We start from the raw sequence: 288,358 nt of genomic DNA on the forward strand, positions 1-288,358 counted from the left end.
AAAGATCTTTTTTTAAAGTTTATTCTACTTCCACAATAAAGCTTGAAATTGAATCATGAGGCTGTACTAACTGAAAAAGTAATATTTTGTCTTAAAAAAAATCACCAATTTAGTTAAGATAAATTATTTGATTCATAGTCACTGAAAGCATAAACTCATTGCCATTCAGATAGAGATTATATTTTTTACACAGAAGATGTAATCTATAATATAGCCCTACTGGCCTTATAAAATATTTTGCTCTAAATTGTGTTGTAATTACTTTTAAAGGATGGTGACAACAATCTAATTTCTTTATTAAAAAGAGCTGTAGTTTTTTTTGTTCATAAATAACCCAGAAATCAATCTTGATAATTTTGGTCACATTTATTATCTTTAGTTATTTCATTAATTCCTTGGAATAGATGACTATTTATTTGTAAATATTTTTTTACTGTTTGTACTCTTTGTGGATTTTGGTTGAGATTTTTGGGGGTGGGGTTATTAACACATATTTTTCTACTACTTGACAAAATGGTGGCAATATTTTAATTTAGAATTATTATTAAATATTATCCCAACATGGACTAGGCTGGGGGTATACAAAATGTTAGAAAGGGACACAGCTAAGACAAGTATAAAATAACTGGCCAAAGGTACATTCCATACCTAGTGTTCAACGATATAAAGCTGGGAAAATAAGAACAGAGGGACATTAGTAGAGATGACACTTGCCTTCCCAACTAAATGTAATGCGCCTTTGTTTCCTGGGGATGGCTGCACACTTGCCTGAATGAATTCCACATTTTGATTTGTGTGTGTGCACATTTGGTTTTTTTTCTCCATAAACTGTCTTCTCAACTTACAGGTTTTTCTAATTTTTCTATTTCTGATGCTCTCCCCCATCTTAAAGTGACAAGAGTGAGTGAGAGACTGGACAGAAAGGGTTAGACTAGGACAATGTACTTGAACTATTTCAAGAATGTCTATTTGTTAGTTAAATGAGACTGACTCTCAGTTCTTGCTGCACAATCCAGCATCTAAACATATAAGAGGAAAAGTAAAATTCAGTACCTTTTCTGAGACAAACGAAAATAGCAGTAAAAATTAGGGATGTCAGCTGGCCCAGTGACTTCATGGTGTCCACATAGATTTGGCTTTGGATGGAAGAGGCCATACAGACCCCCAAAAAAAAAAAAAAAAAAAAAAAAAAAAAAAAATATATATATATATATATATATATATATATATATATATATATTTGAAAGTGGTTTATTTAGAAGCTTCTGAGCAGAATACATTCATCCACAAAAAAAACATAATCAAAAAATCCACATAGATGTTGTAACATATGAAATCACTATGGATAGTCACAAAAAGAAGAGGTGAAAAGTCTGAAATACAAAGCAGATATATATGGGATATATACGTAAATAAAAAAGATATGCATCTTTACAAAACCAGAGAAGTAAATGAGTACTTTCTGCTCCATTGAGAGTATGTCAAGTTGTGCATTGATGGAGAAGAATAACTGGGAGAATATTGATGTAATCTCCTGTATATGACAGGTCAGTAAGCTATCTTGTCTCTTCTCCTAACACTGTGTACTGCATATTTTAGTCTTTTGAGATTTGCACTGAAATGTAGTTTTTAAAACAGATTGTGAAGAAAATTCCAAGTGTTTACAGCAACTTGGCAGTTTAATAATACTTTCTTTGTTCTTTTTATATTTTTTTAATTTACTAATCATTGATTATATCTACTCTATGTGGAAAGAAAAGTCCTTATTCATATCATAATCTAATTTTAACTTGAAAGGCTAAGAGTTAACAAGTTTCCTCTCAGTAAAATTTTATAATCTTTTCTAGTGTATGATCTAGTCTATCTTTTGAAATTGATGTAAAAAGGAATTTTTGTATTTATATATATATATATATATTGATTTTAACATTTATCCAAAGCAAATGAGCTATTTACAGTAAACCCCACTAATGATATGATACTAAACAGAAATATATGAAACAAAATAATACGAGGCTAAAAAATTTCTTCATCCATAGAAAAATCACCCCTTAGAAGAGCTCTTCATTTGGAACAGTAAGTTTAAATCATCTGACGAGGTAAGAGGTGGAGGTAACAAAATTAGTGAACAAAAGAACATTGGCTAAACTAGGAAGAAACTGTTGCCTGGGGTTGTCTACCTTTTATCATATCACATTCAATAATATTATAGAGACAATATATTATAGAGGCATCAAATATTTCAAGTTCACAAAACTGCCATCAAATCTAAAGTATTTTCAGTATGATTCTACCTGGAGTACTCATGTTTCTGCTGTGAAAGAATACAGCACAGGTTCCTTCAGAAATAAAACTGTTTATCAGAAAAAAAGGCTAAAATCCAAAGAAAAGCCCACAAGTTTTCAAGAGAGTAACCTGTCACTTTGTAAATGGATCTGTGATGAATTTCAGGCTTCTCTGATTGATGAGGTAAGGGGAACACAAATCACCCTTGTTGCCTGACCACCCGTGTGCATCAGCTGAGAATAATTTTAGTCTATTCTTGGGCCTCTCTTGGTGGTGTCTGTGGACTACCACTCTTAAGAGGTGGGAACAGCTATCCCAGCATTGAAGTGACTGACACTTTAAAGTACAGTGACACATTATTGACCAATTACTTAATGTATTTCCTAGTCAACAAACAAAATTTTCATTCAAATTATCCCATCATCAACTGAAAATAAGCAAGGCAGCATTTAAAGTAGTTTGTTACAGTGCAGGTTCTTGCCATTCTTTGTTGCTAGGTCAAAACCTCGGTTTCATTTACCACAATACTCTCCTGCCCTCACCAGTCACTTCCTTGTTCCCAGGTGAGATAATAAATCTCTTCCAGCCAAACAGAAGAATTATCTTGTCTGCCCAGTCAAGTCTGTCTTCACATTTCCTCCCGCTTGTGCAGTTTTCAATAGGTTTGGTCTAGTTTATACTATTGCTGAGTTAGATTAAATTCAAGTGCCACATTTTCATTTAGAAAGTTGCCGTCTTTCTTATGGCTAGTTTTCCGAAGCCTAGGACCCCAGCTGAATAAAAGTGCTACCTGCTGGCTCTGCAAAACATGTTTCAATTCAGAGTGCGCTGAAAAACCCCACCAAAATCTGGGGTTTCTCAGGCAGCAATCAGAAGCTGGAAACAACTCACAAGGCTGGATCTTCAATACTGACAAACAGTCATTACAGGAATAACTGCAGCAAAATTTTGCTCATTGCATTTGCATAAATCCTACAGATTACCCAGTCTTAAAAAAAACCCCCTTAAACAGTAAGACATTTACACTTTCACCTGGGAACCAGATCAAATATAATTTTTCCCCTTCTTTCTAATTTTATATTCCATTTCTGTGAGCCCTCAGTTTCTGTTGCCCCTGCTCCTGCTTGTGTCATCACATTAAGAACAAGTCTGGATTTCACATTTATTTAGTAGCTTTGACTCAGTTGGACCCAAGATTGCTGCACAGTAAGAAGCTGCAAAATGCTTTCATCTTTAAATGTGACACTTCAAGTAAAGCAGGAAAAAAAGTTGTTGAAACGTCTCTGTATTATAGAAAACCTTGTCAAATTAAAGAGTTAAGTTTGGTTAGAGAGACTTGAAGCAGACAAAAAACTTGATGCCTTCAGACACGATAAATCTAAGCATCTTTGAACTGTAGGACATCACAGCAAGATTCGGAACCCATAATGATGTCAGAGATTCTACTCAGAAATTTAGAAATTCTAGGTTTCATTTCTGACTTTTCTCTCTGGTTTTTTTTTTATTATTTTTGGCCATTTAAATGATTTGCATAATTGGAATTATTGTGAAACAGGCTAATGCTGTGATTTGATGGTTATAAAATGTCATGAAGTTGGATTGATGATATATTAGAAAAGTCATATTTAGTATATTTTTCAAAGGCTGGATAAATCTCAGTATTTCTCAGTGTCTTTGCTCTTTGTTTTGGAGAATCAAATGAGGTTTTTTATATAGCCATCAGATATCTCTTGAGAACCAAGTCTTTGAGATGTTTTCAGCCAATTGAAAAACCTCTACTTCACATCAAATAAAAATTGGATTCAATTTCACTTTTCATGTGGTTGACGCTAGCACAATTGGAAAATAATTAATTTAATGATTGAATTAAATATCTGGCAAAATTAGATAAGGTTAATGATCTGGTTTAGCCTCATATTTAATGTGCCTACTGAGACTGCTTTTCACAGAAATTTATTGTGTGTTTACTGTGTATAGAATAAGACATAAAACAAATTCATTAATAACATATAAGAAAAACAAGTTTTCTTTTGAGTGTTAAATATATAGCTACATAGAGACACAGCAAATGCAAAAAGTCTTTAAATGAAAGCGAGATCTCAAGTTTGTTTAAATAATACATAATTACTTATTTGCATAGATCATAGTTATGAGTTCTCTTTTGAATTTTAACAAACATCGTTGCCAATAGAGCAATAAATACTGACAAGTTTATTCACAAAGTGCAACTAAATTATGTTTATTATGGATTTTTTAATTTCTCCTTAGAAATATGGTTTATTAAACTGAAATATATATATTTTCAACAGGCAGCCCCCCTTTATTGCTGTTTAGATCACACAGTATATCTTTATATATTTTAATGAATTTCATAAACATTTTATGAACATTTTAGCATTTTTTGAAGTAAATGCATTAGAATAATGCACAGCAGCTAACATAATTCACACTAAGTTTTACAGACTTGCCTTTTCTTAGTTATTACTGATGACATTTTTATCCTGTGATCATATAAGTATAATTAAAATAGCTTAAATATATTTTATATTCCAATAAAAAGATGCATTTACCAATGAATTTTTCTTCCCTTTTTTTTTTTTTTTTTTTTTTTTTTTTTTTTTTTTTTTTTTTTTTTTTTTTTCCCCAGGGTGTGTGTGTATGTGTGAATTAATATGTCCAGGTTCACAGTTGCTACTAACAGGAATCCAGGATTTTAAAGAGTCTTCATCTACTTAAAAGTTTTTTACCTGACTCTAATACCATCAAATACACTTAAACTGATTTGGCACCCTTAGAAATGGATTCCCATAAAATCTGTATGTGTTCCCAGGTATTTACCAAAACCTTCTTCAAAATCTAATACCAGTATCTCAGTCTACAGTTCACCCCTTTACATTAGCCTCACACTGCTGTGGTCCTTTTCAGTCACTTATATATTTGTAAATATGTGATGTATGCATGCATCCTACATGTATACTTATATATATATATATGTATCTATGTATATATACATGTACACATATAGGTACAATAATATATACACATATATACTGATATATGTGTGCATATATGTATGTGTGTGTGTTTCTCCATATTATGTATGTTGATCAAAGATAACTGAGGAAAATTACAATATAAAGGGGAGCAAATTCCTGAGTATTTGTGATTGGTACTTTCCCAGTCACGTTTTCAAGGATCACAAACTGAATCATGGGAGAACCCTACTGAACAACAGGGAATATTTCTTTTTTTTACTGTGAGGGTGACTGATCAATGGCACTGGTTTCCTGAAGAGGTTGTGGAGGTATCATCCTTGAATATATTAAAAAAAAAATAAATCTGGATGTGGCAAATGCCTTTAGATGTAAGGGGGAGCTTGGTCAGATGAATTCCAGAGCTCCCTTCCAATCTCAACAGTTCTGTGGTTATGTGAAAAAACTCCATTTGATAGCCAGTCTTAAAACTTTGTCTTCCTAACCTCTTGATTTCACAGCTCTCTAACTTAATGAGTTGTGGTGTAATTATCATTCACAGAGCTTTCAGATCAAAAGGAACAGTGGAGACTTTCTAGTGCCAGTCCTCTCCTGTAGTTCTTCCACCAAATAGGCCATTTGTTCTATTAGGAATCAGTATACCTAAAAATAAAAGATATTACAGCTGGGCTGGTGAAAAACATTAATTTGAAAGTTATTCAGAAGTCTCTTTTGTCCTTTGGCTAGTTTTCTTTTACCTCACTTTCACTCTCTTAATCCAGTTTACTAAAATAGAGTTAATTTAGGGAATTACTTAAGAGCATGCATTTACTGTACTTTATATCCAGAACAAAACATGTTCTGGCCAAAAAGATGTACATATGTACCTCCTCTGACATGTAAAGAGCAAATTATTGAAGACAACACTTTTTAACTCTGCAGAAACATGTGTCAAACAGTCCAACAAGATGAAGAAGGTTGCAATTCCAGGAAGGTTCGACTTATTGCCAAAGACAAAAAGGATAAATGAAATTATATATTCTGCAGTACTTCTTCAGTGCTGCAGTGCCTAGAAATCATGTTTATTGCCTGGTCTTTTCAAATTAATTTGTTTTAGGATGGTGCTTATTAATGATAAAACAAATTTAAGAAAATGGCCATAAAAGAGCTAATGTTTGTAACTTCATTAGTCTTCTCAGGCTGGTTGCATTTTCTATCAATTTATAGTTTTTACACTGCTCAGATATTCTAAGCTCCATGTTGTGGAAGGAGCCAAAGCTGGCTTGTCATTTCTTTTCAGTGCAGCTAACAAGCAATTTGCAAGTTCCCATATGAGGCTATTTTGAGAATGAAAAGTTCCTTTAACACAACAATCTATTCTGAGGGTGAAAAACAAATGCACCTGTAATAACAAGAGATTTGTCCTATGAGAATTAGTAAAGAAAAGATGTAAACAATCCAAGACAGATAGATTTGATGGACAAGTAGAATATGTTTTACTAACCAATAGCATAATTACACAAAAAAAGCTATTAACCAATTAAAGTTGGCCACGAGGTTTGTAAAAACTATATAAAAGAACACGTGGCCATAATAAAGAGAGCCTTCTGAAGATTTCACTCTATATGTTGTGTCCACCTCAACAACGACACCATGTCACAGGAGTGTTTAAATAAACATGACCCAAATAGAAAATATTTGGGTTTTTAAAAATTTAAATATGCAGCAACTCAATACCTATCAGCAAATGAAACATAAGAGATCTCTACCTCTCTACAGAATTCTCTTTACAATTGTCTCAGCAAGTATTGATCAGTTTTAAATACTTCACCACATATAGTTGTTTTCTTACTGCTCTTTTTCCTAATGTACCCATGAAACATTATTCTCAAGCATTAGTTTTTCTGAAGAGTGTATTCACAGACATGCAGTGTATTATCGGATGCTTAAATACCTGTGATTCTTAATAGCACAGTATTTCTTTGTGTTTATGGAAAACAAACATCTAGCTTTGACTTGTGAATTTTGCAGCATTTGAACTAAGCTTTTGTCTCAGTTGAAGGATGTTGTGTAGACTTTACATAAGTTAAAAGCAAAATGGCTTTAAACTTTTTGGAATTTAATCCTTCCCCCCAAGCCTCATGCCCATTACCAGTTTTGTTACATTTTTCCTTAACATGATATATTAAATTAGTATTTTCAACTTTTCAACATAAATACAGCCTGTCAATTTGAAGGGAACACTATGCGCCTATAAAGAATGCTCATTTTGGGGCTTCTAAAGATAACCAGGTACCACTTCAATCATCGAGAATTTTACAGTATTGTCTTTGATTCCAAGGGAGTTCACATTGTGAGCTCTATGAGCTTTTCTGAATGCTGATGTAAGGTTGCCTGGAACACTATGTTATCTTACTGCACAGAGCACCTAATATGGAACCTATTACAGCTGTTGAGGTATGTCATGTCTTTTTCTGTAAATAAATGAAGTATAGCACATGAAAGTCATGAAGAAAAGTGGAAACAAATTCCTTTGTTAGTAAATTCAAAATACTCTGCACCAAATTCAGGATCGCATCTGCAGATTTGTTTAGAGTCATGCATGTCTCAGTATGCTGGAGTCAGTAATATCTGACACTTCATAATCATTGCTTTATGAGCAATCCAATTAGGCAGACGTATCATATGAAATACAAAATAAATTTGAGGAGGATTTTAAAAATCTCATAACTTGCTGTAAGGTAACTATTGTATCCTGTTAGCTGTATTACAGAATACCAAGGACATAATAAAAATTAAACTAAAATAACTATTTTTCCAAATATTTTTTATAAATATTATTCAATAGATACATGTTATCATAGTATACCTTGCAAAATAGATGCCATTTACCATCCCTCTTTTTGCCTTCATGATTCAACATTTACAGTGGAAATAAACGAGTGAGTAACCTTTGGAAGTCTTCCCCTGAAAATAAAAGGGTTTAAATATTCAGAAAGAAAACCTTGAGAAGTGTTAATTGGAGGTCATCAAGTCATATTTAGTCCTGTTCCAACTTAGGAATCTTTTCTAAATCTAGCTCTTACAATTGCTAAAGCTCAAATTAATTTCTTAAATTAACTTTTTAACGTATCTCTGAAAAAAATATTTTTCTTTCATTCTTTTCCAAAATTTGTTGATCAAAATTGTTTAGAAAGGAATGTAAAACTATAGATTTCTTTTTAAAAAATTAATGCTAACAAAGAAATGTGAAAGTAAATGTGAAAATAAATATGAAAATAAATATGAAAATAAAGATTTTATGTGAAATTTTTCTCAGGGGAAAAAAAAGTGCATTTCATTATGCCAGTGTAGTGACTACCAAAGAAAACATAAAAATCAACATAAACTGGCTCAATTGGTGATCAAATATTGCAGGATCAGGGCAGAGCTCTCCTCTTCACTAAATATTTGCAAACATATACCCTGACTCTGCTGATACCACCTGCTAAGTACATATTGCACTGTGATACATGTCTCATGATAACTCTTCTTTTTTTCAAATGCCTTATCTTAGAAATTGTACAAGATCATGAATTTTTTGTTATGGCAAAGTACAAAATAAAAGAGAGTGGTTCTAAAGAGACTGTATTAGCTGGAATTCTATAACTGAACAAAATAATGACTTATACAAGTGGAACAATACGATGAAGAATTCCCATACAGGGTCACATGCATTGTCTGTGTTGCAAGGGACAAATCTAAGTTATTTGGAATGGGAAGATTCTTTCACAATTTTTTGTGTGGTGAGATTATCTTTAGAAAGACAAGATCTATGAAGAGTGAATAGCTGTTCAAATAGAATCCTGACAGATTTCAGTCCTGATATTTTTTCTCCCAGTTCTTTAAAAGACTTGTCAGTTCCTAGCTTTTGGCAGGTGGATGCTCATACACATCAGCTAGCCTATGGCATCCCAGTCCTCTGTGCCCCTGTCAATAATCACTCCCAAGCTTGGCAGATACTGCTGATTTCTCCTTTACTCCTTTACTGGTAATTTACTTGCTTTAAAATAGCGGTTCTCATTTCTGTGTCACCAAATTTTTTTCAGTGCTCTTCTCTTGTAGCACTCTCCCCTCATATCGTTCACTTGTAATGTCCTTCCGCTGCTGTCTTGCTCTAATGACCTATTTGGTTTCGTGGGGTGTGATGGCTGTTGCTATCATGTTTTCAGTGCTTACTCATTTGTCACGGCCAAAGATTCACATGAACATAAGAACTCACTTTGAAATATCTGTTTGGCTAACTGCAGATGTGGATATGTACTGTCTGCCAAAATGAGTCGTTTTTTGTTGAAAAAATTTAATATTAGATACTTTAATCTATAAGCTAAAGGTAACAACAATTTTTAAAACAGAGGTTTACAAATTTCAGAAAGGTTTGCACATCTCAAGACACATAACTAAGAGAGATTTTATTAGAGATCCCTCTAATTTAATAGCTTTTAAATTATTTTTTGCAGGCTGTTCTGAAGTTGGATTTCTAACATATCAAACGCTGTATTTATTAATTGAATAGGAGACTGATGTGATGCTTACAGAAACAGATTGGGGAATCTAAACTCAATGTGCAAAGTGTATGATTTTCACATTGAAAAAGAGATGAGTCTACAGTCACAGTGATTGTTCTGGGCCTTCTTACTAGTTGTTTTTTTTACAGGTAATTTAGAAACATATATTTTCCATAAGGTATAATTACTAGCAAGAAGCAGTATTTCCTTGTCATCAAGTCAGAGAACTATTTTCTAAATCATCTTTCAACTTCAACAAGGCACAGTAGGTCAGAATTCTCCACATGCAAGCTGTTACTAGAAATCAGAATCATGTAGCTGGTGCAGCATTTATTCCATGAAAAAAATCAGTCAGGCAAGAGGTCTGTAAATAGTAAAATATCAAGAAAAGAACTCAGTAGGCATTGGGTGTTTCCCAGTTAATCTGTGTTACTGAATTCCTTTTAGGAATGAAATGCTCTTTTTGAAATGAAATTATTTGTATTTTAAAAGGGGAAATAAAGTCACTGACTACCCAAAGGCTTACAACAATTTTCTCCATTTTCTCTGTTGTATATGAGGCCAGTGTATTACTGTGGTTCCACTAAGATGAAAACTGGCCTACCTGTCATCAGGCAAATAGCTTGATAAGTTAAACACCTCACTAATGGCTGTGACTCAACCACTTCCCTGGGCAAGCTGTTTCAATACCTGACCATTATTTCAGTGAAGAAAATTTTCCTAATATCCAAGCTAAATCTCCCCTGGTGCAATTTGAGGATATTTTCTTTTGGCCTTTTGCTTGTTACTTGAGAGAAGAGACTGACCCCCTACTTCACTCTATCCTCCTTTCAGGCAGTTGTAGAGGACAATAAGATCTCCCCTGAGCCTCCTTTTCTCCAGGCTAAACACCTCCAGCTTCCTCAGCTGCTCCTCATCAGACTTGTGCTTCAGACCCTTCACCAGCTCCGTTGCCCTTCCCTGGACTTGTTCTAGTCTCTCAAATATCTTTCTCATAGTGAGGGACCTAAAACAGAGGATTTGAGGTGTGCCCTCACCAGCTGAGTACAGGGGGACAATCACCCCCTGGTCCTGCTGGCCACACTTTTGCTGATACAGATCAGGGGACCATTTGCCTTCTTGGCCATCTGGGCACATGCTGTTCAGCTACTGTCAACCTTCACCTTCAAGTCCTTTTCTGTCTTAGCCCATGGATCCAGTCTGTCCAGACCCCTCTGCAGAGCCTTCCTACCCTCAAGCAGATTAATACTCCCAAAAAACATGATCTCATCTGCAAACTTAAAAAGGGTGCACTCAGTCCCCTCATCCAGATCATTAATTATGACTGCATTCAGCAAAAGATGTAACCAAATGCATGAACAGGTTCTTTTGAGTTAAACAAAAGCAAAAACAAACACACACAAAAAAACCCCAACAACAACAACAACAAAAGAAAAGGAAAAAGGATACTTGATAGCCCTATGCTTGGATTGTATTTAGAAGACCTGTTAAAGACAGTATTTAACTTTGCAGGATTATATTTATCGTCAGTGTAAATCTGTAGCCTATTTTATTTTCATCCAAGATAAAAAATAGTTAGGTCTTAAGGCATGTCAGACCAGTGCCGTTATTGAAGTGTTAGAAACTATGATAACACAAAAACCAAGACTTCAGGGTGAAAAGAAGACTGATTTTCCCTCACTATTCTTTAAAATACCAGAGCCTTTTCATCACTGAGTCTGTATTTAGCAAGGAAATATTTCAGTTATTAAAAAAGGCTTAATTAGGGCAAGCTGCTCTAGAAAATGTAATTTTCAGGGTTTTGGTCATGTCCGAGTGAGAAAATGCAGAGAGACCTATTTATTAACTGTGAAAAATTATTTCTGGACTAGTTTGACCTCTAGGTTACCTGAATGTCTCTTTTTATAAGCTGCCAGAGAAGAACACTGGTAAGCTGACAACTTTAAAAAATGATTCAAAAACTTACAGTATCAGGTCATAGCTACTTAATGACAATAAAATAATTTAGAGAATAAAAGATATAATCATATTTTCCTTTGGGAGTCAGAAGACAGAGAAGGTGATAGATAGAAAGAATTTATTTTAAAAAAACCTATATCCCTGGGCTCATAAAAACTGTGAAATCAATTTCAGGTTAAATTGCTCTTAATAGCTTAGTAATATCTTCAAGATATCTTGATACTTTATTGATGCATTTTTTAATACATCTTTAACTTTCAAGTCCTTTTTAATTCCAAATATATAGCACAAAAAGTTGTTTTGCTGTGTGTTCCTCAGTACAGTTTTTCTGTAGGAAAAGTACAATTTCCACAGTAGCATGAGCAGTAACAGAATTGTGTGTACTCTACTACAGCTGCCTCCATAGGGGCTGGAAGGCAGACTTCATAATTCATTAAAAAGATGTCTTACATAGAACATAGTTCTGGGAAGTATTGACTCATCTATGCAGAATGGGTAGGGGCAGGTGTGAGCTTCTGCTTGCTTGAATGTGAATCAGTTATAGCTGAGAAGTCATTAAATCTGTCTAGTATAGTGCCTAAACTAACATTGTTTTCCTCAAAAAAGAAAAAGGAAAACATAAATAAATCATGCAGCCAAAAGATGATTGCAATTTTAACTGAAAATACTAGTCCAGAAAAAAAATTAAATACATAATTTCCTAAATTGGTTCAAAAGAACCAGTATTTTGATTCATGCAGAGTCAATATATTTTAAAATATTACTTTAATTGAACTATTCAAGTTCCATGCAAAAAAGCTTTAGCTATCTCCATTCTTTCATTAGAAACTAACAAAATGAATGATGCTCACAGGAATCATTCTCTAAAATTCATTATCCTCTCTGCATTCTTTCCACAGCCTAGAGTTTTTATCATGTGTTGAATGCCTGCTGGCATTTAATACCCATTATCTGAAAGCAAATATCTTGAAGGATTTCAGAAGTTATCTTAATGACGTCCTTAGACTTTAATGGAAGACAATGAATGAATGTTCTAGCAACTTTATTGTGAAGGGCAATCGTATGAGAAATATGTAGAATTTCTAAAATGCATTGACAGATTGATTGATGAGATATAGTGAAATTGCTCAGGAGAACTGCAGAGAATACAGTGTCATTACCTGCTAATAAATCGACTGGAAATACCAAAGGAACTGCAGGCCAAGCCTGCATTATTAGTCTAGTCAAAGCCCAGATTTCTACTTTTATTGATTTTTAGAAATGATCATCTGTTCCAGCTTGGGCATGACTGTCATCATGGGACTGAAACTGTTATCTGTGATAACCTTTTGTTGAGGAAAACAATGAACTGAAAAATGTCTCAGTCACCTTTAATCACCATTTACTCTTCAGTTCCTACACAGGAATGCATCAAGCCACAACAAGAAGTAGTTCAAGAACATCTTTGGCCTTCAAAGCAGCCTGCTTTTGAAGTTGAATTCCAAAACATTTTATTTCTCAGCCTTTTATGAGATGCTATGGTTCTCTCTCTCTTTTTTTTTTTAATTATTTGATTAATCTAAACTGTAATTTAATCAATGTAATGTAATATAAAACAGTTCTGTATGTTTTCTTTAGCCAGTCAGTCAAACAAGTTAGATCACCACCTCAAATTTGTGTTGCAATATTTTAACCTGTACAGAATTCATCAAATTTCATACGAGTTTTGATTTTGCAATTTTGTGTTAATATGGGAGTGTTTTTCAAAACAAAATCTCTGTGTTTTTCTTGACATTTGCTACTATTTTTATGACTTATTACTGTCATGGTTTCACTCCAACTAGCAGCCAAGCACCACACCATCACTCATTCCCTTACCCCACCAGTAGGATCAGGGAGAGAGTTTGAAGGGTAAAAGTTAGAAAATTTATGGGTTGAGATAAAGGCAGTTTAATAAGGAGAGCAAATGCCAAACAAGAAGTTAATTCACTGCTTCCCACGGCCAGGCAGGGGTACAGCCATCTCTGGGAAAGCAGGACCTCATCACATATCGCAGTTATGTAGGGAGACAAACACCATCACTCCAAACATTTCCCCTTCCTCCTTCTTCCTCCCACTTTATATACTGAATATGATGTCATATGGTCTGGAATATCCCTTTGATCAGTTTGGGTCATCTGTCCTGGATGTGTCTTCTTCCAAACTTCCAACACCCCCAACATCCTTGACATGTATGTGTGTGGCTTGTATGGGAAGCAAAAAAGGCCTTGGCTCTGTGTAAGCCCTGCTCAGCAGCAACACAAACATCTCTGTATTATAGACCCTGTTTTCATCACAAATCTAAAACTAAGGCCCATAGCAGCCACTGTGAAGAAAATTAACTCTACCCCAGCCCAAACCAGCACATTTGTTTATATTTATCCTACTGATTTTCTTCTGTGACTTACTTCACTGTGATCAGACTTAATCTTTGCCAAGGTTCAGGGAGCAGGAGATCCATTCTGAAAACAGAGAATTTTAACAGCCTCTTGACAATATTCTTTCCCCTGCACTGTGCTGTTTTATCAGAAGTTCAGTGAAGCAGAGTCTGACCTGATATCTGCAAAGAAAAGATTGGGTTTAGATCAGTTAGAGTCAAGCAACACTTGTATGTCACTCTGAGTACAATTTTCTCTTTTATTTTTTTATTTTTTTGAGGTTGCTGAGTCCCACCTGGATACCTTTCACTAACTAAAAGATCCCTTCCAAACTGTTTTCTTTTGTTCTGGAGCAGGACAGACTAACATACCAAAACCTTACTTAGTAATTTTCTACAAGCAAATAGAACCTATATTTGGAGAAAAACCTAACCTATGTCCCAGAAAAGAAGAGACAAAAATATATCTCTGGGAAGTGCTTAGGGGCCAGGAATAGACATCCAAGAGCTAGAGTACTTGTAGTGGAGCCAGTCTGGAAGCCTGATTCCAAGACTTCCCTATAATATTAATTTCACATTTTCATCTTACTGCACATTTGGATACAAAACCATTCCCAACACAGTGCAGACTGTGATTTTTCACCACATACCATAACCCACATAAAGTAGCCCCTCTCGGAGCTCACAAAATGCAAGTAAATCCTGGATAAGCTGTCTTCCCCAATCTATCCTCTTCATCAACTCAAGAAGGATCCTGCTCTTCAAATGTAACAGCATGGGCTGGAATTTTGCCACATTTATGAGGAATGCATGATTTTAATTTAATTTTTAAATTAATTATGACTTTAAATATTGACCCTGTTAATGCAGCACAGAGTAGAACTGTGTATGAACACCCAAAATAAAGCCTTGTTTTAAGGTCTTCTACCTCAAGCATTGAAATGCAATTTAGATGCAACCTGACATATGTGAATTTCATTTTGGGAGGAATGTGTTACATTTATTGCGACTGGTGTGTTTTGTATGTTATAATAATTATTTATGGGTTGATTAAATGTTTCTTCCTCATTTCAAACAACAGACATGGACAAGAAATTGCCACATGTTATTTCATAAGAAATATAATCTTTTCAGAACAGAATGCTACTTCGTGTTCATCATAGAAAGAAACTCCCTGATTTAATATATATTGTAGTTGGTTTTCCTTAGAAAAAGGATTATTATTTTATTAGAGACCATCAGATATAATTGGCATATTTTAAAACCAAAAATTAATCTATTTCTGTGTCTTTTTGACAAATGGAAATGTTGTCAAGATAGTCTTTTCCATACAGTTGTGTTAGTTTGACCTTGACTGGACACCAAGTGCCCACCAAGCTGCTCTGTAGGTTGAGATGAAGCAGTTTATGAATGAGAAAACAAAATTTGCATTAGAACAAACAAAGAGAAAAAAAAATTCTCTACCCAACATACAGATTTATACATATTCATTAACTACTATCATCCATCCTTATACAGAGAGATATTATTTTCCCATTATATGGGCTTCCACCACATCACCAGATACTCAAAAACAGGCCATGACTTGCATTCCATCAGGATGGGTGGTCAGGACAGGAAAAAGACCACACTCAAGCCTTGGGCACTGACACTGGCCCAGTTTGGGCCATCATCATGCTCTCTTTGTTCCTTACAAAATTTATTATTTGTGGGTTTGGGTCATTCCTGCTACTTTACTTCACGCCACGTGGAGATGGGCTTGTGATCAAGAGGTAGGCCTGGCCATGGAGGCTGTCACAGAGGTTATCCATGATTGTGAAACGTGCTGCAATCAAGAGAGCTATGCAAGTGAAATCTCCTTGAAATAGAAGGTGGTGGATGGGTTAGACAGAGCTTGGATAGAGCAGCTTGGTGGGCAACTGGCATCCAGCTAAAGTCCAACCACCACAACAATCAAGTCCCTTTTCCATTTTGAAATGGTCAGGAGACATTGCCATACACTGCAGTGTTTGTTTGAATGAGTGAACAGAAAATTGCAAACAATTAATAAATGTTATATCATAATTTGTCATATGGATGATCATTAAATTCACAAGTTGTGAAACCAACCAGTCTTCAATCACAGCGTAATTACTTTTGACCCTTACTGTTGTGGTGTGCATTTTGGCTTTACCAGATTTCTGCATGCTTCTGTAATTTGTTTTATAATGGTTTGTCCCTGTACCCCCATATTAAAACCCTTTTTGTTTTTTCCTTAATTATGGGTCCTGTCCATCATTCTGCAACCCTGCCCAGACGACTAGAGAGTTCTAGTGGGGGGCCAGGGTGATTGGCAACCCTGCCTTCCCCTCCCTTTTTTATGTATGGAATCGTTCTACTGATTTTCCTTTTGTTCTGGGTCACTCCCCCTCCCTCTGGGATTGGTTCTAGATTGTCCCCTGCCCCCTTCACACACCCCCTGTACTTAAGGTGAGACCCAGAGGGTCTGGGTAAAATAAAACTGGGTAAAATTTTAACTGTGTAAAATAAAACCCAGTTAAAACCATGTGAAGTCCTCCTGTCTTCCTCGCCATTGCCATGCTTCAGCCTGAGGCTCAGACCCACAGGATTGGAAAGGTACCAAGCTGTACCCTTAAATGCAAGTTTGGTGCAAAAGCTAGCCAGGAAGCAGCACCGAACCTCCACACCCTACTTAAAAAGGAAAACTTATTGGAAAAAAAAAATGTGTATGAACAAAGAATAAGAAAATCATTACTCTGAAAATGTAATGTGCCCTACTGAATGTGATCTTGGAACATTAGGAAGCATTGATCTTGGAAGCAAAAAGAAACATACATTTTTTTTATTTAATATTTCTTCTTATTTATTTTTCCCACTGAAAAATTTCAAAGGTAGATTTTGTTGGGGAAAATAAAACCCAGAAGCACAAAACTTAAAAAAAAAAAAAATGAAACCAAAACCCAGCACCCACATCTTATTTTTATTGTTGATAATTGCAATTGGGCTTCTTTTTGGTCAGTATTTTCATGAGCCAACTTGCAACACAACTGTCACTGATGACAAGTGGTGTTTATTTATGAACACTAAGCATTCTGCAAAGTCCATGATTTTTCCATATAAAATGGCATATGTTGACAAAAAAAAAAAAAAAAAAAAAAAAAGAATCCTCAAAGTTAGAGACCTAGAAATTAAATTTGGGAATTCTTAAAATGGAAAAATATGTCCTGCCTGTTAAACATGATCAAACTTTTCATTTTCTTTTAAAACAAAAAATATCTCTCATGCCTGACTATAGCACGTTCAGGTATGAATTTTGTGACTATATCGGGTTCAGCTGCCATAAAGTTTATTTTGTTCATAGTGCCTTTGAGGGACTGTGTTTTGGATTGGTACTGAAAACAGTGATGATAATACAAAGATGTTTTGAGTATTGCTGAGCAGGGCTTGCATGGAGCCAAAGCCTTTTCCGCTCCTCACACACCCACCAGTGAGGGAGCCAGGAATGCACAAGATGGTGAGAAGGGGCACTGCCAGGGCAGCTGACTCCAAATACCCCAAGAGACATTCACAGAATCACAGAATCAATGAAGTTGGAAAAGATCTCTGAGATCACCAAGTCCAACCTATCACCTAACACCACCTTTTCAACTAGACCATAGCACATTTCAGACCATAGGGCATCATGCTCAGCATATAAAGCTGGTGGGAAAAGGGAGGGGGGGATGTTCAGAGTGATTTGAACATTGGCATTTGTCTTTCCAAGTCATTGTAATGAAGGGGCCCTGCTTTCCTAGATGCGGCTGAGCACCTTCCTGCCCATGAGAAGTGAGAGATGAATTCTTTTGTTTGCTTTGTCTACATGTACATCTTTCTTCCTATTAAACTGCTTTGTTTCAACACACAAGTTTTCTCTGTTTTACCCTTGTCCCCCATCCCATTGTGGGGAGAGTGAGCATGTAGATCCTGGGACTGAGCTGTCAGTCAGGATAAAAGCATGAGAGTGGTACACTGCCATTTCCATAGCTTTAAAAGCATTTTCAATACAAACATTTTTTCTGGCAAATTTTAGTACTGCACATGATTTTCTAAGGAGTGAAGGAGTTACCAAAATAAATTTTTGTACGTGTTCAGATAAATTAGATATGCTAAACATAAACTTGGCTAATTAAATGGTCTTCTGTTCACTTATATATATCTATATATCTTATATAGATAAATTATTTTTTTTTTACATCCAGCAGTTGAAATACAATTCTGCGAGTAAACATCTGGAAAGCACAAAATGGCAAAGAGGGTCCAGACATTATTGATGTATCCATATGGTTTTGGAAATAGCCAACATTATGTTGAGCTAGCTAGCTAGCTAGATAGATATGCAGATAATGGGAAAGTGCAACTGCAAATATTTATATATTCTCGAACACATATGAGGATAAGATATGAATAAATGCACTTTGTGTGTATGAAATGTTTAATATGTCTACCACATATAATTTCAAACTTAATAGTGAAAGTTACATTATCAAATTACAACTGACAAATGTTTATCCTTCCTTAATGCTTTGCATTTCTTCTATCAAAGAACTCTTGCTACCAACCAGGATATATTACATGCATACACAAAACCCATCAAAATAGTAAGACAAGTATTTGGTCGCCAAAATAAAGCAGAACTGTTCTTGAACAGAAGCAGGGTTCAGAAACAGTCGGTGTTTGTGTAGCAGCTTGTGCTTCTCAAGCACTCTTGCAATTCTCTCAGGGAAAAAGAAAACAAACCCCGAGCATCATACCCAGAGCATCATAAACAGTTAGAGTTACAAAGCAAGCTACTTGAAAAGAGTATAGAGATACAGCAGTCTGCAATTCACCTGAACAGCAGTAGAAAAGTTTGTTTCACAAAAGCAATAGGTAAATTCATCTATTCAATAGCAGCGATTTGAATGCTTGTAAAAACAATTAAAAGTGAGAACTGACACACACCAATGCACCACTTTTTTGGTGTTCTAAGTGGACCAGGGCAATGCTTACTGTGATCCTTCCTATGAAAAGAAGCCCTGTGGTCTCATTCAAGCTCCACAGTCACCTACCAGCAGTAAACCCCAAAGAGCTCTGTGGGACTGTGCCCTGAATGTGATGGCTTTGCACAGTCTACAGTGGGTAGCTCCTGATTCTCTCTGTCATGTCACTGACTACTTTCATTTTGGTCAAAACTGAATGAACTTCTCGTCTTACGATCTTAAATTTCAGGATGGAAAGAAAGGTTTTAAATACTTTCCTAGTTATACTAAAATGTTTAGTCATTAAGAAATGAATGTCAAAGAAAATATAAGTTGTCTGCTAATTGTTGCTCACTTTTTGTCACGAACAGAAAGGGCTCCCACTTACCTTATTGCCAGAATACAGACCTTTCTGCCACTAAGTGGCCTTCTTAGATCTACTTAAGCAGAAACCCTTCCATAAAAATTTAAGAAATCTTTAGATATGAGAAAAAAAAAAAAAAAGTGCACCACCCACTGGCTAGGTAAATTTGAGGGGAACTTCTATAAAAACGGTCTGGTAGAAGCTTGTAATGTGCTCAAGAGGCAACTCTAACCACAGACGTTCTAACCACAGGAAATGGTATCTTTCCCATGAACACTTGTTAAATATGTTTAAATTTGATAAGTGAGTTTCTTCAAACATTTTTTTTTACATGTTCAGCTGTGGCCTGTGGTGGGGCCACTGGAGCCACTGGAATCAAATCTGTAGAGCATGGAGCAGCCCCAGCTGACCCTCCACACCTCAGTGCTGCTGCCACCTTGGATACCTGCAGGTGGGACAATACTGCTCTCCCAAATTTAGTAATTGTCAATATTTGAGATGCTGGAATTCATGCACTGCCAGAACTCCTGTAACAGATTTTTTTTTTCACTGAAACATGAAAGCATACCCTGAAAGCTGAACCCACAATACTGACTGGCCCTCAGTTTTTCCAGCTGTATCTCTTTCTGACCATGAGAGTAAGTGGATAAAATTAAATGTGAGAAAAATTTTCTTTACCATTGCTCTTGACCAATCTAGAAGGGTTGCCTATAATTCTCTTCTCTCTCTCTCACTCTTCTCTTATCCTTTGCTGAATTAGGAGGGATTTCTAAATCAGATTTCTGAGCTCAGGGGTCGAGTGAGGAGGATTAAAATCTGAAGATGAATGTGACAATCCAGTCCCTTATTTAATTTAATCATGGTTGTTTAATCATTACAAACTATTTCATATTTCTACTTACTTTTTAAATTATTGTCTCTAAATCATAACTCAAAGTATCTTGGTCTTATGTAATTCATCATGCTTTGTTTTTTTACTGAAGTGGAAAGATACCTATTCAACAGATGAACTGGCCTTTACTGATAATGACAGTCACATAAGAAAAATATTACTAGTAAACATGTAACAAGAAGTCTAATTAGTGTAATATTCATTATAATTATCACATTTCAATGTAGCTTTAAAAAACATGCAGATTTATGTTACAGCAAAATTTCTTATGTTACAGTTCATTGTCTTTTGATGGGCTATAGATCAGTATGAACAGGTTGGTAAAACTGCCCCAAGAAAAACAAAGAAATAAAAATACAAAAATCCCCCAAAACGAGAGTATCATAAGTTCCTATTCACACCTTTATGTACATTGCTAACTTCAAACATGAAAAAAATTATGCAAATATTAAAAAATATTTTAGAAATAAATCAAATCAGTCTGGTAATAAAAATGTTTATTGAACTTTCTAGTAGACAATATTTTTTTTTCTCCACAAGCAGCATGTTGCTTATTGCATTTTATATAGGCTGAAATCCAATGGGCATCACTTCACTATTTACTCAAAGCAACTCTGAGCTACCACCTGAATGAAAAACAAGTTGGATTACAGGACCATTACTGACTTCTTGCTACTCACAAGGGTGCCCAAGCAATCTGATGCATGAAGATGATAATAATGTAATAGGATAACCTGAAATGTGATGCTCTGTGGTTATCAGACATGAAAAGTGGAGGTTAATTTTCTTTCTCTTTTTGGCAATTTCCTTGATTAAAATGACTGGAATTTTCTCTCCTGATCACTTTCAAGGTGAACAGCCTTTGCTAACTGAAATGATCAATGATCATAAATCACATAAGAGGAAAATGCTGTGAAGTTCAGTCTCTGGAATTGTATCTATGTAATTACCAAGTCAGCAACTAATGCCAATGAAAGCCTTATTACAAAAAAGCACAATCACAGTGGATAACATGTAATAAATACTTAAAAAGAAGTTCTCAGGACGTCTTTGATTATTCTTTCTAAGGGAGATTAAACTTTATGTACAGTTACTGGTATCTTTATATTTTTTATGAAAAGGCTGGAGCAAAGAACTAACTGGAAAGTGGAGTTGAGTAGTTGTTTTACATAATGAGATTTTCAAATACTAGCTCTAGGATAGATGGATAAAACCCCCTTTGCTTATGCTGAAATGTAACAGGACCTCCAGATTTAGTGGTCAGTTACTTCAACTACTGTTGAAGAAGTAGGCAGGCAAAGGACTTTGCAATTCTTATTTAAACTGCAGATATGGGGTAAACCTTCAGTCCTCTGCTAGATTATGTAAATAATGTCAGAAATAAATCTTTCTAAGTATTGGAGATGGGAAGATTTTAACCACTAACCATTCCACTACTGTCATTTCAGTGTTAGAATAAAATTAAAATTGGAGGCTATCCTTACTCCTACTTAACAAAAAGACAACCCAGAATGGTTCCCAAAATTATTCGTGTTGCTTCTCTCAGCATAGAATGGCATCCCTTCTATGTCCACACACCATAGCCGATATTTCTACCCTCACCTTTCTGCTCCAGCTCTCCAGTTTGGTAAGCTGTTATCAGAGCCATTCTTTCATTCACAGAGCTGGCTCCTGTCCAGTAGCAAGGATTTGACTTGTATACCAAAAATAATTAAGGATCCATATAGCAGTCTTGCAGGAAGGCCTCTTTGGCACAGATTGTCCTTGACACCAAAAAACAGAGAAGCCCAACACCCAGAGTTATTCTATAAACTATTCAGCCATTTGTGGTTTACATCCAGGCCAGTTCTGAGACCCAGATGGTCACAGATATCATGGTGACAAGGTGGCTTTCTTTCAGCAAAAAGTTAAGTTCATATTTTTGCATCACAACATTGCAAAGAATTTGACAAGGTGTCCCAGAAATTTTCTTGTTCACCTTTTCATGTTTGAAGCATCAGCTTGCTATGATTCCATCAGATCCAGTAGCAGTGAGCTAACAAACATTTTCTATTTACAAACATCTCAGCATGGTACATCATTCTGTGCCACTATAGCATCTTCCTTTTCTTTTAAGGAATCTTTTTAGGCTATGAGGAATGTTATGAAATGGATGGAAGCCTCAGTTCAGGAAGGCAGGGAAAGCACACCTGACTGAAGATGGTTCTCACAAGCAGGATTATCCTGCATACATCACAGTGCTGTCTGCTATGGAAATGAAACACTTGGATGGGTTGGGCCCTGAAGTGTCAGATTCAGACATGCAGAACACCAAAGGCTGCACCCCAAAATGACTGTAAACATTCCCATACTTTTTCTATATCCAACAAGAGTATCTGTGTTTCAGCATGTTACATTAAGAAAAATGGAAACTGTAAAGGTGATTTTCAAAATTTATTTTACCTACTAACTATGATCCTTGTCTATTTTATTGTTCTGTTATGATTATGAGACAGTACAAGCAAATGAACACAAGAAAAATAAACTATTCTTATGCCTATGTATTTTGCAATGACCAGAAACAATGAAACGTAAAAAAAAAGTCATACCGAATGAACAGCCATTTCAAAATATAATGATCTCCAAAGAAAAAGAAAAAATAAGATACCAGCAATCTTTATGGAAGAGAATATTCATTTTTGATGCTGTTAGCTCTTATCCATCTCTTGATATAAAAATCTTAATGATGCAGAGAAATTTACACAAGCCTTTTGCAATAGGCTGTATTGGATCAATGGCATAAATGTTGACATATATATGGAAATATATATACGGGTGAGGAAACATATTACTTCAGGTTAGAGCTCTCACAACAGAAATCTAAGGATTCATCTAGTCCTCAACAAATGTAATGGAAAACATGTAACTTTTTCTTTGTGCTTTACAATGTGTGCTAACTTCTGTTCAGTTATAAAGATTGCTTCTTAGTGTTGTTGTTGTGGTTTAGGAATGGTACTCCTCAATTTAGCTTTCCCAAGGCCCTCCAAATTCACGCAGCCACTCAGTCCCTCCCCCACTTTTCTTCTTCCCCACCCTCACCCCTTCCACAGGTGGCTGGAGAGGAGAATTGGAGGCAAAAGAGGCAAAGATGTTGTAAACACAATTTACTGCAAACAGCAATGATGTAAGAAAATTAACAATACCAGCAGCAATACAAATAATAAACATATAAGAAAAGAAAAATATTCACATGCAAAACTCCTGCAAAATTAACCTTATCCAGGCCAGAGCCAGGGCAGCTGTCCTGGTAGCTGCACCAGGTAGCTGCATAAGGGTGTAAGCACATGAAGGAACAAGAAATTGCATCTGATAAAATATGAAAATTGTTTGTGCAGAGAAGTTCTAGAGCATGAGGGTAGGATATCCATGAAGAGATGGTATTAAGTGTGTAAGAAACACAGCCAGCACTGACTTAACAGCACAATAGAGAACATGAAAGTCTCAGTAGATCAAGGTGCTCTAGCAGAAAACACAGAGGAAACACAATGAAAAATACCACCAGGGGATGATGAAAGATGTGTGTAATGTCTTCTCTAAACCAGAGAGTCTCCAAAAGGATGCTGGCATACATGGGAACCTATAAAAAAGAAAGTAATAATGATGATGGTAACAGAGAGAAAAGAATGACCCTCCTTGGCTGGGTCAATTTTCCAGCTGTCATTTGTTCTGTAAAACAGATTCTGTCAGCAGGATGGAAACAATTTAAACCAGAGAATAATTATCTGTACACTAGTATATGCAGTAGGTAAGTAAGATGACCATGTCACTCTGTCAAGTGTCAGCACAGTTGCTCTGAACATCTCCCTATTACACCTTGCATTCTGCTTTTCTGACTGAACTCTCAAGTAGCTTAATTTCACTGTCAATTTCCAGCATCTACTCAGTACTAGATCATACTCCTGGTCTCAGATTTTTCCTTACTAAATGCCCACTAGATCTCCTAACTGCCTATTAAGTCTGTTTGGTTTAAATGTCTTTTCCCATTTATCTCGTTAGATATTTTCTGATTCTTCCCCTATTCCACACTTGACACTTTCTTGCTCCCACAAGTTAGATTATTTCCTTAAACTGTTTGATGACTACTGGGACAGACTTCTGTGAGGGCAGGAAGGGAAGATACAGACAGAAAAGAAACGGATAGTTTTGTAAGAAACCATCTGGTAGTGCCCTACCCATGACCATTTCTTCTGTAGCTGGGGATGTAAAGCTTTCTGAGGAGACATTAGTCAGGCTCTGGAACATAGTTCCTGAGCTAAAACATGAGAGATTTCCAAGAATATTTACTGTATCTAAGGCTGTTTGATGAAGGCTGCATTTGCTATAAACACAGCTGCTGTTTACATTGCTTCTTCTGAAGAATGCAAATCCAGTCAATGTGATTAGGTGCTATTATCTGCTGTAAAAACATATCTGTGATATGCTTCATGACAGAGGGCAGCAATTCTCTTGCCCAAACACAGATATCCAGCGCCACTTAAGGTGCACTAGGTTGTCTGAAAAATCCTCACAGGGCTGCCAGACAAACCCAAGAGATGACTCCCAACCTTGTGGAGAACCAGCTGGTTGTACACTAAGGTTGCAGACTCATAGTGGCACAGTGTTTAGGCACTTGAGCTGGCTAAACACTTCCTAATGATCCCTAATTTTGTGAACTTTTGTTTGCACTGCTGAGAAAAGTCTGCCGTAACACTGAGGAATAAATTGTACTTTGTGTGTTTTTTGCTTTTATTGCATCTATTATCTATTAGTTGTTTGCCTCTTGCCATAAATGTTATCCAAAATCTTTGTGTTCTGCAGTGATTCAGGCTTTTCTATGCAATTTAAGTTTCCAAGTGATTTTTTTTCCATATTGATAAAATCCTTAAATAAATAAAAAATATCTATTCATTTATTTGTAAATCCTAGACAGGATTTTATTTTTCTTTTAAAGAAACAGGTATCTCAAGAGATGAAGCAAAGAACTTTTTGCAAACAGACCAGTTATAATCCAAAGTGAGTATGCTAAAATGTAGTGCAACAAAATGTGACAGGAATATGAATAGGGGAAATGCAATATGATGCAAAAAGAATAGAATAATCCAACAAGACTTCACACTATCTTTCATGTATCTTCACTAATCTCATAAATTTTCTGCAGTGACTCTGTTTATTATTGATCATACAGGTATAGGTGTGTTGACTATATAAAATTGTGCTAGGGCTACACATAGGAAGGAATTGGAGTCTTAAAATTGTGTTTCCTTGCAAGTTTCTACTTTGGTGTTAGCTTAAACAACCATTGTCCTCAGCAAGTATTTGTCTACTGCTGTCAGCACAAGTAGTAGTATGATGAAACAGTCTGGAGATTCTACACAGAATCACACACAAAATCACACAGAATCCAGAAAGGTTGGAAGAGACCTTTAAGGTCATCAAGTCCAATCCATGCCCTAACACTTCAACTAAACCATGGCACCGAGTGCCACATCCAGTCTTTTTTTAAACACATCCAGGGGTGGTGACTCCCCTATGTTCCCAGGCAGACCATTCCAATGCTTTATCACTCTTCCTGTAAAAACTTTTTTCCTAATATCCAACCTATATATGGTTGCAGCTTAAGACTGACGTCCTCTCGTTCTGTCAGTTGCTGCCTGGAGAAAGAGACCAACCCCATCTGCCTTCAGCCACCTTTCAGGAAGTTGTAGAGAGTGATAAGGTCACCTCTGAGTCTCCTTTTCTCCAGGCTAAACAACCCCAGCTCCCTCAGTCATTCCTCACAGGGCTTGTGTTCCAAGCCTCACCAGCCTCGTTGCCTCCTCTGGACGCGTTCAAGCATCTCAATGTCCTCCCTAAACTGAGGGGCCAGAACTGGACGCAGCACTCAAGGTGTGGCCTCATCTCATACAGGTGAAAAATATTGCTGCAAATAGAAGTATCATTTTCCAGCTAGTCTAGTTACTCCTTGTCCAATGGCACTCAGAGCATCACTACATAAACAAATGTTCTGACATTTTTTTCTTTTCTTCATGGACAAAACCCACAAACAAACAAACAAAAACAACAGCAACAAAATAAACAGAAAAAAACCCCAAACAAAACAAAAACCAATCCCAAACTCACAACCACAAAAAACCCCCACCTTTTGATGATTTCCCTGATTTCCCTTTAATGTACTGGAGGCTAAAATGAGTGCGGTTTGCTAAAAATCTGTAAAGTTTAATACCGAACATTTAGGTATTTCATCCTTTTGACCCTATTAAATATGAGAATACATATTTATGTACATTGATAATTAATCAATTAAATAATCCACTCTGATATTGTGAGATACAAGTAAATAAGTAGGCACACCAGGAAGATTTGGTCCCAAAAAACATATTTGAAGAGGGATTGCTCCACTTTTCCTTTTTTTTTTTTTTTTTCCATTTGATTATGTATCTGCATCTGCATTTTTATTTTTTTTTACTGTATACCTTTTATGCTTACCGGAATTTTTTTGTATTATTCTTCTTACATTGTATCTTTACAACTCAGCCACCTGCATTTCTCTTCTGTACCCCACATTACTATCTTTCCACATGCTAAGCCTTTTGTGAATAACTTAGATTTTCTAATATAAAAATTCCTAGCAAGATTATGAAAGAAAGAGGTCTGGTTTTAAGGAAAAAGGCAAGCAATATACCTCAGTTTAGGGCAGAGATTTCATTTGTTATCATCTTTTTATGACAATTTTTCATATGTGAGATCTGATTAGCAGAACATAAACCTGGAAATGTAGGCAGAGGAAAGATGCTCCTTGTGATAACTTTGCTTTTAAAAACATCACCTTTGTTTGAGCAGCTCTTTAAACTGTTAAGAAGCTGGAAAGTGAAGTTCTGGCCCTGTGGAATCTCCTGTTAACTTTTCGTTATTGAGGGCAAATAAAGGATATATGGCTGGATCTTTACCTAGCACTCTGGTTTCATGAATGAGGTACTTAAGAGAATTTTATTGGCTCTCACCATTGGAAACCTTTCAGTCCAACTAACGAGTAGCTATAGGGGGACATGAAAATGATACAAATATTGGAACTATTTTTAAATAGTACTCCTGGGAATACTCTTCCTGAGCAAGAATTATGTACAGAGCTGGCAGTTGTACCAAATTGCAAGGACAGTTTAAACTGTTAGCATATTTTCAGATTCCTATTTCATCCTGTGTGACTAAGGAAACTATTAATGCTGTTGCACTGCAAAAATGGAATGTGCACGTAGAACAGGGCAACACTGTAGGGGAGATGACTGCACTCATACCTGATAAGAATAGAATCCTCTTGATTCCTGTGAGCATTACTGTGCTGTTTAAGAAGCTAGGTGGTTAATTAAGTTTTTCGAAAGTTCAAAATACATGTTTCTGCTAGTAGCAAGTTGCTTTAGTTAAAAAAAACTGTATTTTAAAGAGAAAAATGTATTAAGCATTGTGCTAACTTGAAAGCAAACCAGTGAGAGACTCCAAGTCAGAACTACAATTTAATAGGAAAATTAAAATAAATACAATAGCACAAACAGCACTGACAGGGTCAGAATACAACCTGACACCCTGTGGGTCAGGGTGTTCGTAGCAGTCCGATTAAGTGCTGGCTGCAGTCCTCCTGCAGTGACAGATGTGGTTCTGTTGAAGCAGTGATTTTGTAGAAGGGTGCAGTCTTTCTCTGAAGGTCCAGTGGTGGTGTAGAAGGGTCTGGTCTTCCTCTGGGATCCCAATGGAAAAGGTGGACTGTGGTGTTCCTGGATTATATCCAGGTAGGAATGCTTGCTTCCTCCCCCTGGGTTGAGCATCTCACAATGGGATGATATGATGTTATCAGTCATGCAGTGAGACCCAACGGCCCATTAACAGAAGATATCCCCTGGAGTTATCAGGGATGAGTCATGAAGGAGGTAAGGAACTGGTTTTAACAGTTTATGAAGATGGTGATAGAATACACACTTTTGGATACATTTTACACTGTAACCTAAGACAAGAACATGTAATACTATATTATGGGTAATTTCTTCTAATTCTGCCTTATTTCATTAATCTGATTCAAGAAGTTTTACAGATATTATGGTGCCCATGAATATTGAGTTAAGTTTGGAAAATAAAATAAAGTTACAATATATTCTGGATTGTTTTTTGAAAATAATCTCTTTGTTGCCAAGTATGTCTACCTTCAAATAAAATTGTGTTTTCATTTTCCTCTATTATGGTATGCAACATACTTGAAAGTATTTTTTCTCTTTGAAGTTGTAAGGGGAAGAAAAAGTCTATTGTAGATTGTGCCTTAAAAGCTAAATGGTAGTCCTTACACTAAAGCTCCACCTGAAAACTAGGAGCCCACCTAAAAATGGATAAGGTTAAAACTTGCAACACATACCAGTGAAAGCAGATGTGACTACACATCCCCAATACCACTCATTACTTTGTCACTGATTTCATTCATTAAACAATAATCTCAGTTTGCAATCCAAACTGCCATTTGTGACCTGTATCTCTCTTTTCTCACTTCTCTCTTGCTGTAGTAGGTTAGAGGTCTAGCCTGTTATTCTTTTTATCTCACTTACAAAGAATGAACACCTTTTGGAAGGAAGAGGAACCTGGCAAACATCTAGTGACATTTTTTCCACTGTACTTTGCTGGGCTCTAGTGATTTATGGCTGTGACTGCCTGAATCCTATCCACATTTTAGTGATCTAATAATTCGCTCTCCCCACACTTCCCGCTGTGTTTTTTGTTGTTGCTGCTAGTTGTTTGTGTTATGTGCGTGTATAATTTGTTTTTATTTAATTTGCTTATTTTCTTTTGGTGACTTGGTTGTTTGGGTTTGGTTCACATTTTGAACTTTCATGCAATTTTAGCACTTTAAACATTTTTTGCCTGACTATGGCAACTTATTAGGTGAAGGGTATCTTATTTGTTAGAAGGCCTCCCTCCCACACACCTTTGTTGTATCAGTCCATTGCAAGGATAATGAACACATGCTTAAAAAAATATGGCATTTTTCAGGACTCGGCATGAAAAATATACTGTGAAAAGATCTGTGTGCGTTGTGGGTGGATAATTGAATGACTGCTCAGGTTCAGGTTGTTTTTCTGACTTTTCTTTATCTAACTCTACACAATTGCCATAGGCTTGGGAATGGACACTAAGATGTCATGGTGTGAGTCTGTGCAGCACCTGTCTGGGACACAGGGGATCATCTGCAGCCTGGCATGCACAGAGACTTTCAACTATATTAAAGCATTTTACCTGCTCTGGGGACTAACACAATACAAGAAGAATAGAAGCAACCTTTGGACAAAATAAAGGGCTATTTCCATTTCCTCCAGAAAGAGAAACTTTTTCACCAGGAGTTATTCTGTCTTTTCCTTTGTCTACCAGCATGCCAGCTAAGAAGATGAAATGCATTAATGCCTGTGGATCATTATTCTATAAGTATCAAATAAAATATGTTTTTTATCAGAATGTATATATGACTACATGTTCACAGGTAGATCTCTTTCTTGTTTTTTGTTTGTTAGTTTGTTTTTTTTGTTAGGTTGGTTTTTTGTTTTGTTTTTCCGGTAATGTTCTAATCTTATAGAGACCTGAGATTTCAAAGGAGCCTGGCTTATATTTCCAGTATGTATTTAGAGGTAGTATAAACATTTATACTAAGTTTAAGTCCTTTGGGATTCCATGGAAAGACAGAAGACCATTTGCCCAGATGTATTCAAAGGCGTCATAAATGACAGGTTAATTTGCAGAATATTGGATTTAGAAATTCAAAGGCACTATCTATTCCCAGGTCTTGCTTCAAATGGGGGTAAATGTGGTACAGGAAAAAAGCCAAGGGTGTATAGAAAAGTTGTTTTTCTATTTATCTATTAAAAATGCTTAAGGTGAGATCTCTGGAGAAGTGTATTCATGAAGTTATATGAAAGGGTTTTTTTTAAGTACAGAGTTCCCAGGGTCTGAACGTCAGGAGTATATGAGGACAGAAAGTCCTAGAAATAGGTTGGTTCATCCAAGCAAATCATGAATGGATTATTACCAGCAAGCTAAATGTATCACAGCCTGTGTTTACTGCAAATGCATTTAGTGGGGGAAAAAAAGAAACAAAAAAGAAAAAAAAAATAAAGAAAAAATAAAGAAAAATAACAATCAGCATTTTTAACCTCACTATTAGTTAGGTAGCTCCTTTTACTCTCTTCATTTTTGGTGTTGCTGCTGATAATAAAATTTTTAAGGAAAACTCCACCAGTATTATTTAAAGAAATAATCATTTTGCTGTAGCCAGGGAAAAAAGCTGCTCTTATTTTGGAGGATTTTCTCCTGCCTGTCAAAGAAATATCAAAATGGGCTGAATGTCTCTGCTGACATGTCAGTGACAATGAAGTGACAGTACAGACACCTGAGGCCTCTCCATATGAGCAAGAAAAGACTACTGCAACAGTCTCCTGAGGAATTTCTGAAAGCAAGCTCTGTTCTAGAGAGAGCCAGGAACAAATCCAGGTTAAAGAAATACATAACAACAAGGAAAGGATTCCTCAGCATACTACAATAGATAATAAGCCTGCAATAACACAGCAAATCTGGAAAAAAATATAAATTCAAAATGCAAGCTTCCAAGTTTAGATTTCTAGATAATGTCATAAACAAACAGCACAGAAAGAGGATAAGAATACATCTTTCTGCCAGCTGATATATTTTTAGGTATGCTAACGGTGTGCTGTGGATGTTGCTCAAGTGCATTGCACCCTGAGCAATACACATTATGCAACTAAGCAAGAGAAGAGTTGAATGTGACTCCTCACATTGTTAGCAGTCAGCAGCCCTAAATACAGGCCAGAAATACATTAAATAACATAGACCCTCTGCAATTGTTATAAAACAATAAATAGGAGACTGTTGTGCAATGTCTTGACTGGAATGTTTTCTAGTCCTAGTGCTAGCATTTGGAAAGCATACATGGGATGAAGCTATTTTTTTTTTTTTTCTATAGTTTTCTTTTGAGTATTGGACCAATCTATGTCAAAATTTAATTTTTGTAATTCCTATGCCCATTTTGAACCATTTAGAATTAATTATGGATGTTTGTTGATCCCATGGCATGCTATTTTTTTAATAGCAAGAGTTGGAGTTAACAAATAAACCTTTAAACAAAGGCCATATATGCTGGAATGAGTTCCATTTTGCTACTTTTGCCATCTTCTAAGCTGGGGGCTGAAGAATTTCTCAGAACAGAGTTTCTCACACAGCAGCTGCTGAAAGGACATTTTCTCTGTCTAAATAACCGTGAGGTTTCAGCTGGGGAATTTAATCTGAAGTGCTTGTCCTTTTGGAGTAATAAAGGTTGTGTATGAAGTCTGTTTAGATCAGCAAACACTAACTGTGTCCTTAAGCTTCTAATGCAAGCACTAGATTACAAGCAATGGGTAGAAAGTCACAATCTTGTCATAGGTCAGGTGTCAGCTTGGCTGCTTACTGACATGTGTACAGAGAGAGCTGCCTGTGCTTGTACAGCGGAGTTATCACTCTTGCCTTCTGCCTCACGTAACTCTCACCTGTCCAGAGGGAATGCATCCCACACTGCATCCTGGAAATCCAAAGCAGGAGAGATGAGTTCGGTGTAGCTCAAGTGGTGGAATGAAAGTGGTATTACATCGGTTCATTTTAGTTATGCTGGGAGTTGCTTCTGTTGGGGGATTGAAGCAAACTATTGGTGAGCTGCCAGGTGTGGCTGTGCAAAGCTTTCCTGTGGTTGTGATTTTCACTGCCTTGAAAGAGAAATGAAGGACAGACATAAGAGCTGATGAAGTGTCTGTGAGATGAAGCTCGGAAAGTAGGAATTGCACTGGTAATCAAATCCAGCCGATTAAAAACACCAGCTTTAAAACATTTTTTAATGTGAAAATAATTCCTGTGATCACACACAGCACTGTGGGAGGTCAGAAAGGGTAATTTTCAGAGAGGTTGACCAAGTAGACAGTTCATTGTCGTTTAGTGGGTTTCAAAATATTTATACAGAAATAGATTGAGCTGAATTGAAACTGATTGAAATCTGATTGCAGTGGTAATAATTTTTGGTTTGCTTGTCCCTCTCATAGTTATACGTGCAAGACTGTTCATGAGCAGCTGTTTACAGTAAATGTTTCAGAGGTCACAATTCTATAGGATTTTCATTTGTATGTACTCCTCCCCCTTCTGTTCTCTCTACACTATAAATCATCATCATTCTGACTACAATGCCCACAAGTTGGAACCACATTTTTTTCTAATATCAGTAGCCATTTTCTTCTTATAAGTCCATAATTTTTTTGGCTATTATTTAATTTTTGTTCACACAATCCATGATAATAAATGAAGACGGGATTTGGGAGGAATGTTGCTTTTTCTTAACTCCCGAGAAATCCAGGCTATTTTGCTGAACATCAGAGAGGCTGGCATTTTTCAGTGACACCTATCAGGTGACTTGAAGGCTGTAGCCCAGCCACAAGATATAAGCATCCACCTGGCTGATGGTTTTCTGGAAAAATTTGGAACAGGTGTTTGGAAAGCAGATTTCACACTAAAAGCCAGATCTCTTTCCTCGTGAATAGCTTGGCAATGAGCAAGTTGCAGATGTAAGAGGAGTGGGCATCACAGGCCTGCAGACACAACTCCTCCCCAGCCCGCACAGCCTGGCACAGAGTCAAGTACTGCCTCTCCTCTCAGGCAGGGAGTCCAAAATTGAGATTCATCTCTCCCTGCTGTTGAGCTTGGACCAGTTTGTAAAAACAGTGATGAGATGCTTCACTGCAGTTAGCAGGCTTACTGTGCTGAACAAAATCACATCTCCTGATAATACTACAGCTCAGATGACTCAGAGACACTGTGAATGCTGAAAGTGTGGGACTTCAATACACCAAATAACAATATTTGCTGCATTATATATATCAAAATACAGCAAATTATCAATATCAATCACTTTAAGACAGCAAAATTCTCCTTTCAAGCTCTCCAGAGGCCCTCTGACTTCCTCCTAGATCTTTGTGTTGCATCCAGTCAAGGAATAAAGCTACATATGAATGAACAGGCAGCATTAACCAACACTGTTCCCATATTATCTTCCCTAAATATTTAAAATTTTAAATGCTCTCACTGTTTATAATCAATGCACATGTTAAGAACTTCACAAATATACCCATATCAAATTAGTTAAACAGAGATCCATTTGCAAAAGAGGAGTACACCCATATATTGGTTGAACAATTGTTTGATTATGCAAACTGCATCTATCATTTTGTAAAATGAGTTATCTCTTTATGTAGATCTGAGTCATCTGGGTATATTTTGTTTGTTTGGGGTTTTTCTTCTGTAGAAGCAAAATATATTACAGTTTGCTTTCAAGACAAGCTGAACCTTGCAGACTTAAATCAAAACAGTGGATCCTGCTGGTTTTGTAATGTAATTGTAATATCTTGTGTGAAACTTGAGAATTGGATCCCACTATAGATATAAATTAAAAACCACTCACTACAACCCATTTGAAACAAGCTTGCTACACTTTTCCCAAGTGTTGCTGTAAGTAATTTTTTTAACACAGTAAACCTTGTACTAGCATGATTGCTCTGTTTCTGCTTTCCAGCCTTGCCTAGCCTCTCCTTTGGAAGGGCAATATAAGTATGTGTTTTCCTCTTTTCTTTACAGATTAGGGATACAAATACGATTTTTTTTTTCTTGGCAGATTAAGAAAATAATCAGAACTCATTGCAGCTAGGAGTGATAAGCCAAGAAGAAAAAATACATAGATGTTGTTTGGGTTTTTTTAAACTACAATTATTAATCTTGGACTGATAGTATGCTTTTTGACATTTCCTTCACTGTCTACATGCTATAATTATCTTTCCCTCCTACAGCATTTTTCTCCTGCCATTTTCTTTCCTTTCTCCTCCCATCACCATCTCCACTCCCATAATAGAGAAAATATCTTCTATACTTAGCTTTTCAGGTTTTTCATTTGGCATTTTGTATAATAAGATTAGATTTCATAGTCTACACAGGGTAAGCCTACAGGTATATACTGATAAAGAATGGTTCAACTGTGGAATGTGTATTTGCTCTCTTCTTTCCTCTCTGATTGCAACAAGCAAACTAAGTGTATAATTTAGCCCTGTAAGAAAAATAATATTTACTTATTTTGGGAAACATGAATGTATTGTAATATGTATATATGTATTTAGAATATATATATATTCTAAATGACAATTATATACTTAATTTTAAGAATTCCTAAATAATTAAGTTGTCTTAAAAGTTCCCTAATAATTAAAAAAAAAGTAGCGTGATAGTTCTTTAAGGATTTTGTACATGTCTCCTGGCCACAGGTCCTAAGAAATAAATAATAAAGTTAATTCAAATCCTTATTGGTCATATAGTCCTAGTGAAGGCAACAGAGCTGCATTAGTTAAAGAGTGTGGCCTTTTCAAAATACAGTGTGGCTGAAATTTTTCAATAAGGTGATAAATGAACACTAAGAATGGCTAAGAAAATTCCCTTTTTGTCTGTCAGAGTAGATTGTTGAAAGTGATGCTTCCTGTTGCAGTTATCAAGACATCACTGCTTCATTTAACATGCCTTCAGCCTGAAGGAGATTACCTTATATGGGTTAATTTTTCAGTTTGCATTTAATAAACCAAATGTACTTCTTTTTCTTTTCCCCTATAAAAGCAAAGGTAAATAACTATTTTTTGTGTCTCTCTGATTGTCCATCTTCTTCAAATACATTTTGAGTCTTTTATCTAAATGGACATAAATGAAGGAATATTGGCTTAAGCATGCTAATTTCATTTAATTTAATACAAAAATTGCTGAATAGTCTTTCACAGAAAAGCCTGAACCAGTGTCCTCATGAAAACATGCAACTTTCCCTCACTTCAGAACACTGATATCACATTTCTTTCTGATTATGCAACACATCCTTCAATCTTTGTCTTCTTCCCTGTACCAAATGAGTCTCACACTGTCTGCTATGTACAGTAGAATTCTTTTAGCTCTTTGAAACACCAGTTACTGAGACCATTTCAAAGCATGAAAATCTGATACTGTATATAGGCTTACAGTCTTAGATTACCTTAATAAATTATTTTTTAATGTTATAAATCTACTGAAAATGTCAGATGATGTGTACCTGAGGTAAAAATTTAGTGTTGATCTACATAATTACTAAATATAATCTTGCATGACTTTTACAGGTACATCATGCAATTTACAGCAAATTAGTTGATGTAGATGAATACTCTTGTCAAAGATACCAGAACATAAGTGACTATGGACAATTTAATCATATTCCTTTGTATTATTTACAGCATAATAAAACATTTCAGTTGGAATGGAAAAATGATCATCTAGTCCAACTGTCTTACATCTTCATCTTTATCCAAAAGCATGTAATTTAATCATTATCCAAATGCTATTTCAACACTGACAATCTTGGGGCATTCACCACCTCTCTAAGAAACCTTGCTCCATGGCTTGACTATCCTCTTAGTAAATAAATGCTTCCTTGTGTCCAGTCTAAGCCTCCAGTGGCACACTTTGAACCATATCCACACATCCTGTCACTGGATGAAGAAGATCTCAGCATCTTCCTCTCCCTTCTATCTCCTCAAGAAGCTGCAGAGAGCTATGAGGTGATCCCTTAGCCTCCTTTCTTCCAAACTACACAAGTCCAGAGTCCTTATCTGCTCCTCGTAGGATATTCTTTTCAAATTTTTTACCAGTATTGTTGCTTTCCTCTGGACAAATTCGAGGACTTCCACATTTTTCTTAAATTGTGGAGCCCAGACTTGCACACATTACTCAAGATGAGGATGCACCAATGCTGAATAGAAGGACAATCAACTTTGTTGACCAGCTGGTTACACTGTGTTTGATGCACCCCAGCATGCAGTTTTCCACCTCTTACAGACCCACTGGCAGATATCTTTCAACTGAGAAAAGATTGTGTACTGTAGAAAAAAGTATATATAGAGGTTTAAGGCTTTGTGTTGTTTCTGTTGTAATCAATATATTCGAATTTCTTACGAGTTGCATATCAGCATTGAAAAGAGTCTAGGCAGACTTACAGCTTGTGGAGTTGTAATTCATAACTGGGATCTTGTCTTACAAGAATAAATGAATCCATTTTTTATTCTTAGAATTTAAATTTCATTTCACAAGTGCAAACACATCACAGAGCATTCCCATTGGCATGCAGTGACAGTAGACATACTTTAACCACTGAAGGCTCCGCTGCTGGTTCAAGCAGATGTAAGGAAATACTTTACATAATTTGCATTTTTATCAATTTTTCACTTCACCAGCATTCAGCAATGTTCTCACAAAAGAAGTTGAGATCAGCCAGTTTGCACATCTTTTGCACAAATAGCTCCCAGACATAATCTTGTTTACAAATATCTTTTCATAAGTGCTAAAAATAGAGGCATATTTATCACTTTGGGGTACCTAACACCTAGACCAAGGATATGATTTTAACAGTGTTCTTAAAGGGGTTAGCTGATATACACTGAAATTTTTGATGCATGGCTAGAAACAATGCAAAAGCTATAGATCCATACAAAAGATTAAATTGGCACTAACAGAAGAAACAAATTTATTTCTGTTCTGCTGCCTGTGCCATTGAAATATGTTTGTTAAATATTGATAATATCCTTTGTGCTCCACTTCTTCCCTGGTTGACCTATAGGCTTTTTAGTCTGGCTATTATGTATTTATTTTTTTCTCAGACAACTTGAATATCTCATTTCCAGATTACTTGGTTGGCTTTCAGTGCTGTTCCTATGCCACTTGAAGCACATCTTTCACTTTTATACATTTGAAAGTTGATGCTTTGGTAAACAGAACTTGTGACTTTGGCTATGCTGTCCTGTGTCCTGAGAATGGATTTAAGAGCAGAGTAATATATTTGCCCTTCATGTCCTCCACACACCACACGGGGAAAGGCAGTCCAAGTGCAACTGAGTTACCCTCTTCTCCGAAAGGAATATCAGCTGTTTGAGCTTACCCACCAACTCAGTCACTGCCAGGCACTTAAGATGCTGCCACACACCTTGAGACAGACTGCTTATATGCATCCTGGAAGATTTTTGAAAACTTACCTGTAGACCTTTTAGGATTTCTAGTTTTGCTTTGAGACTCCATCGTGTTAGCAAACAATGTGGTTAGAAAATAAATTAAAGGTCTGTCTTGAGATTAGCTCCTTTAATAGTAAGCTAATTTTGAGATTTCCACTGGGACATATAAAAAGGTTTTCATGTCATCACAATTCAACATTTATAACTTGAGTGAGATTAATTGATTCTAGGCTGCCCATGTCAAAGTTTAAAATTCATTAAGAATTTAATTGTTTATTTTACATTTAAGTCAATACAAGAAAAAAAAATAAAGCAGACACTCTGCTTTTATTTCTTTCATTAAATATTCCATGTATCTATATATTATTTTTATACCTTTGTTATGTCCTGTAACAGCAAAATACTCTTTTTGAATTAAACATTTTGCATTTCTGGGAGTGATATTTTTCTCATTTTCCATCTCATTTCTGTGATCAAGAGTGTTCAAGATATTGTGGGATTCCAGAGTGGAGATTAAGTACTGGAATACACTATTAACCACTGACAATGTGCCAACAGCACCTACAGACTGCTAGGGCAAACCTCCTGCAAGTTTTTACTTTGGTAGAGAGGAGTCCAACAAGGTTCACAGGCCCCTCTTCCAAATTGTTTTCTGTCAGTCTGGCAAGAAACGCAGGGTTTTCAATACCAGAAACACTTTCTTTTCGCTTTAATAAAAAGACATTTCTAGCCTTCATGGTTATAAAGAAAACCCTTGAAAATATGGATTCAAAAAGAATGAACTTTTGAGAATACACGATGAAAAAGCTAACCATTATTTTGAAAAGATTCTTGCATAATTTGATGTGGTCACACTTCTTTTGTAACTAATGAATACGTGCAATTAATTCATTGAATCATGGAATATCTCACTGAAACAGACCCATAAAGGATCAAATTCCATCAGTTTCAAGACCAAAGATAAGGTAAGGTCGTGTCCTGCTCTAGACCAATATCCCACTAAACCAAATATCCCACTGAGTTTAGTGTGATCCTCTCATGGGAACAAAAAAAAATTGCATAAACTTCAGCATATATTATATTGGGTTTGGCTATAGGCTTCTTTCATGTTTAGCTTTGTACACAGGCACTCACATACTATATATGTTTAATGTTTATTTAAAATATCAATAAATCCAGGCAATACCAACTAACATTGACTATAAAAGATCTCATGTTTTAACAACAAAATTAATGCTGTTTTAAAAATATAAAATTAGAAACAACAATTATTAAAATAAAATCATAGTAGCAGAGTAGTAGCAAACGTACTACAAGTGTGATATTAGAATGCCTCAGGGTTTTTTATTCTCTTCATTTTTTATTCTTTCTTCTCTCTATTTTGATAAATGGAAAGAAACCTCAGCTGCATGTTTTTCCTTCTGTTGGTTTTTAGGGTTTTGGGGTTATTTGTTTTTTTTTTATGATTTGCTTGATTTTTCAGAGTTTTTTGCATTTCTGAGAAAAGATTTTGGTGAAGATAACATGTTCTGTGCTTCTATGTATTCCTAATAGCTATGCTAATTGTGGTGGCTACAAGACTTAATCCAAGCATATACATCTGAATGATCACAGTCAACAGAGGAAAAAAGTTGTTAAGGTATGTGTCATCTGACCTATTTTAGACATTTCCTTTAGTGTGAGATGAACTTACCCTACAAATATCTGTCTCTTTGTATTTGCAATAACAAAGCTTGAGACCATGAACATGAATAAGAACTTTCAGACTGAGAAAATGCCCATGTTTAAATAAGGACATATTTCACCCTGCTGTAGGAATCTAGTTTTGAGATTCTTGGCCTTACTGACTGTGCATCTCAACAGTGATATTAGTGTAAGTGCTTTTAAAAGAGATAGTAGTGTTCTTTAAGAGGCATACATATATAAGAAAATTAAATTCAAATTATACTGACTTTAAAAGAGAATTTTCTTTAATATATTATTTTAAAATTGTCTCTATATTCCTTTGATATTTTAAAACATGAACTGAAATATGTTTAATTATCTATATTTTTGAATATGTGCTGAAACTATATAAACATGTAGTTGCTAAATTATTAACTGTGCAGTTTCAGTTTAATAACAGAAATCAGTAAAGTGCTTCGTCTTCTTGAAGACAGTGAGAGATTTCAATCTTTTCTTATGCTTGTCAGCTGATTCACAAGATTTCTTTTCTTATGATAATTGGATTGATGCTTAATTGTGATATGTATAATTTATATTACTTTGGTTTTACTAATCAGTTCCTAATCCTTTCTCATTCTATTTTTCTCAGTTTAAATAACTATTGAGTTATGTAACAGTTACCTAAATCAGTGCTTGCAAATTACTCTGAGAACTGATCTTATTGTTTGGCAATTGATTAAATGCTTTTATCAGTTTCTATATCTCAGCCTCTCCTTCTTCTCCAGCTATGACTTTCTATTCCTTCTTCCATACATTCTCCTCAAGGGATGATTTTGTTTATGATATTTATTAATTTTTTGTTTAGTTATAAATATTCAGCTCCCTCAGAACCACAATCAGCAGTTTCTCTCATTTTTTTGTTGTTTGCTTCTTTATATAGATTTAGTTAATGAATTTCTGCTGTCGCCTCACATTGAGAGGTAAAAACATTCCAAGGTTGAAAGTACTTGTGAAAACCCAAAGGTATATTCATATTAGACAAATAACATCTGCTTATCTCTTTTTTAAATTGTTGAATATTTGAAGTTCAATGGAAATTACAGTGTTAATTATGCAGCATGAGGAAATTCACCCTTCATTTTTGATCATATCAAATGTCATTAACTAAAGAGCTTACAGAATTTTTCTCCTGCTTCTTAGCCAGGCATTTGGTTTTTCCTGGAGACTGTCACAGGTATTTCCATGTAGGGTACTGGCTAGGCAGAGGATGACTTGGCTGGTGCCATTCCCCTACATTCATTCTCTGTAATTAAGTGGATTAAAGCTGTTGGAAATATATCTTTTTGTGCAGCAGTTATATGGGACACTTGTGAAAACAGTTTAACAAAGTTAGATACCCACAATATCTTCTTACAGTAAGTGCATTGAAATCAAGAAATCAATCAGCTCAGTAAAGTTAATAAGATGTTCAAATATCTGCAAGAAAAAAAAAAAATCCTGGTTACCTGTGTTGAGATGGACTACACCTAAACTCAGGATTCTTTTCTATGATTATGGAGTTAAAGTAACTATGGTTCTGCAACTGCTTTAAAAGACAACATTAACAAATTTCTGTTACTGCAACAGTATGTGAAACTCACAACTCTGGTGTTTAGATAAAAACCACTGACATATTTTAACCTCTGGCATTTTTGAACCTGAGAAAATACATTGGTACATTATTGACCTAGCCATGCTTGCAGCAGGGACAAGAGATCTTGGTAGCCAAAAACCTGGGACTACATTGAGTTTTCATGATATTAGCAATATGGAATGCACTTCATAAGCCCTCTTGAGCTACATGTCAGCAGACATGTACAACACTGCACATTTATTTGTAGGATCAGAAACCTGGATCCTAGTATTCCATAAATATAACCACACATCAAGTCTTTATTTAGAATCTAATAATCTCAGAAATAGGAACATGTGCATAGGCAAGCAAAAAAAAAAAAAAAAAAAAGCTTCTGTATCAGTTAGCGACAGACCTCTGAAAACATAGGAATATAATAATTTTCAGACTTTTTATTGCTAACATGGATAAAATCCTACAGGCTTCATGGCTTGGCGAAAAGGTGCTTATAAAGTTTGGATAACCTTTGAATATCTGTAAGATACAAAATACGCATTCCACAGATCTTTGCTTAGTTTCTTCTTTGTTCTCTTTTGTTTTTTACATGGTGCTATAATACTTTCTTGGGCATTTGATGGAATTGTTAATATGAAGTAATATTTCAATTAACCAATACATTAATCTCTCCAAACCAATTAAGATGTTTAAAAAAAAAAAAAAAAAAGAAAAAAAAAAAACAAACAAAAAAAAAAAAAAAAAAAAAAAAAAAAAAAAAAACAAACCAAAAACAAATAATTGAGTTGAAATCACACAGTTTATTTTTGAAATTAAAATCAGACAAATGAGTAAACGTTATTAAAAACTTTCAGCTGTGAGCTAATCAGTGTTTAACTGGCTGTAGAGCAGTAGTGCAATCCACACTGCAATCTGTTACTGAACATGGTGCTATTAAAAACAATGTCAGCTAAACATGAAATGTTACAGAGAGCTGCAATTATGAAAGTTAAATTCAGCGATGTTATTCTAAAGAGTAATGTTTTAAATGGATATAATTTTAAGGGACTGTGCATTACACAACAAATAGCTGAAAAATGCTTAAATGTAAACATTTAAATAATTTTTAAGTGAAAAATCCCACCCATGTGAACATAATTTCTCTCTATTTTTGTTTCAAAGATGAACTCTGTGTGTACTGCTTGACATATAATCAGGAAGAAATTCTTGAAGCAAACTTTTCTGCAGGATGTGACTTTCCATTTCCCCTTGCCTGTTCACACAAACCTAATAGAAAATTAATGCCTTTCCTCCTTTTTCTGAGGTTGTTTGCAATTAGCCAGCATACCTAAAAAGTACTAGAGAGCTAAGAGATAGTAAGACAGTATAAATGAATATAACATATGATCCCTTAAATTTTTTTCTCATTTAGTCTTTGGATGTAACTACACATATAAACATGGGTAATTTTCATTTCAAATATATTGAATGCTTTTTTTTTTTTTTTTTTTTTTTTAAGAAAACCCAATAAACTCAATCCATCAGATTTTGCTTTATTCTCCAACTTATGATGGATGTTTGTCAAATCATTCCTTAATTTTCTACTTCAGCAGACTGAGAGAGCACAGCGATTTAAAATATTTTCTTCACAGGGAATATAGAGATGGCATTCTCACAACAAATTTTTTTTGCTTTTTAGTGGTGCTAGTTATTTATTGGTGCTAAGAGAACAGTGACATGGAACAAAGTAAACTTTATCTTCCTAGAAACCATAATGTATATTTCTTTTCTTCTGAATGAGCCGACTGATGATTTCAATGTATAATGGAAAATGCATAGATATACTTAAGCTAGTTTTCCACCACATGGCCCAGTGACCCAGAGCAGTATGGACATGACAGCACACAGCTTGATGGGGACAATATACTCGAGCACTGCTCAATATGCTAAGGATGTTTTCAGCTCATGTTGAGTTCTCTGGTCTTTCAGCTAGTTTACTCTTGCCACCCATACTAGATTATTGAAAGACAATTTGCAATTTGACAACAAAAGTTAAAATCATGCTATGGCAGGGAGGTAGATTTACCTCCATCATGCTGTCCAGTGTATTGTGTATAGTTGCAATGACCAAGCTGTATGCATGCAGTGGATATTTGGACCTTGATGAAATAAAGTGGATTGCTTTTACAGTTTAGGCTTCCTCTCTTCTTTTTTTTCCTCCTTTAAATTGACTGTCATCATATGATGGGAACTTCTGCAGTTTGGTTACGGGGCAGACCTGCAGTGAAATTACCTCAGGAGAGAGGTACTGTAATCCAAGAAAATCCAGCTCACCTTCTGATAAAAAGTGTTACAGTACTTATATATATGACATAACATCAGCACGTTCTCTTAAGGCTGACCATAAATTCTGTTCATGTTCTGGGTTACCATAATAAAAGAACAGATTAGAAAGACTGAAACACAGTTGAACTCTCTTCATGTTAAAAGCCTGACTTCTCATAAATATCCTTCTTTCTGTGTTGTTTTACTGTAAGTAACAGAAAGGCTTGTTTTTTTCCTAAAATAATTTCTGTTCTCACCATTTTGTTTTCTCTTTTCACACTGGATTCCCCTAACCACTTCCCCCAATATTATTGCCAGATGAAGAAGGGCAGGAGAAGGTAAGGTTTATGAGGGAAGTCTGCATCCTTTTTATAGCGTGAAAAAAATCTGCAGGAAATCATCAGATTCTCCTGAAATATTAGATGCTTCCTATCTGATGCTGAATTATCCTCACAGTATAATAGCTTCATTCTTTGAGACACTTAAATATGAAAGGATTGGAGTGTAACATCCAGATGATTATTTTAATCCCCTGGGTCACAGGAAGACCAACTGCTTTGCTTCAGACATTAACAGGATCAAGAAAGAAACTGAAAGCTCAATTCCCAAACCCCAGACTAATCCCCCAAACACTGAAATGTTCCATCTCCATGTGTAAAAGCCTAGCATAAGTAGATTGCATCAATGGACAAAAAAGGACTGAAATACTCTTTGAGGAGTCTGTAAGGTAAAATCTGTTAGTGGATTCACATGTAGACTCCTAGATGCCTGGGAGCCTTCTCACAGGTTATCTAGCTCATGAACTCAGCAAGAATTAGGTGCAATGTAGAAGCAGTATAAAAGCAAATAAAAATTAAACAAACTTACTAACAAACAAATAAAATAAAATACAATATGATTTGAAAACTTGAGACAAGGGGATACAATGCCAAAATGGAGCTTTGTACTGAATTAGACACTGTCTCTCTGCTATCTGCACACAGAAACTAGAAATTTCTGGTGTTCCTATAACTTATATCCAAGTTACTTTTGTAGGTATATTGTTGTAGGAACTGAAATCCATCAGATGTTAGCTGCTATACAAATAAAAGGAAATGATTCCATATTTTTAGGTTTTTAATAGATTTAAAATTACCTCAGAGAATAAATTAGTTTTCTGGGATATATCACCTTTGATATGTACAAACCTTTGTGAATCCCTAAACTGTACTTATCTCTGCTAGTCTTTAGATAAAGTTTCTAACTTACTGCTTTTGAATAGTTGTATTTTTTAATAAATATTTCTTACTTTATTCTTTTTAATTTTTTAACAACTGACTTTGCAAGCAATTCCCATGTCATTCTTGTCATTTTCTTCTTTATATTCTAATTAACCCTCAGATGTATACAGATTGGCATTTGGATTCACATGGTGGCTGAATTTGTTTGTTGATTAAATTTCAGCTGCTCGCTCACTCAGAATTGCTTTCAGTTTTTGAGTCAAGTTTGGAGCCAAACAATTGTGAAGAGGCTGTTTGTTTATTATAGCATTCCAGACTAGCAGAAGACTTTTATTGTTTTGGAAACTCACTTAAAACAATAAAAGCACAATCTGGACATCGTTCTGCTATTTGCTTCTTGAGAGAATACCTGTTTTTTCAATCAAAATCAATGAGTGAAATGCAGGCATATCACTTAAGCTGCCTTCTCTGAATATTTTTCCAAAATTGGCTTGCTACTATGGCACGAATAAGTGAACAATCTCAGAAACTGTTGTTACTTGAGGCAGATGGTAGTAGTATCAAAGCCCAGAAGACTTCCAACTGTTGTCATGACTATAATCACCTCTCAGTCAAACAAATATTTGGGAAGAGTTTGAAAGATGTGCATATTTAGTACAGTGTGATGAAGAGAGTGAGAAAGTAGGTTATGGGAAACTCAAACTCATTAAATTCCTGGGCAGTAGGTTAACAAAACTTTGACTGAAAGTGTTAACTGTTTCCAATGAGGTATGCAGGGCACTAATCCAAAGAGATAAGATAGAAGAGCAAATTGTTATTCCCGTCCAGATGGGAAAAGACCAAACATTGGTTTTGTTACTCTGAAAATGACTTTGCAGCAGATGAACATTTCAATTCTAAAGTGTCAAAGATGCTACTGAGTGAAATGATGTTATTCATAGCAAGATCTTAGCTTTGCTTGCTACCATTTTTTCGTGTTTGCATCAATTTTCATTAGGTTTTTTCTCAAATTTGCTTTGCACTTAATGAAGTGAGGGTGATGGGAGAGTGATGGTAGCATTAAAGTGCTTAACACTGGAATGTTTAAAAGTTTATGCTCTCATATTCAGTGAAATAAACCTCCCTAGATAAAGATTTAAGCACCTGATTTACACAGCAGATGTAATATACAAAAGAATCCCAGATTCATCTCTGTGTGTTATCCTAATCTTCTAAAAAAATGTTTTATTATTAATAAAGGAAAAAGTTGGAAGTATGCAGAAAACCCTCCCCTTGACCCTTTACATCTGACACAATTATTTGGATTCTGTGGGGATAATAATTCTTAGTCCTTTTCCAGGATAGCAGTTGAGTCTCATTTTTTCAGATAACAGAAACAGTGTTTGAACAGAATTAAGTAATAAATTAGTGTTAGAAATTTAAAATTGTGACAGGTCAGAAGATACATAGAGGATACTAATGGAGGTTGAAATTTAAAACTTATATATTAAAATTAAAAAAATTAAATTTAATTAAAATTAGAACTTATATATTACTTTCAGGCATAGTCCTGAAGAAATCCAGATACACCTTAAAAACTAATGTGAATAATTGTGTAGCTAAGCTCAAACCAAAATGGCTTAGTTGCATTTTGGATTTCTTATTCCTTCTTCATGGCAGCTGATCTAAATAGTCCTTCCATAAGCTAATTTTCCAGACTTTTATTCCCTATATCATTATTATAATCTTTAACACTCCAAATTTCATGTCCCTGGATATCTTTGATAAACAAACTTATGTCCAGATTCCTTCACGTTCCTCTACTTCATAAATAATAATAATTGATAACAATAAAAAAGGTAAAATGGAAAACTAAAAACTTCTACACATTTTGTAACCATCTGATCCCCATTTGTTCTTCTGCCCATTACATACATTCTACCATGACCACTCCAATGTGTTTTTTAGTGTCATTGGGAAAATAATTGTTCATGTCAATGTTCCTAGAGAGGAGAGAGGAAGAAATTTGTGCTCAAATATTTGACAAAGGATTTTATATCAAAACTTTCCAAGGTAAGAGGAAGGGGTGGACTGTCACATCTCTCCCAGGACTGAAACTCATGACACATTCTTATTCCCTCTACTAACAAAGGCATTTCTCTTACCTTCTGTGGGATAGCACAATAGCTAAAGCATAGCACCTTATGTATAGTTCTACCTAGAAATGTTTTATCTGGCACTTTTCACCACTTCCCAGCATGTATATTGCATGCTTCTTTCAATTAAAAATGTTCTTTTGTTAGTGTTTCTGGAGTGATGGGATAAGGTGGACTGTAAGGGTATTTGCTAGGCTATTAAAGGAAAAAGTATTGACAGGGCTTAGGCGGCAGGATGGTTGTCATGTTGAGACACTCCTGCAGAAAAGAGAGTCCAGATCTCAGAAGTGTAACAAACCTTTCAGAACAACCATTTGCAGACTACAGCTGCATTGTTTTTGATAGTTTTTCATAAAGCAGAATAAAATTGCAAGGTGAGATGGTTCTGAACACCTTTGAGAATCCAACTGTGAAGGTAAAATGCTGGTGCATCCCTGGTGCTGATACAATAATTCCCTTCATTTCCCAAGGAATAAGCATCACAAATCCTTATCATCACTGGAAATGTAGTAAGCTGTTTCAAAACCAAAGACATCATGCACAACCCAAATGGCATAGATTTGATAGCACTGAATTGCCCATTATAAGCCGTGGCTGAAGTCAGTGAAATCAGTTCTTTCTCTGTTGCTGTTTTACACAAAGTATTAGTCCATTCCCATCAGTCATTACTCTTTCCACACATTCAGATCATATTCTACATCTTCCACTCATCCATCATAATCATCATCATCATCTGCTAAAAGTTGAGAGGTTTTCCCTGTCACTAATCCTATCTCAAGTATTCTCAGGCTGTCGTCTCTTATGCAGGTCTCGAAGGTATGAAACTCTGTGTTTCATACAGTGTGAGGAAATTTCAGAAGCTGTATTACCATGATCTTTTGGGAAATGACAGTGTCAACAGTTCGTGGTCTGGGCTAAATCCATATGCCCACGGAACATTCTTACATACATTTCTTGTAGCAGTGATGGTATTAGAGTGCAGGGGAATGAACTGATGGGTCTGCCTTCCAAAGCAGGTTTGCCCTCAGAAGAGAAGGTACTCCTCAGGGACATCTCAGTGCAGTAGGACTGGCTTTCTACAAAGCAGCTGGAAAGGACCAGTAAAGAACAGGAAGCAACGAGATCTAGACTCTGTGCTGGGCCATGGGAGTGCTCAATCAGTTCCTCAGGTTCAACAAATAATGCGTAAATATATTTACATATCATTGATTGGTTCAGATGACTTCTCTTTGGTTATGTACCAATGCATATGTCCTTAGTGAATCTAGGAAAAGGAGCAAAAAAAACACCCCCTTTCTTGTCCTTTCCCTCTTATTCTCCAAGAGCACTTTATATTTTATAACTTTTCTGTGGTCAAGGCTAGGCAAAGTATTTCTAGCTTTCTGAGCTTTCTGCAAAAGTAGATTTAGAAAACTTGCAGAGTGCTCATGTGTTCTTTTGGGTTTTTTTCAAAGCATTGTAATTTCATATAAAGTTTATGGCAGATACTAAAGATGATTGTATACCACACAGATGAATATTTTTCTGCTATATAAAATTCATATTTCATACACTGAACACAGGGACTATAAATTCGTAATGATTACGGTACTTCTGAATGCTATTGTGGCTGCAGAAAGCACTTTATTATCAACTACTTTAATGTCTGGAGACCTTCACTATTTCAGTAAAGTAAAACTAAAGTAATACAAACCCTTCTCTTTAAACTGAAGTGCTTTTTGTTGAAAAGTTCATAAATAGCAGAACTAAAAAAGGATCGCCATCAGCAATCATTTATTCAAGCCTTAATATTTCCTGATTCTGTTCCAATTGTTGTTGGAACAACGATTATTAAATCCATCTTAATTTGGTTGAAGCCTTTCTTTTTCAAGATTTTTTTCACTACGAGTGTTTCATTAGATTCAAAGTGCTTCATTATTAAATTTTCTCTGATTCTTCAAAAACATTTTCAGCAATAGTTACAAAAATTTGAGACATTGAAAATAGCTAAATTATTATTTTTGTTTAATGACTGTTTTGTTTAATGATTATGTTCCTTGTTCTTTAAATGACAGTATTTTCCTTAATAGAGAATATTTTGCTAAATTAGCTACCCTTGCTTTTTCTTTTAATTAATGCAATTTGTTAAGATTGGATTGAGTATTCTATAAAAGTTTCCATCCTTTCTGTTTTTGACAAAGAATATTAAATGCCCAAATATGTCAATGTTCAAGAATAGTATAGTGATGGTATCTTTGGTCATGTTCTCTATTGCTAACTTGGTGAAAGTTTGGAGATGCATAAAAACAGTTTTGCTGTAAATATACCTGTAATCAGTCTTCTCTCATCTTTCTTTCACATTTTTAATCCCTCCACATTCCTGAAGTTCTTCAAATTCATTGAAAATATCACAATCATATTTTTGCACTAAAGGTTATATTTCTGAGTCATAATTTCTAAGACTATATCTTTTTTTTTTTTTTTTTTTTCTGGATAGGAAACTATTTCCTGATAGCACAGGCTCCTTACTTTCCTTCCATCTTCTTTGCTGATGCATGTGTCTTCTATATGGATGCAATCATTTTTTTCCTATCTTAAGCAGAAATCCAGTCCTATATTATAGATGACACAAAGTGACAATTAGAGCATTAATCCTGGAGGAATTTAGTATTACATCTTCTGTATTGAAGTGTGAGCTAGATATATGTACAACTCCATCTCCCCTGCATGTATTTAAATATTTAAATTACAGCACATTTACAAAACTAGGAGAGAAACCTCTGTTTAAGTTACATCTGCAAATATGTTGGCAGTTTACCCTTATATGTCTTCATGTTCCCAAGTTAGTAAGTAAAATATTGAATCCTATGTGGAAACTGTGTTTAATATTTATTTTTACATGATAGTATCTGGCAGAAATATTGATTTTTCACCAGGAGGAAATGGGCACAGAAGAAATCAAAATGAGGATCGTTACTTCTAATGCAAATAATAGACATATGTAAAGGAATATTTCTACAAGTGCTGAACCCAAGAGTTTAAATTTTCCTAACACTCTTAACTTTTATTTCTAGTGTGTATACTGTCTGTAGTTTATAGAGTTCAAGTGAGTGGCAAATGCTCAGACCCTCTCTCAAAGAAGCCAGTATTGATTTTCGGAGATTAAAGAAAATTTGGATTATAAAAACAAGGCTAAGCTAAGAAAAACAAAGGCTATATGTTCAGATGGTCTCAAATTGTCTCATTGCCTTAGAAAGGTTTGATTTGCCTTTTCTAAATGTTTTGTTTTGTTTCCAAACAGGATGAAGACGTTTTGGCCCTCAAAAGTTTAACACTCAGATCTCAATCAAAATAACAGGCACCAAGATTTTTTGCCTAAACATATTTTTTTCACTAAACGCTGAAAAAATCAGATTAGATTCTTAACTGGGATTTAAAATATGCCTACTATCTTCAGGGACACTGGGTAAAATCAACCTGAATTAAATTCAAGGGTGAATTTAAAATTCATTGGTTATCTGCACTAAATTCTTGTGTGGACATGGATTTATCTTTATTAACTCCTTAAGTTTCAAAATAAGGGATTGACACTGTTAAACTAACCAGGTCTGTCATCCTGGTTGACTTTCCTGAGTGTTCAGGAAAGAGAAGTGCTCACTTTTAGAGGAGGAGAGGGTCCTTAAAAGTATTTAAATCCTTCTGTGTGTGGAAAGCAAAAGATATTATATATATGCAAGTACTTGTTTCCTTTAAATGACTCCATTTTAGTTCAATTAAGAATGGCCACAGATTAGGGAGATCTTATTCTGTCCACAGCAATTTAACCATTAATTATTTTTACTCTTAATAAGTACATACCCATCCCTATGGACTCCATCAGTCATGAATTTAATTCTATAGATTTAGGTAGACCAATAGGAGCAGAATAATTTTCCTTTTTCAGGTAGAGAGATTTAAGAGTGAACTATTCAGCCAAAAATATATCTGAGAAGTGAAAATCATATACTGGCATCATTCTCAACAAATCCTCATTGGGAAGTGTTAAAGTCATTCTGCACCTTGAACCTCATTGGCAGCTGTACTTTGCTCTTTTTTTTTTTTGTTAGTGAACATGTTGCTACAAAACCTTTTACCTTTGATTCTAAATGGAGAAAAATATGAAATTGTGGTTTTAATGGTATTTACTTCCAGTACATAAGCAAAATCTGAACCTTCTTGGGTTTTTAAAAATTAAAATGTGGGAAGCTTCCAAACTTCAACTGAGGTATATCTCATTTTTGCAGACCTTTGTAAAGCAAATCACTTATTTTGCATGCTGTGTTGTCAGCTGCTAAGCTGCCACCTGAAATACTCTGTGACACATAATGAAATTTATTTTCAATTTTTTTTAGCTGTTTCCATTCCCCCCTTTTTTTTTTTTTTTTTTTTTTTTTTTTTTTTTTCCCCATATACCATGTTCAGGCAAAGATAAGGTTCTGCTGTTTTGGTTTAGCAAATCTATTGGGGATTATCTCCTTAGTAACATGATATTTTGTACCACAGAATTATAGAGAAAACCGCCATGCAGCCAAAAAAAAATTGGGGTCATCAAAAATCTCTTAGAGTTTGCTGTTTTTTTGATCAGGACTAAATTTTAAATGCATTTCACTTGCAAAGGGAAATAACATGTTATGTTGTATTAAGAGACTGAAATCAAATGATGTGAAAATGGCTCATTCCTGCCAGGCACTATCGACAGACAGCTAGTCAATCAGCCTAAGCAAATAAGACAGATACTTCTGAATTGGCACATGATTGCCGCAAACTGACAAAACTACTAAAGTAAAATAAAAACTAGTCTAAAATGGTTGCATTAATTTAAACTTTTGATTTTTTTGTAACATTTTGTAGTTTGTGTTTTTTTTACCAAATGCTTACCTTCTCCTCTTAGTTGCATATATGCTGGAAAGTTCATGGAGTTTTTTTATTAAAAAAACCTTTATATTTTATACTAATTCTCTGAGAAATAAGGTTTATTATATAGTATTCATTTTGCTGCTAATGCATGAGGTCTAAGGGATTTTGTAGATAATTTCTGTCATCATTAGACTTCCCAGAGGAATAATCACTAGTTATGAGAATTATTGGAGAGACAGGGAGGAGGGGAACAAGAATAATTTGACACAGCAAGTCCAAAACACATCTGAGAAACTTTTTTGCTTTACTGATTTCTTTGTCTCTTACTTTTTTTCTTCTTCTTACCTATCACCTAAGTTTTGTGAGACTGAAGACAAATGCTAATGAACTTATAATTGGTCTAAGCCTCAGAAGATTACTTTGGGGAATTTGTATTTCAAACATGTGTTTTATTATTTTTGCAGATAAATAGCAGATCAGTTAAAGTAAATTATTTCCTGCTTCTGCTAGGCATATGCAGTCAAATGCAAACGTATTTTACTCCTACATACACCTACTTCAAAACTATTTGTAAAAATGTTAAGATTTAAAAACACAGTGTGTATGGAGGAGAAAGTTTACTTATGTTCACTAATGATTATTAAAAACTAATTAGTTTTATAAATCTTTTTGGGTTTTGATTTGCTACATGTGTATATATTTTTCTTCAGTAAAGTTTTTGCACATCTCAAGTCTTTCATTCCTCCAAGTCATGCTGGCAGTGTAGAAAGGATAGAAGTATACCTAGTTGTTATAATGCAAAAATAACTTTGCATACTTTTCATAAAGTTGATGTTACATAATACCTCATGTCCTCCAATTTAAATTTAAGATGCTTTAGAAAGGAAAGATATTTTCACAAAATTCTCTCCAGAATTCAGTATCTTTAAGGATCTAAAGTATGGGAAGAGATAGAAATTAATAAATCTTAATTCAAACAACTCTGCTTCAATCACAGCTCATCAGAAAATGAGAGTAATCTTAAAAAAAAAAAAAAAAAAAAAAAAAAAGGTTGTCTGTCATAATTATTTAGTAAAGACACAAAGTCATTTGATACAATCCCAAACTCAGACATTTCTCTTTCCTTCTTTCTAGACCATGATGTAGCCCTCGTCAAATGTGTCCAGGTTGGACCCTCGTTTCTCAGGTGTGGCTACACACATTATGAAGGTGGAAGCTTCCTATGAGTGAGTTTGTACTTGACACTTCTAGTCACAACCTATGAGTCCTTTAAGAGCTGTGGAATGGTCTTGGCATCATGAAGGAACTGGGAATACAGGAGGAGAGGTTTTGGCAACTTCAGGGCTTCTGGGATGGAGGTCAAAGGAAAGTTGACACATCCAGCACCATCACAGCCACGACTCTCACGCTTCCTGCTATGGAAGAGAAAACATGTGTAGTAAGCTCCCTGTTTTTTGGATTCCTATACCTCTCCTTTTCAATCAGCTGCTGCAAAGTGACATTTCTCAGCTAGAAAAGCTGGCATAAGATAGAAGGATGTGCTATTTCTGCAAGCATATGATGATCACACCAAATTTCTGTGTGACGAAACAGATCCATCTAACCAAAAGGCTTACACAGATCTTCCAATGCTAGTGTTAGGGAAACCAGCAATAAAGGAATGGGCAGCGATCACAGGCTGCAAAGCCAAAAGCCCATGTTTCTTCTAAGCTATAGCTAATCAGTTCCCTAGAAGAGAAATATTGGGGTGATGCTGTTGGAGAATTATGCAGCCTCACTATCTGAACACACGTCTGCTGAGATCTGAGCATTTAAAAATCTAACATAAGTCTGAAGGAGGTGATTCCTGGTTTTGATCTCAGTTTTAGAATCTCAGACAGTGTACATGCAGCCTAGACTCCTAAGCAAAGAGGAAACATACTGCCTCCAGGCACAACCTTTACTGTTTCAACAAGACCTGGCCAACTACGAGAGAAGGTTCTCAGCAATCAGGAAAGAAAGGGTTAAACTCTCCAGTTGTATATCTTTGAATGCCCTTGAGTTGTTTCAATTTTTTTTTTTTTTTTTTATTGTATGGAATTTTTAATAATTTGTCCTAATGTATCATTAATACACAGACTGTGTGTGTATTTTATCATTGCATTTCTTTAGTGAGACCTACAGTTTGCCAGGCCTCAGTTTCTTATGAGAATTGGACAGCAAACATATACCTCTAACAGCTCAGTTAAGTTGGATACATTTATAAATCAAGCATAGATAGCAAAGAGAAAAATTCCTAACAAATTAAAATAACTTATAGAACAAATAAAACTGAAAGAAAAAAGAGTTATACTTAAAAAAAATTGTTATAGATTTGTTCCTCAAAAGCCAAAAAAGTAGGACATCTGCTAAACAACTAATCATATGTAAGGGAACCAAAATAAAGCAGTTTTGTGGAAAAGAGAAATATTCCCAGTTTCTACCTCTTCTAAAATGAATGAAATGTGCAGACTTGGGGATACAAATGAGATAAATTGTGAATAGCATTTTAAGGGCATCTCTTAAGACCTAGGGCAGTAATGCCTGCTGAGTGATTTCCCATCCCTTTCTTTTCTTTTCTGTCTCTTTCCTGTGGGTTTTTGTGCTGTGACATGAGGTCAAGTAAGATGGGAAGCTATTCCTGGTATATTTGAGTAAACACAGTAAGATAATAGTGTAGGAAATCCCGCTTTTCTTAACTCTACCATTCCTCATATGCATTCTGCTGCTGATGTACTTTCGTATATTTCTTCATCAGTCAGACATCAAAAATACCTGATCCTGAAAATATTGATAGTATACACTGCTGGTTACAGAACCTGACATGCTTTAGCCATGTGGATCTGATGAGCTGCCGATTCAAAGGGATGTTTGAGTGCTCTGAGCACATCACTAAGCTGGATCCTTAGACTGCAGATGAAAACCCAGTTTGTTTTATTGGGAAGGAATATGCACATAATTTTATTTTCATATGATTTAATACTTAACAAAGCTTCAATCTGAACCTGAATTTCTGCCATGTCCGGAGCATTTTTATTTGTTACCTTTAAATACTGAACTGTGAAGCATTCTGTGCAGTTCCACAGAAACCCCTTCTATGGCCACTTCTGCTGTCAAAGGGCAACAGATCAAATCTTCTTGTACATCAAAAACACGAGAGAGAACTCTGTGAGGATGAGGCACTATTCTTTCCCTTCTCCTCCCTATTTGAAGGCAGAAAACACTATAGCATCTCTGCAACTTTTCACATGTTTGCTTTTCAAGAATATTAGAAACCAGGGATGGATTCCTAAATGACTTTTCTCCCCTTCTGGTTAAAATATATATATTTTAAAAAGCCATAGGTAAGTATGTCAGCTTTGGAGAACTGAGGCAAAGGCTGGAGGCATGGGAAGCAGTTGAGCAAAGACAAATCAGGCACAAATAAATAATGAAACCTCACAGTTAACTTGATGTGCAAGCTCATCTCTAGAGTATGCCCAATTTACTCAGATATTTCCAAGCCTGGGGCATATGCACACTGGCAATCTTGCAGTTGTAGTTTGAAGGGATCTAGCACCTGGAGACTATGTGGTGTCAGGAGAGAAATCATGCTGAATGTCTTTCCTGCCTCAATGAATTTTATAAATTAAAAATGTGTGCCTTGGGCTTACTCTTTTCAGAGTAAAAAATAAACTTTCCAAGTTTGTTAGTTCCAAGTTATTCTTTTATATTCCTTTGGATGCATGTCTTCATTCTACCCCCTTTATTTCATCAAAAATACTTGGTGTAGCCATATTTTACCTAGTGGTTATAATCATGACAGAATATCAGTTGCATTCAAGGTGCAATAGTAGCAATACAAAAATGAATGACATGGAAAATGGAATAGCTTTAAGGAATGTTAGTCTTTCTGGTATGCAAATGAACTTCACAAACAATTGCCTGTTGCAAAATGTATGAATTACTAACAGAAAAACACTGTTGAAATTGGTCCCCAATGGTAAAATCTTTTCTAAAATAGTTTTGGTTATGCTACGCTGTTCTGTTACATACTTTAAGATAACAAAAGCCAAGTGTAGTTGTTTTGAAAGAGGCAAGAGGAAAGGAAGACTTTGCTCTTGGGACTTTCGCTGAGCAAAATCTTAGGAAAAAAAGTCTTGACAATTAATGCTAAGATCAAAAACTTCTAATGTCAATACATTATAAAGCATATGCCTTATTATACATCAACACATTATACGTCGATTAGGCACTTTTATATGCTTGCCCATGCACAAGGAAGACACAAAGTCTTGCAATTCCTAGCATTCCCTCTGAAGTAAGGGATCTTCATTCTTTTTGCTCATCTGTGACACAGAAAAAAGGGTTTTCACTCTCACTAGCTATAATAGCAGGCTGGAGGAGGGGAGTTTGAGGAGTTGGTTGGTTGGTTGGTGTTGCTTTTTTCTTGTGACATTCTGATGTTTTTTTTCTTTCATTCCTGTGACATATGTAGGAACAAGAGATCAAGTGCATTACAGGCATTTACAAATCACTTTATGGGAAAAATAGATGCAACAGAGATAAAGGATATATCACATTTTGTTATACAGCACTTCAATTCTAAATTGAGTGCAAACCACATAACTGCACTGATGTGACTGATTCTGTTTGAGCATGGCAGCCTTATAGCTTGGGAAGAGAAGAACTAAGCAGCTTATAGAAAAATTGATTTTCCACGAGAAAGACAACAATGAATTGATGGCTGGTTATCTATCATAGGCTACTGGAGATCAGCAGGCCTCTGGTGACAGTAACTACTAGATCACAGCATACATTTATTCACAAATAAGATGTAAACAAAACAGAAAAGCCCTGACTTCACTAAACCTCATAAGGGAGTAAACAGAAATTTGTAGAGAAATCTTCCATGCTTTTAATTCTAATGCTAATCTTTGAAGAAATTTTTCAAATTAATGAGGGATAAATAAGTGTTCCATAGTCAGTTTCCAGGTATATTTTTCAAATTGTCTGATTTGGATTGGACATGTGTTTGTTGTGATAATCCTACCATATAGGTGCTTGATTTTATTTGTTAAAATTAGATATGATGCCTCAATATTCTGCTTATTGATTGCACCAAAGCTTAAGTGATCAACTGTTATTTTAGTAACCAATAAGCAATTAAAGAAAATATCAAAAATATTTATTAATGTAACAGACACTATAATAAATTTGACAATACCACAAAGAGAATAGCTAATGCTGTAAGTCTATGAAAGACAGACTGCAGAATAAAAGTGGGAAAATATCTACAAGATCTTCATCTGAAATATTCGGTAATTCATTCAAACAATACAGTTTCCTTTAAGACTGGGTAAATAAAAAAAGAAAAAACATTGTCTGAATGCAGCAGTAATCTATTTGTATTTATTTTCTCCTTCTGAAACAATTCAGTAGGATTTCCCGATTCATAGAGTTGAATTCATATGATCATTAAACAGGCTAAAATGAGAACACAAGGATCAAGAAAAAATAGATATGTATGCAGCATTCATACTCATTCTACATGTTTATACGGTGCAAAGCAGGCAGTAATTTTCTAGTCTTGGAAAATTAAGTTACTATTTAATTTTGCAGTATACATAATCATGCAAAAACTTAGAGGTCATGTGATTAATATCATGAGTTAAATCAGATGGCCTGTCACAATGGAAAGAGCCAAGAGAATGCATTCACTGCTAGCTCAGAAAGGTAGTGGTAAAGGTGGGAGATAACTGAGCTCCTGAAAGTGTGATTTATTAGACATTAGTTGAGTTGTAATGAAGTATTCTAAAAATTATTTTTGTTCAAAAAATCTTCACTTAGGAAAAGAAGTCTCGTAGAGAAGTTAGATTTCTTTTCTATATTATATATATAGTCCATAATTACACACTATGTCTAAGCACTTCGTCCAGCCAGTATTTCAAGCCTGAATTGATAAAGAGCATTTTTACTTATGCTCTACAACGTAATGTATGTTAAATGTAGGGTGCTTTGCTATTCTTTCTGTACTTCTATTATAATTTGATAATGTTACAGTTGATCTTGGCAAAGTCAACAACCTGAAAACTGACACTGAAAATAAGAGAATTTTCCTATTATTTGATGATCTCAAGGCCATGCAAATCTAATTAATTTTACCATATGAAGATCTCTCAATGGCACTCTCATCAAAGTGAGCTTAAAGCTATGTGCAAATATTAGAGTGAAAACAAATTTCTCAGTAGGTAGTTTCCTTCAATAAACAATGCTTATGTCTACATTATTAAAGTGATCCACTTCTTTCCACTATGCAGTAGAAGAGCTTTTTGTAATTTAAGTAAATGTGTTACTGTTCAGCATACAAATATTTCTCCAAAGAACTTTTTTAATATTCGAATTTCTCTGTATTTTATGAGTCAAGCACCGTAATTATTGAAAATTGCTAAAACTGCCTGTAATGCAGATGAAAATAAAGGGGAAAATGCATAATTCTAACTACTAGTACTTGCTCTTTTCTCTAAATTCAAAAATGTCACCTGTTTCACAGATTTAGCTCTCGCAAGTGTACCTATTCATTTGCTTCCACAAAATGCTGATGTCAAACATAACAGGAAAATGTTCATACTTTTTTCAATGGCTCAGGATTTTTATATAATCCTAGGGGTTTTTCCTCATTATTTTTCAATACTGATAAAACTATTTTAGCATCCTAAAATTTACGAAGCTGTAATCCTTTTGCTTATTAATACTTCAGGTTTGAGATGAAAAGAACAAAGTTGCCACTTTATTTATTAACATAAATGAGAAATTGTAGTCTGAAGATATTTGTAAGACATGGATTTGTCTAATTTTTCAATTATTTTATTAAATAAAAGTTACACAACTTTATAATAAACCTGAGTCAAACACTGCTTATACTATAAAACTGTCTAATCAATCTCACATTATAGAGAGGTTACAAATCCTCTGACTCTATCAGGTCAATCGAGAAAATCCAGACTAAGGTTTTTCCTACTAGGACTACCTTGGCACTGTCTCATTATTCTCTCTACATATGACAGTTATCCACAGATCTATTTTTTCATAGAATTGTCCTGGGTATATCAATTTCATCTAAATATACGGTAAAATGGATTACTGCATGTACAATATGTTTAAGTAAACCCTCAAATACTGAAGTTATATCCAAGTATATTGTACAGATGGGTTGGATCTGGCTGAGGTAGAGTTAATTTTTTTTTTTTAACAGCGGCTGGTATGGGGCTTTGCGTTTGATTTGAACATAGTGATCATAACAGAGTGAAAGAGAGATTTTTGTTATTGCTGAACAGGGCTCACACAGAGCCAAGGCCTTTTTTGCTGTCATGCTGCCGCATTTGCAAGGGAGTTGTGGGTGCTTGGGAGGCTGGGAGGAGACAAAGCCTGGACAGGTGACCCAAACTGACCAAAGGGATATTCCAAACCATATGACCCAATGCTCAATATATAAATTGGAGGGAAGGAGGAAGGGGGAAACATTAGGGCTGATGGCGTTTTTCTTCCCAAGTCACTGTTACACATGATAGAGCCCTGCTCTACTGGAGATGGCTGAACACCTGCCTGACCATGGGAAGCAGTGAATTAATTCCTTGTTTTACTTGGCTTGTGTGTGCAGCATTTGATTTCCCTTAAAACTGTTTTTTATCTCAATCCACAAATTTTTTCCCTTTTACCCTTCCAGTTCTCTCTATGATCCCACTGGTGGGAGAGTGAGCAAGTGGGGGTCTCAGCAGATGACTGGAGCCAAACCACAAGAAAGGGTCTGACTCCTGGTCAGATCAAATATGTACTAAAGTCCAACTGAGCTATTATTGCTGGTTCAGTTGGCCAGAAAAAAAAAAATAAAACCAAGAAAAGCATGAAAAGTATGTGATACTGACATTTCTAGACAAGAAAAAAAGGAAAAGGTGCATGCAAGTTTTAACCTGCTTGATATTTGAACCTTGGTCTGTTTCATCTACTTCTCTAGGTGTGCCCAAGAAACAGTGCTTCCAAATAAATTTAAAAAAAAATGTTTAGAAGTCACAGAATATTTTTCTGGGAGAGAATCAAAACATACCTATTCATTTGTGCATTATGAAAAAATAATACTCCTTTAGTAACTATTAAAACCTCAAAGTACAACATTTTGTTGCAATGGAAAACAAAATTAAACATTTAACATGACACAACAGTTAACTGGAAAAAGCCCTTGGAAATCTTGTTAATTCCTTCTATTTCAGATCATTTTACATCAAGGACTCATGATTTCTTTCCAGTTTAATAAGGATTACTTTCATATTAATTCAGGCCATTATGCCTGTAACACTCTTTCTAAGAGGCTTACATGAAATCTATTTACAACTATATATTCCATGTTTCAAAGGGTAATGTTACAAAGACTATAAAGAGAAAATTTAAAAAATAAATTGATATGTTTTAACCTCGAAATCCAGTAAAAAGTCAACCAACTAAACAAGTAAAAAGCTAGTAAAAAGACCAAAAACTGCAATACTTTCAGTTGTTCTGTTATGAATACTGTGAGCTTTACTTCACTAGCAATTTAAGATTTGAATCAGAGGGAACAGCTCTTAGGGCTCTTAAATGAAAGCAGATAGTAAAGTTTTTAATATTTATTAACTGCCAAACTCTAGTCTAAACCAATCTCAAGTGAAGATTATTTGATAAATCTAAAATTATCACAATTTTAGATATTTGCAAGGTATTTTGGATGTGCATTTCATAAAATCATAGAATCATTAAAATTGAAAAAGACTTCTTGTTGAGTGCAACCATAACCCACCATAATCATTACTAAACCATATCCCTGAGTGTCACATCCACAAGCTTTTAACACTTCCAGGAATAGTGATTCCATCACTTCCCAGGGAAGTTTCTTCTGATGCTTAACCATCCTTTCTGTGAAGATTTGTTTCCTAATATTATTTTCTATTGTTGTGGAATCCTTATATGCACCCCCAACTGGATTTCTCATTTATTTCAGTTTCATCATAATTAAAAAAAAAAAAAAAGTCCTCCAAAGCAAAATAAACAAAATGTTATATGTTATGATTTTTTCATCTAATCTCTATTTGTGTAGTGAAAAGTTTCAGTTGAAACAGGTCTGATGTAGAGGCATGCATTAGCATTCTTCTCAAGTCTTACAAATGCAGAGTATAATTAGAATGCAATTTATAGTTGTTATGAGAAGATGCAAATATTTACTTAGCTCACCATTACTACTGGATCTGAAATCAAATGTGGCAATGGAATATAACATAATCAGAAAGGAAAAACATGTAATTAATAGGACTTGACTCAAATAAATAATTCGGGTTTTCCTCTTGGTATATACCAAAAAAATGTTTAATAAAACTAGTTATTTCCATAGTACCGAAAGATTCTTTAAGGAAACATAAAAAAGAAATATTTAGTTAAAATCTAAGCTGCAACATTGTATGGATGCCAATATTGATCTTATGCAACCAGTTTAATAATTCTATAAGAAAATAATGTACATGAAATGCCTAATATATTTTTACAGATAAACAGTGTCATTCAGATTGGAAAAAATTTACTGAAATACATAATAGATGCTAGATAAAAATTTAAAGTAACTTGCAAAAGGGCACTGCTTCTTTAGTAGCCTTACTTGCAATGAAGAAGCTTAGTGAGATAGACTTTGATTTAATTAACCATGGCATGAAACAGAATAAATCTACTAAAATCAGCATGGAATACCACTGTAAAACAATATCAAGTCAAGTGAGGACACTAAAACTAATGCTGTGGAAGAAAAGCACTCAACAAAGGGATTAAATAGAACTCATCCTTACATTTTTAAAATAAATAATAAATTTTTGTAATCATTGACATAAATCCTGAGACCATTTTGAGCTCCTTTCACGTGTTTAGTGTACTCATTTTTAAACTCTGGTCATCTTCATTTCATACCATTTTATCTCTGCATATGATTTTCTTGGAAGAAAACATATTTTCAGTTCATTTATTGTTCTACTTTTAAACAATATTTTATTACATTTAATTAATATTAAATTTATTTAAAGTTCAAATATTTGTCTTATTTAAATTTCTTTTACAGGTGTAGATATTGCTGTGTTTTTCACTTTGATATGCAGCTTTGGGTCACACCATAAGCACTATGATCTAATCAGACAGACTTCATATGTGTAAAATCTCTTCTCTATTTTAATGCACAGGTCAAGTCTTGCTTCCCAAGACAACGTGAAGAAATCCAAAGAGCTGCTTAAAGTTGAACTGTTAAGCACTTGTATTATAAAAAGTAAAAATTCAAAAGTTATGTTAATACAGTTCATCTAGTAGCTGATTTGAATTATAATTTATACTCTCAAAATTAAATAACTACTCTTCTTTAAAGTTTATTTTTCATGCAGACATCTGTATGTGCTTCAAAGAAAACACTTAATCTTTAAAGGCTGAGTCATACTGATGCTGATACATTTCAGAAATTACAGTTTATTTTTCATATTTTGAGCAAATTTTGATATTGTTTTTAGAAAAAAATACAAGTCAGAGAAGTGATAAATCCCATAAATTCAACAAATACCATTAATGTCTCCATTGGAAAGCTGTGGAAATCAGTGCAGTTTTCCTAGGCATGAAGTTTGTTCTTCTGCAGCATGATTTTAATTGCATCATGAAATTTGAAAAATCAATAAAATCAAATGAAGAGAGAAATTATGCAAAAGGAAAAAATGTCAAAAATAGACATTTTGATGTATTCTTTTGCACCTATAACATTGGAGTTTCCTTGTGGATAGATATGCTGAGACACTATCATTGTTCAACAATCTTCAGTCACTTACTAAAAAGCAGAACAAGCTATTGCAAGATAAAAGCAATTTTTATTTAATTTCATTGAACTGGGCTCCTTGGAAACAATAGCATGAGCTGTTAAATAAACTAATTTAGAGACGGTTCCCTTTATGTTATGTAACATAGTATTTAATACTGACAGAAATCAAGTTATGTGTTTCATTAGGAATAAAATGGAGCCAAGAACTTTTAGTATTCATAATGTCTGCAGAAAATGGGAAATGCCACAACATTCAGGTAACAGAGGCACTTGTCTTGCACTTACTTGTAGCTGTTTCCTGTGAAATTAGATGTTGGTAGATTTTAAATCTCAATGGTAAAAATTTCTATACACAATTAATTTTATTTGACAGGTAGAATACTAGCTATGGGCTAGGAAAACACACAAGTTAATTTGGAATTTTATAAAATAATTTAAAAATCAAATGATTTTGTTTATTTTTCAACCACTTCAATAGATGTGTTTGTACTAAGGAGACTTAGTAAAAATTATGATTTCTGTGAGCAGAAAGTTATAGCCTATCAAAATTTCCCTTTTGATTCTTTAGAACTTCAATTCCACAATGATGAAATTGTTTAATCTGCCTGAAATTTTCTTATTCATTTATTTTAATAGTGTCAACTATTAAATGTCTCAGTTTCATTGGAACAGTTTGAAGCATTAACACTAAAAATAATTCTATCAGGAGATACTCAAGCATCTCTATATGTGAACTAACAATCATAAAGAAGTGAGATAATACAAAGTTTATAGGCCCAATGGAATGTGATTTTCAAAAAATATGCCTCTGCAAGTCAAGGGCAAGAGGAAAAACATTTTATTCTGTGAAAACAGAATTCATCTTGAAGCTGTAAAATTTTCCTGAGCAAAAGAAAAAAATGCTTTGCTGTCTAAGGTTTGTATAAGTATAGGAGCTCTTCACCCTCTGAATTGGTGTTGAGCATTACCCACATGAAAAACAGGTCAATAGATTGAGAAATCTTAGAACTTAATGTGTTCTAATAGTGCCAGTTAGGAAGGGTCAGACAGGTAATAACATAGAGTGTCAGACAGCAGCAGCAGTGCCATGACCCTCGGGCAACCTTTTTATGTTGAACTGCTTGCATGTTTTCCCAAACAGGCTGCTAATCTCTGTGGGCTATAGATGTATCTCTGTTGCAGACTACATCTGCTCTGCTCTGTTAGCGTTTGCCAGTTACCAGGTATTCATGGATGAAAGAACATAAATAACACTAAAATCTAAAAAATTAGATTTTTTTAGTACAACAATCATAATGGAATGTTCCATACTTTAATATATTAAAATCTTCTTACTGGGAAAACTTCCACTGCTCAATGGCAATTAACTAGTAAGTATTTAAGAGAAGGTCATTAGTTGCCTCTTTGGAAACATTAGGCAAAAAAAGCTTCTAAATAGACATAGAAGGTGTGAGTGCTTCAACGAATTAAATGAGAGAAAAGGCAAAATTCATCTAGTCAAGGAAGGAACTTCTCTACATTATTTCATATCCTAAGTGGAAGAGTTTTCTCTCCAGCAAGGCCTTTGAAAATAAGAGTAACTGTGATCAAACAGTAAAGGGCTTTTCTCCAGTGGCTACAGGTAATGGCACCATGGAATGTATACCATAGATAAATTACATTAACATATTTTATCATTTCTACATGGTAGCAAAATGATAAAATCCTTATTCTGGATGTCCTTCCTTATCCGTGTGAGAACTATAGATAATGTGTCTCTTAGAAAAAGTAAGGAAGCTGTTAACAGCCTTACCAGAAAATATAATATTCATTATTAAAACCTGATGATCATGCCTTAATAATCCTAAAATATACCTTGGAAGAAAAGACACTGAAAGGTATTGTAGCAATCATTTTTTCCAGATTTGGAAAACAGTCTGAAGCAGTGGTGCAGTAAAATAAGTCTAGGACAATGAAGAATTTGGAGAGACATAGGAAAAAAAATACCTTCAAGTGGAAGTGACCTGAAAGAGGAAGAAGTTTATACGTATAGTACCAAAACAGTATTAAAGATAGTATCTGTTCAGCTTCAGCTTCTCATGACTTGAAAAAAGAACTCTCAGGAGTAGTGAGAAAATCTTCCAGTCATGGAAAATGGATGACATCAAAAGAGGAGAGTGGTAGCACTCAACTCAGCTTTGAAAGAACAAGAACTGAGCATATAAAGGAATATATTTTGGTGAAAATAATATGATATACTGCCAATAGGCATTGCATAGTTAAAATGCAGAATTAGAATTAGCTTAGTGAATTTCCATCTATAACTTCCATATTTTTTAAACCCACGGGGTCTTTGAATGAAAACTTCTTTAAAGGACTCTTTTTTTTTTTAATTATTTTTTTTATTATTATTATTATTATTATTTTTTATTTGTAGAATTCATGAGGAAACAAAACAAAATAACTAAAGGCAAAATGTGTGGTCATTGTACTTGTATCTAAGCACTGTACAAAGTCAATGACTCATACGTTTTCATAGAGAGTTGGAAAAATAACCTAATATCATTCCTCTACAAAAGAACATTGTATCTCAAATTTCTTTTTGCATGGATAGTTCTCCTAATTATTTTCCTGTTAACATAGGATATGAAAAAGAAATGTCTTAAATTTATCCAAATCTGTTTGAACTCTCATATAGTTCAGCCTTAGAAAATCGGAAAAGAAGGAAAACCTTCTGTTTGTTAACTAATTTATCTTTTTAATTTCAGTAGTGTCAAGTGCTGGCTTCACCAGCTTCATTTTCACCACACTGCACTGACAGACTGTACCTGAAAAGTAATTTATCTTCAAATTAATCAATAGGAAAGAAAGACAGGAGTGAAGAAAAATATATTCTCATTAAAAAAAATTGTTTAGGGTGCAAGTCTGGGCACATTACACAGCTGGACATCTCAGACACTGACACCAATTTCATCTTGCTGAGAACTTTGCAATTTTATTTTCAGTTAACTAATAAACATGAGCAAAAGAAGCACACCTACACCCTTTAAAGTTTCCTATATGACAACACTAACTTCACTGAAACCCACTAAATCATAAATGCAACGACTACAATGTTGCTTTGCGTATCTGTCTCTCAGGCCAGCCCAGCGTCCGGCTGGGCCACCCTGCTAGCTGTGATACACCCAACAGGACCTTTGCGTGGGTCTTGGCTCCGCAGTACCTTTGCCTTGGCTGTCACAGCCGTGGTTCGAAAGAGGGGACACTCTCGAAGCTCAAGGAAGCAAAGGTTTTATTCGGGGATCACAGGGGCAGTCCCTGGTCCCAGGCCTGTGCCTCAGGAGAGTGACCCAGGACCTGGTCTTCAGGGGGTTTTTGTTCACCAGAAGTCTCAGGGGTGGGCACAAGTTACAAACCAATGAAACAAAGCAAGGTGGCTAATGCCAAATGCAATACACAAACTTCAACAAATCAAGTAAATTGGGGTGGGGTCCTTGGGTGATCCACCAATCACTGTCCAACACCTCTCAGAAGGTCTCAGGCTTGGGGGATTGATGGACAGGAGGGGGGAGAAGATACATTGTGATGGGGGAAAAGACAATGGGATTACCAAACTCCAGGCAGAGGCTTAGGTTGTCTTGGAAACTCTTATCAACTTCTGATAAGAACATACCAGGACAGGGGCTCTTATCTAGCTAGGGTTAAAGTCCAAACCATACTAAACTTATAACTAAAAAACCTATAAAACAACTCCAGCATCCCCACACTACAATTTAAGAAAGATACTGGGCAAACAAAACACAACAACTGGATTTCCTGACTTTCATCTGTTTGTTATGAGTTGTGAGACAGTTCCCATTAGTCTGATATCATAACTTTAAGTCTTCAGTAAAACTAGAAATCTCTTGAGTAAGCTAGAAATCTCTTCAATAAAACTCCGAAATCACTTGCTGCACTTACCAGAGATGACATTGGTCCTTGATAATGTGAATGTTCTCTGACCAATAGAGTTAACTTTATTAATGAATCCACTTCCGGTTCAGTGATTCTGTGCTGAAAAAATAGAGGCTGTTGAGAAAGACACTGAACAAAAAAGGTCCCAGTCCCACTGTATTCCACTTGCCAAAGACATTGTGTATGACCCATTAATCACTACTCTTGGGGCCCTATTATCCACCCAGATTTTTACTCGCCTAATTGTCCAGTCCTCCAGACTGCAACAGCTCTGCTAAAGACAATATAAATGTCAGAAGGCGATAAACCACAAATTATTTACCCTTAGTAAACCCGTGCTGACTCTTCCCAGTCACTTTTCCCTTCTGCATATGCCCTGAATTGATGTCCAAGAGGACTTGTTACAAGATATTCCCAAGAGCTGAAGTGAAGCTGATGGCCCAAAATCCCCAGATCATCCTTTTGGCCTTTATTTTAAAGATGTGAGCAACATTTTCCCTCCTCCATACATTGAGAAAATCCCTGGATCTCCACAATCGGTCAAAGATTGTAGATAGCAATCTTTCCAGCACATTAGTTTTCTCCACAGTCATACATGCAGTTTCACTCACCTGAGTTTCCTGTGGAAGTTAAGCACGTACTAGAAATTAAATAGAAGTTTAAAAGCAGCAGATTGAATAGCTAGAAGAGCAATAGAACATTACTACTACCCAAGATTATATTATCAAACCCATTAGACTTACAAGTCATATAACTGATTCATTTTCATAGTTGTCATAACAATCCAAGAAAAACTCAATGGGAAAATGATAGCAATGTGAGTCACAATTCTCTCTCATGATAACAAATCAGGCAAGTAGGTATGTTTGACATTTGCTGCCTTCTAATTTCAGAACAAACTGCCAGAGGCAAAAAATGTATTAAACTAAAAATTAAACTTTCCTTCAGCCACTAAGGTATTAAATCCCTCACTGCTATCAAAATCCTACGTTCTTGAAAAAAAATAAATTTTGTTAGACAGTAGTAACATATGGCTTATCCAAATACTACCAATAGGTACAAAAGAGACTGCAGAATGGCTTGGGTTGGATGGGACCTTAGAGATCATTTAGTTCCAACACCCCTGTCATAGGCAAAGACACCTGCTATTGACCAGGTTCCTCAATGACCCATCCAAACTGGCCTTGAACAATTCAGTGATGAGGCATCCACAACTGCTCTGGGAAACTGATTCCAGTGTTTTACCATCCTCATAGTGAGGCATTTCTTCCTAATACCTAATATACTAAACCTACTCCCTCTCAGTTTGGAGACATTCCTCCTTGTCATGTCACTAGATACCCTTGTCAAAAGCCCCTCTCCTGCTTTCTTGTAGGATTCCCTCAGGTACTGAAAGGCTGCAATTTGGTCACCTCCAGAGCTTCTCTTTTCCATGCTGAACAATCCTAGTTCTCAGTATTTACTTGCAGGAGAGATTTTCCATTCCTCTAATCATCTTGGTATCCCTCCACTGGACTCACTCCAACAGGTCCATGTCCTTCCTGTGCTGGAGCCCAGGAGCTGCATGCAGCACTGCAGGTGGGGTCTCAGCAGAGTAGAAGAGCATGATCACCTCCCTCAACACACTGGCCACAATTCTTTTGATGGATCCCAGAACAACGTTGGCTTTCTAGGCTGGAAGTTCTCATTGATGGCTCACATTCAGCCTCGCATCCACCAGCAGCCCCAAGTCCTTCTTGCAAGGACTGCTCATGATCTGTTTATCCCCCATCCTGTATTGATACTGGGGATTGCCTCAACCCAGGTCTTCTCTCCTACTCTTTTTTAAAATGGGTACAAAGCTTCCCTTTTTCCAGTCACCTGGGACTTCATCTGATGACTGAGGCTTTTCAAATATTATGGAATTATCTTGGCAACTACATCAATCATGTCTCTCAAGACTCTGGGTCCTGAACACTTATGTACCTTCAAGGTCTTCAAGTGATCTTTACTGATTTTTACTTACAGAGTGAAGCACTTGCTCCCCCAACTGCCACCCTGCTCTCCATGTACTCAAGAAGTGTGGGGAGACAGGTTGCCATTAAATACTGAGACAAAAAAAATTGTTCAGTACCTGAGTCGTGATATTCAGATATTATTACAATATATGTAACATTAACTGTTTGGGGTTTTTTCTCTTTTTTACTTTCTTTCATTTTTTCCTTTTCTTTTGCTATAGAAAGAAACCAATGGGACAAAAAATGAACCCTGCTCATGCTGAATAATCATCATGGGTTTGTTTACTACTGAATGACTTACCTTTTAAAGAAAAAAGATAAAAAGCGTACACTACTAAAGTAGTTTACTTCCTTTGGAATCACATGATTGTGTTTTCTTTCTTGCTAAGTCCGAGCTGCAGAAAACTATCAGGATACAACCAAAGTGTCATTCCTGACATGATAATGTTATCATATTCTGCTAAGTCTTGTAAATAGAGAGTAGTAGCAGTGCTTCAGCAAATTTACACTGGAGTTACATTGAGTCAACTTAGAATTTGGTTCCAGACCTGCAGTATTGACTCAGATCTCATTAGATCAATGCATCAATAAGATGGCCAGCTTTTCTGACCTAAAATCTTGTCTAGCTGGGAGGGAGTATGGATACTCCCTACCTCAGAGATAGAAATGAAGGATGCCCTCCAAGACACAGCTTGGTGCTAAGATGCTTAGCTGGATACAGAACCAGATTACAGAGTGACACCATCACATAAGTCTTACTAGCCATGTGGCCACATTTCATTTCTTTACAGAGGCAAGGATTTATCAGCAGATTATCTTTTTGTGTAGCCTCACTATCAATCGTGATTTAACAGCACTTACATCTGACCTACTTTTCCACCATCACACAAACTACTGTGATCACTACATGTGAAAAATGGCTTAAAGTATATGTTCATAGTGGCATAAAGTATATGTTCAACCAGTCCAGCATTTCTTCTGTTTGCTGGGCTAAGCGGAATTGTTGCAAAGATTTAGTACTTGACTCATCTTCCCTCATCTTAAAAAACAAAAAACAAAAAACAAAAAAAAAAAAAAAAAAAACAAAAAAAAAAACCAAAAAACAAACCAAACGAAAAAAAAAAAAAAAAAAACACAACAACAACAACAAAAAAAAACCACCAACCAACTTGGAACAGATTTTTTCAAAGGAAAACATCACACGCCTTGTCATAAGCATAAAAGAATTTGTAAGCATACTAAAAAGTTATGCACCACAAGCATTCTTTGAGTGTTCAATCTAGAAGTTCTCCTGTGGCTTTCTGGTTCTCTGCCAAACATTCTTTCATTTCAGGGATGTCTCACAGAGTGCAACAGACAATGGTCTAAGCCTTGGGAGTGTGGAGTATATGCCAGGTACACCATACTACCCCAGGAGGAATTAATTCAATTTGCCTTCATTTGATTCTAATCACACATTCATCTGTTAGTTGTGGCACTGAGTACCCGCAGCTTACATTTTTAATTAACAACACTGTTATAGCTGTAACTAGGGGAATATCAAAAGTGCATTCACAATTCAGTTGAACTTTTATATCCTTTTTTAATTTTACAGAACACACTGTGCCACTCAAGTTTTATAGCATATGAATCGTATTCTCTACATTTGCATCTTTACCTAGATATAAACCACAGCACTAATATAAAACTTATATACTACATAATAACAGGGATATACTATATAAAGTTTAACAAGAGCAAATTCTGGATTCCGCACCTGGTTGTGTGTAGAGACTAGAGAATGAGAGGCTGGAGACCAATGCCACGGGAAGGGACCTGGGGGTCCTGTTTGGTGGAAAGTTGAACATGAGCCAGCAGTGCCCAAGCAGCGAGGAGGGCCAACCCTGCCCTGGGGTGCAACAGGCACAGCATCACAGCTGGGCAAGGGAGGGGATTGTCCTGCTCTCTCTGCTCTGCTCTGCTCTGCACTGGGGTGGCCTCACCTCAAATGCTGGGGGCAGGTTTGGGTGCCACAATAAGAATGGTATAAAGCCATTAGAGAGTACTCAAAGGAGAGCAACAAAGATAGTAAAGGACCTTGAAGGGAAGCCGTGTGAGGAGCAGCTGAGGTCACTTGGTCTGTTCAGCCTGGAGAAGAGGAGACTGAGGGAAGACCTCATCAAGTCTACAACTTCCTAGTGAGGGGAAGAGGAGAGGCAGACACCAATCTCTTCTGTGGTGGCCACTAGACAGAACCCAAGGGAATGGCCTGAAGTTGTTTTGGGGAAAATTTAGCCTGGATATCAGAAAAATCTTCTTCTCCCAGAGGGTGGCTGAGCAGTAGAACAGCTCCCCAGGGAAGCTGTCACAGCACCAAGCCTGACAGAGTTCAAGAAGCATTTGGACAATGCTCTCAGGCACATGTGACTCCTGGGGTGTCCAGCAGAGGGCCAGGAGCTGGACTTGATCTTGATGGGTCCTTTCCAACTGAGCATATTCTATGATTCTATAAACTTTACCAAAACAATATATACAAAATAAACCTAAAGTTTTAAATATGCCACAATACAAACTTAGTTGCATCTGGCTATTCTGAAAAACACAGTATTGTAAAATTACTTTGAACATGACAAAAAGAATAACTTCATTCCAAAACTTCTGTGTTTCCTCAGAAGACTACCCCTTCTGAAGTAATCATTCTTCTTCCTTTTAAGTCAGTTCTTCAACTACTCACCTCAAATTCTGCAGCAAAGGATATCTCTGGGCAGTCAGAGCAAACCAGGAGGAGCACAGAACGCTCTCTTACAGAGGAAGAAAAGAAAACCATGTTTCATTTCCATCCTACCCATAAAATTAATTTTCCTTTGTTATGTAACTAAAATAAGAGTCTCTAATTATGGTTTTTCTGAGCTTGTCTCCCAGCTAGCTTGCTCTTCAGATACCACATAAACGAGTTATTCTTTTGGGTCCAGATTTCAGACCGAGAAGTGATCACAGCTTGGAGAAAGGAGCGGCTCACACTTGGTGGTAATTAGGAAGGTGTTAATTCAGGGCAAAGCCCAGGGTGCGAGACTGTGAGTGAGGATTTGGGCTCTTACTTCCCCTTAAGTACAGGGGCGTTACTGTTGGAAATGAGGGGCAGTGGCTTAGGTACAGGGGGCCATTGACATTGCCATTTTGGGGCAAAAGGGGTGGGGGGATACCTGAAGCCTTGGCTTCTCCACCTGGCTCAGCCAGGGCCATCAAGTACCAGGGTGTGTCAATAGATAAGGTACAATGGAAGCTACAATAGACTGGGAGAGCTATTGAGGGAGTACAATGGGGAGGGAGAGGCCTATTGAGGGGGATAATGACAGGGATTAAGGAAAGGGGGGTGGGGGTAGGAATGAACTATTACAGAAACTCAATAATAAAAAACATACAGAACTTTAGAAAACTCAAAATGCACACCACAACATCTAATAAAATGTAATGTGTATTCATAATAAATAAATTCTTGTTATTGAAAATGGTACTTTTTTTTTGTAATGTAATCAACTATGGGTGATTATGTCTCAGGAGCAAATATTACTGCTCGCATATTTTATGTATAAATATCTGTTATGATGGATTCTGAATATTGCTTCAGATTTTTTAATATTATTTATAAAGAACAAAGTTCTAAAAGCTATTGCTTTAAAATGAATGATGCAATACAACTATAGGCAAAGCATTCCATTGAAAACTCCAATAAAAACAGTAAGAGTTCATTTCTGACCCAGAACAACAAAGAAACAATAATGTTTGTTAAGACAAGAACAGGTAAGAACAAAATGTAAGAAAAAAAGGTAAGAAAAATTACCAAAGTAGTGAGAAAAAAAATAGTGATTTAGGTCAGGAAGTCATAGGTCAGGAAGTCATCTTTGTGGTACCATAAACATATAATTTCAATTTTTCAACTGCTCTGACTTATTCAGCCACATCCATGGAAATGCTGTGTGAATTCTTGGTCAAACACATCACTGCCAGAGAATTAGTGTTTCTGACTCTGCAGCCGTGAAGCAGTCACATTTGCTGGGGCTTCCTGTTGGTCAGCCTAAAATGCAGAGGCCTGCCTGTGAGTGGGATTAGTGCAGAGAACTGCACTGCAGCTGGGTTCTGGAAGCTTTAGCAATCCCATCTGAATGACCAGTTGCCTGGTCAGTGAGACTTCAACAACTGTAGTTTGGAGCTGGGAAGTCCCAAGAAACTTGTTCTGACAGCAGATCCCAGAGGTCCTTAACAGCATTGCATTGAGACATGGCCCTTCTAAAACAACTGCTGATATTTAAGTAGACCTTACACAAGTATAGTATATAGATTTTACTTATTTAAGTACACCTTAAGAGACAAACAACATTGCTTAATGGTTAACTGAAACGATGATCCCCTTAAAAAAATTTCTTTTGTAATTTTGTATTGAACATGGAGGCAGTATAATTACACCAGAGGGACTGTTTCTGGAAGAACTTTTGATCTATCTATATATGGCATATCCAAAATTACACAGAAAACTTGTACCAAAGAAAGAAATTGGGGCAAAGATACAGAAATAGTTGCTTAGAACCAACAAAAATTTCTTCTCTAAAAGGGCGTGGTAGTTTTCTGGGAAGGAAAAAACATTATTTTGCACCTTTCACACATGTATTTCTTCAAAGGCATTTAGGAAGTGAATGAACACAGAAATGTGTGCTTCAGTACAACACCAACTTAACAGATCAAAATTGCCTAATTTGTGTCTACTGTGTAAATAGTAAAATAAATATTGAAAATACATACTTTGGGATACTAATTTAAATTCTGTGGTAATTGAAATTAAAATCTATTTCAACTTTTCAATGTTCTGAAAAAAAAGTTGTGAAAAAAATTTGTTAAAGAACATATGGTAAATACATTCTAGATATAGTCCTTCATGTTGTTTCATTCGAAAATATTAATCTTCTTTGCTCTCTGCTGGTGCTGTCCTTCTCCCTATCAATGAGCTTAAGAGAGATGCAAGCATTAATGGGGCAATTTTAAGAATTCAAGGGACACTAGGAAAGCAACAAATACATACAATGATATTTCTCTGCCATAAGTGCATAATTTAAGAAAATATTAGTGTTCTACTGCATTTTTACAACCTATGAAAGGGGAAAACTAGCTGCCTGTTTTTCTGGTCAACAGTACCCAACAGAGTCTCAGTCAACACTTGGACTTCTCATGCTCATTTACAGTGTTACTCAACTTAAAAAAACCCCTAAAACCCAAAAAAACAAATTTCTCCCAGCCTCTTTATCCCAATTTCTTTTATGCAGAAGATAAATAGAGTAACAGTCAAATCCTACTTGTTTGAAATAGAATCATAGATTCATAAAAATATTTAAGTCTGTTGGAACAGACTCATCAGGACCATCAAGTCCAACTCCTGATCTTATGCAGGACTGCACAAGGATCCCACCATGTTCCTGAGTGCATTGTCCAAATGCTTCTTGAATTCTGTCAGTCTTGGTGTTGTGACCACTTCCCTTGAGACCCTGTTCCAGTGCTCAACCACCCTCTGGGTAAAGAACTTTTTTCTAATATCCAACCAAAACCTCAAATGAATCAGCTTCATGCTGTTTTGTCAAGTCTTATCATGGGTGACGAGGGTGAAGACATCAGTATCTGCCCCTCTGATTCCTTTTGTGAGAATGTCAAAGACCACAATGAAGTCTCCCCTCAGTCTCCTCTTCTCCAGGCTAAACCTCAAGTGACCTCAGCGGGTCCCCATAGAGTTTCTACTCTAGACACTTTATCATCCTTTTTGCCCTCCCTTGGACGCTCCCTAATAGTTTAATGCCGTTCTTACATTGTGGCACAGAAACCTGCCTCCCACACTCGAGGTGAGGCCACCCTGGAGCACAGCAGGACAATCCCCTCCCTTGCCCCTCTTGCTATTCTGTCCCTGATGCACCCCAAGACATGGTTGGCCATCCTGGATGCCAGGGCTTTTATATACAATATAATTGATATTTATATTTGAAGTAATTTTCAAATGAAATTAAATGCTTCTAATAATCTGAGCACAAAATAGTAAAGGAACTTATTCAGTTTATATTAAGCCTATGTCTATGGGACATTCATGGTTTAAAAAGAGATACATTTCTACTTCTGAAAATTTTGGGTTGATTTGGTTGTTTACAGTTTTACTGTGTAGATTGGATATTTTCAGAAAAGTATAAGTCAAAAGGTAAACTAGGTTACTATTATTATATACTCAATGCTCTGCAAAATTCAGGGTTGGGTGCTTTATTGATTTAAAGTTTCTTTAGTTAAAAGAAAAAAAAATCAATTCATGAAAGACAGTCCCATAGACAGAAAAGAAACTATCATAAGCCCCTCTTTATCTTCTGACTTGGATTTCAACTAAATAATTCAAAATCCTCTGTATTTCAGGTTAACTTCAAGGGGGATTCTTTTATATAATTTATATATTTGCTTAATTTGCTTAATCTACAGCTTTAAATATGATCTTGGTTTCTATTGTCCTTGATTTCTATGCTATGAGTCAGAAATATCATACTTTTTTCCTAAGGAAAGTGTCAGTCCAGAACAGCTTTAACCTATCCCTGACTATATTGAAGTGATCTCACTCATGAGTCTGTGAGCTGAAACAGGCAGGCAAGCTTATGGGAAAAGTTGCTTGCTATATGCAAAAATTATATGGCTGCTGTTGAGTATGAAAGTCTTCTAAAAATGTGTGAGTCCAAAAACTATGTTAAAAGGATATGTGGATGCTTCTGTCAACCTGTGATTGCTTCTACCCATTTGCTGAGGCAGCTATTCATGGTTTTGGCATATATCTCTTCATCTGAAGCCTTCTGGCATCTCTGTTTCTCTCTTCATGCCCAGAGAGGTGGAAGAAATGGCTTATAATAGGAAGGATTCATCTATAAGGGAAGGTATTTTAGAAATTTTTCTGGGTAGCACAGAAATCATGAGAAGCTGCAGGCATTTAAAAACTGGCAGGAAGAACAAAAAGAAAAAGAAAACAGCAATGTTGGAGAAAGACTGGGAGATGACACTGATCTTGAGATGACCTCAAGAGCTTGCCAGACTCCCAGGTTCCTTAGAACTGCAGTACATCTCTATGGGGTACTGTGTACCAGCCAACATAGATGCTGTGGAGAGGGAATACACTGCCAGTGTATCTGCAGTGATATATAAAGCCTTGATGTCTTTATATTGCTGCTTCATGTGCCTCATGTGAGCTCACAGATTTTGTACTGAAGAAGCTGTGCCTGTCATTGATGGGATCTCAAACTAAACAGCAGCATCTAAACCCATTATTTTCTGTGGCAGAGTAGATCAATTATTGAAAACAAGTTACTGTTGCTGCTTGAGAAAAAAATAAGGGACTTGTTGCTGCTTGTTGCAGGTGGCTCACATGCCCGTTGGAAGGATACTTTGAAAAAAGGTATGAAGCAGAAATGTAATCCTAACTTTTTTTCTAATCCCTAGTATATTATGTAGCATAATAAATAGGTTTAAAAACAGATCAAGAGACAGTAAGACACAAACCAGCAACTTAGCAAACTGAGAAAAAACTTCAGGCAGCATACATTCATTTTGATTTTAATTATGATAGTAGGAAGTGAATACAATTCCAGAGAATTTCAGATTGGCTGATTATCTATTTAATAGCTAAAAGAAATACCTACTAGCAATATATACTTAATTATTGTGTAACAGTAGATCCATATCAATAATTTTATATTTATGACATCTGCTCCCAACATTCAAGGTGAGGCAGCCCCAGTACAGAGCAGAGCAGGACAATCCCCTCCCTTGCCTGGCTGGCCATGCCGTGCCTGATGCACCCCAGGACAGAGTTGTCCCTCCTGGCTGCCAGGGCACTGCTGGTTCATCTTCAACCTGTGATTGACCAGGACCTCCAGGGCTCTTTCTGCAGCACTCACCAGACTGTGCTTTCCCAATCAGTTCATACATTCATAGTTCCCTGTTCCAGCTGTGGAATCTGGCACTTACGCTTTTTAAACTTCATGCAGCTGGTAGTTGCCTCTAGTTTGTTGAGGTCTCTGCAGGACCTCTCTGACTTTAAGGGAATCAACACCTCCTCCCAATTTATTATTTTCAGCAAATTTTCTTGGTATTCCTCTGAGTTTTGCATCCAAATCATCCAATCTGAAGATGTTAAAGAGCACAGGGTCTAAAATGGAACACTGAGGAACCCCACTGATGACTGCCTGCCAGACTTAGCAGAACCCTGTTCACTATAACACTTTGTGTGTCAGCCATGAGCCAGTTGCACACCCACTGTATGATGTGTTTTTATAGCTGCTTGCTGGACATTTCTCCAGAAGGATCTTGTGAGAGATAATATCAAAATCCAAGAAGATTATATCTTTCTTCTTTCTATCTGTCCACAGAGGCAGCAATCATCCATTTATGGTCATTGAGAGAACTCAGTATGGGTACCACTGGCAATTTCCCAGTTAGGCAACTTTTTTAGAAATCAGACTTCTTTTGAAAGAGATAGGAACTGTTATGTTTTTAGAAAGTATACTTAATGAACAACTGAAAATAACCAGAAAGGAAAATTAATTAGTCAATACAAGTTAAGATATCTATAGAAGAGTTTTAACGGAATTTTCATCCCTAGTAGTGATGTAGATGACATTTTTCACATCTTATCTAATTAAGGTTGATCTTTATTGAGTTTTCTGCTGTTCCATGAAGTGCACTCAACTCTACCACATGCTCCTTTCACAATGTGCAGCTTGACATTATCAGCATACTGCAGATAAGAACCATACTTTAAAAAATAATAATGAAAAGTATTAATGTTAATGTATATTTTATTATATATATTTATAGTTTTTATTTTCATCTCCTACCTGATGATCCTTAAAAGGATAATGCAGAAATTACTGGTTCTAGAATACTATAAAGAAAGTTCAGGTAATGGGAGAGTTTAACTAAGTCCAAATAATTTTTCCTCCACTTTTATTTTGGAAGATAGGATTCTCTATGACACATCATAAACTATAAAATAACATCAATTTCTTCTTCTTTGAATTAAAATGAAAACGGAGTAATGACATATTTTGTGCCTGAAGTACACTGGGAAGAGAAAGTGGAAGAGATGAATAGTCAGTCTATCTGTCTATCCTAAATAAGGAAAAAAGTCCAAGGAGGAACAGACGTAGCAGTTTTGTCTTTTTAAAGCAGTCACAGTAACATGAGCACATGCTTTGCTGAGTTTTCCTAGAAGAACAACAGAAGTAGCAGGATTTCACTGTCTGAGCATTTCTTTTTCTCTATAAGATTGGAATTGCTATTCTCTTTAAAACATAATTATTTTTCTTTATCATGTGATGATATTATGAAAAATATCTAATGAAATATTGGGAACATCCATGCACATTGATACAAAGGCTGTAATTTTTCAAGGAATTCCCCAGAGACAGATTTCAAGGAAACCTTAGGAAACTCACTGTCCTAGGTGTCTTGCAAATTCTGCTGATCTTCATGTGAGCTGTAGAACTATCTAGGTCCTCTAGAAAAACAAAAGAATTTTAATTTTTTTAACAGAACTTTCACTCTCAGGCAGCTTTCACTCTCAGGTGGTAAGCACTTTATAGTAAAGATGAAAGCATGCTATTAAAGAAAATTCTTACAGATTTCCTTTTCTTAAAACTTCAATAGAGGACTGAAAAAAAAATAGTGTTTTAGCTCACTGAAAAATATTTATTTTATTCATCAAGGGCATTTATTTGTCCTGGGTAGCCCAATAGGTGCGTGTCATATTCTATGTATTTCCTATGCCAACCTGCCCAAGATCATCACTGTCTCTTTCAGACCAGGGGACTGGAAGCAGAAGTGGGATGTGTTATCCCATGTTAATGGAGGTGGTTGGCCCAGGATAGCTCTAGAAGAGAGGGAACAGACCCCCAGAGGGATCGTCTCTTCTCCCCTGGTCTTCAGATTGGAGGCTGCATTACATGCATGAATGCTGCATGAAAATAATATCAAAAGATCACACCTCTCCACTTAGGATCATTGCCAAAAATATCCATTTCTCTACGTATGGTTAATCTGTATCTCAGAGTGAGCTTTCTAAACACAATGGGAGTTCACATGACTTCAGACCAACCAACAGCTGCTCAGTTCAGTTCTATGCTTCAATATCAGTTTACTCAACCACTGTTCTGTAGAGAATGGAATCTTAGGAAGAATTTAAAACAAGGGCTGATTTGTAATTAGTCTTTGTTAATCATTAAATAATTAACCATTAAATGAGTCAATGAAGATCAAAGATAAAAATAGGAATCATTAACAGTTCTTCTAGTTCTGACAGGAGAACTGATTTTTTTTTCATTTATTTATTTTCATTAGCAGTATCTACCTTCTTTTGTTTATAATGTATATGAAATTTCAGCTTGTAAAGTCTCACTCTGTAGAGTGGGTTTTCCTTAGCTTGTTTTAAACTTCCAAGGGCTTTGAAAAAAAATAGGTTTTCCACAAGTAATCTAGAATTGTTTGTAGTAGTATGAAATCAGAGTTCAAATCCCTTAAACACTATTGTGTCAGCGTGGGATTTCACTTCATGATTTTGCTGTACTACAATGTGCTCAGCACAGAGACAGCTTAATATCCCTTAATGTTTTTCCTACTGCATCCTGACATTGCTATTAACTTTGCTATTTGTCTGTTCTATTTATAATCAGGAAGGTAGAGCAAATCAAATGAACTCTTCTTGTCTTTCATTTATATTGTTTAAATATTAATTACTCAGTAAGAAAACCACATTTACTTGTGTTTGGATGATAGAGTTTTCCTCCTTGAAACTTCATTATTCCTGTACATATTAATAGCAATTCTGGTTTTACTCCTTTTTATCACACAGAAGAGATAAGAAGGGGGAAGTAGTTAATCACACATTAAATTTTGATATCAGCTTTATTTCATACAAAAACCTTTCAGGTAGATCCATTCACACTAGCTTGCTCACGAGTCTGTTGAAATACTCTAAAAAAGCAAGCTAAAGAACGTGGAAATTAGGCACCCCATGGAATGTTAGTAATTCTCATGGCCTCATAAATATTGATAATTACAGAACTGTTCAGTAAATGCATCTCTGGTGCAAACATACCATGGGGAACACTGAAAGAGATTTTCCCCATTAAAAAAAAAAAAATCCTTCAGAGATTATGCTGTGAAATCAAGAAATTTCACTGAATAGCTCATTGCTTCCTTCAGGGGAAAAAAACCTGTAGAATGTGTCAGGCACAGCTGGGTATTGCATGATAAAGAAAATTTAAAGACTGAAATTATAGCTATATCTGTCTTTCAAAGTGAAAATGAAAATGCAAATTTTCATGAAGAAATTTAGCTAAATCCATCTACAATTGGGTATCAATGACAGGAATTACACCAGGTAACCTACAGCCTCATTTCTAGCTTTGCTGATGTACCCGTGGAAGCTTTTGACCTTGAATGGTAAAACTGGAGCTGGGGCCCCTGAGAGGGGGCTCGACAGTGACAGTCTGGGCTGGAGGTGCTTTTGAGGCCATGATAGAAGGTATCTGAACCAGACTACTTGGACTTTGAGAACAAGGGACATTTAGTATTTGTACCAAATGCCAACGCTCAGGTTCTGTCCCTGCGGCTGCAGCGGCCCCAGCGCAGGGCCCAGCTGAGCCCCTCAGCCACGAGAGCCCTGGGAAAAGCCTGGGACAGGGAGGACAAAATGCTGCCCAGCAGGCAGGGCTGAGCCAGGGGAACCCAGCCACAAACAGCCCTGCCAGCCCCGAGGGGACAGCGGGAGCGGGAACAGAGATGTCCCGGCAGACGTGTTTCTGGGAGAGAAACTGCTGCTTTTGGAAAGATATTAATCATCTAATGTTCTGTAATAATCTAATCTAGTCTTTGAACCTTCTCAAATAAATAGCAAGGAAGTGCTAGGCATGCATAAGGTTTATTCAATTTCTATGTGATACCATCAAACTACTGGAGCAGAGTTTTTAAAAAGGTGCTGATTCTCATAGCAAATATAACCCTTGGGGAAAATCTACAAGTTCATCTACACTTAAAACAAAAATATAACCAGGCGTTGCTATTTCTTGTGACAATTAAATGCATTGCTGTCACTAGAAGACGAAGGTAAATTAATGTAGAGTAACACTAATTTCACTCTCATGAAATATAGAATTTGCAAAATGGTATCTCAAATGCATGTGTGATTCAATTTAAGCAATTTAAAAATATGTAAAGGTCCTTTCACCACTAACATATCTCACTTGTTCTAAAACATAGAGTTCTGGTTTTTTGCTTTAAATGCAGCCTAATTCAATATCCTTTACTATAAAAAATAACTTGTAGAAAGAATTAAAATGAGTATTCAAAGGCCTTGACGCATAGCAGCCTAACCCACTTTAAAACCAGTAGTATGCTTTCCTTGAAGAACTGTACTTTCACTTCATGCATTTCCAAATGAAACTCAGCTCCACACTAGCTATTAGTTGAAATGTAGATTAATGAAATTTATAAAAAATTACTTCACTAAAAACATTTATTGCAACACCAATTAAGTTGTATTTTTCTAGAATGATCTCAATAGCAACAAGAAAAAGCAATGCAGAGTTAAAACTACTAAGGAATCCTGTATATTTCTCTATGACAATCTGCTATGAGTCTCTAAACAAAGACAATGAACAGCTGTTTCTAAAAATCATTCTGAGCAAAGTAATGGGGGCTGCTGTGCTCCCCCAAGGTTTCTCAGGTTCTCTTTGTTTCTGGATCCCCTCCACAGCCTCTTTCCTTGTAGTATCCCTTAAATCTCTTTAGTTTTCCAAATTATGGGGTTGAATTGAGAATATTTTGGTTGATGGAGTCATTAAACACTGGCAGTCCAGTCTCTCATATGGCCAGTGCTTTCAGCTTGTGTTATTGTGTCCTCATGTAGTGTTTCCATTGTCAGTTCCATCATCAAGATGATCAGGACACTATGTTTAGACTTAAGGATTGGCAGGTTGTTTGTATAGCTCAGCTTCCTATGTCACCGAATACACAAAATATATTCAAGGTTCAGTCTGATGTTTGGGAAAAGGTGTTGATCACATTTTGTCTCCTCTGCTCAAGAGGGTGTTGGTTAGAGCTCCAAGGTTTATGCTAACAGCTGAGCCAAACTGGGTCCTGCAAAGGGCTACACAAATTCCCACCTCACTCTCCTGTCCCCAGCTGGGTGTAGTCTCATGGTGTCCCAACAAGCCCTCCTGAGCTGTGCCACAGGCGTGGCCACAGGCTAGGGGAAGCAACACCAATGAGGCAAGTCTCATTGCAGGTGATCAGGGCAGTAGGTTGGAAAAGTGAGGCTCACAATCATAGCCTAGCTCATTCAAGAAAAAATCTGAGCACTTGATTCCATACAGACCCCATGAGATGGAACAAATATTTTATTCTCACAGCTCTCTCCTGGAAGTCGGAGTTCAACAGCTGCACCAGGTCAGAGGTAGCCTAGAACACTAGTGGCTAAATCCAGAGTTGAGAACATCTGCAGAGCCTGTTGGCACTCTCAGGGCCCTGCCACTAACTTTACTGTGGAGATAGAGGAAATGTCATCCAGGAGAGAGTTTTCCAAATCTCACACAGGAGAACAGAAACAGACATAGGTATCCCGTATCCTATACTGCCTAAAGCACTGTGATCCATGGTGAATCGGGTTTATGCTTCAACATATGAGGCCAAAAAATTTTAAATATGAAGGAGAGGTAGTTAATATATAAAGATGATCATTCACTTCAGGAAACTTAATATATAAAAGCAAAATTATTCAATATAAGATAGCAGGAAATACAGTTTTCCAGAATTAGTGGTGAAGAAATTCCAATGGTGCTGCTTTTAAAAGTTCAGTAATGTTTTGAAATATTGTAGCACCCGTGGAAACACGATTTTCTGAGAATGAAGTTGCATCTAAAATAAAAATTCTAGCTGACAACATGTTTTTTAAGAAGAAAATTGTTCTGTTGTTGTTGCATGTAAAGATGGAAGACATTTCCCATGTGGGATCGGCACTGAGAAGTATTCAGCTCCCAGATGGAATCAAAACAGACTTAAACAAAAAGATTTTATTTTACATTTTCATTTACCACTGGAACAAATCTTTTCTTATATTATCAACTAATCTTCTCTTATATTCTCTATATGCATAAAGTTCTATAGGAAATATAAGGATTTACTAGAACAATGCAGTAATTTTTCCTGTAGAGAAGTAATTTACTGTGATGATGTTATCTGAGTCCTTCCCTTACCTACACCACCATGGCAGAGGAATGAATCACTATAAAGCTCAACATACTACCCAGTAATTCAGACTTAATGTGTTGAGTGTAAGACTGAAGGTGAACAGCTATGACAGTATATAGGCATAAATTATTACTCCATAAATTCACATCTAAGAGAATCTTATTGTGTGGCATAAGACTGGGACATGGAAATAAAAAGACCTTTATTAGCACAAATTAGAATGACCACATTTCTTGTAAATTAATGGAGAATTCTGACCTTTTAAAACCTCTGTGAGAGCACAGTGAAGCATTTTTTGCTCTAAATTATGATGACATGACTCTGGATTCTCTTCAGAGATACCCTGACAAAGTGGCACACTGCTTGGTATAAATTCTACATGCTGAGAAATATGAAGAAATATGAAGATCAGGAAACCAGATAAAATATTCAGAGATGAAAATACTGCTGCCTACATAGCAATTGACATGTTCGGCCTTTCTGTAGAACACTCCTACAAAATGAAAAGTAAAATGAGATCTCATATTGTTATAAAAATAGTATGATTAAAGCCCCTTGACTTGTGTTAAGAGATTCAATAGTTTCAATTAATTTTAATATTTCCTGTGTCCATATTGATAATATATATAATAGAATAATCCATTGCATTTTTTATTTCCATTTAAGGGTTTTTTGAGTGTTGTGGTATCTTCTTTTTCTATTCCACTCCTTAGTATTAATATATCAATAGGACTTGATTTCACTTTCATGTTTTTAACTGTACTCCACCGAAAGCTGTTAGATAATAAAAAACCACTTTTGTACCGACTTGATTTTGACAAGATTTACACTCCTTTTTTTTGAAGAAGGAACAGAACATTTGTAACAAAATGCTGATCCTTAGCAACAGATGTTGCTTCAGTATTGACTGTATCTGGGCTGAAAATGGCTGAAAAGTGCAGGTATCTGCTGCCTTAGTCTCCCAGAAAAGAAAGAAACCCTACATATGAGAAGGGACAAAGGTATATTCAGTATTCATCTTTCTTTGGACTTCTGAAAACAGTCTACAGCATTCAAATCTGGACACTGTCTGGAAAAGAAGTCACATAAGGCCTGTGTCCTGACAGACCTATGAACCTCAGCTATCAAAAAGTGTGGTGTCCTTAGGGCTGGACTTATTAGAGCCTTGCTTTGCTTTTCTGATACTCCAACAGTAGCATTATATGTAAACCTTCCAAAAGTGACTAACATCTGGAATTTGGCTTCCTCTGGCAATGACTCCTCTTTTAGATAAGAAGGAAACTGTATTTGGAGAGGTAGTTAATACATAAAGATATATATACTCACTCACTTCAGGAAACTTATTATATAAAAGCAAAATTATTCAATGTAAGATAGCAGGAAAGCCACTGGATAGCCAGTGGGCTAAGATGGCTACAAATGCACAACAGACTGGAGCATGCACCAGTAGCAGAATCTTTGCCCCCTGGTAACTATGAGCCTGGCTCCTAGAGTTGTATTCAGCTCTATATCCAGACACACAAGTTTAGGTACATACAATAAAAGTTTTAGCAGGCTAGCTGCTTGTTACAGATACAGATCTTGTCAACTGTGGACAATGGGGAACTGCTTATCTCACCCTAAATTAGATGTCTATATTTGACTAGTTCTCTTTGCTTCATTGACTGTTAACCCTCTGTTGCTGTTGGACTGCAGCAGGAGCATAGATTTCAAAAATGGGACAGTAGGACAAGAGATTAAGTTCCTCAGACACAGAGCATGGAATTTTTCTGTTACACTTAATTTTCAACTTTTTGAATTTTTGCTTAATGATATTAAACAGTACATCAATCTTTCCAGCAGTTCTGTCTGTGCACAAGGATCTGTATGTAAATATCTGAACATATTCCAATATTATAGTGTACAATGTTAACAGAAGAATATTCATCTTCCCAGTAGCTGTTTTGGAACATTTAATTATCTGCTGTAACACAGATTTCCTCTGCAGCTTTGGGCAAGACACTATCTCTATGCTTTAATGTGCTACTTGTAAAAGGGAAATCATATTTCTTTCCTGCAGAGTATTTATGAGACATCAAAACTGCGAGACTTTCACTGAGGATATTTATACATGTCTGATCTATAGCTACCTGACACTTCCCAACATAGAATACACTTTACAGGGAAGAAAAAATAAAGTTATAATGCACAGATAGCTTTATATTTCATCTTTAGTGGTTAAGTTCATCTTCTCAAAATTCAGTTATGACAGATTTTTAATGCGATTTCTCATGTTCAATAACATGTTTTAGGAAAAAAAAACCCAAAAAACAAACAAACAAAAAAACCACCAAAACCCCTAGATTTTTGTCTAGATTGTCATCAAGGTTAGGAATTTAAGTGCAATGATGCAGACTTTTATGATGAAAAACCTTAAGTACCTCTGAGCACTGAAAGACTCTCTGAGCAATTGGACTTTGAAAGGGCGCACAAGAGGAATATTTTTAGAAAAGGATTTCACAGCTATTTCCTCAATACAAACAAAATAATGGGAAAACGTATTTCAGGTAGTGGAATAGCTTACAAGCATAGATTCAAATCTGCAAACACATTTCACATTCAGGACTGCAAATAGACATATTACAGCAATCTGTATGAATAGCCTTAGGAATGAGGATTGAAAGATATGCTGTAAGAAAATTAATCCCTGGTGAATATTCCTAAGGTATTTCTTGCTGTCAACACACAGAGTTATCTTCTTAACTTCTGTATATCAAGACCAACCAGCTACTTTTTCCTTTCTCATCTGAAGTTCCCAATTCTTGCTCCTCATCTTGTGGCATCCCACAGTTTTTCTATAGTTCTGCCTTCCTTCTCTTAATCTTTGCTTCTAGCTCTTGCATTTATTATTTTATTCTCTTCACACCCCACATTGGAGATGGGGTTATTTTTTGATGCTTCTCCAGCACATTCCATTTATACAATCAAAAGTTAGACTGAACTTTATACAGAGTTCAGCAGGGAATCTCTGTCAATAGTGAAGTTTTGCTCCATTCTTGCATCCTTGAAATGTTACATTTCTATGTAAATCTGGAGCTCCTGTTTAGACGGAGCATCGCCTTGGTGAATGAATTTGCCAAGTTCTTAGAAATGTGATTATCCATGTACTCACTTGATATTTAATTTATCTAAGCAACTGAAAGTGATATTTTATAATGAAAAATGTCCAACAGACTTTGAAACAGGCATTATTTGCTACTCTTTCTTCTAAGATAAAGCAGTATGGAATATGCACTTAATAACTTTACTTTTAGGGAATCATGCCCTATTTGGCAGAGAGAGGTAGGAGTGTCAGCTCACTGAGGACTGAGTACACAGATCAGAAGCCTGTGTTGTTGAATGGAACGCCCAAGACTGCATGTAGGCACAAAGCAGACTGAAAACTGCTTTTGTTTTGAAAGAGAGAGAAGCAAAACCAAGCAAAAGATGCTACTGACAATAAAGACAAAAATAATAGAATGTATGCATGTGTATTTGCCCACAGTTTTTGAATTTCTACTTATATTAACTCAATTTAGTTTTTAAATGTTGATAAAAAAGCAAGAACTTGAAATTTTTGCATGGAGAAATATTATCAAATTTGTGATACTTCACCAAGGAAAAGTAATTCTAGATTCAATATTACATTTTACATTGCATTTATATTGCTAAAAGACATTTATTCAGTTGCTGAAAATTTATGAAAATATGTCTGTTGATTAAAAATCTGTATGTGACTCCTTGAAAATACTTGTGGGAAATCCAGCAAAAAGTCATTCTTTGTTTGGAAGATTGTGTGTAATAGATTTTGTTCAGTTCCTCAAGATTAGTGAAGCTTTTATCTGTTTGACATAGTGTTGTCATCACTCAGTCAGGTTCTAAAAAAAAAATATTTTCAAGGTACTCCATTCAATCAAGACAAACTATTCTTGCCCATGCTTTCATCACAAGCAATTATTTTCTTTTTATTCCAAACTTCCTTCTAATGACTTTCATTATATAAGGCGCAGCATACATGCATCAGGCAATCTGTTCATCAAGACTTTTTTTTCTTCTGCTTTTTCACTGCCAAACTGTCAATCCATTAGTTTTCAGGTTTGAAACTTTGCTTACTGAAGTTAATGTATCTCCTTAGTCATCAGATTTACTTTCACTCACATATTATCTCAGTCTCACAGTTATGTGTTCCCTCTCTCTTCTTTCCTCCAGGTCCTTTTCTTCTGAGTTTAATCAGTGATTTATGGTACCTGCAATTTTGAAAATTTCTTTTCCTGTAATATTGTGTGAAGTTATTTGATTGAGTAGAATCTCCTTGGAGGTATGTAGATGACCCAAATAATAGTAATATAATATATCATGTATATCAGAAGGCAGAATCTACCCCCAATTTTGACCTCAGTTACACCCTAATATATAGTTCTGAGGCAAGTATTAAGGAAGTTAGTGCTAAAAACAGCTTTTGTACAAGATTCAGGAAAGATACTTTAAGGACATACATCTTACATGACAGGCAGCACATGCAGACAAATTTCTAACAGAAATTCAATTTTCTTCCAAAATTTTAACTCCATTTGCAAAATCCAAGTTGCTGTACTAATTTTTTCCCCAGAAAAAAACAGTAATACCATATGTGTTTATGTAAATTGTATTTCTATAGGGGAGTCATGTAAGCATTTGCTAACATATAAATGCACACCTTAACACTGATAAAAATATCTTACACAGAACTAATGTCTCTAGTACTTAAGGAGTGATTTTGGTATAGGAAAGGAATCTGACACTCAAAGGCATCTGGCAATTTTTTTTTCACTTAAAGAGAAGGACTTCGAACATAAGGAAAATATGTTATTTAAAGGGCTATAAGATAGAAGCTGGTCTGCAACAATTACTGTGTTTGAAATTTTTAGTGGCCTTGTACATGAGGGTGAAACTGTTGGTGGATAAGGGAAGAGCAACTGATATCATCTACCTGCATTATTCACAGCATTTGACACTATTCTGCATGACATTCTTGTCTGTAAACTGGAGAGACATGGATTGTCCCCTTGGTAGATAATGAATTGTCTGGGTGGTCACATTTAAAAAATTGCAGTCAAATCTCAGTGTCCAAGTGGAGAGTAGTGATGGGAAGTGTTCCTCAGAGATCTGTACTGGGACCGGTGTTGTTTAATATCAATGTTATTGACATGGACTGTGAGATTGAGTGCACCCTCAGCAGATTTATTGACAGTCCCAGAATCTGTGCACCAACATGCTGGAAGGAAGGGAGACCTTGACAGGCTTCAGAGGCGAGTCTGTGTGAACTTCAAGTTCAACAAGGCAAGTGCAATATCCTGCATGTGGGTCAGAGTAATCCAAATCACAAATCCCAAACTGGGCAGAAAATGGTTTGACAGCAGTTTTGCAGAGGAAGACTTGAATGTGTGATTTGAAAAGAAATTCAACACAACCAGGTAATTGTAAGGGATTAAGGTTTCTAAGATTCCAACAGATAATGTAGGTTTTCAGACCAGAAAGCCAACCATATGTTAGGATGCACCAAAAGAAACCGGACTAACAGGTGATTCTCCCCCTATGTTCTCCATATGGAATACTGTGTTCAGCTTTGACGCCACCAGCATAAGATGGCTGTGGATATCTTGGAATGAGTCCAGAGGAAGGCCATGAAGATGATCAGAGAGCTGTGAAGACAGACTGAGACAGCTGGAGAAATTGAGCTTGGAAAATACAAGGCCCTGGGAAGACCTTAGAGCAGCCTTCCAGTACCTGAAAGGGGCCCAAAAGAAAGTTGGAGAGTTTTGTCAAGGGCATATAGTGACATGACAGAGGGGAATGACTTCAAACTGAAAGAGAATGGGCTTACATTAAATATAATGAAGAAATTTTTACTGTGAGGATGGTGAAGTACTGGACTAGATTGCCTAGAGAAACTGTGGATGTTCCATCCTTGGAAGTGTTTAGGGGCAGTTTGGATGGGTCATTGAACAACCTGTTCTAGTTGAAGGCGTCCCTGCCCACAGCAGTGAGGTTGGAACTAAGTGGTCTTTAAGGTCCCTTCCAACACAAACTGTTCTATGATTCCATGTTTCTATGATATTGAGCCATGACATTAGACTAGGAAATTCTGCACAGGTTTTTTTTCTTTTTTGTGTCTGGAAATATATATGTATTTCTGTGGTTTTAATAAGGGCCAAAGTCTGTCTTCTTTTGCCATACCACAAAAAGGACATTTAATGTTAATCTCTATGAAACTACAGCATTGAATTCATTTCAGGGCATTCCATCATAAGATTGAAGGAATTTTTAAAACTATAAAAACTGATTGTCTTTGTAAGGAACGTAAGGATTTATAATACAGCTGCAATGGTGTGTCATTAAGAGTGAGTTCAATCCTAATTTGCAACAATAACAATGTCAAAATTATTATCAGGGGACCATTATTCTTCTACTTTTTTTCTGTCTATTGTAGTCAGGGGTTACATTTTATTTGCTGCACAGTAACTTCTTCAATCATTATTAGAAAAGATGATGTTATAAACTATTAATTTTGATCAGCTGAAAGGGTTTCTTTTTAACAATTTCCAATTACTCTTTATTGTGCTCTCTACTTGTAGAAGATAATGTATTAATTTCCTTTTATCCCCAATGATAGCAAGATTTTGCTTTACAATGCTTAGCAGTTAGATTGAATGATAGTAGTAAAAATGGTGGAGATTCATTAAATTGCTCAATTCATTTCTACAGAAAAATATAATTTTTAGGAATAATATAAAATGACAGAACGGCATTTAAAGATCACATAGTTCAACAATTTGCTACGGCCAGAAACACCACTCACTAGATCAACTTTCTCAAAGCCTCATCCAGGCTGACTTTGAACTCTCAATGATCCAGCATTCACAGTTTCTCTACTGTCCCCACCACCTGTATTGTACAAATCTTCTTGTTTATGTGAAATCTAAACCTCCTCTTAGTTAAAAGGCTGTCTCTAATCATCTCCCTGTCTTTCATCATATATTTCAACATGTCTTGCATCTGTTCCATGATGTTACTGGGCATGGAGGTGAGGATGATGGGTCAATACTTCTCAGAGTCCTCCTCCTTTTTTACCCTTTTTATCCTTTTTAGAAACAGGTATGATGATGTATATTTTCAAAATGTGTGAACAAAAAGTTTAACTGTTCATAACACACTCGTAATTAACCTTAAATCTTTCTCTTTTACTCAATTTCAAAATGCATTTTTGGATGTCTAATTAGGGTAATACATTTAGAAAACAAAAAAAAAATCAAATTAAGCATCTGGCTATAGAAAATCTTCAATGATCAACATCTTCATTATGTCAACTTAATTTAGTTATGCCTTGCATGCTTCCTCACTGTCACGTAAGAAAGATGTGATTTATGAGATATACTCTTTATCTCCCTGAGATTTCTTTTAATAACATCATGTTTCTAAATGCAGTTTTGCTGCTTACAGTTAAAAGTCCCATCAACAAAATAGCATTTTCATCACAGGTCACATACTCTGCTTGAACTTTCCATGTAGAGTAGCTAGTATACTTGATGAAAACTATTTTAAGTGCAAATGTCTATCATAAAACATGATGAATATGACCAGTGAAATACAAAAAAAATTTCTCCTCCGCCCATATTTATACTATAAATGGAAGTCAAAATCAGAAGCGAGCTGATCTTAGCAAATAAATTGCCTGATATCCAAATATTTTAACACATTTTGTTTAAATAAAATAACTGTTCTTCATATTAACCAAAGCCAGTCAGTTATTCCTGAAAATACTGAGACATTCACTGTTTTCAACCATCATCCACGTTCTACTTTTTCAATGCAAAGTCTCATCATTCTTTGAAAGCATGTCTGAGCATTTCAAAAGTCTTGTTACTCATGACTTCAGCTAACCTTTAGAGAACATTCCCTATTCTTCCAACCAGTTAGTTTATATTCATTACACATATCATCTGCCTCTAATGCGGACGGATTGTGCCCACAAACAACAGTAGACAGGGCAATAGTTGGGTCAGAATCTATTTTACAAGACTCTGTGTCTATTCACACACATATTGGGCTATCAGTCATGCTAAAAAAATCTAGATATGACACTTGCATTCTTCACACACACATTATATGAATATATTTCTAAAGAATGTCCTTCATATCACAAACCCGACATGATACAATTTTAGACACAATTGAAAACCCATCAATTTCAGAAGAGTTGAGATTCAAGTTTTCATGTTATCTAAAAAATGGATTTAAGAGGACAAATATTTGAAAATGTAAAGTCCACCTACTAAGCAACAGCTGTATCCTGAAAATATTTGTCAAGATGATATGTGTGTCTCTGGAATGTAAATGTATACAATAATAAATTACTAAAATTCTAAAAGGCATATTTGGCAAAACATGGGGTAAAACATGCTATTTATCATCATAGTCAAAAAGAAAGGTAACACTGACAGATGAGTAAGAGGCATACTACAACTAATTAACGGTCATCTAGAATGCTTTTGAAATTAATCATGCTGAATCCAGCTCTTTTACTGACACTAAAGAACTTGGAAATGCAGACTGGCAAGTCATCTTGGGGGTTGTATGCTAGGTCTTTGATTTTTTTAGAAACCAATGACCCTTTGACTGTTTTCATAGTTTGTTAAGAGATAATGAAGCACTGTCAAGCATGGCTACTATGTAGTCGTGTCAAGTTTTCTCTGTCTGCTGAGGTTTTTTTCCTTTCTTTAACCCTTTCCTCTATGAACTAACCCGTATTGTGTTATGATATTCTAGTCAAGCAATCGGAGTGATGACTGCATGCAAAAAAACTGCATTTATAGTATATAATTTAAGACTTCTTATTTTAAGTATTTTATTCCAACACAACTGGGGAAGATTTCGATTAATTACTACACAAGTTCACGAAAGTCAACCACTTTGCACAACCTACACCAGTCTTTTTGTCAGCTGAGGTCTTAATATATCTACTTCCATTGAAGTGATGTGAAGCAAACACCTATTGTAGAATTCAGTGATAAACTGCACTGTCACATTCATTACACTGTTGCAATTGAATAGACATTCACAAATTATGCTATAGTGAACAGGTAAAGAATCAATACATTTCTTCCTTTGTTACAATATCACAAACAGGAACACCAGCTGCATTACTTTGTAGTCAAATAACAAGCTATAGGAAAATGTCTGCTTAACAACATGACCGTGGCATAAGAATGTAACCAGGAATTATTAATTTGCCCTTGTTCTGAGTCCTCTATACAGATAATCAAGATTAATATAGAACAGGAACAGTGGTCATAAAAGATGCTGAGTTAGAAGGGTTCCATCAGAATCACTGTTCTGAAAGGTCTTGCAATGACATCAGCTAGGTCTTTGAGGATTTTTGGATGAATTGTATCAGGGCCCATAGATTCGTAGGGATCCAACTAGTGCAGCAGATCACATACAAATTCAGGATCAACTGGGAATTTATCATTCTCATACCCATGGGTCCTCCAGCTCAGGACACTGAGATATCCTTGGTCTGTCATCTGTGTTGAAGACAGAGGCAAAGAAAGCATTAGACAGCTCTGCCTTGTCTATGACCCTATTTGTGAGGTACCAATACTCCTCCTGCAATGGGCAGATGTTATTTCTACACTGCCTTTTGCAGTTAATATATTTGAAAAAAACTCTTTTTATTGACTCCGCATTTATGGCGAGCTTCATCTCCAACCGAGCTTTGGCTGCACGAATTTGCACCCTATGCTTTACCTTATGCAGAACCCTGTGGGGCTGTTTTCTTTCCCTGATAACAATTACAGTTGTGCATTGTTCTGCTCAGAAATACAAGATCTGCATAAATGGAGATAAGTCCTTTTCAAAACTAAATGAAGATAACTCATTTTTTGAAAAAAAAAAAAAAAGAAAAAAAGAAAAAAATGCAAACCCAATAGTACTGAAAACTAACATCAGCACAGTCAAAACACGCCATGTGTTCCTGAAGGTCTATTAAAACAATTACTTTATCTTAAGATGGATCATATCTTCTTGTGAAAAAGTATTAATAGAAACAATATATAATGAAGAAGGGAAAGCCTAAATTTAATTCAAGTAATCCTTCATCTAATCCAGTGAAGATTGAAGTCTTCTTGGCTATCAGGCCAAATAGCATAAAAAGCTAAATATTTCATAACCTAAAAAAATTTTTTGAGCCATCCAGTAATATAATATGTTTTATTAATTAATAAATATTAATTAATAATTAATAAATTAATGTTTATTTATTAATTTAAATTTTATAACTGAAAAAGTAGTAATTTCTTAGAATAAGAAAGATATTCTGTAGATAATCTTTACATATACTATCAAATATGAGGATGTTCAGATGGTTTACAGGGTCTATCCTACATCCCATGAATCTTTTACATTTTGCCAGTGCAGCAATATACTTCAGCCAGGATTTGAAATGCTGTGTTCTGAGTAGCACAACCCACTGTGTCAAAGTAATTATTTTTAATGGGTTTATGCATTTTGCATTGTGCTAGCCATTCCTTGTCATGCTATTGGATTATTAAAGCAATAGGAAAGAGGCTATTAATCTTGGTAATAAAATGTTTGAATACAGAATGAACAAACTTATGTGTAGCAGAAACCATACAGAAGTTAATGGGCCAAATTTAGCATTGGCTTAACTCCACTCAAATTGCTGGAAATAAGCCAGGTCTCAGTCTGAGTTAATGAATTTTGTACTGTGTTAGTGAATTTCTGTCATACCCCTGACGTGGTATAATTTATTTTATTTTAAACAACAAATGGCATTCCTTGCTGAGTGCACTACTGGTTGTTGTCTCAGCTATTCATGTAAAAGTCATTGAGATGATACTGAAGTGCTTTTCATCTATGTACACAGTGACAAAGCAAATACCTAGTGAGATAGGAAAGGGTATTTTATTGAAGTATCAATTATGATGAATAGGAACAAACATTAAATAATAGAAACCACAGATTCTGTGAAAAACTGAATTGTTAATGAAGCTTAAAAAACCCCCACACAGCTAAATCCTAGAGAAATGGAGCACAACTTTTAACCACTTTATAAAGAATTGTGGCCACTTTATAAAGAATTAATGATCACATGCTCAACTTTACCTGTGGCAAATAATAATACATTATGAGAGCAATTTGCATTAAATTAACAGTTAATAAATGGCTAAGGAGTAAAACTTTTCCTTAATTATTTAATAAACAGGCATAAAAACATTTTAAGTGGACTAAACACTTAGTGAACAATCATCTCTTGTGACAAGAGCTGTCTAGATTCTATAGAGGGTAAAAGAAAGCTTCCTGTTTATTCTCTTAAAGGAAAAAACAGTTAAACTTTTTTTGTGAAAAAAAAAAATTAATTTCTTCTCTGGACAATCTGTTCCAGTGGCTTGCCACACTCAGGATAAAAATATTTCTTTCTTATATCCAATATAACTACTCTCTTTCCATTTAAAAACATTGCCCCTTGTCTTGTCATTAGATGTCCTAGCAAAAAGTCTTTATCTCTATTTCTTGTAATCCATCTGTAAGTATTCAAAGATCACAGTAAGCTCTTCCTGGAGTCTTCTCTTTTTGCAAGACCATATAAGTGGCCTTACAGAAGTCCAAGTAAATGACTTTACTAGCTCTTCCCTTGTCCAGGGATGCAGTCACTCTATTGTTGAAGGTCACGATTTCTCAGCCATGATTTGCCCTTGGTGAAACCATCTTGACTCTCTCTAATCATCTCCCTGTTTTCCATATGCTTCAACATGTCTTCCAGGATGACCTCCTTCATGTCACTGGGTCCAATGATGAGCCTTGCTGATCAGTAGTTCCCAGGGTTCTCCTCATCATCCTTTTTGAAAATGTTTACATTTTCAAATACTTTCAAATATCATTTCACAATATTCCATTTTCTTCAGTCATTGGGGGTGCTACCTGACTGCCCTGACCTTTTAAAAGTCACTCAGCTTGCTTTTATGCATCCTGGAGTTTTGCAAACACATATATTCAAAAGACGATCATGACATTTGAAGCAGAAAGTGTGGGACCCATTGTTTTTTTACATCGTCTGGCAAATGCTATCTTCTGTTATTTGTATTATTTTTGTTATCTTATAGATAATACAACTTGTGAAAAAAGTTTTTACGTATGAAAGGAATTCATGCATCTTGTGCTCTTTATTGGCATGTTCATAGGCAATGCTGCCAAATATGCAGACACAGTCATAAACAAAGCTACTTCTTTGCTTCATAGAACAAAACAATTATGTTTGCAATAAATACAGTCAGTGACCCTTTACGTTGTGAACAGGCAGCTCTGTTTTTTTCTCAAGGCTGTCAATCTAAATCTTATTAATCTTGCTTTTGTTTATTCAATTACTAACTCAGTTTCACGTCATTTCACCTGCTCTTTTAAATTCAATATAATGGAATTTTTATGAATATATATTTTTTGTCTATTAAAAAAATATTTTCCATTTATCTATTCAATAAGAAATTACATGTAAGATGAAAGTGCATTTCAGGGAAGATGCAGCTTCTATCAGGCTTCAGATACAGCAATGTTAAATTACAGATAAAATTGTAACACAAGGTTGCAGGTTTGCGACCCACTACTACCTTTAATGCTATTTATAAAGACATTATCAAACACATGAGGTTGGTCAGTCTCTTTAATAAGGTCTGCTGCTCACTCCTTCAGCTTTATTTCAGGCAACTGATAAGCTACCCATTTTATTTTTATTTTATATAACAGCTTCATTACTCAAGGGAACATCCTCCTGTGGCACTCAGTTTTCTTTGGACTGCAATATGCTACGCAGCCATCTGCTTTTGCAGAAAAAGAGTGAGAGTTAATGCATTTTTTAAATAGAGTTCCTACCCAACGCATATACTTGTCTATACCATCTCTCTTCCATCCATCAGTGACTCTCTGAAGTGTGGCACAAATTATTTCCCAGCTTCTGCCTATGTTAAACATATTAGCAGATATAGTTCTCTTGGGAGATGCCTTTCATGATATTTTATCTGTGCTATTTCCTTTCCTGAAGAAAACACATCAGGTTAAGTTTGTGACCATACAGCACCATGACATATAGCACTATGTCTTCAGCATCAAACATCTTGGTAAAATAAACAAAGGATTTATTCCAGAAGACTTAATGTCAACTACAATGCTAGGTCTGGAGGCTTATAAACATAGTAAGTAGTGTAATTACATTTAAAAAACAGTTACCTTTTTTCTGGTGAGAAATTCAAAGATGCAATTCAGTAAGGGTTCATGGTGTGATGTGAAACCTTCCTTTCATTGTGAACTAAGATAACAAGTTTGTTTCTCTTCCCAGTGGGCAGTCCTACTCATAAAACTATTGACAGTTCTATTCAGATTCACTCTCCAGAAAATTCTTTGTGCTAGTCTTTAATCCAGTTTTGGGTGCCATGGTATAAAATGACATTAGACTCTTAAAGAGCATCCAAAGGAGGGGCAAGAAGAAGGTGAAGGGCCTGCGGGGTGGGGGGGGAAGCTTTGATTATGAGTAGCACCTGAGGTCACTTGGTCTGTTTGGCCTGGAGGAGACTGAGGGGAGATCTTCCTGCAGCCTTCAACATCCTCACATGAGGAAACAGAGGGGCAAGTACCAATCTCTTCACTCTTGTGGCCACTGGCAGGACTTGAGGAAACAATATGAAGCTGAGTCAGGGAAAGTTTAGGTTGGATATTAGGAAAAGGTTTTTCCCCTCAAGAGGGTGGTTGAGCACTGGAACAGCCTGCCCCAAAAAACATCAATTGGTCACAGAACAAATCCTGTCAGAGTACAGGAAACATTTGGACTAGACACTCATGCACATGGTGTGACTCATGGTCCTGCACCGGGACAAGTGTTGGACTTTGATGATCGTGGTGGATCCCTTCCAACTCAGCATATTTTATGATTTTATGAAAATTAGTTCTGTCACTGTTTCTAGAATCTTAGAATTATAGAATATCTGGGGTCTGGAATGGATCTTAAAGACCATCTAGTCCCAATCCCTATTGCCATATGCAGGGATAACTCCCACTAGACAAGGTTGCACCAGGATTTATCCAACCTGACTTCAAGCACTACCAGTGTTGGGGCTTCGAAAATTTAGTTTAAGATTAACAGTTTTACATGCAACCATTCCACACACTGAACTACCACTGCAATGTGTTTATAATGGATATTCCATAAGTTAACATTATACAGGTATTATGTGTTGTCTTTGGAGAATCAAAATTTTTACACAGAAAACACACATTACCGATCAGTTTCAAAACATGTTAATTACCACATGCTTATGAATTTATGGGTTTTTTTTTCTATTATTTCCATGTTACAATGCCTTTCTTAAAACACATTACGCTTAAAAGATATTTGAAGTTAAAATCCTTGTTTCACTTCTGCATGTGCTTTGAACTTCCTTGTTTCTGTATTGCAGCTGAATCCAGTGGTCCTGACAAATTGCGCACTGGTCTTCTTAGGCAAGAAATCATACATCTGTTCACAAAAGAGATAAAAGGAATGGTACAACATTGTAAGTCTTGCCAATTTATCTGAGGTATTAGTGGGATCATCTTTAAAGACCAAGTGATCATACTAGCTTAGTATTACTTAATCCCTGGAAAAGTCAGGATTTGGAAATACTCACATTCAAGTCCTTTCACTAAAGTCTGATCACATACAGCAGATATTTTTAGTCATTAATGACCTGGCTTGGTTTTAAAACAAATTCTAGATAACAAAATCACATCAAAGCTACATGGCAAAAATATGTATACCAATACAAAAATGAAGCCTATATTTAAGGATCTTTGTACTTATTTAAGCTCCTATAATTTATTCTGAAACTTAACATAAACTTCCAGAAATATCAAAATAATTCTATCTTTCATTTATCAGTGTCTACACTTCTTTGATAATATCTATTAAATAGAAAAATCCTGATGCCATTTGAAGGAACAGGCTCATCGCTCTTGATACAGTTGAAGTAAATAAGAAATGTTTTGCAAGGATTTTAGTTAACCTACATTACTACAGGTATTTATATTTTAAGTAGAATTCAGGATTCCAAGTTTCAAAACCTGAATTTGTCTAATTAAAAAATAACCATTTTTAAACACTTCTATTTGTAATCCATGGGTTTGTTTTTTGTTGATGTTGTTCTATACAGTGAATACTTTAAAAATATCTGCATGCTTCCTTATTCATTGAATATAATTTTTAAGTTAGATACTTTTACTCGCCCATAAACCTATAAGTGTATTAAAACATAAACATATAAAAATGGCTTATCTAAAAATTAATGTCAAAGTAGTTTTCTGTTTAGTGCTAATGTCCTCACATACACAGAAGACTGAGCTCTCCCAAAAGACCATGAACTCACTGAACTTCTCTGTAATGCAATACACATACACATACAAGGCACAGATAATAAGAGCTGTCAAATTCCATTCATTAATTTAAAAGATGTTGGCTTCCAGTCATTAATTTAACAATTACGTCAATTATTTTCTCCAAAGTACTGCATCCACATTTCCTACTCAATTGAAAGGGCCACAAAAGCTTAGTTTCCAAACTATTCTGGCTTTCAACTAAGTGAGCCAATTTTATCACTGTACAATAGTCTTTTGTTTCAGTGAGACACTTACTTTTATGCTATGGGCACAAGACTCTCATCTTTTTTCCTTACTTTTACCATTTATGATTTTATGTTTCATACTACCACTAGGCAGAAAACAATCCTATATAGACTTTACTCAGCTCCTGTCAAAACCAGTGAAAAATCTGCCCTTGATCTGAGGAGACTGACTCATGCTGTTGAGCTAGATATTCTTTCTAAAACAATCATACGTTATCCAGTTTCTAGTAGTTTCATAATATTTGGAATTATTATTATTATTTATGATTTTGTCATACCATACTTGGTGCTGTAGAATATAAGCCATTGTCCCACAGAATTCAGCTACCTGATTTTTATGTCTTATATTGGATAGCTCTTGGCTGTACAGTTATCATCAGAATGAATATATTATTTCAGGCACAAATAAGAATGAATATGACGTTCTGTTTTTTGTGATCATAGTTACATGATCACATGGAGAACTATGTAGAGAACAATGTCACAAAAATATAACCATCCTCATCTTTTGCCTTGGCTCTTTCTCAACAAACTTCTCATTAGCACAAATATATTACTCGATAATTCTCACATTATAGACCATAGACTTACATTTTTATAAAGAGGCACCACAGAGAGATGTCAGTATGTTCTCTGAAATTATTGCAGCTAGTTATTTGGGTATTTTTTTTATTATTTCATAGAGAAGGAAAAGAATTTTATAAGTTTCTGTCCTGTTTTGGGATAAATTTGGGAGGAAACCTCCAAAGAGGTCCCTCTAGAAAGCAAATTCATTTAGCCCCTTCCCTCCATTGGTTTGGGAGACATAAATCTCCATCAAGAAAAGTGGAAAAAAACCTGTTTATTTACAAGAAAAGTATTCACAAGCATAAAAAATGAATAATATGAAACAATGAAACCCCTTGCTGTTCTGAAGGGATGGCAAATTCCGCAAGTCCTTCTGTAGCTCAGAGAGGCAGTCCTCTGTGGGTGTTTCTCAGCTCACTGAGTGTCTCTCAAGTTCCACTGGTGCTGGAATGCAGCATCCTGGGCCCCGATGGGCCACAGGCATGAATTCACAGTGTTTTTTCTGGGTTTTCAGTTCAGAGCAGGTTTGAACAGTTCCAGGAAAAGAGAAGTCACAGTCCAGGGAACTTCTCTGCCTCAGCTAAAAAAAAAACCCAAAACTATCTAAAAGCAAAGGAGAGCTCTCTCCCACTCTCTGTCCATGCTGCAGACAATGCACACTGAGAGAGCGAGAGAGAGAGCTGAAGCTCTTATCTCTATGTTTTTGAATACAACTGCAAAAAATATCCACTGCTTTTCCTTCTCCCCCCTTTCGCTCTCAGATCTAGTCTCTAAAGCACAGAACTCAATATCCAGCATAAGCAGAACAGACGACTGGGGATACAAGCATCATAAAGTCACTCCAGGACAGTTTCTTAACTAAAATTCACAAAGAAAACTTTTGGTTAGAAACACATGTGAAAGGTATAAATAGACATTTCCCTTTTCCTTGTGGATACCAACAATACTTTCCTGATGAGAAAGCTGCATACTTCATGGAGTTTAAAAAAAATAAATCCATTAAATTAAAAAATATTAAAATGTGACAGTTTTCAAGTGTTTCTCTCAGTTATCAACCTCATAATATATAAAATTTTAAAGTCTACAATAATGCTTGTAAAGTTTTACTGTAATGTAAATATATTTATATTCTAAATGGTTCTTCCTCTATCTGAAATAAGAATCAAACATCTTCTGTATTGGCATCTTCTGTATGGTCTCTCTCTGGCTTATAAAATCAGCTTGAATCAGAGCTATAGCAAAAGTTAATGGGAAATTACTGCTTTTTCCCAAGGAAATATAGGACTCGAGCAAAGGTGATAGAATTAAAACTTTCCAGGAGAAAAATTGTTATTCATATTTTAGGTGAAAAGAAGTCTCTTTCTTTATACAATCATCTACAATGGCAATCTGAACTCTTATTTCTCCCAAGGTGTTTTATTTCTAACAGTTGATAACTGAAAATGGACATGAAGTAAAAATGTAAGAAAAAATTCTTTCACACAAGCTCATATTACTCACAGTAGCATTCTGACACAGATATAAATGATATTTAAGATGCTATAATTGATATTCAGAAACAACTTCAGAAAGTATCAAAGAAAATGGTAAATGTTAAATGACAAATGAAAGGAAAGATTCATTTATGTGCACTGTAGTTAAAATTAATATCAATGAAGATTGCTATTAATTCATGTATTTCTTACTGATAAACTGTCAAGGCAAGCAAGTTACTAAGTGAATTCTTGTCCTCTTTTAATACATGTATAAAGGAACAACTGAAATAAATTCATCAGGGAGGCACATGACTTTAGCTACCCTTAGAAAATACACAGTCAACAAAGTCTTAGGTTTTCTGTTGAGAATTACTATTTGTTCACACATCATACACCCATACATCCCAATCATAATTTTCCCCAAATGGTGGCCAATCTTTATGCCTGAATCACTTCCATCCAACCAGGCAAACTACCACTACATGACACAGAACTTTTCTGACTGTCAGCTGGAGACACACATTATTACCATAAACCATGGGTCTTGCAGATCATTCATGGCATGACCTACAGGAAAGAAAAAATAAATTCTTTTTCAGTTTAGACCAAAAAGAAACTCTTAAAACAGGGTTCAGTTACATGGCTCAAATATATTCTTAGTATGGGTCACTACAGAATTAATTCAAAGTTCATGTTTAGTTTTGTTCCATTACGTTGTCTGATTTTGTTATGTTCATTGTTTTGTTTTAGTTTTATTTTATTCTAGAAAAAATGCTCTATGTTTTCAAAATGTACAAATTGTTAGTTGGTCAGAGGTAAGTCTACAGAGCTGTGTCAACATGCTAGAAGTTTTGGGTTTTTTTAAAATACTGTATTTATCTATAGTAGATGTTAAGTCATAGATGTTCAGCACTGCTGCAGAAAAAAAAAGCTAACATGTTAACAAAGAAATTAACTAAATTAATTTTTATCTATAGAGACATATATGTTTTAGTGGGTTTTAGTGTTCCTTTTTTTTCAAATAAACTACTATTGCCTTTTTTTTAGGGTTTGACTTTTTTGGTTGGTTCGTTGTGTTGTTTTGCTTTGTTTTGTTCTGTTTTGTTTTGTGGGGATTGTTGCTTTTGGTTATTTTTTCTTTTAGGGTTTGTTTTTGGTTTTGATTTTGATTTTAAGGTTACAGCTCAACTCTCTGTGGGGTTCCTTTTAGGAGAGAACATCTGTTGAAGAGACCTCTCCATTCTGCAGAGAAACCATTCAGCTGCATTGGTGGAACTCCAAAGGTTTGGTTTGCTGGTTAAATTTGATGGCACTAGAAGACAGTATAACTTGGAGTAATAAAGTCTTTAAAATTCTGATTGCTTCTCAAGTTTCAAAATTTATAGAAATAAACAGGAGATTTTCCACATCCAGGCAAATAAAACCTTGAGCAACCTGGTCCAAGATCACCAGCTTTTACCAGCAGTTTTGACTCTCTGGCTTCAAATTCCTTTTTGATCCCTCCTTTTCAATGATTGGGTTCCAAATGTTCAAAAACTCATCCTTTCCTAACCTGGAAGATTTTAAACATTTTCCAATAAATTATATTTTCTGGTAAATCCAAAATTATAGCTAAATGTTCTGAAGTCATAATTACTTTGTATAAAGAAAATAGTTATAAAAAGTAGGAAAAAAGTATAATTGAGTCTCATTTTACTTTGACATCATAATTGGATCTAATTTAGTTCAATTTAAACAATAGTGCGGACATTCTGATATTATGCTGTGATCATGGAATGCCTTTAGCTTCCTCTCAAGGCACTTTTTCTCACCCGCCAGCACAGCCTAATAAGTAAGTTAAACGCATGAACTGCTCTGGCTGCTCACACTGCAAAAGCTTTTCATTGAATAAAAAGCACTTGAAGTGCTAGTTTTAATGGTTTGAGAGAAACTGTAAAGATTTATTGCTCTTTTTACCCCTTTAGGCAGCAAAAAAATTGTGGCCGTCACATTTGCATAAAGTTTGCTGCTTTTTGTTTTAACTATTTTTCCTTCATAAAGGCAGGATATTTTGAAGTATTTATGTTTGTGAAGAGATGGATTATGAGTTTAAATAGTGCAGCATGTCTCACTGGAGTCTAGAACAAGAAGAAAAATTCTATTATGACCTTATGCACAGGAGGAAGCCACAAACCCATTAGGTTTCCTTATCAGATGACATGATCCACAATGCAGGTTATTTCTTGATTCATGGTCCTGGTTCCAAAGGGAATGCTCTCAGTAACTCAGCAGGTGTATGTTTCTGAGTCCTTGGAAGGGTCAGAGAATAAATTGTTAGAGTTAGAGCAGCAGGGTCTTGAGGCACCACCAATGTGTTCAAAGCTGTCTTCATCTGGTAAAAGGGTGAGAGTGGGTGACCCTGTGGCCCTGCCTACAGCCCATAAGATTACAGAGCATCTCATGATTTCTGCACTCCCTCAATTCTGCTGTTTTGCAACAGCTACTGTTCTTCAGGGCAAGGCAAGAGTTTGTTTCTCTGAATGACACAGCTCCTGTTGAGCTTAGATTTCATCATTGTGGTGATCTGTGACCCTTCACAGCTTGTGTCCATGACTGGCAGAGGCTCCAAGGTAAGACTGAAATCTTCTTTTGTGGAAAAATTGAGAATAGTGTTTTCTTTATATAACATTTCTTAGCAGATCATACTTTTTTTTCTCTTAAAAGAGAAGAGTAGTTAAACAAAGAAAATTAAAATTTAGGTGCTTACTTCATAGATTTGTCTGCTCGTTTGATTTCTATATATAATGAGCATACTTCATCAAATGAGCTTTTTTTTTAACTCTCTCTATTACAAGACCAGGAAGCAATACAATTAATCTTTTCATACTGCAGTAAGTGGTGGCTTCTGGAGAGACTCTCTAGCTGCACAAAACATGTAGAATGTATCTAACTTTCTTTTCATATTTCTGAGCCATTTTACTGAAATATATTGTTCTACAATACAGTCCTGTTACACAAGTTTAAAGAGAAGTGCTATAAAAACTGAATCACAGAATCACAACTTTTCTCTGTTGTCCTGGGTGGAGAGGAAAAAGAGTATGGAGTTTCTGTACCCCTCACATCATGGCAAGGGGCAGTTTCAGCAGAAAATGCCAAGTCCTTGGAAGCCGGAAGTGAACTCAGTCTTTCCTCCCTTATGGGAAAAAAGAGATTGCTCCTTCTAAAACACATCAAGTTGCCATTGCTGCTACCTTGCTGAAATCATGGAAGAAGAGGCAGCTGCTGCTACTGCTGCTAATGCTGCTACTGGTGCCATTACTGTGGAAAGTCGCAGTGCCTGCTTGGACCACTGCCACTCCGGGGGGTGGGAGCTCTTCTACCATTGGCTGTTTCTTTGCTCATTGGGAACATATACAGCAATAAGTTACTAAAATTTCATTTGGGAAGCAAGAAGCTTACAGAAGTAAGCTTCTTAGAACATTTGAAACTAACTTGTCTTGCTGGAGATATCTAAGACAACTAATTCTGTTGACAGAGAATTATACTCTCTGTAAGCAGAGAAACTCTGTGTCTCCCCAGAGCAAAACAGGGAAATTCAATGTGAAAACTCTTTGTCTGACAGGAAACATAAGTTTCTTCTGGGTTATAACTGAAATGATACTTGGAGTACATTGTTTTCAACAACTGAGATCTTTTTCCAGCACTGTTAGGAGAAGTTTCTCAATGTAAATAAATAAATAAATAAATTTTACATCCTTTGAAAGTATAGCCTACATATTTTTTGGACATAGCAATTCTTGCACCACACTAAACAAGTTATCCCAATACAAAATCTTGGATAATGTAAGACAAACTAAAGATATAATATTGTGACTTTTATCACTATATACATACTTATCAGGTTTATTCAGGTCTGAAGAAGCTGTTTTAAGCAATATGGTCAGCCATCCAGTATGACAATTTTTAAGAAAAATTGAACAGGACTTCAAAACAATGATCATAGTAGGAGATGAGCTCTTCAGGTGCTTTTTGTGATTGGCTCCATCTCGCATAAATTCTAGAAGATGACATGGACCTGCTCAACAAGCATTTTCCTTCTCTGCTTTCTTTTCAGTGTAATAAAAGCAGAACCAGCCTGGTGATTCTGGTTTCTCCTTATACAGAAGTCCCTGCATTTGTACTTCAGTGAAATCTATGCTAATTGAGTCAGCTGTTCTCTATTACTCATATCTTTTTGGATGGCCACGTGTTTTGTCCTCTCTCATGCTAAGGGCATATTTTTCCTGCTGTTTACAGGTGGGGTTTTTAAGGTGTGTGTTTTGACACTTACTAACTTTTCAGCTTTGGCGATTGTCTGTAAAATCAAATATCACAACAGAAAGATTTTATTTTACCATTAGTAGATCTCTTTTCTTCCATTTCTTAAGAATTTCTGATACCACAAAACCCCTTAGAATTTTCTTGGCAATTCAGAAAATTTTCAATTCCTAAGCAATAAGTGTTCTTCTAAAGATTTTCATCACTGTTCAAATCACTTTTAACAGTGCTTTTACACTGATGTTCTAGGTCCCCTTTATATTTTCCTTTGTATATTTTGGTTCATTTTTTTCCCCTCATTTTTCATTTTTTGCCTCAAATCAAAACCTCAGTTTTGATCGCAAAAGACTCTTGATGAAATTTGATTTTTCAAATGCGGTCCTGTAATTATTTTTAAATGATTTATTTTTTCTTTATATGGGGAGTTGTTTGTTTCGTTTTGTATGTTAACTTTACTTTTTCCATTTTTGTATGAGCATCACCTCTACTACCTAAGATTACTGGACATAATCCCACATTTCTCAGGCAATCTTAGATGCCTCTGACAGTCAGTTTCACCTGTGACAAATCTCTCTTTTCTCCCAAGTACTGTCCTTAATCAAGTCATTCAAAATTCAATAAATTACCCATAAAAATTTATTGATCTTGAGCACTGCAACAATCAATGCATATATGGTCAGTCTGGTTAACAGCAAAGAAAGTACTGCATATCATTCTGAGAACATTACTGTGTGGAAAAATGGTGATATAGCACAGTAACACTCAGCTATTCATTGTGTTATGAATATACAATCCTTTTTTGTTTAATAGTACAGTCTCCAAGGGTATCTGCAATCACGATGGGGAAACTGCTTAAAGCATCTGAATTTTATGTCTCTAAATGTCATGCATAAAAAAAGGTTTGTTAATTCACACTTTATCATTCTTTCAGATACCAAGTTTATGATTTGTTTATGAAACAGCAAATGTACACACCCTACAACACACTAAAACAAGACTGGGTTATACCTCTGAGTCACTGAATTTGCAGTATATTTTGTTTGCATATGTGGTTTGTGATAGAACAGACTAAGAAAAAACCCAAACATTTGGAACACATAATCAAAATAAAATAGCCCTTCATTTAAATTATGGCCTATAATTTTTTCATCTTCTACAAAACAGTTGGCATTCTATTTCTAGCATTGAATACATAATTTCTAAAAAATGTTACACAAAATTCAGTCGGAACTACTGATTCATTCACCAATCTGCCAGAGAGCAACAGAGGGTAAAATCGCCAGATCTTTGAACTTAGTTCTCTTTCCTTCTTAATACTTACAATTAATTCAGTGTCTAGAAAACAGTTTCACTTTCTGTTACTAAAACATTTTCAGAATATTGAAGTAAAACAATATGTTATGTGCCATATGTATGCCTAGAGTCAAATAACATCTGAAAATTAACATAACTTGAAGTTCAGTGGCATTCCTTTTTGAAGACCTTTTTTCTTGATATACCTGTAGAAACCCCTCCTTTTACCCTTCATGCCCCTTGCCGGCTACAACCCCATATGGGCTTCAACTTTCTAAACCTATCCCTCTGTCTTAGTTTGAAAGACAGGTGTCTGCTAAGGAAGGCAAGAGCCTCCCTTGGAATGGAAAATGTAAACACCTTCCCTTTGTATTACTATAATTTTGAATTTAAGGGGCTCTCAGGCAAAGATATGAGAATCGGAACAACAGTTCTTTACCAGTATGTATAACATACCAAGCCAACCACCAGCAACAACTCTGACATTAACAGAAAACAGAACCAGGAACCCAGTGACCCCTTCTTAGCTGCAGGCACTTTCCCCTTTGGTGCAGTTCCAGTCACAGCCACCCCAACCCCATCTTTTACCTGTCCAAACCTCATGATATCTCTTCACCTCAGAGAGAAACTCCCAAATAAGAGATGTGCAATCAGATGCTCTCCTCCCACTACTTTTGTTTGTCTTAAGTGGTTAACACTAACCCAATTATTAGTGTTTACTAGAAACCTAAGGGGAAAAAATGTCCCTAAGTAAAAAGGAACAAAAGGAAAGAAACTGAACCCCCAACACCCTTAGACCTTCAGAGTGACTAAATTCCTTCTGGGTGACCAGGTATTTCTTCCAGCTTCTCTACACTTCCAATTTTATGTGAGCATTTTTAGGAGCTCTTTGTTGATTTCTGTAAGCTTTGTGTCATATGTGCTTGATGTTATTTTGCTCAGGAAGAGCCACTCTTGAGTTTAGAGGTGGTAACCCTTGAAAATCCACTGATTCTCCTGGACACCTCTTCTCTTTACAAATTTATATAATGAAATTCTCCAAAGAGAAGGCCTAAATCTAATTGTACAAAGCTTAAGGCTGTGATCCTGCTTTTGTTACCTTCATGTTCCACTCCTATCTCCCCACCCTATCCCAAGATTTTAAGCTCCACCATCTCTTAAAAACTGCAGCCAAGGCTGCCCCAACATTCTGATTTCCCACCAGAAGTTTCAGGGTTCTTTTTCATACCAAGTTCAGAGGAGCATCTTTTACCCTCTGATCCTTAATAATCTGTGCTAGGATGTTGTCACTGATGTATCCACAAGGCTACCCATTTTGGTCTACCCACTACTCCTGAACTCGTAAGTGGCTCATCATCCAACCCAAGGTAGAGCTCCATAAATTCCTCCTCTCTTTTCCAAAAGGGTGACTCTCCATTCTCAATTCTTCATTGTGTTCTTTCTAAAAAATGTTATATCCACTTAGTGTAGCATTCCAGTATTTTGTGGCCTATCCTAACCCATCTCTTTCACCTCAAAGCAAACATAGCATGCAGATCTCAAATTTCTCCTATATGTTCCCCATGCTGTATACCTTACCGCATGGTACTTCAGAGACAAAACCAACTGTATGCCCATCTCCACATCTCCAACAGATTTCAACTCCTCCAGACCAAAGATCTCTTAGAGGAACTACTGCAGTACTACCTTAATTGAAATTAATTTGTAGATGTCACGGTAACACTGGTGACAGAGAGGCATCAATAGGGAATCATATTCAACCTGTTGAAGCAACCCATTTTTACCTAAACATTATTGTAAACAGGTTTGCTGTTTTCCAGTCAGTTGTTTTTTGTTTTTTTTTTTTTCCTAGAATAGGACAGGATGTCATTCCTGTGGATCTGTGAATGACCATTTATGAGAAAGTTGGCCTTTTGGGCAGGAGTGCTTATATTCAGCACTGTAAGAAAAAGACTCTTTCTACCTCTTAACCCACCATGAGAAAAAGGAAGCAGTTTCATCAGGGGAGTGACTGGATTCATGTCCTTAGAGGAAAGAGGTCAATTTTAGCAAAAGTGATTGCAAAGAGAGAATATTTTTTTTCATAAAATTCTGAAAGGTGCTTTTACCTCCAAAATTTTCCACAATGTGCAAGAATTTACCTGGAACAATTTGAAATCTCTCAATATCTGACTTTTCTATAAAGAAAAAAAAAAAGAAATATATTTATCTCTACCAATTCAAAATAAAATATATCAAAACCAAATGACATGTGAAATTCTAACAACTCAAAATAAGCTTTATTTCTTTAGTGTTTTTTTTCAAGACTTCATATTTATGTATGTTTTGATGAGACTAGTTTCAGCGAATCAGTCATTTGCTTAGAACATATTTTCTTTTATGGCTTAATTTCATCTGCCTTTTTTTCCTTTTCATTGCTATTCTTCTTTGTGCCAAATTTCCACATCAAAGTTCTAAAATACTTGTATTTATGCATTATTAAAAATAATTAATTTGAGGATATTTTATGTTTCCTATCACTTATTACTTTTTTTTCTGTCTTTATATTCCAATCATTTATGCATCCTATGCAATCTCTTTGTCAAAAAAGTTTGGTTTATTTTGGTTAAAATTATGCAGATTTAAACCAATAGTTTATTATTCATTAGCGAGAGAAACAATAGACATTGTAGGGGTTTTTTTCTATCCAAACATAATTGGAATGCCTTAGTGAAGAATTGTAATGCAATACTGAAGAAATTGATTATAAAGTGCCACAGTTAAAGCTTGGTGATTTGGCAAAACATCCCACATCTGAGACCTTCTCTAAAAATCCATATATTTTGAGTGTGACAAAAAAGTTTTGACAAATTACTCTACCATTTATTCTATGACATATCCGCCACCTTCTTGTCCTTGCTTCCTTTCTTTGTGGAGTTTGATGCTCCCTGGCATGCCTAGCATAAATTTCCAGTCATTAGAGGCAAAAGCTGATTATTCATGCTTACCCGCAAAGTATCGAATCAACCTGAATACAGAGAAAGTATATGATTTGGAAACTTTATTTGGACTAAAAAAGTTTTACTCTGTCCATTTGTTTGGAGTTGACAGAGCTATTCAGGTGTACAGGACAATACAACCAAGTTAGATATAGAGGAAAAATTTAAAATAAAATTTTCATTTCTCAAAGTAGGACATATTTTGTACAGATATATTTCTGTGTAGTCTTATTAAGATTGAAAAAACCAGCATATTAAATATGTAAAACTATGAATTTAAGATTCTTCTTTCTCCTTCCGAAAAACAGCAAGCTGAGTACTGGAGATTTTCTATTTTTCTTTACAAAAATGTGCGAAGGCTATGGCTCATCATTATTGCCAGTATGATAATGCTGTAAAGCCAATATTGCATACAATAAGAAACCACATTTCATCTCTCAAATATCCACATCTTCCTATCAGCATCTATGTCTTTATACAGCTACAATATGCTTATGAATCTTCTAAATTCACATTCAAGACATTGACTATTCAATTACAACCCTAATCAAAACTATCTTTTTAACTTGCCTAAAATACAGTGCATGGGGCTTATATAAACTATCATTTATTTATTGCATTACCACTTCAATTCTCAGTATTAATTCTGCCAGTATGCTATCTTAAAGAAATACAACAGAGAAAGCAAAAAGCAAGCTTTTCATAATCTTAAATCTGAACTGTTGTTCATCAGCTATCCAATTAATCTTGACTAGTGCAACACATTGCAGATGACAACTTTATTTACATTTCCTTGAATTTAGAAAGCCTCTGATTTAAATAAAGGCAATTTGGCTGATTCTTTAAAGCATAATTCTGTGCATCATTTACAGTACTGTTCTGTGGGCTAATTCTGTTCACAGAAGCACAACTTATGAATGTATATTAAGCTTTAGTTTCTTCATTAGCTTCTCATTACTGTGTGCTCCCAGTTCACAACTTTGTTATTCCATATGTCATTGTTATAATGTAGTACTTGCTCTGAGTTTGTCTAACAGCATGCTTCCAACCATGAAGGTGGAATTTACCACAACACGCAAGATACAAAATTCTATTTCAGCTGTGGTCCTCTGGGAAGTTTATCGCTCTGGTAATAATTTCTAGTATTGTCTCTGGTGGTATTATCTGCCATTGAGTTATAGGTGCCATACTAGTATTAGTTTTCTTTTCTCTAGATAACTTGTAATGACCTAGTAGATTGCAATATATCCCATAAGTTGCCATTTTTTTAATAAATAATTGTAAGATGGCTTTGAAAAACTTACACCACTAGAATGCCTGCATTTTCTTTCTTCATTGCAGAAACAGTATGAGATATTAGTTTCAACTATATCATTAATACAATGATGAATGTACTCTTTTGTGAAATTGTGTTGGACATTTTCTTAGAATATAGAACATATATATATATATATATACTCTAAGTGTATAAACTTATAAGTGTATAAACTTAGAGTATAGCTAGAGTTGCAGAACACATTGTTCTAACTTGGCAGAAAATAAATGGTCTCCTGAGATAATTTTTTGTTAATGAAAAGGCCCAATTTTCCTTGATTCTTTAGATCTGTTGCAGGTAATGCCACTGAAAAATTTGAAAAGTCTTGTATAAAAGAATGAAGTATGAATTTGCTTTAATATTTTCACTTCAGAGATCAGAGTTTATTAAATTCCTTCTCCTTTCTGAGAAGGAAGAAAGGGGATGGAAAAATGTGCAGTCAAAACACATGTAAACAAATGTTTGCAAGGTTCATGGTATTTACAATAAACTGCATAACAGAAGATGACTGGCTGGAAGTAATGTCATCTTGTTTTATCCTTTCTTTGTTTCTGTCTTTATAGATTTTGGCAGCTTGTATTATTAAGAATACATTTTCTCTTCATTTAATTGAAGTAATTTAAATAAAATGTATAGACACACTCCCTCCTCCCAAAATGCATAATCAGGATAATGCTAGCATTGCTATCCACAATAATTAAAGATCAAGTTATCTTGGCAATAGTTCAAACATACCAAGTCAATGAGAGAGAAAATCAGATTCAGTGAGGCTGGCCAGGGTGAGATAAGGTCCTAAGTGCTGAGTTTGGTGCAAAAACCCCACAAATAAATAAGAAAAACAAACCAGGGATAAATCGCAACTCCCCAAAAAGCACATGACCTCAAATTAAAAAAAAATACCAACCCTTAGAGATCCTGATAATTATTAAAAGGTAATAAATAAAATTGCTGTAATAGGATTAAAAATCTGACAAAACTTTGCCATTCGTGCTTTTTAGAGACTTCCCATTGACTTATTGAATATCCTTGTCACCCAGAAAGTCCATAGCACATAAAAGTTTCAGCTTTCTCATTTCACTCAAGGAAAAAAATATAGCACAGCCTATAGTCTGGAAGTTTTCATGGTATATATTTATTATTACATACATAAGGCATATTTATTCATGTGAATTTCATTTCTTTCTCACCTACTTTGCTTATAGCAAAATGTCCCTTCAACAAGACCCTGAAATAAACATTTAATCTGAATACCAGAAAAAATGTTATTAGATTAATCCAAGGTGATATTTTATGGCCTAGATGTTTCATCATACGAGAATGAAATTGTTCTATGTTTTCCAGTTGTAGAAAGTGTCCTAAAAGACATTGCAAATGGCATCTTTTAATCCTACAATATTCAAGAAAGGAAATGGCATTCTCCTTTATATTGGTCTGCTGTTTTCAGAGGCAATTAAAATCCATGTGTGGGGGAAAAAGACAAAAAGTTAATTGTTTCTGCTTTTTTTAAGAAAGGAAAACATTATTTTATCTTAATTTGTTCATTCCTAACACATTTATGTTTCTTCTGGAAGCTTTAAATCATTGTCACAAATACCTAATATTCCACTACACTTCACATTACTATACATATTTTCTTATTTTTGAAAATCAGAATGGTTTATGTTGGGCGGAATTGTGAGATCACCCAGTCCAAACTTTCTTGCCAGAGGCAGAGACACCTTCCATTAGACCAGGTTGCTCAGAGCTTCATTCAGCCTGGCCTTAAACACTTCCAGCAATAGGGCAACCACAGCTTCTCTGGGCAACATCTTTCAGTGCCTCTCCACCTTCAGAGTAATTTAGTTATTCTTAATATCCAATCTGAATCTACCATCTTTCAGTTCGAAGCCATTCCTCCTTGTCCTATCACTGTATGTCCTTCCTGTATGTCCCCTTTTGGCACTGGAAATCTGAAATAAGATCTCCAAATGCACAGAATTAATTATTAAGAAAATGCTAATCTTCTAACACAACCTTTTTGGAATATTTTCCAGCTTACGGTGCATTGGCAGGTTACAGGAAGCCCAAAGAAAGACTTAACACTTTTCTGTGTCTAGGTCTACCAGATAATAGGTTGTGTAATATGGAACAACCTGGATAATGATCAAATTTTCTATCCTCCAATGCATTATCATTTTTGTTCTAAAAGAGAGTAAAACTTAGTACTTCCAAAGCAGACACCCAAGGGGCCATCATTTCAACTCTCCTAATAAGAAAATTAGAGCATTGCAATTTTCTGACTGGAAAATGCATAAAATATTTTGTGTAACAATATAATTCCAACAGATTATTCCTGGCTAATTCTCCCTGAGATGCTGCAGCTATATTTCTGCTATGAGAGACATCTATGGGAAAAGGTGGTGAAAAACAGAGCAGTTAAATTTCAATATGTGAAGCTTATGTGTAGCAGGGAAATCCTTAAATGACCTGTAAAACTGTCAGCATTGGACTACCTAATCCTCTTTTAAGAGTCAAGGACTTGACCCATAAACTGCAAGAAATTTAAAAAATGACACCTTGACACCTTCTAAAACAACTGGTGCTATTTTAAAAATATGAGTAAGGCTAGGTCTCACCTGATAGTCTTTTCTGTCTGGTTTTACTTCTGCAGTTAAACTTCATGGAAACTGAAGAATCATCTCTAGAGGTAAAATATAGCATAATCTGCACAAAGAAACTTTCTTCCTGATTCCACCAGTTAATGAATGCCTTGTATTCTGTAGCCTGTTTATACCTTCACAATAATTAATTTAACCCTATCCTATTAATTTTCTGGCCTACCTATGGTTGGTTTTGCTGTTATACTAGAACTCTACCCTTTACCCTTTCAATGTAAACTGCACTACACATGCACAATTTGAATATAGTATTTTACCTATTTTCCTTCTATATTTTTGTGTAAAATGAGTTACTATAAGCACAACTATCATATTCCATGTTACTTAAAGGTAGTAGTCTTATATTACAGCTTATAAAGAGGAAAACATTCCTGCTTTCTGTTCAATTCTGTTTTTGAGAGGGACAGATTTTTGGAAGACAATTGATATAGTGTTTCTGGCCCCAAATATTTGCTGAAATTTAAATAGTTTCAGTTTAATCTCTCACTATAAAGTAATTTCTATCTCATGCACAACTAGTTATCCTTGGAGACCTGTCCTCAGCAACTGAGGCTGGCCTTACCCTTACAGAGATGTGATGTGGGGTTTGAGACACCTTGTCCATTAGCACCTTTCAGAAGTGCATGTAGTATAACCATAGGGGAAAGAGAAATGATATATTTTGAGATCTTTCTTGTTTCTGCTCTTAAAACCATTTCCAAAGGGAATGTAAAAGTCAGTGCATATGGCACAAATGTAATTCTGGACAGAGATTGCATTTGAATTACAGCTCAGAGACAAAATCACCATCTGTCCAAAAAGGCCTTTCTGATCTCCTTGTTCAAAATGCAAGAGAATCAGAGAAAGCATGTGAGACCACGAGAGAACCACAGCAAAGCAGCTAGCATTCCACTGTAATGAAAACTAAAGTTAAAAGGAGGTACTTGATAAGCCCTTCTATCTAATCTTATTATTCCTTGATGGTCTATCTCTTAGTCATTGACTGAATTTCTTAACACTCTCTAATGACTATAAAAGCTTTTTTTTGGTCAGAAATTTTGGCTCAGCCTGAAGCTTTGTATTAGAATATCTTATTCCACAAAAAATGACAATGCCATCAATGAGTTGTTGATGAATTAAGTTGTCATTATTTATAAAAAATTGCCAATTGCAACTTCTTGAACTAAACAGTTTTTTGGTAAACATTGTTTCAGTTTAGCAGCGAACTACTTGGTATTTGAATACACTTTGTATAAAATATTGTTTAATTTATTAGAAATTTAGCAATACAACTAGAAGAAAAAATATTTCCTTAAATATACTGTTTCTATGTTTGTATTAGTATTTGCTTAGCTTACACCTGTATATGTATTTAGGGTAAAAATACAATTTTTATTCCTACATTTTGGTTGACAACAAATATGGACAAGAGTTTAAGTAGCTTTTAGACTATGTTCTTAGCAAAGTATGGAAAACAACTTCTGTATTTCCAAACTGATATTTTAAGTAGAAAATAAATTCCTACCCCTTCATAATCCTTATAATTTCTTAATCAGTTTGCCAATGCAGTGGAAAATCCTAAGAGTACATCATAGCAAGGCCACTACAAAACAAACAAAACCACAATTATAAATCGTATGTAACAAGTGTAGCTGCATTATATTTCATGGAAGGAGGAATAGAAGTAGATGGAAAAACAAAATAAATGATCACTTAACTTGAAATTTACAGTATCACTTCTGTAAACATCCCTTTAAAATGAAATTGCCCATTCTGGAAGCAAGGGAAGACACTTGGTCTTTTTTTTGTATATGCATTAAAGAGCTTAAAGGATGAGATATTTGATGGGAAAAGGTCACCTAAAGAGTTTAAATTAGGAGTAGAAACAATAGTAAATAAGAAAAAAAAATCTAAATATTAAACAGCACTGGAAAAGTGCATGGATGTGACAGTTATAAAGAGCTATTTCATCATAAGTGAGATTTTGTATTGACTGGGCTCCTGAACCTGATGCTCGCCAAGGAAAATTAAGTACAGCCTTCTAGAGAAAACCAACCTCTTAAATAAAAATCAAATACTGATTTGATCAGAGACTACCCCATCATCTCTAAAAATCTTCTGGAGTTGATACTGTTCTGAATTCAGAATTATTAAAGCATTTGAGAAAAGCTTTTATATTCTGTTGCTATAAAGAACTCACTGAACTAGAAGTATCTGTGACCTGACTTGACAGTGCAAGGAGCAGACCTAGAGCTATAGGACAATAGATGTGCTGGTTCAGTGCTTGTTAGGGAAGCAATGCCCTAAAGACACCAAAAGATGTGACTGAATAATACAACTCCTTGAAAATAGCACTGAAAGAAGATACACATGCTGGAAAGACATAAAGTTCAAATACTGCAAAGTATGAAGAACATTTCAATCATAAATATCCATCTTCCTTTCTATTGGAAAGCAATCAGCTAGTGGTACACATACCTATTTTCAGAAGTATTACTGGAGTATGCACAATAAAACTCTTGGCATACTCTAAGAAGATACTATATCTAAGAGAAATACAGTGTGTTTTCTTGTAAATTAATCCAAGAGTAAGGAAAAATTATCTCTCTTCTGCCTGTGAGGAAGTTTTTGAGTTTGGACACATTGCATTCATCCTTACATTGTATCCATTCCACTCTTTATCACTGTCTTATGAACAGAGAATGACAACTGTCATTTATAAGTCTTGGAAAATGTTTTTATTCATAGATCTCAGTGTTCTTTAAAAAAGGAGATAAAATTCAGTAATTTTGATAGAAGATGAAATGGATTTAAAAAAATTGCACTTAACACTAAACAATTCTGATTTCAATTCAAATGCATTATCCACCAAGCATGCAATGTATCTGAACACTGGATAGGATACAGGACTCTTACTGATGAGATTTCTGAAAGGAAATGAATGTAATCAAGAATTGAAAACCAGAACATATAAATTAAGCAGTTAAAAACTCAGACTGGCAGTCGTTTCTCACCATATGCTGTGCTCAAAACCTGATGGTTAAACGTGCAAAGGCATCAGGTCGTTGCCTAGAAATAAGAACCTGGGCCTTGGTTAGTTGACCAACTGTGCTGCCAGCACGTATAAATGGTTTACACTTGTGGAAATGCAGAGCCCTCTGCAGAGGAACAGCATGTGACATTCTTTTACAACTAATGTTGAATTAGCTGCCTGGAACTTGACTGATGAATGAAATATGCTTATACATTTAGCATTCATCCAGTATAAAAATCTTGTAGAGTTTTAGTCAAGAAGGTGGTATTGTTACTATAAAGCCATTTTGCTTTAAAACCAGTTAAGGCCATGGAAGGTACTCTTAATGTCAAGCATTTTTACAATGCTCAATAGCCATTAAATTGATCTTGACTGTACATAGCATGCTTACATCAGAAATGCATTTTTTAAAATATATTTCTTTTATTATTTCATTTAATTCTTGTGTGAGGAATTTGAATGGATTATAGATGAGATGCAAGACTGCAGGATTAATTTTTCTGTATTATAAAATAAAATAGTTTTTCTAAATTGAAAAATAAATCTTAGAATACAGAATTTCAATTAATGTTATTACATGCCTTTATATACTTCTTAACTTCTCCTACTTGGTGTTTATCTTTTTTTGGGAGGGAGGGGATGTTTTCCCACCAAGTATCGTAAGTCACCTTGATGATTCCCTTAGTTGCAAAGATATACCCATATATATATTTTTTCAGTTCCAAGAGATATGCAATTAGCCTGTTCTACAAGACTTGTACATTGAACTCCATAAAAAAAATAAGTTAGGAATACTTTAAATTTCAAGCTCTAAACATAATTATAAATCTTCACTGAAATTAAAAAATCCAAACCAAACAAACAAGCATCCAAAACATAAACAAAAAACAAAACCAACCAACCAAACAAACAAAAAAACCCAACAGAAATATCAAAAGAAAACAATACTTTAGTAGAATTTTACTAATTTTTTGCAGAGACAGCTAATTTAAATTGTTTACTTAACTAAGAATAGATTTACAGCATTACCTTATCTGAAATGCTTGAGGTTCAGCAGTCACTAAAATGTGAGCCTCTCAGAAAAAGTCCATAGGATATCAAATCTTCAGATATATCCCTACACTTTGAAAGGATTCCAAACCCTCAGGTATGATCCTGGCTGGAGGATTAAATTTTAATCACTATGATAGCTATCATGAGACATACTGTGTACCTGGTTCAGAGCCATAGAAGAAAACTTGCATTGCAGAATCAGGCCTTGCTCCTTAGGACTACAGCTCCTGTTACTGCAAAACTTTGAGGGGAAAAAAGTGAATTACAGAATAAATAAATCAACAGAAATTCAACCCATATGAAATGCTTAATTGGGAACAGCTGGCATTTTTATCATCCTTTCCATCCTGCTGCCATTTATTTATGAAATATAATGATGAATTATTGTGCTTCTCTCTGTATTTTCACACATGAATCTGTTTTGAGCTGTCTTCTGAAATAAGTGCACTTCCCACAAAAATTATATATCTCTATTTTTAAATTACATCAGTAATAGTGATGTCAAAGATGTCTTATAGGAAAATAAATATCAATGTTAAAACTGAATTGTTAATTTATAACATAGTAATATTTTTTCCATGATTTAGGAAAAAGAAATAATGAATTGCAACGAAATTAGTTAATTCTGTTATCCAACAACTCTTACTCAACATGTTGATTAGAACTCTAGAAAACTGCCAAAGGAAATAAGAAAAGAAGTAAATAATTGCATACATTCTCAGAGCTTTGGAAGAGACCATAAGGGAACTTAAATCTTGAGATATGAAGACCAATTAATGCATGGATGAATCCTAGGGATTTGTTTTTTCCCCTATAGAAGTGAAGTTGTTTTTACTATGTAAGAACAAAAGTACTACTCTGTCAAATTTTGGCAGAAAATTATCTTCAAGCCTGGAAGGTGGGAAAGGGAAATATCAGAAGTGGCATCATCCCTGCAACCAATTTTGTCTCCCATCCCAACTGCAGATTTCAAAGACTGAGAGGCTCATCTTTGCACAGGTATGCCATAGCTAAGAGATGGGAGGAACAAAGTCTCAAGGAAAGGGTTGAACTTAAGGAAAAGTAAGACAGACAGCCTGACAGTTGAAAAATCAGCAGGAAAATAAAGAAAATGGAAAGCAAAACTTCATAGCTCTGCTCTCCACAGCAGACCTAAATGAGCATGTAACCCTGTGGCCCAGTAACTCTGCTGTTCTTTGCAGCAGACAATATTTTACAATATGCTTCCAGTGACATCTGGGCTGGGCTGGATCTGCCAGAAGGGTTCTTACAGCCCATAACTTGTCTAATAATGAGTTATCCAATATTTATCTGAGTAAATAGAGGCACTGTACCCTTTGCTTTGGCACCTCAAAATAATATTTTTCAAAAATAGACGTAAGCCCCACAACAGCCCCACTAGTAAAATATTAATATCTCCATATTTTGCTTGCCTTTCCCCTCACTCCTGCCCCCTCCTCCAGAAGGCATGTCCTCGCTTTGCTGGAGGCACAATCTTGTCAAGACACAAGAAAGCATCAAATCAAAAACTGCATTAATTTTTCAAGCATCTTCAGCAGCACATCTCTTTGGGCCTCTTGTGCACAGGAAAGAATATTTTGGGTTTTTTCCATAAAAAGTAGAACAATCTATATATGAATTCTGACTGCTTTTGGATATATATGTTGACATAAAATATATGTTATTTCTAGTTAACACATTCAATGATCACATAGTTAAATTAAGAGTATTCTCAGCATCAAGTGATGTAAACCAGAAAAGCCAACATGAAGTGTTAGGAGTTTAGTAGGTAAATGTCTTTCTCAAGATCATCCCAGCCAGTGCTAAACTTGAAGCAATAATCTGGATCATTAAGACAATAGCTTTTCTCAATTGCCTCTATCCATGTTTGGAAAAATTCTGATGTAATTTTCTAAATGACTTCCCATTACCACTGTATTATTGAAGAAATCAAGAGTTCTGGGTGCAGATTTATTAAGATTTAAAGCACTGCAATTTTGGGTCAAAAGTAATTGCATTTCTTTTTTTTTCTTTTCTTTTTTATTTTCCAACCAGTATGACAAAATAAAATATTAGGTTGCTCTCCATGATCAAAAATTAAGTGCTAGACCTTGATTCAGATGTTGAAGTACTAAGTAAAGTAATATTACATGCCCTCAAAATGGTGAGCATTAAACCTTAAAAGCCTGCTTTATACACAATAATGAAATGAAATTTATTGTACGTTGTAATGGGAAAGATGAAAAAAAATCCATTCTCAGTCATCACTGCCACTATTTGAATTAATTAGTACCAATATCACAATTTTGGTCTAATTTACCTGATGGCATTGTAAGTCCTAGGAAGATTTATCTTCTGATGAACTTTTTACATATAAATCACTTAGAAGTAATTTTGTATTTATTATAATCAAAAATTAAATCAGATGCAATATGCAACAGGCAGAAGTTTCTGTTATATTCAGTGAGTTGGTTTTTTTTGTTTGTTTTTTCCTAATGTTGTCTGCATCTATTCAGAAACTTTTTATTGATTCTTGTATCATTATTCTGAGTTCATAAAGAGCAGTAGATATAATGATTGTGTCAGAATACCTTATTGCAGCTACAATGAAGTATTAATTCATATGAAATTATTTTCCTCTGGTTTTCAATAAAATTTTAAATTTAATTTGTTTTTAATTTATTTCTAGTACAGGTGAGCATAGTAGAGAAATAATTAGCAGTGTTCTATGTTGGATTGTTCACTCAAGACAAATAATAATTTTATGAGCTGAAACATCTGCCACTTTTTGGTGCAAACACTCACTAAAATATTTCAATTACGTCAGCTTTGGTTAGTTCAACTGTAGGTATTAGAGTAGTCATTTCTTTCTCTACCTCTATCTCTTTCTCTCTTTCTCTACCTCTAGGCTCTGTGAAACGTCTTTTTCCAGCCCATACTTCTGTCCACATCTCTGTCCAGGCAAATACAGAAATTTCCATTTGTGAGTGTGAGTGTGATCTCCACTTATTAATGTCATAGAATGCATTTTTTTTTTTGCCCAGAATTTCTAAAGTTTTTTGTCAAAGAACAGGTGTTCTGTGGGGAAAAAAAAAAAAAAAAAAAAAAAAAAAAAAAAAAAAAAAAGTGCAACTACCTAAATTGTTTTGTTGTTGTTTTTATGGGTCCTCTTATTCCCATTTTCATACTTACCAACAACTATATGTGTTCTAACTCAAGAGCACTGCCTTTATGAGAGGTGCTCTAAGAAGAAAAAAGATTCTGAGAATTTCTATGTACTTTGCTGTACTCTTGGTCACAAGATAATTTTGCTTTCCTTTGAGAAAAGTTTCTAACCTATGCATTTCCTTATTTATTAATATTTTATTAATTTTCAAAATATTTTGATAACATTTTGTAACTATTCATATTTATTCATTGTACTAAATCATTGCAGCACCCTATTTACAGCCTCTAACTTTTGCCATCATAATAAGAGAATTATAATTTTTTCTCTCTTTTTTTAATATAGTTAAATAAACTTAGGTCCACAGGTAAAAAGATTTATTTATAGAATACTGCACAGGGAAACTGTGTAAATTAAAAATTATTTCTATAATACCTTAAAATATTTTGGAAGTGTGCAAGTTCTATAGAGATGTGAAGAAAACTGATTACTGTAAAAAAAAAAAAAAAAAAAAAAAAAAAAAAAAAAAAGCAAAAACCAGAAATTGTTGAATCTCTGCCAAATTTTAATGAAGCTATTTCAAGAAAGAGACTGCTCAGCCAAGGTAATTCATAAACCAAAATTATCCATTGAAAATAGAAATTGGTATAATATTTTAGTGGTACAAATATATTTATGAATTACATAATTACGGAGGACACTTAGCAGGTCCTAATGTCTTGCAGCGCAAAAGATATTTTATAAAATATTGATTCATTCATAATTTACTGCTGTCCTTAGCAAAAGTGGCTTTTATTTGGTGCCCATCAGAAAAGGACTGAATAATGATAATGATAGTGATAATGATAATGATAATGACAATAATAATAAGCTGACCCTTATAATCTGTGTAGAAGACAAAAATCAAAATTATACTAATTATAATCACAAAATGATAAATATTTATTCATTTGTGGTTGAAGATATTATTAATGCAAAAAATTTTATTTATGTTGTGCTATTCATGTTTGCATTCTAATTCAACACTTGTATTGCCTTGATTTTTCTTCTTTAAAATTCAGGTTCACTTGCATGGGGAGATTTTTTTGTGACAGAGCAGTTTGAGGGAAAGATCTGTGATCTCTTCTGCCTCATCAAACCTGCCCTTCTTGAATTAGTTCTGCCTGGAGCACATAGTTCATCTCCCACAGTAGCATAACAGGGTTTTTATATTTGATTCCGTCATTACCCACTCAACTTCACAGAGAAGTAAGCTGGTTATATTTTTTGTCATTCAGGATCAGCAAGTACTCTCTAAGTTTCTCTGGACACTCTGCATTCTCTCAACATAATTAATCTTATCTTCTTAATTTCTTTTATTCCTATTAGTTACATGTGAAGTAATAAGTAAATTCCTACATTTTCAGCATTATGCCACCATCACACTTTTACTCCCACATTTATTGCCTTTATTAAAAACACAAGGAAACAAGCAAACAAAAATTATCAATTTATGTGGCAAGCAAAGAGAAATCAGATTTTCTCCTGCAATCACAAAATATTCCATGCACTTGGTGATGCCATACACATATATACTTTTTAATGCCTACAGTATTATTCTCACAGCCTCTTAAAAACTTGTTCTATATAACAGGGGTTCTATATATCAGGTTCTATATATCAGTTCTGTTCTATAATCAGAGCTGGGTTGTTATTTCCTACTTACTATATATACATATTTTCTACTTCCACCCTAAGATGAAAAGGAAAGAAATTTATTTTTTTTAATTGAACCTAAACGTGGCAGTGTGCTCTGGTTCACAATTTGCATAAGAAGATCTTAAATGAATTCAGCTGTTCACAATGATCTTCCTAACTGGTTCACCAAACTTACAGCATGAAAAATAAGGAACATGAATACCCAGTACAGAATTAAATAATCATAACTTCATTAAAAATTATTTAAAAAGATAAAATAAGATGAAATGAAATTAATAAATAAATGGAACAAAATATATAGATTAAAATAACTGCACAAATCTCTGTTAAGTGTGTAGCGGTTTAACTCCAGTAAGTAACTAAGCTCCATGCAGTTGCTCATTCACTGACCCCTTCAGTGAGATTGGGAGAGAATCAGAAAAGTGGGAAAGCACATGGTTTGAGATAAAGACAGCTTAATAGGGAAAGAACAAAACATGCACAAGCAAAGTGAAACAAGGAATCCATCCACGAGTTCCCACAGGCAGGCAGGTGTTCTGCCATTCCCAGGACAGGAGGTTTCCATCACACAATATTGTGACCTGCCAAGCCAAACATCATCACTCTGAACTTCCTTCCTTTCTCCTTTTCCCCTACCTTTGTACGCTGAGCATGGTGCCATATGGAATATCCCTTTGGTCAGCTGGGGTCAGCTGTCCTGGCTTTATCCCCTGCCAACTCCTCTGCACCCCAAACCTTCTGGCTGATGGGGCTCTGTGAGGAACCAAAAAGGCCTTGATACTGTGCAAACACTGCTCTGCAGGAACAGAAAGATCCCTGCTATCAATGCTGTTTTCAGCACAAATACAGAACATGGCCCCATAAGAGCTACAGCGAAGAAAATTAACTCTATCCAAGCCAAAACCATCACAACAAAAATATATTGCTAGATGTAAGAAACCTAGAATCAGAAGGTGAGCTGTAAGGCTTCTGCAACCTTGTTTCCAGAAAAATTTAGAAATAAAGGGGAAAAAACTTCATAAGCACCTCGGGAGTGGATACAGAGTTCATTCTTACTTTTTGTGCAAAAACCCCCAAAAATCTGAAGTAAATTTCCCTCTTTTGACTCCCAACATTTTTTTAGCTGAGGTTCTAGCAAAAATAGATTTTTTTAAATGAAAAGAAATTTGTTTTCAATATAATAAATGAGTAGGTGGTTACCTGGAGAGTACTAATTGATTGACTAACATATATTACCATAAATTAAAAATCTCACATGCAAGTTATATGATGGGCTGTGTCATACAGAATATCTGACTGCTACTTTGGTTTTACTTCTAGATTACTAGGATCTGAAAGGAAGGCTTTCGTTTTCTATCTCTGCTCAGTATCACCAGATTAACCTTGTACATTTTGACACAGATCTTTTTACTCTCAGTTAGTTCTTTTCAGAGAGTGATCCATTTCTCTGTATTACTGCATGAGATGATGAGTTGCTTATAGGGGTTAACTGTGTTATTACTTATACCTCAACAGTTTTTGAAAAAACATGTTATTAAGGCTTCTGTAGTCTTTAGATAATGTCAGTCCTTGTTACTTTTATTTATTTACTTTTATTATTTATTTTTTGTATTTAATTATTATTGCTTTACTTCCTATGAAAGTATTTTAATCATACCCTTTTTTGGGCATAATTCATCCAGTTCACAAACAATTCCTTTTTAACAACCTCCTTTTTATTGTTCAAAGTGCATGGAGTAATCATCTAGATAACAGAGAATTCTCCATGGTTGGATGGTTGACTTTTCCAAAATGGTGAAAAATACTGATGTGATTCCAGGCAATTAGGAGACATCCTTTGTGCAGCAACATTTTACAAACAAATGAACTAGTGAACAAACCAAACCCAGAATCCTAAAATTCTAAGCATTATTGTATAGTGTACTGAAAATTCTCATTGTTTTTTTCTCCATAAAAGCATGTATTTTATTAAAACAATTGGGCTGTTTTTTTTTTTTTTGTTTTGTTTGTTTGTTTTGTTTTGGTTTGGTTTTTTTTTTTTAATCTTTGCAGTCCTTATAGAATCTTGCTAGATATGATATAATGAAGGGAATGCCAAATTTAAATGCATGCAGTTTATGATGGAAATAGCAATCCTTCTCCAGTTTGCTTTTGAGGTATTTATCTCAGAGAGAAGTATCAGTAATTGCTTCATATGAGATATACACAGAGTGAAACTTAATTAGTAATTTAAATGTACACCAAATTGGAACATTTTGAATCCCAATTAAAATTAATGGCTGCAATTAATTCAGGATTATTAGTCACCATCTTGTTCCCTGTTCCAGCTGCTGACATTTTCAAGTAAATGAGACAGTGTTTGGCGAATCTATGTCACAAACAACACCATCAAGGGATGCTGTCAGCTGTTGGTTTGTCAGAAGGATGTTAAAACCTTTCTATCTGCCTTACAGTTGCCTTTGTGAGGGATCTACCAATCACAGAAGCTGCCAGATCACCAACTGTATAATGTGAAAAAGCTTCCATGAGTCCTGAGATAAGCACAGAGCTGCTCAACTCCTCATGTGTATTAAATTAATCTTTCTCATTAACATGTAAGGAAATAGAAATTCAGATTTGTGTGTACATATTGCTCAAGAGGACTAATATTTCCTTTCATAAAAGTTGTAACTTTTATATGGTTGTAACCATATTCTTGAGAGTAAAGGATCTTACACTAAGAAATTTAAGAGTCATCTTTATTTTGTCCTTATTTCAAGAAGCCATTTGTTCAGAGCTTTTGCACATATTTGTTAAGCTATGCATTCTAACCCAAAACTAATTCAAATCCAGAAAAATGTGAAATTCTTATTTGTCTGGGGAAACATTTCATTAAATATGCATTAAGTCTCACCCTTACTTTTACATGTGATTATTACATTGAATTCGTTTTGAAACTGATGAAATGCAAAGCAGAGACAAAATTTCATCTGAAGTCAATGGGAGAGACTTACATGAGACCTTTACTACTCATACCCCACACCCAGTGTTCCAGTGAATAAATGATATCTTCTTTTCAAATTGAACAAAAATCTATGTTTAATTTCTCACATTTGCCCGGTAGTAAGATGCTTTAGGACATGCAATGTGGTAAAATCTTGTAAGCATCACAAAATAAAGCTGTATTTTGTCACCTTAGGCTATTGTTTCATGTAAGCTAAAATCTAACAAAAACTTTAACATGTAAAAAATAGCCCTTTTATTGAAGCCACTGGCAAAACATCTGCCTTTAGTTTCCAAAATTACCTATGCAAATAAAATTTCTTCATGTGAAATAGACAGAGTGAAATGTTAACTTGGAAAACTTCAGTAGATGTCATGTAACAGATACACTTAGGGTGCACAAGGTTAGGTGCTACTAGTTTTTTAAGCATGTGAGTAGAAAATACCACTTTGTTTTTTGGTGTTTTCAGACAGGCCTGAAACTGTGCTTGGCATTTCTTTTCATTTGGCAACATTACAAGCAGAAAAGTCTCTAAAACCTCTGGTATTTAGGATAATTTTTTAAACTGTATTCCCCATGACTGCCAACAGATAAAATATATCTTTTTGCACAGCAGATACCTCGGTTCATACAACTTATTTATAAATTCAGTTTCCCAGAAAATCACCACTTTTCTATCATCATTTCTTTCTGTGTCACAACTACAGCTACAAATTACTTCTCTGGGTTTAGTCTCTGCTCAGTAATCAGCACAGTTGAACCATATATCACAAGAAATTGAACGAGGGCAGATCCTTTATTAGTCCTGCAAATCTATTAAAACTTCTGTTTTCTGTGAAAGGCTCCTAAATTCTTTGTGGGTGTTTGCTGTTAAGTTTATGTTTCTGTTGCTTTACAGAAACTCAGACCTGCAAAATACCTGTAACTCCCTTAACAAATGTGCAAAGCCTGCAATCCTTTTTTCTTTCCCATCACTGCTTTCTGCCTGCATGCTTTTGAAACTTATGGACCCTTTCTAACTTGTGAGAAGTCCAGTAGTTGATATGATAAAAGATGTTATCTTTACTTACCCACTTTATCTTGCCAAAAATCTGTGAGAGAGAAATTTTTGTAGATGACGGTACTATGTTTCTGTAATGGATGTGCTTTCCCTGTTTCACAATCAGAAGATCCCAGAAAACAATTTTACCTGCCTTGTAGATTAGAAAGAGAATTTTCCAAGTTTGGTGAATCAGCTCAATGGTGCTTAACATCTTTCTTTGGCATGTAGGTCAGAGTTTTTCCCATGTTTTTGTTCAAGGCCATTCACAATGCACTGTGTGAATGAGTACATATGATGGCTACAGCATGACAACATATAATGCAGAGTGTTGTGATTTCTGAAAATCGTTATTTCTTGTTTTATTGTACATTTGAAATCTTGAGATGCGACCTCAAGAGGAGACAACTATGTGAACAACAAAGTATCAGTGTGATAGGGAGATATGGACAGCCTCAGAAATGGAAATAATTTGTTTGTGTGATAATAAACTGTAAGTTTTCAATATGAGATGATGGAAAAGGAAAGTCAAATCTTTCCAGTTTAGGGCTGAATATGTAGAGACATCTCAACAGGCAGCACTTTTCTCTAAGCATTTCTGGTGGAGTAATACTTGGAATATGGGATTCAGTTCAAGAAACTATCTTCCAGATAAACATTTGTAAACTGTAGGGACTTGAGAAACAACCATGACAATTCTAGAAATTTACACATCTCTGGCTTGTCTAATGCCTGGAGTGAAACAAGAAATCAATAAGCATTTGAAGGATGAAAATCCAAAAGACAAAATTGTTATTTTAAAGAATGCAAGAGAGTGTAAAAAGAAATAGTGTTGTTATGATGTTGAATAACAATAATGAAAGTTGAACTGGCTATTTCAAACATATCCCAAGTTCTGTTAAAGCAGCAATATTACTTTCCGGAGGGAAATAACAAGAACATCCTGCTAAGTTCAAAAAAAAATAATAAATAATAAAAAAATTAAAGCTACTTTTTATATACTTTACATATAGTAAAATAAAGAAGAAAGACAGCTCCTGGAGGCCTGGGCTGACAGATTTTTTTTTTTCCAAAGCTCTGTTTTCCTCTATATTACACTATCTATCCTTGTATTGTTACTGGAATATGTTTTATATTTCACTATTTGCATGTATTCAAATATTTAAAGTAATTTTAAAAATTATTTTAGTTATTTCTCCTTTATACATGTTACTTTAGTTATTTTAGTTGTTTTAGTTACCTCTCCTTAATACCTCCCCTTTCCATGACAAAGAAAATTAGATCATTCAATTCTGAAAATTTAGGTAAAAAATCCTACTTCCAGATTTTAACACTTCCAGAATACAATCTGGGATTTGTTGGAAACATTTCACTCCTCTTCAGAAATGGCTTTCCCTAGAACTGATAGGCTGATTTCATTTTACATTAACATCAGAGATCATGTCTTATTAATGATTAAACCCTCATGAATGCTTGAAAAATTACTATGTTAATCAGAGAAAACAACTTCCTTGCAATGCTGAACTGTCACTGCATACATGTCTGAGTCTGAATACACAAACAAACTTCATTTTACAGTTAGACACTCTGGATCACTTTAATAACTGTCTTCCAAAAATGAATAAAAATAAAAGAAATACAGTACTAAAGTCTGAAAAATTGAATTGTAGTTACTTACAACTTAACTATTATTGTTTCAACTGTAGTATTTTTATTGTTTTCTATCTTCTATTATATGAACTGAATAATTGGAAATTTTATGAAGTTTGCAATTATTCTGTATAGGTTTAAATTTCTGACACATTAAAATAATTCCAAAATACAGTGATCAAATGTTGCAAAAACATCCCAAACTGAATGAAAATATTTGAGTTTATCAAATTACTGAAAAAATTATTTTTTTCTTTCTTAGTGATGATTAAGATCAACTTCCAGTGTTAGTCTTTTCTAGCAGAATTCCACTGTTTGACTAATTCTAAAAACAGCAAAAATGTCACCACTGCTTAATTGGTCTGAAGTTCAGTGACAGAGGATTCAGCAACTGGTAGGGGATATGAGTATCGGAAAATCTTTACTGGTGTCAGCTGAAGGTTTATAGCAATAGCTTTATCACAATGAAAGAAAGAAAGTTTCTGTACAAGTATCTCTTTCTACCCACATAGGAATGTTTTTAAAACATAAAGCAGATATAATTAAAGTTAAATCTTTACCTCATAAATATCACAAAAAAGAAAACATTATTTCTATCTGCAAAAATCTGGCTTTCCCTTTCATATTGAGCTCTCGTTACAATAAGATGACAGATTTCTGTCTTAAAAGCAAGCACAACTCTATTTTGTATAGTTTCTATGTTTATGAAAATACTGTTGATGTGATGTGGTATAAATTATATCTCAAAAAAAGAACAACAATATGCTTAGAGAAGCAATAAAAGCCAAATATGAGCTCTGCAGAATTCTCCAAACTAGTTACATAAAATAATTCCAAATAATAAATTTTTAAAACTAGTAACTGAGTGCTTATGCTTGTGGACACTGAGCTTAAGACAGAGTAAAAGTCTTACCATTGAAAGAGCAAGATGTTTTTGTGGTTTTTTTTTCCCCCAAAATCAGACAAGGTTAGCCTAGGTTGCTACTCATGTATTATATTTTACCCTTGCAATCCACAACACATACTTCTTAAAAAAAAACCCCAAACTAGTAAGTAATTAATCTGCAAATTTTATTAGCATTTCAGAGAAGAGCTATTGCTAATTGTGTGTTCAATGTAGAGTAAACTCAAGTTATCGCTTGAGACAAGACATGTCTGTCTTGACCCAGAATTCCTACTGAACCAGGTAAAACCTGGTTTTCTAGGTAAAATACACTTCCTATGTTTAATTTCAAGGCTTATTATGGTAGAGCCCTTCAAGCAAATCAGCAGCTGCACACCCAGGTAACAAGATGGACATATATTACTGCACAAGCAATATAATTTTAATATAATCATATTGATAGTAAGCAAAAAAATGTAATTTACCTAACTTTCCTGATAGGTTAATAGGAAATCCTTCATATTATTATTATTATAAAAATATTTCTAACCAATGGTTATATTGCTCTGGAAGATTGTAATTATTCAGATGGACATGGGGAATAGTTCTTAGACAGGTTATTTTTAGTTTCTCATCCCCCTCTTGTACTTGATTCATTTGATCTCCCAAATCCTGTGTTGCGCAAACCATTCACTGTTCAGTGGCATTGTTGTCTCGTGAGCAGCAAATTAACATTGAGAGTGACCACAAAGAGATAATTCAATAACATCTTTGCTTGCAACATCAGGGAGAAGAAATTACTGTAACTGGTCAGATCAGGAGACTGGAGGAATTTGAATGAGAAATTCAGAGAGGAAAACCAGAAATATATCTTGACAGACACATCTGCTGAAATTAATGTAACTTTAAAAAGAGAACGAGTATAATGATTTGTCATATTATTTCCTTGCAAAACTACAAAACATTTGTCATACATAGCACGTGAAAAAAGGATACAAACACCAATATATTTTTTTTTCACTTGCTTCTGCTTCTTTCTGTCCTGATAAAATATTTTAAAGAATTTAAGAGTACTTAAGATACATAAAATTTTAAAATTCTCCTGTTGGAAGCAGCTATCTTAATGAATTATGTAATTTTATTTGTTTAAGCGTTATGCCTTTGGACTGTAACAAGAACACTCAATACTAAAGCCACTAAGACACTCTAGCAGAATTGTCACGATTGGTAAGCTGCACTTATTTTAATAAAGAAACACTAAAACTGAAGCAAGCTTAGTCAGTATTTAAATATTTAAACATGTTTTCTAAGAATTACAGGAAACAATGAAAAGTTTCTAAGGAAGCAATTAGCAAAATGTTATTAATTTGTGATAATTAAGTTTTTTTCTAGTTTAAAATAGCATAAGAACTCTTCTCATTTTGATTACTTCTTATTTGCTTCAAGATTCAATTGGGAGGGAGAGGTTGTGATTTCCTCAATGTTAGTAAGCAGAAAACATTGATGTAATTTGATAAAATGCAATAGAAAACGAAGAACATGAGAATGACCAGAAATTACTAATCATATTTCTCTAATTTCCCATTTTAAAGTTGATTCAACTTTGGAATAGTAAGTTTGATTCTTTCAAGAATCATTCTGCAAAATCACAGTGAAATTACCAGCAACAACACATACGGTTGTCATAGGAATATCTGCCCTCTTCAATGCTCTTCACTGGCCAAAAGTAGAGTAACAATGTACAAAGTGCATGGGATTTTTTTAGTGAGTACACCTGTAGCTTTGCATATGAATATGACAGAGATTCACTGTAGATTAATGCTCTGGACCATGCTTGCTTTTGGAATTTTAACTGGAAGATACTCTGAAGAATTATCTGGTGGAATAAATCAACAGAGTACAAAGGGTGTACAACAAGCTCAAGAGATAAACTGCATAGGCTAGGACAATTCCCCAGATCCATCTAAATAACAAAAATTTTCTGTAGTAATATAACATTTAGGTAGAAATATTTTGATAATAATTATGTGAAGAACTCCCTGTTAACCTATCAGGGAAGTTAGAAAAGCTATCTACTCTCAAAAGCTCTGATCACATACATCAAAACACAACTAAAAAAACTGTTTTATTGTAAAGGACTGCACTTATATAACAGATCACTCTCCATTTCCATGCCATTTCTAAAGGTCTTTAGGTTCCTTTGAACTCCACAAAATCTTACAAAGGAATATTTCAGTAAATAACAGTAATTCAGAGTCAGAGTGATAATTCATAGTGTAAACTCATTTTGTGCTTGACATGATCTCAGATAAATAACATCCATGTACATATCTCAACCATCCTCATATCACATCATAATTTCACATGTGGATCATCAGAGTTCTTCTTCTAGGCAGTAGTTCTGGAGCTAAATTAGTTTTCTTCTTATGACTACAAAACATACGATAGCAAATGTTTACAGCAAAATGTTTTTTAAATTGCTAGACTAATTAACCTTAGTCAGAGCATGACACTGTTATACACCACAATGACACAAGACTCTGATTTCAGTCGGCTGAAAATGACTCCTCTGTTTTTGGGATGTGTCTCCCTTATATACTTTTCTACGCAGACCAGTTTGATTGGTGAAACAAAGACAAACCTCTTCAGTCACATTGGTCAGACCAGAGGGACATCAAGAAGTCCCTCCTAGGGAAAGAATGTAAACAAAGTACAGTTTACAAAAACATGTCTCTTGTTTACAGAAAATTCCCTGGGAAAGGAATTTCAGAAAACCAAAACATCTCAGGCACAAACCAGGGCTACAAGAGTAGAATTTTGCTGTAAGCCACTTGAGAGTCATTTTAAGGTGGTTTTTTTGTTTGTTTGTTTGTTTGTTTGTTTGTTTTAATTGTCCAAAGAAGACTACATCTAAACACTGAAAACTAGCAGACAAGAACTGTTTCTGGTTTCAAATGTATGTTTTGTATAGGTGGAAGCAGATATTCTGAATGGGAAAGTAGCACCATTTGCTGTTTTTAGTAAAAGGAGGTATGTACATTTCTTCTCTCACTCTGGACACACTTTCTGGATTGGTCTGTGTGAAATGCCTAGGCAAATGTTCAGATACATTAAGCCACTCAGTGCTACCAAATAGAGAAAGATTTGGAAGCAAATTTTCTTGACTGTAGTAACTCACTGATAAAATTTTAAGTGCCTACGTGTAGGTATGAGATGCCTAAAGATTTACATTGTGGTTTTGAGGACTGTGTCTGAAATTTAAACCAGGTGCTTGCATCCATCCTAAATCCTTTGCAGATTTGAGCATATAAATTTAAGTATTACTAGTAATGTTTTTCTCTTACTGCTGTCTTTAAATGCAATTAGATTAAGGTCCTGCTAGTTCCTTGACAGCCTGCTATGTCCTGCTTAGAGAAAAAGGGTGTACACATTTTTTGGAAATTCATAACAAAATGTTTAAAAAAGAAAATGATAGCTTTACTAGATACTGATGTCCAGAATCTTTCTCTTGAGATACAGCCGTGTCCTGGGTTGCAGTGTAGGATGTACACAAAGTATTTATTCTATCACCATCTTCATGAACTGTTGAAACCAGGTGGGCTAGTATTTTCCCAAGCCCCCTGCCTTTTCTGCTAATGGCCCATTAACGCCTTTGGGATGTTTTTCTGCTAATGACTTCTGGGGTGTCTCCTGCTAATGGCCCATGAGTCACAGGTAACCCCCTCCAGGGGTTATCTCTGTTTAATGGGCCATCAAGGACACATTTCACACTTCTCATGCTATTGTGAGATGCTCTGCCCAGGGGGAGGAGCCAAGCATTCTCACCTGGATATAAGCTGGGATTTGGGACAGTGCAGTGGGCACTTACCCACTGGATTCCCAGAGGACCAGAGATCCCAGACCTTTCTACAGGATCACTGCTTCAGGAAGAGCACTTCACCTGGACTGCTTCCACCATCCTGCTCAGGTTGTATTCTGACCCTGTCAGTGATTCTTTGTGTTATTGCATTTATTTTATTTTATTTTTACCTTTTTACCTTTCTTCTCATTAAATTATATCTCTGACTTGGAGCCTCTCACTCGTTTTGTTTTTCAAACCACAACAAGCCCCTTAAAAACTCTTTAATTGTGCAATTTACACCTAAATATTTAAGAAGCAGTTTTATCTTTTTTCCGGCTTTGATTTAATGACCTATAACAGACTGAATTTCCTCCTTATTTCCTCCTTTCCCTTTGTTTTTTCAGAGCCATCAAATTTCATTCCCCTTGACTTTTTCTTTCCTGCCACAACCTTCCTACATTGTTTAAAATTAAATGTGTGTATTACAACTATTGTTATCCTTCCAGTTTCCCAAAAATCACTAACTAAAATCTGAAGTCAGTTTAGCTTCAGATGAGTAGGAAATTTAAAATATCCAAAAAGAGAGTGCCTAAAATGAGAGAAGAAGCAGGCCTTGCTTGAAGGAGTTATTAAACTGGAGATCGTGTTATTTACAAAGACTTCTCTCATAATCCCCTAAGCCTCTACAGACACCCTATTTTCATACTGGGAGATGAGAGGCAAGGCAGAAAAAAGGTCTTGTCTCTCTGTAGACTGCTGTTTTATTGAGAGAAAGCTGGTATCAGTTAAAAGGAGCAGAGATACTGCATTTCTTCATGTGTAAGTCAGCATGGTTTTGGTTCAGTAAATGCCTCAGCACTAGAATTTAAACACTCAAATGTAATTACAGCATAAAAGGGCCAGCGCTCTTCTGTGATGACGAACTTGGGAAGTTCTGTAAAAATAAAAAAACCCATTGACTTAGTTTGTCTCATTTTGGTTTTGGAGAACACACAAGAAGCATTTTTAGACTCCTTTAATCCAAAATATAAGGGTACTAATACCAAATAACATTTTTATTAGGGCAGAAATCAGTTATGAATAAATTATTCTCATGTATAGGGAACTTCATTGCACCTTTACTGCTGTGATAAATATTAAATTGGAGCCATCAGAACCTGATATAATCCTTTGAAATTCAGAAAATTAACTGATAATGAAGTGGGGAAAAAAAAATCATGCAGTACCATCTGCCATGATCTTTCCTTAATATGGCAGATTACATTTTATGACCAGGAAAATCTCTCCAAAATTTAAAATCTGACCTTCCAGTAACACAAATTTGTGTCAAAAGAATGAATAGCAATCAGATGCTGCAGTGAAAGAAGCTCTAAAATCAGAAAAAGAAAAAAATAAAAAGGAAACAGAAAATGAGGTGCCAGCGTACAATTGCAATTGTCCACTTATCATTTTTAATATAGAAGTGGTTGAAAATAATGAAATCTTAGGATAATTACTATCTGTGATGCAATTTAAATGCTGTCACTGTTAACATCATAACTCAAGAAAACTGTTAGGATACTTCCAGGCTATTAGGGAAAAAATACAAAAAAATTGATTATTTCATCGCTTATATCTATCCAGGCATCCAGAGTAACAATTTTCTAAATAACTTTGACTTCTAAAGGTGAGGAAAAAAAATTTGGGAAGAAAAAGCAGTCTTCAGAAGACAGCACCATGTCTTCTTTAAGTTTCTTTGATCAAAAAATTATGTATAAACCCAACAAAAATATTTAGTTATTCTGTATACCACAAGATTTGTCAGTGCTTGATACCTGCAATTATCAAGTCAACACCTTCAGTGCCTACACATTGGATTTCAGCACAGGATTTTTAGAAAGCCAGTAGTAACTTCATGCAACTTTTTCACTAGGGGCTCTCTAATCAAAAGTGAGAAAAAATTGTGATTTTCAAACTTTAAAAGTTCTCACAATTCCCTTGTCCATTGTAAGTTCATTTCAAAAAGGTAAATATTATTTCCAAAATGCGTTGTGCTATCTGTAGAAACAAATTCGGTGGGAGACAATTCATGCTGTGGACTTAAAAAAATCACTAAAAATAGGAGGAAGATTTACAGCCAGATATGGGAAAAGAAAAAAGACCTTGATACTTGTTTAAATGGAAGCTGTCATAATAATTTCACCTATGCTCTGAGCCAGTGGGGCACAAACCATTTCTGATTTCAATCATGCAGCTGCATTTGTAAATGCAGATCCACTGATGGTAAGCCCACCTGAAAAATAAACTTTTAATCATGGCCATTCCTACATTTTTCTATGTTCCTATCACTTTTGGACCTTGGAAATGGAACTGCTTCAAAATCAAAAGGGTGATTTTCAAGCTATGGTAAGAGAAATAGCTCTCAGCAGAGCAGAGCAATCTGACTAGCAGTTACAGCTGAAAAAAAAAAAAAGGTATCATTATATATATATATAAAGCTGGTGACTATCTGGCTTCTATCTGTCTTGGCTAATGCAGTTCAGCTCTGGAGTCAGGAAAACAGGTATCTGGAGATGAGAAAAAACTGCTTCAATTGCAAAAAAAATCTTAATGATTTTAAGATGTCTTCAGGATTCTGTCATTCCCTGTACAGGCACACACTGGTTTTTTATAAACTAGTAGCTAAAAAATGTAAAGAAACATTTAAGATACAGTTACTATACATGATGCATTTATAAATGTTCATTTATATGTGCCTGTGACTACTGAATGCACAGAATACTAATATTGACATAGTTCTAAGTTCAAATTTAGTATCTAACTAGAGGTCAGGGACAACACACTACGAACGAAAGTTTATTTCAGAAGAAATGCAACTTTAAAACACTAAGTAACTTTATTTACTTATCATAGACCTTTCCAAAAGGCTGTGTAAAGTTTCCTTTTTATACACAGTGCAATTTTAAATGTTTTGCATTTGACACAAATGCACAAACACCACAGTTGAAGATACCTTTATTAATTCTAATTATTTTGCCATGTTTCTAGATAATTATAATTATATATAAACAATATGGATCAATATTTTTTCAAAAGCATATAATCCCATGTAATGTATTTAATAAAATAAGTTTAATATAAACATATAATATATTTAATTACAACAAAATTATTTGTGACACAATACTTCAAGGAAGGAGAAAATACAAGCAATATCACACAGCACACAAACATTTAAAAATCCCTGATGTTTTAATTAGAGTTTAAAAATCCCTGATGTTTTAATTAGTTTAAAAATCCCTGATGTTTTAATCCCTAATGTTTTAATTATCATGAGCATGATAATTTTGAATATTACAATATTACACTTGAGAGTTCAGATTTTGACCTGACTTAAAATGTATTCCCCTAAAAAATAAAAACTGCAACTCTGACAACTTGAATTATGTTCAACTTGCTTTATTTAAAAAAACATAAAAAACTCCATCAAACAAATTAAAAAAAAAAAAAAAAAAAAAACACAAAAAAAACCAACATAAAAACCCCACACCAACAACCACCCAAAAAAACCCAACCAACCAACCAACCAACCAACCAACCAACCAAAAAAACCAAAAAAACAAAACAAAACAAAAACAAAAACAAAACAAAACAAAACAAAACAAAAAAAAACCACCAAATATAAATCTAAATAAATTAACTGAGACTTAAAATATTTTTTTGGGGGCAAGTTTTGAATCAGGCTTTAAATTATTGAATAAGCTAACGTTATTTAGAGATTGAACACTGATATGCTTTCTTTGAGACTACTGTTCTTTACTCAGACGGTGGTGAAACACCACAACTGTTTTTCCAAAGTTGTGGATGTCCCACCCTTGGAAGTGTTCAAGGCAGCGTTAGATAGAGCCCTGAGTAACCTGATCTAGTGAATGGGACCCCTGACCATGGGGCGGGGGGTTGGAATGAAAAGTTCTTTAAGGACTCTTCAAACCTTAAAAATTCGACTATTCTGTGAAATTAAATTTATTTTCTAATTATATTTGAACATTTTATCTTAAATATCTTGTTGATTCCTCGTTCTAGATTCATGAGACATTTTTTACAACAAAGAAAAAAATGTACCACTAAAATGTCACTATATTAATTAGGTTACATGGCTAAAATCTACTCTGACTTCAAAATATACTGACTTCATGCACTGCCTAATTTAACAGCAAAGACAGCAAAGCCTGAGTATTGAAATCAGTAACTGAACTCTAATTGACAAGTCTTCGAACAAAGGTAGATGTTGGGATTACAGTTTCCAATAGGAGGTAATGGAATAGATTACCAAACTCCTCTTTAATCAACATTTCCCTCTTTTGAATATTTATGCCAGTACTTTTCCATATTTGAAAATAATCTTTATCTCATTAACCAAAAGGTGGTTTAGATTGTGGCAACCTGCCAAGACAAGTAAAAAACCTAACAGGAAAATAAACAGGATACAAATTTCTTGGCAATTGTAAAAACCATTTGAAGGTTCTTTTGGAAGATGAATCCTTCAGTAACCCAGGAAGCAGATGTGTTGCTTTTTGAAGGTTTTTCTTCTTAGAAAAGTACAAAGCAGATTGATGGATCATAACTAGGCCACATATTACTTTCTTTCAAAGAAGGAGAGAGTGTGCATATGTGCTTATGCAAGACAGAAAGTTTCTGAGAACAGTTACTAATCTAGTGTAATGAGAAAAATTACTGAGTATTATTACCTCCTTAAGATACACTAATAACTCTTTTCATTCCCTGGAATTGGTTCCTCTGCAAAAAAAACCCAACAAAACAACAACAAAAAAAAAAACCAAAACCAAAAACCAAGTAGGCTATATATTTCATCTCTTCACCACAGAAAGTTTTACTCTCCTAGCACTATTTAGAATTCACCCTTCTCTTTATTTTTCTTGGGGCAATTTTTACTTATGTTTTCATTTCCTTATGCTGGGAACATGGAGAAACTGCTTTAATTTCAAGAAGGTGCTAACTAAAACAGATATTTATTGAAGCTGGTAAATTTTGCCCTCAGAAACTAAAGCTCATTACACCAGGTTTTGAACATCTTTATCACTGGTCTGTATGAACAAAAAGCCTAACAGCAACAGCCATTAGAAGGAAAAAAAATAGATTAATATTTGAAAAAATTATCATGTGGATGTAGTGTTTACTATTTTCTAGCACTTTGCTTATGCTAGTTCATGTTGAAGATATGTCTTTGGACATATGAATATTGCTTCATACTGCTGTACTAATGGCAAGTTATCACCATAACCACAAAACAAGGTTTTGTCACTTTCCATACGTCAATAAAACAGCTATGCAGCTCTATATGTAGAATAAAATTAAACAGCTGATACATATGTAACACACTATATGGTCATCAATTTTTAATATGGGCCATAAATGATAGTATGAAGAAAAAAATAGCTTCCTAAGCATTTGGCATTCTTCCACTGCAATTAAATTAAAGTACTTTATTTACTATGAAAACCAAAGAAAAATAAACTTCTATGAGAGTGTAAATCAAATAAACCAAAACTTTTATAACATTTAACTACAGCTGAAAATATAATTCTGTGTAATCTGTGACTTTATAATATAGCAAACATATCCTACTAGCAGAAAATGTTCATTAGAGCTAAACAAAGAAATCACAATGAATAATTTACTCGAAGATCCTATTCAGCCTGCAGTGTGTCTGTGAAAAGATAATGATTTCTTTTGCTGCATTTTGGTTTTCAAAACTTCTGACCTACTACAATTAGTAATACCAGTAAGGTAACTGGTAAAAACTAATGGTCATACTTCACACTGAAAAAATTCTCAGTCTTATAAATAATATGGCTCATTGCATAGATGAATTACACAGTTTGGCAGGTTTTGCCAACAGATTATTTGGCCAGAGATAAGAATTCTGGAAAATTCTTTATAAATTTATGGGGTCTAGACCATTGAGTCTAGATATAACAGTAGCATTTGAAAGTCCATGAATTCTGAAAGTGATTGGATAGGGAAAAAAGTAGCAAGAAAACTTCAGACACAAAGTGGAAATATTAGGAAAAGTAACATTCTTTTGTCATTTTGAAGGTTATGAAGAAAAATCTCTTTGTTAGACAAGACCTGACTTGGGTCACTCAAAAGAAAATACACAAATTGACACATGATCATCCAATTGCTGAAGAATTCTCAGTCTGTTTCCTCCTAATTTTGAAATTATTTCTCAAGTACTTTTTATAAAAAGAGCTTTAATGTACTAGAGTTTTGGATGTTACTGCTAGCAAAGACTAGGGAGCTCATATATTATACTCAAACAGCTATTTTAAGAATGCTGTTCAGACAGGGCGCATAAATCTCAAATATCCCCAGGAGTTCATGTTTGGGAACTTGCCCCTAGCAGGCTATCAGGTTTATTTCTCTAAATTATAGGGAAAAATATGTAAGTTCAGATCCCATCCTGTCAAAAATCTGTATGTAGAGTGTACACCTGAATCTTGGACGTGTTTGTGTTTATGCAGCTGAATAAATCCTAGTTGTATCAACTCACCACAGTCAGACTCTTTAAACCTTGTACTTTTGCAGTGTTCTTCATAACTATTGTTCAGGTGAGAAGTATTAGACGTATGAAGGCAATTTTTCTAATATAAATAATTCTTGAAAATATTAAGAATTTTCCAGTTCACTAAACATATTGTCAGTTGATTTCCAGTGAAAGTCAAGGCAATATATTTTAAATCTGAGCATAATCTATTTATATTTAAACTGATAGCCTTAGTTATGAGTTGATTTGCTAACATGCAAGTGTGTAAATCTGAATTAGGGATTGGCTTTTTCATTCACACTTACTACTGAACATCCTCATTTCAGAAATGCTGGCATTCATTCCCAATTGATGTGGTTAGACACTACTATCAAGTTAAGGGCTATGTTTCACTTCTTGAAGTTGTTTTCCTCTTCTTTCAATGGCACATTTTATTTCAGCTATTTATTTTTTCTCAGATTTCATCAGTTGTTCATCCAAGTGGGCTAATTAAATTCAAGAACTTTCCTGCTCAAATTTACTTTATGTTATGGCTTCTATTGCCCAGAGATTGTTCTATTTATTTCTAAAAGTTGTTTTTTATCCTGGCATCTCTCAAACCTATATATTCTTCAGGCAGTTTATAATCACATTTCTCCAACTATCTCTTTCTGTGCTAATTTTCTTCTCTTCTCTGAAGTTTTATCTCATAATATTCATTTGTCAGTTTTTGGTGTCTGCTGTCCAATAGCTACCAACATAAAACTACTTTTTTCTTAACGTCCTCTCCCCATGAGTTTTCTGGTAATTTTTTTTCCTTGTGCAACGAGACTACCAATAACACATGTGAATCAGTTAAAACAATTTAAAAAATAGTCTTACCTACAAACATTTCCTTTGATCAAATCTCTAAGTCTAGGAGGTTTACATTTGTGGATCCATGGCAATAACACCCATAAAATAATCCGTATCAGACTTTGCTAAGAAAGGTTTTAACTTTTACAGGTTATGGACACTTGTTTCTTGAATACCAGTGCCAATGAGCATTTTAATAGTTCTACAGCACAAAGTCTTAGTGGAGTGGAGGTTTCCAAGTAGGTGATTCTTTCAAAGAACTTCTAACATGTCCATACTTTCTTTACCTCAACTGCAAAGTCTTAAGAGTGGCTGTTCACACTGGAAAGGAAGAAGCAGGTCTTTCTATCTTTGCATGCAGCCTGGGCCTGTCTGTCAGGGTAGAGGAGTGGAAGAAGAGGAGCCTCTGGGGTGACCTTACTGTGTCTTTTCACTGTTTAAAGGCGCCCTGTAAGAAAGACTAAGTCTATTAGCAGGACCTATTGCGGTCAGGAACAAGGGGTAACAGCTTTAAGCTAGAAGAGGATAGATTCAGATTAGATATGAGGAAGATATCTTTATGATGAGGATGGTGAATTATTTCAACAGGTAGCCCAGAGAGGCTATAGATGTGCCAACGTTGGAAACAATGAGAAGCAAGCAAACCATCTTCTTAAATGGTGGAATTCTTTTATAACATGAAAAGGAAGGAATGGACAGGTCACAGGCATTGTCTTTTCAAACAGATTCAAATCTATTGTGGGACAAAAAAAAAAAAAAAAAAAAAAAAAAAAAAAAAAAAAAAAAAAAAAAAAAGATAAATTGTAAAATGCATTGCTCAAAGGAATTTATCAATATGTCTCTACTAAGGCTGCAAATTATGCTGCTGAGTATAACAAGCCAGCAACTGTTCTCTGTTCACTGTTCAAATAGTGAAATTGAGCTTGTCTTCATATAGTTACATACCTTCCTCTCCTACAATAGACAGACATAATTAATCCATGTTTTCAGCTGGGATGCAAACAGAGAAACCATAGAGGGGCATGCAAAGTAGTACCCCCCAGAGTGTTAGCCTTGCTTTCCATGGTTTAAGCACACCTGAAATGTCTGAACCTGGGGTCATTAGTCTGGTAAGGAATGAGCTGCTGAAAAAATGTAATAACCTGGTGCAAGTAGCTCATGCTGGAATCTTAAAGCTCTGTTTTCCAGAATGTCTATTATAGGGCTGTATCTCAAAGTAATGGAGCAGAAGGAATGAGATAGTAAATATAAATGCCAGAAAGTATTCATGGTTATAGGTTTCTCTGAAATATTTAAGAGTCTGTTAGATTTCAGCTTAACATATGTTCTTATGATGTTTTATATTGTGATTCATCTATAATCTGAGCATTCTTGAGTCAAACATAATGAATCTTCAAATGAGAGATGAATGCCTTTTTATGCTCAGGACATGATGATTGTGATCTACACTGTAGAGGCTCTAGCTCATTTTTCAAAATGTTAGGTATGGTTCCAGTGACATATCCCATCTAAATAGTTTTATTTTCTAACATTAGTCTACATGTTAAACAGACAAAACAGCCACAAAGGACTATCACTGTGTTGCCTACCATCTCCCAAATGAATTGCTTTTATATACTTATTATTTTCACTCCAGTAAAGTTTTTTTGATGTTGTTAATGAGATGTAAATTAATTGAAACCTGAGCTTTGCCTTCTTTTTTCCTGTAGCTGTGGAATCAACAATACTCTGTGAACTGATGGAATAGCACTTTAAAGAGCACAGATAGCTTTAGAAAAAGTAGACACTAAACACATGAACATAAATGGGATGTCAACGAGGCACCAGCTTTGAGATATGGGTGTAAAATGTTCACAAGAACTCATGTTGCTAATTAACCCAAGTCCTGAAATAGGTTTGAAAATAAATGATCAGCCATTTCAAATTTCACTAAAGTGAAATGAACTCATTCTGTGAATAAGCAGGGTTGAAATTATACTTAACAACTACCAGAGTACTACGTTTAGAACAGTATTACAACTGGAGTCTCTTTGTGGGAAATATATTGGAAATTATCTTTCCAATAATAACTGGAAAGTAAGCAACAGCTATATCATATAAAACTAAGGTTACAATTATGGATGTTCTTATGAGTTGCTAAATGTTGATTCTTTAATTTTTGTTCACTGTGAGAGAAAATGAATCTATGATTGTGACACAGAAGAAATAAGTTATTTTATTAACTGCTGCTCCATACACTCACTGCCAAACTAGACAATGGAAAATGCTGCATGCATAAAGATAAATGTCCTTCAGTCAGTGTACAGTTTGTTCAGAAGGTTGAAAGCTATGAGATGGTGCATCAAAATGAACATTCATGTTTTACTCAACAAAAATATTCTAGTTTTTGGTAACATGTCACATTCAACAACATGACGGAACATACTCAAATATGGGAATAAAAGTGCTAATTAAAAATTCTCTTCCTTCAGTCTCACTATTGTTTCATTAGTTTCCTCTCAACCTGTTAAAACACCAAATGCCCTTCAACAAAATTAAACAATTAAAATATTCACAATAGGAACTCTTGAACAAAAGTTATTTCAATTCACAGTAGTATACTAAATTAATAAGAGATCTTTCTCTCACAAAACACTTCAAAGGTTGTCTCCACATTATAACTTGAGACATTAAAACAGGGAAACTTGAAATTTGTACCAAAAGTACAAATTCCATTTCATAGGCTTCTGGAGATCTGTATACCATGAATATTGTTGATTACATGCAACTCAATTATAAGAGAGTGAGAGGATATCATGGGTCTTTCAAAGGTGTGAAAAATACTCATGTGCAGACTAGGCAACTCATCCCATCTTCACATTTTATTTCAGGATTATCTAGATGCCCTTTAAAATGCAAGAATGAGAAAACTTACAGATCTGTTTAATTGGAAAAATGGCTTTGTCCATGGAATCTTCTGTATGACTTTATAAATAATTATTGGAACCAAAAATTTTGACTAATATAGCCCAGTTCCCTCAAAGCAGACAAGTACTGATCATAAATAATAGAAAAAAAAACTTCATTACAGTAAGTGTTTTATTTTATTTTATTTTATTTTATTTGATTTGATTTGATTTGATTTAGTTTGATTTGGTTTGGAGTTTTTTGCCACATTTAAGTGATTTCTCAATCATACTATAATCAATGTTCACAGACTTCTTACAAAGAATTTATCTCATCTCTCCAGCTGGTATAACTGACATACAAGATACACGTACTGTAAATACTTCATTGCTTATCAAAGTCTTTCAATTATGCTTCCTTTTTATGTCACTGGCTTCACTGCTTTTAGTATTTCTTATGACAGCATAGGCCACTTCCTAACAAAGAAGAGGAGAGATGAGGGAAATAACTTTTGATCACTTTTGCCTCTCAAAAAGGAGCATTTGTTTTCATAACATTGAACTAGATTCTACTCATGGTTAAGTGACATTAGTGTTGAAGGCATAATTCACCCTTTTCTGCACAAATAGGATTAACAGGATGTATAGAAAGAAGAAACCTCCAGGAAGATTTTGTAAGGTGTTCATTTTGCACAATTGGATTAATAATGATTTTTTTGTTTTAAAAATATAATGGAAGAAAAGTGTTTGCAACAGAAATTGCACGTTAGATATTTGTTCGCTGCCTCCAAATTTGTTCAACCAGCAGAAGTAATGTAGGTAGTAATTCACTTTATAAAGTACATGAACATTTTCAGAAATGAAGCCATCAATAACTTTGACAAGATCCAGGAAATAAAATTATTAACAGCTGTAGGAAGAGAATTGTTTTTATAATAAAATTTTCATTCTTCATCTAAAGTCTGGGACAAAGAACATGAGATAGATACAATCCAACCTCACACATCTATCAATTTGAAAATCTAAAAAGGTGGATATTCTACTCTAACCTAAAGTGGTTTGTGTTATATGACATATAATAAAATTGAGAAAGTGGATTTCAGTATCAATAAAGCAATTTATAATGAGAAAGATAATGAAAACTTAAAAAGGAATTGCAAATTCAAAGGAGTTTGAAGATGGAGTAAAATGGTAAATTTTTGAAATTCTAGCCATTGTTGCAAAATCCCAATTGAATATTATGTGACATACCTTCTTTATATACTATCTTCTAGGACTTTTATCAATGTTGCAAATATTTTTCAAAAAATTTCCATTGGAATACTTCACAGTTTCAACACCAAAAATCAAAGAATGAAAGATATGCTACAAGCAAAACATTCTGCTCCAAGTCTGAAAGAATGTAAAAAATGACCTATCTCAGTTTGTCCCCAAAAAAATCTACATAGAACTCCTAATAAAAAAATATCAACCACTATTACAACAATAACTTTGTCTCAACTTTCAGGAATACAATTTTACATTATTCTTCTATATCAAAACTCCAAAATTTACAGAACTTATTGATTCCTGCACTAGAAAACAAATGACAAGTCTTAAATACAAAGAGAAATATATTCTTCAACACAGGGAAAAAAGTCCTTGATATTATATAGTTTTTAAATTGCATATTTTGGATATTAATATATGTCTTTACTTATAATAAAAGAGTCAGAAGAGATGAAGACATTTGATACTTTACTATCTGTCAAAAAGTAAATATTTGCTTTCAATGAACTTAAAACATTGTTTCTCTTCATCACATGACATTGTTTTATTTTCATTATTTTTCACTAACAAATATATTAAATGAGAAAAAATATTTTTCTTATGAGAAAAGGTACTTCTTCCAGAAAAATTTGGTATTGTCTTTGGTATTTTTGTTAGAAAGAGAGTTGTTCTTCAAAAGCTACAGCATTAGAAATAAGAAGTTACACCGAATACTGCAACTTTGTTGTTCTTCATGACCCTTCACTTAAAAATTTCTTCCTAAGTTTTGCCTGGACCCACAGATGCCACCTGAATACCTCAAACCCCCATATTCCTTTCATCTCCCCCTTCTTATCAGTTAAAAAGATCAGGTGGCCCTCTCCAAAGCGGTATGTTGAGTTTCTTGATGGCTGTCACTTACTAACTGGAGACTTTAATGTTTGACCATGTATCCTTTATCCCTGATTTTCCAAGCTTATGTCTCTATATGATTTTGGTTATCGTCTCCCTCTTTACTTGTTGCTTTTGGCACTACAAAAGGTGCTTGATTGGATAGACATAATTGAGAAGCAGCTTACCCTCACATCATGTCCTTCACCCTATGAATAAAATACTAACAGGTGTATAGATTTAATTTTTCCTTCTTTTTTTTTTTTTTTTTCAGAACTTTTCATTCTGTTCATATATCATTGGGAACGCTACAGTTAAAGCAGAAAGGTAGCTTGATGAACAACCCTTAAAAATGACATATAATCAATATTGACACTTGAGTATTGATTGGAGAACCCTTTGGATTCCACTTTCAAATGGTCTCCCAGCTCTTAACTGTGTGAAGGTTAAGTAAATTTAGTAATATATTTGTAAAAACTTGCATACATATCTGTGTAAACGGTCACACAAAAATGTTTTGAGTCAGTTCTGTAGTAGCAGCAATGTTTACTACAGAGGCGTGCTATTGGCACAAATTGGCAACACATCAATACATTGACTACAAAGGATGGAAAGTCATTTGAGAGAGGTTACCTGCCTCTCTAGAGGATGAATGGATGTCTAAGTCTCCTTATCCTGACAGGAATTTATTTTGGTTTTAATTTTTCTTCTTGGTCTCTTCTTTCTTGAAATATACAAAAGGAAATAGTTTAGATAAACAAGAATGAGTCCCAAAGATGGCCATCTGAACACCTAAAAGTCTAAGCATTTGAAATAACTCAAATCAGATACATGAGTAGACAGATCTAGGTCAATTTCTAATAGATGAAAATGTAAATTCTGAGGAGTTGTCTTAACAAATTCTATTTGTTAATAGAATTTGTTAATATTAATGTCTAACTATTCATAATATTAAAATTATTATCTTAAATATTTAAAATACTATACAGATTTATTGAAAACATAACTTTTTGAGAAATGTTTTGGAAATTTTATTTCCAAATTTTTGGAAATCACCTAAAATAAAAACAAAAGTCATTAAAAGACATTAATTCTGTTATCTTTAGGATCTTTGTAAATGCAGGAAGTGTATCAAAATTTGAGTCTCTGTCTATATGTCTTCATGACTCAGAATGAGATTTTGGTGTACAAATACAAGTGAATATTGTCATTAAATTTCACAGTAGACCTCACTGTAGATATGCTTTTACTTCAAGGAAGAAATCATACCTTTCCCTGTTTCACATCATAGATACTTTTGTAAGTTTAATATATTGCCGTATATCAACAAGAACATCATGAATGGTTTGAATTATTTGAGCTCTTAGACCATCACAACTTTAGGATCAATCTCATTTGGCACATATTTATTTAAGTTTCTATTAAAAATTAAAAGAAATGTTACACTAGTGAAATTCAGCCCTTACTCGATAGGTTGCAGTTTGACTTATAGGCAGATATTCCAGTGTCTCTGAAGTTGTGAACTTCTCTTTTAAGTAGGATGGAAAACCCCTTACAAGAATTTGGGTATTGAAAGTTAGAAGCTTTCCAAGGGACATCTCACAACAGACCCAGGAATAAAGCTGGTAAATAAATGGGCAAATGTCCAAATCAAGAGAAAATGAAGCATTTTTCTTAAATTACAGATTGTGATGTAAATGGCCTAGAATAATTTTAGAGAAAGACAGATTACATATAAAATGTATATAGAAACTTCTAAGATTAGAATAGGAATTGGAAGGGATTACAATTTCATGACTTTAAGTAAGCTTACAAAAAGAGGCAACTAGCACAAAGGAACTAGGCATTCTCTTTCTTTTTATTTTCTTATTACACTGAAGAAATACTATTAGATTTCAGGTTCACAAACCAGGTCTGAAATCACCGATTTTTTTCTTTTCCTCTGACTGTAGCAAAATTGCCTCCAGAGCTCTGTAATGTTAGGTGTTAATTATGTGCTGCAATGCAGTACATACTCTGAAAAGCAATATTGCCTTTGTCATCTGTGACTGATTACCCAATTCTGCCTGTGTTTGAAAGAAGTTATTTCCTGAAATTTGCTTTGTAATTCAGTTTGTGTGTCTGCTCATTAGTTTCTTTCAAGCTGCATCATTTTGCATACTTTATCACGCAGACAACAGAAATGTAGTGCTAGGAAATGTGTTCACTGAAATATACTTGGTCAGCCCTGCTGTGTTCCTATCCAGCACAATACACTGTCTCTGTCTCTTAACAACAAGCTTTTCCTTGGCAACAGCTGGTGTGAAGTACTGAGCACTGTATCATGAGTCCTGTTCAATGAGCAAAGCATACCTTGATTTAGCCTCAGAAAAAATAATTTTTTGGTCATTCCTTCAAGAGACATTAATCTACCAGCACTGCACCCCAATGGATGTGTCTGCTTTGAGTACTCGTAGTGAGTTTGGTGTGGTGATTTTTCCAGCCCAGCTGTCAAAAGTAACAGATGCTCTGTCTGTAAGTAAACATGCATGTGTTTTACCTCCACACTGAGTCTTCAGCCCTTGTTCATTAATCACTTCAAGTCTAACCATTGTTTTATACCTCTTTACTCTTTCAGGCTTATCTTATGAAGAAAAGCCTTGCGGCATTTTTTGATCTTAAAGGTTACATTTCCCACCATGAAACTCAAAGATGAGCTTTTTCATTACTTTACTGGTTACTGATTACATTACTACTACTGTTTGTACTCCTTTAGCACAGCAAGCTGGGGCTAAACAGTCACTAGGCAGTAACAAACGATGAATTTATTGGACCAGTCTGGGAACATCTGCACTACTGGAAAATTAGTTAAATTAGCTAAAAAAAATAGTTCAAGATTTTTGCTAAGAAAATAGCAGAGACATGAAATGAAATTCTGAGAAATAACTCCATGATGTCATAGAGACCTCATTACAAAACAGGATGAGTTACTTTCTCTTGGATTATAATTTTCATTCCATTACAGGAGAGCCAAAGGTGGCATCTATGTCTAGGCTGCAGACACTTAATTTTGGAAAAATTAATCTACTTGTGAAATCAAGAGCTAAAACTAGTGTCATAACTGAAGTTTTTCCCTTCAGGACTAGATAAAAAACTTCTTGAGTAATGATCAAAATCTTCAATTACCTCTATTTTAGAGTTTAGATTTAATAAATCAACCAGTGTCGCACAGATTTTTTTCTTCTATCTAGTCCTCTTTGAATAACTAATATGTTTAAAGGAAAGAAAACTAAAGAAAAAGTTGTGACTTCTTACACCAAATCAGATGTACCTTTAAAAATAAAGCTAAAAATATTAGCAATGTCTCACAGTACCTTTTTACTCAGTAATACACAATGGCTTCTAAATAGTTTTGTATTGCAAGGTATTTTGTTTCTTTATTCTAAGGTTTAACTGCAAATGTCACCCCCTAATGCCAAAGACTGATATAGTATTGATCTCCAGTATTATTTTCCACTAACAATGCTACCAACCCCATCTGTTATAATGAGGTACTCCATAGCTCCTGGGAGGGAAACACATACACATATCCTATACAAATGAGTTACGTACACAAAACATAAAAAGAACTTCAGCATGGATGATTCTTGTCAATACAGCATAGGCTACTCAAGAGCGGGATTTCTGCAAATTCTGAAGTAGCATTCAGTAGCTGTGATCAAATCTTGACACTGAACAAGAAGTTCAGGGTTCTTACTTGCTCTGTTTCCACTGACAGGTTTACCATGTGGTCCACAGACACAAACAGCCAAAATCAAACTTCACGGTTATTATGATCAGACATATTTTTAGTTAAGTCTGGGGGCCCACAAACTTAACATTGCCATACAGCCTAAAATTGTGAAAGGAAGAAATATCTGCCTGCATTTGTGATGGACTAAATACAGGCTGAATAAGAATTCTGCATACATAAATAAAGGACATTATACTAAGAATATTACATACATATTTTACAACACTGATTTGTCCATCAACACTAACCCTACTCACACGCAAAGTATTTCAAGAGCTTCACCTCAGCCTAATGCACTTGCCTTTTATATCTGCCAAAAATGAACTATTAAACACAATAATTCAATATAGCAATTATTTTCTTGACCATCAATAACTTTCAACTCAAAAGATCATAAATATCATCACTTAGTGAGGGTTACAGAAGGCTGACAACTTCTGAGGGTCTTTTTTCAATGCTGCAGTAAAGGCAAATTTATTTGTGAAGCTGTGTTCAACATACATGTATTTTATGAATTTAGAGAGGCTCCTATGCAGGTATCTAATACCAGGTCCTTTCTCCCATACAGCTGATTTGCTTATTGTGTGAACCAACACATGCAGGTAACCAGGGTGAGTACCAAGCCACACATGGAAAGCAGAGAGGAGATTTGTTTCATTACCTTGGTAACAATGCTGGACACCAGAGACACTCGGGGACACAGGCTCCCTTAGCCTTATTTCATCCTAGCCCTGAGCAGAGGTGGGGAGGAGTCACTGCCTGTTCCCATATATCAAAAGGCTTCTGTGCTTTTTACAATCACTGGGCTTTTGAGCTTTCTCTCCCAGTAGGAGGCTCAAGCCTGTCTGTGAAAATGTCTCTCAAGTATCTGATAACATTTATGTTATCTCTGCAGAAATTCTACTTCTCAAAACAGACAGGATAATCAGCAATAGGCATAATACGTGTTTTCCCACACTGATATTCTTAGCACTCCCAGCTGCAAGAACCCTTAGAATGAAACTGTTCCATCCTCACCAAATCTTTCAGTTTTAACCCTTCTGTCCCAACAGCTGTATCAGTAGTAATCTGGTTACTATTGCATAGCTGATTCCATTACAATGGTACACAGGAAAATGGATACCAGGCCTTTAATTTTTCTCCAGAGCTTAATAGTAGTTCTGTAAATTTAGAAAACTGTAACAAGCTGAAATCTGCATATAAAAATTACCTGTTCTTGCTTCTGAACACTCCATTAAGAAAGAATGCTTTTACTGAAAAACAGCATCCAAAACCAGTCCAAAAGTTCAAAGGTATGCTCAGAAATACTATAAAATTCCACATTATCAAAAGCTACATAATGTTACGATATGCCAAACACTTTTGAGAACTAGTAGATATAATGACTTTATTATCAAGCTATGAATATTCATTGAACTTCACTCTCAGGTATTTTGCATGGATTTTAATTACTTAATTCTATAGTGATTGAAGAGAATATAAAAGTCTTATTCATGTCTTAAACCACATACTTTGAAGACTATTGCTAGAATTCCATGGAGCTAATATATCTATGCCAACAGATACCATTCTGTATGCAAATTTTAAGGATGTAACTTTGATTTTGACTAAAAATATAAGGTTTAATAACAATATTTTCTGTAAATACTGTTCTAGTTCTGTTCTTTCAGACAGTAGATACAGAAGTCACAGGAAAGTTCAGTTAGATATTATTCCAGGAGGTGTTTTTTTCAACCTCCTTCTCATAGCATCATCAGATCTCAGGTCAGAACATGCTGCTCAGGGCTTATCCAAGTTCATATTGACATCTCCAAGGACAGACTCTCAAGTACAAAATCTCTGGAAAACTTGTTTTGCTGTTCAATATTCTTGACGAGAAAAGCTTTTCTCTTCTATCCAGTCTAAAATTTACCTGTTTCTTCTAGTGCCTACTGCTTATCATTCTCCCAATATTTACCACAATAAAGAGCCGGACTATCTCTGATGAACTCCTTACAGCTGCTGAGAAGCTGCTGTTAGGTTCATCCTGGGCCTACCTCTTTTTCAGTATGAGCAAGTCCCAGTCCCTCAGCCTCTTCTCCCAGGGAAACATCTCCAACCCTGACCAGTTTAAGGTCTCTCTGCCAAGCCAGATTCAGTTTACCCATGTCTTTCCTGGGAGGGGTGGGGATAGGAGTGTCAAGACTGGATGCAGTACCTAGACAGTATCTCACAGGTGCCAAAGATAGTGAAAAAATCCTTTTCAGTGTCCTGGCTGTACCCCTAAGAATGCTGTCCAGGATACTATTTGTTGTCCATTTCTCCAGCCAGGGCACACTCTCGCTCAAGGCCTCCTTTCTAGAGGAGCCATTCCCAGGCAGGCAGGCTTGAGCCTGTGTTGTTGCACAGGGGCAGAACTTTCCACTTTTCACCTGCTTGGTAATTGTACTATCTGTAACCTCCTCCAGGTCCCTGATAACACTGTTAAACTGGATATGTAATTTTTGTACTCTATGTGTCACCAGCATCCCCTATTTACCAGTGCCCTCTGAGGCAAATAATCTATAATATCTTTTACGCCTCTTATTGTCTAGCAATCCAGACCCTGCAGTGAAAACTTGGATTAAAACAATAATTGTGGGAGATGGGGTTGAAAGCCCAGCTAAAGTAAAGGGAAATTATACCTTGAACTCCCCTCTCATCCATATATATGCTTACTCTGACACAGAAGTCAAGTACACATCACGGCTTCTGCAAAGTGATGAAACAACTCATCTAATCTTCACTCTGGTGATAAGTATGGTCAGTTTGATGTTTAGACAGTACTTGCAAAATCTGGAGTAGACAAGAAGCAAATTTACAGCTCACCATGCCCTAATGTAGGCAGTGAATTAAAAAATAGCCCAAGTCTGTGGGGGTTTTGTTAGGTAGGTTGTTTTATTGTTTTGTTTTGTTTTGTTTTGTTTTGTTTTGTTTTGTTTTTGTTTTGTTTTGGTGGGGGGTTTTTTTGACATTGCTTGTAGCAGGACAAAGGTGATGGGATAGCCTAACAAAAAAGACTTGGGACTCATCAAGTTTTGTCCAGTGTCTGTCAGAAGTTTTATTTTAGGCTGCACTAGCAGTTATCTAATTACCTGCTCACTATTATTTTTCTTTAGCTTTTGTCTAGATTTGTACAGTTGTGTGATGTCAGGCCTAGTTGTTGTCAGCAGCTATTCTGAGAAGAACAGCTATTTACAATGCTGATAAAATACAATATGGAAGAAAACCAGCATGAGATTACAGCAGGAGACCTGAATTTACAGGCATGAAATGTCTGCAGGGTTTTAAACAATTCACCAGGAGCTAATCAATGGTAAAAGTAAGGCACCCTTGGGAGACTTGCAGCACCAGTTTCACATAAAAACATATTACAGATGGTAGATTTGAATATGGTGTGGACTTGCACACCAATGAAGAATGATCAAGATATTTTGTGGTAGCAAAAATAAAAATGCCCTCCAATATGTTCTGCAGTAAGAAGGAGAAACCACTAACAGCATCATCATACTCCTCTCATGAAGAATGTAGGATGCTGAGAAAGCTCTCCCAAAATAATGGCTCCCACCTAAGTGAAGTGAGCTTGATGAGAGAGAAAGGAAAATTTGCTAGAAACTTCATGTGCATCTGTTTTTAACTTTACATAATTTGACCATGAAGTGCTGTCATCACTGTAGCCAAACTTACAATAATTCTTTATTTATACAGATAAGATTTTAATTCTAATGATAAATTCTTGTGTTTGCATTGGTGCAAACAGTTGTTGCTAGTTTTGGGGGTTTTTTTAAGATTTTGAGTATAGAAAACTGATGATAATTCAAATAACCTACTCTAGAAGTTGAATGGACTGAATTGACAATACTTGTTTTTGCTATTTTTTTCCTCCAACTATGATCTTTTACAGAAGGATGTTCTACTTTTTAACTGACAAAACTAAGCACACATCTGTGGCTGTAATTGCAGAGGTTTTCCATTTAAATGCAAAACAAAAGGGGACAAACAAATCTGTTTTTCTCAATGATTGGGATACAGAATTCTAAAGTTGTATACAATTGTAGGATCAATGTAGAATGTTGTCCAGTTGGAAAAAAATAATTAAATGTGTTTGTTGTTTAGATGGCTATAATTTTCTACTTTTCTCCTCATTTTAATCTAGAGTACATCTGTGGCTTAAGAATTAAATTCAAAGTAGATTTCCAACATATGCAAAATCCAAGTAGAAATGGTAAACTTAAATTATCCAAAGCTTTGTGGAAGATATACTGAGCTTTGAGAAAGTGGACTGTTGACTTCTTTGTGCAACTCACTAAATAATACAACCCATTCGAATTTAGCGTCTGTAGGCAGGATGATAAGAAACAGCAGCTCTTGTAGTTTTCATTTGTGCTGGATATCAGAGGAATGTGCAGGCTAATGTTAATGGAGGATAACTGTCCTGCACAACCAATTAGAGCTATAGATTCTAATCACCAAACAAAGTAGCTGAATGTGAAGCTATCTGTATTAATGCTGAAGTGTCTTTCATTAGGCAGGCACAACCCCATTAAAGCAGAATATTTTATGCTTGTGTTCAAATCTTTTCTGCAGCGCTGGCTATAGTTTCACCAGTCAAAAGAGAATAGCTACTGAGCTGTTGCCAAATTCACAGTCCATTGATACAGAAAAATATGTCTATAATCTGTGTGTCAAATATCTAACTATTTAATTTGGTTTAAATTGGTTTAGAAGTATGATTATAATTATATTTCTTGAGGAATACTTACAGATATATTTGAAAATTCACCTGCTTTTCTTATGTTTTAATTTGTTCTATATGTCCTTGTCACAAAGAAACTAATTTTCTCCAGTGTGTGTGCATATCCCCACTTCAGTTAGTGATAAATCAAAGTGGTATCTATAAGAACACATAAAAGTTACCCAGATACCAACCATTCATCTGAACAACTTGAAACAGCTTAAGAAAATTATTCCCTATACTAAGTCATATTGATAAGAAGACATATATAGATATTAAATTCAGCATCCTAGGTTAAAAACCCTTTTAATCATAGAAAGCACTGCAAATCCTTTTAAGATGAGTATTATAAATGATTATAATGTTGTATCTCTATTTTAAGTTAGACACATGAAGCGTATAGACTTATAATTTTTGCTTAATTTTTACACACATGTGAATCCAGTCACACAGAGATTTTCTGTAAATTTTAGTGTGTCAATATACTCTTCCATATTAATTTTAAAAATAAGAGATATTTTGCGACCACAAAATCTGCTGCATTATTGCCCATGTTAGGTTTCATTTAGATTTTTATACTGCTCTATAAAAACACTTTAACTTGAAAGATTCTTCTAGTCTCTCCATTTTTATTCTGTTTTCCTTGGCTGGGTTAAAAACTTGCTGTGTTTCTTGGCACAGAGAGTGGTGGTAAATGTAACTTATGTCCAGTTGTGGTTGGGCATCAGAACTGTTCTCCAACGCTCAGCACGGAGGCCAATCCTGTTAAATATCTTTATCAGTGGTCTCAATGAGGAGATCAAGTGCACCCTCAGTAAGTTCACAGATGACATAAGCTGGGCAGGAGTGTGGACCTGGTAGATGGTAGGAAGGCTTTGCAGAGGCCTCTGGACAGGCTGGATCAATTGGCCAAGGCCAACTGTATGACGTACAACAAAGTGAAATTCTGGGTCCTGGATTTGGGTCACAACAATTCTTTCAGTGCTACAGGCTGGGGGAAGACTGACTGGGAAGTGGCCCAGTGAAAAAGGACCTGGGGCTGCTGTTTGACAACCAGCTGAACACGATCCAGCATGTGCCCAGGTGGCCAAGAAGACCAGGAATTCTGTCCTCTATCAGCAGTAGTGTGGTCAGCAGGACCAGGGCAGTGTCTCCCTCTGTATTTGGCACTGGTGAGGCTGCACCTCAAATCCCGTGTTCAGTTCTGGGCCCCTCACAGCAAGAAAGACATTGAGGTGCTGGAGAGTGTTCAGAGGAGGGCAACGGAGCTGGTGAAGGGTCTAGTGGCTAAGCTTCAGAGACTGGAAAATGTGTTCTGTTTTGAGATGTCTTGGGGTCTTGGAATGTGTACAGAGGGTGAGTCAGATCTTGCTCTAGTGAAGTGGTACCTGCTCCCCACACCCCCCAGCCCAGCAGTGTCTGTCAATCATGGCACACTTGAGGCAGCCCTAGTTTTGCACAACCCAGGCTCTCAGCAGCCAAGACACTGGAAGTCCCTCCTGGGACGAAGGCCCAGGATGGGCCAAAAAGGTTTAAGAAGTGTCACCACAAGGTGAGCATGTTGTCCTTTAACCCTACCTTCATCATGGAGTTTTACATCACTGGAAACCAGGAGCTGATAGCTATATGTCTGGTTTTTTCTATAGCCTTCCCGTCTTTCTGGTTTTATCCCTTTCTTTTTCTTCTTTCTTCTCAGAGAACTCATCAAATGAGTTATAAGATTTTCTATGTTCAGTGGGCTCAGTCTATGCTGTAACAAGTGATGTTATGCAGCATTTATTCTTTTTTAAGAGTTCCTTAATTTTTCTGTAATTTGCCTGTAAAGTTTGTGTATTTTTAGCTCATGAGAATATTTGGTAGAATTTTTCTCCTTTGCATCTACCCAGAGCAAAAGAACCTTGGTTTAACCCTGGATTTGAGTCATGGGGATTCAAGAGTAAGTCCTGTGAGGTGCAGCCAAGGGAGTTGGGTTTATTTATCTTGGAGAAAACCCAAGGCTCAGGGAGTACTTAATCTCTCTCTACAACTACCTGAAAAGATGTTGCAGCCAGCTGACTTTCGGCATCTTGTCCCAGGGAACGAGCAACAGGATAAGTGAACACAACCTCAAGTTGCATCAAGGGAGGTTAAGGTTGGACATCAACTTCACTGGAAGGGTGGTTCAGCATTGGAATGGATTGCCCAGGGAGGTGGTGGAGTCATCATCCCTGGGGATGTTGAAGAAATGACTGTGTATATGGCACTAAATGTATGGTCTAGACCTAATGATTCTACAACTCTATGATTTTACCCTTTCATTAAATCAGTGATGTGGACTAGGCAAGACATATGCAGACAATGCATAAACATACAAGCCATGCATCAGAGAATAGTCCCCCTCAGGAAATTTGCCATTGGCTGCAAATTACAATGAAAAGTGGAGAGAGAAATCTTACAGAATTTTCCAAAAGATTTTTTTAGTCTATTGAAATTTAAACAGAGATTGCTAAATGAATAATTTCTAAGAAGACTGTGATTGAAATTTGGGATAGTGTCTAAGAAAAAATAAAGAAAAACTACAAAATTAAGGCAATAGGCAGGGTGAAATTGTAGATGAGAGAGTCTGAAAGGAGCACTAATAAAAGAGAATGTGAGGTTGGAAGAAGCTGTGAAATCACATGAGAAAGACAGAAACCAGGACGCAGGACCCAAGGTACAAAGTAGCAGCTGAAAGATTAAATAAACCACAGAAAAGTGACATCAATAAGACTCTGTAATTTAAGACAGTGTCATGAGAATGTATGAAGATAAAATATTAAGGAATAATAAGTAAATAAGGATTTGCATTGAGAAGGAGTTGATAAAAGATAAGGAGACAAATGCCATCTTTTTTTAGTGAAATAAATGAGTACATAAATACAAATGGCAGAAATGGTCAGATACGAGAATTGTCCAGTTATAGAAATGCTTATTTAATAAAATGAGTGCCAAATAAAAAGAAATAGTAAACAAAATTTATATTAAAGGACCTATTAGAGATCCTTAATCTTCATTTTTTCCCACATCCCAATAAAATGTTTAGCTGTGGTAGGAATTTATGCCAGAAAACGTCTTTGTTTCTGTTGAATTTGTATTTTTAAAAGTCACCCATCAAAGTAAGCAATTTTCTATTTCAATTATTTATTTACCATATGGGAAAGATTGGATTTCTTTGATTAATATTAAAAACAAACAAACCCAACCAACCAATCAACCAACCAACCAAACCCCGAGAATATTGTTCAGTTTTCATGTCAGTCTAGGTTACATTGCAGAATTGCACATTATATTGATTTAGTGCTACAACCAATTATTTAGATTGCTTGGCTGCTATGAAGATCATAAAGTGATCATTGAGTTATTAGCTCAGTATATCCCTCCCTAGCACAGATGCAAAGCTAAAAGACTAGCAGCTGACTTCAGTTCCTTTTTCCCCTTTTGTGCCGTGCCTTTCCTCAGTTACTCATTCCTAATTGCCAAATTTAATAGAGTCTACTTCATTCATGGTTATTTCCTCAGGTTATATGGTTTTTTATGCAGACCTATCTGTGCAAGGTGTAAAAGGAAAGGATTCCTGGTCACATCTGCTGCTTAGGAAGGGATAACAGTAAGTTCCAGGAAACTTATAACACCTGAGGAAAGTCATACTTACTCTATACCTGAAATCTTCTTCCCAAGAGCAGGTCATAAGATGAGATTGATGACATGTCCATGGAAGAGGAATGAATCATAGACACTGAATTCCCAGCCTGTACCACTAAAAAGGAAAATGGGCTTGGTTGCAGTCACAGAAGCAGAGACATCCAGTTTCCAGCTTCTCTAGGAGAGAAAGGAGAAAAAAAAATCAGTACAAAAAAAGAAATAAATTAGATCTTCAAGAACATTTTTTTTTATCTGTCCCATCTAAAAGCTCCTCCAAAATATAGGATCAAAAATGCACATATCAGAATGAGGGTCTAAGAGACACTGTTTCTTTCCATAGTATCAGCTATGCTATCACATATGCACCATATTATTTCCAGTTTCCTTACAATCCTTTTCTTGTTTGTTCCATCTCAAGTTAAGGCTCTAACCCTTCTCCCTTCCCCTATTAGGCATCTCTGTTAATCTCCACCCACAAGTCGCTTCTACTATTCTCATTCTAATGTTTATTATTAAAATCATACCTATAGTGTGAGTTCATTTATTTCTAAATATTTTTTGCTTTTTTTTTTTCTTGCAAGCAATAGTAGCAGATTCCAAGTGGGTTAATTGTATAGAAACTCAGACTATCTATGGTATTTTTCCTTTCTTCAAGACTGTTCATGAGTGCTGTGAGAACTGAAGGTATTTGAAAGAAAAGTTAATTGCCACTTACGATATCTCACATTATCTGTATGCATTTATATTGACAGAAATCTTGTGATCTTTATCAAGTGTTGTTTTAATATATAAAATAGTTGACCAATGCACCAGTAATAATTGGCCTAATATAGAACCAATACAAAGGAGGAATATAAAAAATCTCAGTGATGCATGGTATTTTTCAGTAAGCCATTTAATTAAAGCTTTGAGCTGTGCAGAGTATGAATTCTGTAGTTAAGGTTGATTAGTCTTCAGATTATAAAACCCTCTTATAATGTCAGTAATAAGAAACAAATTTCACACAAGAGAGTGACAAACAGCCTTTTGCTGTCAAATGGAAATGCAAAGATGTCTGAAAGCATTGCCACAAGGTTGTGTTCTAGTTAGTTCTGAGAATGGCAAAATTAATGTAAATCATGTTTGTCTTTTCAAGCTTAACAATTAAAATTGACAATGGTGTTAGTATTCTCATTAAATTTTGAATAAGCAAAAATCAACTAAACTCCTATAGAAACCTGATCAAAAAACAAACCAGAGGTATCAATACCACTAAAGAAAACAGTATTTTAAGGAAAATTCTTCAAAATGGAGAATTTTGGAGATGGTCTTAGGGAATTAAGAAAATGAACAGAGAGAAAACTATAGCAGATGAAATTTCTCATATTGTAGACATTCATAAATATGGCTAAGCCCTCAACAAAATCTAAACATAACTTTTCATAATTAGTAGATTTTTTTGTCCTGTAAATACCCTTTGTATCCTGAATACGTCTGTATCTTTAATGTAATGCCCTATGCAAAAAAAAAAAAAAAAAAAAAAAAAAAAAAAAAAAAAATCTATTTCTAGGCTAAATTTTTACTCAAAACAAAAGAAATAGTGCACCTTTAAAAGGTTAAAACTAAGCTCAGAAGTTAATCTCATGCCAGCAGGGCGTACAGTAAATGAAGGCCTTATACCTACGTTAATAAGCCCAGTATGTTGAAAAGTGACAACTGTTTCAGTGATAGAGAAATGTTAATTTATTTATTCAAGTTTCAGGCCAGGTCTGTCCTGGGATGGGTTATTTGAGTGTGTAGGTGGAAGTACAGATTTGTCTACCTGCCTTTATATTCACACAAAGGAAAATCTCCTAAATTGTTCCATGTTTCACTTATGTTACATTTTTATGGAAGTTTAAGTCCGTGTGATAAAATATAACCATGCTGGCAATCTATGTATAAATGGATTAAACCTGTGTATAAATATGGTGCAAGGCTGCTCAGAAACCATGTCTTTGTACTAACACCTAGCATTGAGATATGTTGAGAACCTGAGTGATTTTGAGCAGTTCAGTTGATAGCAAATCAACTACCAGAGCAGGTTAAATCAAAAAGAACATTTATTATCTTTCTTTAAAACCCAATCAACCAACCAACCCAGCAGAAAAAAATAGAAGGTGTTTCTAAGACACCAAAGTTTCTGTTCTGAGCCAGAGATGTATTATCTCTTTGCTTGGTAAAGTATAGCTTTCCTACAGAGAAAGGAGAGGCAGCTCAGGTTTTGAATAATTCATAAAAGGATTTCCTTACAGACCTCCAAATATTTCATTTACATGCATGAAACAATAGCCTTTGTACAGAAATAGCTATTTTAAGTGCTCCAAAGCCTCCTGTGGTCTTTGCACAGAAGTTCATTGCAGGTACAGAATAAAGTGAGATGAAATATTCCCTCCAAAACTTAAACAGTAAGCTATTAATAAGAATTTCTGTGTTATGGCATGATAACTTTTCATTACAATTCTCTTGGAATGGTCTGTATTACTCATGAGTAAAACACTGAACTGTATGACTTCTGCAGACTAAAACAGAAATCATAGTGATATCTTTTGCTGCTCAATGCATGCATTGCATGGTATGTTCTATTTCATGTTGTCTCAAAATTCTAATGCACTTCATTGATTTAATCCACTTTGCTTAAACTAATATTGCCTGTCTGTAAAGGGGCTGGAGGTTAAGCTTGTGTTTCTCTGTATGTGCTATTATGAAACCATGCCTGCCTATCCATCCATTTCCCATAGTATTCATGTCTGCTGATTACAATAATACTGGAAGAACACATAGGAAACTCAAAAATAACATCTCACATTTTTTATGAAAATAGACTACTGGACAGAAAACTGTCCATTTTGTTGTTCTGTGGTGTGGAATGTCTCTTTGGTAAGTTTGGGTCACCTGTGCCCAATCAGGTATGGTGCCTTCCAGTTTCTTTTGGGCATTTCCTCAATGACAGAGCATAGGACAAGGGGAAAAAAAGTCCTTCACGGTGGACTACCTCAACTTTTCAAATATCAAGGTGACTAGTTTAGTCACCTCCTCACCTTGTTCCATCCATGTTCCATGTTTCATGAGGTATATCTCATTGCACCTATGGGTGCATCTCAGCAGGTGCAATGGACTTGAGCAGCTTTGAGTTCCTTTAGATAGTAAAGGATCTGATCTTCTGCAGAGCGTTTTTTTTTTGTTTTTGGTTTTTTTTGGGTTGTTTTTATTTTTCATTCGTCTAGTCCCTGCCTGTTGCTTTCTGGGATTCAGGTAGTGTGGCTGGAGAACTTACTGGTGAAGATTGAGGCAAAAACTCATAAAGTACCTCAGCCTTGTCCCACGTCACCAAACCTCATATTTTCATTCAAAGAGGGCTTATATTTTCCCCAGTTTTCCTTCTATCACCAGCCTAACTATAGAAGCTTTTCCTTTTGTCCTTGACCTGGCTGGCCAAGTTAAGCTCTATCAGGACTTTGCTTTCATAACCCAATCCATGACGGCTCACATAATCTCTCTGTATTCCTCCTAGGCTACCTGTCCTTGTTTCCACTGTAGACTCCCTTGTAGTGTTTATATTTGTCCAGGAGCTCCGTTTTGATCCATGCAGGCCTCCTGGTGTTTTTGTCTTTCTTCCACTTTGCAGAAATTCATCACTCCTGAGCTTGGAAAAGGTGATCCTTGAATAGGAACCAGATTCCTTGGACCCCTCTTCCTTGCAGGGCTTTAGTCCATTGTACTCTACCAAACAGATGCCAATGAGGCAAAAGTCTTCTCTCTTGAAGTCTAGGGAGTGAGCTTGCTGTGCACATTCCTCTCTGTCCTTAGAATCTTGAATGCCACCATTCCACAGTCAACTGCCCTTGAACTCCACATTTCTCACCATCATGTCCTTGTTGATGAGAACAAGATGCAGCATAGCAACTCTCCTTGCTGGCTCCTCTGTCAGTTGGAGAAGGAATTTATCCTCAGTGCATTTCAAGAAGCTCCTGGATTTCTTACGCCCTACTGTGTTGTCCTTCCAATAGATATTGTAGTGTTTGGAGTCCCCTATGAGGACCAGGGCTTGTGAATATGAAGTTGATTCTATCTCTCTATAAAGCACTTTATGCACTTAATGTTCCTGGTCAGGTGGCCTGTTGCAGATCCCCATCATAATGTCACCTGTCCACATCCTCCTTTTAATCCTGACTCATAAACTTTAGTTCAGCCCCTCATCTATCCTCAGGCACAATCTATCCCCCATGCACTCCAGCTGGCCACGGACAGAGATGTCAACACTGCCTCCTCATCTCCCTGCTTGTCCTTCCTAAAGAGCCTGTGTCCTTCCAACCCAACACTCTGGTCATAAGAACCATTCAACGACGTCTCTATGATGTTGTTACGATCATACCCTACAAGCATGTACACATCTCTAACTTTTCTGGTGGTTTTTTCCCATTATACATGTTTGCATAGAGGAAATTTAAGTTGAACTCCCAGTGAAATAACTTTTTGGATGGGGTGCCTGGAATTCTTTTGCTACTGCCCTTCAGGTGTTGTCCTCCTGACTGTGATCCCTTTCCAGGCAGGGCATCACCTTCTGGCAATAGCATCAGACTGGTACTAGTCGGATGGACAACTTGACCAACTTGGCAAGCCAAAGAAGATGCTCTTCTTCTTCTCTGACAGATGAACTCCACTAGCCTGCTGTAGACCAGCTTTCTCAAAGCAAGTCCTATGGTTAATTATTCAAATTCCTGGCTGTGCTTTTTTTAACCATTTGTTAATGGTTAACAAACAAATGGTTAACCATTAATTTGGCTAGCCTTTTCAAACCCTTTCCCTCTGACCAGGAGGATTGACACAGACATTCAGCTTATATATGACACTAAAAAGGTTCAGAACACAAAAATGTTGAAGAGGAATAGGGACATAAAGCAGACACTCAAAAGAAATGTCATTTAGAAGGTGACAGAATTATGGCTCCACTGGAACTGCATGCAGCTACAGCTCAAAAGGTCGTGTGCCATTTTTCCCAAGTGAATGATTGTGAAAAATTCCTACTCAAAGTCAATGAACACAGAACTTTAGAGTGTTGTTGCTGTACAAAGCATGAATTGTTAGCAGCATGTCAATTTCATGGGCTGGAAACAGACTCATGAACATTGTGACTAAAAATGCTTATTAATATATGGACTGCTAAATAAAAATACTGAGGAAAAAACTCTTCACTTGCCTTGTGTGGTGCAATATATGCCTGTGAAGAATATTTACTTTATATTTTTGGAGCTATGTTTGGCATTTGGGCTTGCTCTTTTCTGGAGAACTAACACCAAAAATGAAGCATATAATCACATCTGTGGTTTCTGTTGGAGACTCAGTGTCTTTTTCACAGACATATAGCATCTTGGGTTGGATGAAAAAAAAAAGGACATAGACAGTATTAAAGGTTCTATGACTCAGATTGGTACTCAAGCTTATCTGCATTAATATAAGTTTCAATACTGAAAGTATAAGTATTGCGGAGAAGGAGTGCTTTATAACTGTGTGTTTCTGATCTTCTGATCTAATATACATTTTCAGTAGAAGACAATGTAATCTCAAATGAAAAGAGAAATTTCAAAATAAATAGTGCTCCATCATGTCATTGGAGGTTCCCGTGAAATAAGCCCCTTGTATGTTACCTCAGAGGAAATAGAAGTTACTCTCTTTAGAGCTACCAGACACAACTTCAGTGTTTCACACCTTTCAGGAAACTATACTCATTTCAGATGATCTATAACTGCATGTATTAATTTTCTACACATTTTTATTTCCTCTATCATAATATTTTTAATAAAAGCAAATGATGTCTCAAATTATGATTCATATAATGAAATAAAGTTAATTCAGGCAAGAAGTATTTAAATTAATTTATCTATTTGCCTATTAAACCCCAATTTCTCAATAAAACAATATCTTGATGTATAAGCATTTAAATTATTTGAACAAAATGGGCATTAGTATAAAAAAGTTTTCTGTTACTTTTGAAAATTAATTTAACAACAGGAAAGGAGATCCTACAAGAGAAACTGATGAACATCTCTCTGAACTCTGTTAAACCATTGCTTTGGAGACTTACCTTGGCAAAGGGAAACAGATGCTTACAATAATGATTTTATATATAACTTGCCACAAGGTTCAGCTCTGTCACCTAACTGTATCATGATATATACAAATATATTCAAATAAGGAGAAAATGTTTCCTTGAAATTGTGGTTGAACAAAAGCCTGAAAAGAGGTATGATCCTGGGTTCTTCTGCTATTCATGACACTACTTCAGTAACGCAAATTTTATTCCAATTTAGTCATGTGAAATGTTAAAATAACTCCTTGTGTACTTGAAAAAATAATAATATTATAAAAGTCCCTTTTATTCCCCAGGTCTAAATATTGACACTACCTTTAATTAATAAACTATTTCTTCTCACCCTAAACTAATCCAATCTGCTGAAAGAAAATATTTTAAAAAATATCATATATTATATTTTATTCATGTGAAACACAACTAATTTTAAAAGATGATAGAATAAACAATTTGAAATACTTGCATCATTCTAACTACTAATGGATTATTTTTAATTGTCAAATAAATTTACTGTTTTTTCAAAGATTATAAAGGCTTCACAGAAAAAAAGTACCAGGGTCTAAAAAATCCTGTGCTTTTATTCTGTATGTTTTGTGTTGGTTTCAGAACAGTTACATCTTATGCCACAAGCTCTTTAGGTTGCAGAGGAAGGAAAAGATAATTTCATAATTAATGATAAGCTCCCATCTGAAGACTCAAGACCTATTGAATTTGTCAATGCAGAAACACTTAAAGTTAATCTGAAGTAACTTTTAAAGTGGATTAATTAAATGAATTAAAGACACATATTGATCCTTTTATTCAGATTTTCAATGGCTTTAATTCAATGTAGTCTACTTCAGACTTCAAAATTAATTAAACTGAACTAAGTTAGGGACATTTTAATTCTGAATATGTGTCTACTTTGGGACTAATGCATTTTAACACATTTAGCATTTAACATGCATGGGACTGCAGAAACTGTAAAAATACCCCTTCAGTGAATAACTTATTTCATAGCAGCTGCCTGTGCTCAGATACTCTCTGCAGAGATGGTTTAATGTAAGATATTCTCATCTTGCAATGAGATGGGACATCCTGGTCATTTATTCATATCTTACTTTGACATGTTGGGTATGTCCCTCTTATTCCCACACTCAGTTGATTTGGACAAGCTTTCTCAAGCATGTAAGGCAAATTCTTTTTCAGTGCAATTAAGTCTGAAAGAGTTCAATGAGAAACTGATTTCTAAACACAAAATATATTATTTTGGAATTTATTTTTTTTAATTGTGTGTGTGTATGTGCTTTTATTCTGTCTCATGTGAACTGTTCATTTTTTAAAGACCTTAGAAAGACAGTTTTGATAGAAAATTGTTCACCACCCTGACAGTGGTAATGACAATGCTTGTTCTCTTTCGTAAGAATGAAAAGCATCTCAGAAATGCTTTGACCTTACTGGATTGGTTTTGGAGAGAAATTGCTCTGTTAGGCAAGAAAGATGAAATATGAGTGTCCTTAAGCATTTCTAGTTATGTCCTGATTTAGGAATGGTAGTCCCCAATTTAGCATTCCCTCTGAAACACTCAAAACCATGTACCATTTTCTCACTCCTCATTTCCCCCCCTCCCTCTCCCAGTGGTGGGCTGGAAGGGAGAATTGAAATCACGAAAGGGAAAGATCATGGGTTGACATAACAATTTAGTGGAAACAGCAATGAGTTAAGAAAATAACAGCAACAACAACCATACTAACGGCACAGCGTACAAGAAAAGAGGTGAATGATTTACATGTGATGGCTCACTCGCCCTGCAAATTCCCTGACTGCTCCCTCCTCCATGCTACCTGAGCCAGAAGGAAATTCAACATTTCCCTGTCCCCAGAAAATGATGCAAGTTGGCATAAAATAACCTCTGGGTCCTGGTCATTCCCCTTACTGGATACTGCAAAAAATAGCCCTGTCCCAACAGGAACAAGGACAACTTGTTAGAGAGAACGATTAACTTAGAGTTGCTAATATTTTTATACATCGTTTAGGAGAGGATACAGGAAATTATGTAAGAGAATTTATGAAGAAGAAGAAGAAGAAGAAGAAGAAGAAGAAGAAGAAGAAGAAGAAGAAGAAGAAGAAAAAGGAGAAAGATATACTTATTTTTTATCACGTTTTAACTCTGTATCCTAAATGTTGCTTCCTACATCTGATATGTAATCAGTGCACTTCTAAACTTGATAAAGTAAGTTACTCTGCAGTTGGGATAAGGTATTACTTTCACTAAAATGGATTGCAAATCTGTCAGATTTTTATTTCCATACAGAGCATTAATTTACAGAAGCAGTTCAGAAATATAAACATAGCCTCAGAACTAGGCACGAGAAATCAGGGGGGAAAAAATGTCAACAACTGTTATGAATAAGTATCTATTGTCATTCAGATTTTCATATATTCATATGTAACTGCTATTAGCAGTTGTCTGCAGCAAGTAATTAATGAAATTTACAAAGCAGAAATTGTTTAATTGCCAGTGCTATTGAACGAAAACTGACAGGAGAGATGTCCTGTAATATATACTTTCTCTCAGCTATAAGATGTCCTTTGTATATCTCTTTATAAGATGCACATGTCTAAGAGTAGGCTTAAAGCATATATCTATTTGTGACCTTAATCCACTAGTTAATGCAGCTTCTCTACTGTTCGTTCCTTTTTTGCAAGTCCTTCAAGAATGTAAAAAAACTTTCAAACAAGTATGTTCAACTAAAAAATGTCCTTTTCTTTCAAAAGCTACTGTTATATTTTCATTTCTTCCAATAATTATGCTTTTCTGCTGTCCATCGCCTCCACCTATAGATTGTTTGGCCTCATAGTGACTGATTATTTGAATAGAGATGTCATGTGCAGTAATGGAATGATTTTCCTGTGAATAGAATGTGTTCAGACAGCTGGTTCGGTCAGTCAGCTTTAGATCTCTGAATAGAAGCTGTCATTTCCTGTGTCAGGATGATAGTCATAAAATGTGCTTTAATGTGACAAAAGCAGACTTTTGCATTTCAGGAAAAATTTTTGTGTAGAGGCAAGAAGCTTATTACTGTAAATATTTTCTCTGTGCAATTATTTCACTTTCAAAAAACTAAGGATGGAAGATGCGATTTTTAATTAAAAAACTGTTATATTGTAAACTAAGAATAAAAATGGGACAGGAGTAATATTTCTCCTTCCATATTTTGAAGGCATGATGAATTACTGAAATATCATGTTCAAAATACAAGCAAGTTAATTTTTATCTTTCGTTGGCTATTCAATGGGCAAAAAAAGTACGACAGTTCAGTGCTGTTCTGTTTCAATTCTATTACAGACAGAGGAGGAAAAGTAAGTTTTCTCAAAGTGAAGAAAAGAAAGGCAAGAAAGAAACAAGGAATCATTTTCCTCTGGAATTAATATTAAAACCTTTACTAATCAAATAAAAATATTGACATGCAAAAGCTGTAAATACGCTAAAGATTCAAGTGGGAAAGTTGATTTCTAAATGTGATATCAGAAAAGAAAACAAAAAATTAAAAAACCTTTTTGTTTCAGAACTTAGTTTGGATAAGAGTACTAAAATGTCATCTGAAAGCCCTTAAAGTGACAGGATTTCAACTTATGAGTACTTATGCCTGTACTTCTGGAATGTAATAGGCAACAAAATATGCACCAGAATAGGGGTGGCTTTTTTTTTTTTTTTTTTTTTTTTTTTTTTTTTTTTTTTTTTTTAAAGATATGTTTACCATTAGAATGACTGAACTTTTCTGTTTAATAGTACAATGAAGAGATTGTGTGAAACTAGTTTCTGACAAAACTTTTAAGGATGCTAATTTGATAAGGTTTACATTTGTACATTTTCTTCTGGTCTTAGGAAATAAGCAAAACAAACATCAGCTTCCACTGAAACAAAAGGTCTTACTTGAATACAATTCAGAACTGTATTACATAATTGGTTAGAAATTTGATTTTCAGAATAGTCTATGCCAGTGTCATTTCAGGTCTGTAAACACAGCAAAACACGTTAATGGAAAGCTGAATCAAACTAACACCTGCATCATCATCTTTTCTGTATTTGAGTCAAAGTCCTTCAGCCTTCAACCTTTTCATCTTGTAAACATTTAAAGCAGTTCAAACTGTGGTATGGAAGACATAAAGTTGTTGAGATCCAGTAGGGAAATGGCACATGGACCCCAAAGAGTGGACAGGCTGCAGTTTGACCAAAACAAATCAATGAGTGGGCTTAGAGTGCTGGAGGAACCAGCTGTCCTAAGGGAGCTTTCATTTAAGCCATGTCCTGCCTAAAAGGTATTTGAAATCACTGAAGGAAATCCTCTGTCAGAGATAAGAGTAAACTGGAATTTTATAGAAGAAAACTCTCATCCTAACCAGTTTAGAGAAGGACGGTGAGCAAAGCCAGCCTGGTTGCAAGAAGAATCACAGAGACTATGCATGCTGAGCAGTACTCAAGGGATGCTAAAGCTAAAGGAGGGAAAGTAAAGAGTTTATTACTTTTTTTTTTTTTTTTTTTTTTTTTTTTTTTTTTTTTTTAATTTTTGTTAAGAATACTAAGTATCACAACTATGCAAATCTTGTGTTCTGCATTTTCACTGAAGTGCATGTCTTTGTGGGGAAAAATAAGTAATCCCCCTGGCTGAAATACAGTGCTGTTTTGTGGGAATGCCTGCAGGTAAATCTTTGTGCCTAGAATTGCTGAATTTATGCATTCAGAAATTATAGCCTACAATCCACCTTCCTTTCATGATGTTTGTAAATATAATTCTCCTGGAGTTTTTTTCTACCTACTTGTTATTTATGTTTGGGGATTCATACATGTCTTCTCCTGTCTTATTGTGTATTAAAACCAAAACGGTTATTTAAACCAAAAACGTATTCAAATTGTTCCCTTGTTATTATTGACTTATGGGACCCAGCAAGTTCAAAAATCTTCCAACACAATAAAGTAGTAAAAGTTGTTTATCCAGTTCAAGAACTTCAATTTTAAAAAGTTTTATAATTATTTTTTTGCTTTTATCACTGAAATACAGATAATCATAATTTGACAGAAATTAGCAGACCAATGTGATATGTTCTCTTTTCTGATAAAGACACAAGATCAATCACATTTTTGTAAAGTTTGCGCTAATGTTTTCTGAACAATATCTGTATTTTATTTTCACAAATAAGTTAACCTCTCTCTTTATGAAAGAAAAAGGTCTTATTTTAAATTAATTTAATTCTATTATTTTTCATGGAAGATTTGTGTGATCCATTTTTTTTATCTTGTCCTTTAAGTAATGAAGTGGTATTCCAGATAAACTGATAATTTCAAAATGCTTCAAAGGCTTTTTAAAAATTGTTTTCTGTAATTTATTTATCCTTTGTAAATGCCAAAACTAATACAATTTTGTCACAGTTGACTCGTACATGTTCTTGTACTTCTTCTATATGAACATTGTTTCTGTTTAAACAGAAGAAAATTCTAACTCCATTTTTGTTGCATGATAGTCTTGATTTTTTCATTTATTCCTGTTTTTAATTATTACATTTCTTCAAATTAAGGAGTTGGACACACCTTGAGTACGTTTCACTTGCAATTTTTTTCCCCCAGGTGTTTTTCTCCAAATTAAAGCTTGTTCTTTTATGTTCTCATATTGCAGTCTTTGGAATATAAAAAGAAATAGGAGAGTTAGGGTTGTCCTTTCTGCCATGTTGTGGTGAATTGACTTCAGCTGGATTCCTGGTGCCCACAAAGCTGCTCTATCAATCCTCTTCCCAGATGAAAAAGAGAAATTTAGATGAAAAACAAATTATAGGCTGAGATAAGCCAACTTACTTAAGAAAAAGTGAACATTTGCACAACACACAAAGACCAAAACAACAGGTTTATTCTCCATTTTTCATCAGCAAGTGATGTTCAGCCACTTCTCAGGAAACCGGGCTTCATGTAGAGTTTGCTCTGGAAAGCAAACACTGTAAATAAAGAATACTTGTCCTTCCTCCTCCTTTTGTTCACTTTTATATCTTAGCTGATATATGGTAAGGAATCTCACTTTGGTTCACCTGGTCTGGTTGTGTCCCCACCCAGGATCTTTCCCAGCCGCTTGATATGGGGAGTGCTGAGAGACAGCACTGATGCTGTGCCAGTGCTGCTCAGCAGTACCCAAAACTCTGGTGTGCTGTCAACATCTTTCCAGCCACCAATGCAGGGCACAGCACTGTGAGGGCTGCTATTGGGAAAGGAACTCCAGCTCAGCCAGACTCAAGGCATTTGTCCATTATCATTCTACATCTAAGAGCAGCAGGAGTTCCCTCCCTTCCAGCTCAGGTGCTACCATTACTGTTGTCTGTCCTGAATCACCAGAGTGCACCAATGAAAGCAATCACACGAGAACAGGTCAAACCTAATGTCCAGCACCCAATATCTATTCTACTGTCTGTTGTCACTGTCATTCATGTCAGTGACACTATTCATATTCATACTAATGAAAACACTATATTTTCTCACTAAGTAAGTAATTCTACTACATTACTCACATTAGTACATTTTTTGCTTTCTCTAAACTGTAACAATCTTGCTTTTTAACTGCACCCTAAGTAATTCCACTTTATCCTGTTCCTGTGAAAAAAATCTCTAAGTGAAAGTAGAAAAAGAAAACAAAGACTATTTTGCCTAGTTAAAAAAATAAAATAATAGTGTAAAAGTGTTATCAAAAGACTGTGGGGACATTATTCTTTAATTATTTAATATTGTATTTACCTTAACAAGTCCTGTTGGAAATTTCAAGTTTGCCATCTATATTTAATTTAAAAAACATTTGAGACATAATCAAAATTTTAGCTGCTTTTTTGTTACCAAACTACTTTCATAAACGCTTCTACAAAAAAATGTAAATGTAAATTACATATCCCACTGCACCATATTCTCTTCTCATTCCTTCATAATTTTATTTTCTAAACAAAGCCAACATAGAAATTCTTGGAAGGTTTTATTTTCCCTGTAACTTCTCAAAATTACTTTGGATGAGGCTTACAAAGTCTCCAGATGTACTCTGCATGCACTAAAAATAATTCAAAGACCCATTTGCTGATTACATTCCATCCCTTTAAAAATTTCCAAACCGGAATAAATGAACACCCCACCATCTTTATTTACACTTGCAAACACAAAGCACGTGAAGTAACTCAATGTTACATTGTAAAGTCTGTTAATCCTTATCAGGTTTCCTTTATACTTTTCCTTAATCCTGCAGATTCTACCCTCGGTAATTTCCGTGTTTTTGGGACTCTTTTAGAAATGCAGACCTCCTAATCTGTTCTGAATGCCAGATGTAAGAATGACAGTGCTTTCCATGGTGAGGGATTAAACTTGAAAACACTCCCTCAGCAACTTCTACTACAAGACATGACACCTTGTGGGAATACAAGCTTAAAAAATAACACCTTTGAACAGAATTGTTATAGCACCTGGGGAAAAACCATGACCACAAAGAGTTTAAAAAGGGATTTTCACTAACTTTCATCAGTTGCCTAGTAGTGTTCATTTTTAAATTCACGGTCCAGTTCACAGACTTTAATAGAAGCATTCAAAATAAGGAACTGCTGGATATCTGATATATAAGGACTTTTTCTAACAGCAACATCTTCAGATATCTAGATAACAAATGAAAAGGTAGCACACGACTTGTAGGATAGATTTAATGTTTTATTTCTGGAAAATGTAGGAAGAATCATCTTTCACTGTTGAAAATCAACATATGGATCACAGAGATTGTATTACAGTTACACAATCTAGTGAGAGAATTTAACTATGAAATATACCAGGGATCAGAAAAGAGGGTTATGGCATTTTAGCTAAGTGCAAGTGATTATTTGAAACTGAGTTAAACAGTTGCATTTATATTTTTTCCAAATGTGAAAGTGTGATAAACTGTACATAGACTTCTTCTATGAGAATAAGTGGAATAGCTTTTACTATATCTTCTAATCATTTTCTCAGTCTATAATCAATATATTACCTTTATTTATTTAAGGCAATTTATTAATATCTGAGGAGTTCCAGTTCCTTTATCTTTGCAAAATAAGCAGATGCATCTTTTCAATGGATGAACCACCACCATTCTCAAAGGATTACAAATCTCCATGCAATGCATTGTTGTCAAACTCCCATAGTCCACTTATCATTACTTCACATAAGGTAGTCAAGAGTGTTTCCAAAGATTTTCATGAGTAGCAGATGAAGGGGAAAATATTAATAATTCTGGTCCAGAGAATTCTGTCTGACTACTCTTGAAGAACAGGTCTCATGGGAGAAACAAGTGCACCTCCCCAAACAGAAAGACAAAATGCTTAAGCAGAGATCCTACTGCACCAAGGAAGAATATACAGGGGCTTCCAAGAGCACGGGAAGTATTTTTAGACCAGGAAAAAACAGAGGAGCATAACAATCATTGTTTAAAAATGAAGTTCCTTAATCACCTTATTTCAAACCATCATTCTGAAATTAAGCAATTAATATCTTTGGTGCTTTGTTAGAATTCTGTGGTAATGTTGCATGAGCACCTTAAAATTATGACTTAGATAGTGTAAAGACACCAGAAGAAGAATTGTTAATATTTTTCAAATCAAATCTAGTATTATTTCCTTAATTTTTCCAGTTTCAATAGCATTTATTGGCAGATACTTGTGTCTGAATTTGGAGCACAGTCTCTATCACTCTGATGAGCTCAGCATGGTGTTGATACTGTGTCATTTTCCACTTTGTTTGGTTTGGCAACAAACTAAATTATCTCCTTGAAAAGAAGTCCTAAATTATCTCCTTGAAATGTCCAGCAAGGCTTTTTTATCTCAAATTCTCTCTCAAAAGCAGCAACAATAAAAAATCTCCAGACAACTGCCAGAAGCTGCACTGGTTCCAGAAAAATTAAAGCAAAGATAGAGATATTGCAGAGTTATTAATAATACACATACAAACACACACACACACACAAACACATACCCCTCCCAAGGCTCACTTAGGAAGGGTTTTGTTAAGTACTGTTTAAGCTTTCTCACAGAATAATTTTCAATGTCTCTGATTTACCACAGCATTCAAGACACTATAGGACAGTCAAGGGTCTTGTCCTTATCATGTGCAGCAAAATACACAGGAAGAAATTATCACAAATGTTCACTGGTAACAATGAAAGAATTTAATTTTCTTCTGTCAACCACTTTTCATTTTATAACTGTTTTGGTTTTTTTAGTGTTTTTTCAATACTTTTCCAACAGATCTCAAAACCTTAGTAACCTCTGGCCTCAAGGAATCCAACTCCTCTATCAAAAGAAGACTTATACTCCAGGATGTTTCACAGCCCTGTCACTCATATTTAATATGAAAGCTCCAAGTCTCAAATATTCAGACATCCAAGTCTGAATATCCAATAATCAAGAACAAGTAAATATTAAATGGACCAATATGACAAAAAACCCCTCCTGAATGACTGAAATTAATTTAAATGAAAGCTTTTAATTCAAACAGTAATGGAAGGAAAAAAAGGTTTTGCCTCCAAATTTGAAGAAAGAAAATCATAGCAAGTTTATTGATGAAGATTTTATTGAAATTCTTAAAAAGTAAAAAGAGTTTAAATGGTTGTTGAAAAGGAGAAAATTAATATTTTGATTCCCTACTTTGGTCAATAATTATCCACTTTGAGACGTGTTGATTCTACACTAAAATGTTTTTATTATACAAGTTCAGAAATAAATATATAAATATTAAACCACAAAATGAGGAATAAAAGGTAAAATTACTGTATACATGCATAATGCTTTGAAAAATAAATAATAATCACACCAACATAGTTGTAATTTCAAAATATCCTAATCTGCTGAACTTTTATATGCTAGTCCTGTCTCTCTGCAATTCTTAAAAGTAGTATTAGAAAGCTGTAGCCATTTTTGTTAAAACTATGCTATTTTAAATACAAAAGTCTTAAGTAAAAACTTCAGCTTATTTTATATGAGCTCGGTTCAATTTTTTCTCCATTATAAGTTCTAAAGCATTGCTTAACCCCCAATCCCTAAGGCAAAAATGAAATTGGTCAGCTTGAGAAATTGTTTAAATCTTTAATTCAAATTTAAATGATGAGTTGATCCCAATACTAGTGGCATTTTAAATTAAAAGAAATGTGTAACCTCTCTTCAATAAAAAGTTAGATGAAGGAAGATCAGCTTTCATAGCCTGTGTGTCCCTATGGTCTAAAAAGGGACTATAGAACAATTTCCTAAATTTAGGAAAATGTGAATATACCAATATACAAAGTGTTGAAAAAAGTTATGTTGTACTAAAACACGATGGATTGAACACTAAAACAGGAGGTATGCATCGGAGTAGACATTTCCTATATCACTGAATACCAGGCCCCCTTGATCTTGCTGCTGTTTACCCCACCACTGCCCAAGCCACCCCAGTAATCAGAAAGGAAGGTACTGGTTGTATATACATTTGTTCAGTTTTCCTTACCACAATATCTTCTTAAAGGCTGTCAAGGTGATCAATGTTTGGGAGTACAGACAGGCTGTAACAAGGTATCATAATCAGCAAACTGTTTATGTGGACTTTGATTAATAAACATTGGTTTACATTGGTTTACAAAACAGGAAAAAAAAAAAAAAAAGCTCTGGGGACTGCACATATTTTCCACACATCAGATTTCTTTATCTCTTTTCCATTTTCCAGACATATGTACAACTATAGTTTCCTTCAGTCAGGTTAAGCTTGCCTCAGGACCACGTAACTGGTTATTTAACTAAGGATAGATGCTATAACATGTATTTTATCTGATTTGGGTCCTATGCAGCTTTTCTATTTCTCACATTAATGTCTCCCTCACATTAAAAATGAGACACTTTACATATATTTGCACTTGTGTTAGGAGGTAAGCTTTGAGTAAAATATTACACCTTTTGTATCAGTGTCTCAGGAGTGGAACCAAATACACAAATCTTGCTTTCTGTTGTCCTCCAGAAACATGTACTGAGGAACAGTACACACACCCCAAGTACTGACAAAATCAATCAGCAGACCAGTCTTAAAATGTTTAAACTACTATAATCACTGTGTGTCAAGGTTTTTATGCACTAGCACTTGGACATTAAACTGTAAAATTAATTTAGATTTCAGAGCTTTGTTTTGGTTGTATTCATATTTTGTGTTTTTTTTCAGTGGCCAGACATGCTCCAGAGGAATTTGTACTGCAATTTAAGGTATCTCAGGATAAAGCTGGTTAAGTTAGAAGTTCTCTGAAGAAGAAGAATACAAAAATCAGTCCTCATTAAAGTATCCATAAAGAAGGTTTTAGAATTCAGCAATAGTTGAAGCTATTCAGAGCTAAAAAATGTACATCATATGGGGGTGTCTAGAAAACAAATCCACATCTGCAGTCTGTAGCACCCAATATCAATTAATGCAAGACAAGCTTTTTCATGTCAGAGGACAGTTTCACTGCCATAGCCATCTGGACTGCATCCCCAGGTAAATTTCAGGCAGCTACAACCTCTGAGGGTATAATTTTTTTCCTACATTTAATCTTTTTTCAAGATTTTATCTGTGCTATAGAGCATAACTAACACATCTTTCCAAAATACACTGCCAAATATCAAGGTTGACTATAACTTAAAAAGTCTCCAGGTGGAGACAGGTTTGCCTTAGTCACAATTATCCACATACGTGAGAAGGTGTTAGTTTGTCTTTTCAAGGCACATTACTACATCTTATATGGGTGTTTCTGTAATTTCTGCCCATCAGAATGTCATAAAACATCTGAATTTCTTATAGTCAGTAATTCAAAACTAGAACAAAGGTTATGCAAGAAATAACATAACACTTTTTGTAGCTTTTAAAAATATCTTTTAATGATGTCTATGCAGCAGTAGCATGTCGGTATAGTTGTAGTCCTCAAAGTTTAAGAAAAGTGGTTGGTGCCCAATCAAGGGTAATTTTCCTGTGGGAAAGATGGCGCGTCTTCTGATTTGAGTTTTCATGAAATGCATTTATTGAAATAAGTTTCTCATAAGCAGAAAAAAATTGTTCTCAAAAGTATTTTCTGCAACCAGTATTTTGAGAGTTGGTCATAACAACTATGTCTGTGATGAAGAAAATATATTTTTTATGGTAAATGTAAACAAGCATTAAGAAATTATTCATACAGCTAATTTTGTTTTTCTTAACAAAATGGTAGGACTGGGAATCTTATTAGTGAGTAGCAAGTCAGTACAGGTAGACTTTTACTCCAGTACTGTCCAGCCTGGCTCTAGGGCCAGACTTCTTCAGAATACTAACATCAAGAAATATAGACAGCTCTTAAGTCACCAGACATCACAGTCAATATGGATGGGTGGAAAGGGAAAAATGGATATACACATTGAGCTGAATACTATGGCTAAAAATTATTTCAACAGTTAACAGACAGAAAGTCTTCAGAAGAGAGGTACTTCAGTGGCACTTAATCCACTACCACAATATAGACCTTTCTGGTGACAGCTGCTGCTTAGCAACAACTCTTCTATCTCCCTGCTCCCAAAAGAAGAGTAGAGATGTGCTAGGAATACAACCCAGAAAAGAGTACTGCTTGTCTTGTTTAGAGTGAGCACATTTTCAGAAGACCACACTAGGTTTAGTTTATTTGAGTTTGTGTTTCAGCAAAACAGAATGCATGCATGTTAATTCTCACATGCATACCTACCTCTAAAGTAGCAGGAGTACCGCCATTTGGAAACCTATTTAATCCTGCATCAGGTAATACATGAACTGAAAAGAAACCAGTGTAAAAACTTTCTGTCTTGCAGTCTCTTTGCTGCCCCTCTTGGCCTGTCTTGAGGAGGATGAAATGCTTGCTTTTGACCAGCCATCACAAACCTCCCTTCATTACAAATAACTTTTTAAGCAGCAGGAGCATCACATCAACCTTGGTGAGCTCTGTCAGCACCTCATTTGGTCCCATAGGTGTATGTTCAAATTGCTTGAGTACTCTATTCCTTTCTCCTCCTTCTCTGGGGAGTGTTGCATTCCCATAGCTTCTGTCAAAAGGCTCTGACCAGCCAGCCTGAGAGTACAATTTTCCTGTGAAAGTGAAGGCAAAGAAATCAACCAGGATCTAAGCCCTTTCCATTTCCTCTATCCCTAGGTCCCTGACCTCATGAGCAGAGGGTACAAATTTTAGCTATTTTTTGCAAAATGTACTGGGTAATACAATACCTAAGGTACTGAAGTCTGGCACTGAGTTAGGGATCTTATTAACCCTTACTTCGGCTGTTAAGCATCAAATGGTCCACGAGAACTCATGAACTTCTAACAAAATAAAGTATGTTCTTTAATAGTGTGATAGCTTAATTTTTTACCAAAGTAATGACAAAGACAGAACTGTGCTATTTTTTTTGTTCACCCATCCATTCGAGCCCAGGGAAAGAAAACTGAACCTCCTGGTATATAGAAGGAAATGGTATTTTCATGTCACACTTCAAGACTTCAGCTGCTTTTACAAGGACGAGGGAGGGTATTCTTCCCATCTTCTACATTTGAAGTTGTCATGTTGACTTATTCAAATGAGTAGGGGAAGATTAGAGAAATCAGTCCTCATCTTGTGAAGGAGAAGGTGTTTAGCACAATTGGATAAAGGACCAGGAAATGATGTGCAGGTGCTCTGATATATGAATAGGTCTGAGGCATAGGACTTGCAGTACTACTTTTCACAGTGTCCTTCTCAATGACAGCCTGATCAATAGCTTTGGGGACAGAGTTTCTCTAGCTTAAACCTACATCAGTCACAGTCATGAAGACTTTTCAGCTTTCAAAAAATCATGGAATGATCTGAGTTTGAATGGACTTTAAAGATCATCTAATTCCAACCCCCTCTGCTGTGGGCAGTCGCTCAAAGCCCCATCCAGCCTGACCTTGAACACTTCCAGAGATGGAGATTCCACAACATCTCTCAAAAATCTGTTCCAGTGCCTCACCAACCTCAAAGAAAAAACTTCTTCCTAATAGCTAATCTTCAGTGACCCTCCTTCAGCTAAAGGCCATTTCCTCTTGTCCTATCTGACAACTGTCCTAACCTGACATGCTCTTGTGGAAAGTCCATATTCAGCCTTCTCGTAAGCTTCTTTCACTGAAAGATCATGCTGGAGCTGCTCTTCTTGGGTCTGTCTCATTTTAGATATTTGTAACTCTTGCTGATACTGGAGATGTCTGCCCTTCCCCTGTTGGAGTCCAGGGCATCTCTCTGAGCACCCTGGAAGGTCACAGATCTCGGTAGGGAGGCCTGGGACCCGAGAAAAAGGGTCTGGGGTCTATGCAGGGGGTTTGCCTGGCACAGAGCCCAGGAAGAAACAGGCTTTGATTTCAGTCCATGTGAAAAACTTCCAACACAGAGAGGAATTACAAGTCACAAAAGTGTAACAGACAGTAGTGTAGTTATCATGAGGTAGAAAGTTTTGGGGTTTTAGAATGAAGCTGACTGGGGGACAAGATGGAGGAATTAGGGTATTGCCCTGAGTTCTTCTGCTTCTCCCTTGGCATCCATCTTCTAAGGCGGTGATGACATAAAGTAGTTTCAGTGGATTGAGTCAAAGTAGAAATGACCCTGTTAGTATAGATACTAGGCATTGGCACAGAATTGTGAATAATGAGTATGCAGTTATCTGTATAAGAGGTAGCGACCTCCCATCATGAGGGGAGTCACCTCGTTTCTGAGCTGCTGTGAACTCCTTGGCCAGACACAAAGAACTTGTGAGATAAGAAATAATAAACAACGCAAGAAACCAAGAAAACCAAGACTTTGAGACTCCACTTCGTTCTCGCGCCAACCCAAAGCCTTCAGAGGGGCAGAGAGGGTGAAAAAAGACCCACTCAAACCACTAGCCTGAAATCTCGGGTCAGAAAGAAACCTAAACCCGAGATCCTTTGCTTTATCTATTGTCAAAAGCACAAGTCTTCTGAAATGCTCTGGAACATGGAGTTTCATGCTAGCCTGGTCGCTAGCATTGCTTAGGTCAATGAAACACATCCCTAACTGGGTGAACTGTGATTTTCTGTCATAAGCAGGGAGACACATTCACAGCTGCCAAATAGCGTTGAATTCTCCCTGGGAGTGAAAGTTACTGCACAAGATGGAATAAACTGAAAATTGTAAAAAAGTAACTGGAAGGCATGTGCTGAGTAAGTGGAAAATTGAAGATGCCAAGCTATCTTGGAGGCTGGGTACATGTCATTGAGAGCACTATCATCTTGAAGTAGTAGCAGAGAAACATGAAATTTGATTTACGACTCAGACGTGTATCCAAAAAATAAAACAGTAAGGCCAGCAGGAAGTAAATATTACTTCATTTTGCTGGCAGGAAAGCAAGTTCTGGAAAGTACTCAATTCTTTGTCAAAGAGTAACTCAACACAGAGTTTGACAAAGCTGCTTCTTACTAAAAAATATCAAAAGAATATAGCCCTTTAAAGGAGTTCAGGAGGAAAGAGACACTTTTTGAAGGCAATGTTTAGGTCTGAATATTTTCTAAATCACACACAGCCACCTCTTCAACCTGAATAGTGCCTATTCACACTCCACATTTTCCTGCTGTCTCTCACCCTCCCTCAGAGCTGGCACAGTTAGCTTTGGCTGTGACCTTCCTGGAGTGTGAATGAGGTTCTGAAGTAAATTCATAGTGAGGTGTCTGTGGCATCTCATTAGGTAACCAAATGGAAAACTAGCATAAACGAAAAAAAAAAAAAAAAAAAAAAAAAAAAAAAAAAAAAAAAAAAAAAAAAAAAAAAAAAAAAAAAAAAAAAAAAAAAAAGGAAATAGGGAAATAGTAGGTAACTTAAAAATGAGCCTGAAATAAAACCCTAAAATAAAACCCATGATGTCTAAATTCAGATCCCAATCTGTAAGAAAATGTCCATTTGTCTGCCTTTTACTGCAGTGAAATAAAATGATACCTACTAAGGAGCATATTATATACATACCTCATATAATACACCCTGCCTTATTCCTTCCTTATAATGTACCCATTTACTGTGAAAGGCATCACAGGAAAGAAAAGCTCAAAGTTTAAAATATGAATTTGATACTGTAGTGAGGGAAATGTTCCTTTTTGTTTATACGTTATTATCCACAGAAGAGTAGGGAAAAACTATTAACGTGGATAGTTCCTTTCCAACAGTTTTGTACCCTAAAATACTTATTCTTGAAGAACACTTCAGTAAAGTCCAAGTAAATTACATCCACAGCCTTTCTCTTATCCACTGTGTGGGAGATGTAGGTCATCCAAGGGTGACGGTGGTAGCGCTAGGTTGATGGTCAGATGGGATGAACTTGAAAGTCACTTCCAACCTTGTTGATTCTGTGATAGAAAAAGGTCAGGACAGTCAAGCAGCAGCTGCTTCTCATAAACCCATGCTGAGTGGACCTGATCACTTGGTTATCCTGCAAGTGCCATGTAATGGCACGGAAGATCATCTGCCATATGGCCTTCCCCAACACCAAGGTCACGCTGACAAACCTGTAGGTTCCCATTTGTTCCAAACCCCTTGCCATGGCCAAGGATATCTTGCACTACATCAGATTACTTACAGCTCCATCCAGCCTGACCTAGAACACCTCCAAATTAAGAAAATCCCCAACATCTCTGGGTAATCTTTTCCAGTATCTCATCACTCTCATAGCAAAAACATTCTTCATTATATTCAATTTGAAACTACCCTCTTTCAGTTTAAAACAGGTATGCCTTGTCCTGTTGCTATAGACCTTGATAAAAAGACCTTCTTCACTTTTCTTATAAGGCTCCTTCAAGTACTGAAAAGCTGCAAAGAGGTCTTCCTTGGAGCCGCAACTCTCTCAGCTTTTCTTCATAGGGAGGTGTTCCATCCTTCCAACTACTTTTGTGGCCTTCCTCTGGACAAATTCCATTAAGTCCATGTCTTTCCTGTGCTGAGGACCCCAGAACTAGATGCAGCACTCCAGGTGGGGTCTGACATGAGAGCAAAAGAGGAAAATCACCTCCCTTGGTCTACTGGTCACTTTTTTGATGCAACCAAAATACGTTTGGCTTTCTGGGCTGCAAGTACACATTGAAAGCTGATGTCTAATTTTTATCTACAAATATCCTCAAGTCTTTCTTCTGCACTCATTTTTTCCCACTGAATTGTAATATAAGGTGAATTTTTTATAGCTAGCAGAAAAAGAAGCTCCATGAAACATAATACCTTCTAGTCCTTCATCACTTGAGAATTTAAAATCACTTGAACTAATTGTCTGGCCATCCTGGAGGAAGAATTATAAGAAAGGATTACCTTTGAGGCAAAGCTGAATAACATATGCCTGCAAGCCAGGATTACTGACATTTTCTTGAATGTATAATCTTTTGAGAAGAAAAAAAGTTTCATGCTTCAGCTTTATTGGAATTTAAAAAGATGAATAAATCAGTTTCTTGTTTATACATCACCTATCATTGAGATCCCACATAGTATATAGATTTGGTTACTTAAAAGGACTACTGTGTAAATCTGAATAAATACTATTCTATATGTAAAACAGTCAGTGATAAAATTCCTCTTTCCTCTCTTCAAGTAACGTGACTGTGATACAACATCTGGATCTGGAAGTTTTTTCTGAGAGTCATAAGACTCAACAAAAGATTATAAGACTCTCAGATCCTGTGATATAATCCACAAATGCAAAAATGCAGTACTGATATAATTTTTTTTTCATTTTTAAACTGTCAAATTTAATAAAATGACCAGTATATCTGTAATGAGACCACCCAAAAAGAATGAACACTAATTATATAGAATACATAGAAAAAATATACTGGCTTTTTTTTAACCTTTGTTAATCTATTTTATCTCCCTTGTTTATTTCATAACTTGAAAACATCAATAATGAATATAAGAATACATTATAAAGAATTTTTGGCTTTGGGAGACAGTATTTATAAAAAAATTCTGCTTCATGGCTGTTTGAATTGCTTTGTTATCTAAAAAAAGATACAGCAAAGCTATGAAAATAGTTTGCTTAAGCCCTTGTTTAATTTTTTTTCTCTTTGATTTTACAAAAGTTAAGATGGAATATCAATTAATAAATCAGAGACTAGCAAAATAAAAGTTTATTATTCGTTTAGAAATGGTGTCATGTATTTTAGCATATGTTTTACATTTTATGATCAATCTTTATTGTTGAGAAGTTCTATTAAAAAATACATAGAGATGGCTGCAGCTTTAACATCAAAATATGCTTAATTAAGTAAAAAATTGTAAAAAATATCTGAACACACAGAAAAATATTTGAATGGTGAAACCATTTAGAGGCTCGTTTGGGGAAAATTTATAATGAATCCAAATAGAGAAATAAACAATTATTGCACTGACAGATGAAATGACACTGGAAAGAAAAACAATTTAAGTCCCTTAAGAGTGATAAACACAGTGGTAGTGAAAACTATGTGAGGAGCAAAGTAGATATGTGGCACTGCATTAATAATACTGGGTGTTAACAGCTACCTAAAGTTATGAATCAATAATAAGTTTATGATTATATTTTTTTTTCACAATACAATGAAACATAAGCTTGCATGTCAATGAGATCTCTTCATATTGCTTTGTTCACATAATGTGCAGTAACCACTAAATGTGAGCATCTTAAAGACCATTTTTTAGATTAATTAACTACATAAAGTTTTCCATTTGATATGAAATAACAATGGAAGAATGAAACAGAAGAATATATTTTTCTAGAGAAAAGAATACCTGAAAAAACGTAAGCCTGAATTACTCAAACTGAGAAGAGTTACATGGATAGGTTGGATGAAAAGAAGGCATCATCAGTCATATTTTTGAAAACAAACAAATGCCCCCATATTTTTATTATTTGCAAGCCAATCTCCTTTCTTTTTCTGCCTGGCTAGTTAGGAGCAACTGTTAGTATTGGTACTCCTGGAACCACGTTAGTCAATAATTGACACCTTCCTGGAATATATAAATGAGAAGATATTAATAGGTGGGTATTATCACTCTTTGGACTCTGCAAGTAGCAGTTCCAGGTATTAAGGGGGAGTTGAGAGAAATATTCCCTGAATGTTAACAAACACTAAACAGAAGCAGCTCCAGATTTCCTGCTCAAAAATCCCCAGGTTTCATTCTGCATAATCCTCCATATTCAGAAAATTTTCTCATGGTAATGCTTATAGCTGCATATCCTGGATTTCTGGTGGATTTTATTGCTGCTAACATCAACTCTTAGGCTTTAAGTTAAAATTAACTAGTATCTATTTTAACTTCTAACATCTTAGTATGAAGTCTGAAATTTCTGTTACAGAAAGTGAAGGCTTTGTGACAACTCAAAGTAAACTTCCAGATTATGGAATGAAATGCATGAGAAAAATCCCATTGCCTTTTCATTCTACACCTACCAGGAAGAGGGCTGTGCAAGCAGCTAGAACCTGATAATGTAATAAGCCTGCAAAGCATGTATGTGATCATACCCATAAACTACCACAGATAAAGCTTTTATTGATGCTGAACTTTGCAGTGACAGAAAAATATCTAAATGCTCTTCTTCCTTATAACCTGGAAATATGTGCCTGGTAATATTTCCTGTTTTTAACCAAGTACTAATGTACCTTCACATCCAAGACAGGAATTCCCATATAGGCATTAAAACAAGCAAGCAGTGAGTATTCATTCTGTGGCAACTAGCCATGCTTTGCCATAATAGTCTGTGCACTTGCTGAGGGAAGGTTTGCAGCAGAAGTTCCAGTGAAGCAAGGTGTTACAGCTCAGGGACTCTGAAGAAATTTGCAGAGGAAAATATTGGCTCTACTTTAAAGATCACAAATGCCCAGAGCTATTCTGTGCCCTTGCCTTCCCTGTCCATCTGCCACTTCATCTACTCTTCTGATTGCAGAAGGTAGATTAATATGTGGATAAAGTAAACAAACCATTATTATGAGACATTTTTACCTTTTCTCAGCTGGCAGATCATATGGAAAGGTAATGATGTTGCTGTTGAAAGAAGGCATGCTAAAAAAGATTTATGGTCCAGAGAGTGCTTACAGCTGCACTCAGTGCTTCAGCTGAACACAAAGGGAAGCAAATTAGATGGAGCTGTTTTGCAAAACTAATGCTATGAGAGACTCAGCTGTACTTGAGCAAGGCATGCCTCATTCCAGTGTAGGTCAGTTCACTAGAGATCTGTTGTGTGCGCTGGAGGGGCTGCCAGGAACCTGATGAGTGACATGACAATAATCTTTCAAGGAATGTCATAGGCTGTACATCACAAAGAATTCCCCATTTGAGAACAGAGCTGCTTCAGCTGTGCAAATATGTGATGAGAAATAAATGCATGGAAGGAGTGTACGATGAGTAAACTTGGGCATATTCTACAGTTGTCTGTGAAGCTTTTGAAACAAGCACATGAGGTAGATAGTGAAGCTAAGATACTGCTACTGATCAGGTAGGGAATCATTTAATATGTAATCAAAACAAGTTCACCAAAGAAAAATGCATTTAAGATTACAAATATTGCAAGTACATTTTTCACATCTATCTGAGTTGCTAATATCAGCCAGGGCTGAAAGAAACAACTGAAGTCTTAGGAGACTTCCGAATCAACATTTTAGAGCTATTTGGAACAAGAAAGAACTAGGTTATATTATGTCAGAGATTTTCTCTTCTTGCAGAATATCTAAAATAACATCTAGACCACTCCCAAATAAAGTCAAAACAATATTGAATTCTTTACCAGTGAAATGGAGGATTAAGGTTAGTTTAGCTGTTGAGCTTTTGTACTTCTAAGAAATGTCCAAATGCCTGCTACCATTATCTGTGGGTAAAACAACACAGAAGAACAGGAACAGTAATAATTTCAATGATGCATAGTCTCTTAAAGCGTAATGAATTCATCTTCCACCTTGTTCCATGATATCCCATATTAATATATTTCTGTAGCTTATCCTTTCAGGCTAAGGGACAAATATCAAATCTAAGCAGTCTGCATGTGGCACACTGAAAACCAAACGTATGAGAAAGAAGTAAAGATGTCTTGCTGCAGTCTATTCTGAAAAGAAGTTCAGAATTCATATTTCCAGTTTCTTGCTGTGAAGGTGATGGAAAATGTAGCCATATACTGCTGCAATGTTTCTTCCATCAATCTATCACAACCACTAATCTGTTATAAAAAGTAAGGAGAAATTCATAGTTTACAGGCAGCTACTGAAAGGAACTAATTCCACCAGTTGAAGGCCTAAGCCATTTGCTCAGGAAGCATACTGTGTTTAATGTTGTTATTCTGATGCCTTACAGTCCATTAAGGCATGAATGATACAGCTTTTTATAGTTCCTGTGTGGTTTTTCAGGGCAGAGGTTCTGTATACTGGAAGAGTAGCCACTACATAGATAATGTGAGATCAGATTTTTAAACTCAATGCTGTTCTCACCACCTCTACATATTTGACGTGCAACCTAAAATTCTGGATCCCTGATGTGAAGACTGAAGCACTAAGGAAGAAGAATAAAATAATAGCTACCCTGGCTTTTTTGGAATAGTTGCTACAATACATCATTAGAGCATAATTTTAAGTATCAATTTGCAGAACACCTTGTTTGTTCACATCCTATAACAGCACCTTTCAGCTGTTGTGCCACCTGTCCAGCTAACTGCTTTCAAAGCTGTATTTATAAAGCCTTAAATATATACAAGGCTCTATTATCACAACAGTTGGAAAACACATGAGCAGACAGCAGGCAAACATAAATGTGTTTAGAATACTCTCACCCACACTGTATTTATACACACACAAGTGACAAAAAATGTACATAGGCATGAATTATATTTATAGAAACATTTTTTCAAACCCACGGAAAAAGAAATAAAAAAGTCCTATTATTTTGTACATCTGGCATATGCATTGTCCCTCATGAATAAATTTGCAATTATAGAAAAATCCAAGTGTCACATCATATGTTATTTAGGCTTTTTTATTTTAATGAATAAAAATGAATAGGTATTGTTGTTGAAACAGATTTATAATGGAAATACTGTCTGTTCATCTGGATAGCAGTAAAGATGACAATGCAAACAACATTTTTTCATTTATTTCTTTTAAATGTGGGAATTGTATGATACTTTCCACCAGATTTTCAGATTTGACAGCTGCATGGCTGAAGAGTTTCAGATATTTTATCCTCTTTTCTAATCAACTTTAATTTTCAGCATAACTACTTGGTATTAAACCAATGAAAAAATACTAATTCTATGAAAGAGACTGAAAGTTATTAATTATGGATAGTGAAAGTTATATGAGCTGTGCCCCCTAAAAGAATTTTTAGGAAATTTTTAAGTTTGTAATTGTGAAAAGTTTATAATGTGGACAGCTCACTTTTAATATATTTATTTCTATACATTAACTCAGTGACAACGAATGGAAAAAATAGTATATTACTTTTAAAATAAACCCAAATAAAAAACAACCAAAAACCCCACAACAGTAACTCAAAAAAAATTAACAAGGAATTTCAAATTTTTTTTATGTAATGATATCTCATTGATGCTCTTTGTCACACTATTTAATTTTTTTTTCTGACAGCTTTTATGCCACTTGTCATTGAAAAGAATAGCTGGCACATTTTATTTTACCCTAAAATATAATGTCAGACTTCTGCAAAAGTTATGCAGAAAAACATGTTCAATGGGACAGACAAGTATAGGCTCACTATCTGTACACATAATACTTTCTAGTACCATCTTGTCCTCACTCCTAATAAAGCATAAGCCTTAACTTTCTCCTTGACAGATTTTAAATTTAAAACCTCCAGCTTCACATCAAGGGTATCAGTCAGCCTTAAAATTCTACTGCTCATCATAAACAATATGAATAGCTATGTTCTCATTTCTTATGTCAACAGAAACCTTCCCTTGAATCTCGAGCCTTGAACCAAATCTGAGATCAACATTTATTTTGCTTTTTATGTCCACTCCCTCACAATCATTTCTCTAGTAGATAGGCTTCTGAACAACGATTTGGTAGTGATGCCTCTAATAGAGGAGCCAAAAGTGTCCCTTCTAAAAATGCCTCCTGATCTGATCATCAGTATTAATCAAGATTACTTGCAATAAATCCTGCTAGCCACCTTAAAATCGAGAATTGCAGAGCCTTATATTCCTAAGAAATATAAGAGTATTTAAAATGTGCCAGTACAAATGCACATTTGACATACAAGAACTCATTTCAGCTCCACATGAAATGTGATCCTGATTTTCTTCTGTACTTAACTGTATAAGCTATTCCTGGGAAGATTCCTGTACCCTTGAAAACTTTTTTTCATGATAATGAAATCTAAGATCAGTGAATTCTTTCTTCCAGTGTTCTAAGGCATTAGTAAAACTTCTCCTAGTACTTCATTATATAAAATTCCAAGGACATCTGTATTAAATGCAGTCATTTGCCATTAAGAGGACTGGCCAATCTTAAATAATAAAAAATAACAGAAATTCAGTGGGAACTGATAGGAAGGAAATTTAGAAGAAGGTTTAGTGTATGATTTTTCTATTTTATGCCTCTGACTCACCCTTATAGGAACAGGAATTCTTACTACAGCCAACCAACTTGTGTGACAAGGAAAAAAGAAAATTCCAATGAAGTAGTACAGAGTTATAAATCACAAACTGAGTCAAACAAATTACATTTTCACACTACCGTTCAGAGATAAATGTACTGGTACTATATTTGGAATATAAAATAAAAGATTTATAGAAAAAGTAAGGTAGAGAAACCTTTCATTAACATCTACCTGGAAGAACTATATTGCATGCCAAGATCAACAAGTAGAATTATCATGTTGACTAAAACAAGAAGATTGTTAACTATTAAGAGTTCAATAAATCTGTAATCCTGCAATATGAGGGAAACAATTATGTTTGTGTTCCATTCATTAGGGCTTCGGTGATATGAATCTGAATAATTGCTGCATGTATTTTTTGTAGGACAAGAGAATTACTTTTTTCAGTCTACTGTGACACCTCCTCAGTTTTTTTCCCTAGAACAAAAGCCAGTGTTTTTGGATTTTCTTATCCTGTACATTCTAAAGGAAACATTAAAGTCTAATTACCTTATCATTTTGTAACGATAGCATATGATATAAAATGATACACCTAAATCAGTCTTTATCACTTCTCATAAGAAAGTCAGACTCTCATGTGTCTTGATGATGAATCTCATACTTAATTAAAAATATGAATGTTACCAAAATCCAAACCATAATCTATAAATTCCAGTTCTAAGAAAGAAAAAGAAGCTGAAAAAGTTAAAGAATGCTACTCATAGAAAAAATATGGGGTTTATTTAGCTTTCTTGAATTTAGAATGCATTTAATTGAGAAAAAAAAATTCTCCACTGTCATCCCATTTGGAGTTGAGAAGTAACTCCTAACAGACTATTTTTTTCCTCGGAATTGAAGCCTGGTGATACTTATTTTATAAGACTATCAGAACTCATCTTCAGTGAAAGCACAAAATTAGAGAAGCAGATACGTACTAACTCTGTCTAACTAACATTAGAGACAAAAAAAAAAAAACCAACAACTTTTTATTTACTTAAGACTTTTAAGATTTTACAGAGAAATCTCCATGCTATTGATTCCAAACTCTTTTTTTTTTTTTCCTAATGATTCTAAGTTTTTCTTTTTTGCCATGGTAATGATTTAATCTACATAATTAAATAGTCAGCTGAAAATAAAATTTGATGTCTGCTCAAATATATTGAAAGAGGTGGAGTAGATCACACCATGGTTATCTTTGACATTCAAAAGTTAGACTAAATCAGATTGTTTCAGTGCTTTCTTTAATGACACCTGAGAGGAAAGCTTTCTTCAGAGCATTTTGTATTATATGTCTTAGATGCTTGAAAGAAGATAAGTCAGGATTAAGAAGAGCTCAATTTCATGCTACTGAAAACACTGAGAGGCAAAAGCAACTTGCTTAGACTCGGTACAACTTACTTTAGAACTTAATATATCAAGATCAATGTCTCATTTCTTCATTATATCAGTTTTTCCAAGTATAGAAATAAAATTGGTAACAATCAGTGGCTTGTTTCAAGGCCATACTCCTATTTACTTCATTTATTTTCATTAAAAATGGAAAATATAAGGATAATTAAAGCAGAAAAGTTATTCTGTTCTTAATGCTTAAAGAAAATGGAAAGGTATGTGTGCCATGATCACCACAGTTTAAAATCAGCATTTGCTCTACCCCAGACAATTTTACCTTCATATATCAAATATATTCCAAACCTCTCCTTTCCTATCTGTTACTTTGCTTCAATCTTTATGCATTTATCCTCCTTCTCCCCAAACCTGCAGTAGGGCACAGGCAGCACTGTGGTTCCTCATCTCTGTTTTTGAGATACTTGTGGGAAAGAAGCAAGTAAGGGACAGACAAACTGGCTCATCAATTTAAAATGAGCCAACTTGGTTAAAAAAAAAAAAAAAAAAAAAAAAAAAAAAAAAAAAAAAGAGGGCTGCTGCTGAGATTTGTCACTTTGTCCATTCTTTCTGTTCTATGCAAGGTTCTACTGATAATAAGAGAACATCTTCTTTCTTCTTCCAGTTGTCTTGCCTGATTGATTCCCCATTTGCAGATTGTCCTAGGGAGGTCATCAGTCACAACTGTTTTCTCCTCTAGTAATATAAGTCAGCAACCTCATTACACTTGCTGAAAATTAAGGTTTCAATTGTAGAAACTGAGGTAACTTAACACAGTGCTTACTTCATTTCAGAGGAATATTTCCCATTTTAATTGTATGATACCCACAGCAAAAAAAGGGAAAAAGAGTTCTCCTTTGAGAATGAAACCCAGAAAGTTACTGGACAGTGACAAAGGTGAATGAACCATGAGTTTACAGAGAAAATTAATTTAAACTGTTAATTCCCTTCTCCCAAGTCTTGATCTAGCAGTTAAGTGGAGGTTGTGCCAGGGAAATTCCAGCTGCTTGCATTTGTAAAGTCTATAATGAATGAAAATCCAGAAATATCTTTGACACTATCATATGTGAGAACACACTCAAACATTGTATCTTTCTATAGATTTGGGAGAAGTGACAGAAATTTTGGTGGGCCTTGCTTTTTATCGCACACAGCAGCAATATTCCAATTAAGCATAAAATACAACTATTAAGCAATTAGTTTTTAGAAATGTTCATTGACAATTTCAGTTACTTTGTCACAAACAATTATTCAAGGAAATTTCCCTCACACTTGATAACCTCTAAAATGGGTGACTAAAATATAACTAATCTATGCTCATTCACCTGGATGAACATTATGCAGGCAAATTATTACATCAATAACTTAGAAAATTCAGCTATAATTGAAAAGTCCTTGAAAACACTTGAAGTTAAAAAAAAAAAAATCAGCTTATATTTAGTCAGTTTATATATAGTTAGCATAATCAAAAAATCATTATAAATACATTTGGAAACATGTATTTATGCCAAAATTTACACATTCAATGTCAAGAACAAATCTACAAACATTCAGCATGAAACCAATATTGATGAAGGACTAGGTTTCTTGAGGAGATAACAACATGAATGATATGTCACTGCAGCGGATGAGAAAAGAATGAATAGAAAAAAATTTATATTGTTCATAAGGAATTATGAAACTATGTGGAGTAGAACCATCCAAACTGAATTTGTTGATGAAAAATAATTTTCTATTACTAAAACATGGCAGCATTAATCTGAATTGTGTTCTTTTCTCATTTTATGTAATCTACTGCCCCCAGTTACAGACATATTAATTATATCAGATGAGGGAAAGTGAGACAGTCAGACATCTGCTTGCTTTGTCATTTCATAGTACTCATGTTTTTTATGGTGAAAGTGATTGTATAGGAATGGCCTGTGCACCACAGTGCATAGAAATTGGTAAGAAATCTTATTTCTAACCATTGACAGCTGACTCCCAGCATGGCTTGAGACTGGAGGGTCAGCACAGTTACATCTGTGTCCCTGAGAACCAGAGGTCTTGAGATCAAAACCTTGAGCATCACGATGATGCTTCGCCAGAAATGCTTCATTATGAAAGCCAAGAGCTTTTGGCTTCCCAGTTCTGCTTTTCTCTATTGGAGAAAATATCTGCAAAACATAACTATTCAGTTATCTGCAAAACATGACTATTCAGATTTAGCTATTCTACTTATTTATCATTCAGTTACACACTATTTCACTGTCTCTCCACCTTTCTGCTCTCAGTTTCTCCTATTTTCCTATTGCACTGGTGGCCAAGCCTCTAATAATTCACCTTAGAATACATACTCTTGGGTGGATACTGCAAAAAATCAGTGTCTTTTTCCAGATGGCACCATACAGAGCAAAGCAGATCTGCAAGAACTGTAAGCATGGTGCTGTTGCTGAAGTCACCATGGTGCTAGGACAATACAAGTAGAAAAAAATGCCAAATAAAAGAAGAGAGCTGTTAATATTTTCAGAATAGTACCCTTCCCTGTCAACCACCCCCTCAAAACTCATGCCACAAATAAAACCCCACTCCCAAAAAAAACCCCAACCAAGCAAGTATAGCTCACACTCTCCCCCTCCACATCTCAACTGTTTGTGTTCTATTTTGGTCCCTTTTTATGACTCACAAACACCAAATATTGATTCAGTAATTAGTTGCCTTTTTCCAGTTTGTGGTATATTTAGCTAAAGGATCTCCAAATGTTCCTTCCAGCCTCAATCATCCTTTTGTGTTGTTTTGGGAGAAAAAAGTAGAAGAATTGGGAAGGAAGAAATGAAGCTCAGAATGGGAAAAATGGAAGGTGGGAGAAAAGGTGTTTTGCACCATCTGACTCTATTTTAGTTGTCAATAAATCATATCAATTTTGTTCAAGTAAATCAATTTTTCCCAGGTTGAGCCTATTTTCCCCATGACAATTGCTAAGTGATCTTCCTGTGTTCATCCTGTTTCCTGCACACTTTCCTCTGAGGAGGGGAGTGAGGCAGTGGCTGGGTGGGCATTTGGCTGTCAGCCAGGACTAAAGCACCATACCAGAAAGACCCAAGCCCGTGCTCAGCACACAGGAAAAGATGAAAGGTGCTGAGTTCCATCAGCCTGAAAGACTTCAAAGGAAGCAGAAATGTTGGCAGCCCTAATAAAGACATCAATAGGAATATTGGCAACTCGGACGAATCTCCTAGAAATGGAATGCATGACACTGCTTTAAAAAAAAAAAACAAAACCAAAAACAAAACCTCTTTTGTTATTCCATAGCACAAACAGGGTTAATAATTAAATTGAAAAATAGACCTGAATTAATCAGTTTCAATGCAATCAAGAGAGCCACAAAGAAGTTATTTTCAAATATGGATTAGCACTCTTTCCTTGAACCTCTTTTCTTCACCTCCTGGTGAAACTGTTTGGTGTGCCTGTTGCTTTCTGCACCTATGAAGTTGTAGCTTCTCCTTTTTGAAATGTGTAATCCCTTATTTGAAGCCTTACCAAACAAAATGCTTTACATGCCTTTCTTCCTTTTGTTACTTCTCTACAAGTTAAGAGTCTACTGAATCTAGCCATTTGGACAAAATTTGTGAAACAAATATTTACTTTAAAAGAAATAATATGTATTATCATTTATTTAAAAAACCACACATTAAATCCAAGTACAACATTTATTTTCATACAAGAGAAATTTCAAGCCTCTGGTTTCATTGGAACAGACCAATGTAAATGAGGGAGCTGCTGAGAATATCTGCTGAAAATATATGTCACTCTAAAACATTAAAAAAGCCTAGAAAAAGGCCAATTATGATAGGGTTTAAATGGCTGATTCCTTGTCTTGAAATGACATGAAAAAGGAGAACCACATTTCCCTGGACACAGATGCTTGTTTGTTTCTCTCTTAGAAGAGAAGCATTGGAAACACATATGAGTCACTGATATGTAAAAAGGAGTGAAAAAATTAAGAGTAAAAGTGCCTAGGACACATCACTATCTACCAGCTGAACACTCCAAAAACACAACATAGAGTTTCTTGTATAAATCTATGTAACAGAGGAATGTAAAAAATATAATAAACTTAGAGAAAAAGGAAGAAATATGGGAAAATATAGAAACAGAAAACAGATCTGCTTCATTTAAGTTCTGAATAGTTAATTATCTCTTGGCTAAAGCTCACATTTTTTTCTATTACTCTCAAATACTAAGAGGTTTTTATAAGAATCACAATCAAGCATATCACATTTTGAACTAAATTAGTGTTCAAATATTTAATATTATAATCAGAGACAACTATTTATATATTTCATTTTTTGTGTGCTCTACAACATTAAGTATCTGACAAAAAAAACACATGCTTGTGTGAATCTTTTATGAATCACACCTTGGGAATTTAGGGTTCATAATATATTAATATATGGCCTATTAAAACATATAATAATGTATCTAATAATAATTTATCAACACTATGATTATTACACAACATATAAAATATTAAAATATATTTAATATAATGATTTATATTTTTACATAATATGTGATAAGTATATGAAATATATATGTGATATATATAGTGTATGTATGAAAAATATAATTAACTTTGATCTGAAAATGAATTATGCTCCTCTTTAAAGTCATGAAGTATTTTGACTAATGTTCAAATAATGGACTCAGAGCAATAAAAATTATTTATAAATATGACAGGGTAGTTCTGTACAGGGTAGCACATTTCCTCAAATGAATGCACAATAATAGTGATCTCTATAAGGGATAAAATATTTGTGTGATAGAGAAAGACACTAGAAAACATGAAAAAACAGTTGTAAACAAGAAAAGAAGCAGTGGATAGGGATGACATTATTAACAGCTGATCAAAGTCAGTAACTGCCTGGTGCCTTGTTCTTCTGGCATTCCTGGAAATAAAAGGCATTTATACTTCTCATACATAAGCAGGATCACACAACGGAGTATGACAACTGTTTTTCACCCTCATAATAGAGCTGCTCAAACTATTGGGCAAACAATATTAACAGTGGAGCTCTACTACTCTACTTGTTTTTTTATGCAAACTGAAAAAAACCAAGAGATGGGAATAATCTGCCTATATGTTGTGAATTCAATTACATTTTTTATTGAGTTTGTGTTTACTTTAATTGACAGCATACTAGACTGCGACATTTTGTCCTATGAACATTTATATAAACTAGAAGATTACATTAGAACTGGTAATGGAATTTTAACTACAGGAATATAAGAGTGCTACAAGGGTCCATCTGTAGAACTGCAATACATTAAACATCCTTTGTTTTATTTCGTAAGTAGGAGCACAGACACTAAAATGCAAATGTGGTCATGAAAAAGAATTTAATTAAGACACACTTCTTTAATATCTGTTAAAGATATACTGCAAGTCAATGACTATGCACATGTTTGCAAAATGCCTTGTTAAAAACATTTTGCTTCCTTGTGATTTGGCTTTATGAAGTGCCCTCTATGGATGCACATACTATAGAGGTACATTTTTCTGCACAATATCTTTCAGGCTGTTTAAGTTTGTTTATAACAGTCAGCTGTTAATTGTGTATTCACTGTTAACATAATGCTAAAAGCTGTGACTAGCTGCATGCAGGAAATTATGGCAAAAATGCATTGAAGTGATGATTTTCGATGGTCAAATCTACAGAACAAAGGAAAGATGCATCCATTGAGTAGCACTCAATCACTTTAGAACCCCATTTTTGTTACTAGCTTGTTTTTCAGGGTCCCTAACTCTGCCCTTACGACCAGTCCTGCTGCCTTTGCATGAGCCACTGTGCAACCAAGGGAAATTCTCATTTCGGATCCATTCAGAGTGTTGAATATGTGAGCATAATATAATTATGCTGGCGATTGGTTTGGCCAGACTTGTAGGATCAGGCTGTCTAAAACCTTCAGTACAGGAATATTATATTATTGCACATGAAAATTATAGCTTTTGAAATTTGAAAATTCCCCCAAATTTTTCTCCTGAATAACTGGTATTTTGCTGATTTGCCTACATAGCTCAAAGAAAAAGTTAACATTATAGAAAATTTGGATCTTACAGGGGATGTATCTTTATAGTAAATATGTACACACTGATCTTCAAACAAATATGATATTAAATGAGATAAATCTTAAAAGAAGCCTTGGCATTTCCTGCTGTTGAACACATCAGAACAGAAAGATAGGCAACAGAAGTATTTAGGAAATCATGTACATTTCCATTTCTCAGTATATATTACAGTCACAGAGACTGGGAAAAATGGATTTGTATTTAAAATATTTATTTAGGGCTCTAGAATTTATGGATATTTCTAATTAATTGCTTAACCATAAGAAGCAGTAAAGTAAGATTAATTTTCTTTTGACTGTTTTTATAAGGAAACATGGAAACAAATCTAGCAAGAATGGGCCATAAAAAGAATCATGTGTTGATTCTGTTGGCATTTTCAAACACTGTTGTATTTACAATATTTCTGTGGTCCTTTTCTTAATGTGATAAAAAATAATGCCATGACGAGAAACGGTTTTACCTGTAAAAAGCATATTTCAATAGAACACCTGGCATCCCTAGGACGTTTATAAAGAAAATTAAATTTTAGATTAAATTTTTTTTTACCATTAAAAAAAAATCTGTAAAATTCCATTTGAACTTTTTAATTGCAGCTGGGAAGATTTTTTCAGCCATATGAAGTTAATTATTTTAACAAAAACTCTTTTTTGGAGATCTTTGTAAAAATCAGTGGCACAACATATCACATTGTCAGTAATAATTAAGGAAGAAAAAACTCTACCTTTGTGACAGAATTATTGGTATTATAATCTCACAATTGAATGTTGTTTAAACAAGAGAAAAAAGCAAACCATGACATATCACGTCTTAGCTTATCAGCTACAAAAGCTGGATCAGATTCACTGAAGCAAATACTTGTGACCATAAACTGTGTGTTCTGTCCTTTCAGGAGTTCAGAAGTGACATCACTGGATTTAATAACCCAATCCATCAGATAGAAGTCCTAGTTTCCCAAAGACTATTTGTGCAATGTGCTCTCTGGAATATGAAATTTTGAGGATATGAAACTCAGCTACTGCAGATGAGAGAAGTTCATGCATGCTAATTCTTGAAAACATACTTATGTGTGAAGAGATAGGCTTACAAGGGAGGCAGACTCTTGGTTTAACGTATATCACAGTGAAAGCTGGTATAAAACACATTAGCAGAGGGACATTGATTGGTATATTCCACATGTGTCTAAAGGTATTTACCAACACAGCAAGGATGGCAGAGCCGTGGCGAAATGGCGAATCACACACCTCAGTGTAGGAGTAAAGCGTGGCCAATTTCCAAATATCCAGCACATTGTGATAACTTGCAGATCATATGCAAATCTTCTTTCTGGAAATTGGTATGGCAATGCCTCATTACCAGTTTTTACAAGTGGAAAGTTAAATTGCAAAGTCTTGGGAAGAAATGTTACAACTATCCAAAAAATAGAAGATAGGAGATAAAGCAATTTCCTTATATTCCTCCCCCCACTTTCCCCCAAATAAGGCAATCAATTTGAGTCTGAATGGAACACTTGATTTACAGCAATAGAGATGACTGCTCATTAAGCTACAGTATATATCTATGTATAGCCAATGTATATCAGGCTGTCTCCAGTAAAAAGCCTGAACATTCTATACATTTTTTTACTTTAAAGCATCATTCAATGCGTAATTGTAATTTTCTTCGGAGTTCATACCCTTTTCAGTGGCTCCACAGAAACAGACCACCAGCAGCTGCATGAGATTTTACTGAGTGATCAACAAATCTTCTCTCCCTCACATATGCTTTTAACTCCCTTTTGTTATGCTTTTCTTCAAACCTTATGATTTGCACTGTTTGACACACAGAGTGTTAGTACTGCTAAAGAATAACTTGCCTTTCAGATTCCATCTGATTTAATACCACCCTTCTGAGAGGAGAGAGAACATCAATAACAAGGAGAGATAGTTTATCACATCTCAGATCATGCACAAAATTATTTTGGAGGTTGCCTAACAGTCAGTGAGATGTGCTGTCAAGGAGAAAGGCTAATAAAAGCTGTGACAACCCAGTTTGTTCTTGTCAGTTCGAAATGCACAGAGCATTGCTTTACTTCAAAGACACTATTACAAACTTAAAAAATTGTTATTCAATTTTCTACAAAAAGGTACAAGTCCCTGAAATCCACAACCATATTCTGGAAACCTATCAATATATTTGGGAAAAGAAGGACTTTCAGCACGTTTCAGTTTTCTAGACATTACTGCAGGAATACAAGATTATATGTCATAAGTGCCAAAACTTTATTCTTGTTTTTAAAGGATTGTTGTATTTTTCATGAGCCACCATTGCAAGGACAGAAGTAAAGGAACTTAATCTTCAGAAGGACCAGTATAGTATATCTTTTTGATAGGGTAGAGAAGTGGAAATTTTGACCAAAGTTTACTATTCGCCTTTTACCTTACGAATTCTCACTGTACTTTCAATAGAGCTTTTTTGCTCACCCTTGATTTGCAGCTTCATACTGCAAATACTTGTAAAATAATACCCTAGACCTGGACGTCTCCTGGTGAAGCACAATGCAGAAGAAAGTTTTAAGTAGACAAGCTTAATTTAGTTTTCTCCTTCTCTGATGATATTTAAATTTTGGACAATACATGTTCAGCTCAGCATTAGTGGTCACATACTCCTCATTCCCTTATTTCTTTCTTGTACAGGAGAGCTGCCACCCTACCTCAATCCAGATGAAATAATTTTCCAGTGCAAAAAAAGAGATAGAGACCTAGGTGCCACTTAGTTTCTCATACAACTGATGCTGTCTTGCTAGATAAAGAAGAGAGAAAATGAATGGTAGGTGGGTGGGGAAGTGGTGTATCTAACCCTGTCATTCCCTTTCCAAGAAGCATGTTGACCAAGGGCATACAAATGCCCCAGCATATCCTGGAGGCTTAGGCTCCAAACATCGAGGCTGTGATCCTGCTCAGAATAAGTATAACTCTTTTACAACTTCTGAAACTCTGGTTCAGATTGTGTGTGTGAGTGTGTGTGTGTGTGTGTGTGTGTGTGTGTGTGTGTGTGTGTGTGTGAGGAGGACAAGGACAGAGTGCTGAAAAGACTAGTTTCACTTCAATAAATATTCAGGGCAAAATTCATAGCTGAAAGGACCACCAGTGAAAACTTAGGAAAACCTTTTCCTAGTGAAGAAGGACTAGACTGGCTAACCTTTCAAAGTTGCCTTTGATCATTTTGTCTGGGACTCCATAACAGTTAGATTTTTGTTTTCACCAATAATAATTTTAATGAAAAACATATACTATTTGGAAATGGCAATTGTATATTTCTAACAGTCAAGGAAGAGTCTGTCTGCAAAGACAAAGCATAGGAAAAATACTCTGTTTTTAAGAAATGTAATAAATTAAAATGCAGAGTAGGTTATGGAGAAGCATAAAGATCTCTGATGTATGAAATTCAGAAAGCAGACGTATCTGAACATTGTAAAATATAACATTGTTACTTCGGCATAATAGGAAACTGGCTGATATGCTATTTATTTATTGATGAAGCCCATTCTAATGGGTTTCAAAATGACTTGCTGTTAGATAAAATTTCAGAGGAATGAATTATTTAATATTCCTAAATAGCACACTTGACTGCCTGCCACATTTTTGCAGTAAAACATCCAAAGACAAATATTCTACTTAATTATACCAAAAGCAGCAGATGAGAATTTTTTATTTGATTAAACAACATTAACTCCATGATGACAGCAACTGTATATTGAGAAGCAATATAATGAAAAAGAATCATTACCTGAGCATTAAAATAATGAAGTCTTAATATCAATAATTATAACAATAGCAATATGAGTTATGGGAAGACTTCTCTGGTTGCTCAGATGTCAAGCACAGCAGGAGCTGAATGCTTCTTAGACATTATGCAGCTCAGCTACAAGATATATCAAGGCTGAGATTCATGCCCATAGAGTTATGATTAGATCCCATAATCTTCACTATTATGAGGGGACATGAATGATATTACACAGGAGGATTTAAGCAATAAAGACTTTCAACAGTTCTGATTCCCTTTCAAAACACAAGTACATAAACAGCTTAGTTACTACAGCCACTTCTTAGCAACAGGAATCTAAGAGAATAATGGCCCACAAAGACAAAGCAGTAATTCAGCAGTAACAGATACAGCACAAAAAGGTTGTCAGCAGGGCAGTAAAGATTTTTAATATGTGAGCACCTCCTATCACATATGGGGAGATGGCATGTAGACATGCAGGGAAATGTCTTACAGTGAGCACAGAAGTTACTCAATATTGACTCAAAAAGCAGAAAGTTTAATTTGTTCTATGTCATGAAAGATGACTAGGTTCAAGAATAGTAAGGAAATATTGGAAAATGCAAAAGCATTTAAATACTCTCTCCATAAATTAAGAAAAAAAAAAAAAGGGAAATAGAGAAGGCAGGGGAGGGGAGAGGAGGACAGGGCAATGACCAGAATTGAAAAGATTTGAGAACGGAATGGATATAGGAAGCAGTGCCCAGGTCTTGTCCAGTTTTATGGCCCACAGCTCATGTAGACATTCAGTTGTCCGTAGAGCTTCATAACACCATTTCCTGCATTTGTTCCTTAAGGGTTGCCTTCCTCTCCTTCACTGACTCACTGATTTTCAGTAGGTGATTTAGTGATATGTTTAAATGAAATATTTATGAGTGAACATGAGCAACAATTGTACAGGCTAGTGGAAGTCCCTATGCTGAGAAGTGGCAGACAATTCTAGTTCATTCTTGACTATATTATTGAGGTTTTAAACTCAAATTTAAAATTGAGTTTTAAAACATTTAAAATTCTTGAGTTTTTAATCCATTATATTTAAGCAGCAAAACTTGAAATCCAGATGCAGCACAGACTGCACTTGTCTGCAGGCTGATGCTGAGATCTATATTCTTCAGCTGATTTCCATCATACTTTACTCTTTTTAGGTTTGGCCTTGATTTTATCAAAATCTAACATTCTAACAATCTCTGCTGTTTCCTTGAGCACCAGATCTTACTTTGAACTGCACTGTCTCTTCTCAAATGTGTTTGGTATAATGCAGTCCCTAGGACATTATACAACAAATAAATACAGTGTAAATCCTCGTAATTTTCAGATAGAAACAGCAAAATTTGAGGAATTCATAATAGGATAATTGAAAGAATAAATAAGTGGAAAGCTACAATGAGGCTACTGCTATCTTACAGGACTGTTTTGCTTTTTTCCTCCCCTCACTGGGATCAGATGGAAAACAAGGAAGCTTCTGGCACAGTCAGCACTAAAAAAGAGGTAGTTTTGCTTTTACAACTACACTTTTCATAATTCATAAGCAAAAAGAGAGGAAGAAAGAGAGGAAGGGAGGAAGGGAGGAAGGGAGGAAGGGAGGAAGGGAGGAAGGGAGGAAGGGAGGAAGGGAGGGAGGGAGGGAGGAAGGGAGGAAGGAAGGAAGGAAGGAAGGAAGGAAGGAAGGAAGGAAGGAAGGAAGGAAGGAAGGAAGGAAGGAAGGAAGGAAGGAAGGAAGGAAGGAAGGAAGGAAGGAAGGAAGGAAGGAAGGAAGGAAGGAAGGAAGGAAGGAAGGAAGGAAGGAAGGAAGGAAGGAAGGAAGGAAGGAAGGAAGGAAGGAAGGGTAAAAAAATACAATAAGTCGATTACATTCAAAGAGACCATGAGACATCCTGAGGTAACCCGTGTGGTAGTGTGTTGTTTTGTTTTACCCAGTTCATATTAATGTATTTCCAGTTTTATTATATGTATTTCACTTGCTCAAAATGGCCTCCTTCCCCTCAGAGTTTTCCCGCTTTTTCCCCGTTGCCCTGGTTACATACATCCCATAATAAGTTGTTTATCACTTTCTGTTAAATGTCAATCTTTTAGTTATATAACCTTCCCCACCCCCTGTTATGTAACCGGTTCTTTCCCATTGGTTGAAAGTTTTATCTCCTCACAGTTGAGAAGTGTTTGTTAAAGTTTATTGGATAAACGAGAGACCACCCCTGTTCCCACCCCCTGCACTGAGCAAATAAAAAGCCGTGCCAGCCCCTTGGTGACGTCTCTCTGGGACGGAGCCTTGGGGCACACGCATCCCTTGGTTCATCGCACTAGAGAGTCCCGCCTCTTTCTTCTGCGCTCCCGCGATCATTGTTTAGTCTGCCTGACCCTCTGGGTAAAAGGCCCTCGGGTTGTAGTGGCAGCTGGGCTGGTCGGTGCTGCAATCCATTGGAAGCTGACCACTGCAGAGTGGCGCCCAACGTGGGGCTCCTAAGGCCAGGCGACCAGCTGACGGCTAGACGGCAGCAGCTTCGACGCAGAGCCCTCTGAGGAGAGCTCTGTGTCGGTCTGGGTACATCGGTACCACTTGGACTATCGTTGCTGTTGCGCCTCCCTGGTGGAAGCAGCCCTTGTGGGTGCGCTCCCGGGAGGACGAAGAGGGTAGCCTCCAGCGCCAAGAGGTCCTCTTCGATCGCGGGATCCCTGAGCTTGCCTTTTGGTCCCCGGAGACCCAGGGAAGGTAGGTAGGAGTCCCCAATTCCCTCCCCTACCCTTGGAAAGCTCAGCCCAGACGCCCTCGAAAGAGGAAGGCTGGTCTGGGGGAGCTGCCGCGCGGCGCTCGGGAAGAGACTTAGGCTCTTCTCGGGTTAGTGTTAGTGCGGGTCTCTGTTTTGAGTTGTTTTGTGTTGATTTATCTTCGGTTTTGGGTGTCTTGTCGCCTACTCGCACGGGTGAGGACGGGTTGGCAGCGAGTCGAGGGGACTAGCTGCAGCCTGAGGCGGCCGTTCTTCTGTTGCGGTGTTGTAGTGCCCCCGGGGCGGAGAGCAGTGACGGGGACACTGCTCGACCGGGTTTAAAAGGAGTACTGCATTTGGTTATTTACTTTCGGTTTTGTGTTTTGGCAAGCTTAGGTTGAGATGGGTGCCAAGTTAAGCGCAGAGCAGAAAGGCGTCTACCGTTGTTTTGTTGGTGTTTTATCTGTTCAAAAGGTTAAATTTTCTAATGGAGAGCTCAAGCGGTATGTCCGCAAGCTCTTCCTGCATTTCCCTAAAACTACCCCTGACGTTGTCACAGAGCCCCGCTATTGGGAGCCTGTGATTTCTAAATTTGCTGATTTGGCCGCGTCAGGGGACGAAAAGGCGGCGAAACATTTATTTTGGTCCAGACAAATTAGGACCGCAATGGTTAACTTAAAAGGAATGCAGAAAGGGCAGCCTCCGATTTCTCGTTCGCGTTCGGTTACCCCCAGTTCGTCCCGAGGTGTGTCCCGTTCCCCTTCACCTGCTAGAGGTATCCTCAGGAGAGCAACGAGCAAACCCCAGCTCGGCAGCCCTGGCGTCCTCAGGAAACCTTCCCCCCGCCTGGGTCAGACAAGACAGTCTGCCCGGGATGCCCGAAAGAGCTCTGGCCAAGCTCTTGAGGATTTTTCCCTTCCCCACTCTTTCCAGAACAAACCCCGAGTTCGTTTTTCAATTTGTGAGGGAGATACCCCTAAGGTTCCTCAAAATGGCGGGTGGTCGGGTAGGAAACAAAATGGCGCCGACCGCGTGGCGCGGTCCTCCTCTTTGTCTTCCCTGCCCACCTCCTTCCCATGGAACCTTTCCCCGAACAACCCTTTCTGGACCCCTCCCTCCGAGGAGCAAACCCCTCCCACTCCTCGAAAGGCTCCGCCCTGTTTCCCAGACCCTCCCAGTTATCGCTCCTCCCAACTCTCTGCCCCTAACCCCTCCTCTCGAGGCGTGTCTCTCCCACGCTCGGCCACGCCCTCCACCACCAAGCCGCGCCCCTCGGAGAGGCGTGACCAGTCCCGCCCCCCAGTCTCCGGTTCCCACGCCCTCCCTTCCGGTTCCCACGACTTGGGACCGGAAGATGAGGAATGGGATTCCGGAAGTGTTGGCTCCCACACCCCTTCTTTAGCCCCGGTTACGTATCGAAAAGGTAGGGGAGGGAGTGAGGAAGTCAAATGGCAGCCCCTATCCCAAAACATAGTCCGAGACCTGATGAAGGCCTACAAGGAGTATGGACGTTCGAGTCCGTACTTTCTTGGGGTATTGGAAGGCCAAATCGCCGGGATAGTGGTAGTCCCTCATGACATCAGGCATCTTTTCAAGTGCTTGCAGTCCAGAACTGAATATCAGCTGTGGCTAGCAACCTGGAAAAGATGCTTGCAGGACACCCTCCCAGGAATTTTACAGGATTCGGATATGGGTTTGGATAGGGATGGAAATCTTGTCACGCTGTCGCAGTTAATGGGGGAGGGGGACTGGGAAATGCCCCAAAAACAGGCCGAAGCTCTTTCAAAGCCTCTGTTAGCAAAAGTTGCCCAATTAGCTGTAAAGGCATTTATCACCATGAAGTCAGTAGATGCGGTTGAATCATATGAGAACATTTATCAAGGGCCACAAGAAAACTTCTTGGCTTTTGTTGAAAGATTAACTATTGCAGTTGAGCAGGAGGAGGAGGAGGAGGAAGTAAGGCAGAGGATGCTCACGTCCTTGGCATTCAAGCATGCTAATTCTGTGAGCAAACAGGCAATGTTGACGCTGCCTCGACAACCTCGTCCAACCCTGCAAGATTACATAGAAGTTGTGACTGAAGTGGCTCCTCTCATGTCATCTACAACGCCAGGAAAACCCGACCAAAAACGAAAGACCATTGCAGCGACAGAAACTAGCAACCAGACATCGGTTCAAAAGACACCGAAGACGCCTAGGCCGTGGAGGCAACCTTCCCGAGGACGCGGAGACAGGGTTTGCGCCCTGTGCAACAAACCGGGACATTGGTGGCAAACCTGTCCTTTAAGACAGGAATTTCAAAATTTCAAGCAGAACAAAGGGGGAGATGGGGAAGGTGGAAGGGGAGGAGGTTCACACACAAAAAACTGAAAAAGGAGCGCGGGGCCGCCCAGTGCGACGACCCAAATCGGGCGGTCCAAGCCGGGGGAGGAGGAACGGGGAGAACAGATTTGAGCCAGATTGGACGTGATTTAACGGACTTTTCTCTTTCTTCCAAAGAGCAGCGCAAAGGTTCTTTGCAGCGCCCAAGGAAGATTTTACCGGATGTGACAGTGGACTCTCCTTTGAAGAGTCATTCACCTGCCGAGAGTAACGCCAATGTACCTGTTGTATTGACAGAAAGATCTTTGACGACCTACAGCGATGGCGTTCCCTTCCATCTTCAACTCACTGAAGGAATATGGATCCGGGATGGAGAGTGGCGCCGCGTGGCGGTGGGCAAAAACAAAGGTACCTGGCACATGATTGGCACGACATATGTAGTCGTTGGGGACTGTAAGCATACACCGCCGGAGATCGAGGTTGCACCCCAGACCACTCCCACGGATCCGGAGTGGTTTGACCTCTGGCTCCGCTGCACGGCCCCACCCACGTATCTGTCAAAAGGACAGATCATCGCCCAGGCAATTCCATCTCTGCCGGAACGCGTGTGTCCTGAAGGCGATTGTGAGACTTGCCATCCTCAGGTAAGGCCAGTTATGCACATCACACAGAGCAGGCCTGAGGAGGTGTGCAGGCTCAGGGTGGGGGAGGAGACCACTACCATCAAAGGTCTCCTCGACACGGGGGCAGATGTGACGGTCATCCCTGAACACCTTTGGCCGTCACAGTGGCCACTGCAAACGGTGGTGGAACAAGTCGAAGGTGTAGGGGGACTCCAATTGGCAAAACAATCCAAGCACATGGTGCAAATTAAGGGGTCCAAAGGGCGATTGGCTACTGTAAAGCCCTTTGTGTTGAAATACAGGACACCCCTGTGGGGTAGAGACGTCATGTCCCAGTGGGGGGCCACAATTGGATTTCCGGACTCCCCAAACTCAATTTATGCCGCAGCCATTGAAAAGCGCCCAACCCAGAAACTGAATTGGCTGACAGATTCACCAGTTTGGGTTGAGCAATGGCCGCTGTCTAAAGAAAAATTAAAGGCGCTGAATGAGCTCGTGGAGGAGCAGCTCCGCAAGGGTCACCTGGAGGAGACCACCTCTCCTTGGAACACTCCAGTGTTCGTGATTCAAAAATCAGACAAGACCCGGTGGAGGCTCCTTCAAGACCTCAGACAAATTAATAACGTAATCGAAGACATGGGCTCTCTACAACCAGGGATGCCTTCCCCTGCCATGTTGCCCCAAAATTATCAATTGGCTGTTATAGATATTAAGGATTGCTTTTTTCAAATTCCTCTACACCCTGACGATGCTCCCAGGTTTGCATTCTCGGTACCGAACATCAACCGAGAGGCCCCAAGGAAGAGGTACCATTGGAAGGTGCTTCCGCAGGGAATGAAAAATTCTCCCGCCATCTGCCAATGGTACGTATCTTCCTTGCTGACCCTTGTCTGTGCAGCTGCACATCAGGCCATCATCTATCATTATATGGATGATGTACTTGTGTGCGCCCCCGACGACACTCTGCTGACACAAGCCCTTGACCTCACAGTCAATGCACTGATCGCTGCAGGGTTTGAGTTACAGGAAGCCAAGATTCAGAGGATGCCACCGTGGAAGTATCTTGGCCTGGAAATTAACAAGAGGACCATTGTTCCTCAAAAATTGGCTATTAGAACAGAAGTCAAAACTCTCGCGGACGTGCACCAGCTGTGTGGGGCCTTGAACTGGGTGAGGCCTTGGCTGGGTCTGACAACCGAGGACCTAGCGCCTCTTTTCAATTTATTGAAAGGGGGAGAGGGGCTGAGTTCCCCCAGGTCACTCACCCCGGAGGCGGAGAAGGCGCTTGAAAAGGTGCAAGAACTGTTATCCACACGACAGGCAAACCGATGCAGAACTGATCTCTCTTTTCGGTTTGTCATTTTAGGGAATCTGCCACACCTCCATGGAGTCATCTTCCAGTGGGACAGCGGGGTGTCCAGTCTGCCCCGGAAGGACCGCGGCGGGAGGGATCCACTCATCATCATTGAGTGGGTCTTCCTTAGCCACCATCGGTCCAAGAGGATGAGTCGACCGCAGGAGCTGATGGCGGAGCTGATCAGGAAGGCTAGAGTCCGGATTAGAGACCTAGCCGGATGTGACTTTGAGGTGATCCACATTCCAATTCGGATTTCCACGGGCCAAATTTCAAAGGTTATGTTGGAGCACTTGCTTCAGGACAACGAAGCATTGCAGTTCGCGTTGGACAACTACACGGGCCAAATTTCAGTAACTAGACCTGCCCACAAAATTTTCAATTCGGATGTTCAATTTAAATTAAGTCTGAAAAGTACTCAGAGTAAAAAACCACTCGATGCCTTAACAGTTTTTACCGACGCGTCCGGAGGGTCCCACAAGTCAGTCATGACTTGGAAAGATCCTCAGACTCAGCGGTGGGAGAGTGATATCGCTGAGGTGGAGGGATCCCCTCAGATAGCTGAGTTGGCCGCTGTTGTTAGGGCTTTCGAGAGGTTCTCTGAGCCTTTCAATTTGGTTACTGATTCTCATTATGTTGCAGGTGTAGTGTCCCGAGCAGAAAATGCCATACTGCAAGAAGTGTCCAACAAGACCCTGTTTAACTTGCTCTCTAAGCTTATTAAGCTGATCTCCCACCGAGAGCAACCATTTTATGTGGCTCACACGAGGTCACACACTGATTTACCGGGATTTATAGCGGAGGGAAACAGGAGAGCTGACGCTCTCGCTGCCCCTGTCGCTAAAGCCCCGCTGCCGGAGATTTTCCAGCAAGCTAAGCTCAGCCACCAGCTCTTCCACCAAAACGTCCCAGGTCTGGTCCGGGGATTTAAGCTGACCCGAGACCAGGCCAAGGCCATCGTGGCGACCTGTCCCAGCTGCCAGCAGCATGCAGTTCCCACCTTGCATGCTGGGGTTAATCCCCGAGGGCTGAGCAGCAATGAGGTGTGGCAGATGGACGTTACTCACGTCCCCCAGTTTGGGAGACTGAAGTACGTCCACGTGTCTGTGGATACCTTTTCAGGTGCTGTCTTTGCTTCCGCCCACACAGGGGAGAAGGCTGGAGATGTCATCAAACACCTTCTTCAGGCTTTCTCCTTCCTGGGCATCCCTCGAGAGATCAAAACGGACAACGGGCCAAGTTATCTTTCGCGGGAATTCCGTGACTTCCTGCAGCGATGGGGAGTAGAGCATAAAACAGGCATCCCCTACTCGCCTACAGGTCAGGCCATTGTGGAAAGGACTCATCAGAACATCAAAAGAGTCCTTGAACAGCAGAGCCAAATTCGTAAATTGGAGATTCCCCAAATTCGATTAGCCAGGGCACTTTACACCATCAATTTTTTAAATTGTTCATTCGAGTCCATGAATCCCCTGATTCTCCGGCACTTCGGTGGGAATCCAAATTTACAATTGGAGAAAAAACCGCCCGTACTCGTCAAGAATCCAGAGACCATGAGAGCAGAAGGACCCCATGAATTGATCACTTGGGGACGCGGTTATGCCTGCGTGTCGACACCCACCGGGATTAAATGGGTGCCGGCCAAGTGGGTGCGTCCTTATGTTCCCAAGGCCTCTGACCAAATTAATCGGCAGGTGAAGAGCGCTGCTTTACGAAGAAGGAGGAAGCCCGAAAGTCCAGTCTCGGAGGAGAGGTCAGCTCCTGTGATCCCCCTTCCTCATTGGCTGTTTAATTAATTTTATTTATTTATTTTTTCAAGTTTCAGGTTGACCCAGCCCTGGATCAGCTGAGAGCCCCGAGAGGACGACGCATTTTCCAGCTTGTCGTCGTCCTCGCAGTCCTTGGTTCCGCCATGTCCTGGGTCGTGCCGCAACCCAAAGCCAATGTGTGGAGGACCCTTGCTCAATCAATGGGACAGGACCATATTTGCCTGTCCCAGGGATCGACCAAGGACCCAATCGCTTCATGCCTAGTGGGGATCCCGGCGCAGGAATCAGAACTCCCCCCTGAGCTCCTGCAGTTGAGGAACAAGTTCAATCAATTTGCTCCACCTCAGATCATGCGTCGACGCCGCTCCTTTCCGATAAGTACTGACCTTACCTACCCCGTCACTAACCCCTTAGCGCTCTGGAAGGACTGGATTCATTCCAGAGTGCCCCCGATTTCTCCTGATGAGCCCCAGGAGCTGGAACTTCTGGGGTCCTCTCCTGCTCCCTTTTGCATTCAGTTTGTATTCTCCCCTCCCCCTGAAGAGGCCGGGAGATTTTACAACCTGCTCCAGGTTAAAAAAGCATATTATGCTACTCCATGGTGCAAAGAAATCGCCCATGTGAGCATGGCCTCCACCCTTAAATATAAACCCCTTTCCCTCCCGAAAGGAATGTTTTTAATTTGCGGCGATCGTGCATTTAACGGCATCCCCTCTCGCCTGCTCGGAGGTCCTTGTACCCTCGGACGATTGAGCCTGCTAGCCCCAAATAAAACTATAATCATGGATTGGATTCTCAAGAATCAGTCAATTCATGCAGTCGTAAAACGAGACCTGGCCGACCTCGACCCCGACTGTGATTCGGACATAATCCACTGGTCCAAGGCAAAGGCTACAGCCATTACCATTTTTCTGCCTTGGATTTCAGTTGCTAAATCTCTGGGAGAATTAGGCCGATTAGAATGCTGGGTTGCCAAGCAGGCAAATGTTACGTCGTCCGCTATAGCAGACCTCCTAGCGGACGAGGAGATAACTAGGAAGGCCACATTACAAAATCGGGCCGCGATCGATTACCTCCTTCTTTTGCATCACCATACGTGCGAAGAATTAGAAGGCTTGTGTTGCTTTAATTTATCATCAAGAGCAGAGAATGTGCGGCAGTCAATAAAGAAGATCCGGGACATGGTCCAGGACATCAAGCAGGAAACCAAGGACTGGTTCGACCAGCTTTTCGGAAATTGGGGACTCTCAGGCTGGGTCAACTCAGCGATAAAGACAGCTTTGTTAATTTTGTTATTATTTTTCTTGGTGGGACTAGCGTTTGGAATCATAAGACGCTATACCACAAAAGCCATCACCGCTGCCACCTCTTCCTTAAGCGTAAACAATGTGTGGGCTTCAGCACCTCCCATCGAGGAGTTGGAAATGACCGAGATACCTCCGTGGAGGGATGAGAGTGTAGACCCAGAGGAGCTTGATTCCGAGGACTTCGTCCCCGAAGACAATGATGAAAGATGGCCCACGGAACGCCCCTGGTTCGACGAAGTATATCCGCCAGTTCGGCGGTATTGAAACTGATCATTTAAAAAACAAAAAAGGGGGAGATGTGGTAGTGTGTTGTTTTGTTTTACCCAGTTCATATTAATGTATTTCCAGTTTTATTATATGTATTTCACTTGCTCAAAATGGCCTCCTTCCCCTCAGAGTTTTCCCGCTTTTTCCCCGTTGCCCTGGTTACATACATCCCATAATAAGTTGTTTATCACTTTCTGTTAAATGTCAATCTTTTAGTTATATAACCTTCCCCACCCCCTGTTATGTAACCGGTTCTTTCCCATTGGTTGAAAGTTTTATCTCCTCACAGTTGAGAAGTGTTTGTTAAAGTTTATTGGATAAACGAGAGACCACCCCTGTTCCCACCCCTTGCACTGAGCAAATAAAAAGCCGTGCCAGCCCCTTGGTGACGTCTCTCTGGGACGGAGCCTTGGGGCACACGCATACCTTGGTTCATCGCACTAGAGAGTCCCGCCTCTTTCTTCTGCGCTCCCGCGATCATTGTTTAGTCTGCCTGACCCTCTGGGTAAAAGGCCCCCGGGTTGTAGTGGCAGCTGGGCTGGTCGGTGCTGCAATCCATTGGAAGCTGACCACTGCAAACCCGACTTAAAGGAATAATTTACTCTATTCTGTCAATGTGTCATTACTCCTGTGCTGAAGCTTAAACACAGTGAATGGTGTCCTACTTTTAGGAAAGGCAATTTGTGTGGTGTTGCTTATGCACTAAAATACCCTTGCACATTAATAAGTATGGCACATAATTCAGCCATACTGAATGATTTTATCCACTGTCACTGGACTGTTATGCACCCTGCAGTTTCATCAGAAAGTAAAATATATATTAAATGACTCACAGAAAGATAATAGCAGACAAGATGAATCTGTGTCCTTTTTAATACACTTATACTACTTCGTGAGAGAAGGAGAAAGGATTTGTCAGCAGGTGAGATGAAAATAAACCCAGTCAGATACTACATACTTCAGATTTAGCCAGGTACCACCTTAGATCAGTAAGGACATTTCTCTGTGCAATTCAATATGATTCACAAATCCTATCTCATTCCTCTCTTTTCTGGCTCTAAATATAGGATTCTGGTCACAGCTACAACAGGCTATGTTGCAATGTGCATTTTGAGTTTTCTAAAGTTCTGGATGTTTTTGTTATTAAATTTCTTTAATAGTTCATCCCTACAAAGCCCCCTTTCCCAAATCCCTGTGGTTTTCCCCTTACAATAGCCTACTCCTAGTTCATTGTAATCCTTCCCTGATGATACCCACTGCCACACTCTAAGGCTTGAGTGTACTGGAAAAGCTAGGTGACTAAGCCAGGCTTCAAGTTTCCCCACTCCACTTTTTGCCCCTAAATAGCCCTGCCAATGCCCCCTAATCCTAAGTCACTCTCCTTCATTCCTAAAGGTAACACCTCCTGTATTTAAGGGCATGTAAGCCCCAGAAAGCTCACTTGCACCTGGGCTTGGACCTGAATAAAACCTTCCTGGTTCCCAAGTGTGAGTCTGCTCCTTCTTCCAAGCCATGACCACATTTCTGTCTGAGATTTGGACCCACAGGAATAACTTATATGGTTATCTGAAGAGCAGGCTGGCCAGGGAACAGCTTGGAAGTAACCATAAGGCTACTCGAAGAGATGAAGCCAGTAAGCTGACACTGTGATTATTAGTGTCTACCTTGAGGATACTTGAGGACTTTATTGAAAACTGACTATCAGGTGACACAGGTGAATTCACTTCAGCTGCTTGCAGCCCACAGTTCTCTCCGTACTAAGAACAGAAGTGGTTTACTAGGATTAGTTGGGACAACACCAGTCAACAAATTTCATCCTGTTGCAGAAGCCTCAGAGATCAGTGAAATATTTTTTCTCCTAGTTTTCCAATTGTGGCTGGAACCAATTACCTCAAACTTCTTAGGTTTTAAGAGACATGCATGCATACTCCTTCTTTAGCAGTTCTAGGTCAATAAAATTAATATGGAGAAAATATGAAATGAGATGCAATTTTTATCTCTGATCTCATTCTGTCTATTATAAACATTTCAGGGATAAAAAATATACATATTAAAGACAGAACTGAATTGGAATTGATGTATTTAATTGGTTTCTCAAAATATTTTTGTGAAACTGTTCTCTTCAACCAGGTAAATGTAAAATGAACAGTTTCAATACATTTGCATGGAGTAAGTTTGTACTGAGGACGCTGTAAATTGAGTAAACCATGCAATGACTCAGGGGTGCTTTACAAAATGCATGAAACTAGGTTGTAAACATTGTGGGAGAGGAATGTGTCCCTGAGATCCTCAAGAGCTAGAAGGTGGCAATTGTGGGAATCATAGGGTAGGACTGGGCAGATAAATAATATCATAGGTCACTGCTTGGACTCGAATATTAATAAGAGATATTAAATTGTTTGTATGCATAAAAGTTCTACTAGGATGTAGCTGTAGGATTGACAAGAAAGGAACAGGAGGATTTTAGGAGTCTTTAATCAATTTTAGCTGCAACCATCATTAAAAGGATGTGAGGAAATTCTTGTCTGTAGTATTTACCTTGCTCTGTCTTACATTACCAAGAGAGTAAATGAAAACAAATATTTTATTTTTTCCCTATACATACTAGAAAACATTTAATACTAATGAAGTTTGCCAGATTGAAAGCCAGGAAGAATAATTTCTGCACTAGTAAATCCAGGGAATGAATATTACATTAGAAGCAATAATGGAAGCTCCCTTAGACTAAGCCATCCATGTATCTCAGTCCTGACCTGAAGGAGAATACCTCCAGAGACTGAAAAAGTTCACTCTCATTAAGCATGCATCTCTCAGCTTTTTTGTTAGAACTGCCAATCTCAGTTATCCAAATAATGGTGATGACATTCAGGATCACTGAGAACAGCATTATTAACAGAATTTAGATAAAGTTAACTGCAAAACTGAGATTACAAAATAACTTTGTTGTATCATATCATTTTCCATCTCCCAAATGTTTAAATAATATTTGCATTTCTGTGGTGCGGTTCACGTCCCATATTACTACAATTCTAATAAAAAAAACCTATGCTAAAAAGAGAGTAATTAGCTAAATAGTTAGTTTAAAATATGAAGTTTTAGCTTTCCAGAACACCTGAGTCTCCTAAATCTGCTCCAGCCAGACTGGTTTATAAAATCACTCTGGGGAACTAGTTGACCTCTATTCAAGATCAAATTTAAAGGCTACCCAGGCTTCCCAGCACTGCTTTTCGTATTGGAAAGATACACTCCAGACTGTCATTGCTCTTATAGCAAGGAAATATCAAACATTTGGGAAAATTGCCAGTTTCCTCCTGCATTTTTCTTTTCACATCACCACTCTTCAGGTTCACGAACAGTAGCCCTCATTTCCCTCATGTATTTATAATTAGGTTTGTATGGAAGTATAGATAAGACCTGTTATCACAGTTTTTGTCACAAGATATTCTATTACTCAGAAATTATACAGAAAGAACTGAAAATTGTTGTAATCTAAACCAAAAAGCAAAAGTAGTTTTCTAAGAAATAGCCAAGGAAATGTAATGTCATTCTGCACAGAGAACCCAATCACTCAGTCACTTAGATATAAAATGTGATATGCAGGGCAATTAAAGTAATAACAAAAAAAACCTTGATTTATATCAAAAACTGCAGCAAACAGAGAATAATTCTGTGTGCTGCTAATAGGAATTAACCTACATTGCTCAGAAGGATTTATTATATCAATGTACCCCTCTACTTCTAGTATTTAGTTATCACTATAGTGTTCTCATGACTGTCATCAAGCTGACTTAGAATACAGAGAGCTTGACATATCTTTTTTGAAACAGTTAGTTTTATTGTGGGGTTTTTATTCGTATTCACTACAATTTCATAAAATCACTCTCAAGACACATGGTTCACTTTCTCCCAAATGAATGAGTTCAAGGAAAAAGGCTCTGAACCAGAAACCAACTCTTACACAGATTAAAATGATTTTTGAAATCTCAGGAAATTTTTCCACTATTTTTTGTCATAATTTCTTCCCTGTTTCTATTTAGTTACAGTGAATCCATGTTCTGTTGCACAGAAGTTTGTCCTTTAGGACAAACTTTTTCTTAGAGGCTTGAGAATTGATTTGAAAAGAACATTAGAGAAAGTCAAATTGTCATAGAAGTTATTCATGCCTCAATTATCCCAGTATTCCTAAATTAGTTGAGAGCAACCCCCAACTTTGCATATGTGGATCAAATTTAGAATTAATCTTCAGTTTTAACCTGTCTCTCTAAACCGACTAGACCAAACTACAGAATGTCTTCATTACACTCACTAGTTTTTGTTAATAGGGTGAGGCCACACCTCAAATCCTGTGTTGATTTTTGGGCTCCTCACTGAAAGAAAGATTTTGAAGTGCTGGAGCTTTTCTAGAGAAGGACAGAAGAGCTGGTGAAGGATCAGGAACACAAGTCTTATGAGGAGCAGCTGAAGGAGATGGGGTTGTTCAGCCTGGATGAAAGGAGAGGATTGTTATAATTATTATAATTATTACTCTTTACAACTACCTCAAAGGAGGCTGTCAAAAGGTGGGTTTTGGTCTCTTCTCCAAGGTAATAAGCTAGAGAACAAGAGGAAATGATGTCTAGTTGCTCAAGGGAAGGTTTAGATTGAATACTAGGAAAAAATTCCACACAGAAATGATTGCCGGGCTTTGGAGCAGGAGGCCCAGGGAAGTGGTGGAGTCACCATTTTTGAAAGTATTAAAAAGACATGGAGATATGGCTATTAGGGATGTGGTTTAGTGGTGGACTTGGCAGTGCTGGATTAATGATTAGTCCTGATAATCTCAAACTTCTCTTCCTAACTAAATGACTCTATGATTCACTGTTATTTGTGGAGATTAGAGCAGGGAAAATAAAATGGAGAGAGACTGGAGTTCAATATATACATGTTTTCTGAATGGGAGAATTGATGAAGTCCTATGATAAGTAAATAATATATGAAAATGGGTGGTTATGATGTAATGAAAAAATTACTGTTAACTATTATGTATTCATCAATTTTTTTGACTTTTTGAAAATGTCACGTGTTTGATTTTTTCAATACATTCAGAGTACAAATAAGGAAGTAAAGAAGATCATTAATAAATGGACAGATGGAAGAACATCCTCATGTGTCATTCAACTGGCAGTGAAATGGGTGGAGCTACATTACTCCATGTGTACTACAAAAATGGGTCCCACGTTGCTGCACAGAACAGTCATAAGAACAAAGGGAGAACTGACACCAATCTACAAACACAGGAATAATGTCAGTGTATAGGTGAAAAAAATAGAGACCAAGGACTGAGCTCTGATCATTCAGAAAAACTCCAATAGGTGGCTTTCTATAATATACTTCATTTTTTCCAACTGTGAACTGAGCTTCTTTATTTCAAACTGACCATTCATCTTGGCAGAGATGGGTAAACAATGTACAAAAAAGATATTTCAAGATGTATTTCAAATTGGTTCAGTTGGAAAATACATATTTTCAAAGAAAAAAAGCATAATTGAAAGTATTGTGAGAAGACATCAGTGTGTCAAAAATAATTTTATAAATTTAAATGTACATATTTCCATTCTGAACTCTCAAGGAATAGGAAAAGGAAATAAAATGTCAAGAAATCCATGGACTTTGAACTTTAATATTTTTAGCTCTTTAAAAACTTATAGACAAATGATTTGATAGAGTGTTAGTGATACAGTGTATTCACTAAAATAAATGCCATATTAATAATATGTTTTTATACCTTTACCTAAGAACTATCCTTTATTTACTATTTATTTATTCTTATTTATTCTTTACCCAAGAATAATTTTCAGAAGAAATGAGGGACCTTGAAAAAGGAAAAAAAATTAATAGTCATAGTGTTTATAATATTTTTTTCTGTATGAACAAAAAAATATATAGGAATGTCTTATGTGAAAATATTTTAAACACTCTCCCAAATCCAATTTGTTCCTAAGATTTAACAAGAGCAAAATTAGTTCCACAATAAGATCTACAATATTGCAGAACAATGAATTATACAGAAAAAGACAGAAACTTTTAAAATTATTTTTGGCATGTGATTTTAGATTTTAATCTACAATAGCTCGGTTGTTTTAATATGATCTATGATGTAAGAAAAGTAGAACTAACTGATAAAAGAGTTTAAAAAATAATCAAAGCTAATGCAAGCTGCCTTATTTGTTTTCTACAGTTAATCTATAAGCTAAGAGGAAATTCAATCCAAGCTGAAAATAAATCATGGGGATTCAAAGGAAAAGTTAATCACCTATTTAAACTTCCATTAACAGTTCTGGGGAAGACCAAGAGACAAGTAAAGTACAAACCCCAAACGTCTGGGATTTTCCTCCCATTAGAAGAAGAGAGTAACAGGGATTTGATTAAAAGTCTTCATGAGGACAAGGCAATTAAGTTAAATATCTGTATCTCAAAAACCTGACACGGGTTTATCTATTGCCTTTAGTAAGTCGTCCTCTCCACAGTGTTTCACAACAAATAGTGCTCTTGGCACAGTATATTTATTTTGTGCCTTAAATTATTGTAGCGGGCAATTAACTGGCAAAAATGTAAGAGTTATCTATGCTCCCTTTATTTAGCAATTATGACCAGTAACTTCTGACAGAGTTTATTAATTTTTCTGTGGTGTCTTAGGTAATAATCCCAATAATCTTTACTGTATAAAGCCTATGCTTTATTAGAAAAAGCCTATTGAATGATATAGGGAAAGTGTAGGTATAAATATTTCAGCACTATTGCCTGAGAATTCAGTGAAATTTTCAAGAGATTTTCTTCACTTTCTTTTTAAAGGACATTTGCAAAGTCATGATTTTTAACATTGCCATTAAGATAATTTGCTTCTTCTCAGATATTTGAGAAAGTAAGTTAAGGTACTAAATCTAGGCAAAGTAAGTAGGTGGAGCTGATTAAATTAAAGCAGACTAAGGTGCTGAATTAAAACCAGACATTGCAAACCTATCCTTTCTAATTTTTGAACTTCCTCTGAAGTATATTGTCACTCTTGGTTCTGAGACATGAAAGCTGGAGAGACACTAGTAATTGAGATTGCTGCATAATAAGATCTTGTATTTCTTCTGCAGAATAAAAACAGAGGAGAGGAGAAATTGGAAGGGTAGCATAAGAAGAAAAAATAGAAAAAAAACCCCAAAAAATTAGTGGTTCTCTTTTAAACAAAAGAAATCTTCATGGAAACTGAAACTCATTGGCAAGGTGCTAGTGATAGCTGTCACTCTTACACTTAAAGAATGCAATGAATTGTCCCAAACACTGACAAAGGAGGAAGTTCCCACAAAATAAGCTACTCCAGCAGTCTTAGATGGCAAACAGGAAGGTGTTAATTTCAGGCCTATACAGAGGTGAAAGTTTTGGAATTAGCAGACTGGACAAGATTCCACAGTGCAGACTGTGAAAAATGCTCAGACACAACAAGTGGAACATGTCAGGCCAGGTGAAGCAGATCTGGGTAACCTATTCAGACAAAAATTCCCACGATGGAAAAATGTAGGAAAGGAAGCAACTGCTTACACATGTGCTATTCCAAGTTGTGAGAACTTCATGTAGGGCTCTGGATATCCAGGATGTGGACAGTATAAAAGTGGTACCTCCAGAAGAACTCTCTGGGGACCCCCACCACCAAGAAGACCAGAAGAAGAAGAGCCATCAGGAGGCTGCTGAAACTCACATGATGGTGACTATAATCTATCTCTCTCTCTCTCAGCCTCTCTCTCTGTTAAGTAAAATCCATACTATTGACTTTGGCATATGAGCTTATTTGCACCTTAGTTCAGGCAGAAGCATCTCTTAATACTAGGACCCTAATACTATTTCTGGAGTGGGATCCTAACATTATTCCAGTATTTCATAAAAACTGTGAACACACGAAATATAATTCAGCTGTGACAAATATTGCTTTGTTGTTGAAAAGATGAACCTTATTTCTATCACTGATGCCCTGTAAGTGATATTTTTTTATCCAAGGAAAACAGAAGCTATTTGTTAACATATCTATCTCTTAGCATATTCAGCCTACCATCCACACTTAGCTTTTCAGCATTAAACACCAGGCAAATGAGTTTTAATTGTCTGAGATTATTGAAATTCTCGACCTATTAACTGAATTGAATATTTTCCCTTATTTCAGGTCTTCTTGTGCTTATCCTCCATGAACATCAGAAAAGGATTTCATGGTTTGACATCCACCAGGAATACAGATATTATTTGTTATTCATTGTTTCCAAAGTAATAAAAATAAGTTTTAATTAATTGCAGGTCTTTTTAAAATCATAAAGATTTTTAAATCACTAGATAGATAGAAACCCTCTTTGTGTCCTGATTTTTTCTGTGTTGAAATATAGTCACTACTTTTGAACATTGTGAAATATTGTTGAAATAGAAAACATTGAATCCTCTTTCATTATGATAGTGTCATCTGGTTTTCTCAAAATCAAAATTTATTGAAAAATCTTGCCCTTTTTTGATTGCATTGTTCAACTCACCCAAGAAATGAATCTACAGCAGTATTAAGACTTTTTTCAAACTTTGTTATCAACTTGGTAAACAGCTAACAACAGAGTTAACAAATCCCTAGCAGAAAATTTAAAAATAATTTAATGGTCTCATAATTGTCCCTCTTTATTGTTCTGATCCTTTTATAATTGTTCCTCTGTTCTTCTCAATCATGCTGGTTCTTTTCTAATTTCTGCTTTTCCTTTGCCTTCGGATTCCCCTGATTTTGGGGGACTGAATGCACGGGAGAGTGTTTAACCACTTATTTTCATGCTTCAGAATACAGATTTTTAACATTTATTAGGAAAATATTCTTTTAAAAGGTATCATTATTCCAGTCAGCTTCAGATTCTAGATGGTTACCCATCATTATTTTCAGTTCTGCAAAATTAGAACTTAAAGGAATCCAGACTGTATGGCGTTAATTTGGTTGTATTTGTTTCTTTATTCTTATTTGGAATTATAATCACAAATTAAAGAGAAAGTTTTAAAAAAATCCTTATCTCTAAGCATTTTGTCTTACTAACATGAAAAAGAAGCAATGAGAATAGAGTATTGAAAATTTTAAGAACAGTGGTAATCCATCTTTAACTTAGAAGGAACAAGGATGGAGCAAACAATGTTTCGATCAACTCAAACTCATAAAGAATAAATGGACAGAGAAGCATAGACAATTTAAAGCACTGAAAATTCAAACCAAACAAAAATCTAAATGTAGAGTGTTTTGTTTAATTTTTTGTCTCCTCAGGGCAAATGAAAGTGGATTGTAAATACAAGAGAGGCTCTGATTTTGATACAGATTTAGCAAAACATTAAAGCATAGGCTTGCCAACTTTCTGTGCGGTTCTCGAGTGTATTGAGAGGAAATTCTTGGAAAAGATCATCTAGTTTTATCATCTTCTTATCACATACATAACAGAAAAAATCCTCTTAAAAATAAGTAGCAATAAGGATTTCCTTCAGGGTAAGCATATTAATATATTCCTGTTCATTTTTATTCTTAATATGACTCCACTCAGACTCAGTCATACATAATTTTTCAGAACGTAATCTTTTTTCTGTTTTATCATAATGTGTCAAAAGTATTCTTACTCAGAATTATATGAATCATGCAGAAATTATGTCAGCCTCTGAGACCTAGAGATTTTAAATGGAACACTGTAGTTCATTGAATGTTGAAATGTACCTTTCATTTTGAACAATTTGAGAAGAATTTGGGACAATGAAGGTGGTAATTCATTATGGAAACACTAGAAGGTGAGAAAAAATTAAAAAGAAGGATTCTGTTCTATCTTGATGCAGCTATGAGCTGCCTTCTACATTTATGCTTTGATTTGATGTACTCTGGGAATTTGGTTGTTCTGCCACTAGTCTGGAAAGCACAAGAATACATATACACATCTATGTGTCTATGCATCTGTAAATGTTTGGAGAAATTTTGCACTTAAGAGGTCACAGTTTGTGACTTCCTATTCTGAGGAGAAAATACAAGTTTTAAAGGCAATCAATCAGCTGAGAAGGATTCCATTAAATGTAGGACAGAGGTGAACCAAAGACTAGGCATGAATGCCAGCAAATCCACACTTTGCAAATGTAAAAGTATTATCTTCAGGGGATTCATTGCCCCTTATCATCTCTTTTGTGTGTGAAGGCTGATGGCAGCCTTCATCACTGGGGTGAGGACAAAGTGCAGGAAGTCAAAAGGAGAGAGAAAGACTAAACAGAATAGATTGTGATCTGAAGTAAGGCAGAGAAATGCCAGGAAGGTCGTGACTCATATTTCTACTGCAAAGAAAAATTACACCCAAGGACACCTTCAGCAATGCATTATCACAAAGACATTCCCCAGCAGTGGTTGTGAGCATGTAGGTGGTGGAAGCAAGATGACCATGGCCATGCCTTCCTGCACTTTGGGTTAGAGGTAGAAACTTATTCAAAATGAGGCAGTACAATTTTCATGCAGCACTACACAGCCCAGCATGAATATGTGCTAGGTGAAGGCCTGAAAACAGATCAGCTCACACAGAGCTGCCTAATTATGAATTTGTTCTCCATAGTACTATTGCCCACAGTTTTTCATGCATAGAAATATTTAGCTTGAATCAGTATCTAAAGACTAATCCAGCACCTTTAAAATAGGAAAAAACCCTGTAAAGTCCCTCCCTTTAGCTTTCCTCAACTTCAACCCTTACCTCTGTAAGAACATATGATTCATCATATCTAAATGCATGTTTTTATTCGTACTCTTTTCCTAAGGTTTTTAATAATAGTTTGGATTTTTCCATTCATGCTGTGATGAAAAAATAAAAAAAGTTAAAGCAGTGCTGCACTATCGCAGTGGTTGTACACACAGCAGAGCACCAAATTAATTCACAGCATATGTAATGTTTCATCACCCAAGGGGAGAGATACGCAAAGGAAATCAGTACCATCTAAAAGCAATTTCTGAAGCAATTTCTTCTGCAGACATTGTCATGTAAGAGACAATGAATTCGATAAACATCAACACATATCATTAGACCGTTCAGGGTATGAGTATGAATAAAGTTTTAAATTACAGGAGGACCAGAAGAGAATGCTACAAATGTTTGTACAGAAGAATATGAGAGATGTCTGGCATAGATACTGGACAGAAACAAGTGTTCTAGGTTCTGCAACATCAGCTATTTATATGAAATTGTTGGTGCAAGACAAGGAAAGTCCACCTCAAGATCCCATTATGATAGTTTTGTCCCTCAGTAACAAAACTAACAGAACAGCACTTTTAGCATAAATTTTGTTTTCTAAATAGTAAAATAAATGCATTAAAATTTCTGAACTGTTGAAAGTATTATACTGTGTAAAACAACAAATGTCATTATTATTTGCATTATATTCTGGTAATAAACCAATAGATGTAAAGAATCTGGGCATTTGCATGGTGCATTCACTTGCTAAATGGGAAACTGAAGCATGATAAGTTAGGTTTTCACTAATACAACAGGAAATTGGAGGCTAAACTTGAATTTAATTAATTATGATAGGAAAAATTTTCAACAGATATCAACAGGGAGTTTAGACAAAGTCTAAAGGGAAAACAAACAAACAAGCAAATACAGAATCCCCTCTTGGAAACTTAGGTGCTTTAAAAACCATTGCTGCCTCTATTTGTGTCAATTATGTAAGCAAGTAAAGTTGCACTACTGGATATATTGAAGGTAATGTTACTTTGGCTGTTCTGAGCATATTAGGCATAAGTAAAATCATTCAAAATGCACAAAACAAGCCTCCACTTAGATAAGTCCCCCACAGGGCCCTATTTAGAAAATGTATTCAGAGCAAAACTAGTGTATAAAGACAACACAGATTACAGTATTATGCATAAGAAGAGAGGCCCCAGTCATTTCAAAGCACAGTAAAGAAAGAGAAGCAAAAAACCAGAGAACCTGACTCTGTGGCCCACTGATGACAGCATCTCTGCTGTAAATAGAAAAATTTGTTTTCTTCAGGGAGTGCTTATACATCTTGTACTTCTCAGCCTTGGGGTAAAGTGCAATACATGTAAGTAAACACTGGAACCAAACACTGTAATCTAAGGCTTTTGCTCGCTAAATGCCCTGAAAAAACATAACTAACCCAATTTTTATTTTGGGTCCATCAGTCTGATAGTCTTAATAGCACAGCTTCATCAACAAAATAAGCCTACTTTCACCAAAAAAGTAAGTCCATCTTTGCTTCAAGACTTGTTCTGAGATGATAAGTGCTACTGGAGAAAAAGGTGAGGGTTTTCTATGGCAAGAAATGCTTGTTTTCAATTCTCTGGGATAAATGTGATGACTGAAATGTTATATCATAAAGACAATAGAACCAATATCATCAAAAAACCCATTTTTTTCTTCTTCACTAAGCTCACAACCAGGTGATCTGGACAAATCTCCTGCTCAAAGACATACATAAGGGCTAGTGTGTTAAACTATATGTCTAAACCGAGATTAGAAATACATTAAGCATTTGATTGTTGAATTTTAAAGCAGAGATTAAAATCAAGTTCAGTGAGAAGACTAACAACTCAAAAAGCAAGTCAGAATCCACAGGGATGGAAATTCTGGGCTTAAATGGGAACAATGCAATACTTACTCTTTTTTACTGCCTATGTGAAAAGGGCAACAGTTTCTACTGTAGGCAGATCAAAGAGACTTCAATTATAAAGAAAAAATTTTAACTCTAAAGAAGGAAGCTTAATTATCCTATTTAGACTGAACAAGTATAATAAACATAGCGAGAAGACCAGAGTATTAGAAAAAAGCAATGAGTTTTTAAGAAATATTTACGTTAAAGAGATCAAATAAAGCCCTAGATTTTAGGCATGAGAGACATGTAACAACTGGCTTGACATCTTTAAGAGGTGCTATGAAAATGGTCATAAAGGAAACATCATGACTTTCATAGAAGGAAGTCACCCTTACAGACCTACTAGAATTCTCTGAGGGGTCCGACAGATGCAGGAACAAAGATCATCCATTTCACACAATCTACCTGTTTTTTCTAAAATGCCTTCACAACCTGCTCACAAAAGGTTTTGAAAGGAACTAAACAGCCCTCTTATAAAAGGAATGTCACTACACAGATAAATAATTGATTAGGAGTTAGAGAAGTAAAGTGCAGGAGTGAAGAAGGGCCACTGGGCAATTTTCACATTGGTTTGTTGTGCTTAACATTTGGAAAACAGGGTGAGGAACAGAGCGATGAAGAGTTCTACTAGTTTGGGTTTTTTTCAGAGTAGAATGGACAAGAACAAATGAGAACAACTAAAGGTGAGAGACTTATGAAGTGAATCACTACACAATAAAACTTCAAGTAAAAGCCATCATATATGAAGAAATTCCATCTGGGAAAAAAAGTATTTACTTCATGAGGAGAAAAGCAACTCTGAGATCACCTTGGAAATGTGATTATAAAATAGACCTCTATGAGAAATGCCAACTTACTGTTTAACACCAATCAAAACACCCAAATCAAATCCTATGAAGTACTTCAAAAGACAAAGGGAAAAAATAGAATGTAATTATGTCTTATAGTAAATCCCTCATTTACCTGCCTCCTGAATAATTTGTGTAGCTTGGTTCCGTCTCAAAACTTGTGCAAAACCTCCGAGAGGTAAACTCAGGGCAAGAAGAATGATCAAAGTTCTGAAATATATTCTCACTGGAAATGCCTAAGTGGACTGTACTTTTTTGCCTGTAAAAGAGCTGAATCCTAAATAAACAATAGATTGAAGACAATTGGTTTTCGGTCTCTCATCTAATACTAGAATTTATTGTATTAAGCCAGTAAGATCTAACTTGAAGAGAATAAGATAAATAGAAATTATTCTGCAGGAAACATGGATGAAGCAGAATTCCCAGGCACAAGACTTTTTGAGTATCATCTGTTTGTTTGGGTTTACAAACAATCTGCATCTGTTCCTGCATGCAGTGACAGTTACTTTATGAATGCCTAACTCAGAAATGTAGGTGTGAGTACATTTGCATATATAGGATTTATATGTCAGGGAAGCAAGTGGAAGAGGGAAAGTTATATACATGTTTTGGAATGAGCTGCAATTCTTTGCAAAAAGCTCACATGCATAAAAGCAACAACATGCAGATAGCTCCTAAAAGTATCTGCCTCATTCATCCCATGTTTATATCTCTGCAGGAATGCATTTCCATTCTTCCTTTAACTTTATCAGTTTTGAAAGTTGCAAATTCACCAGATGAAACAAAAATCTTTTCAATCAGTGTCAGCCCACATACTATTCTAAATTTTGAACAAGCAGCAGAACTTTATATCTCCAAGTTCCACCTTCTTTAAAATCTTACTCTTATTCTTTCAAATCAGAAAAGGAAATAATTGCCTTTCTGAGGACATCAGGTTGTTTTCTCCTCGGAAAAAGAGGTTAGGCACAAGGGAATGGATAATATTCTGTTCTAAAAAAAACAGTGGTGGGGCTGGAGGTCTATCATCTTTGGCATTCTGTTACTCTAGACTGATTGATTATAATTTTATATTGATCTCTGTATAAAATATTTACTTAGAACTGTTTCTACCAAATTTTCACAAAGGTATTTCAACCATGACATAACTGAAAGCCTAAAATGTATGTGCAGCTATCATAGGTTTAGAATCATATTTAAGTACAAGACAGCTAGACTTCTAAATTTCCACTTTTTTTCTTTGCTTTTGGATTTTTCAACTGGAAAAATGATCACACAAGCGCAAATACATGTTAAATTTTTATTAAATGTCCCTTATGTTTTTAGCCAAGAAATGTGCCTATATTACCATCTGAAAAATCTGAAGAAAAATTTCCAAAAACACACAACCAATTTGACGTTTCATTTGTCATTCCATTCTCTTTGAAAATCACTATTTAACACAGCATGCCCCTCTACAATGTATGGTTGAAGATGACCTCCAACAGCAACCTTTATTTAAAATATTTCATTTCTTTCTGAAATTGTTTAATTCTTCTACGACACAAAGTATTTTAAACACTTCACCAGACAGTTATGGTACTTCTCAATGTTATGAACCTCAAACACATTTCATGTTGGGAGGTTAGAAAATTCCATTGCCATAATTAGAGGGAGGACCCTCTGATGAATTAATTATATTTGTCTAATCAATGTTTTCCTTATAAAACCACATGAAACTTTTCAGTCATAACAGAAAGAGGACATTTTTCAGTTCTTAAAAAAAATGTTGTATCTAGGAAAAAGCTGGTTACAATACTGAAAATACACTAAAAGCAAATACACAAAGCTCTACAAGAACGAGCCAAGCCTTGGACTCCAACATCAGAGTGTTTTGTAATCACCCATCTTGTTTGAAACACAAGCATGCATATGCATGCAGATGCTTGAGTGTTTTACTGCTCAGCTACGCGCATCTTTTATCCTCCATTGAATCTATCATAGGGAGAAGATACTAAAGTAACATTAATCCTAAGCAAAGTTATCCAACAAGTCATTTTTGCATAATACATTCTGAGCTACAATATTGTATGCTAAACATTTTTATAGTTGAAACTTCAAAAAACAATCTGCTGCATAGCAGCATACAACCCAGCAAATAGGAAAAATGTAGATGGCCTATAATTTACTACACTAAACAGTTGAAAGGAATAGTGAAAAATCCTGGAAGACATCATTATTCAGAAATCATTATAGATTTTCTTTGTTAGCTATTATGAGGATTGTCTCTCAAGTTCTCATTTTATGGTTCTCAACTGATCACAGAAATAATAGATTCATGTTAATATGATATATTTACATTATTATATCCATAGCTATGTATACATTTATTAGGTTAATTTTAAAGTTTAAATTTAAAAAATGTAAATCTAAATAATAAATATAAATTTAAAAATTAATAAATGTAAATTTAAAAAATGCATTTTAAAGGATCATAAAAATAAGAAAAATATTCCAGCCCAATACTGTCATAACCCTTTTTTTCTGTATAAATATGTAATTACTTCTCTCTAGGGTTCCATTTAAATCAATAGTTTTCTAGATCTGCCATATTCCAGAGATCAAAAAATTCCACCTTGTGAACATAATAAAGATTATCACACTGAGATATCTTCATTGTCCTTCATAGTGAAACTTAAAAGAGTCAGAAGAAAATTGAGGACAAGCTAAATATTCCATGTTTTGATTGGCACATTGGAATGGCAAAACTTGAAGCCAAATAATACTAGCCTAAGGATATTCTGTTTGATATTTTAATGTGTATTTTATATATTATTCACTTGTCCCAAAAATCAACCAAATGAAAAGAAAAGTTAGTTAACAGTTAGAGAAAAAGGGGAAATTCTAGACTGTTGTTAGTTCCCCAAAGGCTCAAAATTTTCTCCTAAATATAAACTTCACATAATGCAGAGACTGAATTTGTCAAATCAAATGATATTGATATGTTCTTGCTAATATGTTTTTGCACTGTATTTTTAATGTGTGAGGCGTCTTCTTCTGGTTTTTTATCTGACAGTTAAAATCTGTTTGGTGTGGGGAAGAAGAAAGACAGATATTTAGCAATCAAGGGTGAGGCAGACAATAAGAGTTTACTGAGATGAACACTAAAGAAAAATTTAAAAGTACCAAATAAAACAAAGCTTAATTCCCTATATGGGAGTTAGTTTTTATAGGTTTATCAAGCAAACCTCCTATGCTACGGTTCTTTCATTTGTCCAGTGACTTTTTTTGGTACTGCACAGTACTCAGACCTCTCTAAATCTGGGGCTTTAAGGGGTTAAATTCGGCAACCTCAGGAACAGCATGTTCATGTTTGCTTCTGCTCCACAGAAACATTTAGTCTTTTCTCAAGGTATGATGTTTTTATCTTGTAACTTCTGCTCACATTGAAATTTTGGTGTACAGTACACACAGAGTGGTAATCAACTCCACTCCAGATCATTTTGTGATGCAAAGGAAAAATGAAATCAGTTTTCAAATATTGAGCTTCCATTAACTGAAAACATATAATTAATTTATGGCAAGTCCTGCCAGACTGCATGGAGGGATAGCAGAAAACAAAGAATAGAAACAACTGAACTTAAAGGTTCACCTTTTAATAGAAAACTTAATTTAATAATTTTAAAAGAGCCAGAATGGTCCTTTGTTGCATCAGATTTCCATAGTAATTAAACTCAAATATTACAGAAAAACAGCCTGATTAGATTTCATTAGAGTAAAGTCAGAGTTAAGTTAAAGACAAAATTAGAACTGTTATAAAGACGTGAAGAAAACTGTCTTGATCAATTTTTCCATTGTAGTTCTGAGTTATTCAAGTTGCATAATAAAGGCCAAATACCAAAGCACCCTAATCAACACTGTAACATTTTTCTTCATTGCAATTTTGCATTCTATTTCTGAAGTAGAAGGTGAGTACTTCTTTCTTTTTCCCTTTTTCTCCCAACATGATCAGTCTAAGGCTATGGCAGCAAACTTACTACAGATTGTCTGCAAGTAGCTGTGCTGTCCTGAAAAGAGAGTAAGAGAAGAATTGTCTCTGAAATTTATTTCTTTGATTTCCTTTTGGATTCAGGGCAGGTAGTAAATTTACTGTGACCTCTAGTGGCACAAATTATGATCTTAGTTAAGCTGTACTTGTTTAGTGATTTAAGTCAGTGGCATTGTGTCTCAACTCCATTTTCTTTGCTTCTCCTGTTGACTGCAGTGCATGGATAGCAACCACTCTTATGCATCCTGTTCATGAGGTGTAAAGAATTCAGCCTCTACTCAGGTTACATTAAGGGCATGTAAAATAAATGACAAAAGAAATGTTAGGAATTGTGTTTCAGCTAACGAGACAGTGTACATATTCCCAACACTGACACACCAATGTCACTTTTTACTGTCATTGTCAGAGCAATGCACTTTTCAGTACGGGTGAAGACAAAAAGTATTAGCTACAATGAAGACATGAAAGTAATAAAAGTGCAGTAGGACTCTTCAGCATTGCCTGCAAGATTATAAAATATTACTTGTAGGATCAAGTCCAAATATAAGTCTCACAGGGTTAGCTCTGACAAGCCATCAGAATACATGAGGAAAATTGAAATGCTCTTTCCTGACATGTAAATAAAAAAGGTTCCTGCAGGAATACCTTCAGATCCACTGGTGCAATGTAATAACAGTTTTTTACTAATGGAAAATGTACTTATTTAATTTTAATTTGCAAGATATTAACAAAATTTTAACAGACTATTCTTTGGCTGGAGGAAGGAAGCTTAAAAATATCAATTCACTGCAGGACTGAAGAATAAGGAGTTATTGTTGAATTGGTTGGATGGTCACATCCAAGGCATAGTGATCAATGTTGCAATGTTCCAATGTGTCGCCGTGCACCTACACCTCAAGGCTAGCCCAAGGCACACGTGACAGCCACCAACAACCTTGGGTCCTCCACCTCGTCCAGCAACCGGCCCTGCTGCAATGGAGTCGGTTAAATGAAGGGAAGGGACTCTCCCAGAGGGGGCAAAGAACAGTTTATTCTTCACCCGAGTTCTCCGAAGAGAGAGAGACCCCGGGTTGCTCAAAACACCGGCTTAAGTACAGCAATATCCAGGGGTGGGGAAAACGCGCGGTGACCAATGAGACAGAACCAGGGAGTGGCTAGAAAGTGGGGTGATCCACACAGTGAGGACTAGGGAAAAGGTGGGAAGGGACCCAGCCAATCCCCAGGCCCAGGCCTCAGAGAGATTGGCATGGGGGGGTAGGGGTGATGGACATGGCTGGTGGCGGGAAGGAGCGGCCAATCAGGGGCTGTCTCCAGGGGCAGACAGGGTGGGGGAGAGGGACTTTTGTGGTAAACAACAAAATGGAGGACATAGAACAAGGCCAGGGGAGCCATCTTGGGGAACATAACTGGGGTACATTAAACAACAATATACATAAACGTGAGAACAACACCCACACCAATGTACATCAGTGACAAGTGGTGTCTGTCAGGGATCAGTACTGGAAACAGAACAGATGATGCTTTCATCAATGGCATTGTCAGTGGGACAGAGCACAGCCTCACCAAGTTCACATATGACACCAAGCTGAATGCTGCAGCTGACAAGCCTGAAAGAAAGAGTGCCATCCAGAAGGACCTGGACAAGTTTGAGAAGTAGGCACGTGGGAATCTCTTGAGGTTTATCAAGATGTTGCTCCTGGGTTGGGATGACCCCTGGTATCAATAGGGGCTGAGGGATGAGGAGATGAAGAGCAGTCCTGCCAAGAAGGGGATGAAAATGGAGGAGAGACTGGTCATGACTTGGCAAGGTGCACTCACAGCCCAGAAAGCCAAATGTGTCCTGGACTAATCCAAAGCAGCCTGGCCAGGAGGGCAAGGGAGGGGATTCCGCCCCTCTGCTCTGCTCTGCTCTGCTCTGGGACCTCCAGCACTGAAAGGACATGGATCTGTAGGAGCATGTCCAGAGAAGGGCTGTAAAAATCAGGAGGCTGAAGCAACTCTCCTGCAAGGAAATGTTGAGAATTGAGATTGTTCAGCTTTGAGAAGGTTTCAGTGTGACCTAATTGCATCCTTTCAGTACTTCAAGGGGGCCTATAAGAAAGATGGTGACAAATATTTTAGCAGGCCTTGCTTTGACAGCACTAGAAGTAAAGGTTTAAACTAAAAGGTTAGATACAGGGAATTTTTCAACACAAAGGGTGCTAAAACGGTGGAACATGTTGCCCAGAGAAATAGTGAACTGTCCCTGCTCATTGCAGGGCAGCTGGACAAGATGACTTTTAAGGTTCTCTTTCTGCCCAAACTATTCTAGGATTCTATGATTTTTAGAACCATTCATAAATATAATTCAGAATTTTAAAAGACCATTCAAATTTACTGATTTATATTACTGACCTTTCCATCTTTCCTTGCTATATCAAACACTTAGAGATGTCTGCAACTTCTATAATGCCATTGTTTAATTGCATTTTTACCTTTTTTTTTTTTTTAAATCAGGATTTTCATGTTACTCAATTTTATGCACCTTACTAAACCAAGCAGACTTTGCAGGCTCCCCACACAATCAGAAAAAGAAGATTAGTCTTATCTATGAAATTATATGGAGCAAAACCCTGGGACTGCTCTTCTTAGTAACTTCTCTTAGCTGTCTGCTGTGATAAATATTTCAGATTGAGGTTTCTCTACATATATTTATTTTTGCTCCAAGTATTTACAGTAAAGTAGATTTTGTAGGACAAAGTCCTATGGTAACAATTATTACCTTTTTTTTGATAGGAGTAAGGCCCCATTTCTGTCAGCTTCAGAAGCAGCTCAATTTAATAAGTATTGACAGCTTTTAAAGTCTCTTGTGATGTCATAATTCCAGGATTTTTTTTTTGAAATTTTGAGTTTAAGAAAGTTTTATCTGAGAATAAGCCATTCTTCTGAAGAATTTTTATCACATTCATAATTAGAATTAGTTCTAGAGGAGACAAGGATTTTTACTATGTCTAAATGTCCTGGGTTGCAGTGTAGGATGTACACAAAGTATTTATTCTATCACCATCTTCATGAGCTGTTGAAACCAGGTGGGGCAGTGTTTTCCCAAGCCCCTGCCTTTGGGGTGTCTTCTGCTAATGGCCCATTAATGCCTGGCCCATGACTCACAGGTAACTCCCTCCAGGGGTTATCTCTGTTTAATGGGCCATCAAGGACCCACTTCACACTCCTCATCCTATTGTGAGATGCTCTGCCCAGGGGGAGGAGCCAAGCATTCTCACCTGGATATAAGCTGGGATTTGGGACAGTGCAATGGGCACTTACCCACTGGATTCCCAGAGGAGCAGAGCTACCAGACCTTTCTACAGGATCACTGCTTCAGGAAGAGCACCTCACCTGGACTGCTTCCACCATCCTGCTCAGGTTGTATTCTGACTCTGTCAGTGGTCCTTTGTGTTATTGCATTTATTTTATTTTATTTTTACCTTTTTACCTTTCTTCTTATTAAATTATATCTCTGACTTGGAGCCTCTCATTCGTTTTGCTTTTCAAACCACAACACTAAATAACTAAAAGACTGTATTTTTAGAAGATGCACAACTAAAATACTTGGATAACGTCTGTATCATATTATGTATTTCATAATTTCTAATAGATGAAACCAATATTGTTTACAGTTAGTCATACAATAAAAATGAGTGAAAAATAATGAACCCATTTCCATTGTTGACAACTACAAAAAACCAGTGTATTCCAATTGCAGTTAATATACAATTATCAAGAAACTGAGTATCTTTGGACTTTTTGTGTAAGTAGGTGAAATTGTTAATAGTTTAATCTGAATCAGATATTTGGTTTTGAGACACAGATAGACTCTTTCAAAATAAATGTCTCACTCTGATCCCTGTGATACCTGCAATCTCTTTTCCAACAAATTCTTCCTGTTTTTTTTGTTTTTTTTTTTTTTTTTTTTTTTTTTTTTTTTTTTCTTTTCTTTTTATTTATTTTAATAAATGGTCACTGAATTTTGGAACAAGCTTTTGGAAAACTGATAGATACGAGCTCTCTGAAGTCTGTATTGTGAGTCAGCTAGCTGGCTGTCACTGCTTTGATTGGAAAAGTTCTCTGCAGCTGAGGAACAAACCTTCCAAAGGGCCGCCAGTGGTGCTGCAAGGCTGCCTCACTCGCTCAGTGCCTGCAAGGCAAGTTCTCACCCCCACCCCTTTCCTTCAGCACCTCCTTTCAGTGACAGTGACAAATGCAGTGTGGCTTCTCACACGTTTAGTGCATGATCTGTATATTCTGTTAACACTTTGTCTGGGTCACCAAAGGAGTGAGGAGGATGCTGAGATGAAGGTCCAGCAACATAACAAACACATTTTTCTTACTGTTACATCATGTTGTAGGCTGTCAGTTGTAGAAGTATTTGAACTTTTCCACTACTCTGCTTCCTCATAAACTTCCTTTGTCTCTTAGAAGCAATCAAAAACTGTTCGGCTCTAGGCTGAACAGAAATATCAACACCTTGCTGCATTTTTTCCATCTCTATATGATTTTATAGGCTAAATATTGCTTTGTTTCTCATGTCATTTCCCTGAGTCCAATGTAATCTGAGAGTAACTGAAAAACATACACATTTCTTCTACTTTTATAGGTGCTGATAGCTCAATTTTATTACCTGCTGCCTGTTTTCCACATTACTGCCAACATATTTGGGTTTTTTCCTGTTCAGCTTCTTTATTCCATGCTTCATTCACAGTGAAACAAAAAATCTATCTCATACTACAGAATACAGATTTTAAAAAAAAAATCATACACAGTTCCTAGCCTAAGAAAATCACAAGGAAGGAAGCTTAGAAAACCTAAAAAAGACCAAGGAACTTCCCTAACTTCATTGAAATTTGTAAAAGCTGCTCATTGGCAAGATAAAAAAGTCTGAAAATTCCTCCTCCACTATACATTTGCTTTTGGGTAAGAAGTCTATTTTTTTCTTAATTTCACTAGACACAACTTTTAATGTCCATGTTCATATCACCAGCTGACTTTTACTACTTGCTTGCAGCTCCTTAAACTCTATGCATCTTTAGAACATATATGAAGATTTGACCAATTTGACCAAAATTTGTTTGGAGATTGCCCCTTGAGTGATTAATTGAGTATTACTGAATATTAGGAAAAAATTATCAAAAGGGAGCACAATATATTAAATGTATCACCCTCTTTAAATGTCTGTAGAAGCATTACTAAAATATTCCAAGTAATTCCAGATTCAGTAATTTAGTAAAACTCAGAAAAATCTCATTATGTGATCAGAAAAGTTTACGTTGAGCAGTGGAGATGCAAAGTAATTAACCCTTATAGTGAGGAAATTACTTACTATCAAAGATTACCTATCTAAAACATTTCCAATTGTGCTACTACCATGTCTTCTAGAAAAAAAAGAAATCAGAATTTAATACATTGCAAATATAATCAGCATTTAATGTGCCGTAGCAATTCTGAGTTCTCATGAAAATTGTTAAGTCTAAGGTGATAGTTTGAAGCTATTTGTCAAAGCAATTACAAAACATTTGCCTAAATTATTTCCTCAGTACTTTTTACCTCTGCCATCTCTATGTCATTCTTAAAAGGAAAGACAGAAGAGTAAGGTTGCCATTTGAACATTGATCATTGAGTAGAGTCCATTGTAAAAAAAAAACCTCAGATAACCAAAATTTCAGCTTTAAAAGCTGTGAAATTCTTGTAACTTGGGGAAAAATTATGAAAAAAGAAAATAAAGCAAAACCAACCCCCCCTCCCATAATATTGTTGTATCAACCCAAAGGCAATTTTTCAGTTTTGAGAAAAAAAAAAAAGTGTTATTCAAAGTGTCTGAGCTCTCCTGGCTTTTCCTTTGGTCTTGGCTATTTTAGACTGTCTCACCCCCTTGATGCCTCTCTGGATCAGCAAGACAGTTGAGGTCTTTCCATTTTTGCCTCATATCTTCCTCTCCACCCCACCTGAAAATACTCAGCTAATGAGTTGGAAATTACTTTAAGAATGAAATAGAAAGCAAAAGGAAGCTAAAGAATGGAAGCAAGAATGGAAGCAATAATTACAAGCTGATTTTACATAAACCAGAAGCAGACACTAGTTTTAAAATGCAGACCTAGATGCTGATCGTTACCACTGCAGGAAGGAGGTGCAGAACCAAAGCTCTTGAAAGAGGGATTTTGTCTATAATTGTTCAATAGCTCGAGGAGGTGAACCAGCTAAAGTTTTAGAATTAACTTTTAGGAGCTTACGTCTACAGTAAATTAGCATGACAGCTGCCATTGGCAAACGGTTAGGAGGGAGAATTACTAAATAGTTTACAATGGCAAAATGCCAAGGGAAAATCATTATAAGCAATGCTGTGTAAATGCTGCTAAGGCACACAAGACAACTTCAAATAGACTGCAGTTTACAAGGGGTTTGATAATTTAAAACAAGTATACTTCTTTCATGCCAAAGCTGAGCAGTTGCTTATCTTACAGTAGACGACATGCAACGTTACCACTCTGTACTACAAACCAGAAGTTAGAGAATTCCTGTGAAAAATGGAAATATCTTCTGTGCTCACAGGGTTTCTCATTTATATGAAAAATAACTTATGTATGTCAGCTTACATGAATGGACTGCCAAAATGAAACTCAGCTTTCCCTGAGTATTTCATCTAGATACTTTCAGCTGAGATTACACAGACAGCTATGTTCAAATTACATTTTTCAACAAGAAAGAAATAAAAAGAGACTTTAAACAAGAAAGTTTTTTTCTTCCTTTCCCCTGAGTTAAGTTGTATATTGGATTGGTGATTCTTATGACATTCACTAATAAAAAGCTACAGCCAAAAGAAGCACCAAAGTTGTTACCTCTCTCCCTGTGTGTCAAGCAGAAAAGCCAATACATTTTGTTTTCATATAAATGTAGTCTACATCACAATAGGTAAGAAAATGTTTGATGCTAAATGCCTAGGTTCAGTATGACTGACTACCTTGTTTCCTATCTATTATATGAGCTTCCTAACAACTTTTTCTTCTTCAAAATATTTTGAAAGGTCTCTCACTTCAGTCAAGATTCTAAAGCTACAAAGGTAAATACAATGAAAGCAAGTCTATCTGTCTATATATATCTATATCTATCTATCTATCTAAATAATGACTAATTAGAATAGTATTGCTTCACTACAACTTTTCTCTTGGGAAAACAGCTACTGCAGAAGGGCAGTGGAGTCACAGAGCCCACGCCACCTTGTTTACACTGAGTTTTTCACAAGAACTGCAAGTACTGTGGATTCAGCTTTGAACTACAGTTTCAGTAGTCTAGGCTTTGCTTCTCAATTTGTTAGATGCTAAAGTGCTTAAATACAAAGGACACAGAATCCCTAAATCTCAGCAAAAAAAGACACAGATCCATAAATTTATTCTCTTGATTCAAGGACATGTTGCCACTTTTGGTTTTTAGTATTTGAATGTTTAACATTTTTACTCACTATCACTATTTTCTGTTAAAGAAACCATATAATCAAAACACTCAAATTTTGTAGTACTGATAGAATATTGGTAATTTATTCAGAATTGTGCCATGAATATTCAAATCTGGAGAAGAAAGTACTCCTAGGAGACATTTGCTTTTCCTCGAATAACTTATTTTAAGTAAAATCAAATTATTCTGAGAGTCAGGCACAATGCAGAAAAAAAACCCAGTCAAATCAGACTTCCATAACACTGTTACTTCTCGAAATACCTATTATAGTCTAAGGAGAAAATGCAAAACCAATAAAAAATAAAAACACTGATATGGAGTCAACAAAATTGTGGAAATGAACAGAAAGAACAGTTTAAAAACCTTCTCAGAGTAATAGGATGACAGCTTTACAGAATGAGGATATTGCAGGCTACGATGGTATGCAATACACCTTGCATGTAGAACAAATCCTATTTTTGTCAGACATCACCTGGATCAAATTAAGATTAAGGATGACATGTATAGTCATGCAGTATGTCTTTTTCAGGGGAAGACTGTGAGAATAAAACTGTTTCTTGAGTAGATGATAAAATTAACTGTTAACTCTCACATATTTTAATATTTTCATAGATATTCCAAATAATAAATATAAGAAGCATGGTCTTGTGTAAAATTTCAAGAGTGCTTTGCCTTTTGAAAGAATCAAATACATAGACATTATATGAATCCTCAATATAGTCATTATCCATAAGTCTCCAAAGCATGAAACATTATAGAAAGGCAAACAAAAATTGTTTAACCAATTTTTTTTTTTTTTTTCTTTTTTTTTTTTTTCTTTTTTTTCTTTTTTTTTTTCAGAAAAAGGCAGAAGCAGGCAACATGAGTCTGACCGTCATTTCAGGGATTCATCATTTTCTTCCAAATTGAGAAGACATTAGGATTCCCTGGAGTTCTCTAAAGCCAAAAGAATTATGAAAAGTCATAGCAGGCAGTAAAAGGTGTAAAGGCCACAAGCAATAATGACTGAGTTATTAAGGCTGGAATAGTTAATAGGAGTATGATATTGGGAACCATTTCCAAGCAAAAGTTTCTGGCTATATGCAGAATGTTTTAGTCTTTGAGGAAGAACAAGCTGCTCAATGTGTAATTTATTTCTTACTTTCTCAATAGATTTGACTTTCTTTCTGGGTTTTCAGTCACAAAGTACAAAACATTCAGAGAACAAACACACAAAAATAAACCAAAGAGCCCTGTGAGGCTTTCCTGAAACCCGCTAAAAATGTAACATTAATAAACTGCAAAGAATGACTGTAAGAGGATAAATTAAATACTAAACTGAAAGAGGGTGGATTTAGATTGAATATTAGAAAGAAATTCTTTGCTATGAGGGTTTTGAGGCACTGGAACAGGTTGCTCAAATGAGCTGTGGGTGTCCTGTCCCTGGAAGAGTTCTAAGTCAGGTTGGATGGGAGTTTAAGCAACCTGGTTTAGTGGAAGTGCCCCTTCATGTGGCAGAATATTTGGAACTAAGTGGTCTTTAATGCCCCTTCCAACTCAAATCATTCTATGATTCTGTGCTCAAGATGAACAAAATAAAAATGATGTGTCAGCAACAGTTTCCACTAAGAGGCATTTATTCAACTTTCTCTTTTGAACAGTTACAATGTTTTTCTGTTAATTTTAATATTTTATTCAAAGACATACAATACCTTTACAATTGTGTTTTGCCTGCAGATGAAAACTATCGCATTTTTTTAATTATGAATTTTCCACTGAGTTTCTGATGGTTCAGAAACACTGTTTGATGCTTGTAGCACACATATTACAGGCATTTTCCTCAATACTAAGATAATGGTGATGGAATAAGAGCACAAAGAGGATAACCCAATCCAGGGTGCAGGAAGAGCAGTATTTGTGACACTAGTTTTGGACTGATGTAAGCAGGCTGGTGCCATTTAGAGCAGCAATATTCCTGGCGACATGAGTCCCTTCCAGACCTAGACCTGCCTCACCACTGACAGCATTCAGCTGCTGCCACAGCAGGGGCAAGGGCTGTTTTAATAGTGTGAGGTTTAAAGAGAGAGAGGATGGGTGCTTCATCCCCAGATGACACTAGTCCCTTGCCCTCTTCCCTTCAATGGAGGCAGATTCATTGTCACTTCAATAACTTCTTTCAGTGTTCTGTATCTTAATTTATGTATCACTCTTCCCCATCCGTCATCATGATTTGCCTTGGAGATGTGTACAACAGTACATGGCTACTCCTATAGATAGCAAGGGAAGGAAACTGGGTCCCTATTTAAAATTGAACTTTGCATGGCTACTAAGCTTTCACTGATCCTATAATTATGCATGCAAATTCACAGCAGCCTTCTAATATAATTTCAAATACATGCAAAGTTGCTTGCAAAAATGTAATACATACCTAAACACACTGAGTCAGAAATCTACACTAAGAAACATATATTATTAACCATATCTACTTCTTCTGTGCAAATAGATTACTGACTCTGAAGAAAATGAAGTTAACCCTTGAATAATTTGTTGTCTGGTACATCCAATATTTTGAATAAATTTCTGTGCTGATTTCTAAATCAGACAAGAGTTGACAGATACAGTTATTGTGAAAGAAAAAGACACCTGTTAAAATTATTCTGATTATTGCACTTTTTAATTGTCATAAACTGCAGTGGTCGGCTTCCAATGGGTGCGGCTCCGGCCAGCCCTGCCGCCACCACAACCCAGGGGCTCCCTTTGCCAGAGGAGTGGCAAACCCCAGACCCGAGCGCAGGTGTAGCAAGCAAGAGACGGGACTCTCGGGAGGTACCAACAACTGATGCGTACGCTCAGAGGTGGGCTCCGGAGAGACCCCAAACCTCTTTGTGCATGGCTTTTTATTTGGGGGTGGGTTGTAAGGGGTAGGAACAACTTGGACCAATGACAATCAACTGGGGAGTGGCACAACAGCTAGCAATCATAGCAACAACCAGTAACATTCAACTTGGGGAGGAGAGATGCATACCAGGGAGGAGGGGAAATTACATAACCAATTATATAACCAAAGATTGACAGGTAACTGAAACTTGTAAACAACTATTATGGGATGTAGGTTTCCAGGACAACAGGGGTTTAGGCAGGAAAGTCTGAGGGGAAGGGAAGCCATCTTGAACAATAAAATTATTCAACTTCAAAATAACTTTAACCATAAACTCAACCGGAATTGCAACATACGCGCCACCACAATAAACAGTACTGAAACTGTAGTATAACTGTAATGTATTTTTTTTGCAAAGGAAATAAATTAATATAGTACCCCTATGGACAGATTAAGAATGAAGTTTATATCCAATTATTTTCCTTACCTTACAGCCATTACTTTATAAAGAAACTGCAAATAAATTAAACTCTGTGAGATTGAAAATGTTACTGAAATATACTTGAGTAATTCTATGTAGAATTCTACAGGGAAACTATTTTAAGGGGGGAAAGCATTAATTTTGGCAGTATTTTAGAAATAAAACCTAACAGATTTGGGATTTACAGAGAGGTTTCTGCTGTACAGAAAAATGGAATTTATAAACAGCCAGAATTCAAATGAACCAAGTAAGTTGGTTCATCAGAGGTTCTAGTGATATATTTGTTAAGGTCATTTTCAGCAATAAACTGTATTTTAAAAAAAAGAACCAAATATGCAACGAAAATTCATTGAAAAGACTTTTTCTTAGTGTAAAAATATGTTTCTGAAAAACTCATCTCCCTGATTTAAAAAAAATTACATGAAACTTTGTTAGCTGTTATATGTTGCAGTACATACTTTTTGATGTTTACTCATTAAAAGAGTGGGAAAAGCACTACAGACAATTATAAGTAGCCTGACATTTTAATAAAACCAGTATTATACATACTTCAATGAAAATATGGTTATCTACTTGTCCTAGGATGTTTTCCTGACTTGACATCAATGGCATCCATTTATTCCACTATTATATCTCATTCAACAATACAAACTTTGATATTTGTTTGGGGTTTCTTTGGCGATTTAAAGTCTTGCCAACTACACCAAATGTTACCTTTATTCCTTAGGACCATACATAGTGCAAGTATATGTTGTATGGAATTGTATTTGAAAATAAAGTATACTGAAATTACATCTGGAGTAACAGTTAACAACAGTTAATAATTTTAAGGTTCTCAGTGTCCTCTATTTTTTTCCTTTTAAAGATGGAGTAAGAAAGACTGTTGTCTCAATTTAAGATCCAGGTAGCATAGAATTTTGTATCCATTCAGAATATGTAGACTTTTTAAAATATTAATTATGCACTTTTTACATGTTCATGTCATAAAAAACCAAAGAATTAAGGATGGTGCCTATGTTTCTAATCTTTGTTACATCATTTTGCATCTGCCATTTAGTAATAGCAGGAGTAAACAAATATGAGCAATGAATTACCAGGAGAAGCATGTGACAAATCTGTACTTTTGCAATTCAAACTGATAGTTAACTCTATCCTGTCTCACCGTTTAGTAACACATCCTGCTGCAAAACCAGTGAAATGCCAGGGGCACACTTGGAAAGCCAACAGTTGAAAGTGCATACTTTGGGATGAAAATAATCCAGACTGAACATGTCTCCCTCATTATTTAGGGCATTTCTGTAGATATTCTAGATGAGAATACTTCTAAACAGAGAGATGAAGAAAAGAAGCCACATTTTTCTGGATTAGTCGTGTAGATAATTATGGATATAAACATTTTTTCAGTATATACATTGTGATATTATCTTTAGAAATACACAACCATGCCTCTGCAACAATGGCAGCTCCAATTCTGTTTCTTTAAGAGAAGAATAATAGATTATGATAACATATAATAATTATGATTACTATTCCATTTAAAAAGCCTGTTTCTGTGGGAAAGAAATAATAAGTACACTGGGTGACAAGAAACAGTAGATAGAGCTGAGAATAAAACCAGCAAAAATGGGGAGAATTACAATGTTATTAAAGTACACAATCAGTTGCAATGCCAGCTAAAGGACTGAATGATCAATCTTTCAAAATCAGTTTGAAAAGGAATTTCTCCATACAATCCTTTAGAGTTCTAGGTAATGGGAAATAAATCGCTCCTAGATTTTATCCTTGATCTTCAGATTTTAACCAGCTAGCTTTTCATTATTTCATTATTAAAGATGCCTCTTTTTGTTTTTAGATGTTTAGCTTTATCAAACTTTATTGCTCATCTCTGAAATTTTTGTATTTTCATAGGAGAATGGAAAAAATTCCAAGCCACATGGAAAAGCTCCAGTATATTTGAATTTTAATTAATTCATGCTTCCAACTGTCCATTTTAAAAGTGAACCACTAAGAGCTTCTTGGAATTTAAAGCTAGACACCACTTTAATGATGCTTTGAAAAATTCAGATAACATTCTGACACACTAATTTCACTGTCTGCCAAAGCCAATCATGAATAGTTTCCAAATGACAACACAGTCTAAGTTCCATTTTTCTTTTTTTTTTTTTTTTTCTTTCCTTATTTAAATTTTCATCCAGATGATTGGACAGACCTGATACATTATGCATGATGTAGAACTGTTATTAGAACAGAAGAAAAACATGAATACCCAAAGCACTGACAGGCTAAAACCCATCCTTTCACAGCTTGGAATAAATCAAAACATGTCGCTGTCATCTAATCTGAATATAACAGTACGATTCCTCACACAAATCTTCCACAGGTTAATATCTTCTGTTAATATTGCTGACAGGATCCAGACTTCTCCATGCTTCTTACTTAGTATTTACTTTGTATAACATACCTTGAAAAAAAAAGCCTTGAAAGCTCTCTGAGTATATTTTGAAAAGGCAGGTCCTACTTTCTGCTTATCTAGGGCATGGTAATTCCTGACATTCCTTCCCAGGACCCAATATACTGTATCTATCCATATCCCTTTCTGAAGAATTTTAATGTAATCTTTAATGAATGTTGCCACAATATGCATGCCAACAATACTGGATTCCAAAGGCTGAAACACCTAAAACATTTTCTCTACTGTTCACTCATGAAATAATAATTAGGTACTAGAAACACAAGTGACACAGCAAAATTCTGGCAGCGAGTAGCACCATAGTATGTGGCAAGTTAAATACATAGAAAAGTAAGTTTCTATGTTTTACTATATGTTGTACTAGACGAGCAACACTCCTTTTTTTTACAGAGATGGAACCATGGAAGACAGCAAAAATTATCCAACACGTATTTCTCTTAGAAGGAGTCAGACATTTCCAAAGTACCAGATTAGACTGGAAGAAATTCAAGCAGACTTTCAAAAAACGTTTGCCTTATATAAAATGCTTATTATGCTTTCCTGAGTGAAGAAAACTACATCAGTATTTAATCAGACTAATGTTTTTGAAATTAAGGTAATTATTTAATGGATACTACTGTCACTACTGCAAAAGGTGCTTTATAGTAATGTATTCATACATAAGTTCTTCTATAATCTTTCTTAGATACTAACAACAGATAGTGGTCAGTAAGAGTAGGACAAGAGAAAAAGGAAAAAAAAAAACCAAAAAGAGGAAACACAGCTACCATTAATACCAATAGTAGCAGACTAACTTTTGTAGATAAAACATTTCTTAAATATGAAACGCGTTTTGGGGGAGGAATATCTTACATATGTATATAGGATCTATTTGCAACTTTCTTCAAATGCCACATAAGACATTTAAATACCGGGGGATACATAAATACAAAAACAATTTGAGAATAAAAAGCATGGAAGTAGGTATGTATGTGAAGGCAGAAAATTTTTTCTTTTTATTGAGATTATGTAGGAGAAATTTTTGTCCAGTTTCTAAATCTGTGGATGATTTTGAGCATATTCATTTCATTACTGAATGAAAGCTTCCTCTGTTTCAACATCCAGAGTAGCTGTGACCTGGGAAAGATGGGACACGTTCAGCACAGAATACTGGGCAGATCAGTAGCCCCTACTTGTCCTTAGCACAGAGAATGAGCTCCAGGAGTTCAATAATTCACATGCAGACAAGTCAGGATGTTGGTGCCCCTCTAAAGCAGATGTTGATTAAGGAAATTCATAGTAACTTGTACTAAAAAGAAGTAGAGCTGCACAGAGTACAGAAAAATGTGCATGCTGTAAAATTTACAATTCAAGAACTAAAAAGTTGGAAGAAGCAAGAAAGACATCTGGCAAAAGCAAAAAAAGGAAATGAGCCAGGCCTGGAACAGGCAGATCTTCCTCTATTCTTTTGAGGGATGCATGAAGTATAAAAAACCTAACCAACCAAAAAACCCCAACAATAAAAACAAAAACAAACATAATGCTCCCCCAAAAAAACAAACAAAGCAAAAAAAACCCAACCAAACAAAAACTTTACACTGACTGAGGGAAGAAAATTAAGCAAAATTAAGTGCATTTTGTTTCCTGCTCTCAGGCCTGATGACTTCAGCCTTCATGGTTAAGACCCACGAGGACCAAAGACAACTGTCAGCATTAAGAGCCAGCACCAGCCCTGGTGAGCTTAGTACTGCTTTAAACAAGATGGTTAAGGATGGATTCTCTGAGTGTCTAGTGGTGGATGGTTGTTAAAAACAAACCACTGCTCACGTGTACCCTTAATCCAGTAAAGCACTGCTTTAATTTTTTAACTGATTTGATTTGTCAGTCTTCCAGGCATCCCTGTCAAGGCAATCCCTAATTCTCTGATGTATATATACATACACACACACAAACATTATACATACATACATACATACATACATACATATATATATATAAATACACACACACGTTCAGTTACAAGGCACACCACATATTTAAGTCCTGAAAACATTCCACACTTCTGTCACAGTGTTACTATTTGTTCAAAAACCTTCTAAGGATGCAGCTCCAGATATATTCATGCTTGTTTTGTGTCCTGCTGAGATTCTGGTTTATGACATGCAGATGACTGTTTATTCAGAATGAGCTGAAATATTAATATCTTCTAGTACCCAATCGTGCAGTTGTTAAATATGGCTGGCCATGGCTTGACATTTAGGCATTTTATATTGACATTAAATTTTAAATCAGATGAAATAAGGATGTTATAAGGTGTTACAGAAGATTTAAAGGGAATTTTAACTCAAAGGAAAAACTCATGGAGACACTCATTACTTCTTTTTTCTCTTCTACACATTTCTAAATAGTCAAGGGATAAGACATTTTACCCCATATTTGATAAGCCTTATTTCTAAATTAACCTATTTAACATAGTCCAGTGAGGATACACATGAGTATTTTAATAAGATGTGGAACAGAGTTTTGGACTGTCATAATTCAGGAATGTTAGGAGGAGACAACTGATGCTGGTTACTGAAGAATGTTTCAATTACAAATTAAGAAAACATTAATCAATCAAGCTTTCACTTTGTATCCTTTGCATCAAATATATGCTTCAGGAACAAATATTGACAAAATAATCTGGAAAGAATACAACTTGTCACCAAGAGGTGACTGAAAAAAAATAAAATAAAGGGAGTAGGGGAAAACTAAAGGCATGAAATATTTTCAAACATTTTCTGAAAAAAAATATACTAATATGTAGAAAACAACATATCATAATGCATGAAGGCTTTACATATAACACACTAAATTAATCTGTTAGATCTCTTGAATTAATCATTGCCTGAAAAAATCCAAATCTTTATCAGTGAACCACGGTAAGTCTAGAGCATAAAATTGTCAGTGATCAAAACCTGAACTTATTTCTGAAAATACCATTCTTTTCAGCACCAGATAAACTCTTCTGGATTATTTATTCCACTCATATCCAAAGAAGCACTCAGGGTCCAGTCCTGAGCATTGTTGTACCATTTCATTCTACATATACGTTTATATAGAGATATGTGGTATTATAAGAGCATTTTTCAGTTTGTACATCTTCATCCCTAATCAGATAGAGTTTTTTTGTTTATTAGTCTATCTTAGCAGTATTAAATGTAAAATTCCATGTTACTTCACTAGCAACAATTAAATGTTATATTCAGTTATGAAACTCTAGAGTTAAAAATTACAGAAAAGCACTGAACATAGTATGAGGCATAGAATGATCATAAATTAATGTTCTGGTGCAGTTGCAAAGAAGACAAATAAAATCCTAATATCAGGATAATTATTTTCATCAGAGCGCAAGAATCACTAGGTGCAGAAGGTGTTAGAGAGTTTTGTTTGGAATATCAGGTCCAACTGTGGGTATGCATGTCCATCAAAGACAAATATGGAAAATGGAAATCTTATCCTGTAAGTGAAGACCAGAAAAACAGGATTGTTTTCACCTGGAGAAACAAAAGGTGACAGAGAAGAATTATTACACAGAAATATGGCAGAAATAGGTCTAACAACAGAAGGAGTATGTAACCTCTAACCTAGAAAGGCAGGAGTAAATGACATGCAGAAAGCTGAGTGCTCTTTGGAACTTGCTAACTTTAAGAAGCATATTGCTGGAAAACTAGAATCTAAAGATCACTTCCACTTCATACGCGCTAATAATCCCTATTCTGAACTGTCAGAGATAGAGTGGAATATTAATGTTAAAAGAAATGAAAATCATAAGCTGTCTTCTGTAAGTGGTGTGCAAAGGCTTAGAAAGACTAACTTAAGATTATAGAGGAATTAAATCTTTTTTGATCAGAGAAGACCACATATTAAATATTTGCTTAATATTTAATGACTGAGAACTTTCCTGACCTTTACATCAAAATGTCTGCTAAGCAGTCCCAGTGGTACCCAAAAAATACATAATTCTGCAGAACAGCTTTTCAGCCACGCCTTGCAGGTCAGGGGTAAGAAAATTTGGTATATTTCTTTCACTCAGTATAAAAATACCTATGTGCTGATTTCAGATATATACCCTTAAAAGAAAGAAAAAAGAGGAATCAGGACCTGAACAACACCAAATTTTTTTTGCTCTCTTTTTTTTTTTGACATGCAGTGATATCAAAGCATAATAAATTAGCATAGATCTAAATGTGCTTTCATAAGAGAAATTTAAGAAAGTATAAAACATTCCAATTCTTTACAATTCTTCTAAATATTTTCTCCAATCTTCATCTCAATACATATCCTGAATTAATTATGCCTGGACTTCAGACCTCAAATTACTTATAAAATATATTTTTGCAATAGCACCAAAGAATTTTTTTCTCACCTGTTTTTATGGTATTCTTTCTATTGCTAGATTATTACATTTTCTGTATTAATTTCTTGCAATTGAAATGCATATTTGACTATTTTTTTCCTATTGTGATCCCCTAACTACTAAAGGTTTGAATACTTGCCATAAATGCTTCTCAAGATATGAGAAGTAGATTTATACCCTAAAAGATTTATAACTTATCAGAAACATGACACATGTTGCTTATGTGAACCTTAAGATTTCTATTACTCATATCAAATAAATTAAAAGTGTGTTAAATCACTGTCATTCTTTAAAAATATACAGTGTTTTTTTCTTCTGATATTTCTGACAGATGTACGCACTTCCCTGCTGATGTTGTATTCAAAAGAATTAATTAAAGGAAAGTATGTTTAAAATATTTTGATACTCATTGTACTCTACAGTAAAAATCTATGTCTAAAATCTACTGATTATACTTAAAACTAAAAATATTTTCAAAGAATTTTGGGTGTAATTGTTTTTAATTCCATATAAACAAAACTTTACCTAAGTAGTTTGGTAGCATTTGTCTAGAAATTTTAATTAAGAAAGAGCAAATGTTTCATTTGATGTTCAAACCTGATTTCCAGCATTAATGCACAGGTGAATAGCTATGCATGTATCAAAAAATATAAAAATTTTATGAGGTATTAACTAAAAAGAATGTGTCATTTTGATGACTTCTTTTCAAATTAAAGGTATAGATCAAAATATCCCTATCTTAATCTGAGGTCAAACAGAAAAAGAAAAGGCAAAACAAAATCTGTTTTCCAAGACATAGAGCCAGTAAGGAGCTTCCCGTGCAAACCTATGTGAAGAGGAGGAGTGTTTCCAGCAAAGGTATCTAAGAATGAATCAAGGGATAGCAAAGGCAGATTTAAACAGTTGTGTTAACCTTTTCTGATAGAATCCTGAATTTGGCAGTGACCATCACAAACTTTTCTACTGCTGCAGATTTTTGAGATAAGTCTAGATATAGAAACTTTTCAAATATGCTCAACTTCTAAAAGGAATTTGTATTTGACATTTCTATATCAAGTGTTATATGGGAGGCAAAATCTGATCACTGATTTTGTTCTTTCTGACTTCATAAGCTGCAAATCCCTTGCCTGGGCACAGAAAGCATCCTGGGCAAGAGAACATTGCTCCTTTTGCAGAGATGTTCTGCCATCTCTCTGATTGATTCTTAATCCATGTCAGTTCTCCATTTGTATTTAAGGCACTTTTGCTGTCAAGATTTTGATTTTTGCTAATTAGTCTGGCGATTTAGAAGACCACAATTCAATACTATCAGCAAAGAGTTTTTTCAGTTTATGGTTTTTCTCATTTTTCTCAGTGCTCTTCATTGTCTACTTCATGCATCCTGACAAGCTGCATGGATCACATAGTAATGGCCCTGCAGAGCCCACTTTTACCAGCAATAGGGAATTTTCAGCACATTTTGTGAGATTGTTGTTTATTGAATAGCTCCATTACACTTTGTCAGCACATTACATATCTGGGGGCGTATCATGACTATAAATCCTGAGGAAAAAAAAATTCGTTGCCAAGGACTCCAATGTGTACCAGGGAATGTAGATTTCAAATGGCAGCTGAGAAAGGCCACATTTCCTTTCACTGCATGAAGTCCAGGTTTTCCTTGTGAGGCGTGGGTATTAAGCACGACAAAATATATTTGGCATGGCTACCTTTCATGCATACATTTGCTTATGCAAAATCATTAGACTCTAACTAGTTTTGTGACTTATTAAAAGATTGCAGACAAATATACTTCACAGAATGTCTGCTTTGGGGAAATGTATGTATTGAATAATTTAAAAAATGTTGCTATGTTATTAGCAACTCTTTGGGAGAGGATTCTCAATAGTCACAATCAATGTTCATAAACCCTTTATCCAGTTATAAAGTAAAATCCGTGCTGAATGCTCATTAGTTTTAATAGATTTTGACTAAATTAGTAATGCAAAATAAAATTTTAACTTGAGAAATATTATCTTTGCAAGAAACCTAAGATCCCTCAGTGATTAATTTATCTTTTTCTATGTTGTCATAATTATAATAAAATTTTTAAAATTCCTCTGGCACAAATACCTGAAAAGCATGGGTTTTTTTCATTTTGAGTGGGTTTTCACAAACAAGTTTTGTCAAAAAAAAAAATTGTTCCAGACTAATAGAAAAGCCTGACTGTTTTGGTATTTTTCTGAGCTCCACTTCAATCATTTGTCTGCATCATTTTAACTGTGATTGTTTTAAAACCAATTTCTACTTAAGGAATTGGGATCTTTTTCTGCTATACCAGTCATCAATGTCACAGTACAACTGTATCAATGCAGCATTGTCCTCCAAATCAGATGTTAGTCAAAAGGATACATAACTGATTAAATACTATTCTCATTGTTCTTTCATCTTTAAATTTTTCCATTCTATATTGATGTGAAATGTTAACTAGAATTAGCCTCATTACTGGCTCTTTTATGTTCTTTCCTGGTGGAATGGGGAGCTCTTAAAAGATTTTTTTTTCCTCCATGGCAGTAATGGCTATCATCAAATTATCCACTCATCTTCTTAGTAAACATACTTGCTTAATTTTTAAAGACTGAATTATTAGACAAATTTTCTAAACCTTTAGCTGTTTTCATGAACTTTCCATAATGAACTTATTTTTCAGCCGTCCTTCCAAGACAGAAAAATTACATGAATCCTAAACACAAAAAGATGCTATTCCCTCCATTTCATCCATTGAAAAAGCTAGGACTGTTCTCCCTGTAAAAGTACATGTTTTACAACTGATGACTTCTCCACCAAAAATCCTGCCCACATTCAATGACAGAATTCCTACTTTTCAGGAATGGAAAACAAAGTATGCTCTTCATTGTTCTACAAGAATTTACAAGAAAAAGCTTAAATAATAATTTTCCCAGCAGTAGCTCAAAAGCTTGGGTCTTCTTTTGTTTTTTATTTATTGCTTGGCCACAGTTTGGTATTTGGTGGTTTTCAGTTTTCTCATTTTGGGGTATTTGTTTCCAAAAAATTTAATAAAATTTAATATATAACGCCCTGTTCCTCTGGGGTTCCAGCCCCACTGAAGCCAGTATAATTTCCTTGATGTATTTGTGTTAAGGGAAAGCCACATTTGAAAGAATTGAGTATGCTTTCTTCAGTACAGAAAAAGTCCTGCTTTCTTCCCAGGTGAAGGTTACCATTTAATTATTTCCCAAAATGCTGCTTAATTTGAAAAGAATGCATTAATTCATCACTAGTCATAATCATCCTGCAAGACAGATGTTAAGGCAAATTATTCAATCGACATAATAAGCAAAAAAAAAATTTATCTTTAACTTCTAACTAGTGCTATGTGCAGCAGAAAAGCATTACAGAATGGAATATTGACACTGGAAGCATGTTGCCTTGAAACAGAGCTGGATACAGCTGCTGCTGAAATGGTCCTCAAACACCCCAAGATGTTGTTTTGACATTTTGTTTCATGTTTTTTCTCTCCCTCATTTGACTTTATTCTCTCTTCCTCATAAAATATGTATTTCTGAAGGGTCTTTGCTTTACTTTCCATCTTAATATATTAACAGCTCGCCATAAAGAAGTGAAAATCACTTCTGGAATCACATCCAGATTTGTGGGTTTGTGCCTTCACCAAAATATCTTGAAATAAGAGGGTGTGTTTTACTAACAGGATATTCAAAGGAAGTATTCAGGAAGTAAACAGGAAATATTCTCCTGATCACCAGATGCACTCTCACCTGCTTCCTAGCTCAGGGAAATGATCATTGAGGTGTTCTTTCATTTCACATCTTTTCTACTACCAGAAAGCAAACAAGACTTTGTCCACAGGAGTCTGTCTAAAGGACAGAAATGGCAAATGGAGAGAATGTTAGAACATGACTTCAAGCACTTTAGTTTAATATTTCCTGGTATTTACTTTTAAAACAAAACACCATCAGCTGAGTCCTGATGTTAAATATGATGATAACATAGATGAATAAGATATTTTTCCACATCAGAGCATTTCAAATTTCATATTTTAATCTACTTCACTCCTACACTCTAATTGTTATACATTTAATGTACACTTAACACCTACCATTTTATCATTATAGACACCTACTCAGTTAATTGAGGAGTTCAAAAAGTTCTCATTGCTTGGGGGAAAAAATGAAGCATATCACCATTATCTAAAGAAAAACTATAGAAACCATTCAAATATGCTCTGCTTACTATGGTAACAAATCAAACTCTATATTCCAATTGGAATTTAAAGTATTTAAGTTTAGTGCCCTTGCCCAATATTTATGGTCAAAGTGGTTTAAAATATAAATGACAAGATTTCACATTTTTGTTCTTCCGATTTGAAATTTGAATATCTCTCACTTATTATCACTGTAACAAAAGTATGATGGCAAAAGAAGCAAAGGTTTCCTGTCATGCCATTAGAACTTGACAGTACTCAAAGCTTTTAATGCAACTACTTCAGTTTGTAGTGGGGCAGAGGGCAATATAAAGCATCAGTTGCATAGCAAAGTGCATTTCAGACACAGATTAGAAAAAGAAAAAAAAAATCTAGCATCAGTTATGACCATGGTTGGTAAAAAATATAGTCTGCACACCTAAAATAACTAAAACCTCAATTTTCCACAGGTTTTATTTAAAACTATCATTTCAATTTCATGCTCATTCCCTTCCCTTGTTCCTTTTACTTTCAAAAATAGCACAACATTGAGGAAAACTACCATTCACTAATCCATTTAGTCTTCCTTCTTAGAGGCCCTTTTCTCCCTTCCTCCTCTTAAAAAAAACCCCACAAATCCAGATTCAATAGAAAGGCACATTAAAATACAAACTGTCCATGCTCATTTATTGCGCTGAAAAAACAGAGGGAAAAATAATTTTAAAGCCTCAGTTAATTAAATAAATCTTAAATAAATATTTGAACCTACATGTCAGGTTTCACAAAGGCAAAAAAATCCACCAGAATCTGTATTTCCATACCAAAATAAACTACATGCATAAAAATGCTAAGTTGAAGGATTTTTCCAAAAGTTACAATATTGTTTACAATATCTGAATTAAAATATCAAACTTGAATCCTCCATGATTTAGGTCAAAATTATATTATATTTTAGATTTCCAATTAAAATATAGGTTCAAAATTTGTTTAATAATGGATTTGCTGGAAGCTCTCTCTATTCGACTTCCTATTTTCAGAAAATATATTCTCGTATTGAGACATTAATTGTATTTCCTCTTCTTAATTAATTCTGAAACTGAAATCCCAACAACATGAATCAGACAAGCAACACAATGTGCCTATTTTAGTAAGAAATGTAATCTCACCTTCTGCTACAGAAACACACAGTGGCTGAGGTTGGAAGGGGCCCTGGAGATCATTTAGTCCAATCTTACTCTTTCCCAGAATAAAATGTCAGAAGCTGTTAAAAGTTTCTTTTATTTCTGGGCAATTTCACATATTTTCTAGTTGTCAGGTGAGAAAAAGATAAGTAATTAGTTGGAAAACATACCAAATAACCTGGAAGAGTAGTAAAAAAATCCCCAATATAAAAGCTGCTGAGAAAATGAATACCAGAAAGGGACTTTTCTGTGTTTGTTCTTGTTGAGTTTTTCCTTATGTGCAGGGGCAGAATAGAAGATGAAGTGGCGACAGGAAAGGTTGTGGAAGAAATCAATAAAAAGGAAACAAACTGTCAAGGCCAGGTGGTAATCATCTAGGGATCTTAAAAATTAAATAGCTTAATGGCTAACCTCTTCCTTTTCAGAGCAGAGAACTGGAAAATAGCCAAAGAGACTCGAGAAACTCTAGGTTTCCAAGCCTTACATTCACAGTGGGCAAATCATAATAGAAGGCATAAATAAAAGAGACCAGAAGTCTGGTCACCTGACTAAAAAAATTATTTTAGTAAAGAGCCCACAAGTTTTGGTAAAAGAAGGAAAATAATTTGTCACAAAATCACTGGATTCCTCTGCAAATTTCAGCAAGCCTAGGAATAATGAAGATCAAAATTAATAGAGGCAGACTGAATTTATTAGAGACTGTAAGTTGAAAACTTTCATTTAGTGTTCTTTAGGAAGTAAAGGGCCTTTGGCCTGGGAAGAAAGGATCTTGCATGAATAAATAATTAGTGAAAAGACAGAAAGTGAGAGTAAACTGCCCTGTTTTCACCATGGAGACGGTCACCAGTAGAGTTATGAATTTATGCTAGGATCAGTGCTGTTGTATAGACTATAAAGAAACTGAGAAAGAAGAAAAGTAAAATCACAATTTCTGATAAAGCAAAGTAGTTCAGAAGAGGGAAAATACAAGGCATCCCTGAAGAACAACAAAGAACCTCTGTAGGATTCAGTAGATTACTAAATACCTAAATGTGAAAGAAACACACTCCAAAAAAACAAGTCATGTGTACCGTGGAATAAGATTATGTTGTTAGATCACCCCTGATATTCATGGAAATATCAATTCAGGATCCAGAAGTGGTCTAAGAAGCAAATCAGGTTTTAGAGACAATTACGAAGAAACTCTGTAAGAGATAGAACATCATTAATGGACTTGTTTAAGTTTAGTAATATCTAAACTGTGGATATTATCTTCCCAACCTTCAAAAGGATGCAGCAGACTGGATAAAGCTTAGAGAAGAGTGGAAAAGGATAGCCAAAGTTAGAAAATATTTTGTTGATGCCTAAAGATTTCAGCTTTTTATATATTTTTCACAAATTCTTAGCTTTTTAGATTATTAATATGGGGTTACATAGCTGCTGGTATTTTCTCAACCATTTCTCTTAGATTTTAGAGTAGTAAGTTAACCTAACACTTTCCTGAAATACTGTTTAGTTTTATTTTCAAGTAGAGAACTACAAGAGGAGCATTTTTTTTCCCAATCAGACTCTGAAAAGACACAAGAAATGGGGCAAAGAAGCCCTGGACCAACTCCAGTGGGGCAGTACCCACAGGAAAATAACATAACCAAGTGCTGTTCTAATTGCACAATATTTGTTAAATATACTAATTTGTTAAACCTCTAAAGATTGTAGAAATCCAGTGTTGTGTGTACCCACAGACTGTAACCAGGGAGGCACCTGGGAGCTTCCAATAAAATATTGTGGTTTTATCTTACCATTTTAATATTGTTGCAAGAGGTTTTGTCTTTTGATAGTAGATGACTCTGTACATTTAAAAAAAAAAATAAAAAAATCATAGAAGCTTCTTCAGCCTAGAAAGAGACAGCTGACTGAGGAGATAGGACAGATATTCACACATTCGGGAACTATAATTTAATTGCTTCACACATTGTTTATTCAACTGTATCCTGATGTCACAGTCAAATATTTAAATACAACTCTTGCTAGAAGATGAGTGGATTCTTAAGAAGCGTTTCCAAATAATAATTCTGTGGAAAAGCATTCTCTTGTTTCCTGTGGTCACCACCAAGTATAAAATGTTTCATTTTGAAGATGCAATTGGCAAACACAGCAATGAACATCTCAGAACAGACCTCTGCCTTAAAACATGGTTGGTTGGCTGGTCACTTACTAGTCTAAATTGTGTATTGCAGATGTCCAAACTCAATGATTCTCAGTTTGACTTAAAATAAAAATTTTAAAAACACAATTAAAAACCCCTAGAATTATGTGGAGCCATCAAAAAATCCTGTTATCTTCCAGTCAACATAATAATATAAATAAATAAATAAATAAATAATAAACAAATAAAAATAATTTAGCAGCTGTGTTCCAGTAATAACTATCACAAAATTCACTCCTTCCCTCAGTTCCCTCAGTTTATAAAACCTCACTTAGGAGCAGGTGTTTGCAGTTTATGAGAACAACTAGAAACAAGGGGAAAATAAAAGCTGTTCCTCACTTCATGTACTAAACAGGAATCAACAGCAGTGGTGCAGCAATTGAAACTCTGGAAGAAAGGTAACTTAGATCTATCTAAAGAAGTCCTTAATGATTCTAAATACAATAGACATCAGTACAACAAAAAAACTTAATGGCCACTGTGGTTTTCATCAGTGGAATCAGACTAGTAATTACACACATCAAGCAGACCAGCAGTTAATGGGATTTATAAAGGTAGTATACTAAATTGATTCCACCCCCAGATAATGGAAAATCATCTCCTAAATAAGCATAACAAAAAATGAAGAGACTTCCCTAAACATGAAAATTTTTTGGTGCACTGAACTCAAATGAAATACAATGAAAAAGCTCCCAAAATAAATATTAAAAAAATTGCTAATATCAGAAACATCACTTCCAATACAGAAAAAGTGACATACAGCATCAGGGCTATAATAGGCAGAATTACTTCTGAACAGTTTAAAAATTAGAGTTTCTAACTCTCTTCAAGCTGCTTTATTTTTCTGAGACAAATGTAACTTGAAAACAGACAGTGAACTCTAGAAAGTGTGGTCAAGGAATTAAAAGACACACGCAGATAATAAAATGATGCAGGAAAAAACACCCATACAGTAGAAAAAACAGGATACATTAAGCAGGCTATACGGTCAGTGTCGTAAGCAATACATCTCCATTTGTCTGCAACATACCTTTAAAAACCAGCACCCTTCCCACATTTCTGAGCATCTACAGACTGACCTTTACATACCTGGAAACAGAAGCAGTTTCCCACCAATGTGGCTATGGAATATTCAGAAAAAAATATTTTCTACAGCAAAAGAGAAGCTGTCAAGTGGTTGAAATTGGAAATTATGTAATAAAATACTACTGATTTGTGTAATTAAATGTGAATGCATGTCAATGTAAAGCCTCTCAGAACTGCAAAACACAGGATGACTAACAAATAACATTTTATAGAGAGATTTGAGTAAAAAAGAGTATTGGTTTTGGTTGGTTTGGGGTTTTTTCACTTTTTTTCTTAATTATTTCACATGGCTTGGGCTTTATTTTCAGTTTGTTCCAAGTAGTATTATGCAAAACTGAAGTCCTGAAAATTCTTCAATCTTTGATGCAAATTACTGCCTTAATGCTTAGCTTGTCATCTCTTAATGGCCTCACAGAGTAATTTTAAATGTAGCACAGAAATACCAGTGTTTGCTGTAAACCAGATGGCTTGAAAGAGAGAAATAGTTTATCCATGGCTGTCTGAACATACATCCTGAGCAATTTAACCACAATTTTGTGCACAGACTGCAGCTTCTCATTCTTGAGCTGGCTCCTTAGAAATTAAGGCAGGTACCTCGAACACTGCACTGCCAGCAGTTGCATGGAGAATTTCATAATGACAGAAAGGGTCTGCCTTGGCTCAGTGTGGGTTCAGATTGGCATAAATTATTTAATATTGGCAGGTGCACTCCCAGAGTTCCTTGCAGAGACCAAAACATGGATGGCACCTTTCACTGGAAAATTTCATCTCCCTTCATTTAAACTATACAAGTAATCTACAGTCTCAGTAACCTGGTCATTTAACTACGCTGAAGGCCAATATCGAAGTGGTTTGATTGGTGGTTTGTTGTTCTAGTTTTTATTTATTCTGTGACCCAACACTGTGACCTCTGTTGGGGCATTCAAAATATGTACTGCCAAAAAATTCATTACTACAGACTACTTAGTCTATCATTTCATTATACTAAAAAAAGATTTTGTCATTAAGTAGTGTGACTAAAACATAAAATAAGATAATAAAGATGGGTTTATTTCCCAGTAAATAGGTTTCCTGTTGGCCAATAGCAAATTATATTCAGTTAGGGACCAAAATAACTTTTTTTTTTTCCTGCTTGAAACTCAAAAATTTTAGGTGAAAAAATAAAACATCAGTTATTAAGTGATTTTGTATCTCTTGCTGTGAAAAAAGTTAACCTACAGCTCCGTGTCCAGTTATACATCCTTTTAATTACACTGCAGGTTGTGAGCACATCCTAAATAACACCAAGTGCATGAGTGGGTAGAGAAGACTGTAGGAAGCAAAGGGAAATAACTAGCCAAAAAGACAATGCAGGTCAAAAAAACATACGAGAGATAGGAGTTAAATGGACTTCACAAAATCTCTTACAAATACTGCACTAGATACTTGCCTTATTTGTCCTGGCATGCCAAATAAACACTTTGGGACACCTACCACAAAATGAAAACTCCACCCTCTAGAGCTCTCACTTCAACAACCTAAGAAAAAATTCATTATAATACTCTTCCACATGGCACTTTTTCCTTGAAAACCGACATATATCTGAGACATCCTGAAAAAAATACAACTTTTACTGAGTTTAAAGAAAAGGTGTGAACTTATTCTCTTGTTGGAGCAACATTAAAGTATTATAACTTGCAATTCTGATAGAACTGTTGTTCTCATTAAATTCTTACTTTTGCATTTGTGCATTTTTTTTACCATTTAGAATCTTAAACAGTAATTCTTCTGGAACAATAACTTTCTCTTTAGTAATATGTGTAAACAGCCATTCTCACTAAGAAAAGAAGGAACCTTTAACATAATTTCAATACATTTATTGAAAGAGAGAGGCAACAAACAAGACTCAGTTATGAAATTATCAATTTTGGGCTGAATTTAGTTGTCCATAACACATTTTCAAAGTCATGCAAAAGGTATGTTGGGAAGACACATTTTATTTTAACAGGAAAAAAAGGACAGTTTATAAGGATGAGGAAGTTGAACAATCAGTCCCTTAAACCCATAATCCCTCCCTTGAAGTATCAGATTTTCTAAATCTATATTAATGAAATATTATGTTCCAGGAATCTTAATGAGTTTTTAGTAGTCAGCTGAACTTGAATGCATTAACAAATAAACATGTTTTATTTTGTGTTGGTGAAGACTCCAGAGATAATAAACAGCTCAATTATTGTGGGTAAGCCAAAGCAGATAAATGGTGTCATGTAAATATCACTCCATATTTGAAAGACTTATGAAATACTTCAGGATTAGTGTGATTATTTTTCTCACTTCTAATACACATATATTCATATAACATATCTATAACATGGACAAGATTATACTTCAACCTTCACACACACTTCAGTAGGAAAAACTTCAGGCATGACCCTAGTTCATTTTATCTTCCTGGGTTTATACTACCAAATAGCAGACAAATTGCTGTAGAGGCCACTCAAGTAAAAGTAGTGCCAAATTTTCTGCAAGGTGGAGCGAAAAAACAGACGTACAAAAGCACTTCCTATGTATGGAATTTGTATGCAAAATTAACCATTTTTCCTATTGTTCTTTCTGATCTAGACCCACCAGCTGCCACAGCATCCTTACTCTAAAAGGTGCAAGCGACCAAAAATTTCAGTCAAGCCATACATTTCCATTTTATTCTTCCATTCATTGCATGCCTAAGAACATTGACAGCTATACCTTGAAGGCCTATAAACCTCCTTATAAAAGTTAGGAAAAAGAGAATTAGGTTGAATGATATCTGAAACTTAATGTGCTAAGAATATGAGACACTTCATCATGTACAGGTTAACACTGGGAACAGAGCTTCTGGATGATAGTCAACTTTCTTCAGTGACACAGGCAGTCCTTTATAAATTAACTGCTCAATGTACATTCTAAACTAATTCATCTGTGCTGGCAGGTAAGATATGACTCCTTAAATGTCACTTTGCTTAAAATATTATAGTAAAAGATGAATAGGGCAAAGAATTTATGAGATCGTTTAGCATAAAAAAGATACTGTCATTTTGATGTCGGTTTTGTCAATGGAATTTGAAAGACCTGCAGTTAAATGCAACGAAGACTACAACCATCACTCTGAACCAGGTAACAGAGAAAGTTTGTTTCCTTGAAGTAAACTTTAATGATAGCTGCTTTGAGGCTAAGCCTCAGTTTTTCTTCTGATACTATATTCTACTCAAATAAGGAAAGACAGTTCATAATTGCTACTCGCAACTCAATAAGGATGCATTCATTCCTTAGCCTCTTAAAGTAATATTTCAACTTCAATCACAGCAAATAGGATCAATATGATTTTTTTTTCTTAGCAAGTAGCATAAGATGACTGTCTGTGATCAGAAAAGTGCTTACAATCTGAGGTAGAGGCTTGGTGTATTTGAAATACATAACTTATTGACATAAATTGCTTTTTAATAATGAATTGACAGAACCGGACAAAGAATTAGACACATTTACTCCTGTGGGAAAAAGATAAAAGAACTCATAACAGAATGGCAAAGAATGTGATGTGGCTGCAAGACAGCAGTTCAAATACAGATTTTAAAAAAAAATTTCCAAAAGCTAAAAAAAAGAGAGAAGCTAGACCATGTATTAGTATTGTCTAATGTTTTTCATTACAGGGCTTTATTTCTGTTTGATAATGACTTTGACATGTTTTGTGTTGCAAGCACGACACGAAAAAACGACACTCACCCATCACGTTGAGAGCAAGGAAAAAAGGATTTTATTTTGGGAATTTCAATTTATATAGTTTTTGGGATTTGGTCAAGGATTGCGAGATGAGAGGAACACCCCTCTGACTCCAGTGGTCAAACCAGCAGTCCATCACAGAGAGGAATGCGAAAACAATCTACTTTGTTTATGTTAAATGTGTGAGAAACTTCAGTAGAACTATGTAAACAAAATCAGAAGGCTGAAAATCAGGGCGACAGTTTTGGCCTTTCTGTTTATATTGACTAAGCTAATTTGGGGCAGCCAGGGGAAGTGGGGTCAGGCATAGCTCTGTGAAGGGAAGAGGGGCACTCATCTCCATTAATTTGTTAGAATTCAGGTTTTCAAGAACAAGATTGAGGTGGGAGGACAAAAAGGAAGATTGAAAAATACTGGAAGATCTCCATTAGAATAAATCTGACTTTTGGTATAGGGACTGCAATTTAGCCCTTGAACTTGAGTTCATGTCATTTGAAATCTCCATGTTCATTACAAATTCATACATTTGAAAGCTATTAAGACATGCTTAAGTTGAGAAACAAAGAATTACTGAAAACTTTCTCTTCCTGAGCCTGTCCTGCATTATCAGGTGGTAGGACAGACCAGTGGTTTATGAACCAACCATGTGACTCCATCCATACATTCCACCCCCAGACAGCAGGAAGAAGTGAGTGTTGCAGACTTGTAGAGTTAAAACTGAGACCCAAGGTGTAGACTTGTCTTTGCCTCAACATCCATTAATTGTGACTAAGGCTGATTTAGAGGGAACTGTTTTATAATATCAGAGCTTTGAGCATTCTTATAATGTAGATAAATAATAATAAAATATTGTATGAGAAACTAAAAGGTGCCATTGCCAAGAAAAGAACTCGCAGAACAGAACAGAACTTAATAATTCCAGAGAAAACCTACAAACATTAAATAGTCCAACTGCCTGATATTTCAGGGCTGACCAGCATATATTACTTAAGGATATTTTCCAAATGCCTCTTCAACACTAGCAATCTTGGGGCATCAGTCACCTCTCCAGGAAGCCTGTTCCAATGGTTCACCACCCCCTAGGTAAAAAAATGTTTCCTACTATCTAATCTGAACCTCTAATCTGAACTTCCCCCTTTTTGAGTCATTCCCATGTGTCCTGTCACTGGATACCAGGGCGGAGAGCTAAGCACCTCCATTTCACCTTCCCATCATCAGGAAGAGCAAAGAAGTGCTCCCCTCAGCCTCCTTCTTCTCAAACTAGAGAAGCTCAGAGCCCTCAGCTGCTCCTCATAGGACATTCTTTCCAGCCCTTTCACCAGCTTTGTTGCCCCTTCTGGATGCAATTTTTCAGGCATAATTGGTAGAGATTTTGGGAATGTTTTGCTGGGTTAAGCAAGCACTTTATTTGCAAGACATTAAATACAATATTATGGACAAGATTGTACTGGTTTTGGCTGGGATAGAGTTTTCTTCATATAGCTGATATAGTAATGGTTTGGCTTTGTTAGTAATTTTGTTAGCAGATGGATATTTTAGCTATTACTGAGCCATGTTTACAGACCATCAACATCTTTTTTCATTTCTTGTCTTGCCCAATCATAGAGTAGACTGGGGGTGTGCAAGAAGTTAGAAGAGGACACAGCTGGGATAGGTGGTCCTTTGTTTCATCTGCCTGTGCAGCTGGGCACACATTGCAGCTTAGCCATCTCCTTGTTGGTACAGGGAACACCAGCAGGGACCTGGGCCAAAGACTCTGTTGTGCCTGTGTGGTGATGCTAGGGGTTGAGGAGTTCATCTCCATGGGGCTGCTCTGTTGGTCCTGAGCCCTTCATTCTCACTGAGGAGAGAATTCTACCTGCTCCTGCAGCCCCCTGCCCTGGTGAGCCAGCCCATACCTCCTCCAAGCAAGGATACTCTCACACTCTGCCTCCGCCCCAAGGGACACACCCAAAACTCAGTAGCCACTTTGTACCTCCTATGCCCACCTGGTTTTCTGAAGAGTCTACAGATGTGGCCTTTCTTTTCCTTTGGAGAATTACATTGTTTTAGGATTATGCTTCAGTATTTTCATTTATGCACATAGGTTTTATTCCAGGGATATGACTCACCAAATGGCATCATGCTCAGCAATAAAATTTGAAAAAAGAGGGAAGGTAGAGTACATTAGGAGTTATGACATTTGCCTACTTAATTAACTGTTATGGATGATAAAGCCCTGCTATTTTGCAGTTATATAATGATGTGAAGTAGTGAATAAATTCCTTATTTTCTTTGACGCACACACAGTTTTTGCTTTCCCTATTAAATGCTATCTTTACCTTAACCCACAAGTTTTCTTATTTCCCCTTCCCATTCTCTCCCACATGCTACAGTAGGGGGAGTGAACAAGCAGCTGTGTGGGTTTTAACTGCCAGAGGGATTAACCCAAAACACATATTAATATATCAAAAATGCTATTGCTACTTTCTCCAGTCTAGTCTTCTTTTCAGTTTCATTACGATATCAGATAAATTTCCATACATTCTACACTTACATAAATTCAGTAATGAAAAGGAAGCTGGAAAGCTAAAAATTTATAGATCCAATCTACACGGTTTAAGATGATATCTCTTGCCTTAATAAATACGTATTTCACATATAACATTCAGACTTGACTCTACATTGTAAAAATAATTTTTAATAATGATAGTTAATTATATGCATGGAAATCAGCATCAAATCTAAGGATTTTTGCAGTGCTAGAGACAAATTGGGAATATTGCTCTTCCCTTGTTTTTTGTAAGTGATATTAAAAGCAAAGCAAAAGCAATCAAGTTCAGGAGGATTTAAAGCAAATATTCTATTTGATGGATTATCCTTCATTGGATTATTTTATTTTAAGGAATATTTGAGTCATGCAGCCTGCATTTTGTCAATCAGAGAGCTTCACTTGAAGTCAATAAAAACAATGTTCAATTGTGACTCAGGCAATATAAGTAGTTTGGGGCCCACTGGCATAGTCCATTGCCAGTACATCACTCACTCTTAAGTAAATCCATAGAGAGCAGAAGCACATTAACACATAGAGATGAGATATATGAAGGAGGGCAATTTAAAGTGCCTCTTCACTGCGGAAAAATCATCTAGATTTAGAAAGATAAAGAGTAAATTTCATGCCACATACAATTCAATATAATGTCTTTCAAACTCTATCAATATAAAGAAAAAAAATCTGTTAGTGAAATCTCAAGGAGGTAGAAATTAATGGAATTTAACCTCACTTATAAGCTATACACTCACAATGGTCATATGAAAATCTGAGGAGAAAAATATCAGCTTCACAGCTTTACTCTGTAAAGTTATCAATTATAGTCTTTTACCTTGGAGAAACCTACTTGGTTTTTACTTTTCAGGAAAGGAAAGATCAGGAGGAGATGATCTTTTCATGATGCAGTCACAAGCATAACTGAAAATATAAGCATTTTAAATGACATCATAATTTATGAGAATTCCTCATTTGTCTCCAGAAAGTTTTAGAACACATATCACTGTTGACAAAAAAATCATGACATGGCAGCAAATATGCAATTCTGAGAATGCCATGGATGCTGTGAAAGTAAAATATGCCTGTACTGTTTTTTCTTCATTGCCTTTGGCCAATCTTAAATAAAATCTTTTGCCTCACCTTTACTCCCTGCTGGCTAGAAAGCAGTTTAAGGATCAGATTGTTTTACTCTTTTATTGGAATACATCCTAAAGCGAAATCTAGGTACTTCAAAGAAGAAACGCTCTCTTAAATGTGTCACAGAATGAACTACCTGAATAAAAAGGAAAATGAAGACAGAGCTGATAAATATTTTTTGCTGTGCTGGAAACTAAAGCAGTTTAGATAACGCCATAATGGCAATTGTCTGTAATCAATGTGCAGAAAACCGTTTTTGACATCATGCAGTCACTTCATGCCATGAAAACAAAAAATCTAGTGTGCCATTTATCAATCCAGCTTGAGTACATTTTAGCTATGGCTAGACTGATATGACTTCTGAAACTACACAGTTTTGCCAGTTTGCTGATTGCAGTGAAGGCTCAGTCTGTACCTTTCCTAAAGCCTAAGCTTCAGGGCACAGGAGCTCCCCATGGACTAGATGAGCAGTAAGGGAAAAATGTAGAATTCACACCTAAATTTAGCAGCCAAAGAGTTTCTTTGTACCCTCCTTCAGATATACTGGAGGACATAAATCATTCCAGCACTATCTAAGCAACAAATTGATAGAAGGTTAGCCCCAGCAGGTTTTGATGTTCAGGAGACAATTCAACTTTCAAACTAAGATGGATAGTGGGAAATTGTTTTCACAGTCTATTTTTTGGCCAAGTATGCGACTGGTCATAAACTGTCACTTAAAAATATCTGAGGTCTGCTGCAAGTTTGTCATTTCTCTTTTTTCCCAGCATTCTTGACTAATTCAGCATTGCACATACAAACAGCTGGGACTGCCAAAAGCTGAGCTCTGTGTATAAAAACTATGTGTAACGGTTTCACATTTGCCTTTGTTTCTGTTCACCAATAAATAAACTTAAGGCCTTTTGGCCATGACCGTGTAACAATAAGGATGAAGCAGAACTTAAAGGTTTCATGTGCAGCCATAGAATAAATATTTTATTCACAAGTGAGCTGCTAGATCACTTCTATTAAATGTCTATGGACTTTGCACTAGAAAGTCTCGATCTAGCAGGTTTACTCCAGCATTCTGTTCATCTTTTGAGGGAGTAGAGCCCCCAATTTCATGTCCCTCCACTGAACCTGCTTCAACAGGTCCATGTTTTTCTTGTATTGAAGACCCCAGAGCTGGAAGCAGCACCCTGGTGGGATGTCACCAGAGTGGATTAGAGGGGCAGAATCCCCTCCCTCACCCTGCTGGTCATGCCCAGTTGGCTCTCTTGAGCTGTGGGTGTATCTTGCTAAATCATGTTGAGCTTTTGTCAACAAATACCCTCAACACTTGCTCCTCAGGTTTGCTCCCAATATGTTTGCTCTCTGCAAAGAAATAAGCTTAAAAAGGGGAAAAGAACAATATTTTTTCAACTTTAATTAAAATATTAGTGGGCTTCTTTAAGCATTACAATTTCTTTAGTAATGCTTTAAATGCCTTCATGACTTACCGTTTTTCACAAACACAAAAATTATGGCTGTTTGTTAAAAACTATAACACTTTTTAAATGGTGCTTATGGCTCTTTATTCAATTCTGGGAGAATCTAATTAATTCTTTGGCTTATTTTCTTATAGACTCTCTTCAAAGGCCTGTATTCCTATTAAGGAGAGAAGTCTATCCATGGTAATTGAGCTTGCTGCATACTAAACAGTTTTATCTCTGCCTTAATACAGTTTTTCCTTCCTAAAACCTGTAAGAGATAAGCACTCCTGAAGTTTATGTGTAGTTCAAATAAAAAATAAGGTAGATAAATGAAATGAGGTGAATAAATGGAAAGAAACCTACTATGAAATTAAGACATAAATTGTAACTATGGAAACACCCTTTGTAATTAAAAATTATTTAGAAAGGCATGGAAGATGTTTGATCAGCATGTAAATTAACTGATGATTTATTTTTAGAAAGTAATAGAAGTTAATGCAATAAAACCCTTTAAAACTTTCTTGGTGGCCTAAAATAAAAAATAAACAAACAAAAGACCCCCAGAACCTAACTTCAAGTTATTTGCAATTTTTCACAACTACAGGGTTAAAATCCAGGCCTTACTTTACAACATTTTCAATATGGGTCTTAAACCCACATTTACAAATTGAACCAAAATTCTCTTTTGATATTTATCATCCAATAATAATACATGGATCCTTATACACTTTTCAATGATTCTAGTAAATTTCACTGAGGTGTGGTGAAACATTTTATAAAGGAAAATAATAGTACAGGAAAGTGATATTACTTGCCAAAAGCGAGATGGGAGGGAAAATGTAAACTGCTCCAGCTCAGCCATCATGTGAGAGGCACAACTGAGAAAGGTATTTTGTTTCTAGACTAGTCATGTGGTCTAGGTCATGAACTGGGATGCAAAATGATATGAAATAACACTTAATGAAGAGTTCATATTTGAATTTATTTTAAAACAGGCAGGAGAACTCCAAAGTGAAACACAGACACGAGGTGGACCTGGACTGGGCTTTACACAGTAATGGTAAAACAGTGATTTCTCAATAAATTTAACTACTTGCTTTTAACACACTTTCCTGTACTCTGTGTGTATTATGCTGTTTTTTCAATAATACTCCAGCATGAGACACTCCAACTAACAGCACATCCTTGTAACTTGGCTTATAAGCTGGCTGAGGTGCCAGAGCCAGTGTAGCCTTATAACCTTTAAGACCATACTACTAAATCTGTACTTAGTACAAGAGATCCTCACTTCTTTGCATGTGTTTTGTTATGTATAGGCTTGTAAATTACAGACTATGTGTAACGGTTTCACATTTGCCTTTGTTTCTGTTCACCAAACTTAGTGTAGTGTTTTGAGTATCTTTTCTGCTGTGAGATAGGATCAGGAGAAAAGCCAAGCAAAGGCCTCAACTTAAAGGGTACAAAGATAGATTTATTAACATACACTAAAAGAAGAAAATGAGAATCAAAATGAAACTTTCAAAACACTTCTCCTCCTCCTCCTCCTCCTCCTCCCCTCAAGTGTTCACTTTCCCACAAACAATATAAAGAGACAAAACTCAGAACTCTAGGTCAGTACCACTTGAAAAATAGTCTTTCATTCAGTCTTTTTAGAGAGAGAAGTCTCTCCTGATTTGTTGTGATAACTTTCCACAAGAAAGGACAGTCTACTTGTGACGTTTAACTCTCACAAAAGCAGCTGCTTGGGAACTTCTGCAGTTGTGGATCTCCCATATCACACAGCCCTTCCCGTGTGGTGACATATGGGCCAAGGACTCATGCATACTGGGGTGTCATTTTAAAGATAAACAACTCTAAAGGCAAAGGATTCTTCATCTCAGGGAACAGAGAAGTCTTCTCACTTCCTCGGCAGCACAGAGGCCTTCTTATCTCATCTCTCTCTCTGTTCAAACATCTCATGGGATCACAAGATCACAGCTACTAATTCAATATTCACTCAGTCAATCACAGATACCTTTGGTAAAATCCACAAATCTGACTAATCATCTCCCCAATCCATATTTCCATGATTTAAGAGGATATTCCAGCATAACAGTCTGTTACCATGGCTCACAGAAGACTTTCAGCCTAAAATATTACAGCACCTTCTCTATCTCCTCATCACTTAGGATACAACTTCTCTTTCATTGACCCTGGTATCTTTATACTGTCTATTTAAATATCTTTAAATATCTTAGCATTTTTCTTCCCTGGAGAAGGGTTAGGGAAGTTTCATCTGTGCAAGAAAAAGGGTTAAAATCTCGCCCAGGGCCTGCGGTGGTCACAGGATCTGTCAGGCGGCCGCCTCTGGGGCCAAGGGATCTCAGAGTGGCCGGGCTTCTCCCCCTCCTTTTCCTTTCTGCCTGGGAGTCCCGGAGGGGATCTCCTGTGGAGAGGGTCTTGTTATAAATGCAATGGCAAATATCGGATTAACAAAGAAACAATTTGTTAATAACACAATACCAATCACCAATAAAAGAGAAAACCACAAAATAGGAAATTAGCAGCGCCGCGCGGATAGGAGTCTGCACACCAGGGTACAGGTCGCCCAAATCCACCCCGAACGATTCTCAGTCCACCGTTTTATAGGATTTTTCTGCCCTGAGGCAGTCCAGGTGTCCAGGGTGGGCCAAATAGTCCAAATTTCTTCTCGATGGCCTTCCCGGATTTGCCAAGTCCCGTTGATCCATTCCGGGAAGGTTTTTTTCTTATGCCAATTGTACCGGCCAGTCTTATGTTGATTCAGGTATGCATATCGTGCCAGGGCATTGATGAATTCTGCTTCGCCGTTCAAGAAGGAATTCTCCTTGCATTGGAAAGGATGAGATTCTTATCGGGGCTGGCTAGCGTCTTTGTTTGGTCTGATGGTCCTTGTCCTGTTTCGCAACTGGAGCCGCGGAGACTGGGGATACAGATTTCTACCTACTAGACTTTACAGTTTATTAACATCATTCTATTATACATTTGATTATTATTTTATTCACGAATTTTTACACCAGATTTATCACAGTCTCATGTGGAGGGGTCTCATGTGGAGGGGGGTCTCCTGTGGGGGCTCCCATGGGGTGTGCCCGGCCCGGCGGTGGCAGAAGCGGAGCCCACCCGGGCCGTGTTCTGGCTCCAGGAGGGGCCAGCGGGGGAACAGGGCCAGCCCGGCCTGGCCGAGCCCGGGGCTGCTGTCAGGGGCTCGGCAAACATCTCCCTCAAGGAGGGCAGAGGTAATGAGGCTACAGCCCCGCTTCCCCGCCGGCAGCCGAAGGGGCCCAGAGGCGCGGCCAGGGCAGGGCCACCCCGGCAGTGCCTGGGCTGGGCCACTCACAGCCAGAAGGGAAAAGGTCAGCTTGGACACAATCAGGAGTTTATATGTGTATTCCCAAAGTCACATCCAGCTTCCTCACTGGTTAAACAATGCCAGTATCTAAAAATTGGTCTCTGATAGGTGCCTGTCCCTTCCACAGGGAATTGAATGGTTCTTACAGGGCAGTGTTCCTCTTCAACTAAAATCCAAACTGTGCTAACCCATGACACTGTTTTTAGCTCATCCTTTAAGGCTTTACTTCAGATATATTGAAAAGACCTATAGGTAAGACAGCAGATTTCTGTGGCACTAGAAGGCTGTGTGAGGAAAACCAAAATGGAAAATCTGTATTTTGCTAATACATATTAATAATCTATTATGTGCAAAACAATTGACTTATCCCCGATTTTCACAAATATCTCATATGTAGTCAAAGAAGAACAGACCTCCTACCACAGCTGTTATCTCTCCATACTAGTATTTCATGCATCTATTAAAAATATCATTATCAGTAAAACTTCAGCCATTCTAAAGAGTTTAATCTCATACTACAGTGTTACAGCATTTCCAAAACTTTATGGTGACAAGGTCTGATATAAAATCACAGCTGAACCTTACAAATACATAGGTACAAGTTACAGATAGAAAGGATATCTTAATAAAATCAGAGTTAAAAATGAGAGAACAGTTGCCTTGTAAACATGAAGTACTTTCTACCTATTTCTTCATCATATTACTTCATCAGTTACTTTAAAATGCCAACATTAACTGATTCTGTGGCAGTGAACAAAACTCACCTTTGCAGTTCAGCTTTTATTCTTTCTCTCAAGGCTGAACTTCAGCTGTCACTACCAGAAAAATCTCCAAAGCAAACAGATAATGCTTGACTAGGTCTGAAGGATCTTTAATCTGTTGTATTTTAATACTGGTGTATGTTAAATTGTATTTCATTTTCTCGTCTACTGAACTTAAAAAAAAAAAAAATAAAAATGGCAAAGGTCAAAGTTTGATCAAGTTATCCAAAATTGAAGTCATTTGTGCAACTTTTGTGGATATTTTGTTACTTGTTTCTTTAAGATGGACATCTCCCAGAAACCACTTAAAGAGCAATTATGTGACACAGGGTGGCACAGAACCTTTGCTATGTATTCACAGGTCAGTTTTATCTATCATTCGGTTGCTACAATTGTAGAAATTACCAGAGGCACTAAAATATCGAAGACTAAAAGTCTATGATTAAGCCTTAAAAGATGCTTAAATTTGGTAAATAGCAACACCTTTTGACTCAGCCATCTCTCAAGAGCAAAATAGACTGCAATGACCACTGTCACAGTCAGAAGAAAGAAAAGGTTGTCCAATAAATATCCTTAGCTCTTTATACAGACTGACAATACAGGGAAGATAACCATATTAAAGTGCATATTGTTCTCCTACACTAAATCATCTTGAAATTTTTAGAAGAGGCAGTATGAGAGGTCAAGGGAAATATGATGTCAGAAAAACTGCTGCTATTCCAGATGGTAAGATAAAGGTACCCTGACTTCTGGAAATTAGGGTTAGTCCTAGTGAATTAAAGGCATGTGAGGGATACTGCTGATATTTTTCCCAAATCTAGTTTGTCTGGGGAAGTGGAAATCTAGTTTTATCAAATCTAGTTTACCATTAGCCAAGATGGTAAAAACATCTACACTGATCTTAAAGTAAACACTGTGGGGTTCAATATCTTATTAATTGCTTACCTACTTCATTGTTTTCAACAACTGGACAGATAGCATAACAGCTTTTTAAACTAAGAAGTGGCAGACAATATTTTTCAACATTATTGAAGACAGCCTAGCTATGATGGTCTAATTTCTTGTAAATTTAAGAGCTAGCCACAAAGAGTAGCAAGGCCCAGAACTCTGCAACATGAAAACAGAAATAAGATTAATTATGATTTAAAACTTTCATCAGAAGTCTCATGAAACAATAAGTCAGTTAACAAAAAACCCACAAACACTGTCTGTATGGAAACACTGATTAGACAAGACAAAGTGGATTTGAGAAATTCTGTTTCTTTTATGAAGAATCAAAGAAGGATTTTCTCCACTTCTCCCTGGAGCTTTTCCCCAAGCTGAAGATGATACTCCTCTTTCTTCTACTCTTCTAAAGTGCTTACTGTTGTCTGTGATAAACATTGAACAATTCTTTAATAGGTTTGCAAATAGCAACATAAATAAAAACATTCCTCTGTTGTTTTTTTATTAGATTTTATTAACTTGCTCCAAGCCATTCTGGATTATTTAACTAACAAAGCTAGCAATACAGACTCACAGCTTCAGGGCCTGAGGAGCAATTGTCCGAGTCTTTCTTTTAAGAGCTTCCACACCACTCCACAAGAAATGGTGTTTAGAGGGTGAGATAATTTTCAAAGATAATGGATTTCCAGAGCAAGTAATTAAACAGCCAAGAGTGAGACTATCAAAATCTAATAAGAGTGAAAAAGACTGAATAGAAAACCTGAAAATCAAGTCTACCCTTCAGTGACTGTGTAGAAAAAACTGTGTGTATTTTACCCAGATCCCTCTGCTTCAGCACATTCCCTCTGGTTACCACAGATAATGTGCTGCTTGCTACAAAACCATTTCCTTAACTCCTTCTTCCGGCTCTAAATTAGCCTGCTCAGTTGCTATCAGGGAAAGGCACAAACACCTTTTCCAGAAGTTTTTGCTATGATGAAACATGGCTGACACTGACTTTTTTTTGTCTTTTCTACCACTTTGCATCATTTAATAGGGATGACACTTCAAACACTGAACCAGAGTTAAACGGTGTTTCTCATACTCTCTCTCCTCATTTCTTTTCAACATGAATAGACCTAAACATAAATAAGATTTTTGCAGTCTTCAAGGAAATGTTTGTGTTCAGTTCTAGGTTTAAAATCAGTTACTCAGAGCTTCAGAAATGGATGCTTTACTGCATAAAATTTTTGATGTAGTAATATATTCAAAGAAGAACAGCACTGTCAATTTAGGTTATACTTTGCCAGATACCATTAGTTTTGTGATATTTCTTATGCCATTCTGCAGCTGAGAGGTTGGTTAGTCTAAAACTTCCACATAAACCCATGAATGTTCATAAAGATTTCCTTAGGAGATGTACTCCTATTCAGTCTAATTGTCTATTCTATAGGTTTGCAAGAATAGGATTTAATTCACACAGACACTTTTAGTATCCACATTGAAAACTGAAACCCATTTAGACTGTATTTTTACACTATTTTTTATTTACTCTCTTAAGTATTTCCTTCAGCCATTTACTTAAGAATAAAAACGCTAGCTCAAAATAAATTATTTTATACTGCTGGTTCACAATTTGACAGCAACCTACACATCAAAAAGTTATTTTGCTGCATTATCCATAAAACCTTTTGCAGTGGCAATATATTCATAACAGATGTAAAAGCATGTTTTTCACTTTTATCCACACAACTTCCCTTTTCTCTCTACTCATTACATAGGGAGTTTTTTCCAACTTAAAATCTCAAAAACAATATCTGCCACAAATATTTCTTTTTTGTGCAAACACATTATTCCGTGATCAATTTTTTCTCTATTAAATAAACTAACACAGCCAGAAGTGCTTTTGTTGAGCTTCTCTTGTCAACAATCATAAGCAGGAGGAAAAGCTAGCCAGCATCTAACACCCTCTTTACACAGCTTTCATGGAAACTGGGGAATAAAACAGGTAGCACAATTATGAAACATCTGTCTGGAGACCTTGCTCTGGACTTCAGACTGAATATAGAGACATGTGCTTTATTCCCATTTTATATCCTTTAAAAATAACATGTAAAATACTTTGGTCCCTGTTCTGTCTTCTGAGAGCATGTGAGATCCTAGGTGTTCCCTTTTCCAGAAGGACCATGACAGGCTTGAGAGGTAGACCCATATGAACCTCATGAAGTTCAGCAAGACTGAGTGTGAGATGCTGCACCTGGATCAGGGTGACCTCAAGCATGAATACAGGCTGGGCATGACCAGCAGGTTGAAGGAGGTGATTTTCCCAACACTACTCCAATCTTGTGAGACCTCAGCTGGAGAAATGTGTCCAGCTCTGGGAACCACAATGTAGGTATGATGTGAGCCAGTTGGAGCGAATCCAGAGGAGAGTGATGAAGATTATCAAACTGCTGGAGCACGTCTATGAATACAGGCTGACAGAGCTGGGATTATTCAGCCTGGAGAAGAGGAGGCTCTGGGGAGACTTTATTGTGGTCTCCCAGTAACTGCAGGGGGCCTGCAGGAAGGCTGGAGATAGATTTTTTCACAAGGATACATAGTAACTTGACATGGGCTTAAAATTGAAAGAGGGCAGGCTAAGACTGGGTATTAGGAAGAAATTCTTCACTGTAAGGATGCTCAGGCACTGGAACAGGTTGCTTAGAGAGGCAGCAAGTGCCCCATCCCTATAAATGTTCTAGTTTAAAAGTTTTGAGTGACCTGGTCTACTGAAAGATGTTCCTGCCCAAGGTTGGGGATTGAAATTAGATGATCTTTAAAATCCCTTTCAACCCAAGTCATTTTATAATTCTATGATCCATTTGACTTAATTTTCTTGAAAACTTCATTGCAAGCATGCATATAAATCAGTGAAAATCTCAATAGCTGTTCATACTTTCTTCCAAGAGCATGCATACTTTCATATAATTAAATTTACTATTTTGGTAAATTCAATTTTAACTGTTCAATATTTTGTTTCTTGAATTTTTAATCTCTGAAAGCAGTGTAAAGAAGTTGATTGAGAGTAAAAAACAGTTTCATGCCTGTTAGAATAAAACATTTTCTTTAGCAAATAAATAATCAGACATCTAAATATTACATTCCACACATTTTAATATTGTTATGAGGAGGAATGCCTCAGCCTCTGCATTCTTTATCACAACAACTCTAGGGTCTATGGCAATATCTAAAAATTCTAGAAGCACACTTTTTTTGCTTGAATATATGTAAGGCAAATATGGCCACAGAAGGTATTTTCATCACTATTTTTAGTTATATCTCTGAATTGGAATTCATTCGTGTGTAGGATAGCACTCTCAGAAGGATAGTGGGGTTTTTTCATTAGAACCAGGGATATGGAGAGGTGGGGTACTAGCCATGACTTATAACTGGAGTATAAACTTTACTATTCACAAACACTGCATACTAACTCTAAAGCAACCAAAACCAACCCCACCAAACCAAAAAATCGTTTTTCTCTAATATGTAAACAGCTTTGTTCTTGACTAGTGCTTGTTAAAAATCAGTAAGAGTCATTCCTGAGCCACTAAATCAATGAGATTTCAGTCATCTCAGCTAAATTAATATTTTATAGAGTTCCTACAGTGAAGCCCATTAACTTAGGAGACATAGTTTGTCTAAGAGTTGAATGTATGTGTAAATCACTATTTTGCCACTTCTGGAGGTGTTCACCAAAGATTATATTCCCAAGAGCACAATAAGAAAGTCAATCTGAGCAATTTTATATGCTATTCTAAAGTGAAAGAAGGAATGTTCATGTTACTCTACTACCTCTCGCGCTCTAAAACTTCATTAAAATATAAAAAGGAGATTAGATTAGATTTGCATAGTCAGTATCTTGAGGATCACAAAATTGTAAAATATTTCAAAGGTAGCAGTCTTTCAATATGCTAATCAAAAAGGATAAGAACAGAATAATATTCAAAATTATTTCTAAACATATTTAGTATCGTCTTTTATCTATGGGAGAGAACTTCTGGCTGCTTCTATAGAAGGATTGCGTAGATGTTCTAAAAAAGAAAACTTACAAATGTTTACTGTATTCCTTGACATTTTAAATCAAATGTGCAGCAACCAAATGCTTATGAGATACAATTAATCAACAGCAAATGTTCTCACATTTATGGATGGATTAAGCACAGTAAGATCTAATAGGCTTACGCTGAAACAACATGAAATTATAAGTAGCAGTCACGTTTCTAAATCTACCTCTCCTACAATTTTCATTCTACTTTCTGAAAAAAATTTGAGCATTATTACATGTTAGTTAGAAACAGGATAAACAAAACAGAACGTTACATAGGGAATGGAAAATTTGAATACATTTGCCAAATGTACCATGCAAACTTATTTCAGCAAAAACATTGGTACGTCTCCAGATTTTTAATAGCTTTTCCTCTGTGTAGAAAACAAATAAGATGAAGGAGAAAAAGGATGTAGCCCTTCATGTTGAAGACAACAGAAACACAAAGTAGCTTTCAATTTTTTCTCAGTTTTTGTATTTAAAGAAAAGCTTAGAAACAAATATCTTTAAGCACTCCCTCTCTCCAGACATATCATTTCACTACCAGCTAAAGAGGCTGAATGGACAAGAATGTGAGACATACCCTAAATCCATGAAAAAGTATTTAATGAAATGCAATTTCTTCCCCTGAGAGATAACTATACTATAGTCACTAGAGACATTTTCCCGTATTTAAAATTCTTTAACAGTATATGATAAAAAAGAACCAATACAACACATTATAAAAATAAGATCTAAAGAGAAAACACTGTTCACTTCCTGTGCTTTGCTTATTCACTTTTAATAACACTAAGATTCACAAGACAAGGGAAAATATTCTGCTTTGCAAATAACTCTGAAAGATAAGAAAAGTATTTGTTTGGTGCCTTAATCTTATGTGGAAAAGGTTAAGGGATGTTGACTTAGTTTGTCCAGTCACAGTTTATTTCAATTTTCAGTTTCCTTTAAAGAAAAATTCAATTGGCACCTTTTCTGTCTCATCTGACATTTCTGTTGTTTGTGGAGGAAATTATCAATTGTAAAGCAGCCATCTATTGAGACAATATTCACTGATATAAGCTTCAGGAACCTTCCAATGGGGAGTGATGTTTGATTTCACAAATATGCAGCTGGTCTCTGAGATGCTTTTGGTAGATACTGTGCTCCTCTGAAAGATGGGTAAACTTCTCACTGTTGATTTCCAAAAGTTCTGGCACATGCACTTCTCAGTGACGTAAAACCAGGAACAGTAGTTGAACAAAATGCAGCAGAGGAGGCAGGGGAAATAGCCTTGTGAATGAAATAGTAAATGACCCAGAGGTGTAATAGAAGAAGGATTTATGTCTTTATTTTCTCTCTAGTGTAACCAGTTTCCACACTTAAATTAGCATGAAGAAAATGGAAGACACAGCTGAAATTTGGAAAGCTCCATTGGAAACTGATTAGATCTCAGGAAACAGTTTGCTTAAACTGTTTTACTCCTCAAAGTTCAGAGATAAGACAGCCAGCTTCTACAGATAGCAAGTGATGAATCCAGTGATGGATGCTACAATGTGCATTTGGATAATTCTCAATTCCCTGCTATGAAATATTTACAAAAAAAGACTGATTTTTAAGCTAAAGACAAAAGAATTTAGTATAGCTATAAATAGTAGAGAGCATGCAGATATCATTAGAGGGATATTTTCATATTCTAATGTTATAAAGCCTTACACTCTATGGAAACAGTGATAAGAAACACCTCACAACTGAGGCTCAGCAAATACAGCAATTTTTTTTTTGTTTTTTGTTTTTTTTTTTTTTTTTTTGTTAATCCATGGAAGCAAAGCACATGTGAGACATTAGAGGCAAAGTAAGAGACTGCTGACATAGCAGACATTGTCTTTATAATGTACTCATTAGCAGTGACCCTCCCATACCTTTTGTTCTGACTTCATTTCCTATCTTCCAGAAAGTTAAGACTGAAAATAAAGAATGTATAACATAACAATATGGCAAATTCTGTCAGTATATAGGCTGTCAAAGAAAAGAGATTCTCAGGGCATTTAGCAGAGGCTGCAAAGCCAACAGAAGAATCAACATTCCTGCACACTGAAAAGCAATTATCTTCATACAGAGAACAAGCTGAGTAACTAAATAAGCTCTGATTGCCCCCTGTCACTACCTAGGTAAAGGGAAACAGTGAAGTAATATAATTATTCCTTGTCATTTATCAAAAAAATGATCTGCTACTTACTATGTAGTTTGATATCTATTTGATCCTGCTTAAAATCACTAAATAATATAAAATGCAAATATTATATTATTACCTGTCTGATATTTCCCTCTATGTTATTTTATTCCTTTAATGATGTTTAGTAAACTTAAATCTCACTGATTTTTCCCTTCGCAACTGAAAGATTAAACTTGCCTAACTTAGAGGAAAACTGCAAAATCCCAGTCCACCATAGCCATTTGCTTTCTTGAAGAGTATTTAATTGGAAATGGAAAATGAAATTCAGAAACTCAGAAAACTCAGAAAATTCAACCTCTTAGTATTAGAATGAAAACACATAAGTATCATCAATGGAAGTATATATGTATTCCAACCTAACAGTTAGAACAGGATCCATGGCTGGCAGTCCTTCTGTTCCCTGAGAACCATTCTTCCACTCTCCACCTGAAAAAATTTGAAAACAAGAATAAAGTAACACTGTCACTGCTAATGATGACCCTCTGACACCACAGTTTAGTTTTGACTAAATACGTCATTCCTATACCCAGTTTCACATCCTATTTGGCAGTGGAAAACAGCAAATAAAAATCAGGAACTTCTATTATACACTGGTTGCTTATTCTAGTCCCCCTGCCTCCATGATATGAAAAAAAAAAACAAATTACCTCATTTACTACCTTTGGCCATACAAAGGCAAAACACAGTGGCCTGTGCATAAACAGAATTCTTCACATTCAATTTCATGAATAGTCTCCTAAACATCAAGATGACTTTTTTTGATCATCTGTGGCAATTTTAGGGAGCAACATGGATACAAAAGTTATACTAAACTTATGGGTATACTGGTTGTAGTGGAGGAAAGAGTTAGGGGTCTGCCTACCCTACCTACCTACCTACCCTCTGGATACAAGGAAAGCAGGTGGCATTATCCTGGCAAATATGCATAAATCATGAGGAAATACCTTGGAGGGAAAAGTGCTGTCCACAGATGAATAACTTAGCATCTGTTCACAAAGGATTCACTATGGAGTAGGGCAATTTGCACAGAATATTATCACATAGGCTATTCTCAGTGAAGGATTTAATTATGTTGGTCCAGGAAGGCAGAAGTGCACTCAGAGCAAGCTGATAGATGTGCAAGAGTGTATTGCCAAAAAAGAAATATTCTTTCTTGCTCCAAACATTGCTTGTGGAAGACATTATGACTAAAACCAGTGCAATTCCTTTACACTAGCTAAATGCATTCCTATGATAGGCAAGCATTTAGCTGAACCACTGGGTAGGTGTGTACAGTAGCAAAATGGGATACTGAGCAGTTTTAGCAAAATGCAGAAAATATACACCAATTTACCTACAAAATTACTGCAGCATGCCATCCTATATTGCTAAGGACACTTTCATGGTTCAAAGATCTGTTCTTTTTCTCTGTCAAGGACTGGCATTCCTTAGAAAACTTGGCTTAGCTGGCTGTTCATCCATGGCCTATTAATATAAATTGTGGTAAGTCACTTTACTTTTCTGTCAGTCAGAACCTCCCTTGTAAAATAGGAATAGTTTGGATTTATTTTCAGTTTTAAAGGAGTGACTCTTATCAGGAATTCTGAGATGTTTTGGTACCTATATAAGCTGGGTATTTTTTGTGAAATTATAATAAATTCTGCAATTAAATAGCAAAAGTTGTCTAGAGTACTTTTTTGTAGGAAATTACTGATACAGAAATTCTTCAACTCACAACAGTAATCTTCAATATATAAGAGAGAATCTGTTACAGCTCTGTAAGTTAACACTGCAGAAAGAAACTTAACTTTTTCAATTTGTCTACATAGCTGAGAAGTGTTTAACTGGTTCAAGTGGCCATGAAGCTGTTTTAGTTACATATTATTCTCTAACCCCATTACATTTATTATAACAAATGATTTCCCAAACCTTTCTTTTTTGATAATTTTATGGTTTTAATTTTGTATAACAGGAAAGCAAATGATTCATAATGAGCATCTCAGGCATTGCAGGGAGGGTGGGAACCAGGTGATCTTCAAGTCCATTCCAACCTCTTAGCATTCTACGATCTGTGACTCACTGCTTTATGTAGGAGATTTTTTCCTGCTTTGACATGTCAATATAATTAGAGTGAGGGATGAACCAGACGCATTTATGAGTCTTTTCAATAGTTAATGCTTATCTTTTTTAATGGCCTTCCCATGTATCATTAACAATGTCAAGCATGCTTTACGTGCCACACAAACCAATTTATTTGAGAGCCAGGTCGCACAGTCACAAGGAGACATGATTTAAGGATGATACAGGACTGTAGAAGCCAGAGACCCTCTTCATTGAAACAGCAGATCCATAAGTTTCTGAGCCTTATTGTTTCATTGCTTTAAAAGCTGGAGAAATGTGGATAAATTTACATCAGCTACAAGAAATATTCATCCAGCATCTTCCATCAATTAAAAAAAAAATCATAACGGAAAACAATAAAAAAACCACCACAAACCAAATAATAAACTCACAAGTGTACATCTAGATTCTAGTCACCTTCTTACTTTTTTTCTATTTTCTACAGATGAATAAACATTCTCCAAAAAAATGTTAATATTAAGTTGTGCAGAAGATACTCTTCAGATTATTTCTTCGGTTATGAGTACAAGTTTTAAAAGCACAAAGGTCATCAACAATGATGGGCTCCAGTTTAAAGTTGAGTAATGATACCGTGAGGATGCAGCAATCTGCAGCAGCCTTGGCCATAGTGAGCATGAAGAATTGATATGAAGATCCCAAGGGCAAAGAAGAAATAAAGCAGCAGATCCCAGACCTCAGGCATCAAGGAAACAGCCTGAGGCTTGTTCAGGGAGCAGGCAGGTGGAATCAAACAGGAACAGCTCTGAAGAGCAAAGAAGACAGGGGAACCTGGAAGGTTTTAAGTGCAGCATTCTCCAAAAATTCCAAACTGCCATCCTCACCTCAGGAAAATATATCCAGACTGTTTTTATGCCCAGTCTGAACCTACTGCTCATTTTTCGCTGAAAATGCACCACAGTAGAGAGCTTAGATTGTTTCTTTCAATATGGTCCTCTGTAGCAACCTCTTCTCCAAGCTGAATAGGGTTTAACCCCCCCACTAAATTGCAGGTTACTCCAATTTATTAATGTTTTTTTTCTTTTGGGATGCCTGAAACCATATACAGTATTCCAGAAACACTCTAAAAAGTGCTAAAAAAGTGCATTAAAATGTTGTCCACATTACAATCTGTGTTACTGTCAATACAGCTCAGAGGTATTGTGTTTGTTTGGGTGGGTTGTTTATGTTTCAAGTGAATTATTGGGTAACAGAGTATCAGTGAAATAATGCATTCCATCTTTCAGGGAATGTTTATTTTGATTGCTAGAAATAACAGCCCTAGAGGACTGTAATACTATCAAAGGACTATTAGAATTCAAAATTATCTGAAGCTTGAAACAGTATGCAAAATTAAATAGAATTGATTTTTTTCTTTAGGATGAAAATGAGATTTCTGTCACATGCTAGAAGTAGTATCAATCACAGGAACAAAAAACATAGATCTTTCAGGGATGCTGAAACCTATGAATCAGCAGGGGATAGTGCCTCCTAATTAAAATTAGCTCATATATTAAGTCATAAACAGGAGGCACCTACACCCTCCTGAGTTAAAGAAAAAAAGCCACTTTCAGCACTGAACTAACAACATCAGGATAACAAGGTGGGAGTATTGCAGATGAAACTAAGGCAGAAGTTAATAGACTTAAGCAGAACAGTCAAGTTTGCTGATATAGAGCAAGGAAAAGAAATAGAATGCAGGTATTCCAGGGGGTCACCAACTTCAGCTAACATTGAAAAAAAAGAGGTCAATATCATATAGGACTTATAACAGGAAAATGGGTACCAGATGTTGAAAATTACAGTGTTCTCACTGTAACTAGAACATTGCAGAATAATTAGCTGCAAATATTCTGGAAATTCTGCTGTTGGTGAGAAGGTCCAACAAACATATGTTAGAAACAAAAGACTAATGAAGTGAAAAAAATAAAAACCCTGAAATGCAAAAAAAGAAAATGAAAAACCAAAACAACCAGATGAGCTTTTGAACCCAAAAACTCCTTTCCTTTTATTCCTCTCCTTCTTACAAAAGGAATAAAAGATATATTAGTTAATTTCTTGAACAAGAAGAGGCTGCATTGTCACTGGATCTTACTTCCCATCTAATGCCTCCTTGATCCAGGCTTGATTTTCTGGTTTGATCTTCAGCCTACCTCATCAGTATGGACTTATTGGGTGCTGCTTGTAACAGATTTATTATGCTTTAGCCTATTCTCCATAAACTTCTGCCATATCTTTCTTCCACATACTACTTCATTAAGTCTCTAAAAAAGCTCAATCACCACATCTCTCACCAAATAATTATGGGAAAAGCAGTTTCTAGATCAGTGGGGTTTTGTTTTGTTTTTTTTGTGGTTTTTTTTTTTTTTTTTTTTTTTTTTGTTGTTTTTTTTTTTTTTTTTTTGTTTTGTTTTGGTTTGGTTTGGTTTTTTGGGGTTTTTTTTTCTGAGAATTTAGAAGATATTAAGAACTTTAGACTTTTCACTTTGAACAGCAGACCTGTATCTACTCAGGAATTTTAGGATTTACTCACACAGGAATTTAGGAACAGGTGTATAGAGTGTAAATTAGTTCACTATTGCTCCTAAGAACCCACTGCACACATTTGTGACCATGCCTTCCTCATGCCTATAAAAATACGCCTCCCAGCATGGTGTTCACAGATGATTATTTTCCCCTGTCCATGAAACAGTGCAATCTGCTTTTGTTATTCAGGCTCCAATGTTTCCTGTAATTAAGCCAGCTTGTTCCAAACTAGATTGAATATCCCTACATTATACTGCAATCTTAATCATAAATAGTGCTAGTGAGTTCAGTTATGTATGAAAAGCTTGTGCACATTTTTTTGCCAGTAAGAAATAGTTGAGAAAACACAGGGAACTGGTGCATGGTAGCCAGAACAGAGTATTTTTGCACTATCCATGTAGGGTCCAAAGTCTAGCCTGACTTTTTGCCATGGATGACTCCTTAATAAGGATAATACCATTGACCTTTGTGTTTCTGCTGGTCATCGTGCATATTTACATCCTCCCTGCTGTTTTATTGCCTAAAGCAGTTTCATTAGCTTCAGAATAAAACTATGTTTACAGCATTTTGCCCCGTCCATTCAATGGATTTTTTTTTTTCTCTTGATATGACCTATAATATTGGACCTATCTTTTGAATTTTCTTTATAAGTCTAACTGTAAAAGGGGACAATATTACCCCTCATCCCATTAAACAATTATACTTGAGAACCCAAGTTAACTTTTATGGTGCCGTATTTAACAGAAATAGACTTAAAATTAGTAAAAGACTGATCTTTTAATAATTCATTATGCCTTTTCTTTGTCTTATTTTTATGCAATTGCGTTTGTGCTACTCATAGTTCTGAAGATTATTTATTTGGGCTCATTACCAGAGGTCAAACAAAGCAACTATATTGGACTGAAATTTATTTTAAAAGCCTTACAGAATTTGGAGAAGAATAATTTATTAATGAAAGCAGAATTTTAATCTATCTTCTAGGGAATCACCTTGTAATAGCTTGTATTATATTGATAGAAATAGATTAAATGAATCCTCATCACACAAATATATATTTTTATATAGCAAAGATATCAGATTAATTTCTGGTGAAAGCATCAATTACACAGTTTGTGCAATAGAACAATTCCCAGTTGCCTGATGTTAACATAAAATGGAAAAGTTATCCAGCATATGCAAACTCCATCCTTCATTACCCAAAACAAATTCAGAGCCATTTGACTTACAAATGTGTTAACTAAATGAATTAATGTATTACTACAAAGCTAATACATTTTTGCACTTCTAGGTGCTAAAGTCATAAGACACAAAAAGATGTCTTCCCTTGTCAAACATTATTCATTAAACAAATTACATTAAATATTTCCAGAATCAAAATTATTTAAATTGCTTTAAGACACGTGGTTCCATAACCGTGAGTTATTGAATTCAATATTGTTCTCCAATTGATAAAAGAATTATCCTCCTTGTACAAGTCAGGAATTGTCATTCCATAGCTTCAGAAATCAAAATCAATGGAGATAACTTTATCCTTTTGGTGTCTACTTCTATAAACCTATGAATAAATTTTCAAACTAATCTAAGTGTTAGATTCTTAAATGTCTGCTTTCGGTATAGCCACAGTGCATATTATTTTATAAATTCTTTATCTGCTATTGGAGTTCTTATCAGATCACAAAATATTCTGAGTTGAAAGGGTCCAACAAGGATCATCATATCCAACTCTTCAGTGAATGGCCCATACAGCATTGAACCACAACCTTGGTATAATTAACACCATGTTCTGGCCAACTGAGCTAATCTCAGGGTCAAGTGTTGGGTTCCAGACCTTCATACTCTCCTCTGAATTTGTAGGAATTTGAAGTTTGGGTTGTTTTTCCTTTTCAGTTTTTTTTTGTTTTGTTTTTGTTGTTTTTTTTGTTGTTGTTGTTGTTTGTTTGTTTCTTTTTTTTAGGGGGAGGTGGCTTGTCGTTGTTTTTATTGGCATTTTTTGCTTGGTTGGGTTTTTTTAAGAGTTCATAAAACTTTATGACAATAGTGTTCCATATTTTATCATTAAATCTCAAGACAGAGTCAGAAATTTAAGCACAGTCTTCAAACATGCAAAGCACATTTTCAAAGTGTTTTCTGTGAATTAACCTGTACAACTTGTAAAATTTGCTGAGCTGTTGTGTACTTGTTGACCTTGGCTGGATGCCAGGTGTCCACCAATCCCCTCTTACCACTTCACTTCTCAGGGAAACAGGAGACAGAAACAAAGATGAAAAATCTTGATTGTTTAGAATCAAGAAGTAAAGCAAATAAAGGTAAGAAAAAGGTCTAAAGAAATTCTCTTAAGAGACAGACTACACTGAAGAACTGCTGATTCTTTGTCTTTATTAGCTAATTCTCACAGTTGGTGTATAATACTGTAGTACCTCTGAAGTGTGAAATCTGATTATTATTTTACTACAGATTTTCAGTAATCTGTACCATTATACAGTGATCGTGTAGCCTGACACTGCTTGTTCACTCTATCTTTAACAATTGGCTCTTTAATTTTAACAAGCTGACAAGTGTAGTACTAAGGACAAACCTCGAAGGGTTGAGGAAAATTTACTTCACAGTTGTCATTGGCTCAAATTCTTTGCTGAAGGCCTGAGCAGGATACCTTGGGTTTATTCAGATATTGTGAAACATTGTCCCCTTTTTCTCTAAAACAAAGGTCTTGGTTGGATATTTAATAAAAAAAATAATTCTGATTTAATATATCATTCCATTCTGGTTAATCCCTAGCATAGTATGATAAAATCAAAAAATATGGCTTAATTAATAGTGCTCTAATTTGTGGCCATGTGAGGTTTTTTACCATCTTGGGTGAGAAACGCAACAGGAATTACTCTGTGAGGGTCATCTCTGCCTTTCCCTTAGGGTGAAGATGTCTCAGGCAAGAGATATTCTGGGTAGGAGGACTAACTCACATGAGGAATAGCTCATTTGGTTTCCAGAGTAGAACAGTTGATAGAAATTTAACAGTAGTTAACATAATGACATCCCAGGCTGAATATCTTTAGTATTCATTAACAGGGCATGAACATTTGAAAGCAATGTAACATTATTGTAGTTACAATATGTCACCCTGTATCTGCATGCGTTGTGAAAGTAAGATTTATTATGTTCCGCTAAGTAAGGATATTTTGAAAATCTATGTCTTGCTTCCATAAATTTAAAATTTTACAAAGCTTAAAATGTTCTGTTCCTGTATCTTTTAGTTATTAAAAAAATATAATCAAGGTATCAGACCACTACCTTTTCTGTATGTGAATAATTTAATCATGAGGGTTTTTGCTTTTCACTCAGGTTATTTTGGATTACTTTCTGCAGAATTTGGTCAAGAACTTGGACCCATGCATTCCTGTTTTAGAACCAAGTATCTTCTCTGCTTAATTAAAATACGTGCATGTGTTTTGATCTGCCTTAGATCACAATGAAGCTCTGAAATCACTGGTGTAAATTTTTGCTGTATTATGAAACAGGAGATATAGAGGTTTAAGAGGAGCTCATTTTCATTCTCTCTGCTTACATGGTTTATAAATGGAAAGAGGCTGCCTTTAGAAGATAAAGATGATGTCTAGTTCTAGGAGGAAGCAATGAGGCAAAGACCTAGAACAGTGAATGAACATGTTCTTCTGTCCTCAGGCCTGGATGCTCCTCTCTTTAGCATTTATTTTTTCAGAGTTTCTTTCCTTAGATACTTGATACTTTTGCTTTATTGACAGAGATCTTTGAGGAAGATTCTTGGCTGCAAGGTTCAGTTTGGGAGCAAGGGACACTAAAATTCAGTGTCATAAGCATCAGCTCTATTTTACCATTGTCCATATTAATAAATTAAACACTGCCAGGATCAACTGTTTTTTGGTTGTTTTGGTTTTGGGGTTTTTTTCTTACTTGTATGTGCGTGTGTATGTTCAAAGTGTTTCAACAGTCCCTGTCATGATTTCATCCTAAACAAGCTAGCACTCTCTCAAATAATTTCTGGTTGTGCCTCAAAAGCTGTCACAGATAAGGACCATTCCCCACAGAGAGCTTGGCAGCATGGTTGATAGCCATTCCATGCCAGATGACAGAAGCACTGGATAACAATCCCAAAAATGGTCAGTTTAGCATTATAGACATGGAGACAGTGATTTGATCCCTGGCCCTCTAAACAGTTTAATGCAAATGGAAATTTAAAGAATTTTTGGATGTTTTCTGTATTTACTGTCTCAAACAGTAAAAGGATTTAAAAAAATCAATTTTTTAATATTTTAATGGCCATCTTAAAATGTGAAATACCAGTGTAGTTTAAGGCTCTTTACTATATCCCATTTTCATCAAGTCTAACAGTATTCTGATTGCTATAGGAAAACAATGTAATGAAAATGGGAACTGCTTAACTCTCCTCCTATGAATTTTAATGATAATGGAGGTAGTCATCTCTGTACTTTTACATTCGCAGCTGTTGGTGTCATAACTGGAATCAGTCCTCCTTCAAATTAAATTAGTAATATGCAGTTTGTAATGAATCTAACATTTAGCAGGTACACTTGAGTTCTAAAGAATATTGTAACTCAGATCTCAGTAGTGTCTGTGACAATAAGGATGTAGTATGGGTGAATTTCAGCTTTGATTACAATCAAACTTTTTCAGCTTACTGCTTCATTGTCATGCAAAACCTTTTCAGGGGATATGTACCAGATCTGATCTCACTCCAAAAACATTTAAAAGGGCAATCAAAATCAGTGCAAATGTTACTTAGAGTTTTGAGTGCATGAAAGAAATGGATGGTGTTTTTCAACAGATATTTTTGACAGATACTGTCAAATTGTTACCCCTTCTCATAAGCTACCTGAAACACAGTTAGATTTATGGATAAGCTTTTAACCCCACACATTCCCAAGGAAACACACTGATCTAACCTGAAATGGAGGTTTAATTTTAACTGTATTTTAATTTTATACAATATTATAGGCTAATGGCTTTTCAGAAAGTAACTAAAGTCCCTAAAATGAACAATCTCTTCTTTGTAATAAAAACTACATATATTCAGCAGTGATTTGATTTTTACATATTTTACTACAATACCTACGTTACTAACAAAAAGTTCAGAAAACTAGGAACTTAAGATGAAAAGTAAAAAAATCTGAAAAAAAATCAGCACAAAATGTTATGCCAAAATTGAAAATGAGGACCACAAATTGCTTGCTAAAAGTAAATTAATAGCAATAAAAAAACTGGCCTCTGCTCATGATCAAAGAGCTCATAACCATGTCTTCAAACAATTAAGGACTTCAGGAAATAATTTGATAAGAAGAGGCTAGTCCTTCACACACTGCTCACAATATAGTGACAAAAGTTCTACAGGGAAAGTATCATCATAAAGGCTTTGTAACTATAATTGTAAGATGCCCTGTTTTGGAAGCATTCTTTATTTGCAGCTATAGTTAAATGAAACATTCTTTTATGTTTCTCAGAAATTTGCCTTTTCCTATTTACTTTCAGGAAGTGTGCATAAAAGCCTTGTAAAATGCGTAGGAAATATACTTCTATACTTTTACAAAATTTCAGAAAATATTGGTGGGATGAACTCTAGAAGTATTATAAATTACATATATTTTATCCTTCTGGCTTGCTAAAAAAATCATTATATCTATAGCATATTGAAACACTGACTTGTTTCTGTATTAAATCTCTCAAAAGTTTTAAATTTCCATGTGAAAGCCTCTACCTGAGAAACATTTCACTATGAAACATGAAACTAATTTTTCTCTTCAAAAAAAATTTCTTGACTCCTGAGCAGGGACAGGATTTTCTATAGAGCCATGTGATCCCATAGTACTCCACCAAGAAAATAGATACAAACATATCATATCCCCACTGTATAAAATGCATTTGTACTCGAATATTAAAAATATATTCTGTTTAATACAGCTTTTCCCAATACAGATGTGTAAAATCCTATTCATTAAAGTGACCAGGTGTTTTAATTTTCAAATGTTCCTGCCGTATACACTAATTTCCACTTTGCTACATTTTCTCATACATAATGTATTAAACTGCTTCTCATTGAGCACAGGTTCTTTCACATGCAGTGCACAACTGGAAAGAGGCAGAATCCCATCCCTTGTCTGCTTGAATTTTAAGTACCTTTGAAGCAATTACAAGAACAAAATGCTTCGGAAAAAAAAAGAAATGTTTTAGAGGATGGTCACACCTACTGAAACTTTTTCTGAATGACCATGATGATTCTTGGAAAGGTCAGCCTTTCTGGAAATTTTGCTTGCATCATAATTTCTCATTTATTTAATGTCTCATCTTTTGGACATGTTCAAGATAGATGCATATAAAAATCAGAATGCTGCTGAGGAACCTAGAAAGAAATTAAGCATTACTGAGCACAGACATAGGAAGCTAGGAGAGGGATACAGTACAAAGAAAAATTGCAACAGGAATAATAATGAATGAAACCACCCTCACTTTGATTCTGTCACAGGCCAGTGGCACAGCCCTGGAGTTGCTATGAACTGCCACAGCACCCATTCTAGTAGTCTAAAAAGACACCATCAGAATCATTCTTGCTGAACTTTTACTAACTGTGCCAGAAAGCCACCCAAGGAAATTGTATAATGATTCAATACACACAACACTAAGTGCTGAAATACTGTGCCAGAAAAGACACTAGAGGATGGCATGCATTGAGTAAAATTAAATTTCCACCTGCACAGAAATTCCTCATAATCTTGCATCGTGCATAATCTGTGAAAACTAAAATGAGCTACTTGCAAGTATTCTCAATTTCACTTCAGATTTCATGATAGTTTTCATGCTGGAAGACATTATGTTTACTTTGAAAATAATCTATTCAAAGTTGTTTCCCTTGGGCAGATTGTGTATACAATATAGTATTATCATCCGATAACAAAGATATTATACTTTTCACTTTATTTCTTTTTTTCTCTTCAAAGTATTTATGGTTTACTTCTGCATTACAAAACTGAAGTGACACCCAATATTAAATCCCCTGACATCACTATGATACTCAGTTCTATAAGAAAAAATATAAACAGTGATTGGTGAGTTTCTATAGAGATGAATTTTCTAATTCTCCCTCAACTCTTCAGGGAAAAAGGTGTGCATATGTTATTTTCTTTTGTTCCCCATTAATTCAGTTTTCACCTCAGTATCAGGGAAGAAATGGGACTAAGGTTGCTTTCCTTGGATAGTGCAGAGGTGCTGAAAATTTGCTACTCCCATAATTCCTCTGAGAAGTGATTAATTGAGAAGTAAGCAAGAATGAAAGAATAAGTATCACATAATCCTTAGGTTGGAAGAGACCTCCAGGATCATCAAGTCCAACCCAACTCTAACCTCAACTAAACCATGGCACCGAGTGCCACATCCAGTCTTTTCTTAAACACATCCACCACCTCCCCGGGTAGACCATTCCAATACTTTATTACCCTTTCTATAAAAAACTTTTTCCTAATATCCAGTCTATATTTCCCTTGGCACAGCTTAAGACTGCTCTCTCATTGTGTCAGTTACTGCCTGAAAAAAGAGACTAATTCCCACATAACTAAACCACCTTTCAGGAAGTTGTAGAGAGTGATAAATACAATTGAAAACACTGCAAACAATCACGTATGCAGTCAGATTGCATCTTTAGAGGTGAGAAATATCAAGATCTGCAGAAACAAAGATCTCATCTTAAAATAGGTTATTTAATGAGTGACTTCAAGTTGTGCGACTGTGACTGTAATGCATAGAAAGGAATGCAAACCCAGCAACAAGGCCCGTGGGAGAAAACAATAAGATGTATCCTCATGCTAATAAATATATTTCATGCTATTCTGTTGAGCTTTGATTTACTCAAGATGATAAATCAGCAGCAGTCTGATCTTCTTCCTGAGGACAGCCACATTCTAATTCCATAATTTAGTTTTTTTAATCTTAGTATCATAAGGTAGATGGGAAGCATCAGTTCCATTTTGATGACCCAGCCACTAGTTTTGTGTGACAGGCATCATGTTATTTAAACCTATCATCTTCTCCTTTTTTTCTTAATGTGAGTATAGATCAGTATCTTACATCACGTTAGTCAAGCTTGGCTTACTACTTGTTGTTTTCATTGGAAAAATTATTTCAAACATGACTTACATTCCTCTTTTTACCTATACACATCAGTGAACTCTACAGTCCAGTGTCTGATACCCAGCTAATAAAGATTAATGGATTCATTTACCAGATTGTTAGAATATTATTAAAATGCAAATGGTTGGTTTCTGTTAATTGTTCAATATCACATACAATTAATAGTGGGACTTGTACACTTTCTTATGGTTTTGGTACAGTTCATCTGAAAAGCTTGAGGAACAGAAACAAAATCTGAGCTTTTTATCCCAAATCATCAGATAAATAATAGCACTTAAAAGGTAGCAATGGTGAGCTGGAAATGAATTGGAGAATTGTGAGGTTTAGATGCTGAAAAAATACAAGATGGAGAGAATAATTATTAAATAAAATTGTTAAGAGAGGGATATTTCTGGAAATTGAAGAGAAAAATAAATTAACAACTTCAAACTAACAACATCTAGTTATCAAAATTTTGATTCTGAATTTGCAAAACTCAATTTAACATGTTAATCTTTTGCTTGAAGCTTTTGCAAAGACTTTGGAAGACAAAGTCCTAAATGAGTCAGCTAAATTGCTGCAGCTGTGAACTCTGGAGCCAAAGGCCAGAGGGCTTATTGTATCTAGCACCTATTGAGCTGTACCCTGAATGTATTTTATTCCTCCTCCACACTTTTGGTTTTTTACCTGGAGTACTTCAGGTTCCTCTGCTCTCCCCTTCTGAAGGCACAAGGAGAATCCTTCCACTAAAACTCTGATCGTAGAATACATAGGAATTTGCAAATTTGCTGAATACAATTTTTAGTACTACAATCATATGTACCTTTGCTAACAGAAAATGGAGGAATATTTGCCCTTTTCTGTGAATATGTCCTATGTAAAAGCAATCTACAGTGTACTAGTTCTGCTTCTTGCAAGATTGCAGCTGATGAGAAGTTATGATGCGTTTTAATTTGAAATGCCTTTGAATCAAATTCCACATCTGCATATTGTAGTTTATCTAAAGACAACAAAATTTCAAATCTCATGACCTCCACTGAAAAATAATAATTTGTCTCTCTCATTTTTTAAACTATATATAGCATTAAATTTAATTACTATTTTTTTACACATTTAGATATTTATTTAGTATAATCTTCTTAATATGATAATGTAAATTCAAAATCTATTTAGTCTTTGGAAATGGACATTTTTTAGAAATTCCATTTTCTTTTTTAGGTACCTAGTTTAGACAATAATCCCTCTATCTTGGCATTTAGTGGTTTGGTTTTCTTTATTATTATATTTTATTTCAGAGAGGAGTACGTGGATTAAAAATGTTTCTCTTTTGTGCGTACTTCACTTCTTGAAACTGCAGACAACTGAATAAAACAGCTCCTTTCACCTGTTTAATTACCCATGTCTTCTTTTTCTCTGCATAGCAGTCTTATCAACAAAAGCCAATTATGAAACCCAAGTTTGACTGTCAGTTGAATATTAAGAATTATGAAACAGTGCTGCTGGATGACCGTTTTATTGTGACTTCCTGATTTTTTTTCTAGTGGTTTAAGTACGATTCTCTCTTCAAATGGGAATATTTGTAAAGGTTAAATTCCCATGTGAATATGAACACAGTATAAGAGAAGTTCAAAAATTATTTTACTGTTTGAATTGAAGTAATTTCAACATTAAAAAGATTCTGATTTAAAATGCAAACGTATTTAGTAACATCTGTGGATTAATTCAAGCACTAAGTGACAGTTTCATTATAGTCTTTACTAAGAATTTAAGTTTGAAAATTTTTGAAAGCAAAGATGTGTAAACCCATATTTAAGAGACCTGCACCCCAAAACATAATGGCAGCAAAAAGTACATTGATGATGTGTTCCTTGCTGCTTTATAGCTGTTAAACTAATGATGTGAAATGGAAATATGCCAGCACAATACACCACTTGAGTTAAATTACTCCTAAATGATGACTAATCTATACACTCTTATTTATTAATGAATACATCATGTCTACTAATTTTAGGTAGGTTTAATATTTAATGGCTTTGTGCTTCTCTTACCCACAAAAATTACTTACTATCTATAACACAGTTCAAAATTATCCTTAAATGTCATCCACTGCACAAGAATGTACATACTCTAAGGTGGCTGATACTACCAGCAAATCTATCTAGATGGTGTTAAAGAACTGTGACTAAAAACTAGATCACTCCTACTTAGCCACAAGCCCAATCCTTTATATCCCTTCCATTTAAATAATTATATCAGCATTAGAAAGAGTCTGGTATGAACTATTATTGATTAAATCTAATATTATTTTCTTGATCTTCTGCTTTGCCAATTTTCTTGTTTTGACATTTCTTTGATCTGCCCCCTCCTTCACATGACATCAAAAAGATAGAGAGACAAAGAGTCTCAAAGGTCAAAGAAGCAGGTAAACACAACACTGGAAGCAAAGAATATTTTCACTCAAGACCTCACCATTAAGCTTTGTCAACAGAGTATGCATGACACACAAGTTCAGTAAATCAAAGGACTGCCTTAGAAATCAAAGCTGAGGAGTTCATGTATTCAAAGTTCATAATTTCTAATACTGATCTGAGCCACTGAAATAACCAAGTACCTGTAGAATGAACTCCTAAAGCAACTTATTTTAGCTATTTATCTACCTTCATATTTCCATTTAATAAGACAAAATGTTTTTACGAACCCAATATAGAATATTAAATATCTCCAGAACACAAGTTGCAGAAATACTTCAGGTAATGGCAATGTCATCAAATATCTCCATTGCATCCTTAGCCTGGCACTGCAGCACTCTGATGATTGTCATGGATCGGGTCTGGCTGATACTGTGGTAGTTTATAAAGTTTGTAATCTTTTGCTGACCCTATAGCCTGAGGAAGAAAATCTGGTACAAGAGAGGAGCTCCTGCAGCATACCCATCACTTTCTAGGGCAGTTGCAAAGCTGTGGAGAGTCTTGGAGCAGCTACAGCCTGGTTGGTGTCTAGCACCTTGAAGATGTGTGACCCAGTTGGGAATTGAGTATTCCCTATCCAATCCAGCAGCCAATTTCATCAGTCAGCAGAGGGAGGCTCCAGGGTATCAAAGACAGAAACATTTAGGACAAAGAGTGTGGGGAGAGGGCCAGAGAGTTCTCCACATGCCCAGCATCCAGGTCCCAGCTGCATCCTGCCTGTGGGCAGACCCACCCTGCTGACCTCCTTCTGGCACGTGCCATCTCCCTTAAAGAGCACAGAAGTCATTGACTCCTAAAACTGTTTATATAACACTCAAACTGTGAGGACAACAATTTGATCATTAAGGGCACAATCCAGCTAAATCAGGTTTCTTCCCTGATGGATTATCCACTAACAACATAACAAACTAGTCGATAACTATAGGAAAAAAACAGAGGGAAATATTTCGTCTTAGAAAAGTGGGAAGAAGGAAGCAAGCAAGCTACCAAGTAAGCAAAGAGGCTGGCTTTCCTTTAGTCTTGCACCCATTAATGAATATCAGTAGGGCA

General features: G+C 35.8%; 1 long non-coding RNA gene across 1 annotated transcript; it reads left to right on the top strand.

Annotated features, from left to right (window-relative positions):
• Window positions 1-41,433: 41,433 nt before the first annotated feature.
• Window positions 41,434-178,591, top strand: LOC310910847. Its single transcript, XR_014590408.1, has 2 exons — window positions 41,434-41,620; window positions 178,501-178,591. It is a non-coding gene; the product is annotated as an uncharacterized lncRNA (long non-coding RNA).
• The last annotated feature ends 109,767 nt before the right edge of the window (window positions 178,592-288,358 follow it).

The sequence above is a fragment of the Zosterops lateralis genome (genome assembly GCF_965231275.1).
Source record: "Zosterops lateralis genome assembly, chromosome: 1".
In the NCBI taxonomy this organism is placed as follows: Eukaryota; Metazoa; Chordata; class Aves; order Passeriformes; family Zosteropidae; genus Zosterops; species Zosterops lateralis.